Source organism: Neolamprologus multifasciatus, chromosome 12, assembly GCF_963576455.1.
Source record: "Neolamprologus multifasciatus chromosome 12, fNeoMul1.2, whole genome shotgun sequence".
Classification (NCBI taxonomy): domain Eukaryota; kingdom Metazoa; phylum Chordata; class Actinopteri; order Cichliformes; family Cichlidae; genus Neolamprologus; species Neolamprologus multifasciatus.
Window position 1 is genome coordinate 8748345 of NC_140450.1, and position 272694 is coordinate 9021038.

Here is a 272694-nt window from a genome sequence, read left to right on the forward strand (position 1 = left end):
CGTGGAGCAGCTATAGTAAACAGGAAGATATCTGAAGCTTTTCTTACTGGTTACAAAAAAAGCAACCTACATTTTACTGTCCAAAACATTTATGCAATAGATGTGTCAATTTAATGTGAAATAGAGCCAGCAGTACTTTCACAACTTGTGAGTAGATACAGCATTAACTCTGCCCTGGAAGATGTAGGAAATACAATGGAGAGGCAGAGGAAGTACCAGTCTTTTAGTCAATGGAACAGCATGCAATGAATGAAAACCTTGAAGAAGGCCCTCATCACTACTAGAGTCTCCCAGAAAGACACCATGCTCATTTCCTATGAAAAAACAAAAAACCCAAACACGATAGCTCTTCAAGAGTAAAATGAATCAATGATTAACAATATTCTTGTAGACTGATAGAAGAGGCTGATATCTATGAATATGTAAGTGTTAATAACAGTCCAAACATGTTTTAAAATGTTTTTGAGAGATTTATGATAAAAATATGATTAAGCTATTTGATTTGCTTAGTTGCAAATCCTTTAATATTTTTTACTACTTCAAGAAAGGTGCGAGTAGCTACATCAAGACTTTTTCCAGTTGCCATGTGGTGGTCAAAGTTGTAGGCAAACTTTGGTTAGGGACATTACAAATAGTACAGTTAAGATTGTTAAATTGAAATTTGTTAAGACTGAGAGAAATAGAGTGAGATTACTTTTGTATGCATGTTCTTGCCAAATCACAATCACAATTAATTGACTCTCAGTCAATTAATTGTGTTTGGCATGTTGTATCTTGTATCTTATCACCTTATATAAAAGGTGAGGTCAGGGGGGGAATTTCGTTGACAAGCACTCAGAGTGCCGTCTTCAGATGTGACAAACGTGCATGCTTGTGGTTTCAAATATCCAGGTGGTTTCATATCTTTTTCTTGTGTATCAAAGTTTAGTGAGGAATGTAACTGACAGATGTGAAAATGGCTGTGTATTAATAAATATAAAAAAGAAGCTGAAAGGTAAATTTGATTAAACACAAGTTTGTTTTAAGGCTGTATCCAGTTAGAATGGAGTCAGGACTCATGAAACTCAACAGGATCTTTTGGACTTCTCTTATTAAAGTGAGTTCAGTTGAATTCAGTTTTATTTAAATAGTGCCAAATCACAACAGCAGTTGCCTCAGGGCACTTCAACTTCATCCTTCACATTCTCCTCAAAAAAATCTGGAGAGATCATCACACAGACTGTAAAAAAAACTTTTTATCAATTCCTTTATTTTACCAGATATGTCTTGAATGATAACTCTACATCATCTTTTAAATATTGGCTTAACCTTGAACCTCAACACTGGCAGAGTCAAATCATCAATGGGGTTACAGCTTGTTTGAATCCTAACAATCCTGACTCCTTTGTGTTTCAGTGGCATGCATGGAAACAGTTGCACAGGCACCCACAACTTCCTCAGATTATGCAACAGTGTCCAAGCCTATACAGTTGAAATGACCATTGTTTTGCATTACTTCACTCCGTCTCTACCCGACTAACAACAACGTCGAGCTCTGACATTTTTACTAATTTCTTAGTGGATTTCTCATACCGGTTCAGTCCTGCTTTTTTCAGTACTGTCAACTTTATTCCCATTAACCTTTAACCCATTGTGAAATGAGCAATACTGTACAGAAAGAAGTTAGTCAAAGTTTAACTTTGAGTTAATAATTATCTTTTCTGTGATACTTCTACAAAGGATCAGACCACAGCTGGTTTTCCTGCTGACATTCAGACACCATGGATCTGCGTCTCTCTGCCGGCATCCTGATGGTACTTTGTGCGACATGGAGTGCAAACGGAGGGAACATTTTGGTGTGGTACACTGAAGGCAGCCACTGGATAAACATGAAGCCTGTTCTGGAGACGCTGGTTGATAGAGGACACCAGGTGACTGTACTGGTCCCGAGCTCGTCAATGTACATGAACACCAATGAACCTTCCCGCTTTCACTATGAGCCCTTCAACGCCTCTTTCTCATTGGAGGCTATGGAAGAGTTTCTAGAAGAGTTCCTCCGATTCTCCATATACGAGATTGATTATATGAACTACTTGGAGCTCTACATGAGATTCATTGACATGATGAAAACTGACCTGCAGTTTTCTATCCGGTATTTGGACGGTGTGGTGAAATCAGAAGCCGTCATGAAAAAATTGAAAGAAGGAAATTACGACCTTGTCTTGGCTGACCCCATCTACCCTGGCAGTGACTTGGTAGCAGATATTTTGGGGATCCCACTCGTCTTCTCTTTGCGCTTCTCTGTAGCTAATAACTGGGAGAGGCATTGTGGTCAGATGCCTGCTCCACCATCCTTTGTTCCCGGTGCCATGAGCAAACTCACAGATAACATGGACTTCTCAGAAAGAGTGTGGAACTTTCTCTTCTACGCTCTCCAAGACATTGTGATTGATCACACTTTTTGGAACGTATTAGACAGATATTACTCTGATGTCAAAGGTGAGCAAATAGGCGTAAAGCACTGATTTATAAAACTATTTAAAATTTGCTAAAGATTTAAACGCAGTTTTTTAATATCCCATCAGATCTGATTAAGAAAATATGCCTTGTATGAACTATTGGTGATACATTGATGTCCATTACTTATGCATTGCAACAGGAACTCCCACCAGTGCCTGTGAGTTGATGAGTAAGGCAGACATCTGGTTAATCCGAACCTACTGGGATTTTGAATTCTCTCGTCCTTTCCCCCCCAACTTCAAATATGTTGGTGGGATCCACTGCAGACCTGCTAAATCTTTACCAGAGGTAGGGACACTCAACTATTACCATTTAATTAATCATTACATCGCAGAATATTCCTGCCAGGAGCAGTGAAGCCATCAAAATGTTGAACAAAAATGAGAAAACAGCTGATTGGCTAGTGGTGGGATAATATTTGACTTGTTACAGGATCTGGAGGAATTTGTGCAGAGTTCTGGAGATGATGGTATTGTGATCTTCACTTTAGGATCCATGATCAACAACGTCACCAAGGAGAAGGCCAACATGATAGCCTCAGGCCTCGCTCAGATCCCACAAAAGGTCAGAGGATAATCTTTGTTTCAGCTGTAATTCATTTTCTGCATTTTTTCATGTTTCAGAGTGCTCTACTTCTGACTACCAGAACTACCAAAACTACATTTTTTTTAATGAGATTGCAGACTTTGGACATTTTAGGCTGCATGTTCTTTGTGAGAATCAGCCATCTCCAATTTTACATCACGCACTGCCACTCAAACTCCACTCACACTCGCTCCTCTTCGACCACTCACTCTCAAATTCCACTCACGCTGCCACACACAGAAATCTCAGGAAGGGTCCGCCAACAGGTCCAGGAAATCTATTTAAAGAAATGACGGTTAGCTAAAGACAGACAACTTTAAAACAGAGCAGAGAGCATGAACTATGGGGGTTCAACGTTTCAGCGATGAGGTGCTCAGAGCCCTACCCTTAAATAGTGCGAGAGTGATCCGGACAGATCAGCAGGAGGTGGTGGCAATAAACCCAGGTGCGAAAGGTGCGAGCCAAAGGCAAGAGCCCAGTAACTCTGAGCTCTGCCCAGGCAAGCAGGAGACAGTAGGGAGGAAAGAGAGAGAGAAACAAAAACCCAACCTGTAACCAGTGTGGGCCAGCCAGAGAGACACAGGGACTGTGACAATTCCTTTGACCACATGTTGTCTGTTCACAGCAAAATCTTCTAAATGCAAGCACCACCCTTAAATTTAACTCCAGGCCTTTTATCTGCTTAATTGATAATGACATAACAAAGGAATTGCCCACACCTGATGATGAAATGGCCTAGGGCTGGGTATCGTCACTGATTTCTAGAATCAATTCAATTCCAATTCACAGGGTCCCGAATCGATTCGATCCACGATTCGATTTAATTCGATTCGATTCGATTTAATTCGATTCGATTCACTTTGATTTGAATCTGGGAAATTTTGACAGTCAGAAATATTATAATTCAGATCAGTACATTTACATATTTCTGTATCTATAAAAAGGAAGCTGACACACCAAGACTTTATCAAAGGTGTGAGCATCACAGCAGAGGCCTTTGTGTCAAAGTAGCTGAGGATAAAACACAGAAAAACATGAAGGTGATTTTCCTGTTCTGGGATTTTATAAAAATTTTCTGCAGTAGATCAGAAACGAAAGAAAACCATTAATCAACACATGAACATTACCTCTGAAGTTACAGCGGTTTTATTAGAGACAAGGCTGAGCGTTTTGCATTTTGCATAATTTTAAAAAGTTTAAATTTGTTCGGTATTGAACGGCAGAAATTAGGTTTTATTTTCAGAAGTATATAAAACGAGCGCTGTAAACAACGGTAGACTTGTGCGTAACAAGCAAGCGAATAATGCAGAAAACAGTACAGAGAGAGAGAGGGAGAGAGAGGGAGAGAGAGCGCGCAAGAGAGCGAGCATGCGAGAGAGAGCTGGGCATCGTGGTCGAAGCAAAACAATAAAAGTCAGAGTGAATTCATGACGTTGTTTATGTGAAGCCTAGTTTGGATCTTCTTTTGCTGCTGGTTCGGTCAATATTGTTTGGAGAGACATCAAACTAACAGCTTTAGAATCAGCGCATAAAGGGCGTGAACACAAAGCGCGGACCCGCCGACAGATCAGAATCAGCGCGCTGTCGGCTTTCAGCCCCAACTGTGAGAAAGGCAACATCTCACTGATTCTGATCCGCGGTTGGGCTGTGTGTTTAAGTCTTTGTGCAGAATCCATGTTCCTGCTCTCATTTACTGTCTTAGCTGTTTGGTGGTTGTTGAAATTTTGTGAGATTTCACCAGAGATTCTGGCATTTCGGGCAAAATAAATTTATATTAAAAAATCGATTCAGGATTTTAATGAATCGATTTTACGTTATCCAAGCCAGAATCGATTTTAATCGATAAATCGATTATAAAAACCCACCCCTAAAATGGCCCTTTAGTCCAATTACTTTTGGTCCCCTTAAAAGAAGAGCATAGCACATACTAAGGAGCTAAACACTCCTAAAACCTTCATCCAATTTGAATGTAGATACCTATCTGAGAGTCTACAGATTATGTCGATGTCAATTATATAACTATAAATAGAACCGGTTTCAGTAAACAGGTAAAAAGAAAAAAAAACTTGCATCAATCTTGTAAATACATATATAAATCTAACTTTAAAATAAAATCTAAAATTAGCATTCAAAGAGTTTTATACCCAAATCACTCCGATTATGCCGTTTTAGATGATAGGTAGAAAACAGCTGACTAGAAACACATACTGCAGTTTTATTTTCCCATAATATTTTGTGATATATTGCCTAAAGTGTGGCTGTAAGTATACTACAACAGAAAACAAACAAATCATGTAAGCTAAGAAATATGTTACCTTTTATAGGTGCTGTGGAGGTACAGAGGAGAAAAACCAGAAACCTTGAGTGCCAACACTAGAATATATGACTGGATCCCTCAGAACGACCTCCTGGGTACGTAAACTTGGCACTAACCACAGATTTTCTTAAAACTGCAATGACATAAATTAAACGCACATTCAACATGAAATGCAAGCTGTGAGCATTCTGTTTATTAACAAAAAGAAAAATTGATCAATTATACTTTTCTAACAGATTTGATCTTGATTGATAGTATTGCACCCTGTGCAAATCTAATCTGTTGCACTAAAAGATTAGTTGAATGCACATAAGTATTAGAACATGCAAATCAATTTCAACTCAGCACTTATGCCGGGTTATTGAAATCCTCCTGTTGTTTACGTGAAAAACTAACGTTCAATGTTACACGGTTATTTGGCATGTGTTAGGTCACCCTAAAACTAGAGCTTTCATCACTCATGGAGGCACAAATGGGATTTATGAAGCCATCTACCACGGAGTTCCCATGGTGGGCATACCCATGTTTCTTGACCAGCCAGACAACATGGTCCATATGAAGGAAAAAGGAACTGCAGTTATTCTCAATTTGAACTTCATGACAGCTGAGGACCTAAGAGATGCTGTCAACACAGTCATCGATGATAAATCGTGAGTTCTCTGAACTATCTGCACTTTAAATTAGGCACTGGAAACAGGCTTTAAAGGGAAAAAAAATGCAGCAGGCTCAGAGTATGAAACGTGAAGGATTTACCTTGAACCCCTTTTTCTTGGAGCCAGCTAACACAAGAAAGTCTTGCTGAGCTGAACTTTAATGACCTCTGTAAACAATTTTTTATGGTCTCATAGCTTTTTGATTAATACTGCATGATATTTATTTTTACAATTGTTTTTCTCATTTATATACACATTCACAGGTACAAAGAAAATGTTATGCGGTTGTCCAGCATCCACCACAACAGACCCATGAGTGCTCTGGAAGAGGCAATATTCTGGATCGAGTTCACGCTGAAAAACAAAGGGGCCAAGCACTTGAGGGTCCAGGCCCATGAGCTCACCTGGTACCAGTATCACAGCCTGGATGTCCTGGGCTTCATCCTCACTATAGTTCTACTCCTCATATTCATCTTCATCAAGACCTGCAGTTTCTGTTTGCACAAGTGCTGTGTCAGGAGAGGAAAGACAAAAAGGAAGGCTGAATAACAACTGAAAAAGGTGCTGAGAGTGTTGTGCCGGGGCAATATTTGTTACCTACATGAGACTTTCTTTCATGTATGTTGAGTTTCCCACCATCTTATTCTTTATGCATCACCACTGATTACTTTAACTGAAGACAGGTGTAATGATTTGCAGAAGTGTACCTGAAGTTAATCTCACATTAAAAACAGAATGCTGATTGGCTGTTGAGTTTTGCTTTTTTAAGAAAAGAAAACACAAAATTCATTCTATGCCTTTACTTGAGTACTACTCATGAAAAGTCACCACTGTGGGTCCTCTTGGCACTACATGTGGTCAACATTTATACAAATATGGAAGATGGGCTCCAAATTGAACTTTAACATACAGAACTCATTAACATAAATGTTAATGTGATCGTGGCTCAAGAGTTGGGAGGTCACCTTGTAATTGGAAGGTTGCCGGTTCGAGCCCCAGCTTGGACAGTTTCGGTCGTTGTGTCTTTGGGCAAGACGCTTCACCCATTGCCTACTGCTGGTGGTCAGAGGGCCCGGTGGCGCCAGTGTCCGGCAGCCTCGCCTCTGTCAGTGCGCCTTAGGTTGGCTGTGGCTACAATGTAGCTTGCCATCACCAGTGTGTGAATGTGTGCGTGAAAGGGCGGATGACTGGATGTGTAAAGCGCTATACAAATACAGGCCATTTACCATTTACATTAACAAAAAACAAACTGCCCTCCGTGTCCTGAACGAGGTTTACACAAAATAATACATTTGAACCACAGCTAGTATTTGTTCTCCCTCCCCCAATATGAAGTGTACAGGAATAATTTTATTTCCATCATTTTTTCAATTTTCCATCTTCTTTGACTTTCCACAGCATCAGCTCCATACAGGCAGTAGCATCTTCTGCAGTGTCATGGCCACAAACTAAGGGGAAAAAAATAATCTTTTAAAAAATCAATGCAACTGAAGTCAGTATCTTCAGCAATAAATCTGATATCTGCTGCATGAGTCTCTGGCATTTAATGTTATAATAAGTCATATTAATAAGTAAATTTACCATATTAATAAGTCATCTTTATTTGGAATGTAATGATATTATAGTAACAGATAAACCATTTGCATAGTGGTAACCAGTGTTGGGTAAGTTACTTTAAAATAGTAACTTAGTTACATTACTAGTTACTTCTATCAAAAGTAACTCAGTTACTTCAAGTTACTCGTTACTTTCAAAGTAACTAGTTACTAGGGAAAGTAACTTTGGTTTTACTCAGAATTCTCTTATTAATGTGTTGCTTCCATAACTTTGCCAGTCTTCTAGCTTGCTTACTTGCCACAAGTGCACTGTGCCACCTACCAATAGAAAGGAAAAGATAATGTGCATATTTCCACGAGAGAAATCCCACGCCTGGACCGTCATTGACTGCTGCCATGATTCTAGCCTACGTCACAGTGTCATGTGCGCCTTTTACATCCAACACAAAAACTGCAGTCGTGGTGCTTTTGATTGTACTCAGAACTCGGAAATTCTGCCTTCTGAATAGGAAGATGTAGGTAACACCAGACTGCAGATGAGCTGCATACAGGGCTGGACTGGGACAAAAAATCAGCCCGGGCGTTTTGACTAGAGACTGGCCCACCATTATAGGAAAAATCATAAAGCCTTTGAATGAAAACAAACGCTGTTGTGACAGTGATGTACACTGTTTTGATGGTATATATGCATCAATCTATCAATCCTTTGTTGTAAGATTCAGATAATTATTTTTTAAAAGCTAGACATTTTAAATGAGAATAAGAAAGAAAAGTATTTATTTGTGCCCCCCTCTCCCTGTTAATGCCCTACCTGCCCCCCCTGGCAAAACTTTGCTAGATCCACACCTGCACAGTTACCAGCTGTCAGTTACCTAAAAATGGATTCTGGGGTTATCTGTCTCTCAGAAACAGTTCATAACTTCCCTTCAACTCATTTATGTCACCTAAAAGATAAACCTGTTTCTCCATCACCTGTCCAGCTCTGATGATTCAGTAAGGACATCTCCTGGTTTCATCTTCATGTTTCCCTCTCACCAGATAACCAAACCGATATCATGACCAGCAGCTTTTTTGCAGCTGTGGCTCCAGCAAACATCAGCTGATACTAGAAATTAATATTAAATAAATTCTAACAACAGCTGATCAAGCTTAAACGTGCTGCTGTTGTTTAACGCGACATCGGCTGGTTTCCTCTTTCTGGCGCAAAGTGGGTGATAAACAAACAAGAGAGCCGATCAGCTGATCATTGATCAGTTTTCATGATTGAAGTAGAAACGGGAGAGGGAGGGGGAGAATGAAAGAAGAAGAGGCAGCTGTGCAGCAAAGACACAGAATAACTCCAGCTTTGTGTCTTTTTCATTGTAGCTGAATTACGGGACAAACTGTTCCTTTTCACCTCAATAAGAAACGCGTAATATTTTCTCTGAATACCAGACGGGACGGTTGGCAACTCTAATAACTTATGAACAAAATAAAGTTCAACATCATTAACTTCATAGCACCCACCCAGCTGTATAGAAACTCCGTCATGCTAGCTAGTACGCAGTACGGAAAAAGTCAGAATAACGAAAATAAACTCCACCTAAACTTGGTTTATATCTGACCCAGATAGACTGCAGGTCATAACTTCTTACCTGAAGTTCAGTTCACACTTGGACCGGCGGCCGCCTCGGGTCTCTTTTCCTTCTGCGTCCCCTTTCCCTCATCCACCTGCTGCCTCCACCACTTGCTAATGTTACAGAATCTGTGGAAGCTCCGCGATAGCCACCACACGAAGTAACGAGTAACGACCCTATCTAAATCCCAGTAACGACTAACGCGTTCCTGATTTTGGCATAATAACTAGTTACCGTGCTCGTTACCACAATAATAACGTAGTTACTGTAACGCGTTACTTAATAACGCGTTAGTCCCAACACTGGTGGTAACCCACCACTCTCTTGAATGATCCTTCGGAGGTATTCAGCTGTGAGCTTGTTGAGGGTCAGTTTGTGAGGGGGGTGGGGAAAGACTACCGATGTATCCACCACCATCCCGTGGAGCAGCTGCAGTAAACAGGAAGATATCTCAAGCTTTTCTTATTGGTTCGAACTTGATAAATTACTCTGTTTAACTTTCAACATGAACTATAGCTACAGAATATGAACAAAATCTGGAGAAGTAACCAGTGAATCTTACTGCCCAAAACACTTAAAGAGGATATATAAGCTGAAGCTGAAATAGGGCCCAGCAGTACTTTCATGTAATACCACTTTGTGCCGTAAAATGGTGCAGTGACTCAATGTAGCATGCTCTCTGCCCTGAAAGGTATAGGAAATATAATGGAGAGTCAGAGGAAGTACTGGCCTTCTAGTCAAAGGGACAGCAAACAGTGGATGAAACACCTTGATGGTGGCCCCGTCATCACCGCTAGATCCTCCCAGAACAACACCATGCTCAGTTCAGGAGAAAATAACACTGGAGCAGCGTTCCATCACTGCACACAGCTCTTCAAGAATAAAATGAATCAATGATCCTTGAATAATACAGGGTTTGTTGTTGTTTTTTAATGAGACTGGTGTTTCTACCAGTTCATATATGTTTGCTAAGGTAGCTTTTTGTGAGAAACTTTTCATACAAAAACAATTGCTGTATGTGATTTGCTTAATTAGGTCACAGCAAATAGTGAGTTTTTATTTCTACTTCAAGACAGGGATTGGTAGCTACATTACACTTAGACTTTACGGTAATGTGCTGCCACCTGGTGGTAAAAGCTTTAGATAAAAAATTTGGTTCAGGTAATTACAAATAGTACAATTAAGATGGAAAAAATAAAATACTTTCAGAGGACATCAGAGAGAAATAAAGTGAGATTACTGTATCATGACATTTCGACCCTTTTGTCCAAAAGTGACTTATGACAAATTAAATTCAGGGTCTACAAGACAAGCAGACCATGACGAATTTTCAATATCTGTTGGTCTCTGTCAACTATGTGTTTGAAATACCCCATATGGAAAAGAAATAGTAAAAACTTATATGATTTACTCATGAAAGTGGCCACTATCTCATTACTTTCATATATTGTTTTAGTAAGTATCCAAAACATACAAGTTTCATTTATATAATTTTTCAAGGTGTCTTATATCTATTTTCACTCTTGTATGCTTTTCATACAAGTTTCACACAAGACAGATACAAACTTTATAAGATTTATATATATCTTTTCCATATGGGACACTACCCATCAAAAGTTTTGAAACACCTCAATTGTCCAGCTATTTATTCCAATTTATGTAATTCAAATCCAATGAATAGGTTGAAATGGTACAAAGGTAAGTGTTGAACTGCCAAAGGTTAAAAAAAAGGTTTCCCAAAACAGAAAACTAATGTACATTTCAGAATTATACAAAAAGGCCTTTTTCAGGGAACACAAAATGGGTTAATAATTTAAAGCTGTTCTACAGCAGTGGAGGTTAAGCAAGCCTTGAAAGGTGGTTCTACTAATTTCTAGAGGTGTCCCAACTTTTCTGGATTAGTTACAACTATCCTGTCTGCATAAAAGCAGTGTTGGAACACACTGTGATACCATACCCTCGTGAGCATCAGCTGAACAGTTTTGTGCTGCAGAAAGTACTGTGTTTCTACAAAAATGGTGAGAAAAGGATATTAACAATGGAGGAGGGACAGACCATCATAACACTTAAAAATGTAAGTCTTTCCTATAGAGAAATTTCAAAGAAAGCCAAGATGTCAAGAGATACCCAAAGCCACAACTGAATCAGAGGACACCAATTCAAAGCTTGCTTGATAGGCGGCTCACAGGTTCAGATGGTCGTAGTAAGCAAGTCTCAATTGCAACTGTGAAGAGAAGACTTCGAGCTGCAAGTTTGACAGGACGAGTTGCAGCAAGAAAGCCATTGCTAAGATGTCAGAATAAGACGAAGAGGCTTGGCTGGGCCATGAAACACCGCAATTGGACTACTGAAGACTGGAAGAAAGTATAATGGATTGATGAAAATGGATTTGAAATCTTGGCTTCATCACACAGGATCTTTGTACGCCATTGAGTAGGTGCAAAGATCGTTCCACAGTGGTGGCATCAACTGTCAAACATGGAGGAGGAAATGTGAAGGTCTGGGACTGTTTTGCACCCAGAACCAAAACAGCTACCACAGCATTCTGCAGCACCATGTAGTACCCTCTGGTATGCGCCTACTTGGTCAGGGGTTCATCCTACAGCAAGATAATGACCCAAAACATGGGTCCAAGCTATGCCAGAACTAAACATGGGCTGTATCCCAATTCAGGGTCTGCAGTCTTAAAGTATACAGCCTTAACGGTCCACAAGGGCCGCTCACTCAAAGACCGCTAAGGCCGAAAGTGCAAGGCTTGTGAAATGGGACACTCTAGCCCCCATTGCGCTGCCCAGGTTGCCTAGCAACTATGATACTAACCGCTGAAAACGTTTCATACAGCATTGTTTGACAGAAATGAAGGAGAAAAGTTTTTCTGTTAGTTCATTTTGTTTATGGGATCACTTTGATTTGATAAGTATCTGAGGCTGAGACCACGGGACTGTAAAAACATGATTGTTGGGCTTCATTTCTGTACTGAACACTCATTGTAAAATTAGCTAGTAAATAACAATTAGCTAATGTTGTTCATGAGACTAAAGTCATCTTACTTTGGTAATGTAAATATAATATGGCCAATATTAAAGTTATTATTATATTAACCATTATTAGTTATTACAGCAGTGAACTTGAACTCTGTGTCAAATACTGAGCTTCAGTAAAGATTCAAGTTGAAGTTCTTTATATTTCCTATCACCTTAAATCTTCACTCAAAGACAAGTTTCTTTGACAGTGTATATATAGATATATTAAATATAATAGACAAATGCTGTTATTTTATTAAGATGGCATTACTAAATTTGGCTCAGTGCTTACATATACGTGTAAAAAGAAAATGTACAACCTGTGATAACTGTTTCTGATAAAATGAAGAGTAGACTGATATATGAAATATTCCTTTATTGGGTGAGAAAATCAGACCATGTCATAACTGCTTTAAGTCATACAGAATAGATATCAGAGCCTTAAACAGGCTGACTTCTGCTAAATGGGTCAAACTGGGCAGAAAGTATACAAACACATAACATCCTTATAGAATATGATGTAACACTATAGATCAACTTACCTCAGAATATATAAAGCATATAAACAATTACAGCAATATGATACAACAAACACAGCAGTGCTACTAATCCAAAATACTCAAGCTTCATAGAACTGAAACAAACATTTATTTTGAGGTCCATTCTGCTGCTGATACATACTTTAGGTTTCTGAATATTAAACTTGTTGCTGCCTTTCATAGTGTGTAACTTGAAGGCCCTGCGTACTTTCTCCCACACTGAAAACACTAAAATTATAAAAAAAAATTATTTGAACATTACCTAATAAGACTGATTCAGGACAGACAATTAGTTATTTTAAACTTTTCTAGCAGTCCTTCACAAACAGGGAACAGTCTGTCTATTCTCTCCATCTGCCAGCTGCTGCTGGCTCTTCCTCTTCCTCCTCCTCTTCCTCACACACAACTGAGTTTGTCCTGGTTGGATTAATGTCAACTACTGAACGGCGTATATTTTAAAGTAAAGGCTTTAAAACCCAGTTAGTACAAACATCACTAATGTCACATAACTTTGCCGACATGTGGCCAACAGTTACGTTTTAATGTTCCTCATTATTAAACGTTCGCACATAAATAAGTGACATAATATTCAGTACTTACTTTCGAAAGTTTACTTTTCAGCCGCTCCGCTTCAGCCGTCTGCCGTATTTTTCGGCAAAATTACCCACGACCACCGCCGCGCTATGAATTGTGGGATATATGGGACCACGTACACCGGACCACACTTCAAATTTAGGGAAATCGACGGCCCATTTGGAGTACGCATTTGGAGTACACTGTCACGGATCGGGTAGTGAAATACACTTCGGATTGGGACAGCCGTCGTCACTTCGCTGTGACGTAATAGGTCTCAAAATGCGTACTCAGGAGCGTGCGGTCGCTGAATTGGGACACATCCATGGAGTGGGTGGGAGTGGGATATATTGAGTTAATAATTATCTTTCCTGATATACTTTCACCAAAGAATCAGACCACGGGTAGTTTTCCTGCTGACATTCAGACACCATGGATCTGCATCTCTCTGCCTGCATCCTGCTGGTACTTTGTGCGACATGGAGTGCAAATGGAGCAAATATTTTGGTGTGGTACACTGATGGCAGCCACTGGATAAACATGAAGTTTGTTCTAGAGACGCTGGTTGACAGGGGACACCAGGTAACTGTACTGGTCCCGAGCTCATCAGTATACATGAACACCAATGAACCCTCCCGCTTTCGTTATGAGCCCTCCAACGTCTCTTTCTCATTGGAGGCTTATAAGAAGCTTCTAGAAGACTTCCTCCAATTCTCCATATACGAGATTGATTATATGAACTACTGGGAGATCTACATCAGATTCATTAACATTTCAAAGACAAACCTTTAGTACAATATCCAGTATTTGGACGGTGTGGTGAAATCAGAAATCGTCATGAAGAAGTTGAAAGAGGGAAATTATGACCTTCTCTTGGCCGACCCCATCTACCCTGGCAGTGACTTAGTAGCAGATATTTTGGGGATCCTTGCACTTCTCCTTAGCTAATAACTGGGAGAGGCATTGTGGTCAGATGCCTGCTCCACCATCCTTTGTTCCCGGTGCCATGAGCAAACTCACAGATAACATGGACTTCTCAGAGAGAGTGTGGAACTATCTCTTCTACGCGCTCCACGACATTGTGATTGATCACACTTTTTGGAACGTATTAGACAGATATTACTCTGATGTCAAAGGTGAGCAAATAGGCGTGAAGCACTGATTTAAAAAAATATTTAAAATTTGCTAATAATGTAAACACAGTGTTTTAAAATTTTCTGATTAAGAAAATATGATGCCTTGCATAAACTATTGGTGATACATTGATGTCCATTACTTCTGCACTGCAACAGGAACTCCCACCAGTTCCTGTGAGTTGATGAGTAAAGCAGACATCTGGTCAATCCGAACCTACTGGGATTTTGAATTCCCTCGTCCTTTCCTCCCCAACTTCAAATATGTTGGTGGGATCCACTGCAGACCCGCTAAACCTTTACCAGAGGTAAGGACACTCAACTATTACCATCTGATTAATCATTACATCACAGAATATTCCTGCCAGGAGCAGTGAAGCCATCAAAATGTTGAACAAAAATGAGAAAACAGCTGATTGGCTGGTGGTGGGATAATATTTGACTTGTTGCAGCAGAGTTCTGGAGATGATGGCATTGTGATCTTCACTTTAGGATCCATGATCAACAACATCACCAAGGAGAAGGTCAACATGATAGCCTCAGGCCTCGCTCAGATCCCACAAAAGGTCAGAGGATAATCTTTGTTTCAGCTGTAATCAACTCGTGCAAAGCATGGAGTAGTTTTTCATGATTCAGATAACCAGTTTCAGAGTGCTCTACCTCTGACTACCAGAACTACAAAAACTAGTTTTTTTAAATGACATTGCAGACTGTGGACATTTCAATGTGCAAGTGTTCAATTCCCATGTTATTTCCACAATATTTATGTTCGTTTTCCTAGTACAGAGTGTGAAAAATCCGACTTTGTCAACAGCTGATGATTTCTAATGACAAGTTAACCTCACGCTTCAATATACAGTTAGGTCTATTAATATTTGGACAGAGACATCTTTTTCTAATTTTGGTTTTGTACATTACCCATTACCCAATGAATTTTAAATAAAATAACTCAGATGCCATTGTAGTGCAGACTTTCAGCTTTATTTCAGTGGGTTGACCAAATACATTGCATGAAAATGTGAGAAACTAAAGCATTATTTAAAAAAAACCCCACAATCCCTACATTTCAGGGGCTCAAAAGTAATTGGACAAATTACACTGAATAAAAATTTAAATAAAACATTCATTTCTAATGAAAACCCTTTGCTGACAATAACAGCTCGAACTCAAGGAGATCACAAGATAGTGGGTTACCTTCTTTTTAATGTGTTACCAGGCCTTTACTGCAGCGACTAGTGGATTCTCCCACATTTAAACTCATCTAACCTCATCTAATATCTCTGTTTTTACTCTGACACACACACACACACACACAGTCAGCAGATGTTCTTCAAATATTCTTTTTTTTTTTCATTTGTGATTCTTGATTACTCCATTCACCAACTTGGAATCCATGCCGCCTGTCCAGCAGGGTCCAGCAATATTTCTCAGTGGATCCTGTTGAATAATATATCATAAATAGAAAACAAAATTTTAAAGAACAGGGTAGCAAACAAAACCCAAAAAAACATCTCAAACGGTATGTTCAGTACCTGGCATAGCAACATCTTCAGATGTGACATAATTTATTCTTCCATGGTTCTGGTTTTTTTAAAAAAAAAAAAAAAAGATATCCAGATGGTTTTATATCAATCATTTGCACATTAAAGCCTAGACTGCAACTGTAAAATGTGGAATAAAAAATAAAAATAAACAAAAATATGTGTGGAAAGGGAAGTCAAGAAGTCACCTTGAGTAAACAGAGGTCTGTTTCCAGGCAGTGTCCAATCAGAATGGTGTCAGCATTTATGAAGCTCAACAAGGATATCTCTTAGAGAACCATAGTGACCCTTCACACCTTCCTCACTAATACCTGAAAATCTGGACAAGTAAGGTGTCACACAGGCTCTAAGTAGAGCTGCACTGGTCTTGTTAGCTTCATTCCATCATCCTCATCATTTGTGTCATAAAGCAAAACTTTGCCATCTTTGAAATAAAGGAAAACCTTGAACTTAGCATTGACTAAATTCTCATTATACAGAACAATTTTCATACTACTGCTATACTTCTGTAACAACAGAGAGAGTTGGTATAGTTTATGTAGTGCACAAAGAATGAATGAGGGGTCGTATACAACTTGCAGACTCGAGTTGACCACTGTCACTCTGGATAACTCCAAAGTATGAGTGATGTAACACTGCAAAAAACGTTTTCCTTGCAAACTAGTGATGGGATTTCCGGCTCTTTGTAGAAAACCTGCTCTTTCTGTTCGGCTCACTAAAAATAGCCAGCTCTTTCAGCTCTCAACCAGCTCTTAAGGTTGCTTTGTTGCTTTAGTTATGCACAAAAGGAATTACTAATGTAAAAAAATGTGGTTTTATTTATATATGTTTATATATAAATACAGTGGGGCAAAAAAGTATTTAGTCAGCCACCGATTGTGCAAGTTCCCCCACTTAAAATGATGACAGAGGTCAGTAATTTGCACCAGAGGTACACTTCAACTGTGAGAGACAGAATGTGAAAAAAAAATCCATGAATTCACATGGTAGGATTTGTAAAGAATTTATTCGTAAATCAGGGTGGAAAATAAGTATTTGGTCAATAACAAAAATACAACTCAATACTTTGTAACATAACCTTTGTTGGCAATAACAGAGGTCAAACGTTTACTATAGGTCTTTACCAGGTTTGCACACACAGTAGCTGGTATTTTGGCCCATTCCTCCATGCAGATCTTCTCAAGAGCAGTGATGTTTTGGGGCTGTCGCCGAGCAACACGGACTTTCAACTCCCGCCACAGATTTTCTATGGGGTTGAGGTCTGGAGACTGGCTAGGCCACTCCAGGACTTTCAAATGCTTCTTACGGAGCCACTCCTTTGTTGCCCGGGCGGTGTGTTTTGGATCATTGTCATGTTGGAAGACCCAGCCTCGTTTCATCTTCAAAGTTCTCACTGATGGAAGGAGGTTTTGGCTCAAAATCTCACGATACTTGGCCCCATTCATTCTGTCCTTAACACGGATCAGTCGTCCTGTCCCCTTGGCAGAAAAACAGCCCCATAGCATGATGTTTCCACCCCCATGCTTCACAGTAGGTATGGTGTTCTTGGGATGCAACTCAGTATTCTTCTTCCTCCAAACACGACGAGTTGAGTTTATACCAAAAGTTCTACTTTGGTTTCATCTGACCACATGACATTCTCCCAATCCTCTGCTGTATCATCCATGTGCTCTCTGGCAAACTTCAGACGGGCCTGGACATGCACTGGCTTCAGCAGCGGAACACGTCTGGCACTGCGGGATTTGATTCCCTGCCGTTGTAGTGTGTTACTGATGGTGACCTTTGTTACTTTGGTCCCAGCTCTCTGCAGGTCATTCACCAGGTCCCCCCGTGTGGTTCTGGGATCTTTGCTCACCGTTCTCATGATCATTTTGACCCCACGGGATGAGATCTTGCGTGGAGCCCCAGATCGAGGGAGATTATCAGTGGTCTTGTATGTCTTCCATTTTCTGATGATTGCTCCCACAGTTGATTTTTTCACACCAAGCTGCTTGCCTATTGTAGATTCACTCTTCCCAGTCTGGTGCAGGTCTACAATTCTTTTCCTGGTGTCCTTCGAAAGCTCTTTGGTCTTGGCCATGGCGGAGTTTGGAGTCTGACTGGTTGAGGCTGTGGACAGGTGTCTTTTATACAGATGATGAGGTCAAACAGGTGCCATTCATACAGGTAACGAGTGGGGGACAGAAAAGCTTCTTACAGAAGACGTTACAGGTCTGTGAGAGCCAGGGATTTTCCTTGTTTGAGGTGACCAAATACTTATTTTCCACCCTGATTTACGAATAAATTCTTTACAAATCCTACCATGTGAATTCATGGATTTTTTTTTTCACATTCTGTCTCTCACAGTTGAAGTGTACCTCTGGTGCAAATTACTGACCTCTGTCATCATTTTAAGTGGGGGAACTTGCACAATCGGTGGCTGACTAAATACTTTTTTGCCCCACTGTATATGTGGTGGCCCCTAGAGACAAAGCACGTACAAACTCCAAAACACATTTCTAGTGTTAACTGAACTTCCAAAACAGAGCTACCTAGATCACTTAAATTACACAATTGAAAGCATGTGTGTATTGTTTGTCTGTTTATACACAAACACTCATATAAGTTAATTTACCTGTTACTACCACACACCAAATCCGGTTGTTGGTACTTCCTGGCTTGTGTAGCCACTTGGTAACAAACACTCAACACTGCCCCTAGCATCCTGGAGCACTTCTGTTGTGTTTTGTATGTGCTTCGGAGTTTGTACGTGTTTTGGGGTTTTTACGTGTTTTGGGGTTTGTACGTGTTTTAGGGTTTTTACGTGCTTTGGGGTTTGTACATGCTTCAATTCAATTCAATTCAATTTTATCTATATAGCGCCAAATCACAACAAAAGTCACCTCAAGGCACTTCATAGATACAGAGAAAAAAAAACAACAATCATAAGACCCCCTATGAGCAAGCACTTTGGTGACAGTGGGAAGGAAAAACTCCCTTTTAACAAGAAGAAACCTCCGGCAGAACCAGGCTCAGGGAGGGGCGGGGCCATCTGCTGTGACCGGTTGGCGTGAGAGAAGGAAGACAGGATAAAAGACATGCTGTGGAAGAGAGACAGAGGTTAATAACAGATATGATTCAATGCAGAGATGTCTTCGGAGTTTGTACATGCTATGGATTTTTTACGTGTTTTGGAGTTTGTACGTGCTTTGTCTCAAGGGGCCACCATAAATATACTTTTATTTATTCACTCCACATAAAATGTAATAAATAAATCATATAATACAAAAACCAACTATTTACATTTTAACTTTTAACTATTTAAATTTTCAGCTTTTTCTTTTAAACAATTTTAAAGTGAAACAACACAAAACACTGCAAACCACAACACAATTAAATATAAATTAAAATGTGAAAACAAAAAGAAGATGCACATTCTCTGTCATATGGGCCTGCATGAATAAACTTTCTGAATCCTTTATCATCCGCAAATGAAAATAGTTGTGGATGATCACTATACCTTTCTAATGTGACGTTGTTGTTGTTCCTGTGCTACTGCGAGTGTAACTACCGCCCCTCCCCCTCTGCTCAGCGCAGGACACAAGGCTCGCGTGCGGAGTGAAGCGAAAAAAGCACGTGTACAAAAGTTAAAGGTACAGTATATAATAGAGATGGACCAATCCGATATTACATATCCATTGGATACTGACCTAAATTACTGGGGATATCGGATATCGAGGGCAGGTAGGGCATTAACAGGGAAAAGGGGGTACAAAGAAAAACTTCGTATTCTCATTCAAAATGTCTAGCTTTTAATAAATAATTATCTGAATCACACACCCAAAGTTTTAATCTGATGTAAAATGTATAGAAGTCCATTACTCTATATAGCAACTATTAAGTCTAATATATACCCTGGTAAGCTATAGTACTTTTTCCTTTGGGGAGGTATCTGTGCAGTCTGCAATTCTGTTGAAGAAAGATGTTGAATCTATTTAATTATTGTAAAAAAATAATTGATTTCTATGCATTTTATTTTTTTACGCGTGCATTAAATTAAAGTTGATTAAACATCACGAGGCGGAGGGTAGTTCCCTATTTTATTTTATTTTTTTGCTGGGAGTCGGCAACCCTATTAGTTAGGTTGTTTAATATTTCTGGTAAGTACTCTTTAAAATACCACAATAGGGAGGATGGTGTAGGTTTAAGTTTATTAGATTGATCAGTATTGCTGAACTATGAAATATTTTGGCTGCAGTGTATTTTGTGCATACAGGTATAACAGAATAGCTTTAGTGTTTTGTTATTTAAAACTTGAGTATGAACTTATACAAAATGCAGCGAGATATTAAAAAAACAGTTTTATTGATTAAAAAATACACTATATCGGATTCATATCATATCGGCAGATATCCAAATTTATGATATCGGTATCAGACATAAAAAAGTGGTATGTGCCATCTCTGGTATATAATGAGGTGAGCTGAAGTGCCATACAGCAGTGCTACACACAACAATCCTGTTGTGTTGTGGATGTTGTTAGATTTGTATTGTTTATTGTCATTTATGCTTTGAAATATCTACTTATATATGCTTAGAGTTGTATAATCAATGTCATGTTGGTAGAGGGTTGATCCTTATTAGTCTGCAAAGACTTTGTGTGCATTCCAGCGTGTTCTGGCATTCACACATACATCCTGGGAGCATGGGAGAGGTCGTAACTTGTTTTATTGTTTTATGGTAGGATAAACGTAGGCAGACAGACAAATACCCAAAAGACCTGGGTCATCCACATCATTATCACTACCCTTTAACCTATTGTGATAGCACAGTTAATAATTATCTTTCCTGATATACTTTCACCAAAGAATCAGACCACAGGTAGTTTTCCTGCTGACATTCAGACACCATGGATCTGCGTCTCTCTCTCTGCATCCTGCTGGTACTTTGTGCGACATGGAGTGCAAATGGAGGAAATATTTTGGTGTGGTACACTGATGGCAGCCACTGGATAAACATGAAGCCTGTTCTGGAGACGCTGGTTGACAGGGGACACCAGGTAACTGTACTGGTCCCGAGCTCATCAATGTACATGAACACCAATGAACCCGCCCGCTTTCACTATGAGCCCTTCAATGCCTCTTTCTCATTGGAGACTATAAAAGAGGTTTTTGAAGAGTTCCTCCAATTCACCTTATACGAGTTGGATTATATGAGCTACTGGGAGATCTTCACCAGACTTGTTAAATATGTGAACACACAGATTCAGATTTCTTTTCAGTATTTGGACGGTGTGGTGAAATCAGAAGTCGTCATGAAGAAGTTGAAAGAGGGAAATTACGACCTTCTCTTGGCGAACCCCATCAAAGCTGGCAGTGACTTGGTAGCAGATGTTTTGGGGATCCCACTCGTCTTCTCCTTGCGCTTCTCCTTAGCTAATAACTGGGAGAGGCATTGTGGTCAGATGCCTGCTCCACCATCCTTTGTTCCCGGTGACATGAGCAAACTCACAGATAAGATGGACTTCTCAGAGAGAGTGTGGAACTTTCTCTTCTACGCTCTCCACGACATCATGATTGATCACACTTTTTGGAACGTATTAGACAGATATTACTCTGATGTCAAAGGTGAGCAAATAGGCTGATTTAAAAAACTATTTGAAATCTGCTAATAATGCAAACACAGTGTTTTAATATCCCATCAGATCTGATTAAGAAAATATAATGCCTTGTATGAACTATTGGTGATACATTGATGTCCATTACTTATGCACTGCAACAGGAACTCCCACCAGTGCCTGTGAGTTGATGAGTAAAGCAGACATCTGGTTAATCCGAACCTACTGGGATTTTGAATTCCCTCGTCCTTTCCCCCCCCAACTTCAAATATGTTGGTGGGATCCACTGCAGACCTGCTAAACCTTTACCAGAGGTAAGGACACTCAACTATTACCATCTAATTAATCATTACATCACAGAATATTCCTGCCAGGAGCAGTGAAGCCATCAAAATGTTGAACAAAAATGAGAAAACAGCTGATTGGCTGGTGGTGGGATAATATTCGACTTGTTACAGGATCTGGAGGAATTTGTGCAGAGTTCTGGAGATGATGGCATTGTGATCTTCACTTTAGGATCCATGATCAACAACGTCACCAAGGAGAAGGCCAACATGATAGCCTCAGGCCTCGCTCAGATCCCACAAAAGGTCAGAGGATAATGTTTGTGCCAGCTGTAATCAATTTGTGCAAAGCATATGTTAAGTTTTCTTTAAGGACGAGTGTCCTCTTTTCTGGAAATCAAAATATGGTCACCCTAGACTACTAGGACTACCAAAACTACAATTTTTTAAAATGACATTACAGACTGTGGACATTTTAGGCTGCATGTTCTTTGTGAGAATCAGCTATCTCAAATTTTACATCACTCAGTTTTTCCTGCGAAAAGTCAGATTTTGTCTGTTGTTTGTCTGATGATTTCTAATGAGAAGTCTTGAGATGTCCCCTACCCTACAAGTGTTGAAAAATTACATTACAATATAAAACTAGCATACAAAAACCCCCCAATCATGTTAGCAAATATCTTACTGTTTATAGGTGCTGTGGAGATATAGAGGAGAAAAGCCAGAAACTTTGGGTGGCAACACTAAAATATATGACTGGATCCCTCAGAATGACCTCCTGGGTAAGTAATGTGGGTACCAATCACAGATGAATAACGGATCAATAGATGATGGGCAGTATAGAAACGTTGATTCCATCAAAACTTATCTTAGTGAAAACAGATTCCACAAAGATGACAAATTTTCACTGCACACTGAACATAATTTTTTCTACAAAACTTTTTAAAAGCCTGGAGCTTATTTTGCCACATTCAACACTAAATGTTTTATTGGAGGTTGTGAGCATTTGTTATATTAAAAACAAGGAGAACTGAATGAAATAGGATTTTCTCACAGATGAAATCATGATTACATGTTGCACGCTGCGCTAACCTACTTTGTTTAGTTCATTTTCTCAAAGCTGTTCCACTTTAACAGATGTCTGGACATGGAAGTTAAATTTCAGCTTAAATCACTTCTTCACATATATTGCCATTCCCAAGTAGTCCAAGTGTGTAATAAGTAACTAAATGTTTAATGGTTTGTTTAATGGTTATTTGGCATGTCTTAGGTCACCCTAAAACTAAAGCTAAGTACTTGTCCAGGTTTAGTGAAACCTTTTTGCTGTCCAAGTGTGAAAATCCTACTCCAGATGTTTCATGGTTATTTGACATGTCTTAGGTCACCCTAAAGCTAGAGCTTTCATCACCCATGGAGGTACAAATGGGATTTATGAAGCCATCTACCACGGCGTTCCCATTGTGGGCATCCCCATGTTTGCTGACCAGCCAGACAACATGGTCCATATGAAAGAAAAAGGAGCTGCAGTTATTCTCAACTTGAACTTCATGACGTCTGAAGGTCTTAGAGACGCAATCAACACAGTCATCAACTACAAATCGTGAGTTCTTTGAACTATATATACTTTTGGTTAGGATTTGAAAGCATAGATTTTATAGCAAAGATGAGTGTGGGCTCAAGAATATGAAAAGTATGAAGGCCAAGCATAACATACCTTAAACCAGAATTATTTGCAATTTCAAGTCACAGTGATCAACCTACACTGAACACAATCTGGTCTTGGTTTCTCATTCGTTTATTTATTTTTTTTAATTGATTTGCAGCATGTTTTGGGGTGCTTTATAGAGCCTTTGCGAGGCTTTTTTTTTTTTTCATAAATGTAAGTTGTTATGCTGTACCTTACTAAAACCACTGAGCCCTTTATTGTCACTGGAATGTGCATGTATTAATTTAGCAATACAAAAAAAGGTATAAATGTTCTGGCAACACTTTATAACACAAACTACAAATATGGAGCAAGTACGCTGTACTTGCACCATATTGTACGTGCATTTTGTGTCAAGTCAGGTTTTTGCAGGAAATAATGAAAGAAGTACACTGTAAGTACCCTGTACTTTCTGGAATGCAAACCATATTATGGAGTCACCAGCAAAACAATGAAACAATTACAATGTAGCACCCACAACTAAGGCACAAGTAGCCTTTAATTACATGTAATGTTTTGTACCAAGTCAGGCTTTTGCAGGAAATAATAAAATAATTACATTGTTAGACTACAAGTACCTGTAATTAAGTGCAATTTTTTTGTGCAACATTTTTTTAGTTACACCATAACACAACCCGTGCCCCAGAAAGCACAGGGTATTTCCAGTGTACTTGTTTTATTGTTTCTTGCAAAAACCTAAATTGTTGCCTGCAAATTGCACATAAGTGCAGGGTACTTATTCGCTGGTCGTGTTAAAAAGTTTTAGCAACCCTTTTGTACTTTGGAATAGTAGAACACACACCAAGAATACCCATTCACACAATCAAATTCGTTTCACTTAAATCTGCAACAAACTAAAATTATTTCCATGTCTCTTATTAGGCTTTGAGACCATGACATTTAACGTTGAATTCGATCCAGTTTGGAGTTTAACCTCTAATGTGCAGCCATCTCCTTAGAAATAAACAGCAGCACCGAGACTGCACAAAGTGATTAAATTATTAACTGGAGTTAAGGGCTCTTTACAATAAATTTCAAGATTAATGATTTTCTGTACCATTAATCTCTCGCCTCATTTAACTGTTTATTCTTGCAGTTTTATGTTCTTTAGAGATTAATTTTAAGAATTTTATCATCATCTGATAGCATATCTGACTGGATTAGGTGGCAATCAAAGGGATCATTTCATACAGAAGCAGAGTCACATGTCCCATAAAACACCTCTTTTTGTGTGAGCGCACACAGAGCCTGAAATTGAGAGCTTTACATAGAAAGATGATAAAAACAGTAATCACAAGTCACTGAATGTACATGCCCTTGGGTTCTCAGGGCCATGCTCAGGTTCACACTTCAAAACAAGATTTCACTAATCAGTGGTTGATGTCACAGCGCCAACTTCTATATTTTATGTACAAACTATTGTTTTTCTGCTTTATAGGAGAATTCAAAAGACAGATTAACAGCATATCATAAAGTGGCCCTTAGAGACAAAGCACGTACAAACTCCAAAACACGTACAAACTCCAAAGCACGTACAAAATCCAAAACACGTACAAAATCCGAAACACATGCAAACTCCAACACACGTACACTGTTAAAAAAAAAAACATCCTAAAACAACGGTAATATTCCGGCAGCTGGGGCGCCAAAATACGACCGTGAAATAACAGAAAATAACTCCCCATAAAAATACGGTTATTTCCAGTAATGAAAATACAGTTGCGCTAATTTGACATGGGATCTCGTCTTTTTCAAGTGCCGCTAAACATTAAATTAGGAACATGTTAATGTGATTAGACAATGAAATAATTTATAAATAGGAAAAAAAAACATCTTAAAAAAACGGTAATATTCCGGCAGCTGGGCGCCAAAATACAACCGTAAAATAACAGAAAATAACTGTCCCATAAACATACGGTCATTTTCAGTAATGAAAATAGAGTTTGTTGCGCTAATTTTACATGGGATTCTGCCTTTTCCAAGTGCTTTTAGACATTAAATTAGGAACATTTTAACGTGATCAAACAATGAAATTACCTATAAACAAGGTCAATGAATGTGGCAATATGAATCATAATACGTAAATGTACAGAAATATACAGTTAACAGTTGGTTTAAATAATAATGGATTGCACGCCCTGGGACAGACTGACAGAGGCGAGGCTGCCATATCATACCATCGGCCCTTCTGGCCATCGCCAGTAGGCGGTAGGTGAAGTGTCTTGACCACGGACACAACGACGGAGAGCCAACCGGCAACCTTCTGATCACAAGGCAAACTGCAAACTCTTGAGCCACGATCGCCCTAACTAGCAATGATAATAATACTTATGTGATGTAACACAAGCTTATAGGGATCATGTTATATGCTTTGTCATACTATTACATTTGAATTCAACAGTTCAATCTTTCAAATAACGGACAGATATTTGTGAAATCATGATACATTTGTGAATGTATTTTAACAATCTAAATACGCATATGTACAGACAGATACATTTAATAATCATGAAAATTATGTTGTATTACATTACAGTGATTTAACGTTAATTTACATTCAAAATGTGAAGTCAAAGTCTATTTATGTAACTTTAATGATATTCTAGAAGAACAGAACATTACTGTAAAATGAACAGTAAAATACCTTCATATTAGGGTTTTTTCCTACGGTCGCAGCCATACCCGTGACCTTGTTGTTAGTACACATTCATTGGCCGATGCTTAGCATCATGTTATTTATATTAATTGCATTTCCTACCTCTACATTTCTTTTTCAAAACATATAATTAGCACAGCGTGGCCGTGCAATGTCTTACATTGTGGCATGCAGAGGAATCTTAACAAAGAAGCTCACAGAAAAAGATTGAGCTTGTTATTCAACCTCAAACTGGAAGGGGGAGCTCTTTATTAAAACATTTCCTGGTGCTTCAATGTGCCTCAAAGTTCAACAACAGCACAGCAGAAGTCACTCATGGTACAGCACTCGCTCTACAAAACAACAACTGTCAGTGACTCTGCACCACAGCGTAAACACAACATTCAAGATAACAGTTAAAAGTAACGTAACCATAAACAATAAAACAAGAACATCTAAACAGCAGCACATGTCCCAACGCATGATGGGAGAGAACTAGCTGTTCCCCCAACACGCCACAATATGTTTTTTTAGTTTTTATTCCTATTAATTATATTTTCACTTGTTACCTCTGAATATATCCTATTGAATTATAGGTGACATAAAATTTTCAGCAAAATTATAATTCAAATACTCCTTTAATGATTGATTATTCTCATTAATTTTCAATCATTTTATATATTTTTCCATAGTATTACATTTGACTTTAACAGATCATTCTCTCACATAACAGACAAAAATTCGTGAAATTATGATACCTTTCTGGATGTATTTTTACAATCTAAATATGCATATGTACAAAAAAATATATTAAAAAAACAAGTAAATTGTGTTTTATTACATTTACAGTGATATTATGTTATTTTACATTTGACGTGTCAGATCACAGTCTACTTATGTACATGTAATGATATTCTAGAAAAACAGTACACAACTGTAAAATACACAGTAAAATAATTTGACATTACTATTTTTTGGAACAGTGTACAAAATCCAAAACACATGCAAAATCCAGAAAACGTACAAAATCCGAAACACATGCAAACTCCAAAACACTTACAAACCCCAAAACACATGCAAAATCCAAAACGCTTACAAAATCCTAAACACATGAACAAACTCCAAAACACTTACAAAATTGGAGCTTTCCCACATACCACCAGAGAGAACCCAAGTACTACTAGTGGTATATGGAACGATACCACAGTTTGAGAAAGACTGATCTAGACTATCTAAAATATACCCCGACATTCCTGACCTGTGTAACAGTGGCAACACATCCACCTCGTATTTAACTCATGTGTTTTTTACCTGCACAACACTTCAGTTATACAGGACTTTTTATTTTGCAGTCCTCTCTCCAGTTATGAGTGTTACACTCAAGCCTTGCCTATTTTTTATTTTTTATTTTTTATTGGATTGGACGTTTGGATCAGGACTGGTTATCAGCTGTTCACTAGTTCCCAAAAATTGTAATTGCCTGAACTGTAATGAGGTATATCTTTGTATCATTTGGTACTTGTTTTATTAGCCCTGATATGTCAAGCTACATGTAAAAATTCTATAAATAAAGAGGAAAAAAAAAATAAAAATGTAACAATTCAGATTATGTTTTTAAATTCATATCCACATTCACAGGTACAAAGAAAATGCTATGCAGCTGTCCAGCATCCACCACGACAGACCCATGAGTGCTCTGGAAGAGGCAGTATTCTGGATTGAATTCACACTGAGAAATAAAGGGGCCAAGCACTTGAGGGTCCATGCCCATGAGCTCACCTGGTACCAGTATCACAGCCTGGATGTCCTGGGCTTCTTCCTCGCTATAGTTTTACTCCTCATATTCATCTTCATAAAGACCTGCAGTTTCTGCTTGAACAGGTGTTGTGTCAGGAAGGGAAAAAAGAAAAGGAAGGCTGAATAACAGACTGAACTGAAACAGGCCAGAGATGTTTTTACCAGTGCATTATTTGTTACCTACATGAGATTTTCTTTCATGTATGTTGAGTTTCCCACCATCTTATTCTTTATGTATCACCACTGATTACTTTAACTAATTGCAAGTGTGTTAATTTGCATAAATGTACCTGAAGTTAATCTGACATTAAAAACCAAATGCTGATTGGCTGTTGAGTTTATTTTTTTAAGAAAAGAAAATTAATTCTATGCCTTTAGCTGAGTAACACAAGTTTCTATTTTAGTAATCTAGGCATACATCCATGCCATCAACAGTCATATAGACATAAAAGGTTCAAATTACAATTTTACATAAATTATGTTATTATGAATTATGAGGAAAAACAAAAAAAAACACTAAATCATGTTATGAAAGAGGTTCATACAAGCTGATACATTTAGATGACAAAATTTCGTAAACATTTCTTTTGTATGAACATGTTGAAAAGTACAGGAATAAGTTTTTACTTAAAGTGCTGTGGTGTCCTAAAACTCAACTTTCCATTTTTTTTGACGATAGTTCAGAATATGAAAAGAGAAAAAAAAGGATTTTTGAAAAAGCACCCACTACATCCTGGTGTCCTGAACACGATGTAATGTAATGTGGCTATATACAGTATCTCACAAAAGTGAGTACACCCCTCACATTTTTGTAATTTTATTATATGTTTTCATGGGACAACATTAAAGATATGACACTTTGACACAATGTAAAGTAGTCAGTGTACAGCTTGTATAACAGTGTAAATTTGCTGTCACCTCAAAATAACTCAACATACAGCCATTGATGTCTAAACCGGAACTAAACTGGAGTCCGCTTCCACTCCTCCATTATGACATCATGGAGCTGGTAGATGTTAGAGACCTTGTGCTCCTCCACCTCCCATTTGAGGATGCCCCACAGATGTTCAATAGGGTTTAAGTTTGTAGACATGGTTGGGCAGTCAAGTACCTTTAACCTCAGTTTATTTAACAAGGCACTGTTTTTGGGGGGGCGGGAATCATTCTCTGCTTCAGTATGTCACAGTACATTGGCATTCATGGTTACCTCAATTAACTGTAGCTCTTCAGTGCCAGCAGCACTCTTGCAGCCCCAAACTGTCACAACTGGACTGAACAGACTCACGCGCAGGCTCTAGGTCGTGAAAGCACAAGAGTCTTTATTATGATAAACCAGGTGATTATTTACAAAAGTGAGGGGAAAGCCGGGCTCCGGGGGTCCACACACGAACGGGAAAGACGCCGAAAGTCACACACACACACTCCATCCACTCCTCACGCTCCTGTTCACACTCCAATCACTCAGGTAACACAGGGGTTGGTCCAGGGAATCTGTACACAGAGACACGAAGGGATTACAAAGGAAGATCGCTGTGAAAACACTCTAGAGTTAACTGAGCTGGGGTTACACTGACGAGGGTCGGCAATGGTCCAGTGACGAGAAACACAGAGCTGCCATCTTATAAAGGAGCTGGAACACTCGTGATGAGCCACAGGTGCGTGATTGTGACCAGGTGCGTGGGCCAAGGGCAGGAGCCCACAGGTGAGCTCCGCCCAGGCAGAGGGAGGAGGGAAAGAGGGGAAGGGAGAGAGCAGGAACAAAAAAGAATATAAACATATGTAGCCATACTGAGCCGACCGGGTAGGCACAGGGACCCTGACACAAACAATGGCATCCCACCACCATGCTTGACTGGAGGCAAGCCACACTGTCTTTGTACTCCTCACCTGGTTTCTGCCACACACCCCTGACACCATCTGAACCAAATAAGTTTGTCTTGGTTTCATCAGATCACGGGTAATCCATGCTCTTAGCCTGCTTTTCTTCAGCAAACTGTTTGCGGGCTTTGTTGTGCATTATCTTTAGAAGAGGCTTCCTTCTGGGACAATGACCATTTGATGCAGTGTGTGGCATATGGTCTGAACACTGACAGGCTGACCCTCCATGCCTTCAACCTCTACAGCAATGCTGGCAGCACTCATACAGCTATTTTCAAAAGGCAACCTCTAGATTTGATGCTGAGCACGTGCACTCAACTTTGGTTAACCTGGTGAGGTTTGTTCTGGGTGAAACCTGTACTCTTAAACTGCCTTATGGTCTTGACCACTGTGCTGCTGCTCAGTTTCAGGGTGTTGGAAATATTCTTATAGTGTTGTTCCATTAAAAAATATAAAACAAAATATTTACCAAAATGTGAGGGGTGTACTCACTTTTGTGAGATACTGTCAGCTGAAGTTGAAATAGGGCCGGTGTTCTAGATTAATTGCCATTGTAAGTTAACTGGTGAAGGTCAAAGAAAGGGGTTTATGTATTTATTTGTCGGGTGGTTTGCCATGTGTTGTGTTTTTTTTTTTTTTTAGTTTTGAGGTTAGAGATTTAGAGATTTTTAGTTTTAAAGCCAAGTTAAGAATATTTATAGTTTAATTTCCAAAACTTGCATATGATCTTCAATTTGTAGCCGATCTACTGACGTATCACATAGCAGCTGGGGCAGTCTCAAATGGAGTTTAGTCCACTACTGCCACCTGTGGCCAAGTGCCATAGCCTATGTAGAAATGTTTAGCTTATTTTAGAGTTTAGAAATGTGTTAACATAGAATGTAGAATTATTGTAGAGACACTGACACTGCCCCCAATGTGATAAAAGCCTGACTGTCATAAACTTAGGAGTAGATTGTAGGAGACCCCTCCCCCAGTTGAACTGTGAAAGGTCTCAACATTTGACCTGGATAACTGTGGTCTGGAAGGGAAATGGGTTTTTTATGACCTCTAGGGAGTCACCTACACCCACAGTGTTTTAACTGTCATGCACACTCACTTACGCGCACACACATACATACAGGTATGCGTACACAGTCACACACGAGCACTCACAAAGACAGACACAGAGTTTGCAGCACATAGGGGGTTTTATGATGGGGACGCCTCTATAAAGCTGGCTGTAACTAACAAAGGGGTGAAGATTTTGCAGAGGGACACACCGGCCTGCATGCTTAAATGAAGATGAATAAAGATGAATAAAAGTTTTGTGAAAATGACTACTGAGTTCCGGTGCCGTCTCTGGATGCCTCGACGAATAAAAGAACCGGGATGAAACTGATTTCGCAACAGTTTTAGTGCCGAAACCCTGGGATTCGCTCGAGGCCCAGAAAGGATGAATTGGCAGAGCTGAGATCATGAAACGAGGCGAACAGAGAACTAGCTCACATGATTAAAAGGTAAGCACGACCTGTTTATTTTCGAACTGTGCATATTGTTTAAAGCCTAAATTATCTGTTCGCTAAGTTGAACGTATCGCAGTGTAAATTCACTCAGTAGAAAAAAAGGCGGCTAGCGTCCGTCTCAGTGCGTTAAAGCAAGAGACTTTTGTAAGAACTCCAAGTTCAATTCAATTTCAATTCAATTCAATTTTATTTATATAGCGCCAAATCACAACAAATGTCGCCTCAAGGCGCTTCATAGATACAGAGAAAAGCCCAACAATCATATGACCCCCTATGAGCAAGCACTTTGGCGACAGTGGAAAGGAAAAACTCCCTTTTAACAGGAAGAAACCTCCGGCAGAACCAGGCTCAGGGAGGGGCGGCCATCTGCTGCGACCGGTTGGGGTGAGAGAAGGAAGACAGGATAAAGACATGCTGTGGAAGAGAGACAGAGATTAATAACAGATACGATTCAATACAGAGAGGTCAGTTAATACATAGTGAGTGAGAAAGGTGACTGGAAAGGAAAAACTCAATGCATCATGGGAATCCCCCGGCAGCCTACATCTATTGCAGCATAACTAAGGGAGGATTCAGGGTCACCTGGTCCAGCCCTAACTATATGCTTTAGCAAAAAGGAAGGTTTTAAGCCTAATCTTAAAGTAGAGATAGTGTCTGTCTCCTGAATCCAAACTGGAAGCTGGTTCCACAGAAGAGGGGCCTGAAAACTGAAGGCTCTCCCTCCCATTCTACTTTTAAATACTCTAGGAACAACAAGTAGGCCTGCAGAGCGAGAGCGAAGTGCTCTAATAGGGTGATATGGTACTACAAGGTCATTAAGATAAGATGGGGCCTGATTATTTAAGACCTTGTATGTGAGGAGCAGGATTTTGAATTCAATTCTGGATTTAACAGGAAGCCAATGAAGGGAAGCCAAAACAGGAGAAATATGCTCTCTCTTTCTAGTCCCTGTCAGTACTCTTGCTGCAGCATTTTGGATTAACTGAAGGCTTTTCAGTGAGTTTTTTGGACATCCTGATAATAATGAATTGCAGTAGTCTAGCCTGGAAGTAATAAATGCATGAACTAGTTTTTCAGCGTCACTCTGAGACAGGATTTTCTAATTTTAGAGATGTTGCGCAAATGGAAGAACGCAGTCTTACATATTTGTTTAATATGTGCGTTGAAGGACATATCCTGGTCAAAAATGACTCCAAGGTTTCCTCACAGTGTTACTGGAGGCCAAGGTAATGCCCATCCAGAGTAAGAATCTGGTTAGATACCATATTTCTAAGCTTTTCAGCGCCGAGTACAATGACCTCAGTTTTATCTGAGTTAAGAAGCAGAAAGTTAGTGGCCATCCAAGTCTTTATGTCTTTAAGACATTCCTGCAGTTTAACTAATTGGTGTGTGTTATCTGGCTTCATGGACAGATAGAGCTGGGTGTCATCTGCATAGCAGTGAAAATGTATGCTATGTCTTCTAATGATGCTACCTAGGGAAGCATGTATAATGTAAACAGAATTGGTCCTAGCACCGAACCCTGTGGAACTCCATAATTAACCTCAGTGTGTGAAGAGGACTCTCCATTACATGCACAAATTGGAGGTCTATTAGATAGATATGATACAAACCACTGCAGTGCAATACCTGTAATACCTACAAGCATGTTCTAATCGCTCTAATAGGATATTATGGTCAACAGTATCGAATGCTGCACTAAGGTCAAGAAGGACAAGCACAGAGATGAGTCCACTGTCAGAGGCCATAAGAAGATCATTTGTAACCTTCAATAAAGCTGTTTCTGTGCTGTGATGAACTCTGAAACCTGACTGAAACTCTTCAAATAAACCATTCCTCTGCAGATGATCTGTTAGCTGTTTGACAACTACTCTTTCAAGGATTTTTGATATGAAAGGAAGGTTGGAGATTGGCCTATAATTAGCTAAGACTGCTGGGTCTAGAGATGGCTTTTTGAGTAAAGGTTTAACTGCAGCCACCTTGAAGGCCTGTGGTACATAGCCGATTATTAGAGATAGGTTGATCATATATAAGATCGAAGAATTAACCAATGGCAGGACGTCTTTGAGCAGTTTTGTAGGAATGGGGTCTAAAAGACACGTTGATGGTTTGGAGGAAGTAATTATTGAAGTTAACTCAGAAAGATCGATTGGAAAAAAAGAGTCTAACTTAACATCAATGGAACTAAGAGTAGCTGTAGATAATATTACATCTGTGGGATGATTATTGGTAATTTTTTCTCTAATGATAAAAATTTTATTTGTGAAGAAGTTCATGAAGTCATCACTAGTTAACGTTAAAGGGATGGTTGGCTCAAAAGAGCTCTGACTTTTGTCAGCCTGGCTACAGTGCTGAAGAGAAACCTGGGGTTGTTCTTATTTTCTTCAATCAGTGATGAGTAGTAAGCTGTTCTGGCTTTGCGGAGGGCTTTCTTATAAAGCAACAAACTATTTCTCCAGGCTAAATGATGATCCTCTAAATTTGTGGCACGCCATTTCCTCTCCAGATTACGAGTCATCTGCTTTAGGGTACGTGTTTGAGAATTATACCACGGGGTCAGGTACTTCTGATTAGAGACCTTAGTTTCCACTGGAGCTACAGTATCCAGAGTCGTACGTAGTGAGGAGGTGAAATTATTAACAAGATAATCGACCTCTGTTGGGGTAGCGTTCAGATAGCTGCTCTGCTCTGTGTTGGTACAGGGCATTGACGATGATAACAGTGGCTGGATTATATTCTTAAACTTAGTTACAGTGCTTTCAGAAAGACATCTACTTTGATAAGTCCACTCTCCACTGCTGCGTAATCAATTATTGTAAATGTAATGTTATCAAGAAATGATCAGACAGGAGAGGGTTTTCAGGAAACACTGTTAATGTTCAGTTTCTATGCCATATGTTAAAACAAGATCTAGAGTGTGATTAAAGTGGTGGGTGGGTTCTTTTACATTTTGAGAGAAACCAATTGAGTCTAACAACAGATTAAATGCCATGTTGAGGCTGTCATTTTTAGCATCTACATGGATGTTAAAATCACCCACAATAATTATTTTATCTGAGCTCAGAACTAAATTAGATATAAAGTCTGAGAAATCAGACAGAAACTCTGTGTAAGGCCCAGGTGGACGATAGATGATAACAAGTAAGACTGGTTTCTGAGTTTCACAGCTGGGGTGGACAATGTTAAGCATCAGGCTTTCAAATGAATTAAAAGTCTGTCTTGGTCTTTCATTAATTAATAGACTGGTGTGAAAAATTGATGTTTAGCGCCCCGTAAGAACATCTCTGCGTTAAAGCAGGAGACGTTTGTTACGGATTAGTAGAATCGGTGTTTCATCCGTCTTATTTATTAGGAAAAAGTGGCGGTGATCCCCCAGATAGCAAGGAGACATTGAACAGATGTTGATTTTCCATCTGAACCATCAGAATCGTCAGGATTGAAATGTCAACACAAAACCAATGTTGAAACAACATTGAAATACTGATGAAACCTGACACTGACATTGAAATAACACTGATTCACTGTTGTTCTGTTATCGTTGATTGTTGATCTATTTATAGTTGACAAGGTGACAACAATCACGTTGAAAAACCATCGATTTATGGTTGAGCGGGAAATTAAAGCTGCTACCACTTGGACTATTCCATAGCACCCCCTCTCACAGTGGTACATCCCTCCAGTAGTGATGGGTCGTTTGCGAATGAAATGGCTCTTAGAGCCGACTCTTTGAAGTGAACGACGCGAGCCGGCTCCCAAGGTTTTGTTTTTTGTTTTTTCTTTCTCTCACCCTCTCTCTCGCCCTTTTTTCCGCTAAACTCCGCATGCGCCGCCTGTACTTTGCGCTGGGCAGAGGGGGGAGGGGCATTAGTTACACTCAGTAGCACAGGAACAGAGCCAGAGAGAAAGAGAGCAAGGGACAACAACGTCACATTAGAAAGGTATAGTAATCATTAGTGATGGGATTTCCGGCTCTTTTTAGAGATCCGGCTCTTTCGGCTCGGCTCACTAAAAGAGCCGGCTCTTTCGGCTCCGAACCGGCTCTTCAGGTTGTTTTGTTGCTTTAATTATTTAATCATTAACAATAATATAAAATTATGCAGAAAAGGAATTACTAATGTAAAAAAAGTGGTTTTATTTATATATGTTTATATATGGCCCCTAGAGACAAAGCACGTACAAACTCTAAAGCATATACAAACTCCAAAACGCACGTACAAACTCCAAAACACATTTCTAGCGTTAACTGAACTTCCAAAACAGAGCTACCCAGATCACTTAAATGACACAATTGAAAGCATGTGTGTATTGTTTGTGTATTTATAGACAAGCACTCATATTTATTCAAATAATTAAAAAAAAAAAATCATTTACCTGTTATTACCACACACCAAATCCGGTTGTTGATACTTCCTGGCTTGTGTAACCACTAAGAAACAAAGCTCAACACTGCGCCCTAGCATCCTGGAGCACTTCTGTTGTCTTTTGTACGTGATTCTGAGTTTGTACGTGCTTCTGAGTTTTTACGTGTTTTGGAGTTTGTACGTGCTTCTGAGTTTTTACGTGTTTTGGAGTTTGTACGTGCTTCTGAGTTTGTAAGTGCGTCCTGAGTTTTATACGCGTTTTGGAGTTTTTACGCGTTTTGGAGTTTGTACGTGCTTTGTCTCTAAGGGCCACCATAAATATACTTTATTTATTCACTCCACATAAAATGTAATAAATAAATCATATAATACAAAAAACAACTATATACATTTTAAACTTTTAACTATTTAAATTTTCAGCTTTTTCCTTTTAAACAAATTTAACGTGAAACAACACAAAACACTGCAAACCACAACACAATTAAATATAAATTAAAATATTAAAACAAAAAGAAGATGCACATTCTCTGTCATATGGGCCTGCATGATTTCTGAATCCTTTATCATCTGCAACTGAAAATAGTGGATGATTACTATACCTTTCTAATGTGACGTTGTTGTCCCTCACTCTCTTTCTCTCTGGCTCTGTTCCTGTGCTGCTGCCAGTATAACTAACGCCCCTCCCCCCTCTGCCCAGCGCAAAGTACAGGCCGCGCGTGCGGAGTTCAGCGGAAAAAAGGGCGAGAGAGAGGGTGAGAGAAAGAAAAAAAAAAACCTCACGGCTCCCAATAAGGAGCCGGCTCACGTCGTTCACTTCAAAGAGTCGGCTCTAAGAGCCATTTCGTTCGCGAACGACCCAACACTAGTAATCATCCGTTATTTTCAGTTGCAGATGATAAAGGATTCAGAAATCATGCAGGTCCATATGACAGAGAATGTGCATCTTCTTTTTGTTTTAATATTTTAATTTATATTTAATTGTGTTGTGGTTTGCGGTGTTTTGTGTTGTTTCACGTTAAATTTGTTTAAAAGGAAAAAGCTGAAAATTTAAATAGTTAAAAGTTTAAAATGTAAATAGTTGTTTTTTGTATTATATGATTTATTTATTACATTTTATGTGGAGTGAATAAATAAAGTATATTTATGGTGGACCTTAGAGACAAAGCACGTACAAACTCCAAAACACGTACAAACTCCTAAGCATGTACAAACTCCAAAACGCGTAAAAACTCAGAAGCACCTACAAACTCCAAAACACGTAAAAACTCAGAAGCACATACAAACTCCAAAACACGTAAAAATTCAGAAGCACGTACAAACTCCAAAACACGTAAAAACTCAGAAGCACGTACAAACTCCAAAACACTACAAAAGACAACAGAAGTGCTCCAGGTTTCTAGGGCGCAGTGTTGAGCTTTTGTTACCTAGTGGCTACACAAGCCAGGAAGTATCAACAACCGGATTTGGTGTGTGGTAGTAACAGGTAAATGAATTTTTTTTTTTAATTATTTGAATAAATATGAGTGCTTGTCTATAAATACACAAACAATACACACATGCTTTCAATTGTGTCATTTAAGTGATCTGGGTAGCTCTGTTTTGGAAGTTCAGTTAACGCTAGAAATGTGTTTTGGAGTTTGTACGTGCGTTTTGGAGTTTGTATATGCTTTAGAGTTTGTACGTGCTTTGTCTCTAGGGGCCATATATAAACATATATAAATAAAACCACTTATTTTACATTAGTAATTCCTTTTCTGCATAATTTTATATTATTGTTAATGATTAAATAATTAAAGCAACAAAACAACCTGAAGAGCCGGTTCGGAGCCGAAAGAGCCGGCTCTTTTTAGTGAGCCGAGCCGAAAGAGACGGATTTCTAAAAAGAGCCGGAAATCCCATCACTAATAAAAAGTACTGGTAACTTATTTAAATCGAGTTCTGATAACAAATTGATAAAAACTGAGTTCAGCCTATTTAATATTTTTAATTAAACACAATATTACATTTTACAGTGTACACCTCAACCTAACTAGGACAATTAGGCTCACGATCCTCAGATCGCGCCACATTTGCCTCACGATGCAAAAATGCTGATAAACTCAATTTATTTGAGTTGTCTTAACTTAGAAAAACTAAGTAAGCTGGAAGTTTTGCTTCTCAGTGCGGAAGGATGAAAGATGTGTTTTGAAAATGCCACGTGACTACCGTCCTCCTCCCTCTTGGATCAGTCGCATGTTCATGGTGCCAGCATTTGTTATGGAATATGTTGAGCAAACCTGGAAAAGCGTCAGCTCAAGATGTTATTGTTTTCATTGCTGTGAATCTTTACCTGATACACCTACTTGGTGAGTAAATGTTTACTCTTATTCAAACTGATTTTGTGGCTTCTCTTAGTTTAGCACCAGGTTTATCATCTTGCTAGCTAGTTAGTGTTAGCCTAGCATTGCTGCTGCCGCTGGGCTCATGTTACTTAAAAATTAACACCACAACCTTAAAAACCTTACATAAAACTATGTCTGTGAAATTTTCTGTTGATTGTTTGAAATAAAAAAGTGAGATAAGAGCCCAGACAAAATTCTTCGGGAGGTGCAGCCGTTAGGGGTGGGGTGTGGGGGGTATTTTCAATCCATAGCCATAACTAACTAACTATGTATGTGTGTGTGTGTGTGTGTGTGTATGTGTGTGTGTATATATATATATATATATATATATATATATCATGTTTAACCTGAGTAGCAAAAGAGTGCAGGGGGGTTGAAAAGAATACGCCAAGAGTTAGCTGTGCTCCCGGACTCTATTGAGCCTTGACCTCCCGGTCAGCTATCGCGCTGGTGGATAGCAGAGCTCTCCCAAAACGTGGAAGCACTTTTGCAAATATGTGATATTTTGATAAATTAAGTAGATATTTGAGCATTACACAGCTACATTCTCGCCTTAAAAATATCTTAAAAGGTTATTTTGCGACCCAGAAAGGGTAGTCTGGGGAAAAGGAGGATCGCATTTGTCGGCCGGTTGTCGGAGCACGGCAATGGCGGAGGAGCGCGGCTAAAAAACGTATTACTTTTTCTGGGTCACAAAATAAACTTTTAAGATATTTTTAGGCGACAATGTAGCTGTGTAAAGTTCAAATATCTGCTCAATTTATCAAGGCATCACATATTTGCAAAAATGCTCCAACGTTTTCAGAGACGTCCATTTTTTTCATGCTTTGTGACAGCTTTTGAACATCTATGGCAAGCCTATTCAAATGGCGGCCCGCGGGCCAAATGCGGCCCAGAAGCAACCTGCGAGTGGCCCTGCCTGTGGTCCTGGCAGAAACACAGAGAAAACGCAAAAATTTATTCATTAATTAATTAAAAATTTTTTTAAAAAAAAATAAAAATTCCTACAGCGTAGTGTAGACTGTGAATGCAACACTCCTAGTAGCCTAGCAATATTTAACCCACAATGCACCGTGATGTAAACATATTAAACAATCATCGTAATATATGATGCGACAACAGCATGTCTTTCTCACTCCAAAAGCGCAAAATTGACAATGAAAACTGTCGGTTTAACCCTGCCTGGACTGACAAATACTTATTCATTTTACCGAGTTTAATAATCTTACAACCGGAGTTGTACTACCATGATGAGGGTCCCGTACAGCCCAAGAGAAAGCTGCAGCAGCTTCCCTTTGTGTTTACTTCTTGGCGAAGAAGAAAAGGCCTTTCACAGATTCTGAAACAGTGAAATACTGCATACGTGGTGGATGCGGTGAAAAGTGATGAAAAAATTAAAGTAAGTGTGACATCTGCTATTAAAAATGTACCCCTGTAGGACAGTTCAAATATTCGTAGAGTAGAGGTTCTGGCGTCAGACGAGTTTGAAATGCTGTTAGATGACCTGAAGAAAACTGATGTAATGTCTATAGCAGGAGATCACAAACAGAACTGATAATGCACAGTTGTGCGTATATGTCCGTTTTTTGGATGGGAAATTGCTCGGCTTACTACTGTTAGAGGGAAACACAGCTGGCGAAATAATGTTTGAGAAGATTTCAGCTCTTTTTGAGGAAAATGGTCTGGATATGAGGCGTGTCTGTATACTTGTGACGGATGGGGCTCCATCCATGGCAGGAAAAGTGAGTGGTCAGCGAAATATTTATTTTAATTTGAAAGGGAATTATCAAAATGTTTTTTTGTTATTATTATTATTGTTATTTCAAATGTGCAAAAAATAGTTTAGTTATAGCTCCCTTTTTTTTAAATGGACCTTTTGGTGTGCATTTGTGAGAGGTCACCAGATTTACTGGGGAAAAGGAATAAAAAAATTACTTGTTTTTCAATACAGTTGTGTGGATTTGAAATTGATCATGATCTGCTGCTTACTGGCTTCAAAAAAAATATCTGGCCCAGATAAATTCCTCGGTTTGAAAATCTGGCCCAACTAACTTCGTAGTTGAATAGCCATGATCTATGGCATCTATTAATGTCAAATCTAGCCTTTATTTAACAACATAAGCAAATTCTATGTTACAATAATTGCACAGCCATTAAGGATCAAATCAGTTTCTAAAAAATGTTTTGTTTTTTCTCCCTCTGCTTGCTTCTTACTGTCTTTGAGGCTTGGGACCAATTCAATTCAATTCAATTTTATTTATATAGCGCCAAATCACAACAAATGTCGCCTCAAGGCACTTCATAGATACAGAGAAAAGCCCAACAATCATATGACCCCCTATGAGCAAGCACTTTGGCGACAGTGGGAAGGAAAAACTCCCTTTTAACAGGAAGAAACCTCCGGCAGAACCAGGCTCAGGGAGGGGCGGCCATCTGCTGCGACCGGTTGGGGTGAGAGAAGGAAGACAGGATAAAAGACATGCTGTGGAAGAGAGACAGAGATTAATAACAGGTATGATTCAATACAGAGAGGTCTATTAACACATAGTGAGTGAGAAAGGTGACTGGAAAGGAAAAACTCAATGCATCATGGGTATCCCCCGGCAGCCTACATCTATTGCAGCATAACTAAGGGAGGATTCAGGGTCACCTGGTCCAGCCCTAACTATATGCTTTAGCAAAAAGGAAAGTTTTAAGCCTAATCTTAAAAGTAGAGATAGTGTCTGTCTCCCGAATCCAAACTGGAAGCTGGTTCCACAGAAGAGGGGCCTGAAAACTGAAGGCTCTCCCTCCCATTCTACTTTTAAATACTCTAGGAACAACAAGTAGGCCTGCAGAGCGGGAGCGAAGTGCTCTAATAGGGTAATATGGTACTACAAGGTCATTAAGATAAGATGGGGCCTGATTATTTAAGACCTTGTATGTGAGGAGCAGGATTTTGAATTCAATTCTGGATTTAACAGGAAGCCAATGAAGGGAAGCCAATACAGGAGAAATATGCTCTCTCTTTCTAGTCCCTGTCAGTACTCTTGCTGCAGCATTTTGGATTAACTGAAGGCTTTTCAGTGAGTTTTTTGGACATCCTGATAATAATGAATTGCAGTAGTCCAGCCTGGAAGTAATAAATGCATGAACTAGTTTTTCAGCGTCACTCTGAGACAGGATATTTCTAATTTTAGAGATGTTGCGCAAATGGAAGAACGCAGTCTTACATATTTGTTTAATATGTGCGTTGAAGGACATATCCTGGTCAAAAATGACTCCAAGGTTCCTCACAGTGTTACTGGAGGCCAAGGTAATGCCATCCAGAGTAAGAATCTGGTTAGATACCATATTTCTAAGCTTTTCAGCGCCGAGTACAATGACCTCAGTTTTATCTGAGTTAAGAAGCAGAAAGTTAGTGGCCATCCAAGTCTTTATGTCTTTAAGACATTCCTGCAGTTTAACTAATTGGTGTGTGTTATCTGGCTTCATGGACAGATAGAGCTGGGTGTCATCTGCATAGCAGTGAAAATGTATGCTATGTCTTCTAATGATGCTGCCTAGGGGAAGCATGTATAATGTAAACAGAATTGGTCCTAGCACTGAACCCTGTGGAACTCCATAATTAACCTCAGTGTGTGAAGAGGACTCTCCATTTACATGCACAAATTGGAGTCTATTAGATAGATATGATACAAACCACTGCAGTGCAATACCTGTAATACCTACAGCATGTTCTAATCGCTCTAATAGGATATTATGGTCAACAGTATCGAATGCTGCACTAAGGTCAAGAAGGACAAGCACAGAGATGAGTCCACTGTCAGAGGCCATAAGAAGATCATTTGTAACCTTCACTAAAGCTGTTTCTGTGCTGTGATGAGCTCTGAAACCTGACTGAAACTCTTCAAATAAACCATTCCTCTGCAGATGATCTGTTAGCTGTTTGACAACTACTCTTTCAAGGATTTTTGATATGAAAGGAAGGTTGGAGATTGGCCTATAATTAGCTAAGACTGCTGGGTCTAGAGATGGCTTTTTGAGTAAAGGTTTAACTGCAGCCACCTTGAAGGCCTGTGGTACATAGCCGATTATTAGAGATAGGTTGATCATATATAAGATCGAAGAATTAATCAATGGCAGGACTTCTTTGAGCAGTTTTGTAGGAATGGGGTCTAAAAGACACGTTGATGGTTTGGAGGAAGTAATTATTGAAGTTAACTCAGAAAGATCGATTGGAGAAAAAGAGTCTAACTTAACATCAATGGTACTAAGAGTAGCTGTAGATAATATTACATCTGTGGGATGATTATTGGTAATTTTTTCTCTAATGATAAAAACTTTATTTGTGAAGAAGTTCATGAAGTCATCATTAGTTAACGTTAAAGGGATGGTTGGCTCAAAAGAGCTCTGACTTTTTGTCAGCCTGGCTACAGTGCTGAAGAGAAACCTGGGGTTGTTCTTATTTTCTTCAGTCAGTGATGAGTAGTAAGCTGTTCTGGCTTTGCGGAGGGCTTTCTTATAAAGCAACAAACTATTTCTCCAGGCTAAATGATGATCCTCTAAATTTGTGACACGCCATTTCCTCTCCAGATTACGAGTCATCTGCTTTAGGGTACGTGTTTGAGAATTATACCACGGGGTCAGGTACTTCTGATTAGAGACCTTAGTTTTCACTGGAGCTACAGTATCCAGAGTCGTACGTAGTGAGGAGGTGAAATTATTAACAAGATAATCGACCTCTGTTGGGGTAGCGTTCAGATAGCTGCTCTGCTCTGTGTTGGTACAGGGCATTGACGATGATAACAGTGGCTGGATTATATTCTTAAACTTAGTTACAGCGCTTTCAGAAAGACATCTACTTTGATAAAGTCCACTCTCCACTGCTGCGTAATCAATTATTGTAAATGTAAATGTTATCAAGAAATGATCAGACAGGAGAGGGTTTTCAGGAAACACTGTTAAATGTTCAGTTTCTATGCCATATGTTAAAACAAGATCTAGAGTGTGATTAAAGTGGTGGGTGGGTTCTTTTACATTTTGAGAGAAACCAATTGAGTCTAACAACAGATTAAATGCCATGTTGAGGCTGTCATTTTTAGCATCAACATGGATGTTAAAATCACCCACAATAATTATTTTATCTGAGCTCAGAACTAAATCAGATATAAAGTCTGAGAAATCAGACAGAAACTCTGTGTAAGGCCCAGGTGGACGATAGATGATAACAAGTAAGACTGGTTTCTGAGTTTCACAGCTGGGGTGGACAATGTTAAGCATCAGGCTTTCAAATGAATTAAAAGTCTGTCTTGGTCTTTCATTAATTAATAGACTGGTGTGAAAAATTGCTGCCACACCGCCCCCTCGACCTGTGCTTCGAGATTTCTGGTAGTTAGAATGACTCGGGGGTGTTGATTCATTTAAACTAACATAATCATCCTGCTGCAACCAGGTTTCTGTAAGGCAGAGTAAATCAATTTGTTGATCAATTATTAAGTCATGTACTAACAGAGACTTGGAGGAGAGAGACCTAATATTTAATAATCCACATTTCACTGTTTTACTCTTTGGTTCAGATGTGGATACTGTATTATTCTTTCTTTGTAAATGTTTAAGTTGTTTGTTGCTGGTTTTTAGTTTGTTTTTTGTCTTTTTGGAAGCAGACACAGTCTCTATGGAGATGGGTTTTTGGGGGGGTAGCAGGAGGAGAGAAGCTGCAGAGAGGCGTGTAAGACTGCAACTCTGCTTCCTGGTCCCAACTCTGGATAGTCATATTTTGAGGGGTTTAATAAATTTGTCGATATTTCTAGAAATGAGAGCTGCTCCATCCAAAGTGGGATGGATGCCATCTCTCCTAACAAGACCAGGTTTCCTCCAGAAGGTTTGCCAATTATCTATGAAGCCCACATCGTTTCTGGGACACCACTCAGACAGACAGCAATTTAAGGAGAACATGCGGCTAAACATGTCACTCCTGGTCTGATTGGGGAGGGGACCAGAGAAAACTACAGAGTCCGACATTGTTTTGGCAAAGTTGCACACCGATTCAATATTGATTTTAGTGACCTCCGATTGGCGTAACCGGGTGTCATTACTGCCGACGTGAATTATGATTTTACTGAATTTACGTTTACCCTTAGCCAGCAGTTTTAAATTTCCTTCAATGTCGCCTGCTCTGGCCCCTGGAAGACAATTGACTATGGTTGCCGGTGTCTCTAGCTTCACATGTCTGAGAACAGAATCACCAATTACCAGAGTTTGACCCCCAGCGGGTGTGTCACCGAGTGGGGAAAAACGGTTAGACAAATGAACGGGTTGGTGGTGTACCTGGGGCTTCTGTTTAGGACTACGCTTCCTCCTCACCGTTACCCAGCCGTCTTTCCCCAGCTGCTTGGGATCTGCCGGGGAACAGCTAGCGGGGCCTACGCTATCTTCGGCTGCACCAGCTACAGGGGCCTGGCTAGCTAAGGGTGAGAGAAGGGTGCAAAGCCGAGTCTCCAGTTCAGTAATCCTGGCCTCCAGAGCTGCAAATATGCTACATTTGTTACAGATATCATTACTGCTAAAGGAGGCCGAGGAGTAACTAAACATCTGACACAATGAGCAAGAAAGTGCAGAAGGGACAGGTGAAGTAGCCATGGTGCTAACGGGTTGGCTACGAGCTAAGCTAGCGAAACAGTACAGAGACAGTGAGTGAATACTATAAATTAGGTAGTGAGTACACAGAAAGTGTGCTTCGGATGAAGCACGTGAAGATTATACTGTGAAAAAAGAATGTATTTAAAAGTTGTTAATTAAACTGCTAAGAAAATAAGCTACTCAGAAACACCACTGTGTTTGAGCAGGAACAGGAAGCGATACTATACCACAGAGCGAGCGAACACCAAGTGACCCAGCACTCCTGTTGTTGGACAGAAAGACATCAACTCAGTGGTAAGTATTTTGGTTTTCCAATATATTAGCAACTGTCAGTGACATTTATATTAATCAGGCTGAACTTTAATCATACTTTAGATCAGCCTGTTTTACTTATTGTTTTATATGTGCTTTGGTTTGGGGAAGTTGTTTCTGTACTGATCTTTTCCTGTCTTCTGTTATTAGACTTGAGATATGACTGCACTATGCTGTTGCTGGTGATTCCAGTTAATTCTACAAGACACGCTGTGTCTTGTAGAATTAACTGTTTGTAAACAAACAACAACAGTTTGGTCTGCATTTCTTGAAAGATCACATCCCCCAAACTTAGTTTAGAGGGTCTACACTGTAAATAGTGAAGTCTGCAAGTTTTCTAACAGCAAAATTTGTTTTGTGCCCAAATCATTTTGCACATCATCAGAATGAAAGTTATTGGCCATGTTTGCATAGCCCTTTTTAAAATGATGCTTTCATGACAGTGTTGGGTGGTGGTCACGGCTATCCAGACTGACAAGTGGGGCACTGAATGTCACCTCTCCGGTGGGGAGGGGTCTGAGATTGTCTAAATTGGAGTCTGTTTTATACCAAATGCAGAAAAAAATGTTTTAAGAAAGCAATTAAGTTCATGTTCCAAAAAATATGATTGTTTGCTTGCAGGACAACAGGAGAGATGAGTCCTCCGTCACAGATGGTGTGGTCAGTGAAGATGGTCGCCTGCAGGTTCAAGCTCATTGCATCTCCAACCCACATCCACTGCCACTGTACTTAAGGGAAGTTAAAGACTTTATTCTGCACCTACATTTGGATCACCTCGATCCATGACAGTCATTCAGGCAGTAATGCCTGGACTGGAAACAAGCCATCCTTAAAATAATACAACATTCCAGCTCCTGTGTTGGAATGCAAAACAAATGTGTTGTTTAAATCAGAGACTGCACTTGTGACAGAACAACAAATATTTTATTTTGATTATATAAGTAATGTAAGTACAAAACAAACTTGTGGTAGGCTTAAACTTATTTTCAGAATAATTACATCTGAGACTTTGTTTCATTGTGAGATTATAACAGTGATGGCAATATAATTGTTTGTTGTTCAGCAGAACAGTGTCCAGTATGTTGGCTGTTATACTTTGTTGTGTTTGAAAATAAAAGTTGAGCTGATTTTAACATCATTACAAAAAGTGTTGTTAATTATTTTTAATCATATTCAGGTTACCACAAATTGTTTTTTCATTTAGTTGAACTTGAAATGTTTGTCAGTAAGTAAACAATTAGTATCGTACAGTCAGAAATATCAAGTTATTCTTAATACTGCAGACTTGCATTGTACAAGTTGTCCTAACAGTCATCTTAAGTAAGCTTTACTTAGTTTTTTTGAGGCAACGAGTTTCCTTAATTTTTTTGGGTTCTGGGAACTAATAAGGCTGTACAGTGTACTCAAAATGAGTAAGTTGCCCTAACTTGGTCATCTTACGTATACTTGATCCAATTTTCTTGAGTTCTGGGAACAAATGAGCTTGTACAGAGTACTCAAAATAAATAAGTTATCCTAATTTAGTCATTTTTAGCTAAGCTTTACTCAATTTTTTTTTGAGGCAACGAGTTTCCTCAATTTTTTTTGAGTTCTGGGAACTAATTCGATTTTACAGTGTATAAGAGCGGACGGCACCCACTCTTTGTTCTGATTAGGGCGTTGTCCTGAATCAGCAGAAGTGTCTCGCAGAACGTTTGTATGGGACTGCAAGAAGTATAAAGTGTTTGTGAGCCAGCCTCGAGGGGCGGGTTCACAGGTGGAATGAACGAAGAGTAAAATGTGCGTGTGTGTGAATTCCTTGATGACAAATAGGGAGACAAAGTATATTAGTTGATTTTCTGTGAAATAATAATAGTCAAGAAATTATAGTGATCAAATAGGAGAAAATGAACTAAAGTAAATAAAGCAAATTAAAAGTGGATTAGCGTTAAAGTAATGATAAATAAATTGATAAAACTAATAGTGACATTTAAAGGTGATCAAGTATTCAAGGATGAATGGAGAATTTGATTGTGGACTGCATGAGAGCTGTTGGGGTGAAAGGAAAATGAGGTTGGAGGAGTGAGTTAACAGGTTAATGTGTGGGTGTAAAAAAAAAAAAAATGGAAGTGTGAGTGGGAAATTGTCTCCAACTGGGGGAAGCAGTGATGCTACGGGTCACCTTCTTCCCCTGCTGGACACAAAAGAAAACATAATTTGGAGCAGGGGCGATTCTAGGATCAGAGCTTTGGGGGTGCTGAGCACCCAGAGAGCTGCCCATCCAGGCAAGGTAAACTTTACTCATCACAATGAGACTTCTTCCCCGTCTCTGTCAGTCCCTGCATCCCTAAATGCCTCCAGTTGTCCCAAGTTCTGTCTGACTGCCTCCTTGGTGCATTTAAACCCCTGTTCCTCCCTGTCCTCATCGTCTGTTGTCTTCATCTCCATTATCAGTCATCATAATTTTACCCTCTCTGTGCAAGTCTGCAAATTTCTTTATTAAATCATAAGTTTCTTAAATTCATCAAGTCTCTCTGTGCCTGGGTCCTCATCACAAAACATGACATCACTGTTTTGTACATTTTAACACAATTTAATCCCCACATTTTTGAAAGAAAAGCAAAACACTTTTTTGAAAAGTCTGTAACAAAACCATCAAATCTGATCAAGGTTATTAAAATGCTGCCAAAGAAGAATGGATTGGAATTTAAAAAAAAAAAACCATATCCTAACCTTAATTACTGGGGAAAAATGATAAATGATGCTCATAGTGAGTAAAAAGTAAACTGTGCGCATTTTTTGGACAGAGATTCACTTCTAAAGTGTATGTATAATACAATACAGATACATAAAAAATACACTCCAAAAATAGAAGAGTCCTTGAAATATACAAAATATTATTAGAAAATGGAGACACTTGGCCTTTGGTACAATGTACAGTGGGGCAAAAAAGTATTTAGTCAGCCACCGATTGTGCAAGTTCCCCCACTTAAAATGATGACAGAGGTCAGTAATTTGCACCAGAGGTACACTTCAACTGTGAGAGACAGAATGTGAAAAAAAATCCATGAATTCACATGGTAGGATTTGTAAAGAATTTATTCGTAAATCAGGGTGGAAAATAAGTATTTGGTCACCTCAAACAAGGAAAATCCCTGGCTCTCACAGACCTGTAACGTCTTCTGTAAGAAGCTTTTCTGTCCCCCACTCGTTACCTGTATGAATGGCACCTGTTTGACCTCATCATCTGTATAAAAGACACCTGTCCACAGCCTCAACCAGTCAGACCCCAAACTCCGCCATGGCCAAGACCAAAGAGCTTTCGAAGGACACCAGGAAAAGAATTGTAGACCTGCACCAGACTGGGAAGAGTGAATCTACAATAGGCAAGCAGCTTGGTGTGAAAAAATCAACTGTGGGAGCAATCATCAGAAAATGGAAGACATACAAGACCACTGATAATCTCCCTTGATCTGGGGCTCCACGCAAGATCTCATCCCGTGGGGTCAAAATGATCATGAGAACGGTGAGCAAAGATCCCAGAACCACACGGGGGGACCTGGTGAATGACCTGCAGAGAGCTGGGACCAAAGTAACAAAGGTCACCATCAGTAACACACTACAACGGCAGGGAATCAAATCCCGCAGTGCCAGACGTGTTCCGCTGCTGAAGCCAGTGCATGTCCAGGCCCGTCTGAAGTTTGCCAGAGAGCACATGGATGATACAGCAGAGGATTGGGAGAATGTCATGTGGTCAGATGAAACCAAAGTAGAACTTTTTGGTATAAACTCAACTCGTCGTGTTTGGAGGAAGAAGAATACTGAGTTGCATCCCAAGAACACCATACCTACTGTGAAGCATGGGGGTGGAAACATCATGCTATGGGGCTGTTTTTCTGCCAAGGGGACAGGACCACTGATCCGTGTTAAGGACAGAATGAATGGGGCCAAGTATCGTGAGATTTTGAGCCAAAACCTCCTTCCATCAGTGAGAACTTTGAAGATGAAACGAGGCTGGGTCTTCCAACATGACAATGATCCAAAACACACCGCCCGGGCAACAAAGAAGCATTTGAAAGTCCTGGAGTGGCCTAGCCAGTCTCCAGACCTCAACCCCATAGAAAATCTGTGGCGGGAGTTGAAAGTCCGTGTTGCTCAGCGACAGCCCCAAAACATCACTGCTCTTGAGAAGATCTGCATGGAGGAATGGGCCAAAATACCAGCTACTGTGTGTGCAAACCTGGTAAAGACCTATAGTAAACGTTTGACCTCTGTTATTGCCAACAAAGGTTATGTTACAAAGTATTGAGTTGTATTTTTGTTATTGACCAAATACTTATTTTCCACCCTGATTTACGAATAAATTCTTTACAAATCCTACCATGTGAATTCATGGATTTTTTTTTCACATTCTGTCTCTCACAGTTGGAGTGTACCTCTGGTGCAAATTACTGACCTCTGTCATCATTTTAAGTGGGGGAACTTGCACAATCGGTGGCTGACTAAATACTTTTTTGCCCCACTGTATACAATGTATGAAAATATCTTTACTGCAGATACTACTATGGCTCTGCAGATTTTTTCTTTTCTTTTAACCTATGTCGCCTCACCTTGAGGTTGGTAAATCTGTCTATCACATTTTGGTGGTCAAGTCTCTCACGCATCTCTTTCTCAACTGACATCACAGCCAGGTGCTGGAGTCTGCTTTGACCCATGGTCCTTCTCAGCCAGGTATGGAGCTGACTCAAGACACTAAAAGACCTTTCACAGCTACAGCTGCTAACTGGGTTTATTAGGGCAACCTGAATAACAGTTTTCAGTTTGGGGAAGATCTGATTATCCAGAAGATTGTACAATGTTAACATATCTGGAATGGCACCAGCCTCACTCTTGAGCTTTATAAAGTCTTTGGCAACCGTGACTTCCTCTGACTGAAGCTCAATATGGTAATGCAGTGCCAGGGCTGACAACCCAGTTTGTTTTGCAGATTCTGTATAGCAGCTTTAATATAGGGAGAACACAACTTCCAGATTGTATGAGTTGTTTGTATTAGTTGTTTGTCTTTCTTTTTCTTTGCCAGTTAAACAGTTACTGTTTTGCCTGTTAGTACTCCCTGTCTGTTTTCTTTCCTGGTACTTCCTGATCTTGTACTTTGTCCTCATGTTCCCCTCTTTCCTCATGTTCCCCTCTTTCCTCTCTCCCTCTTTGGACTGACAATCTGTACACACACACACACAACAGGAATTATAAGGTTAATGGGCATCCAGTCAGTTAGCTAGTTAGTACCTTGGGTTCAATATCGGCACATGCACATATGGCAAAATAACCAGTTTCTCTCATTACATTTCAAACAGGACAGTGGTAACAACAGCAGGCTACGGACAATGTTAAGTTTTAGATTTTAAATAGGCTGTATACATTTCAATGAGATCAACAGGGCAGTCAAATATCACTAATTTTACTACAGAGCAAACATCGTCGGAAAACACGTTTTCAACTAGGGCTGCCACAAACGATTATTTTGATAGTCGACTAGTCACCGATTATTTTTGCAATTAGTCGACTAATCAGATCATGCATCCATTGGATGTACAGCATACAGCTTATTGCACCAGCATGCATCTGCTCTCATATAACTATCATTAGCTTACAGCTCTAAGTGTTTAAGGTATGTGCTAACTAAAAATAAAGACAAGATGATAGTTTATTAAATTTGAATGAAATTTGCAGATTGTTTCGGTGAAGTTTAATAAACTCACTGTTATCTAAAATATAACAGGACACCGGAGTATATTCTCGAGCATCTCACACTTCTGATAATCAGTTGTCTGCTTGACGTTTATTCAGCTGTGTAAAAACTATAACTTTAATCTCAGCCTAACCGATTTACTCAGGAACAAATAAAATACTAAAAAAAGCCAAACAATAACATTTTTAAGTTATCTAAGTGACTTATATATGTTTAACCTGAGTAGCGAAAGACCGCAGTGGGTTTGAAAACGATTTGCTGGAGTCCGGTGTTCTCACGGGCTCTAGTGAGCCTTGACCCCGGCTAGCTATCGAGCTAGTGGGTAACAGACGTCTCCGAAAACGTCGGAGTGCTTTTGAAAATATGTGGTGTCTTGATAAACTGAGCAGATATTTGAGACATTCTCGCCTGAAAATATGCTAAACGTTTATTTTGTGACCCAGAAAGAATAATAAGAGTAATATTAAAACTAACTAGCTGCCGCCATTGTTGGAAACTGAGCTGGGCTGCGCTATGAATTCTGGGACACAGCTCCTTCTTCTTCTTCGGGGTTTAACGGTAGCTGGCATCCTTGTACATGCAGTGCTGCCATCTTCTGTTTCAGTCCGTTATTACACTCTTAAATTCTACTACTTGTTCCTGCGTCTTTTGTGATCTTACAAAGCTTCAAACAACGCGTAGACTATTAAATCAGTAGTCGATGATTTTGATAGTCGACGTAATCGTGACTAGTCGACTAATCGTGGCAGCCCTATTTTCAACACAGCAGGTTACCTGGTGTAATGTTTTTCAGTTAAAAAGAAACATGGTCTGACACCTAACTATATAAAGAGTAGCTGAAAGCTAAATGCAGCTAATATGTCCTGTTTTAAGCCAGGCACTTCCACCTCTGCTCCGCTGTGTCTCAGCCACCATCGCTCTGGCAGCAACGGCGCTAAAGCAAGTAGGAGAGAGCCAAGCTGGAACAAACCATTTTGGGAGGGGGGAGGGGTTATCTATACTTTTGTTGTTAAAATGTTCCATCTCAATTAAGTACTGTATGCTTTTTATACTTTTAGTAGTGTGTCCCACAAACAGCAAATATTTTCAAAAAAAGTAAGACATCTTTGGGGGTGCTTTGATTCATTTTGGGGGTGCTGAAGCACCTCCAAAACTGGGCTAAAATCGCCCCTGATTTGGAGTGTTGTGGATGAAAATAATTAATGACTACATCAAGAAGATTTTTGTGTTTGCGGTTAAGACCAAATAAAAATTTCATTTTTGGGGTTTAAAGTTAGTAGAGTTCAAAACAAAATAAGTAGAGATGTGTTGCTCTAGGAGTGATTAAAACATCTGGAGTCACACTGAATAATGAAAGTTTCTCAGTCTGTCGATTACAGGTGGGGAACGGACCTGGATCAATTCTCCATGGGCAGCAGTCGGAAGAAAATTATAGGTTAAAATCATTAGAAAAAATAGAAACACCCAGCCAGAATTTTTGGCTGAATTGTTTTGCAGCTTCCAGTCCTCATCCTGAACAAGCAAGCTCCAAGGAAGTTAATCTCTCCCTGAAGACACCGAGTGCAGTTCCAGAAGCACGAGCATGAACATCAACAGTGGACAGCAGTCCAAGAGACAATACCAGAGTTCTGAGCAGAGAGGTCCAGCAGCACTATGGGCAAACGACATCAGAAAGAGAAGATCCGCCATCTAGATTGGATGGATGGAGATGCGTTTCCAGCAAGCTGCAACCTCACTGTGTGTGAAGGACCTTTGAGAAGACTGAGTTTGACATTTGCCATGTTTGGAGTGAGATGGCAATGAAAGAGACAGTGGGACAAAGAGATACACGGGACAAAGCTCAAGAGAACTGACTGCCATTGGACAGAAAAGTGGGAGAGAAGAACGGAGAGAAAGGAGCAGAAGAGGACTGAGGCTGCTGTTTTAGTTTGGGGAATCAAATTGGGTTAAGGAATCCGGGGAGACAAACGACTGCCTGGAAGTGGAGGATTGACAGTGTCCAGACCACCACAAAAGGGGGAGGAAGACAAGCACTGAGGTATGCAAGAGTACTGTTAGAGAAAAATGGAAAAGTGCCACCACACATGCACATAATATGCACCAGAGATAACACAAAATCATACACAAAGTGGCACACATCAAAAGAGGGTATTTGTAGAAGGGGTAACAACACACAGCATGGTTGCCGATGGTAACCTGCAAGCATTTGGGGTTTAGCTGTGCCTGACTATGACAGAGTTTTTCATTTAGATGTTTCTGAAACAAAATTTGGAGTGAACGGAGTTTTGTTTCAGAAAAAAGGGGGAAGGTACATAAAAGGATACATAGAAATAGAAAATGTATTAACCCGACTAACACACACACACACACACACACACACACAAACACACACATGTAATGAAGCTCATTAGGATCAAACACAATTTTAAGAAGGTAATACTGTTACCATCATCCTGTCTGGTTTATTGAGTGGGTTGAGAACTGATATATAGACGACTGAATTAGTATTATTTTGGGGAACATGATAGCAGGGGTGAACAGAATCCTGCAGCCAGAGTTTAAATGAGTGAAACTAGCAGATTTTTTGTTTTTGTTTTGTTTTGTTTTTGTTTCTGAAGTATGGGGAAAGTTGTACCATGGCACCAAGTTTTAGATTTGGTGTTTTTTCACCTATAAGAGAGAATATTCTGTGACAAGTCCTAAGACCGGGCTACTGTATTTTTTATTTACTTTTGTTTTTCAGTTTTGTCTGTTATTTTTCATTTTATTTTTATTTTTGAACAGTGCACTGATTTCTGTTTGTGAATTTCTTTTCTTTAAGCAGATCTGCACGTCGGCAATTAAAAGTGCTACACGTCGTCGAGAAAATTGTTGCAAGTGAGTTTCTCCACATTAAAATGGGCTCTGGAGAAAGCCACTTATTTGGGACAATTAGAAAATGAGAGTCCCTGCCTAAAAAGGATTCAGCGAGGTAATCCGATCTAAAGTTCTTTTTCTTTTTGAAATGACGTCATTTTGCTGAGAGTGGAAACGTAATGCGACGATCGATTCCACTATCAGCAAAGAAAGAAAGAATGAATGTATGAATGAATGAGTGAAAGAGAAAAAAAACTGACTGGTAAAAGCTGACAAAAGCTGACAAGACTTGACCACGACTCAAGGTTAACCTCCACCTAGACAGGACAAAGGGGTGGATGAATCTATGTGTGTTTCTTTTTACAGGAGCAGAAAGATGACAGCAACATTTGAGGTTGCATGATCATTTAACCTTTTAAGTGCCACTTTCTGTGTCTGTGAATCTACCAGGGGTGTGTTATTCATGGGCTTGTGTTGCTCACAGAAGTTACTGTGAGAAAGTGTGTACACACCTGCGCAGCGCTAACATTTGCATTCTCTTTTCTACAGCATTACAGTTCTTCATGTGATTTGATGATGTGATTTATAACAGAACAATTGGTTGATGTTTGTTTCTCTACTACAGGTTATGAGTTGGTGATGCTGTTACACTGTGTTGTTGGGAAAATGTTGAAGGTTACTTTGACGATGTGAATAACGTGAGAAATTTCCTGTGTTGAAACCAGTGTCATTCCTTTTACAGCAGGCTTAATTTTATGGCCTTTTACGGCACCTCTGGAATGGGATGGCCGACGCCTGCCCACCAGGATGATCCATGTGTGCTCCTAATGTTTGTTTTTCTTTAAGAGTGGATGTAGAGGATTCAGCAGAAAACAGACAAGTGACATGAGAAAACAAATAAGATGCAGTGTTTATGGAATAGTTGAATATGGGCTCATTAGCTGGCCACTACTGAGCTCATAGTGATAAAATGGGTGGAGTGACATTGTTTAAGGGAAGTCACAGATTAAATTGTGGAATAAATTGGGAGGATTCATGATTTGGGATGAATTATGGTAATAACAGTGATTTAATGATTGGAGAAAACCTGCACATGATACTTGTCTTTTATGCTGAATACTTTATTACTCTTATGATCTACAGTTGGTTGCAAATGTGAAGTTGTTTTAACTTTAAGACTTTGTCTTCCAGGATACAGGCTCCAAGTGGAGCTGGGAGTTAAATAAGCTGAACATGTAACTGCTGATTAATGTTTTTACACAGGGTTACAGGTTGGAGTATGGCTGCTCCAAGTGGGAAACCCTGGAGATTGTTTTAGAGAGAATGTGCAACATTCTTGTGCATGTCTCATTGGGGAGTTGACACATGGTGGAAGCCATGTGGGGAGAGGAGTGTTATTTTTTTTTAATCTGTAGATGTCGTGAGGTGCCATGACGAGAAGGAGTGGCTGAGAGGATCGTCCACAAGATGGGAAGCTGGGGCCAGGAGAGAGGCTTCAGGAGGATCAGAGATCATCTTCAGCACAGCAGACATCACACAGAGAGCTGTGCTACTGAGCTTCCAGGAGATTGAGAGGAGTCTTCCCACAGCAAGATTTTAAATAAAATGAGAGATTCAATGTTGACGCTGAGGAAGACAACTAAGGTGTACGACGTGCTCTGCCTTAAATCTTCAGCAGCGTTGGACGTGAGAACTCGAGGGATGGAGAGAGCGTGCCAAGCTCCAAAAGTGACAGCGCAGAGGAAGTCCAGCGATGGAATTGTGATTCTGTGTGAGGCACAAATACTAGGAGACTGGGAAATAGTTGACACCACTTTTCCCAAGGATGAAGATCACCTAAAGTGTGTCACTTTGCCATGCAGATTTGATGCTCTGCAGAGAAGCCTTCTGCGAGGGAGAGATGTAAACAGACGAGCCTTTTATCTACATTTAATTCATGTCAGCTTCTTTAGGCTGGTTCAGGGGGAATTGGAGAGAAACGGTAGTGTTAGGTGTGACTGTTGTAATTGTAACTGTGATTTTTCTTAAAAGTGAATTGCCCAGAGACAGATCTGAGTCCACTCCGGGGATACCACCATCACAGGCCACGGTGAAGCGAACCAAACGTAGTGAAACAGGTAAATCAGATGAGTGTTTTGATTATTATGGCGGTATAGAGTTGGACTACGTTAAAGGGTCCACAATCTCGTATACATTTGATCTTTGCGCTGTCATTAAATGTAAGGGCTTGCTGAACAGTTGAGTCCAACATCTTTAATGGCAGTACAAAATCGGATGGCATTAGATATGTTGTTGGGAGAAAAAGGGGGCATTTGCGCGATGTTTGGGGATGTGTATTGTACTTGTATTCCAAATAATATAGCTTCCGATGGCTCTGTGACCTGAGCGCTGGAAGGTCTGAGAACGTTGTCCATCACAATGCATGAGCATTCGGGAGTGGATAACCCGCTGGAAGCGTGGATGACCTCTGTCTTTGGGCAATGGAAAGGTTTCATTAGGTCAATTATGGTTTCTTTGTCTGTTTTTATTGCAGTATCAGTGACATGTGGGTGTTGTTGTGTGCCTTGTATCAGAGCCTTGTTCTTAAGACTCATCAATCGTGCTGTGGGAGAATCTGATACAAAGGCCAACACCATGATGCCACTTTTGGGAAATGGGGAGTCACAGTATGAAAACATTATGGTGAGAGATTTAGTGTAGTTTTATCTGCCTTAGGGCAGATAAAAAGGGGGATTTGTAGAAATGTTTAGCTTATTTTAGAGTTTAGAAATGTGTTAACATAGAATGTAAAATTATTGTAGAGACATTGACACTGCCCTCAATGTAATAAAGGCCAGACTGTGTCATGAACTTAGGAGTAGATTGTAGAAGACCCCTCCCCCAGTTGAACTGTGAAAGGTCTCAACATTTGACCTGGATAACTGTGGTCTGGAAGGGAAATGGGTTTTTTATGACCTCTAGGGAGTCACCTACACCCACAGTGTTTTAACTGTCACGCACACTCACTTACGCGCACACACATACATACAGGTATGCATACACAGTCACACACGAGCACTCACAAAGACACAGACACAGAGTTTGCAGCACACTGTAGGGGGGTTTTATGATGGGGACGCCTCTATAAAGCTGGCTGTAACTAACAAAGGGGTGAAGATTTTGCAGAGGGACACACCGGCCTCGTCTTCCCTTCTAGAAGTGCATGCTTAAATGAAGATGAATAAAGATGAATAAAAGTTTTGTGAAAATGACTACTGAGTTCCGGTGCCGTCTCTGGATGCCTCGACGAATAAAAGAACTGGGGTAAAACTGATTTCGTAACAGTCTCTACCCGACTAACAACAACGTCGAGCTCTGACATTTTTACTAATTTCTTAGTGGATTTCTCATACCGGGACATGCATACCTTTTTTCAGTACTGTCAACTTTATTCCCATTAACTTTTAACACATTGTGAAATGAGCAATACTGTACAGTAGTCTGTACAGTAAGTCTCAAGTCTAATAACAGAAGACAGGAAAAGATCAGTACAGAAACAACTTCCCCAAACCAAAGCACATATAAAACAATAAGTAAAACAGGCTGATCTAAAGTATGATTAAAGTTCAGCCTGATTAATATAAATGTCACTGACAGTTGCTAATATATTGGAAAACCAAAATACTTACCACTGAGTTGATGTCTTTCTGTCCAACAACAGGAGTGCTGGTCCCGAGCCTCAAAGACAGTAAGAAGCAAGCAGAGGGAGAAAAAACAGAACATTTTTTAGAAACTGATTTGATCCTTAATGGCTGTGCAATTATTGTAACATATAATTTGCTTATGTTGTTAAATAAAGGCTAGATTTGACATTAATAGATGCCATAGATGTTCAAAAGCTGCCACAAAGCATGAAAAAAATGGACGTCTCTGAAAATGTTGGAGCATTTTTGTAAATATGTGATGTCTTGATAAATTGAGCAGATATTTGAACTTTACACAGCCACATTGTCGCCTGAAAATATCTTAAAAGTTTATTTTGTGACCCAGAAAAAGTAATACGTTTTTTAGCCGCGCTCCTCCGCCATTGCCGTGCTCTGACAACCGGCCGACAAATGCGATCCTCCTTTTCCCCAGACTACCCTTTCTGGGTCGCAAAATAACCTTTTAAGATATTTTCAGGCGAGAATGTAGCTGTGTAATGCTCAAATATCTACTTAATTTATCAAAATATCACATATTTGCAAAAGTGCTTCCACGTTTTGGGAGAGCTCTGCTATCCACCAGCGCGATAGCTGACCGGGAGGTCAAGGCTCAATAGAGTCTGGGAGCACAGCTAACTCTTGGCGTATTCTTTTCAACCCCCCTGCACTCTTTTGCTACTCAGGTTAAACATGATATATATATATATATATATATATATAAATACACACACACACACACACACACACACACACATACATACATACACACACAGTTAGTTAGTTATGGCTATGGATTGAAAATACACCCCACCCCTAACGGCTGCACCTCCCGAAGAATTTTGTCTGGGCTCTTATCTCACTTTTTTATTTCAAACAATCAACAGAAAATTTCACAGACATAGTTTTATGTAAGGTTTTTAAGGCTGTGGTGTTAATTTTTAAGTAACATGAGCCCAGCGGCAGCAGCAACGCTAGGCTAACACTAACTAGCTAGCAAGATGATAAACCTGGTGCTAAACTAAGAGAAGCCACAAAATCAGTTTGAATAAGAGTAAACATTTACTCACCAAGTCAGTGTATCAGGTAAAGATTCACAGCAATGAAAACAATAACATCTTGAGCTGACGCTTTTCCAGGTTTGCTCAACATATTCCATAACAAATGCTGGCACCATGAACATGCGACTGATCCAAGAGGGAGGAGGACGGTAGTCACGTGGCATTTTCAAAACACATCTTTCATCCTTCCGCACTGAGAAGCAAAACTTCCAGCTTACTTAGTTTTTCTAAGTTAAGACAACTCAAATAAATTGAGTTTATCAGCATTTTTGCATCGTGAGGCAAATGTGGCGCGATCTGAGGATCGTGAGCCTAATTGTCCTAGTTAGGTTGAGGTGTACACTGTAAAATTTAATATTGTGTTTAATTAAAAATATTAAATAGGCTGAACTCAGTTTTTATCAATTTGTTATCAGAACTCGATTTAAATAAGTTACCAGTACTTTTTATTAGTGATGGGATTTCCGGCTCTTTTTAGAAATCCGGCTCTTTCGGCTCGGCTCACTAAAAAGAGCCGGCTCTTTCGGCTCCAAACCGGCTCTTCAGGTTGTTTTGTTGCTTTAATTATTTAATCATTAACAATAATATAAAATTAGGCAGAAAAGGAATTACTAATGTAAAAAAAGTGGTTTTATTTATATATGTTTATATATGGCCCCTAGAGACAAAGCACGTACAAACTCTAAAGCAGGGGTGTCAAACTCAAATATACAGTGGGCCAAAATTCAAAACTGGAACAAGGTCGCGGGCTAACATTAATATGAAATATATTTATTGAAAAAAATCTTCCTCCAGATATAACAAGGAACCTTTTCTTACAGACTCAAATAAGTTTTGCTGAAAAACTGAATATGGAATAAGCAACACTTAATACTGAACGATATATAACTTATATAAAAATATATAACTTAATATTGCACACATGCAAAATTGAAATTCCAATTAAATAACATATCACTGGAATGCATTTCTTAAATAAAAATTGTATTTGCAGCCTTCTGAATTAAATTTTAGCAGTAAACTTTTTCCCCAGGCTAATAATAAATGTAAAAATAAAATAACAATAATAAACCACTTAACTAATAAAAATATCATTAAACGTGAAACCATTCAAGCCCATGTCTGGGAGTAGCAAGGCAAATTGCACAAAGAAAATGTTAATTATAGCTCAGTTTGCTACACACTGATCTACTCTGATGCGTCCAAGCCAGATACCTGGCATCTCTTCTTGGATGCTAGTTCCTCAATATCTGGGCTCAGGCTCTGAGCTGAGGAAATCCTCAGGATCGAGTGAAGGTGTTCATCGGTCAGACGTCTCCTGTGAGATGTTTTAACCATCTTCATTGAGGAGAATAGTTGCTCACATATGTAAGTGCTGCCGAACATGGAGAGCATCTGAGCAGCGTGGGTGCGGAGCCCAGGCATTGTGTCAGGGATGAAATGTGGAAATTGTGAAGCGCCCACAGCATCATACTTTGATTTCAGCGTGTCACTACACTGGAGTTCAATCAGCTCCATTTGGAGGTTTGTTGGTGCTTTTGCCACGTCAACTGCAAAAGGATTACTGAGCAGTTCAAATCGACATTTCTGGGCATCAAAGTCGGCAAACCGCCGGGTAAACTCAGTACTGAGTACACAGAGTTTTTCAGCAAACTGTGCACATGGGAACACAGCAGTAGAGATTTGCATGTTCATCGTTTGGCAGCAGGGAAAATGGCCCAGGTTTCCTTGTAGCATCTGATTCTGCCACAGGCACAATTTCGTTTTAAAAGCCCTCACTGCAGCGTACATATCTGTGATGATACGCCCCCGTCCCTGAAGCTGCAGGTTCAGCGCATCGAGATGGCTCGTGACATCACAGATAAAGGCCAGCTCACACAGAAACTCTTGCTCCCTGAGCTCAGCTGTGTCTTGCCCTTTGCTTTCCAGAAACTGAAATATTTCCTCGCGTAGCTCGAAACATCTGTTCAGTACTTTTCCTCGGCTTAACCACCTCACCTCGGTGTGATACGGCACGTCTCCGTATTCCGAACCACACTCCTCAAGAAAAGATTTGAATTGGCGGTGATTCAGACCTTTGGCTCTTATAAAGTTAACCACTCGTGTTACTGCGGTCATAACATGTTCCATCTTTAGGGCTTTGCCACAAAGTGATTCTTGATGTATGATGCAGTGATAAACAGTCAGCTCACCTGCACAGTTCTCCGCTCGCATCTTCTCCCGTACCCTGCCCACCAGTCCGCTCCTTTGACCACACATCGCTGGTGCACCATCTGTCGTTAACCCCACAAGTTTTTCCCATGGCAACTTCATTTCAGTTAGACATTTGGAAACCTCTTCAAATATTTCCTTCCCTGTGGTTGTGCCGTGCATTGATTTTAATCCTAAAAGTTCTTCCGTAACACAGAGAGTTGAGTCCACACCACGGATGAAGACTGAAAGCTGGGCAGTATCAGAGGCGTCGCTGCTCTCATCCACAGCGAGGGAGAATGCAACGAAACTGTTTCCCTTCTCCATCAGCTGGTTATTTAGATTGTTGGCAAGTTCACGTGTGCGATCAGCTACTGTGTTTCTGCTCAGGCTAACATTTGAAAATGCTTGCTTCTTCTCTGGGCACACAACGTCGCAAACTTTCATCATACAACTTTTCACAAACTCTCCCTCACTGAAGGGCCGGGCTGATTTTGCGATCTCTGCTGCCACAACAAAACTAGCCTTTACAGCAGCCTCACTTTGTAATATGGCTTTTTTAAACATAGTCTGTTGTGAAACAAAACTTCTTTTCATCTCTTCTGCTTTCCGGCGCCTTTGAGTCATGTCCAGGTCCTTGTACTTCTCTTGGTGTTTCGTTTCATAGTGTCGTCTAATGTTGTACTCCTTGGATATAGCCACATGAGCTCCACATACAAGACAAACAGGTCTATCTTTTACATAGGTAAACAGATATTCTGTCTCCCACCTGTCCAGAAAGCTCCTGTTTTCGTTCTTTCTTTTCGCCATTTTGGGAGAGGTAGCGCGGCAGTATTCGCACGGTTGCTATGACTACAGTCAACAGAGGAGAGGGCGTTAATGGGTCCTGTCCTGACTGACGCGCCAAAACGCCAACAGAGCATTGTAGGATTTGTAGTATTAGCAGTACATGCGCTGTATAAGACCGGCGGGCCAGCTCTAATAGTAGTTTGGTATGGCCTCGCAGGCCAAATGTAATTAGGCTGCGGGCCTAATTACAAAAAGTTCATTTACCTGTTACTACCACACACCAAATCCGGTTGTTGATACTTCCTGGCTTGTGTAGCCACTAGGTAACAAAAGCTCAACACTGCGCCCTAGAAACCTGGAGCACTTCTGTTGTCTTTTGTACGTGTTTTGGAGTTTGTATGCGTTTTGGAGTTTGTACATGCTTAGGAGTTTGTACGTGTTTTGGAGTTTGTATGTGCTTTGTCTCTAAGGTCCACCATAAATATACTTTATTTATTCACTCCACGTAAAATGTAATAAATAAATCATATAATACAAAAAACAACTATTTACATTTTAAACTTTTAACTATTTAAATTTTCAGCTTTTTCCTTTTAAACAAATTTAACGTGAAACAACACAAAACACCGCAAACGACAACACAATTAAATATAAATTAAAATATTAAAACAAAAAGAAGATGCACATTCTCTGTCATATGGGCCTGCATGATTTCTGAATCCTTTATCAACTGCAACTGAAAATAACGGATGATTACTATACCTTTCTAATGTGACGTTGTTGTCCCTCGCTCTCTTTCTCTCTGGGTCTGTTCCTGTGCTACTGAGTGTAACTAACGCCCTTCCCCACCTCTGCCCAGCGCAAAGTACAGGCGGCGCATGAGTTTAGCGGAAAAAAGGGCGAGAGAGAGAGGGTGAGAGAAAGAAAAAAACAAAAACAAAACCTCACGGCTCCCAATAAGGAGCCGACTCGCGTCGTTCACTTCAAAGAGCCGGCTCTAAGAGCCATTTCGTTCGCAAACGACCCATCACTACTGTACCAAAAGAAGTGAGTCAGAGTTTAACTTTGAGTTAATAGTTATCTTTCCTGTGATACTTGACCTGGGTCATCCACATCATTATCACTACCCTTTAACCTATTGTGATAGCACAGTTAATAATTATCTTTCCTGATATACTTTCACCAAAGGATCAGACCACAGCTGATAATCCTGCTGACACTCATACACCATGGATCTGCATCTCTCTGCCTGCATCCTGCTGGTACTTTGTGCAACATGGAGTGCAAACGGGGGAAATATTTTGGTGTGGTACACTGATGGCAGCCACTGGATAAACATGAAACCTGTTCTGGAGACGCTGGTTGATAGAGGACACCAGGTGACTGTACTGATTCCGAGCTCGTCAATGTACATGAACACCAATGAACCCACCCGCTTTCACTATGAGCCCTTCAATGTCTCTTTCTCATTGGAGGCTTATAAGAAGTTTCTAGAAGACTTCTTCCAATTCTCCATATACGAGATTGATTATATGAACTACTGGGAGATCTACATCAGATACATTAACATTGCAAAGACAAACGTTCAGTACAGTATCCGGTATTTGGACGGTGTGGTGAAATCAGAAGTCGTCATGAAGAAGTTGAAAGAGGGAAATTATGACCTTCTCTTGGCTGACCCCATCAAAGCTGGCAGTGACTTAGTAGCAGATATTTTGGGGATCCCGCTCGTCTTCTCCTTGCGCTTCTCCTTAGCTACTAACTGGGAGAGGCATTGTGGTCAGATGCCTGCTCCACCATCCTTTGTTCCCGGTGCCATGAGCAAACTCACAGATAAGATGGACTTCTCAGAGAGAGTGTGGAACTTTCTCTTCTACGCTCTTCAAGACATCGTGATTAATCAGTTTTTTTGGAAAGTATTAGACAGATATTACTCTGATGTCAAAGGTGAGCAAATAGGCTGATTTAAAAAAACTATTTGAAATCTGCTAATAATGCAAACGCAGTGTTTTAATATCCCATCAGATCTGATTAAGAAAATGTGATGCCTTGTATAAACTATTGGTGATACATTGATGTCCATTACTTATGCACTGCAACAGGAACTCCCACCAGTGCCTGTGAGTTGATGAGTAAAGCAGACATCTGGTTAATCCGAACCTACTGGGATTTTGAATTCCCTCGTCCTTTCCTCCCCAACTTCAAATATGTTGGTGGGATCCACTGCAGACCTGCTAAACCTTTACCAGAGGTAAGGACACTCAACTATTACCATCTGATTAATCATTACATCACAGAATATTCCTGCCAGGAGCAGTGAAGCCATCAAAATGTTGAACAAAAATGAGAAAACAGCTGGTTGGCTAGTGGTGGGATAATATTTGACTTGTTACAGGATCTGGAGGAATTTGTGCAGAGTTCTGGAGATGATGGTATTGTGATCTTCACTTTAGGATCCATGATCAACAACGTCACCAAGGAGAAGGCAAACATGATAGCCTCAGGCCTCGCTCAGATCCCACAAAAGGTCAGAGGATAATCTTTGTTTCAGCTGTAATTCATTTTCTGCATTTTTTCATGTTTCAGAGTGCTCTACTTCTGACTACCAGAACTACCAAAACTACATTTTTTTAATGAGATTGCAGACTTTGGACATTTTAGGCTGCATGTTCTTTGTGAGAATCAGCCATCTCCAATTTTACATCACGCACTGCCACTCAAACTCCACTCACACTCGCTCCTCTTCGACCACTCACTCTCAAATTCCACTCACGCTGCCACACACAGAAATCTCAGGAAGGGTCCGCCAACAGGTCCAGGAAATCTATTTAAAGAAATGACGGTTAGCTAAAGACAGACAACTTTAAAACAGAGCAGAGAGCATGAACTATGGGGGTTCAACGTTTCAGCGATGAGGTGCTCAGAGCCCTACCCTTAAATAGTGCGAGAGTGATCCGGACAGATCAGCAGGAGGTGGTGGCAATAAACCCAGGTGCGAAAGGTGCGAGTCAAAGGCAAGAGCCCAGTAACTCTGAGCTCTGCCCAGGCAAGCAGGAGACAGTAGGGAGGAAAGAGAGAGAGAAACAAAAACCCAACCTGTAACCAGTGTGGGCCAGCCAGAGAGACACAGGGACCATGACAATTCCTTTGACCACATGTTGTCTGTTCACAGCAAAATCTTCTAAATGCAAGCACCACCCTTAAATTTAACTCCAGGCCTTTTATCTGCTTAATTGATAATGACATAACAAAGGAATTGCCCACACCTGATGATGAAATGGCCTAGGGCTGGGTATCGTCACTGATTTCTAGAATCGATTCAATTCCGATTCACAGGGTCCCGAATCGATTCGATCCACGATTCGATTTAATTCGATTCGATTCGATTTAATTCGATTCGATTCACTTTGATTTGAATCTGGGAAATTTTGACAGTCAGAAATATTATAATTCAGATCAGTACATTTACATATTTCTGTATCTATAAAAAGGAAGCTGACACACCAAGACTTTATCAAAGGTGTGAGCATCACAGCAGAGGCCTTTGTGTCAAAGTAGCTGAGGATAAAACACAGAAAAACATGAAGGTGATTTTCCTGTTCTGGGATTTTATAAAAATTTTCTGCAGTAGATCAAAAACGAAAGAAAACCAATAATCAACACATGAACATTACCTCTGAAGTTACAGCGGTTTTATTAGAGACAAGGCTGAGCGTTTTGCATTTTGCATAATTTTAAAAAGTTTAAATTTGTTCGGTATTGAACGGCAGAAATTAGGTTTTATTTTCGGAAGTATATAAAACGAGCGCTGTAAACAACGGTAGACTTGTGCGTAACAAGCAAGCGAATAATGCAGAAAACAGTACAGAGAGAGAGAGGGAGAGAGAGGGAGAGAGAGCGCGCAAGAGAGCGAGCATGCGAGAGAGAGCTGGGCATCGTGGTCGAAGCAAAACAATAAAAGTCAGAGTGAATTCATGACGTTGTTTATGTGAAGCCTAGTTTGGATCTTCTTTTGCTGCTGGTTCGGTCAATATTGTTTGGAGAGAGATAAAACTAACAGCTTTAGAATCAGCGCATAAAGGGCGTGAACACAAAGCGCGGACCACCGACAGATCAGAATCAGCGCGCTGTCGGCTTTCAGCCCCAACTGTGAGAAAGACAACATCTCACTGATTCTGATTCGCGGTTGGGCTGTGTGTTTAAGTCTTTGTGCAGAATCCATGTTCCTGCTCTCATTTACTGTCTTAGCTGTTTGGTGGTTGTTGAAATTTTGTGAGATTTCACCAGAGATTCTGGCATTTCGGGCAAAATAAATTTATATTAAAAAATCGATTCAGGATTTTAATGAATCGATTTTACGTTATCCAAGCCAGAATCGATTTTAATCGATAAATCGATTATAAAAACCCACCCCTAAAATGGCCCTTTAGTCCAATTACTTTTGGTCCCCTTAAAAGAAGAGCATAGCACATACTAAGGAGCTAAACACTCCTAAAACCTTCATCCAATTTGAATGTAGATACCTATCTGAGAGTCTACAGATTATGTCGATGTCAATTATATAACTATAAATAGAACCGGTTTCAGTAAACAGGTAAAAAGAAAAAAAAACTTGCATCAATCTTGTAAATACATATATAAATCTAACTTTAAAATAAAATCTAAAATTAGCATTCAAAGAGTTTTATACCCAAATCACTCCGATTATGCCGTTTTAGATGATAGGTAGAAAACAGCTGACTAGAAACACATACTGCAGTTTTATTTTCCCATAATATTTTGTGATATATTGCCTAAAGTGTGGCTGTAAGTATACTACAACAGAAAACAAACAAATCATGTAAGCTAAGAAATATGTTACCTTTTATAGGTGCTGTGGAGGTACAGAGGAGAAAAACCAGAAACCTTGAGTGCCAACACTAGAATATATGACTGGATCCCTCAGAACGACCTCCTGGGTACGTAAACTTGGCACTAACCACAGATTTTCTTAAAACTGCAATGACATAAATTAAACGCACATTCAACATGAAATGCAAGCTGTGAGCATTCTGTTTATTAACAAAAGGAAAAATTGATCAATTATACTTTTCTAACAGATTTGATCTTGATTGATAGTATTGCACCCTGTGCAAATCTAATCTGTTGCACTAAAAGATTAGTTGAATGCACATAAGTATTAGAACATGCAAATCAATTTCAACTCAGCACTTATGCCGGGTTATTGAAATCCTCCTGTTGTTCACGTGAAAAACTAACGTTCAATGTTACACGGTTATTTGGCATGTGTTAGGTCACCCTAAAACTAGAGCTTTCATCACTCATGGAGGCACAAATGGGATTTATGAAGCCATCTACCACGGAGTTCCCATGGTGGGCATCCCAATGTTCGGTGACCAGCCAGACAACATGGTCCATATGAAGGAAAAAGGAACTGCAGTTATTCTCAATTTGAACTTCATGACAGCTGAGGACCTAAGAGATGCTGTCAACACAGTCATCGATGATAAATCGTGAGTTCTCTGAACTATCTGCACTTTAAATTAGGCACTGGAAACAGGCTTTAAAGGGAAAAAAATGTAGCAGGCTCAGAGTATGAAACGTGAAGGATTTACCTTGAACCCCTTTTTCTTGGAGCCAGCTAACACAAGAAAGTCTTGCTGAGCTGAACTTTAATGACCTCTGTAAACAATTTTTTATGGTCTCATAGCTTTTTGATTAATACTGCATGATATTTATTTTTACAATTGTTTTTCTCATTTATATACACATTCACAGGTACAAAGAAAATGTTATGCGGTTGTCCAGCATCCACCACAACAGACCCATGAGTGCTCTGGAAGAGGCAATATTCTGGATCGAGTTCACGCTGAAAAACAAAGGGGCCAAGCACTTGAGGGTCCAGGCCCATGAGCTCACCTGGTACCAGTATCACAGCCTGGATGTCCTGGTCTTCATCCTCACTATAGTTCTACTCCTCATATTCATCTTCATCAAGACCTGCAGTTTCTGTTTGCACAAGTGCTGTGTCAGGAGAGGAAAGACAAAAAGGAAGGCTGAATAACAATTGAAAAAAGTGCTGAGAGTGTTGTGCCGGGGCAATATTTGTTACCTACATGAGACTTTCTTTCATGTATGTTGAGTTTCCCATCAACTTTTTGCATCACCTTATGCATCACCACTGATTACTTTAACTGAAGACAGGTGTAATGATTTGCAGAAGTGTACCTGAAGTTAATCTCACATTAAAAACAGAATGCTGATTGGCTGTTGAGTTTTGCTTTTTTAAGAAAAGAAAACACAAAATTCATTCTATGCCTTTACTTGAGTACTACTCATGAAAAGTCACCACTGTGGGTCCTCTTGGCACTACATGTGGTCAACATTTATATAAATATGGAAGATGGGCTCCAAGTTGAACTTTAACATACAGAACTCATTAACATAAATGTTAATGTGATCGTGGCTCAAGAGTTGGGAGGTCACCTTGTAATTGGAAGGTTGCCGGTTCGAGCCCCAGCTTGGACAGTTTCGGTCGTTGTGTCTTTGGGCAAGACGCTTCACCCGTTGCCTACTGCTGGTGGTCAGAGGGCCCGGTGGCGCCAGTGTCCGGCAGCCTCGCCTCTGTCAGTGCGCCTTAGGTTGGCTGTGGCTACAATGTAGCTTGCCATCACCAGTGTGTGAATGTGTGCGTGAAAGGGCGGATGACTGGATGTGTAAAGCACTATACAAATACAGGCCATTTACCATTTACATTAACAAAAAACAAACTGCCCTCCGTGTCCTGAACGAGGTTTACACAAAATAATACATTTGAACCACAGCTAGTATTTGTTCTCCCTCCCCCCATATGAAGTGTACAGGAATAATTTTATTTCCATCATTTTTTCAATTTTCCATCTTCTTTGACTTTCCACAGCATCAGCTCCATACAGGCAGTAGCATCTTCTGCAGTGTCATGGCCACAAACTAAGGGGAAAAAAATAATCTTTTAAAAAATCAATGCAACTGAAGTCAGTATCTTCAGCAATAAATCTGATATCTGCTGCATGAGTCTCTGGCATTTAATGTTATAATAAGTCATATTAATAAGTCATCTTTATTTGGAATGTAATGATATTATAGTAACAGATAAACCATTTGCATAGTGGTAACCCACCACTCTCTTGAATGATCCTTCGGAGGTATTCAGCTGTGAGCTTGTTGAGGGTCAGTTTGTGAGGGGGGTGGGGAAAGACTACCGATGTATCCACCACCATCCCGTGGAGCAGCTGCAGTAAACAGGAAGATATCTCAAGCTTTTCTTATTGGTTCGAACTTGATAAATTACTCTGTTTAACTTTCAACATGAACTATAGCTACAGAATATGAACAAAATCTGGAGAAGTAACCAGTGAATCTTACTGCCCAAAACACTTAAAGAGGATATATAAGCTGAAGCTGAAATAGGGCCCAGCAGTACTTTCATGTAATACCACTTTGTGCCATAAAATGGTGCAGTGACTCAATGTAGCATGCTCTCTGCCCTGAAAGGTATAGGAAATATAATGGAGAGTCAGAGGAAGTACTGGCCTTCTAGTCAAAGGGACAGCAAACAGTGGATGAAACACCTTGATGGTGGCCCCGTCATCACCACTAGATCCTCCCAGAACAACACCATGCTCAGTTCAGGAGAAAATAACACTGGAGCAGCTTTCCATCACTGCACACAGCTCTTCAAGAATAAAATGAATCAATGATCCTTGAATAATACAGGGTTTGTTGTTGTTTTTTAATGAGACTGCTGTTTCTACCAGTTCATATATGTTTGCTAAGGTAGCTTTTTGTGAGAAACTTTTCATACAAAAACAATTGCTGTATGTGATTTGCTTAATTAGGTCACAGCAAATAGTGAGTTTTTATTTCTACTTCAAGACAGGGATTGGTAGCTACATTACACTTAGACTTTACGGTAATGTGCTGCCACCTGGTGGTAAAAGCTTTAGATAAAAAATTTGGTTCAGGTAATTACAAATAGTACAATTAAGATGGAAAAAATAAAATACTTTCAGAGGACATCAGAGAGAAATAAAGTGAGATTACTGTATCATGACATTTCGACCCTTTTGTCCAAAAGTGACTTATGACAAATTAAATTCAGGGTCTACAAGACAAGCAGACCATGACGAATTTTCAATATCTGTTGGTCTCTGTCAACTATGTGTTTGAAATACCCCATATGGAAAAGAAATAGTAAAAACTTATATGATTTACTCATGAAAGTGGCCACTATCTCATTACTTTCATATATTGTTTTAGTAAGTATCCAAAACATACAAGTTTCATTTATATAATTTTTCAAGGTGTCTTATATCTATTTTCACTCTTGTATGCTTTTCATACAAGTTTCACACAAGACAGATACAAACTTTATAAGATTTATATATATCTTTTCCATATGGGACACTACCCATCAAAAGTTTTGAAACACCTCAATTGTCCAGCTATTTATTCCAATTTATGTAATTCAAATCCAATGAATAGGTTGAAATGGTACAAAGGTAAGTGTTGAACTGCCAAAGGTTAAAAAAAAGGTTTCCCAAAACAGAAAACTAATGTACATTTCAGAATTATACAAAAAGGCCTTTTTCAGGGAACACAAAATGGGTTAATAATTTAAAGCTGTTCTACAGCAGTGGAGGTTAAGCAAGCCTTGAAAGGTGGTTCTACTAATTTCTAGAGGTGTCCCAACTTTTCTGGATTAGTTACAACTATCCTGTCTGCATAAAAGCAGTGTTGGAACACACTGTGATACCATACCCTCGTGAGCATCAGCTGAACAGTTTTGTGCTGCAGAAAGTACTGTGTTTCTACAAAAATGGTGAGAAAAGGATATTAACAATGGAGGAGGGACAGACCATCATAACACTTAAAAATGTAAGTCTTTCCTATAGAGAAATTTCAAAGAAAGCCAAGATGTCAAGAGATACCCAAAGCCACAACTGAATCAGAGGACACCAATTCAAAGCTTGCTTGATAGGCGGCTCACAGGTTCAGATGGTCGTAGTAAGCAAGTCTCAATTGCAACTGTGAAGAGAAGACTTCGAGCTGCAAGTTTGACAGGACGAGTTGCAGCAAGAAAGCCATTGCTAAGATGTCAGAATAAGACGAAGAGGCTTGGCTGGGCCATGAAACACCGCAATTGGACTACTGAAGACTGGAAGAAAGTATAATGGATTGATGAAAATGGATTTGAAATCTTGGCTTCATCACACAGGATCTTTGTACGCCATTGAGTAGGTGCAAAGATCGTTCCACAGTGGTGGCATCAACTGTCAAACATGGAGGAGGAAGTGTGAAGGTCTGGGACTGTTTTGCACCCAGAACCAAAACAGCTACCACAGCATTCTGCAGCACCATGTAGTACCCTCTGGTATGCGCCTACTTGGTCAGGGGTTCATCCTACAGCAAGATAATGACCCAAAACATGGGTCCAAGCTATGCCAGAACTAAACATGGGCTGTATCCCAATTCAGGGTCTGCAGTCTTAAAGTATACAGCCTTAACGGTCCACAAGGGCCGCTCACTCAAAGACCGCTAAGGCCGAAAGTGCAAGGCTTGTGAAATGGGACACTCTAGCCCCCATTGCGCTGCCCAGGTTGCCTAGCAACTATGATACTAACCGCTGAAAACGTTTCATACAGCATTGTTTGACAGAAATGAAGGAGAAAAGTTTTTCTGTTAGTTCATTTTGTTTATGGGATCACTTTGATTTGATAAGTATCTGAGGCTGAGACCACGGGACTGTAAAAACATGATTGTTGGGCTTCATTTCTGTACTGAACACTCATTGTAAAATTAGCTAGTAAATAACAATTAGCTAATGTTGTTCATGAGACTAAAGTCATCTTACTTTGGTAATGTAAATATAATATGGCCAATATTAAAGTTATTATTATATTAACCATTATTAGTTATTACAGCAGTGAACTTGAACTCTGTGTCAAATACTGAGCTTCAGTAAAGATTCAAGTTGAAGTTCTTTATATTTCCTATCACCTTAAATCTTCACTCAAAGACAAGTTTCTTTGACAGTGTATATATAGATATATTAAATATAATAGACAAATGCTGTTATTTTATTAAGATGGCATTACTAAATTTGGCTCAGTGCTTACATATACGTGTAAAAAGAAAATGTACAACCTGTGATAACTGTTTCTGATAAAATGAAGAGTAGACTGATATATGAAATATTCCTTTATTGGGTGAGAAAATCAGACCATGTCATAACTGCTTTAAGTCATACAGAATAGATATCAGAGCCTTAAACAGGCTGACTTCTGCTAAATGGGTCAAACTGGGCAGAAAGTATACAAACACATAACATCCTTATAGAATATGATGTAACACTATAGATCAACTTACCTCAGAATATATAAAGCATATAAACAATTACAGCAATATGATACAACAAACACAGCAGTGCTACTAATCCAAAATACTCAAGCTTCATAGAACTGAAACAAACATTTATTTTGAGGTCCATTCTGCTGCTGATACATACTTTAGGTTTCTGAATATTAAACTTGTTGCTGCCTTTCATAGTGTGTAACTTGAAGGCCCTGCGTACTTTCTCCCACACTGAAAACACTAAAATTATAAAAAAAAAATATTTGAACATTACCTAATAAGACTGATTCAGGACAGACAATTAGTTATTTTAAACTTTTCTAGCAGTCCTTCACAAACAGGGAACAGTCTGTCTATTCTCTCCATCTGCCAGCTGCTGCTGGCTCTTCCTCTTCCTCCTCCTCTTCCTCACACACAACTGAGTTTGTCCTGGTTGGATTAATGTCAACTACTGAACGGCGTATATTTTAAAGTAAAGGCTTTAAAACCCAGTTAGTACAAACATCACTAATGTCACATAACTTTGCCGACATGTGGCCAACAGTTACGTTTTAATGTTCCTCATTATTAAACGTTCGCACATAAATAAGTGACATAATATTCAGTACTTACTTTCGAAAGTTTACTTTTCAGCCGCTCCGCTTCAGCCGTCTGCCGTATTTTTTGGCAAAATTACCCACGACCACCGCCGCGCTATGAATTGTGGGATATATGGGACCACGTACACCGGACCACACTTCAAATTTAGGGAAATCGACGGCCCATTTGGAGTACGCATTTGGAGTACACTGTCACGGATCGGGTAGTGAAATACACTTCGGATTGGGACAGCCGTCGTCACTTCGCTGTGACGTAATAGGTCTCAAAATGCGTACTCAGGAGCGTGCGGTCGCTGAATTCGGACACATCCATGGAGTGGGTGGGAGTGGGATATATTGAGTTAATAATTATCTTTCCTGATATACTTTCACCAAAGAATCAGACCACGGGTAGTTTTCCTGCTGACATTCAGACACCATGGATCTGCATCTCTCTGCCTGCATCCTGCTGGTACTTTGTGCGACATGGAGTGCAAATGGAGCAAATATTTTGGTGTGGTACACTGATGGCAGCCACTGGATAAACATGAAGCTTGTTCTAGAGACGCTGGTTGACAGGGGACACCAGGTAACTGTACTGGTCCCGAGCTCATCAATGTACATGAACACCAATGAACCCTCCCGCTTTCGTTATGAGCCCTCCAACGTCTCTTTCTCATTGGAGGCTTATAAGAAGCTTCTAGAAGAGTTCCTCCAATTCTCCATATACGAGATTGAATATATGAACTACTCGGAGATCTACATCAGATTCATTAACATTTCAAAGACAAACCTTTAGTACAATATCCAGTATTTGGACGGTGTGGTGAAATCAGAAATCGTCATGAAGAAGTTGAAAGAGGGAAATTATGACCTTCTCTTGGCCGACCCCATCTACCCTGGCAGTGACTTAGTAGCAGATATTTTGGGGGTCCCACTCGTCTTCTCCTTGCGCTTCTCCTTAGCTAATAACTGGGAGAGGTATTGTGGTCAGATGCCTGCTCCACCATCCTTTGTTCCCAGTGCTATGAGCAAACTCACAGATAAGATGGACTTCTCAGAGAGAGTGTGGAACTTTCTCTTCTACGCTCTCCACGAAATCGTGATTGATCACACCTTTTGGAACGTAGGTGTGATCAATCAACTTTTGGAACAGCAGGGTCCAGCAATATTTCCCAGTGGATCCTGTTGAATAATATATCATAAATATAAAATAAAATTTTAAAGAACAGGGTAGCAAACAAAACCCAAAAAACATCTCAAATGGTATGTTCAGTACCTGGCATAGCAACATCTTCAGATGTGACATAATATATTCTTCCATGGTTCTGGTTTAAAAAAAAAAAAAAGATATCCAGATGGTTTTATATCAATCATTTGCACATTAAAGCCTAGACTGCAACTGTAAAATGTGGAATAAAAAATAAAAATAAACAAAAATATGTGTGGAAAGGGAAGTCAAGAAGTCACCTTGAGTAAACAGAGGTCTGTTTCCAGGCAGTGTCCAATCAGAATGGTGTCAGCATTTATGAAGCTCAACAAGGACATCTCTTAGAGAACCATAGTGACCCTTCACACCTTCCTCACTAACACCTGAAAATCTGGACAAGTAAGGTGTCACACAGGCTCTAAGTAGAGCTGCACTGGTCTTGTTAGTTTCATTCCATCATCCTCATCATTTGTGTCATAAAGCAAAACTTTGCCATCTTTGAAATAAAGGCTAAACCTTGAACTTAGCATTGACTAAATTCTCATTATACAGAACAATTTTAATACTACTGCTATACTTCTGTAACAACAGAGCGAGTTGGTATAGTTTATGTAGTGCACAAAGAATGAATGAGGGGTCGTATACAACTTGCAGACTTGAGTTGACCACTGTCACTCTGGATAACTCCAAAGTATGAGTGATGTAACACTGCAAAAAACGTTTTCCTTGCAAACTAGTGATGGGATTTCCGGCTCTTTGTAGAGAACCTGCTCTTTCTGTTCGGCTCACTAAAAATAGCCAGCTCTTTCAGCTCTCAACCAGCTCTTAAGGTTGCTTTGTTGCTTTAGTTATGCAAAAAAGGAATTACTAATGTAAAAAAATGTGGTTTTATTTATATATGTTTATATATAAATATATGTGGTGGCCCCTAGAGACAAAGCACGTACAAACTCCAAAACACATTTCTAGTGTTAACTGAACTTCCGAAACAGAGCTACCTAGATCACTTAAATTACACAATTGAAAGCATGTGTGTATTGTTTGTGTGTTTATACACAAGCACTCATATATATTCAAGTAATTTTTTTAAAAAAAAGTTAATTTACCTGTTACTACCACACACCAAATCCGGTTGTTGGTACTTCCTGGCTTGTGTAGCCACTAGGTAACAAACACTCAACACTGCCCCTAGCATCCTGGATCACTTCTGTTGTGTTTTGTATGTGCTTCGGAGTTTGTACGTGTTTTGGAGTTTTTACGTGTTTTAGGGTTTTTACGTGCTTTGGGGTTTGTACGTGCTTCAATTCAATTCAATTCAATTTTATTTACATAGCGCCAAATCACAACAAAAGTCACCTCAAGGCGCTTCATAGATACAGAAAAAACCCAACAATCATAAGACCCCCTATGAGCAAGCACTTTGGCGACAGTGAGAAGGAAAAACTCCCTTTTAACAAGAAGAAACCTTGGGCAGAACCAGGCTCAGGGAGGGGCGGGGCCATCTGCTGTGACCGATTGGTGTGAGAGAAGGAAGACAGGATAAAAGACATGCTGTGGAAGAGAGACAGAGGTTAATAACAGATATGATTCAGTGCAGAGATGTCTTCGGAGTTTGTACATGCTATGGATGTTTTACGTGTTTTGGAGTTTGTACGTGCTTTGTCTCAAGGGGCCACCATAAATATACTTTTATTTATTCACTCCACATAAAATGTAATAAATAAATCATATAATACAAAAACCAACTATTTACATTTTAACTTTTAACTATTTAAATTTTCAGCTTTTTCTTTTAAACAATTTTAAAGTGAAACAACACAAAACACTGCAAACCACAACACAATTAAATATAAATTAAAATGTGAAAACAAAACGAAGATGCACATTCTCTGTCATATGGGCCTGCATGAATAAACTTTCTGAATCCTTTATCATCCGCAAATGAAAATAGTTGTGGATGATCACTATACCTTTCTAATGTGACGTTGTTGTTGTTCCTGTGCTACTGCGAGTGTAACTACCGCCCCTCCCCCCTCTGCTCAGCGCAGGACACAAGGCTCGCGTGCGGAGTGAAGCGAAAAAAGCACGTGTACAAAAGTTAAAGGTACAGTATATAATAGAGATGGACCAATCCGATATTACATATCCATTGGATACTGACCTAAATTACTGGGGATATCGGATATCGAGGGCAGGTAGGGCATTAACAGGGAAAAGGGGGTACAAAGAAAAACTTCGTATTCTCATTCGAAATGTCTAGCTTTTAATAAATAATTATCTGAATCACACACCCAAAGTTTTAATCTGATGTAAAATGTATAGAAGTCCATTACTCTATATAGCAACTATTAAGTCTAATATATACCCTGGTAAGCTATAGTACTTTTTCCTTTGGGGAGGTATCTGTGCAGTCTGCAATTCTGTTGAAGAAAGATGTTGAATCTATTTAATTATTGTAAAAAAATAATTGATTTCTATGCATTTTATTTTTTTACGCGTGCATTAAATTAAAGTTGATTAAACATCACGAGGCGGAGGGTAGTTCCCTATTTTATTTTATTTTTTTGCTGGGAGTCGGCAACCCTATTAGTTAGGTTGTTTAATATTTCTGGTAAGTACTCTTTAAAATACCACAATAGGGAGGATGGTGTAGGTTTAAGTTTATTAGATTGATCAGTATTGCTGAACTATGAAATATTTTGGCTGCAGTGTATTTTGTGCATACAGGTATAACAGAATAGCTTTAGTGTTTTGTTATTTAAAACTTGAGTATGAACTTATACAAAATGCAGCGAGATATTAAAAAAACAGTTTTATTGATTAAAAAATACTCTATATCGGATTCATATCATATCGGCAGATATCCAAATTTATGATATCGGTATCAGACATAAAAAAGTGGTATGTGCCATCTCTGGTATATAATGAGGTGAGCTGAAGTGCCATACAGCAGTGCTACACACAACAATCCTGTTGTGTTGTGGATGTTGTTAGATTTGTATTGTTTATTGTCATTTATGCTTTGAAATATCTACTCATATATGCTTAGAGTTGTATAATCAATGTCATGTTGGTAGAGGGTTGATCCTTATTAGTCTGCAAAGACTTTGTGTGCATTCCAGAGTGTTCTGGCATTCACACCTACATCCCATCCGGAGCATGGGAGAGGTCGTAACTTGTTTTATTGTTTTATGGTAGGATAAACGTAGGCAGACAGACAAATACCCAGAAGACCTGGGTCATCCACATCATTATCACTACCCTTTAACCTATTGTGATAGCACAGTTAATAATTATCTTTCCTGATATACTTTCACCAAAGAATCAGACCACAGGTAGTTTTCCTGCTGACATTCAGACACCATGGATCTGCGTCTCTCTCTCTGCATCCTGCTGGTACTTTGTGCGACATGGAGTGCAAATGGAGGAAATATTTTGGTGTGGTACACTGATGGCAGCCACTGGATAAACATGAAGCCTGTTCTGGAGATGCTGGTTGACAGGGGACACCAGGTAACTGTACTGAGCTCATCAATGTACATGAACACCAATGAACCCTCCCGCTTTCACTATGAGCCCTTCAATGCCTCTTTCTCATTGGAGACTATAAAAGAGGTTTTTGAAGAGTTCCTCCAATTCACCTTATACGAGTTGGATTATATGAGCTACTGGGAGATCTTCACCAGACTCGTTAAATATGTGAACACACAGATTCAGATTTCTTTTCAGTATTTGGACGGTGTGGTGAAATCAGAAGTCATCATGAAGAAGTTGAAAGAGGGAAATTACGATCTTCTCTTGGCGGACCCCATCAAAGCTGGCAGTGACTTAGTAGCAGATATTTTGGGGATCCCACTCGTCTTGTCCTTTCGCTGCTCCTTAGCTTTTAACTGGGAGAGGCATTGTGGTCAGATGCCTGCTCCACCATCCTTTGTTCCCGGTGCTATGAGCAAACTCACAGATAAGATGGACTTCTCAGAGAGAGTGTGGAACTTTCTCTTCTACGCTCTCCAAGACATCATGATTGATCACACTTTTTGGAACATATTAGACAGATATTACTCTGATGTCAAAGGTGAGCAAATAGACATGAAGCACTGACTTAAACTATTTGAAATCTGCTAATAATACAAGCACAGTTCTTTTTCTAACTTCGCTCGGTGTTTCACTATGGGAATCGCCTCGGCGTGACCAACTACGGAAGCTCCAATGACACCACGTCTGTCTATGACAGACCTGTCGAGCCGTGCTCAGGGCTCCGCCCCCTCATACTAACACGGCTGACCAGCTCCTCCTAACTCATTTCTCGCTTTCTTCACGTGAGAAACTACTTTGAGCTCCCTCAGCGCATCCAGGCTAACTTGATTAGCTGCTTAACAGTTCTCAGGCGTCCCGTGTAGGAGTACGTCGCCGAACGCAGTTTTTCCGGTTCCAGTTTGGATCGTGCTGAGTAAGTCCTTCGAAAGAAGTGTACTTAGAGTTGCACTGTGGAACAGTGTCGCGTCAGGCGAGCTGTCCCAGCGGTTCCTGGTTTTAGTTAGCGAGGTAGCCGACGTTGTGTGACTCGGGCTAACGCGTTACGGCGAGCTGTTCGTTCAGTGTCTGGCTAGCATTAACTTGTTAGCAGGCCACGAACCACATTAGCGTCTCACTAGCATTAGCTTGTTGGTCGACCTAGGGTTTGGTTAGCATTAAGTTGCTAACGATATTGGCTAGCGGAGTGCAGCTAACGTGTCACGACGAGCTGACTCCCGCCGCGACTAGATCAGATTTAACACCCGCTGCTAGTCCTAGCTACTTGTGGGCTAACGTGTCGAGACGAGCCTGGTGTAGCCTAGTCTCACCCCTTTCCGCCAACCATGTCTACGGCTCCTACTCCCGCCAAAAGGTCGGAGCCGAAGGCTAATGAGGCTGCATCCCGCCCGTGCCCCGCATCATGCGGTGCCACCATCTCGGGCAGGGACCCTCATCCAATGTGCATCGTCTGTATGGGTGCCAAGCATGCTCAGGCTTCACTGGCGGACCCTCAGGGATGCCCACACTGTGCTTTGATGCCAGAGAAAGTCCTGGAAAGGAGGCTGAGAGTAGCAGTAACAAACAGTCAGGACCCCTGCCTGTCGGCGGCTACTGCTACGAGCGATATCCGTCATCCGCGAGCCTCCACAAGCTGGGCGGACATGATGGAAGAAGAGTCCCCGCTCATGCCCCCATCGTTCGAGGACCTCCTCGATCAAAACGTGGGCGAGCCGGGTGGCGAGGACGCGGAGGGCGATGCCGACTCCGACCTCCTCGACCTGGAGGACATGGATGAGGAACAGGAGGATGACTCTACCTTTCCTCCCCAGCAGTCCAGGCCACCGAGTGGGGCTGAAGTTGCACCCCTGGTGGACAGCAATTTGTACGAGGTCTGCAAACGAGCTGCTGCCAAGCTAGGCATCCCATGGCCAGCCGCCCAGGATGCCGAAGGGGCAGAACGCGACCTGTATGATGGCAAGAGGCTCCCACCAGCCTTGCCGCCATCGAAGCAGCTTCTGCCAGCAGTCCCGGCCTGCATGAAGGAAATGGGTCGGTATTGGTCAAGCCCTTTTAAAAGCAAGCTTCCGACCAAGAGCTGCTCTAAGCTTGAGATCCAGAGGATGGGTGAACTGGGGCTGACCGAACGCCCAGCAGTGGAGCCTTCAGTGGCGTATCACCTTCACCCTAACCGCAGGGCAATCTCAGCTTCTTCTAGCATTTCTTTGCCCAACAAGATAGATCGCCTCACGGCATCTATTTATCAAAGGACGTACAAATATGCTGCACAGTCAGTATGCTCGCTTAATGCAGTCACACTGCTATCAGCATATCAGGCAGAAATTCTGGAAGACATGGGCCGTCAGCTTGACTCGGGTTCCCCGAACCCAGCCCTCTGGGATGAAATCTGCGTGGTTAATGATCTCATTCTTCGCTCCTCCAGGGGAGCAGTCCAAGGGTGTGGCCGCGTTATGGGCCTTGCAGTCTCGGGTGAGAGAGCCTTGTGGCTAAACCTGTCAGGCCTAGGTGATGCTCAGAAGGCTGAGGTCATGGATGCAGCCTATGACCCAACCAAGGGTCTCTTTGGCCCAGCCCTGGAGAGAATGAGAGAAACAAGCACCCGCAGAAAGCAGGAGGGAGAAGCATTCAACCTCTGCTTACCCAGAAAACCTAACTCTCAGCCCCAGCAGGTGCCAAGAGCTGGCTTTGCAGCAACAGCGGCAGCTGTGAGAGGGAGACAGAGTGGGGTCAGAATGCAGAGAGGAGCAGGAGGCCAGCAGGGTGCCCACCAGGCCAAGGTAGAGAACCGAAGACCTTGGGGCAAGCATTCCTTTGCAGCAGTTGCTGCAAAGAACAAGCCGTCACACCCCGGAGAAGGGAAAAAGAAGCGGTCAGCCTAGCACACCTGCAGCATTCTGTGTCACCCCTCTTTTCTTCCCCAAAGAGAAGGAAGGTGTTAGAAGGGGTAACCAAATCACTCCAAGGTTCAGGGTCTCCGGAAGTTTCCAGTTCACCAGGAGTACCCTCTCAGTCTCCTCCTCCAGTTCAGGGAGGACAGACTTGTGGACAAATGGCGCAGTGTCACCAAACACTTCTAAGCACTCTGTCTGTGTCACCAAGCACTGCCCAGAGTCATCAGACACTTCACTGTCATTTGGGGGTAACAAAAGAAATAAAACGTGCATTTCTGCAGCCAGGCAGTTTGCCAAGGGCAGAATGTCCCCCCAGTTTAAAAATAAAAACAAAAGAAAATCACTGCAGTTTGTCTTTGTTCCCAGCGGGGGTAGCTCACGCTCTTCCCGAGGGGGAGAGCCCCAACTCCTTCCGGGAGACAGGGGTGACGTCACGCTACCGCGTCTTCAAAGGCCCGCTCGCAGCGCGGCTGGAGCGGTGGCGCGCATGCGCAGTTCATCCCTGGGTCTTGTCAACCATTTCCCAGGGTTACAGACTACAGTTTGCGGCAAAACCACCGAGATTCGGCGGGGTGTTAGCTTCTGTGGCCAGTCGCGATTCAGCGAATGTGCTGGAGGAGGAAATATCCTCCCTGTTACACAAACAGGCGATCGGAGCGGTTCCGAGCGAAGAAGCTCAGCAGGGTTTTTACTCCCGCTATTTCCTCATCCCCAAAAAGGACGGAACGTCGCTCCGTCCTATTCTGGATCTGCGTGTGTTAAACAAGCATTTGAGAAAGTACACGTTCAGAATGCTCATACACAAGACGCTTTGTCGTTCAATTCACACAGGCGATTGGTTTGTTACAATCGACCTATCAGACGCATATTTTCACATCGCCATTTATCCTCCACACAGGAAATATCTCAGGTTCGCGTATCAGAGCGTAGCGTACGAGTTTCAAACTATCCCATTCGGGCTATCCTTAGCTCCAAGGGTGTTCAGCAAATGTGTGGAGGCAGCGCTGTCTCCGTTAAGGAACAGCGGCATCAGAATATTCTCTTACATAGACGATTATCTAATATGCTCACGATCGCGCGAGCAGGCGATCAAAGACTCCGAGGTGGTAGTGAATCACCTCACGGAGCTTGGGTTCACAATCAACCTGGAAAAGAGCCACTTGGAACCCGCACAGTTTACAGAGTATCTGGGGCTCAGAATAGACTCCATCTCTTATCGTATCGCACTTTCAGAGCGGAGGATCGCATCCTTCACTCACTGTCTTTCCCGTTTTCAGCTGGGGAAAGTCGTGCGGTTCCGACTCTGTCTCCGCCTCCTCGGCCTCATGGCCTCGGTGATATCGGTGGTACATTTGGGGCTGCTTATGATGAGAGATTTTCAGCGGTGGGTCGCTTCTCTGCAGCTGTGCCCTCGCCGATATCTGCGGCGGGGGTACCTCTCGGGGCAGTATCATCCAGGGTGACCCTGACCACAGATGCATCCCTGTCAGGTTGGGGTGCAACTATGATGGGCAGAGCAGTGAATGGCGTTTGGTCACAGAGACTCGCTCTGAATCACATAAATGTGCTGGAGCTCCGCGCGGTGCTCCTAGCCTTGCGGCATTTTCTGCCGTATCTCCGGGATCAACATGTTTTAGTGAAAACAGACAACTCCACTGTAGTTGCTTATATCAACCGCCAGGGCGGCACCCGTTCCCAGCAGCTACACAGGTTAGCCAGGGAAATAATTATGTGGAGCAGCACTCGGCTCCTCTCCCTTTGGGCAACTCACGTGCCAGGGATTCTGAACAGGGGGGCGGACCTCCTGTCCAGAGGAAATCCACTGTTCGGAGAATGGAGGCTTCACCCACAGGTGGTGGAGCAGATTTGGCAGAGATACGGCCGGGCTGCCGTAGATCTCTTCGCCTCGCGAGAAAACACACAGTGCCCTCTGTTTTTCTCCCTGTCAGACGCACATGCGCCACTGGGCGTGGATGCGCTGGCCCATCCATGGCCAAAAACTCTGCTGTATGCTTTCCCTCCCCTCAGCCTGATCTCCCCAACACTGATCAGAGTGAGGGATCAGGGCCTGTCACTGATTTTAATAGCTCCACGGTGGCCATCCAAACACTGGATAGCAGAAATCATCCAGCTTCTGGTGGACGAGCCATGGCCACTCCCCATCCGCAGGGACCTTCTGTCTCAGGCGCGGGGGGAGATATACCATCCCCATCCAGACCAGGTTGCTCTCTGGGCCTGGCCCGTGAAAGGTGGAATTTGAAGGCAGCAGGCATGCCTCCGAAGGTTATTGAAACCATTCAGAATGCCAGAGCCTCCTCCACTCGTTCCGTTTACAGCAGTAAATGGCGTGTTTTTGAAGAGTGGTGCCATGAAAAGCAGATTATCCCTTTTCAGTGTTCAGTGGTGGAGCTGTTGTGCTTTCTTCAAGACTTGCTGGACAAAAGGAAGGCTTTTTCCACTATAAAGGTCTATTTAGCAGCTATTTCAGCCTGCCACGTGGGGTTTGGTGATAAACCTGCCGGGCAGCACCCCCTTGTATGTCGCTTCATGAGAGGGGCACGTCGAACGCTCCCAGTTTCTAGATCACTGGTCCCTTTATGGGATCTGTCAGTCGTTTTAGACGCCCTCTCCCACCACCCCTTTGAGCCTATTGGGGCAGTGGGGTTGGAGTTTCTCTCTCTTAAAACCACTCTGCTGTTGGCTCTAACCACAGCCAAGCGAGTTAGTGAATTACAGGCTCTGTCTATTCACCCCTCTTGTCTACAGCTGGCCCCGGGACTCACTAAAGCACTCCTGAGGCCTAACCCAGCCTTTGTCCCTAAAGTATTGGAAACGTCATACAGGTGCTCTACAGTAGAGCTCCTAGCTTTTCACCCCCCTCCATTCTCTTCAGAGAGGGAGCAGAGGCTGAACACTTTGTGCCCTGTCCGGGCCTTGGGGACTTATGTTGACAGAACAGCTGGATTCAGGAAGTCGGATCAGCTGTTTGTTTCCTGGGCCTCCCCTCACAAGGGCAGGCCCATGTCACGCCAGAGGCTAGCTCATTGGATTGTAGAGGCCTTAGCTCTGGCTTATAGCTGTAAGGGCTTGCAGGCCCCTCCGGGGCTCCGAGCACACTCCACTAGGGGTGTGGCCACATCCTGGGCGTTGTTCAGAGGTGTATCAGTCCAGGATATTTGTGCGGCAGCAAGCTGGGCTACGCCGCACACGTTTGTCCGGTTTTATCGTATGGATGTTGCACAGTCATCCCTGGCTCAGACAGTGCTGGATTCTGGTGCCTCAGGTTCGACCTGAGATCCTGGAGTAGCACTGGAGAGTAGCTTCGGGAGCTGGCGCAATCTGGGAGTGGGCCATATCTCCCATAGTGAAACACCGAGCGAAGTTAGAAAAAGAACGTTGGGTTACTTAACGTAATCCCTGGTTCTTTGATAACAGAGTGAGGTGTTTCACCAACACTTCCCTCCTTGCTTAGGCACGGAAAGAAATCTGCTTGGAATGAGTTAGGAGGAGCTGGTCAGCCGTGTTAGTATGAGGGGGCGGAGCCCTGAGCACGCTCGACAGGTCTGTCATAGACAGACGTGGTGTCATTGGAGCTTCCGTAGTTGGTCACGCCGAGGCGATTCCCATAGTGAAACACCTCACTCTGTTATCAAAGAACCAGGGATTACGTTAAGTAACCCAACGTTTTTTAATATCCCATCAGATCTAATTAAGAAAATATGATGCCTTTCATAAACTATTGGTGATACATTGATGTCCATTACTTCTGCACTGCAACAGGAACTCCCACCAGTGCCTGTGAGTTGATGAGTAAAGCAGACATCTGGTTAATCCGAACCTACTGGGATTTTGAATTCCCTCGTCCTTTCCCCCCAAACTTCAAATATGTTGGTGGGATCCACTGCAGACCTGCTAAACCTTTACCAGAGGTAAGGACACTCAACTATTACCATTTAATTAATCATTACATCACAGAATATTCCTGCCAGGAGCAGTGAAGCCATCAAAATGTTGAACAAAAATGAGAAAACAGCTGATTGGCTGGCAGTGGGATAATATTTGACTTGTTACAGGATCTGGAGGAATTTGTGCAGAGTTCTGGAGATGATGGCATTGTGATCTTCACTTTAGGATCCATGATCAACAACGTCACCAAGGAGAAGGCCAACATGATAGCCTCAGGCCTCGCTCAGATCCCACAAAAGGTCAGAGGATAATGTTTGTGCCAACTGTAATCAGTTTGTTCAAACGCTGAAAGCATGGAGTAGTTTTTCATGATTTAGATAACCAGTTTCAGAGTGCTCTACCAAAACGAAAGATTTTTTAGTGACATTGCAGACTGTGGACATTTCAACGTGCAAGTGCCCAGAGTCCATGTTATTTCCACAATATTTATGTTTGTTCTTCCTAATACAGAGTGTGAAAAATCTGACTTTGTCAACAGCTGATGATTTCTAATGACAAGTTAACCTCACGCTTCAATATACAGTTAGGTCTATTAATATTTGGACAGAGACATCTTTTTTCTAATTTGGCTTTTGTAATTTTAAATGATATAACTTGGATGCCATTGTAGTGCAGACTTTCAGCTTTAATGCAAATACATTGCATGAAAATGTGTGGAACTAAAGCATTAAAAAAAGAAAAAAAAGAAAACACAATCCCATCATTTCATGGGTTCAAAAGTAATTGGACAAATTACATTGAATAAAAATGAAAAGAAAATGTTAATTTCTAATACCTGTTTGAAAACCATTTGCTGGCAATGACAGCTTGAAGTCAAGAAAATCACAAGATAGTGGGTTACCTCCTTTTTAATGCTCTGCCAGGCCTTTACTGCAGCGACTTTCAGTTACTATTTGTGGGCTTTTCTGTCCAAAGTAAGAAATTAATCAGTCTGTCAGAAATTTGTATCAACAGCAGGAATGACCCCACTTTTTAAATTGCTCCTGTGAACCCATTTTTGACACCAGGAACATAAAAACACACTGTTGTGTAGACATGTCCTCACGGTTCAAAGGGTCTTTTTGATAGGAGTTACGGTTTTGGATTTAGAAGCAGTTTTTCAACAGGTGCGGACAGGGAGATTTGACTTGGTTTTGCTATAGAGTAATAGTATTCCAGTAGTTAGTGCAGGTCAACTGGATAGAGCATTCTGATTGACCTGTTAAATTCAAGCTTGTTGTTCATTGGAGGATTTCTTTATAGCAGACAGGTGGTTCAAATCTGGGCAGTTGGAGTCAGTTGATCTAGTTTAGAATCATCTTTTCTGACTGGATGATCAGACATGAAACTATTTACCTGTCTGTAGTGGATTCACCCACAATTAAACTCATCTAACCTAATTTAATATCTCTGTTATTACTTTGACACACACGTGCATAAACACACACAGACACACACAAACACAGAGACAGATATGTGCACAGATGCAGAAACATTTTTTCCCATTTGTGTTTCTTGATTTTAGACATTTAAAATACATAATTCCACTCTTCTACTTTTTAAGGAATATAAGCTGTCAACACTCATCTAGATTTGTTCTGATTCAGTTTTTTTTGACATTTCACATATGTACTTCCAAGTCATTTAAAGAATATCAGATTTCAATATTCATTCAGATGTTTTCTGACTCTAAATTTTCTTTTGTCATTACTCAGCTTTTTCTAATGTGTATTTAAACATGTTGAGCTACCTTTCAATTTTGAAACTTCTTCTGTGTCAGCTTTCAACTGTTTAGCACTTATTTTCAGGTGAAAAATTCTCTTCTTCAGCTCATTCAACATTTTTAACTTAACATTCAGGAATCATCACAATCCAGCTCAAAGCTTCAACTATCAGCATTCACACTGCATTTTCTTCAGGAAATGCATTCTCTAGTTTTTCTATAATACGTTGTGATATATTACTTAAATATACTGGGCTGTGAGTATACTACAAAAGAAAAAATGTAAAGTAAGAAATGTTACTTTTACAGGTGCTGTGGAGGTACAAAGGAGAAAAACCAGAAACCTTGAGTGCCAACACTAGAATATATGACTGGATCCCTCAGAATGACCTCCTGGGTACGTAAACTTGGTACCAAACACAGACTTTCTTAAATCTGCAATGACATAAATTAAACATGCATTCAACATTAAATGCAGGTTGTGAGCATTCTGTTTATTAACAAAAGGAAATTTGATCAATTATACTTTTCTAGCAGATGTGATCTTGATTACATATTGCACCCTGTGCAAATCTACCCTGGCTAGTTCTTTTTCTCCAAGAGGTTGCACTAAAGATTAGTTGAATGCACAGAGGTATTAGAACGTGCAAATCAATCTTGGCTCAAAGCACTTGTTCCAGGTTCTTGAAATTCTCCTTTTTTTCACATGTGAAAAACTAACTTTCAATGTCACACGGTTATTTGGCATGTGTTAGGTCACCCTAAAACTAGAGCTTTCATCACTCACGGAGGCACAAATGGGATTTATGAAGCCATCTACCACGGAGTTCCCATGGTGGGCATACCCGTGTTCGGTGACCAGCCAGACAACATGATCCACATGAAGGAAAAAGGAACTGCAGTTATTCTCAATTTGAACATCATGACAGCTGAGGACCTAAGAGATGCTGTCAACACAGTCATCATTAATGACAAATTGTGAGTTCTCTGAACTATCTGCACTTTAAATTAGGCACTGAAAAGTGGCTTTAAAAGGAAAAAAATGGAGCAGGCTCAGAGTATGAAACATGAAGAATCTACCTTAAACCATTTTTCCTTGAAGCCAGCTAACACAAGAAAGCCCTGCTGAGCTGAACTTTCAATTCAATTTTATTTATATAGCGCCAAGTCACAACAGCAGTATATATTGCACAATAGATCGTACAATAATAGATACAGAGAAAAAAACAACAATCATATGACCCCCTATGAGCAAGCACTTTGGCGACAGTGGGAAGGAAAAACTCCCTTTTAACAGGAAGAAACCTCCGGCAGAACCAGGTCCAGGGAGGGGCGGCCATCTGCTGCTACCGGGTGGGGCGAGAGAAAAACTTTAATGACCTCTGTATACAAATTTCTAGAGTTTTATGGCTTTTTCATTAATGAAAAAGCAAAGAAATGATAAATGGCCTGTATTTGTATAGTGCTTTACTAGTCCCTAAGGACCCTAAAGCGCCTTACACATTCAGTCACCCACCCATTCACACACTGGTGATGGCAAGCTACATTGTACAGAGGCGAGGCTGCCGAACACTGGCACCACCAGTAAGCAACGGGTGAAGTGTCTTGCCCAAGGACACAACGACCGAGACTGTCCGAGCCGGGGCTCGAACCGGCAACCTTCAAATTATTAGGCGAACGCCCAACTCTTGAGCCACGATCGCCCCATAATGAATGATAATTATTTTTACAATTCTTTTTCTCATTTATATACACATTCACAGGTACAAAGAAAATGTTATGCGGTTGTCCAGCATCCACCACGACAGACCCATGAGTGCTCTGGAAGAGGCAGTATTCTGGATCGAGTTCACACTGAGAAACAAAGGGGCCAAGCACTTCAGGGTCCAGGCCCATGAGCTCCCCTGGTACCAGTATCACAGCCTGGATGTCCTGGGCTTCATCCTCACTATAGTTCTACTCCTCATATTCATCTTCATCAAGACCTGCAGTTTCTGTTTGCACAAGTGCTGTGTCAGGAGAGGAAAGACAAAAAGGAAGGCTGAATAACAATTGAAAAAAGTGCTGAGAGTGTTGTGCCGGGGCAATATTTGTTACCTACATGAGACTTTCTTTCATGTATGTTGAGTTTCCCATCAACTTTTTGCATCACCTTATGCATCACCACTGATTACTTTAACTGAAGACAGGTGTAATGATTTGCAGAGGTGTACCTGAAGTTAATCTCACATTAAAAACAGAATGCTGATTGGCTGTTGAGTTTTGCTTTTTTAAGAAAGGAAAACACAAAATTCATTCTATGCCTTTACTTGAGTACTACTCATGAAAAGTCACCACTGTGGGTCCTCTTGGCACTACATGTGGTCAACATTTATACAAATATGGAAGATGGGCTCCAAATTGAAATTTTACATACAGAACTCATTAACATAAATCACACTAACAAAAAACAAACTGCCCTCCGTGTCCTGAACGAGATTTACACAAAATAATACATTTGAGTCACAGCTAGTATTTGTTCCCCCTCCCCCCACATGAAGTGTACAGGAATAATTTTATTTCCATCATTTTTTCAATTTTCCATCTTCTTTGACTTTCCACAGCATCAGCTCCATACAGGCAGTAGCATCTTCTGCAGTGTCATGGCCACAAACTAAGGGGGGAGAAAAAAAAAAAAAAAAGCTTTAAAATTTTTTTAATGCAACTGAAGTCAATATCTTCAGCAATAAATCTGATATCTGCTGCATGAGTCTCTGGCATTTAATGTTATAATAAGTCATATTAATAAGTCATCTTTATTTGGAATGTAATGATATTATAGTAACAGATAAACCATTTGCATAGTGGTAACCCACCACTCTCTTGAATGATCCTTCTGAGGTATTCAGCTGTGAGCTTGTTGAGGGTCAGTTTGTGAGGGGGGCCCAGGCGGTGGGGAAAGACTACCGATGTATCCACCACCATCCCGTGGAGCAGCTGCAGTAAACAGGAAGATATCTCAAGCTTTTCTTATTGGTTCAAACTTGATAAATTACTCTGTTTTACTTTCAACATAAACTATAGCTGCAGAATATGAACAAAATCTGGAGAAGTAACCAGTGAATCTTACTGCCCAAAGACTTAAAGAGGATATATAAGCTGAAGCTGAAATAGGACCCAGCAGTACTTTCATGTAATACCACTTTGTGCCATAAAATGGTGCAGTGACTCAATGTAGCATGCTCTCCGCCCTGAAAGGTGTAGGAAACATAATGGAGAGTCAGAGGAAGTACTGGCCTTCTAGTACTGCCAAAGGGATAGCAAACAGTGGATGAAACACCTTGATGGTGGCCCCGTCATCACCACTAGATCCTCCCAGTACAACACCATGCTCAGTTCAGGAGAAAATAACACTGGAGCAGCTTTCAGAGCAGCTTTATAGGGTTTTTTTTTTTTTGTTAATGAGACTGCTTCCTGTTTCTACCAGTTCATATATGTTTGCTAAGGTAGCTTTTTGTGAGAAACTTTTCATACAAAAACAATTCCTGTATGTGATTTGCTTAAGTCAGGGTAAATGGTGACTTTTTTCCTACTTGAAGAGAGGGGGTGGTAGCTACATTACATTAAGACTTTCTAGTAATGTGCTGCCACCTGGTGGTGAAAACTTTAGATAAAAATTTGGTTTGGGTAATTAGAAATACAGTGGTCCCTTGCTATAACGGGGTTCACCTTCTGCAGTTTTGCAGATTTTGTGTGCAATTTTGCGGGCTTTTTGATTGGCTGTAGACAACTGTCAATCCCGTGCCGTGTCTGCTGTCCAGTAGAGAATGCGTTCAGCTTGTCAAATTTACATAAATCTTCAATTTCTACCAGTGTGACTAAAGTGCTGTACTTTGTTGTTTGTTGGGGAGAAAACTTAAACATAATGTCAATGAAACGTTTTGCACTGTCAAAGGCACCTGCAAGGGCCTTTGGTTTCATTCTTTAATACTGGACTTATTTTTCTACAAAGGTTTTAAGTTTGAGAGTGTTTAAACAAGAGGAAAAAGTGGAAATGTTCATGCCTGTCTAAGAAAAGTGTGTACTGAGGGGTTTTACAGCCTTAAAACATCTATAATAAGTTATAGAGTTGGCTACTTCGCAGATTTCACCTATAATGTAATTGCCGCGATAAACGAGGGACCACTATAGTGCAATTAAGATGGTCAAAATAAAATACTTTTGGAGGACATCTGAGAGAAATTAAGTGAGATTACTGTATGACATTTTGACCCTTTTGTCCAAATGTCATACAAAAAATTAAATCTAGGGTATACAAGACAACCAGACCATGATTTGGTTCAATATCTGTTGGTCTCTGTCAATTATGTGTTTGAAATACATTACCGGTCAAAAGTTTAGAACACCCAAATTTCCCTGTTATTTACTGCAATTTATGTTGTTCAAGTCCTATGAACAGGTTGAAATGGTACAAAGTGTTGAACTGCCAAAGGTTTAAAAAAAAAAAAAAAAAAAGGAAGAAAGGTTTCCCAAAACAGAAAAATAATGTCCATTTCAGAATTATACAAAAAGGCCTTTTTCAGGGAACATAAAATGGGTTAATAATTTAAAGCTGTTCTACAGCAGTGGAGGTTGATCAGGCCTTGAAAGCTGGAGGTGTTCCAACTTTTCTGGATTAGTTACAACTATCCTGTCTGCATAAAAGCAGTGTTGGAACACACTGTGATACCATACCCTCGTGAGCATCAGCTGAACAGTTTTGTGCTGCAGAAAGTACTGTGTTTCTACAAAAATGGTGAGAAAAAGGCAATTAACAATGGAAGAGGGACAGACCATCATAACACTTAAAAATGTAGGTTTTTTCTACAGAGAAGTTGCAAGGAAAGTCAAAATGTCAGTGCGTACAGTTTCCTTTACCATCAAAAGGCACTCAGAAACTGGAGAAAACTGGCAGAAAGAGGTCTAGCAGACCCAAAGCCACAACTGAATCAGAGGACAGGTTTCTGAGTGTTAACAGCTGATTGGATGCTCAAAGGACATCAGCTTCAAACACAGCTTAATAGTGGTCGTAGTAATTAAGTCTCAGTTACAACTGTGAAGAGAAGACTTCAAGCTGCACGTTTGACAGGACCAATTGCAGCAAGAAAGCCATTGCTGAGATTTCAGAATAAGACAAAGAGGCTTGGCTGGGCCATGAAACACCGCCATTGGACTACTGAAGACTGGAAGTATAATGGATTGATGAAAATGGATTTGAAATCTTGGCTTCATCACACAGGATCTTTGTACACCATAGAGTAGGTGCAAGGATCGTTCCACAGTGGTGGCATCAACTGTCAAACATGGAGGAGGAAGTGTGAAGGTCTGGGACTGTTTTGCACCCAGAACCAAAACAGCTACCACAGCATTCTGCAGCACCATGCAGTACCGTCTGGTATGCGCCTAGTTGGTCAGGGGTTCATCCTACAGCAAGATAATGACCCAAAACATAGTTCCAAGCTACGCTAGAAGTACCTCAGGAGAACGAACAAGGTTGTAAGCTTGAAAACATGGAGTGGCCAGCACAGCTTCCAGACTTAAACCCCATCAAGCTGGTTTGGGTTGAACTGGACAAAAGGGTGAAAGCAAAGCAACCTACAAGTGCCACACATTTATGGGACGATACCACTTTTTTTTTTTTGTCCGATACCGATATCATAAATTTGAATATCTGCTGATACGAATCCGATAGTGTATTTCTTAATCAATAAAACTATTTTTTTTAATATCTTGCTGCATTTTGTATAAGTTCATACTCAAGTTTTAACTAAAGCTATTTTGTTAAACCTGTATGCAAAAAATACACTGCACCCAAAATATTTCATAGTTCAGCAAGACTGATCAATCTAATACACTTAAACCTGCACCAACCTCCCTATTCTGATATTTTAAAGAGTACTCAGAAATATTAAGCACCCTCCGTCTCGTGATGCTTAATCGACATAATCAACTTTAATTTAACGCACGCATAAAAAAATAAAAATTAAAAAAGCTCAGAAATCAATTATTTTTCCACAATAATTAATTAGCTTCAACATCTTTCTTCAACTGAATTGCAGACTGCACAGATGGTACATTCCTGAAGGAAAAAGTACTAGCTTACTAGGGTATATTAGACTTATTAGTTACTATATACAGTAATGGACTTCTATACATTTTACATCAGATTAAAACTTTGGTTGTAAGATTCAGATAATTATTTATTAAAGCAAGACATTTTAAATGATAATAAGAAAGAAAAGTATTTCTTTGTGCCCCCCCTTTCCCTGTTAATGCCCTACCTGGCCCCCCGGCTAAACTTTGTTAGACCCGTCCCTGCACAGTAGAAAAGGATCCTGGTGCTGGTTTCCTCTTTCTGGTACAAAGTGGGCGATAAACTTACAAGAGAGACGAACTCGCGACAGAAAAGCCGATAAGCTGATCATTGATCAGTTTCATCTTTGAAGAGAGGCAGTCGCTCCATATATCGGTTAAGCTTAACGTGGGAATGCTTTACAAACATCCAGAGATGAACTTACACACTTGCTTTACTTCTCTCTGGGATAACTTTCTCAGAGATGAAATGCCGGTTTGGTAGCGAGGCTCCAAATGCTCAACCAGACCACAGACAGGTCTCGCACGCCACAGCCGCTCTATCACGTGACGCATACTGCTCCGACGAGTTACACCATGTCGCAAGTTTTCTGAGGTGCTTTTGTGATATTTAATGGATCGGATTACATTTTTTATTTCTCTCCGATCCAGTAATTTAGGTACCGATACGTAATATCGGATCGGTCCATCTCTAGAAAGAACGCAATGGGTGTGTTTAGCTGTTATATCTCCCAAAAGTGGCTACTTTGATGAGTTTAGAATACATTTGGGTCTAATAATTTATTCCTTGATTTCTTTTTTGACTCCAATTGTTTGTTTCTATTATGCTTTCATTTCAGACGGCAATGAGACATTAAACTGCATAATTGTCAATTAAAAAAAACAACCAAAAAAACCCCCCCTGAAATTATAGTGTTGTAAAACCAATAGGTTTTTTTTTTTTTATAAAAAGAACACCCAGTAGTGTATAGCATCTTATCCAATCAAATAGCTCGGAAGGTTGTAAAGGTAACATTTTCTAAAAACTTGAAAATCCTAGGTCTTTTCATAATAGCTGACCTCTGACCTTAATGTTGAGGCCACGGGGTTTCAAAGTCTTAAAATATCATTAACAAATTCACCTATGTATGTATTTGAAAATCGTAGGGGACTTCTTTCTTGATTTATAACATTTACAAGATTTTCAGAAAATCTGATGTTAAGGTCACTGGGATTCAAACATTCAGATTTTTTATAGCTACACCTAGGGTATCAATTTCAAACTCCTACGTTGCCTCAATCTCGAATTACTCAATTCACAAACTGTGTCCACGCTGCCTGTCCAGCAGGGTGTTGAAAATACCCCATCACTTTTTTATTTTTATAAAACAGCCTGGGTGGTAAAAAAAAATGCCTTATGAAGTTAGTTACAGAGTTGTTCATTTAATAAGTGTTCTAAAAATCTTTCATTGATTAATCTAAAGAGATAAAAAGGAGTCCTTGCGGTCCCCATGTGCTGCACAAAGGGGAATCTAATTGAGATTCTCTCAATACCAGTTGCTGTGAATTTGTATAAGCTGCAAAACTGAGTATATGATGAATAGAAAACATAACATTTTAAAGACTAGGGTAACAACAAACAAAAGGTCTCAAATCGTATGTTCACAACCAATCAGATGTGTTGTACTTTGTTTTACAAACTTCTCCCATGGTTCTGGTTTAAAACATAAAAAGATATCCAGATGAACCCTCAATGAACTCACTAGAACCATTACATCAGTGTCTCGGTGAAGTTAAATCCTGGATGGCCTCTAACTTTCTTAACTTCAATGAGAACAAAACCGAAATGATAATATTTGGACCAAGTGGCAATCCCTTTTATCAAATCGCATGCCAAAAATTTGGGCTTATATTTGACAGCAATTTCACCTTTGAAAAACAGATTAGCTCAGTTGTACAGCAGTCTTTCTTCAAACTGAGGCTTTTATCTAAGGTGAGATCACTTTTATGTTTTAAAAGCTTTGAACGGGCAATTCATGCTTTTATTACATCCCAGCTGGACTATTCTAACTCCTTATAAGCTGGAGTTAGCCAGACCTGCCTGGCAAGACTGCAGTTGGTCCAGAATGGTGCAGCTCATGCACTAAAAGACGTGAACATATTTCCCCGGTACTTGCCTCTCTTCATTGGCTCCCTGTCCACTTCAGAATTGATTTTAAAAAGAATTTGATTTTTTTTATTGTTGACTTACAAAGCCCTGAATGGACAGGCTCCCGGGTATTTGTCTGACCTCTTGCAGCCTTCTGCACCCTTTAGATCTCTTAGGCTCAAGTGATCTTTTGCTTTTAGCCATACCAAGGTCGAGGCTGGTTCATAGAGGTATTGAGCATTTGCAGTCGTAGCGCCTGAGCTGTGGAATAATTTACCCCTACACATCAGACAGGCTCCTACTGTCAATCTTATCTTAAAACTCATGCTGTATTAAAAGCCAGTAAATACAAATGTGAGTTATTTGTTCATTCATATTTGATGTTTGGTATCAATATTATCAGTTATTTTACTAGGCATTTTGTATTCTTGTACAGGACTTTAGTCAACGTTTCTGTTGTAATTAAATGTGCTATATAAATAACTATAAGGACTGCAGCTGTAAAATGTGGAATACGCTGTGCACTTAAAAAAATAAAAATAAACAAGAATGTGTGAAAAGGGAAGTCAAGAAATCACCTTGAGTAAACAGAGGTCTGTTTCCAGGCAGTGTCCAACCAGAATGGTGTCAGCATTTATGAAGCTCAACAAGGTCTCCTGGACATCTCTTAGAGAAGCATGGTGACCCTTCACATCTTCCTCACTAACACCTGAAAATCTGGACAAGTAAGGTGTCACACGGGCTCTCAGCACAGCTGCACTGGTCTTGTTAGCTTCATTCCATCATCCTCATCATATGTGTCGTAAAGCAAAAAATCTTTCCCATCTTTGAAATAATGGCTAAACCTTGAACTTAGCATTGACTAAATTTCCATTATACAGAACAATTTTCAGACTGCTGCCACACTTCTGTAATAACAGAGCGAGTTCGTATAGTTTATGTAGTGCACAGAGATATATTATCACATTACCTGGTATTATAGTCAATGACCTCATTTTCAGGTTTAACAAAGGTGTCGTATACAACTTCCAGACTCGAGTTGACCACTGTCACTCTGGATAACTCCAAACCATGAACGGTGTAGCACTACAAAAGGCAAACATGTGTTTTCATTGCAAACTGATTAAAAACAAAAATCAAACTTCAGAAATCTTTTTCCACACCAACAAGTTCTGACATAAAGCCCATGGGCACAAGAGTTAAAGGTAGAGTATATAGTGAGGTGAGGCTGTTTATTCTGTTAGTGTAGCTTATAAAACTATCTATTTAACTGCACATTTTAATAAAGCCACATGTAAATCCCCAAATCCAACATCACCATTTCACAATCCAAGGAATAGACACCAGGACAGCTCCTATCTGAGGGACCCTGGGAGATGGTAGACACAAACCCATCCAGGCTGAGGGCATCATGGACATGTAACTGGTTGACAAAACAAATTGGTACATATGAAATATTTGACAAGAATTCCTTTAACTCTGAGGACTTTTTTTCCTTCCACTTTTTACCTTAAACACTTGACATCCAGGGGCTCCCATGACTCCCTGACAGCAGCTGTAGCGAGTTTCCACTCCACCGGGCACTGGAAAATTTTATTAAAGTTTTAAAAATGTACCAATGCTTAAAAACTGTTACTGCACAGCCCTCAAGTCTTCAGGTTGCTTTGAGGCTGCTGCTTACAAAAGGAGAGCTTTGAACTAGTATCAGTATGGTGCTCCTAAAAAGTTGGTCTACTAGGACAGTGCGCACCTTCAAGCATGTTTATATAGATTTAACATTTAGATGGTGAAAAGACACCAGTCAAAATATTTTATAAAATAGTCAAGAATAACCTGGTAATGGTTTCTAACCTCTATTCTCAACTCCTTTCCCATAATGGTAGTTGCATTCCTCCTTGCGAATGTGTTTGCCACTTTGGCTCACAGAGTATGTAGCACCACAGCGACAGCAGATCCTCTTCAGTGCTTTTAACAAATAAAAAACAACACTTAACAGAGAGAACCAACCCGGAGTCCAAATACTTTACTTAAGCACGCCCTCTAGTGAAATAATATAGGAATACCGGGGAGCATGGTTGGATATTTCCACTTACCATCTGCATTAACTTTCTTTTCAGCAAAAAGAACTGCAGAACCACGTTTCTCTGGGTGTTGAACGGGATAGTTACTCTCAATTAGCTTTTCATCAGTCAAAATATAATCCTTCAGACTCTCATACAATGCCATGTCATCTGCTGGAATAATAAAAACACTCATAAACTGTCAAAATATTTAATAATTATAAAGTCTATATTTGTACAAAGGAAACTAATGCTCACAATTTCCTTTAAACTTTGTTGGGTTAAGAGGTATGTTCCCTTTCAGTTTTTGACTGTAGACTTTGTTTTCATCTGCAAAACAAATATTTAAATGTCCGTTATATACCAGATCAAAACATCTGTTTATTATTATTCTCTTTTTTTAAGTCAAAAAAACTCAAGATATATCAAAAACAATAAGCACAAAATTACAATTACGAGATATTCATACCAATTATAATGTGGTTTATCTAGTAGCCCATTCATCCCTTTTAACACTCTAATCAGATAGGTAATTGATTTCTGAAAGACCCTGCTTGAGGTACTGTATCCAGTCCCCCTGGTAGTACATGTCCTTATTCCGAGGCCACCTATCAAATGTTTCAAGTATTTTTAGATTTCAGAAGTGTAGTATAATTTTTCTTGCTAGTACTGTGAATGGGGAGATGTCGGTCCATCTGCTCTAAACAAGTACAGTTAGAAAGCAACAGGGAATTTCCTTATTTAAAGCCCTGAATAAGAATTTAAATAAATTATCCCAAAAAGTCTGTAACACTGAATGAATTATCAATGAGTTGAACATTTTGACTATTTTATGTAATTCGGTGAACAAAAAGTACAATAATTGTACAGTGAATGAATTGTATGCCCAACATCTACAGAGATTCTGGAGATATTTTACAAACAGGTAATTTCCTACAGCTTTTTCCATGAAGTGCTCACCTTTAGCAGCAACAGTGCTTTGACTCTTCAGCCTCTTGAGTGCATTCACTGCAACACTCATATACTTGAGCTTGTTCACACTCCGATTGTACACGGTCTTCTCTTCAGCAAGAGCCTATCAACAGAAAGATCAGAGAAAAAAAATAAATACATACATATGTCTCTCTCTTTCCACACTAGGGTTTGTTACTGAGGAGATTGTGACATATGCTCACCTTTTCAAAGGCATCATTAACATTGGGTGTCGTTTTGAGGAACTCCTCCGTAAACATGTTGACATACCGCTGTCTGACATCATGGGGCACTTTGTCTTTGGCAGCCTCACACTGCTGCTTCAGTTTTCGTTTAGCAGGCAACGGCTGTGGGGACAGAACCACTTAATATTTATTAAGTGGGTTAAGCATTTCTAACTTGTACTGACGATCCAGGTTTAGTTGAAGTTGTTACCTTTGCAGAAGCTTGACCAGAATTTTGAGGAACAGTAGAAATAGTTGAACTTGAACGTAAAGATGCAGATGTAAAAGTAGAGTTTAGTAAAGGTTTGCGTGCAACAGCAGGAATGAGCACTGGTGCTGCCAGGCGGCATCGCTGCATAGGATGCATAGGAGTAACTGCATGTGGATGGTATGCTTGTTTGATAGCAAGGGCCCTTGTGTGAACCTGATTTATTGGAGTTAAAACTGGCGTAACTGGATTGGAATTGGAAGAAATGGGCACAGGGAAGGCACCGTCTGGAAGGATCAAATGCAAGCTGTTGCCCACTTCAATAACAGCTGGTCCCAAAGGTATATAGTTCACAAAAGCTATGGAACAGAAAAAATGTGTACTGAGGAAAAGCTAGTAAGAGCATACTCATACTAGACATGGTTTACTTGTACTGTGCCAATAATTAAAACAAATACACAACTTGCACAGAAGTTTGGGAAAGGATGATAGAGCTACACAGAGCAATACAAGTATGCTTTAGTGATAAAACTTTCTATATCAAACACAAATACAATTTAAATGAAGTGCTTTCATTTGTTTATTGGAATGGTTTTTGTATACATTATTGTATATACATATGTACCTACATTCTTTGCACTTCAGATTAGATGCCAAACTGCATTTCATCTTTTGAGTTATACTATCTCAATGACAGTAATCCGAATCTAATCTAATCTCATTTACACGTTATCATGCTCTTGCATTTTTTATTCTTAATGTGTCTAAGAACTAAACAATCATCACTACTACTGCCAACAGATACTTACCATTGCGCACAGGCTGGAGGGTTGCAGGGTTTTGAGTTAAAACAGAAGGTGTAAACTGGGTCTCTGGTTTCTTCTGAGAGGTGGAGGAAACAAAAGCCTGCCCACCTTTAACTGAAGCAGTCAGAGTGGAGGCTCTCTGCTGAACCTGCTGGGTTTTGGAACTGACAGAGGGTCTAGAGCCAAATCCTGAAGTTATTGGCTCACAGAGTGGAACCAAAACCTGCGGCTGAGGCCTGCTCTTAGCTACTGGCTGCTGCACAGAGGAGGTCATTCAAAACACATGCTTAACTTTGATTATGCAATCCTGGGTAAAGATTAGTCAACTTACATCGGCGGTCCCCAACCTTTTTTGCGCCACGGACCGGTTTATGCCCGACAATATTTTCACGGACCAGCCTTTAAGGTGTCGCGGATAAATACAACAAAATAAAACTAGTACAGGTACCGAAAAAAAGAAGATTTATTTATAACACACGTGAAAAGACCCAGGAAAACCAAGTTAACGATAAAAACGATAACAAAATAACGCTGAAAACCGATAAAAACCATACATTTCACACCTGAGCCTCAACTCTCGCGGCCCGGTACCAAACGACTCACGGACCGGTCCGAGGCCTGGGGGTTGGGGACCGCCGACTTACATCATGTCACAACAGATCTTAAAAAAAAAAAGGCCACGTCATTATGGACATAACTGGCCAACCCTACTTTTTAATGTTCCTGAGTGTGACCGTTCATCTGCCAAGCATAGAGATTTTTTTTTCTCCACATTTGTCATATTATTTTTAATACGTTATTCAATTAAAATTTGTTATCATTATTACAAACTACTAGGTTAGGCTTGGGTATTAAAATACTGTTTAGGCACTAAAAACAGTGTTTTGGATTTTAAAAAAGGACATCTCCTGTCTTTAAACACACATTTTGCTATGAGACTGGACTGTACGTACCTCTGTTTGTTTGGCTTCATGAGCCACTCTTTTCCTTCCTGGTAATCCCTTGGATGTGACATTTACCTCCATCTTCTCTGCATCCACAGCCCCTAACTAAGAAATACGAGGGGAGAGAAAAAATCTTTACATTCTCAAAAGAATTTCTTCATAATGAATTTGCAGTCTCTACAGGCTACTTACATGTGCACCAGGAGTCTCTTCAGTTCCTTTTTCCTCATTGTTTGCCTCCATGAAGATCCTGTAGCATTCCTCCATTGGGTCGCTGTCTGAGAGCTCCATTCCTGAATGGTTGAGCCCTTCCTCCTCCTCCTCCTCCTCAGAGCTGGAGTTGATTAATATGATCTCTTCAGTATTTACCGTCACCAAATTCTGCTCAGAACACGGTTCGGCTCCGAGTTGTGAGCTGACAGAAGTTGACAAAACATGCCGACCCTCAAACTCGCCGTTCTCCGACCCTTGTTCTGCTTGCTCTAGAGGCAAGTTAGGACCGTCAGTAGCTATTCCCTGTGTCTGTCCTGACATTTTGCTTGACTTTTTCTGGTTTCCTATCACTGCTGAGGGTGTACTTTTTTCAGAACAGCTGTGACTTTGAACTCTGTCCTGAGGCACTTGCCTGCGTGATGAGTTAGAGGCTGGAGATTTACAAAAAAGTAAATTCCTGGGTGTCTCCTGCTGATTCATTTTCTCAAAGATACTGGGCAGGTCACACTGAGGATTGTTCAGGTTGTGATCTTGTTGTTCGGGGATCTTCTCTAATACTGATTTAGTAATTTTTTGACATTCATTTACAAGGTCTTCTGGACTTCCTGTTAAGTCCACTACATTGCCACCATTTTTTAGATCTTCAGACTCTTTGTCAGCACGTATAGTTAGTAAATCTTGACTGTTTTCAACATAATGATGAGTTTTATTTGAATCTGATGAAGACAGAGGTATTTTATAGTGTCGTGATGGAGAATCAGGTAAATTAGGCTCTTTTTTTTCCTCCGTTACCTCCACTGCTGTCACCTGAGAGGATTTACCTGCTACAGACTTAGCAGTTCTCTGACCCGTTTTGTCAGGAGAAGGAGGAACATCAATAATTAGGTCTTCACCTTCAGAAGAAACATCAAGTGGCTCCGGAGATGGTGATCGGGAAATCGGAGCCTGATACACAAATGGTTCTTTATCAATACACGGAGCAGTGTTTTCCAGACTTTTGTCTTTTACTTGTCTACTTTTCAACTTCTGGTCCTTTGTCAATGAGCTGAAAGAGAGCAAGTCTGCAGAAAAGTTGGACAGTGGGTCATACTCCAAATCAGTCCTCGGTTTTGAGTTGTCAACCACATACTTCTTTCCTCGCTGGTGTGCTTTAGTAAAATCTGTGCGTGACGATGGCCCATAAGTTTTTCTGTCTATAGTTTTACTCCCAGACTCACGCTTGGAAGCAGGCGTGTTGTTTATGCGGTCTGCTTGTACAGTCTGGTAACGTGACAGTCGCATCCGCTCTTGCTCCACCTCATGCCGTACAGATTCAATCTCCTTGTTGATCCGCTCCAGCTCATGAAGGCAGTCATCTCCACAGCCTGTATAAGGCCTCTGTTCTTCTGTTCAACGTGAACATGAAACAGGATAAGTATTTACTTAAATGTAAGTGACAGCTTGATAATTTGCCGTTTAGTTTTTGTGCTATTTGATGTGTGAAGATCCTATCGTGCCCCTTTAGTGACAAAATAGAACTTTTAAAGAACACAAGGTAGAAGTTTTTTTTTTTTTAAGAAAACACTTGTCCTTACCTGCAGTTACAATAATGTGCTTAATTTTTATGTTACACCTGTAACGTTAAAACCCTTTTAATCGATTTAAAAGCTTCTTATAATTCCTAGGGTTTGTGGGGTTTTTCTTAAACAATTAAACCTTTTTAACAGGTAAAATGGCAAGCTAATGCACAAGCTGTTCGAAGTCAGTTGGCATAGTTGAAGCACTGACCTGTGAAGTCCACTTTGGATGATTCAAATGAGACAGCAAACCAGTCCCGCGCCTGCTTTGTAGGATGTTTGTATAAACAGTGAGGCCGCTCACAACGCCCATGTTGTGAGAAGGGACAGTTTATATCAGCAAAAAAGCCCGAGGAAGGAAACATTAGCCACTTTCCGTACTTTTTTTTTTTTATAATTAACAAACGGACGTTAGCAGTTGGAGCCTCCGACATCAGGTGACGTCAGCCTCGTTTATATATGTTCTGGTCAGGTCGCGTGACGACTGTTGAAAAACTAATTTTAATACCTTAAAATAACACAGTATCCCGTAACATTTAAAAATTAGATTTTATTTATTGTGTTTGTAAATTTAAAAAAAATGCATTTATAGAAACATTTTTTTTGGTAGTTGCTGCGTTGCAGTAACCCCTCCATGTCGAGAGATGGCAACGTTGAACGTAACTGAATTGGGACCTACAATGAAAGAACTATTACGACAACAACGGCAGCAGTAGTTGTAGCAGTTTATATTTCAGCAAAATTTATTACATTTACGAGCTTTGAGATGGAAAACAGCGAGGATGAGGAGGATGAAAACGAGTGGAGGAACAGTTTCGTGGATTCATCGACACATAGCCCCCCTGCTCCTGCTGCTTCAGGTAAACTTGGAAACTTAAGCTAGGCAGTCTGAAACTGAAATCTGACAGTTGCTCTTTGCTTTCATATGACTTTCAGAGTTCGAGATATGGTAACTGTTGTACATACAATGTGTGTTTCAGGACCAAGCATCAGTAAAACGCCAGTACCTGCACACAAAGTCATTTTGCATTTTGACCTGGACTGCTTCTATGCTCAGGTGGAAATGATCCGAAACCCTGCACTGAGAGAAGTCCCGTTAGGTAAACTTGCATGCTATAAAAGCTGCAAAAGAAAAAGGTGTAAAAAACATTTGTGCCAAAGCTTCCAAATGACTCTCATATCATCAGGTATACAGCAGAAGTACATCATAGTCACCTGTAACTATGTGGCAAGGGAGAGGGGTGTCAACAAGCTGATGTCTGTGACTGATGCTAAGGAGAAATGTCCTGACCTGGTGCTGGTTAAAGGAGAAGACCTCACACACTACAGAGAGATGTCATATAAAATGACAGGTAAGCAGTGCATCACACCAGTGTGACGTGAAAATAGTGCTCTGTAGTAAATAAAGTAATTTTTGTCGTAGTGTGCACTATGACAATAAAGTGCACTCTGAGAAAATGAAATTGTAGTTGCTGCAAAAAAAGAAGCTTGGAAAGTCAGGCTAAACATGGAGATTAAAGTCGCACCATAGCAATCAGGTTGGACTTTGGTCCACTGCAGCATCTTAATTCTTTTCTTTTTCAGCCATTCTGCTGTAGATTTGTGCTTGGAATTATTATGATGTTGATAACCCAGTTTTAGCCAGGCTTTTGCTGTATTTTGCTGTGTATGCTATATTTTACTCTAAAATACTTTGGTATACAGAGATGTTTGTGGTCAGCTCAGTGACTCCAAGATGTCGAGGTTCTGTGGCTGCAAAACAAGCCCAGATTAGCACCATGCTTGACAGCTGGTATAAGGTGTTTGTGCTAATATGGTGTTTCTGTGATTTACAGCCAAATATTTCCACTTTGGCTTTGGAAAAAATAGTCATCCTTGATTTGTGCTGAATGCTTTTTATCACCACTTAGTGATGAAAAAATAATCAGCTGCATTTGATTTGCAGTCCTATAAAAACCTTTCACATGACTGAGAGATGTGGGTAACAAGAGGGCCTTGCTGTAACTTCTTTTGACTAGCCATTTATGCCAGATGGTGATGTGACCCTTAAAGTTTATCTGGGATGCCGTTTTTCTCCGGTGACTAGTGTTTGTTTCTATGACATGGATTTATTTTCAGCTTGTAGCAAGCAAATTAAATAGTGAGCTGCTTAAAGCAACAAGATATCAAATTTTGGAGTCGGTCTCTTAAAGAAAATCATGATTTGGGCAACTTTTAAATTCCACAATTCATAATAAAAACAACCCTTTTTGACTCAACTGCTAAAATCTCTAATTCCTACATTTCAGCAATTGTTTTCCTCAAGAATGTAAACAGTTTTTAACCCACTGTTTGGTTCACCACCCTACTGGTGTTCCTTGTTGGTTATTAGAAACTTAATGGAGTAAATGGAATTGATGTTTTCATCTGATAACCGTTTGTATATATTTACCTTTTCTTGTTTGCCATCCAGAGCTGCTGATGTCTTATTGTCCTCTCGTGGAAAGGCTTGGATTTGATGAAAACTTCATGGACGTCACTGAGATGGTAGAACAAAGGCTTGCACAGATAGTGAAGTCTGAAGACTTTTCCTTTAAAGGACACGTCTACAATCATCCAAGTAAGTCACATTTGTGCTTCTCAAGTGTAGATGTACATCTGGCCCACTGAAACTGGGAAATGGCTTGTAAAAATAGCTCAAACTCGTGAGATATTTGCATAGTGCTTTCAGTTTCGTTCTTCATGAACAGCTCACCTGCAGATCCTAAACTGTATCACGTGTGCTCATACCCACAGTTTTTCCCCTTCCTGTTCAGGTGCAGATGTTAAAGCCAGTAACTACCCAAGGTTGGCTTTAGGTTCACACATTGCAGCAGAGCTCAGAGAAGCCGTCCACAGCAAACTGGGCCTGACCGGCTGTGCTGGCATCGCCACAAACAAGCTGCTAGCCAAACTGGTTTCAGGCACCTTCAAACCCAACCAGCAAATCACTCTGCTCCCAGAAAACATCAGTGACATCATGGGCTGCCTAAGCAGTGTCCGCAAAGTGCCAGGTATAGATGCTCTAAAAGATAGTTAATCATCAGTAGATGGCAGGTAGGCGAACAGAAATGCATAACATGATATGCATCGAGATTGAGTTTTAATGAAGTATAGTTGTTACACTGTTGTCCTTAACATTTGGAGCATTTTTAATTAAAGACGCTTTTATCCATGCCTGACAATATATTTTGTGGTGCCATCTTGTATTCTCAGGGGTGGGTCACCAAACTGCTAAGAGACTTCAAGCCCTGGGATTGGTCAGCGTAAAAGACCTGCAGCTGTGTCCTCTGAATGACCTGGCGAAGGAGTTTGGAAGTCCCACTGCTCAGCGTTTGAAGAGTCTGTCCCTCGGTGTTGATGACTCACCTGTTACTTGTACTGGGGCCCCTCAGGTAGGATGCGACATCTGAGATTCCCGGTATCTAAGTAAGCTAAGGTCGGGAAGCTGTATGAGTTTTTCTTTTTTGTAGCTACAACCTGCATTTTTTCTGATGATCAGCAGGGAGCGCCTGCAGTATAAAGATTTATGAATAAATGGGTGTTTGCTCCATTTATTCAGGCCCCCATTTTTGCTGTGCAGAAACTCTTGCAGTACTACAAGATAAGAAACTATTGGAAATGAATTACTGCTATCTACAGCTTATATAGTGTGAGGTTGTATGTTTTTAAACACTTCACTGATAAATAGGTTTTAGTAGTATTCAAACAAAACATCAGTGACTTGGTTTTAATTTGGCGTTTTGAGTTTAAGCAATCCAGTTCAGTTTAGTGAACCATAGTTATTTAGTTTTAAAATATAGAAAAAAGAATCCAGAAGTGACCTTTAAGGAAGCAGATGAAGAGTAAAAATGGAAGTTCATAAATAATATTGATTTCTGTCTTTTTAATATGTAAATATGCTGTAGAAATCCTTTAATTCTAGTCATGTTTGATGGGAAACGATTTTACATTTCTTGGCTGCATTGCTCTCCTCTTTATGTTTCAGTCTCTCAGTGATGAAGACTCTTTCAAAAAAATGTCTTCAACAAAAGAAGTTTCAGAGAAGACACAACAACTTCTGAGCAGTCTGGTTGAAAGGTCTGTTTTACCAGCTCAAAGCTGAATCACCACAGGGGGATGGCTTCCTTAATCTTACCTTTGGTTTTATATTTGAAAGCAGGATGCGCAAAGACGGCAGGCAGCCTCAAACCTTCAGGCTCACAATCCGTAAATACACAACGACCAACAAGTGGTTCAGTCGGGAGAGCCGGCAGTGTCCGATCCCCAACCACACTGGACAGAAGATCAGCTCTGGTATGCTCACGTGTCAGGGAGAGCTCAGAATGATATTTGTAGAGGCTTTATCAGGTTTTTAATTTTCTGTGTATATAAATTTTTGAAAAAGGTTCTTCCACACTGTAGTGGTTTACACATTTGCCTAAAGAGCAAGAGTTCTCCCCACTCTGTCTATTCCTTGTCAATAATTAAATTTTGTTTTTTCAAAAATCTTCTCTCAGAAATGTTTTACAGATCCCTTTCTTATGTTCTGTCACACATGTACTGCTAAATGGTAGATCCTCAAAATAAGATCATTTCTAGATGAGCCCTTTGATCCAACATTTCAGATTTCAGATTGCTCCAAATGCTCTGTTAAAAGCTGCTTATCATCCACTTAGAGTTTTATGATGTCATCTCTATAAATGGTCATCACACAGAAGGCTCCTCCTCCTTCTGCTTAACAAAGCGCCTCCTTTTAGAGGAAAAAATAAGGTTTAGTTTGAACTGTGAAGCATGCAAAGCTTCTCTAATAGAGTCAAAAAATAAAATGTAGCCAAAATATTAAACAATGTATACATTTTTTAAAAAATATATTTGTCCTGGCTCTCTGCCTTTGAAACATCCTTTTCCCTGAGATTTTGTCAGCATTCAGCAGTTTCCCCTCAGGCTAACTATAAATGAATATTCCTGGTTTCAGACAAAAATGTCAAGCACTCACTGTGCACCTTTACCCGACACAAAGGAGCTTAACCTTGCAGACTTTAGTTGCTAAAGTTGATTTCTCAAGTCAAAATCAGAGCATAAATAACCTTTTTTGATTTTGAGTTTAAGTTGGTTTACAGTGATTTCTTGCTTTTTCGCTAAACGAAAACATAATAAAAAGCTTTAGTCATCCCGGTCAGACTATAACTAGAAGTCTAGATGTACCATATCTACTGAGCCTTTGTAATATCTGGTGATGTCTTCAATCACGTTAATTTAAATTAATCGGTTAATTAGTTGGTTAATGAAAGCAGTTAAAATCAGCTCAGTTAGGAAAACTCTTTCCATTAAAACAGTTTTTCTCTAATGCGTCTATAGGCAGCAGTGATGATGCTGTCATGCAGCTGCTCCCGTTGGCCATGAAACTCTTCTACAGGATGGTGGACTGCGGCGCCCCCTTCCACCTCACCCTCATTAACGTCTGCTTCAGTAATCTGCAGAGCAGAGCAGCTGCCGTCACCGGGAAGGGCTCGATAACATCGTTCTTTTCACAGAGCACATCTCCCAAAAAATCCCAGGCTGTCTTATCGCAGTGCCAGGTAAAATGTAACGTGGCTTGTCAACACTGTTAGATAATCTTAGTTTGATTTTTCCATAAAAAGGAAAATGAAAGGGGGTTGTAATAAAAAACATAGTAAAATCTTTTAACTGTAGCCTATAAAAGTGAAATTTTTTGGATTGCCCGCTAAGGCCTTCAGAATCACTCATAAAAAACTGTTGGATCTGATTTCTATCATATTAGTATATGAATTAATTAATTATGAAATGTCAAACCATAATGAAAACAACAAATCAGTCACTCTTAATATGTCTTATTTTGTCTCAACAGCCCAAAGAAATTAATTTTACCTTTCTTTGGGACAAGGAGAAGCTAGGACTTGACCATTTGTACAGTTTCTTAATTTTGTCTGAATGGCAGGAATTATCTATCATTTTGTTTCATTCCTATTACTAAGCGCGATTAGAGTTGCACTCGACAATTTCAATACTACGATCTGCAGTAGCTGGATCACTGAGGATCCACTGCCAGCATTCTAATGTTATAGACACCCAGAGGATCTTTGTCCATACTCTGATGGGTCAGAGATATTGAGCCAGCCATGGAAACCATGGCACATCATTATAGGCAAATTGATGTAATGATGATCATTGGATTTCCTGTTCTAAAAATATGCTACTGAACTGTACTCCTGATTCCCACCATTGGCAGTACTCCTCTTCCTCTCTTATTTGGCTGTTAAGGGCAAATATTTGTGGGGTTCTAAAAACACTCCAGAGCAACTTCAGGGATTTTTCCAGACTTAAAATTAGCCTTTCAGGGTCAAGTATGGACGTAAGCACAACTAGTCATCATATTCTTGCGGCAATAAGTGTGTGTAACCATACGTAAGAGAGGTCCGCACATTATTTCTGGCCATGCTTGAGGAAATGAAAGCCCACTTAAAATATTACAACCCCTGCGATTTTCTTTTTAGGTAGCAACAAAACGTCTTTGTTAGGTGCCAAATTTATTATTCCGAAGAAAAACTGTGAACTGTGTTTAAATAAGTAATGACAGCTGAAACTTTGCTTCATGTTCTGCGTCATTAAAGACATAATTTATCCAGATCATGTGGTCTGAGCTGATGGGCTTTAATGAAACATGTTTAACTTGAGTGGACTTCATATGTACCCAAACTCCATGAAAACGCTGCTTTGTGTTAGCAGCGGGAAGTCCTGAAAAAAAAAAAAGTATTTAAGGCCATATTGGCTCTACTTTGAACATCATAATCATGAAATAGGTATTAAATTAAAGTCAAAGTGGTATTAGAAGGGTTCTTAAGAAATAATTAATGTTGGTCAGTAGAAAGGCTGTTCTTTCACACTGCACAGTTACGTAATGCAGGATTTTTCTTTCCTAGAAGGAGTGTGCTAGTACTCTGAATTTCCTCACTTCACTTTTGTTCCTCTTTCATTCTCCAGTGTGTCGATTCCTCTCAGGGTGTTGATATGGATCATCAGTTTGGCACAGATGGCATGATTACTCAAAACAATAAACAACCCGCCATACAAAGCTCTTCTAGTTCTTCTAGCTCTGAGGCACCATTACACGGGTTAAGATGGAAACAGAACTCTGCTGTCATTGTAGAAGAGACTCGAAATGCATCCTGCAGTACAGCTGGGTGCGACCATGACGAAACGGCTAACGCTGTGACACGGTTGCCTCCCAATGTTGACCCGGAGGTGTTTAAGCTTCTTCCAGAGGACATCCAGAAGGAGCTGTTATCTCCTGCTTATGTGAGCTCCCTGTACAGCACTTCTAGCAGCCAGTCAGGCACTGATGTCCCCAGCACATCAAAAAGCAAACTTCCTGAGACACTTACAGACTCAGAAAGTATTAGTGACACAAAAGATGCTGCAAACAAGTTGAACTCTTCCAACAGAGCGACCACCGTCAATCACCAGGGGAAGGCAGGTACAAGTGCATTCCCAGAAGAAGAAGTCATGGAAGAAGGGGGTCAGTCATTCCCCCGGTTATCTGACTGCGAGTTCCCGGGAAATGTGGACCCTAAGGTGTTTTCTGAGCTTCCACTGGATGTTCAAAGGGAGCTGATGTCTGAGTGGAAGCAGCAGAAGCCAATTCTGAAGACTTCCTCATCTAAGAAACCAGGAAAAAGCTTGACATCCAAAGACAGAAAGGCTCCAGGAAAAGGCAGCCAGGCCAACAACTTGTTCAAGTATTTCAAACCCAGTTAGAGAGAAACTATGTCACGAAGATAAATGAAAGTTTTCTTGATGTTGGGTTGTTGAACAAACTAAGCAACTTTTCTTTTAAAGCCATTTATAACCTAAATTGACATTGAATGTCAGAAAGGTTGTTTTTCCTAAGCATTAAATAATTGATATCTAATATCGTGTGATATCTTTACCGTGCGTATAAAATATGTTTTCTATCATACAACAAATTATAATGGTAGATGTTCATATTAAATTTGGTCAAACCACCAGCCAATCAGAAGGTAGTTCACATAAAGGAAGGGGGACTTTAAAAGGAGGGGTATGTTAAGCTTCTAATCCTGCTTTTAACTGTTTAAGTATATACAGAAAAGATACAGAACCTGCCCAGCAATAAAGGAGGAAATTAACTGAGTCCATCAATGATCAATAGTTAAGCTCAATAATGTAATAACTAAACTATAGCCTTAAAAATGGGCACTGAGTATAAGCAGAAAGCCTCACTTCAGACATTGATTTACTGATTAACCTGACAGTGCAAATTAATGATGTTTAAAGTTCTCAGATACATATTTCAGTTCCTTTTTTTGTACCATGGCACATATAAGTAACATAGTTTTGCTTTTTGGAAATAAAACCTTTTATAGAACTTAAAAACATCTACAGGCTGCTTTGTTTTTAGAAGCGGGATTACTTCACTGAGCCTCCAGACGTGAGGCCTGTGTTTTCTTTGGTTGGACCATTTCCACTTAAATCCACAGACAATCCAGTGTTCAAAGAGCCCTTTTTTCTCATAAATAACAGCGGAAAACACAAGGGTCTGTAAACACAGCAGCAGCTGGTATTAAACTCCTCCCTGGATCACATGTAACACAAGGGAACGGTTCAGGCTATGCAATGTACCATCAATGATGATAGTGGTTATTTAATAAGGACAAGCGGTGCAACTTGTGAACGGATGTTTTCATTTTCTCCACATAGACTGGTAAGATTTTAAAGTTTTAATGGTTTGTGTGTGCTGAGGGTGTATTATTGGTGTTTGGACTATTTAGAAAATTACTAAAGTAATGTTTTGTATTAATCTAGTAAATCTTTTTGTTAATCATTAGAGGGTTAATTAAGCAGCATCCTTGTCACTTGATTGCACAGAGTAAGACATGGTAATATCTCTTTTAATATATGTTTTTTTTTTTAATTTTAAGTACATAAGGGAGTAAGAAAAACTTTTAACTATTTGGCATCATTAAATGGGATTTCCCATCCTGCCTTTACTGGACTAGCAGCAAAAAAAAATCCTGGCACAACTTCACCTGCTTCCAAGGTGCATGGAGAGGATAAAAGAATTCACAAAGCAGGAACTCCAGCAACACTTGAACAACTTTAATAATAGACCAACGCGTTTCGGCTTGTGGCCTTCATCAGGGTCATCCATTTACTGGACTAGCCCCAGCTGACAGTGTAAGCAAAGCATTGCGATGACATAGTAGCGTCATGCACTGCTGAGCTGTCTGCCCATAGCTCTTTAAGTCAATAAAAGGACTTCTGTGTGCCAAACAAGCTGGGTTTTGCTAAGCAAAGTTAGAGAAAACTCTGGAGAGGCATTTGACTGCTCATGTGGAAGTCAGCTCCAGTCATGTGCTAGTCCTTCTCTGATCAGTGCCTAATGAGTGGGGAGTTATGACGTCCTGCTAAGCCTGTGTGATGATCCTACAGCCTCAGACTGAGAATTGCAGCTTAGGTTGAAGAATTTAACCTTATAAGTTGTTATTTTCCCACATGTGTCTCAACTCTCATGGTTTGGGACATGTGAAAACCAGCAAAGCGTTGTACTGTGAGCTCAACTCTGTGGCAGGTTCGGCACTCAGCTGCACAATGGCTAACTGGGACTATGACTATCTGATCAAGCTGCTGGCTCTGGGGGACTCGGGAGTGGGAAAGACCACCTTCCTCTACAGGTACACTGACAACAAGTTCAACCGCAAATTCACAACCACAGTGGGCATCGACTTCAGGGAAAAGAGAGTGGTGAGTACATGTTAATGGCATTTAAATTATAGGGAAAAAACATTTCAAAAACTCAGTAAGGCCAGGTAAGCATTTTACACATTTATCTTTTTAAGTATTTTATAATAATTGTCAGATAATGTTTGATACAGAAACTTTTAATAGAGTACACAACAAATTATTATTTGTCAGGTTAATGTGGGGTCACCAGAGTCAAGAGAGTCAAGAGTCAAGCATTCTAGTGGAGATATATTGTAGGAAATATAAAAGAAGGAAAGATATGTTTGAAGGGATGATCCCCAGACTCCCTCCAATATTGATCTCCACCACTGAAATCTGCATCTTTAATATTAAATGTTATTTAACCTCCTAGGACCTGGTGTCTACATATGTGGACATCACATTTTGGGTTATTTAGACCAAAATACTCAATTTTGCTCTACATGGGCCTGATATCCACTTACGAGGACATTATACTGCTACTGTTCTATCAAAATTTTAAACGAATATCCTCACACGTGGCTCTTATTTTTCTTAAAAACAAAAATAAGGTAAAAAAGAAAATCTGGTAATTCTTTGTTTTTACATTCATCGGGCCCCAATCAACCCAAATATCAAAGAGAAATTAAAAATGCATGTCGTGGAAGAGTTCGGGTCTTAGGAGGTTAAAAAAGTTTTGTTGTCTTTGTGTTAACAGTCATATGTTGTACTTTTTTGTTTGTTTGTTTCACTGATTTCTTGCAATAAGTCACAATAAATTGAGGCGTTCGGTTTGTTCTGTTTTAGTAGAACTTTTCACATTTATTGAAACTATTTTAAACTTTACAAGAACTGTAGAATCTCTCAGGCAGATCCCCCAAAATCTGGTTTTTCAAATCAGCAGAAAGAAAAAAGAAAGACAAAGAAAAATCTGCAAATACTCACTGGACTAAAAAGCGATCTCGATCTGAGAGTGTTCTTCTTACTTAAAACAATAATAAACAAAAAGTATGCATATAGAGGGTAAAATTATTTTCTGTCTTCATCGTCTGTTAGAAAAAATGTGTTATAACTCAGGTTGTTAGTTACGTGGTAATAACAATCTGTTGACGAAACTCGTCTTAGGGAAATGATTAAAACAAAATAGAGAATTATAAACCAAAAGTTTAATACTTCCTTCTTGAAAAAATATAACAAAGGACAAAATTAAATCCTGTAAATCCTTAGTAACCATGATTTTAAAGCTGAAGTAGCAACCCTAAATGTATTTTTCCTGATATAATCAGTCATACTCAAAATGCTACGTGTTATATGGAAATCTCTGTAGTCAAGTCTGTAGCCAAGAGAAAAAGAACATATCTATATGAAACTAAAAACATTAGTGTGGTATTATGTTGCCAACACAGCTATGGTCATGTTGAGTTTTGTCCATAAAGTAGACCTGTTATATCAAATCATACATTTTGCTTGATTCCTATCATGAGTGTAACTGTGTTGCATCCATCCACTGCTAATCACAAAGAAAGGACACAAAACGTAAAGCAAAAATTGTGTAATTTGGTTTGGATGTCGAGTATTTTGAACTTTTTGGGTTGATTACTGGGCTCTGTGTATTGCTTTAGGTTTATACGGGGACAGGTGTAGATGGGGCAACTGAGAAGAACTTCAGAGTTCACCTTCAGCTCTGGGACACAGCAGGACAAGAGAGGTAATTACTAAACTTTTCTTTGTTTCATAATTCATAGTTAATATTTCATAAATAAATGTGTTTCTGGAGCATCAAAACATTATTTATCATTTTAAAAATCTTTGCACCTGATAATTAATTCCTCACACCTGGTTTATGTAGTCCATTTCATGTCCAGAATGGATTTTGCCTGAAAATAAGATTTTTTCCACTTCCATGTAAGTATCTATATAACTTTTTATGTCTGGATTTCTTCTTACATCATTCATAAGATTAAAGATGACCATAAGTCAATTTTGTAATTGAGCAAAACTGAACATTTCTTACTTTGGTGAAATCCCAGTGGTCATGTAAAATGATAGTTTAAATACATTATTAATTTTTATGACAAATTAAATTAAAACCTGAGGATAAATGGTCTGAAAGTGAGTTTATATGCTCTTATATTCTATTATCAAAACATTTTTTCTGCTAACACAAACTATAAGTAGGCCTTATTGAAGTGTGCATAGTTAAATACCTCAGTTAAGTGTAGAAACAAAAGTTTGTGAGTTTGCCTGAGCGCTGATGGTAACAAATACAGTAGTATTTAAAGGCATAATGAGACAGCTTTTGTTGGGATTTGGTACCATGTAAATAAAACTGAACTGAACTGAATAAAAACCTATTTAAAAAAAAAAAACTTAAATTGTAGGCTTTTTTACTTGTTTGCTTGAACTTTAAACTGAACTACAGTCCTGAGTGCTTTTAATGTCTGTTTATGTATATTTATGTTTCTTGTGTAATCACTTTAAATGGTTAACTCAAGCAACTCAGTGAGGCTGCACTTTGATGCTTTGAGCTAAATGCAAGCAAATGCTGAAATTTGCTGATTTGCTCTAAAATCAAATAAATACTTCAAATTCTCTCTGGCCTGATGCCAACATTACAGGAAATCCAAAGAGTTTTGACAAAATGTATATTTCAATTTAAAATCTGTGTGGAAGCGTGAGCCAGAATATTGAGGCATTCAACTGATTTCAATCCTGTAAACTGCTAAATACACCCCATGATTCAGTGTCTTCTAGGACTACCTGTAGCAGTCATAACTTGAAGTTACTTGAATCATTTTTTGTATGATTGCATCAGCATCAGCATTGTTATGTTTTGAGCCACTCTTCTTTACAATACTGCACTGAGGTTTGCTGGCATTTCTTTATGCACAACTCTAATAATGTCCTGCCAAAATATTTGTCTGAACTTTCACACATTGCAGCATCTGGATTCTTTTTCAGCATTTTTTTTGTAGATTTGTTTGATATTATAGTTTTGTTGCATCATTTAGTTTCAACCAACTTTAGCTGTCAGGCACATGATACTTTGGTATGCAGAGGGTTTCATGATTGACTAAATGACTGCAAGGTGCCCAGGTTCTGTGGTTGCAAAACAAGCTTAACTCTTAACCCTCCACTAACAGTCTTGACAGGTGGTATAAGGTGTTTACCTTGATATGCTGTGTTTGGTTTCCTCCAAGCTAAACACAGCATATTGTGCATTATGGACAAACATCTCTGCTTTGGTGTCATCTGTCCAAAAGATATTGTTCCTGACATCTCTTTGTTCTGACATGTTCTTTTTAGAGAGAACAACTCTTCCATACAAGCCACACTTGTTCAGTCTTTTGCTAATTGTATTGTCACAAACTTTCAGTGTTGGGGAGTAACGGAATACATGTGCCGGCGTTATGTATTTAAAATACAAAACATGAGTAACTGTATTCTGTTACAGGTACCGTTTAAAAAGGTGGTATTCACAATACAGTTACTTTGTTGAAATAAATGGATTACACAGCGGTCTTTTCCTGCTTTATATGTTAAGCTATGCCCTCTCTATTTTTGGTAATTCCACACTGGTGGGAACCCAAACAAATCACATTAAGAGACTCTAATGTCTGTGTCTCAATCTTACAACCCATGTCACCCCTACTTGCAGCCCGTACAATGATGTGAAGGAATATTTTTATTATTCAAAAAATTATTTAATATGAAGGCAACAGGCAGAGTGTTACAGGCATAGCCCTAAAGGATGTAGCCTCATGGGCAGTGTAGTCCGTGCTGCAGGGAGAATGGACTCCCATACTCATTATCTGTCTGTGTGCAAGGGAGGGAGAAAAAGAAGAATGGAAAAGTACGAGTTGTCACCGACCAGAAACGGGAGCTGGAAGCATGTAAATATAAAAATAACCACTGCAGCCAAATAGAGTGCCTGACGAGCCCAGTTGTAAGTAAGCTATTAAGGCTCGACTGTACACTGTGTTTGTGTGTACAGTCGTGTGTACACTAACCCCTCAATGCTCCAGAGGGGTGCATTGATTCTGCTTTAATGAGATCCTCACACTTGCTGATGATTAGTTGATTAAATGTATTTGATTAGCAGCCCCCTGCTTCTACTTACCTTCCTGTAGAAGCATTAAAGGTGTATTCAGGACTGCATAGTTCTTACTTTAGTGTAGCCACTCTGATGTCACGCACTTGTTACTGAAGTCCTATTTCTTTGAGCCCTCTCCATCATAGCTTTATGAAACCAGACACCATGTGTACAAGGTGTACACAGACTATAATCAAGTAACCCACACATTCATAAGGTAGTGGCTAAAGCATACTCTGCTTTTATCATCCTACTTAATGTTACGCTAAGACTTGAAACTAGTGATAAAGACCATAAACTGGAATAACTTTTGCTGAGGCCACTGAAAAACCAAACTAAAAGCTATTTTCTCTTCTTGGAACCAGAGTAGTTACCTCCTAGAAACAATGCAAGTAACATCTTCCATCCTTTATATACAGTCTGTGCTAAGAAAAAACAGTTTTAGCCTTGTGGGTCTGCTGGGGATGCAGTTACAGAAATCCCAAACGCCAGTAGGATTCTTGGGTCCATGAATGTTGTACTGTATTTAAATCCATTCAGCAGGTGCTTAGACATGTGAGTTTGACATCTGCTTTCTATAAAATCTGCTTTTTCTTTAGGTTCCGCAGCCTCACCACAGCTTTCTTCCGAGATGCCATGGGCTTCCTGTTGATGTTTGACTTGACCAATCAGCAAAGTTTCCTCAATGTCAGAAACTGGATGAGTATGTTTCCACTGAGCCCCCTGTTCTGCTTCCAATCAATATATTTAGTTTTATGTTGCTGCACAGATAATAATCTCGACTCATTCTGAGTTTCTTCTCATGTATGCTGAGGCTTTACGTGACTTCCTCTGTGTTTCAGGTCAGCTGCAGGCCAACGCGTACTGTGAGAGTCCAGATGTGGTGTTGGTGGGCACCAAGGCAGACGTCAGAGACATGAGAAGTGTTCACGCCAGGCAAGCCAGAGATCTGGCAGACAGATATGGGTAAGGCCTTACAAACACTGTATTAATCATAAAAATATGTCTGTACCCATAAAGAGACATAATAGTGTACTTTCATACTTGTTTTTTCTTTTTCTTTTTTTTTCCCTCTGTGCAAACATAAATATGGCTGCTGTTTGTTTGTTTATTAATACTGCCATGGTATTCAATTAATAACCAAACTTCATGTGACAGCAGTTTACAGTTTTGTGTATGACTTTTATTGATCTTATGTCCTGTTTTATTTTTTTAATATTCAGAAGACTTATTAAGCCTGACATTCTACCACATTAAATATAAGGTTACTGTAACCTTTTATTGCTATTGTTCTGTGGTAAATTATTATTTTATGAATTGCTTTTACTCATTTTAGCTTCTCCAATTTTAGTAGGTCTCTCAAAAAACTTTCTCTTGGCCTTCATACATTATTACCTGATTCTAGTAACGATGCCAAGTGTACAACATAAAAAAGACATCCAGTGTGTCCTACTAGATTTCCTACAGATTTATAAATGACAGATGAGAAGGGGATAACTTTTGGACTTTTTGCTGATTTGTGCACAATATCCATTATTATGAATAGATGAAAGTGGTTGCCTGAACTGATGAGTTCATTTGAGCCAGAAGTGTGAATTATCCCAAACGAGACCCCATTTTCCAAGCTGGAGCCCAAAGGGGCTTTTCAGCATGACCAACAAATACAAACTGACAGTGGGATCATTATATTTTTACAGCCTAATTGCTGAGAAAGACATCATCAGCCAAACCAAAACGAACGACACTTTATTAAAATTGTTTGCTATCACTACTCTGGTGCTATCCTTTTAAATTTTACATTTAATATCATTTTATATTTATATAGCTTCATCTGGTAACTATGACTTAGAAGTTTGTGTTTTCCACAGGTTCATGATGAGTTAATGAGTTCAGATTAGAAATTATTTTCTCTTTTCCTTGAAGATGACAGAAATCTAGTTTTAATTCTGTCACCATAAGATGGTGCTGGTCAACAGTTTTCCCTGATCTTGGATCTGTAAAAAAAACTTTTACAGCAAAGACTTATTTCGGATTGTAAAACAATAAGCAGTTTTAGATGCTAATCATTTCTAAGATCAGCTAATGTTTTTTTTTTCTTGTTCCATATTCTCCTAAGCATCCCGTACTTTGAGACGAGTGCAGTGACGGGTGCTGATGTGGACCTGGCGGTGACCACCCTGCTGAATTTGGTGATGAAGAGGATGGAGCAGAGCACATACGGGGGCCAAGGCTCAGAACCCAATGGCAGCCCTGTCTCCAGCCATGAAGTGGAGGAGGCATCTGGGAGGAGAAGGTGTGCCTGCTGATGTTGCAACCACCAGCTCCTCTTTTCTCTTTTACACCATATATCACTGCATTTTGAGATCCTACCATTTTCTTGAGATCTACAACAGCCTGTGAAATGAGACATTTGAGATCCTAAAACCAAGCAAAATATAAGCCCATACTGTACATGAAAGGAGAAGAGCTTTGGAAAGTTTCATTTAAAGCGTTATTATTGTTACAGTATAAATTCGTCTTCTAGTGTTATTTATTCACACACTTTGTATTGTCAGAAACAACATAAAAGAAAACTGCAAAATGAAACAACTGTATGTCCACTTATAAAAAACTGCAGTACTATGTAAAAGTCTCGAACCCCTTATTTCTTTATATTTTGCATCCAAGGAGCCAAACTTTCTTATTATGTTGGTCTTTACTTTCTGAAGGTCATTCAAAGTTTTTCTTTGGACACTGGCTGTTAACACATTATCTAAAGATTTTTTTAAGCCACTTTAGCCTGACTTATAATCATTCACTGGAAAATATGCAACTCAACAGATGAGCCAGTATTGTGTCTACACATAGGAAACAACTTGGCAAATAACCAGTCAATACCTGTGTCTTTCAAGCTCTTTACGATTGAAAACTCAATTTTTTACCTTTTAAACTGCATTTCCATATATGTATGTTTGAAAAACATTCCTGGCCCTTATTCCCATTTTTAAGTAAAATAGTGGTCCAAAGACTTACACAGCTCTGTGAACAGGTCGAATATTGGCTCTTTTGACATGTTTGTACAAACACACCACAGATAAAGATATGGGTTCAAACAAATGCCCCAGAGTAATTTTTATAATTCAAAAAAATGATTAAAAATATAGATAGATACAAGACAGATAGAAAAAGTAAGTACACTGATACATTTATCTTTCTTTAAGTGTAAAATTGGGTGGTTGGGTTGCTAGTGTTTTGAAGAACTTTATGCAGTGATATTTAAACATGTGGTCTGTCTTATTTAAATCTTTGACATCTTGGGTGTGTTGTTCTTTTTGTCATTGAAATGTGCGGTGTGAGTATCTGAAGAACTCTCAGACTTTCTACAGAATTCTGTGAAATCTTTTGAAATAATCATTCCACTGTAAAGTAAATCATATACCAGTGGCAAATATAGTCCCCAAATCTCAGTCGTAGTATGTGCAGGTAACTGTTGGTGCCAGTGCGTACATGTCTACTCTCCAAAGATGCTCAGAATGCTGATAAAGACAAAAGCCTTCTCTGGGCATACAAAATCTAGGAAAGAGAAGACCAAAGGGTGCTTTCCAGAGGAAAGTCATACTAAGTGTGATGCATGATGTTGAAAATTTTCTGGTCTGGGGTTGCTTTGCTGCCTCAGGCAGCTGGTAGTCAATGATTCCACTCAGTCACAGATAATGTGAGGAAAGTTGTCTAAAAGTGGAAGTTAAAATTATCCAAATCCACTAACTGTATATAAAAGATGGACATAGCCTCTGGCTTTGAATGCCAATACAGACTTCCAATTAAAAAAAAAGACTTCCCGTTCCAAAGAAGTTTTGGGGGGGAAAGGCCCTTGGCTCTCAATAAACATTTTCTTGATTAATTTATGGGCTTGTGGCAGTTTCCAGTTATATTAAACACATCCTGAAGTTCATATGTTAAAATGTAATATTTGTAATAAAAGATTTTTGATTTACAAACTGTAAATCCTGTTGTAGTCAGATCCAACACTGGGCTGGTAAGGTGTAGTTTTAAAAAGGTGTGATGGCAATGGTGAAAATACCCAGTGTGGGGCTTCACAAGAGGACTTCACTAGCCACTTACATACAGTCTATGTGTGTCCTGAGCACCACTGCAAATCCACCTAGGAACGGTTGGAGGGTTAATAACAGTGTGAAATAGTCTATGCAATAAAACCTTTGAGCATTTAAGAATCTTGAAATAGAGGAATCTTGCATGGAAGAGTAGTAAAAACACAAGAAGCTGAAATTCGGGGACAATAAAAATGTCTCTACATGTAAAGTATATGTGACTTTATGTGTAGCCACTATTTTAAGCAGAATAAGATTGTTGTGTGTGTAAATATATTGCAAAGCCAGCAATTTCATTAAGTTTATGTAGTTGTTGTTAGTTTACTTTTTTTAAAAATTATTGTAATCTCCATCTCTCATACCAGAGAAAAATACTGTTTATTTGACACGTTGAGGCATTGATGGAAGGTATATGCAGGCACATAATGCATATTTATCATGGAATATAATCAAAAAACATTTACTGTAGGACATGGTTTCTTACTTGGATGATTGCTGTTGATCGAACAACCAGGATAGTACAGTCACTTACATGATTTATGACTTTTATACAACATGTACATAAGCAGCATAATGGAACAAAATCGCCATGCAGATCAAACACAAGTACAGAAATGTTAAAGGGTTGTTAAAGAACAAATCCTGTATAGTGCTCAATTTGGAATAAACACATTTAATGTTTAGGTAATGCACATCACTGTCTGGTCATTTAAACATACTGTAATGCACAAAAAATATATATTACTCTGACTGGAATACAATCATCACAGAGTTTCTTGGCATCAGCATATTTTACACACATTCTGCACATTGATTTTTAATGTTACGAGAAATTTTTTTAGAGGAGGAAATGCCCAGCAGTATACCACTGGATATTTCCAACAAATAACTCTGAAGGAGGACATTCATAGCTTTACAAGGAAATTCTACAAATGTAGTTAATTAGGGAAATCTCTGCAAAACAATGGCCATTAGGAAAGTGTCAGCCCTAAAAACCTCAAATGTTTGTGGGGTTACCCTAGTGTTCTGAAGCCAAAGTGCCTCAAACTTGTATTCCTTTTGTATCCAGCAGGGGGCGACTCCCTTGACTGCACAAAGACTTCCTGTCCTATTACATAGAAATATGGAAAAACACCCTTCGCTCCTTCAGTCTGTGACATTTATAAACATTTTTATCATTACTTAATCAACTCAATAGGTTAGTTTTGTAAGTCATGATCAGGATATTGCAAGTCGTTAGCCAATGAGCATACATGTACTTAGTTTCTCAGCCAGATCCAGCCCTCACTTGCCACAGGCAGTCTCAAAACACCAAGGTGGTCACGGCGAAAACACTTAGCTTGAGGCTTCAAATTCAGACTTTACAAATCAGTGGAGGTGTGCAGGGCTGCCACTTTCATTTTTTATACTGTCTACTGCCATTAGTTGTCATAGAGCTTTCACAAATCAGTTTCCATTATTTCTACTTTAAGCACATGGTCTTTGGTGTACCTACAAAACATTCAGTGAAGGGACTGCTTAAATTATTCTTACACATCTATAACAATCAAAGTCCTAAAATTTGGCTGTCTTTTTACAAGATGTGCAGTTTCATGGTTGTTGCTTTTAATGTCGTGACTGCACTGTGATTTAAAGGTTAGACACACAAGTTAACGATTTGAATTAGTTCGTTTGAACAAGACGAAAGAACAGACACTACATATGGTAAATGTGCATGACTGCATTTCTCTGTGTGTTAAACCTCAGCCTAAGCTGGAATTTGCAACAAGGAGCACATGTTGCAGAGTCATGGGATGGTCATGTGGCCAGCTTTTATTGTTTGGGTCCAGTCTTCCTCAGCCACATATCCACCAGTCTGTTTCAGTCTGGCATGATAAGGTGGACTGTTTAAGACCCCAGGACTATCTACAGTTATAAAAAATAAAGCTTGTTCATTTTTAAGTTGATCTGTAGAAGTTTGGTCCCATGTGGAATACAGCGTTCTTTTTAGCCTTCAAACAGCTCTCATACAAAGACACCAGTGATATTCTTAAGGAATACACCACCAGGAATACAAACAATAGCAAATGACTAAATTTTACCCTTCAAAAAGGTTGTATAAAACTAGCCTAAAAGATCTGTTAGTGCCTCACATGCATTACCACTTAAATATTTCATGCTGTTTGTACAAGATGCAATAAGCCATATAACATTCATTCATTTTATCTTGCATCACGAATATTGAATTTGATACAGTTACGGTAGGAATAAAGAACATTTCTTCAATCAACAAAAGCTGTCTAATAAATAGTGAAGTTCAATCGTCAGCAGGGTATTTTGGACATAGTGGGAAACCTCAAGATCGGTTATTATTTAAAAAAGTTCTATTTCCTGATGTTTTAAGCCACACTTGAGCCATGATTTACATCACAAGGTGGTCCGAGTCTGGTAGCCCCTGGTCAAAAATGATTTTTGACATTTGTTTGTATGGTTAAACCAAGCTTGTGTTTACTAAGTGAGAATTTAAGCATTCTTATTGAAGCATGTTGCATAAATATGTTGTTAGTAAATAATAAATATCATAACCCACTTAGACTCTCTCATGTAACTAGCTAGCTAACATTAGCTCCCTAATGTTTCCATTTAGGCAGGAGAAAAAGAAACAATCTGAATGTGTAAACATAAACTTACAAGATCTGAAATTATATCATGTAAAAGCAAAACTACATTCCACTAAACAGCATTAAGTAGGCTAGCATAATCAACTATGCACAACTCCCTTTAAGCTAACAGTGTGCTAACCACAAAACCGTTCAGATTTGGAAGATATGTTACAGCTCAATAATAAAGTCTTTACTAATGATGATTTGGGGTTTTTCTGTTTGGAAACGACCAACATTTTCACATATTTCCACAAGGTTGCTAGGTCAGTGCTTTCTATTTTGGCCTAGGACACCCTCGCAAAAGCGATTCTTAATCTCAACAGTTCAATTCCTGGTACAGTTAAGGTAGACATACAACTTCCTCACTGAGCATTTTTTTTAGCAGTTGGTTGGTTGCTCATGAACACTTCAGGCATTTGGTTGTGTAGGTCAGTGTTCCCCAACCTTTTTTCCGCCATGGACCGGTTTATGGCCGACAATATTTTCACGCACCAGTCTTTCAGGGGTCGCGGATAAATACAACAAAATAAACCCAGTACTGGTACCAAAAAAAAGGAAGATTTATTCATAACACACAGGAAAAGACCCAGGAAAACCAAGTTAACGATAAAACCGATAACAAACCTGAAAACCATAAATTCCATAAATCACACCCAAGTCTCAACTCCATTGGCCTGGTACCAAACGACTCTGGGACCAGTCCGTGGCCCCGGGGTTGGGAACGGCTGGTGTAATTAACCCTCTGAAGTATTTACCAAGTACTCATTTATCCACTAAGAAGTCAGCAGGGCTCCTGAACAGGGCTAATTAACCTTGTTTCACTAAAATCTCACCAATACTCTGGGAGTAAGTAGCAATCCACCATTGCACTGCACCACATTCAAGAGCAATGCACGCTGGTGCCCAATGGCTCCCAATGGCTCCCAACAGAAATCCTTATATCAACACACAAACGCAAACAAGAGAGTGTGAGGGAGAGAAGCAGAAGCCTCTTTTACTATTCTTCCTGTCAGTTTGCAGGGAAACACTTGTTGTCAACCACAAACAATTATCACGTATCACTTAAAACCAACCAAAGTAACAATCCATGCACATCTGTGCTCCATTTTGCACATACCCATAGTTAATTTAGCGCACCCAGGCATCCACGCACTCTACCCACTTATATAGTAGGTACATTTATACTTTTAAATATTTCAGACTGTTTATTTAAAAACAGCATGACTGACTATTTTTCATATAAGCTTTGATGCTTCACCTCACTCTCCCACTCCTTTCTGTAGTTTATATATGTATACATTTAACCCACTGTGGCAGCATCTTCTCACTGATATCTGACATAACATAGCAGCAACTGGAACATAAAGTCTTAGTATTTCGCGTCATGGCAGACAGTCCGTTGTGACAATTTCGGATTAGGTCAAATACGTACACTCTTGGGTTTTTATTGTGAACTATTATTTAAAATGCATATTTTTTAAATCATCAAAAAGGATCCCAAAACAGCCTAAATTTTGTCCAACATAATTTTAACCATCAAGGTTAAGCTTAAAACTGTGTGGAAAACCCAATCTGGCAACACAGGTGCCTTTAACTGTGAAATAAATATTTTTACCTAATAACTTAGGTTTGATTAAGAGTGGTAAAAGAGCGGAAATAAATAGCTTGGCTCTTCTGAAGGATCATAAATTTTCGTTAGCAGATCTTTTAAAACTCACAAAATAGCATCTTGTATCTGCACGGGTAAATATTTTTAGACAATGTGTGAAAGATTTGCAGTTTTACAGAGTGGTTAGGTCAGGGATTACCATGTTTTGGGTTTGACCAGTGGCTTCCTGAGGTCCCAATTTAGTAAGCTAAATTTTAAACTAGCTTAGGTACAATATTCAAACTTGGTAATAGAATAGAATAAACCTAGAATAAACCTTTATTATCCCACAAATGAGAAATCTGGGATTTAATCATGAATTGGCAAGTAGATGGAGCTGTTGCTCCAGTCTGTCATGTATTTTGATATTTTAATTGTAAACATCGGTTCATTTATACATGATGATAACAAAACTTGATGATCTCTTATCAGAAATTACTTGGCTAAATTTGATCCTAAATCAAGTAAGTTTACCATTACATATATTTTCATTGTTACTGATGGAAAATTATCCTCGTAGTCTTGTTGGTAGATTTTGGAAATGTCTCATTTTCTCAACACCTACATAATGAAGGCCGGTAACACGTTCTGCAGTTCTGATCTAATGATCACAAAACACCTCTCCATGAATTTATGGCTTATTGTTGGAATGTTGATTATTATTCCAAAAATTTTTGAAGTGGACAGTCAGGCTGTCTACAGAGAAAAAAGACACACATATATTTATATAGAGTACAATCTTGTAAACAAATACCATCTTCTAGAGCAGTGCAGATTGTCTGACACCTCGTGGGGGAAAAGGCCTGAAAACAGGAACCGCACCTCTCTGGAGGCATTAAATCTGATTACAAAAAACACTGATCTAACTCCTTCCCTGAGATTAGGCAGTGATTTCAGTGTACAGAATTGGTATACTGTTGTAAAGGTGATTAATCGATCTGTTTCAAGCAGAAGTGGAAATTTACTGCGTCCCCACAGCTGAATCCCCCGTAGACTCCAGTTAAAATAGATGTCTGTTTGGCTCAAACTATTTAGCCAGCAGTCATGCAAAGGAGAATAATGAAAGCAACTGAGCTGCATGAAAGCCCCTAACTGTGGTGCCGAACACAACATGTTGAATGAATAACAACGCTGGGATCTGCAGCTCGAGTGAGCCTGACATCTTCATGTAAAATTACAACGTGACACGAGTGTGTGTTTGCAGGATGATGATAAACTGCCTAAACACTTATCATGCTTATCATGTGTGCCACAACAGAAGTTTGAACTGAGCTGATGTATGTCGGTAATGGTCTCTGGAGTCACGTCTTAAACCATCCCGGACTCATCGAATGTCTAAGAGCAGTGCGTCAAGCTGAGTTTGATAACGCCTTCCCTGTGCAGCTTGTAGAGCAGCTTGAACTCGCTGGGCAGCTGGTGGGTTTCCTGCCACTTAGTGGTGAATTTGGTCCCTTTCTTGTCGTAGTAGTGGTACGGCAGATCCTTGCCTGTGTTGGGGTCCCAGCCAAAGGGCCAGAAGCCATAGAGGTGGATCTCATCACATATGGCTGAGGCCAGCGTGTACATGAGAATACCAGTGCTGAGACGCTTGGGAGAGAGGTTTTTAGTCTTCCAGTATCTGAGAAGAAAACAAATAGATCACAAATTGACTGTAACTTTGTGTTGTCTGTTCAACATTTTATCATGTAATGTACAGTTAAGCACATACATGTTTGGATGGTGATACAATTTTTGTGATTTTGTGTCTGTTCACCACCACAATGAGTTTTAAATCAAATAGTCAAGATGGAGGTGCAGATTTTCCATTTTAAATCAAGCGGTTTAACAAAAGTATTGATGTAACTAAAGTACAACCAGTCATTCACCAACCAATTATAGGCCTGTGTGGTCATGCTTTTAGTGTTTGCCACACTTTAAATAAAACTACCATGTTGGTGACACCAGGGTTTCAGAAATACTCCCACAATATTCCCACATTTACATCAGTCGGTGCTGTCATATCAATGCTTTCATATTAGCGGTGGATTAAATTGGTCTTTGTACTGCCTGTGGTTCAGTTTTACTTGTTACATATTAACAAGACATCCAATAACTCTCTGATTTTTAGCTCATCTGGCCAAAGGACAGCGGCCAGGTGTCTTTCCATCTGTCCATTTCATAGTTCATAATAATTATTATTCCTTCACGATTACCACGCAGGTTTTTGTGAGATTGCGCAATGATCAACAAATGGGCCTCCTTGAATGTGATCAAGGTCAAGGTCACATGCATTTTCAAAGAATCACTTACTTGCTCCCAGAGTATTGGTCACATTTTAGTGAAACACGATTCATTTGTCCTGTTTAGGAGCCTCCCTGACTTCTCAGTGGATTTCAGTTCTCATTAGTTTGTGTAATACAGCCAAACAATAACAACAAAACTTATAGGTTCTGTGATTCACATATTACAATAACCTGTCAATTGTGATGGATCATGAGTCGGATGAGCTAAAACATCACTGGCATTCCAGTTATTGTTATCCTGTTTTTTCCTTTTGCATGTGCATCCTGTGTTCCTGTGTGCACTTCTTTGTCTGCGTGAGTTTTGTCCTGGTCCCTCCTTCACTTATTTCTTGTTTTATTTTGAAGGTCATATCCTCAGGTGGTTGTCTGTGTGTGTGTGTGTGTGTGTGAGTGTGTTTTTACTGCCTTCCTCTGTTCTTTTCCCAGCTTTGTTAGTGTCCCTTCACTCGTACTGTGTATTTAGTTGCTGTCTTTCCTTTTGGTGTTAGTAAGATTATAGTTTTTGCAAACCCTGTGTTTTCTCTGCTAGATTTCTGTGTTTGGGATTTATGTTATTTTCTCATTTTGAGATGTTTCTTCATGGATTTAAGTTGTTTTTAGGCTTTTTGGCTGCCAATAAAAGCAGCCTGTTTTATTTTGTTTTGTTTCTTTTTCTTCAGTGTGACATAAACCTCTCTGTTCAGTCAATAAAGTTAGAAAGCATTTCTACACCTAACCGATAAACATTTCTCTGAGCAACAGGTGGAGAGCAGAAACTGGGTGACAAGGAATGTGAATATAAAGAGCTGCAGGAACCTGGAACTGATTGAGGATTTTGCATGACTGGTTGACCTGGGATTTTTCAGTGGATGTGTGGTTTGAAATAAGGAAATAAGGTTTTTGGTTAACAGAAGCTTTAGCTATTTTAACATTGTGTTCCATAGTATAAACTTTAAAACTACAGCCCTATGATAGGTCTATAGTCTACCATCATTTATTCATAGACTTACAGAACAGTAGTGCAGTACAATAGCATGATAGTCTTTATAAAGGTTGCAGTAAATTGTGAATTCTGATGATTATTAAGCATAATAAAAATTTCTTTATTGCAGAAATGTTTCATTTTCTGTGATAATTAAAAAGCCTATGGAAAAATCACATTGGTTTCCAGGTTTGCCTAAAAAATCCTCCATCCCTGCAAAGCTCAACAGAATCAGATCTTACTTGTTCACGTCGTGCATGATATTTCCTGGCCAGGCCAGTTCAATCTTCAGCTGTCCCTTGTGCTCCACAAAGAAATCCACCAAGGTCCGAGTTACTGTAGCTGAGGTATGAAGGAAGAAGGCAGGGATCCACAGGATGGCTCCCTCCAGTTTCTTTAGGTTGAGGAAGAAATTATTTCTGTCTTGAATGGTCAGCAGGTTATTGTAATACCTCTCCAGGATGCTGGGGTTAAAGGTGGTCAGGTTGGTCTTCTTGCCTACATCCTTGGAGTAGATGTCGGTGGGGGCAAAGTTGCAGCGGAAGACAAAATCGGCTTGGTCAATTTCAGGGCCACAGTGGCTGCCGGTGAGAATGCCACTGTTTCCCACCACGGCACACATGCTGTAGTGCTTATTGAGGATGGGAGAGGTGTCGGGAAGCAGGGATTTGAAGTTGTTACTGATGGAGAAAACATACTTGTGGCTGGAGTAGTCAAAGTGCATCAGCTGGCCAACACGCACGCTGCTCTTTGTAAGGGAAAAGTTGTTGGGAATGTTGATGTAGTTGAAGATATCTTTCCTGGAAAAAAAAAAAGATGTTAAAAAAAAAGTCCAAAACCAATCACAGCGACTACATCCCTTTTTTATTTATAGCATGTTTGGCACATATATATATATATATATATATATACAGTGGGGCAAAAAAGTATTTAGTCAGCCACCGATTGTGCAAGTTCCCCCACTTAAAATGATGACAGAGGTCAGTAATTTGCACCAGAGGTACACTTCAACTGTGAGAGACAGAATGTGAAAAAAAAAAATCCATGAATTCACATGGTAGGATTTGTAAAGAATTTATTCGTAAATCAGGGTGGAAAATAGTATTTGGTCAATAACAAAAATACAACTCAATACTTTGTAACATAACCTTTGTTGGCAATAACAGAGGTCAAACGTTTACTATAGGTCTTTACCAGGTTTGCACACACAGTAGCTGGTATTTTGGCCCATTCCTCCATGCAGATCTTCTCAAGAGCAGTGATGTTTTGGGGCTGTCGCCGAGCAACACGGACTTTCAACTCCCGCCACAGATTTTCTATGGGGTTGAGGTCTGGAGACTGGCTAGGCCACTCCAGGACTTTCAAATGCTTCTTACGGAGCCACTCCTTTGTTGCCCGGGCGGTGTGTTTTGGATCATTGTCATGTTGGAAGACCCAGCCTCGTTTCATCTTCAAAGTTCTCACTGATGGAAGGAGGTTTTGGCTCAAAATCTCACGATACTTGGCCCCATTCATTCTGTCCTTAACACGGATCAGTCGTCCTGTCCCCTTGGCAGAAAAACAGCCCCATAGCATGATGTTTCCACCCCCATGCTTCACAGTAGGTATGGTGTTCTTGGGATGCAACTCAGTATTCTTCTTCCTCCAAACACGACGAGTTGAGTTTATACCAAAAAGTTCTACTTTGGTTTCATCTGACCACATGACATTCTCCCAATCCTCTGCTGTATCATCCATGTGCTCTCTGGCAAACTTCAGACGGGCCTGGACATGCACTGGCTTCAGCAGCGGAACACGTCTGGCACTGCGGGATTTGATTCCCTGCCGTTGTAGTGTGTTACTGATGGTGACCTTTGTTACTTTGGTCCCAGCTCTCTGCAGGTCATTCACCAGGTCCCCCCGTGTGGTTCTGGGATCTTTGCTCACCGTTCTCATGATCATTTTGACCCCACGGGATGAGATCTTGCGTGGAGCCCCAGATCGAGGGAGATTATCAGTGGTCTTGTATGTCTTCCATTTTCTGATGATTGCTCCCACAGTTGATTTTTTCACACCAAGCTGCTTGCCTATTGTAGATTCACTCTTCCCAGTCTGGTGCAGGTCTACAATTCTTTTCCTGGTGTCCTTCGAAAGCTCTTTGGTCTTGGCCATGGCGGAGTTTGGAGTCTGACTGGTTGAGGCTGTGGACAGGTGTCTTTTATACAGATGATGAGGTCAAACAGGTGCCATTCATACAGGTAACGAGTGGGGGACAGAAAAGCTTCTTACAGAAGACGTTACAGGTCTGTGAGAGCCAGGGATTTTCCTTGTTTGAGGTGACCAAATACTTATTTTCCACCCTGATTTACGAATAAATTCTTTACAAATCCTACCATGTGAATTCATGGATTTTTTTTCCACATTCTGTCTCTCACAGTTGAAGTGTACCTCTGGTGCAAATTACTGACCTCTGTCATCATTTTAAGTGGGGGAACTTGCACAATCGGTGGCTGACTAAATACTTTTTTGCCCCACTGTATATATATATATATATATATATACATGTGTATGTGTGTGTGTGTGTGTGTGTGTATACATATATATCCCATATAACAAATATGCAAAATTAGACACACAAACAATTCACTTGTTGGTTTTGAATGTTGGTTGGACAACACAAGCAAACAGAAGACTGTCTGATTTCCAGACCAGAAAATACTCAAGTTTCACAAAGAAGACAAGCAGAATTCAGTTAGGAGTCAAATCTTTTACCTCTGCTGATAAAAAGCTGTCTTGTTGAACTTCCATTTGGACGGTTTTCCTTGGAGCTCTTCGTTTAGGGCATTAGTTAAGGGGATGAAGGAGGGGTCCAGGAAATTCATGGCGAACTGAGACCTGAAATTAATGTCCACAAAACATTGGAAGCTGAGTCATCATGTAATAACAGCAGCAGCTATACTGGCTGCTGTTTAGAAAGATCCAATCAGATCTGCTCCTGGCACACTTTGGTCGATCTGCTTTTCATATCAGCCCCTCAAAAGACTTTCATGGTTAGAATAACTACAGCTAAAAATGTTCAAATGATTCAACTGTTTGTTTGTTTTTTCTCTTTAAAGAGGAGAGTGGGAAAAATTAAAATATTTAGATATTTTCTAGTTAAAACTTGGATTCATGTTAAGACTTGGGCACTAGTTTTGTATTAATAAAGGACATGTGGAAATCCCACTTAATACATTTCCATGCCCTTTATGTAAGTTACCTTGAGTTATTTTTCTGTATATATGGTCAACAAGTCCAGCACGTTGGACAGCTTTATGTTTGATTTAAAGGAGGCATAAATGAGTTTAGACCCCTTTGGGTTTTTATTTTATTTATTTATTTTGTAGAGAGCCCCTAAAAACTATTATTAGTATTAACTGTGGCGTATTTTATTATTATTTTCTGGAATTATCTTCTAATGGTTTATTTTCCTAACTTTTCTATTGACAGCAGTACAGGAAAGAATGAAAACAGGTTTTATGTCCAGTGTTGTTGATGTCATGATATACAGAGCGCTCACACGCAGGCGTGGCTCGTGGCTTCTCAAGAATAATAAGACTTTTGTTGCTGCAGCAGAAAGAACACGAAGAGATAATTACATGACACAAATCAGTGATGCAGAATTAAAACACACTTTAACTGAAATACAACAAAACATTGCCATGACTTATAAAACTCATGTGCATTATTATTTTCGTTTGTTACAAATTTCGATTCCTATTCTGATTAAATTGGGCTTCAGTGTTTGTTTACGATACGCTCCAGATCCAGGTGACAGCAAGTCAAAAGGATGTTACCTGTCTATGTCCTGCAGCAGCCTGTATTCAGTTTGCTATAAAGTGATATGGATCAGTTTGTCTATCATTCACTATAACAATTCACCAAAAATGATAAAGCTGTAGCTTCTGTTTTACCCACATTCGCATAACTAAGCAGTGTGTTGTCTTTTTGTCGACTGGGAATCCCCCGCTAGCTCTTATAATAATTATTATATTATTATATTTTTGTCATTTTCCAGTTTCTATTTGGGTGAGGAGGATGGAGAGTGAGGGGGAGGACAGAGAGATCCTACAAGAAAAGTAAAAAGGAGGGAGCAAATAGTCAAGGTAGCTGGAAAAACAAAAGTTATTTTTCATATGCAGTTTTTCATGTAAATGGTAAATGCTGGGGCTCGAACCGGCAACCTTCCGATTACAAGGCGAACTCCCAACTCTTCATGGAGGCTGTTGTGCTTTCCAGTAGCGCACTTAAAAAAGAGAGTTTGTATTGTATGAATTCAGAAACCTTTACATAAAACAACTCTATTCTCAGTTTGTTTTGTGTGATTTTCTAGTGTCTGTACTGAATAATGATACTTTAAGTGCTTGATGATTTGGTGAACTGAAATAATGTTGTGCATGTTTCTCCGTTATTGAGTGTGTCATGAATCTCTGTGTACAGGCAGGAGATTGGATCCAAAATGCAGGACCCACAACACACAGGGATGAACTCAAAATACAGCTTTATTTACTGACAAAGGAAAGATATCAAACTAAACTAGACTGGGAAAATATAAACTAAACTTTACCGAAAGGAACACAGGGGATCACACAGCATGAGGGACGGCGCGACACGGAACATAGGGAGATTCTGACATAAATACACAGAAGGTAATGAGGGACGTGGGAACACACGGGGAGCACAGATGATGAGGGTTACACATAACAAGACAGGGAGGACACGGAACTGACAATACTGACCCAAGACGCGGACCTTAAACGTAACACAGGAAGGACACAGAGACGCAGACAGGAGGGGGGAGAGAGATCACGGGGAGATCACAGACATAACAGGCTGGGGAAACACGATAAATATGATGGAATAAAACACAAGGGGAAAAGGGCACACGAATTCACAATTAAATAAACACAAACACACAAAGGGAGACAGAGGGCAAAGACATAAGGGGAAATCTAATCAACCACACTGAACAGACAACCTAGGGATCTTAAGAATGCAAATGAACTTAATACAGAATGACAAAACTCACAAAACTCAAAACACTGGGTCAGAATGACAGACTGAGCCTTTGCCTGGGTTTGATAACTAAAGAGTCCGCCTTAAAAACGGGTGGATTCAATTGAAATATGATCAATAACCCTAAATTATTCATTCTTAGACACTACACTTAGACACTATAATAGGTCATCCAATTAATTGGGTTGCTTTTGAAAGTAACGTTGTAATGTTTATTCAATTAAATGGAGGTTTGCAAATGTGAAGAGGATGATTACATTTGGAAACAGCATAGCCTACTCCATTAACATTAATTACAAGGTACTGCATGAATGACATTATGATTGGGAGCTACGGCCCACTTAAAGTTTGAACCTAGACAGCAAGTATATATAGAAGGTAAAGTATGAAGTCTGGAGTCGTGCACAAAAGGCCACACTGTTTACATCAACCCAATTCTGCATCTGATCATCCATCCTCATTGTGATGGAAAAAAAATTCTCACTCACCGAAAGCCTGCATGAAACATAATCCTCGGGCCTCCCATGTAGTATTTAGAGGAGGAGAAGAGGCTGTCTTTTCTCAGAGACACGTAGCTGATGAGGGATAAAATGAGCACGGCGACGCACAGAATAACCAAACCCAGGGCCTTGGCGATGCGGACCATCTTGGGAGCGTTTTCATTCCTTGTATGTAGCTGCAGCGAGGTGTTGGCCTGCGTTGTTATTCCCGGGTCTGCACAGCGCTGCCGCCCGTCTGAAAAGCACACATAAACTGGCGCTCATCGGCTCATATAATCGTGTAAAATGGACGGGTGGTGATTTTCTGCGGCTGCATGATAAGGATGCCGCTGCTCGGTCCGCGCTCATTCCTCTTCCTCTGCTCTGCGGCTCGAAACCATCCAGGCTGCCGGGTTGATCAAGAAGATGGGAGCAGAAATGCGTGTCAACACATCCCAGACAGCTCCACCGCAAGCCGCGTACTTCAGCAGCACCAGCTGCACCAGCAGCATCACCACCTCCAATCCCACCCCCTCACACTCACGCTGATGCAGCTTTCGGCACAAAGAGACGCTTGTTCGGTAATTAGTTGAATGGGACTGGCAGGAGATTTAAAAGTTCCGAGCATCAGTCTAATAAGTTAAGTCATGCGCACTGGAATTTAATCTCGATATCCCGGCAGGGCATACATTTTAGTATTTTAACTGTATTTTCGTTTTATGGAGTTTTCTTACTGTACAAGACTTTCTGGGCCACCAGTGCTACTTCATCAATTCACTTACTATGTACAGGTATTGCTGTCAGATGGTAAATGCCTAACAGCCTCTAAATAAACAGAGTAGTAAATAGACTGCAGCATGCATTTAACACAGGGGGCATCCGGACTTAAACCAGAGACCTCTTGAACTGCAGTCAAATGCTCTACCACTGAGCTATACCCCCTATTCCCGTTCACGTGTTTAAATTGTTTGTTTATATACATATATACAGTTTATTCAATCTAACGTATTCCTGTAGTACAAACCTGATACCGTCGATTTTGATTGTTTGTTAAACAGTAACACAAACAACAGCATCTGGATTTGAACTGGAGACAATCAGTGCAGTGCTCTTCCACTGAGCTACCCCCCTGTATGACTGCACACAGTGTGGAACTTGTCTCATCTTTCAGTGGTTTTGCATTCTGATATTTAATCTCAACACTGAAGCTCAAGTGAAATGCAGGTAAAAGCTGAGTAATTTATTAGGGTGAAAACAATCTGCGGCCATACAAAAAGTTAATGGAATGGGTTTTATATATTGGGTTTTAACTGCTTGAATTTCCTCTGCACCCTCTTTAATACTTTTACTGTCTTATTGATGCTGAAATGTACGCAAAACAAAAGCAAACGCAGGTCAGGATTAAGAACAAAAAATAAATGCTAAAAAGTGTGAGAGGAGCAGATCACCTGCTTACATATCATAACATCTTTATTGTCACAATAAACAGGGGCGTAATTTCTATAGGGGTCATGACCCCCCCTCCCCCCCCCCCCCAATAATCAGACCCAACCAATATAACCCCCCCTCCTCAATAAAATTATGAATTATCTTGCATAAATAGGCTGTTGATTTTATTTATTTAGACCAAGATCTTGACACTCCCACTGTTCAGCACAAAGTTACGCCGATGACAATAAAGCCTCTGCATGTCCTGATTCTTTGGACACTGTTGGACAACAGCTGACATTAAGAATTTTATCTGCCTTTCAGAGATGTTTTTACAGGTTGACAGGCAGGAAGGATTTACTTTTGCTCTTTCATAGACCTAAGTGCTATTAGATTAATGGATCTGCAGAGTGTGATTTTGTCATCTAGGCAGTCTTCTAAAAGAGGGCATCTGGATTTGAACCAGATTTGAACTGAATAGTGTGTGCTTCTCAATGACTCTCTACAATAGCAGTCATTGTTAAAGAGCCCGGGGGTATAGCTCAGTGGTAGAGCATTTGACTCTGGTTCAAGTCCGGATGCCCCCCCCCCCCCCCTTTTTTTTTTCTTATATCAGAATCAGAATTGTGTTTATTGGCCATGTATATGCGCCATGTATCACTGTTTAACAAACAATCAAACTCGACAGTATCAGGTTTGTACTACAAGAATTATATAGATAAATAGATAGATGGATATATAGTTTAAGCTGAAGAGTTCCCGTAGTACAAACCTGATATTGTCGATTTTGATTGTTAAACAGTAACACAAACAACAAGACATCTGGATTTGAACTGGAGACAGTCTAATCTGCAGTGCTCTTCCACTGAGTTATCCCCCCCCTGTGTATGACTGCACACAGTGTGGAACTTGAGGTCTCATCTTTCAGTTGTGGTGCTCTGGGCTTGTTTTCTAATGCATTCTGATATTTAATCTTAACACTGAAGCTCAAATGAAAAGCAGGTAAAAGCTGAGTAATTTATTAGGGTGAAAACAATCTGCAGTCATACAAATAAAGTTAATGAAATGGGTTTTATATACTGGTTTTTAAACTGTTTGAATTTCCTCTGCACCCTCTTTAATACTTTTACTGTCTTTTTGATGCTGAAATGTACGCAAAACAAAAGCAAGCACAGGTCAGAATTTAGAACAAAAAATAAATGCTAAAAAGTGTGAGAGGAGCAGATCACCTGCTCACATATCATCATATCCTTATTGTCACAATAAAGCCTCTGCATGTCCTCCTTCTTTAGCCAGTGTTAGCACACTGGCACATTGTTGGACAACAGCTGACATTAAGAATTTTATCTGCCTTTCAGAGATGTTTTTACAGGTTGACAGGCAGGAAGGATTTACTTTTGCTCTTTTATAGAGAGACCTAAGTGCTATTAGATTAATGGATCTGCAGAGTGTGATTTTGTCATCTAGGCAGTCTTCTAAAGGAGAACTCTTGATCTGCAGTGACCTATAGTGTGTGCCTCTCAATGACTCTCTACAATAGCAGCGATTAACAGGGATTTCGGGGGTATAGCTCAGTGGTAGAGCATTTGACTGCAGATCAAGAGGTCTCCGGTTCAAGTCTGGATGCCCCCTTTTTTAATATCAGAATTGCGTTTATTGGCCATGTATATGCACCATGTATCACTGTTTAACAAACAATCCAACTCGACAGTATCAGGTTTGTACTACAGGAACTATATAGATAAATACATAGATAGATATAGATATATAGTTTAAGCTAAAGAGTTCCTGTAGTACAAACCTAATACTTAAAAAGTGATATTTTAAAAAAAGGTGGCACCCAGATTTGAACTGGAGACCTCTTGACCTAGAGTCAAATGCTCTACCACTGAGCTACACCCCCTACAACAGGAAGCTCTGCATCATTAACACTGATTCTCAAGCGATCTACAGTTGAACACTACCACTGAGCTTTACCACTGGAATCCTGACACTGAAGCTCAAGTGAAAAGAAAGTAAAATCCAAGTGATTTATTTGACTAATAACAGTCTGGGTCTATAGATAAGTACTACTGCATGACTTTTTAATTTTTTGGGGAAAAAAATATTTCTCCCTATTTTGGGGGAACTTTAGGGTGCCTAATAATATATCAATCATAAAATTTGACACCCTGACCCTCCCCAAACAGATATTGGTTTGTTGCTTCAAGGCAACACTGTGCAATAAGGATAGTACAACGCCAAGTTATTCTATAATAAGTTGTATTAGTACAACAAGGATGAACAAATAAATAAACAACAAATAAACAATGTAAACATTTCACAGAACAATAAAACACCAAAATACATCCAACATTTGACCCTAACCCCATGCACGCGCGCCACACACACACACACACACACACACACACACACACACACACATGTTGTGTTTCCATCACTTTTGGGGACATTACATTAACTTACATTCATTTCCTGGAGACTTATCCTGATCCTACCAATCACAAGTCCCTGCCTGAACCTTACCCTAACCCTGACTCAAGCCTTCACCCTAAAATTGAGTGATTTACCTTGCAATTTGTACTCATAAAGTAGGCGAGACCTCACAATGTGAGTGTGTAAACAAATTTGTGTCCCCACAACAATAAGTAATACACGACCACACACACCCACACAGCAAAATTGGTATGGCCTGGATCAGGCCCACACAATGTGCTTACACATGGCCCACATACCGCAAAGAATGACGGCCCTTTGGTGGCCCAGACCTGGTTTGCCAGAGGTGGCCCACACATGGGCCAGCACAAGGCCAGTTTCAGACACACTGGTGGTCCTGTGCTAGCCCATGTGTGGATTACTTCTGGCAAACCTGATCTGGGCCACCAAAGGGCCATCATTTATTGCGGTATGTGGGCCATCTGTAGGTGGTGTGCAGCCACGAGCCAGTTGTAGACACACTGCTGGCCCTGTGCTGGCCCAGAACAGTTTCAGCTCTGGCCCCAGATGTCAGCCTAATGTGTACCTTAATCAAGCCATGCAATAACAACGTGCCAGAACATGCAAAACAGTGCAAAAGTAATATGCTGAAACTCTGCTCAGACAGTGAATGGACTGATTTCTATATTGCGCTTTTCTACTCTCCCAGATTACTTAAAGTGCTCTATACAACATGTCACATTCACCGACTTTTGCTTAACTCAGTGCTTCCTAACTACATTCATACACATTTACACTCTTGACATGCAGACTGGAGGAGCCAGGGATGAAACCACTAACCTTCAATCAGTTTGTAACCTGCTCTACCACCTGAGATATGGCACGCCATCGCATAAACAGTGGCATCATTGCCAGACCTGGCACACATCTGGTTGATATACACTCTGCCAAAACACCAGTCAGTCAGAAGTGCCAGCTTGATGCCAGATCTGGGACAGACCTGTTTTCTGTAGGCTTGGGCCTCATAAACCAAACCACAACCAAGCCAGATATGGCATGCCATCACATAGCCAGTGCCATCCATGCCAAGTCTGGCCCATATGTGGATGACATACACCTTATCATGCCAGAAGTCAGCCAGCAGTGCCGACTTGATACCAGATCCGGGCCAGACCTGCTTGCCATGTGGCCACTAACACACACACAGACACAGTTACTTTACCAACTGACCCCTGAGCTCCTAAGTGTCCCTCAAACCTCATTCAGGGATCCACTACTTTACTTTACTATCACTCCCTGAAAGCTCACTGTCCTCACTTTCTGAGGACAGAAAGTGCACATTCCCTTGGTTTCCTTCCATAAAAGGTATTACATCCATGTCCTGTAGTTATGAGTAGATAAAGTAAAGAAACATTGACTATGATCATATAAATGCACACAAACACATCTCTACACACATATGCAAATGGTTTATATTGCCTGAAAAAAATTGGGCTAACTGCACAGTGTTGCCTTGAGGCAACGAATGAAAATTAACATTTTCACAGTATAAATACATTTTAAAAAGTAGAACAAACAATCAAATATGCTTCTTAACATATTCATGCACATACAAGTATTTTTTAATATACATTTATTTCACTATAAACATGTAAAATAGTGATCTTTATCTTGCATGTAGTGCAGCTTGCAGAAAGGGGTCCCCCCCCCCCCCCCCCAAATGAAAGTCACACCACCTTCAACTCATCATTTTATTGGAAAGACATGTGCCTGGTAGCATTATTTGAAAAAAAAAAAGGTTTTTTGAAGGGCCAGTGTAAGGCATAAAAATGTGGTTTGTTGCCTCCGGGCAACGTTATGCAGTAGAGGGATAGCATGGGTTTCATACTATTTGAAGCTCCTCAAGGTACATACTTCTAAAATTAATCTTAAATTACTTTTAACGTCAGTGGTAAGAAGGACAAAACTCCATGTATCAAATCAAGTCAAATTCAAGCTTTAAAGAACATAATTCTAAATTTGGAGGTGTTGAACTGTCTTGATGCATTCTCAATGATCCAGGTAAGTAAATCCCAAATGTTGATTCTGTTCTTCGTTTTCAGTGGGAGAAATGTTTCGTCACTCATCAAAGTGACTTTGTCAGTCTCAGCTAACTGCAGGTGTCCCCAACCTTATAAACAGTACCTTTGCACAATGACTGAAACTAGCTGTGAGGTCAGTTTCTTGATCATTCTGTGGGCTAGTTTCAGTCATGCCAGATGAACAGAATTAACTTTTTGGGGTGGTGAGGGTAAGTTTTGTAGTGCATTATTATTTATAATAGATATATCTATTTGTAATATCAGCAAGTCAAATTTCTCATTCATCACAGATTATTTTCTATAGCAACATCTATTTTGTTAGAAGAAGGGGGCATCCAGATTTGAACCGGAGACCTCTTGATCTGCAGTCAAATGCTCTACCACTGAGCTATACCCCCTTACATAGTTTATCCTAAACTATGGAATCTGAAGGCATCACGTGATTCTGTGACCCAAAACACAGTAAACACAAGTAAAAATATTGGGGGGAAAAAAAAGCTAAAAATACAGAAAACTCCCCTCAGGGGCCGTGATTCCACTTTTAAACACGCAAATAAACAAACCAGCAGTTACGTCTCAATTTGGACAATACTGAGCCTGCTCCTGGTGTAGAATCTTCACATCCACATTAAACAAATATGTAGAACTGCTTTCTTTCAATATTCTTAAAATTAATTTTAAAAATTACATTAAAACCCTTTTTTCAGTCCTTCAGTTATCTGCCACTTCTCCATGCCAGTTGCATGTCTACTCTCTCCTATAGCTTTGTTCTTCTATTTTGTCTCTTCTCTTTCCCCTCACCTACTAGCCCAAGACAGCAGCTCTCTTCCTGTTAAAAGAGAGTTCTTTTCCCCCACTGTCGGAAAGTGCTGCTCAAAGGTGATCATTTGAATGTTGGTTTGGGGGATTTTTTTTTTTTTGGCCATTATAAGGGTTGTAGGGTCTTCATAATACATTTTGAGGCAAAAACAAATCTAACTGAATTAATCTTAGAGGTTAAAATGATAAGACTTGACAAAACCTCAAAAAGTAAGAAAATAAAAACAGAACAACAACACTTAAAAAGTATTTTTTTTAATTGGAGGGATTATTACTGACCTTCCAACATATTTCACATTATATCTTAATACAATACACATTAAGCACCATGTTTTTTTCTTTTTTTTTTTTTTTACATGTTATGTACATTTTTTTAAAATGTTTTTTTCAGTAAGCTTATCTTGGTAAACATGAAAACATTCACTGTCACATATTAAAAATCATCCATGCATTTACAGGCTGGTATTTTCCCACCACAACGTCATATATTTCACATTAGAATAACATTTGTTAGTTAGCACACTGACATCTGCAGAATACTGTGAGTATGTGTGGCATATAATATATATTAAGAAACAATAAAAGGATGTGGATGTGCTAGTGTGTTAGCTGGTACTCAACAGTGAAGGTGTCTAATTACTGACATCCAAAAGTTGTTACTTGTGCCTCACTAGTTTTCCTGGAATGTGTCGAGTTTAGACACAAACAGAAGACATTCACATGTATTGCCATTGAGCTGCCGAGATATTGCAAATTTCGATTTTGCACTATTATGATATGTTTTTGTTTTTTTTAGTTTGTTTTACATCAGAATAACAGTAAAATGAATTAACACAGGCACTTAATAATCCAAACCCGTCACTTGGCATACATACGATACACGATACACAAGTGAAACACACAGGTCTGCCCTGAAATCTGTTACAGTTCAGGGGACAAATACACATCTGGTGTTACTGCACAACTGGGAGTCGTTATTCTCTGCAGTTGAGAAAAGTGGAAGGGAAGAAGGCTCCTTCACCGTCGCTTCCTAACGAGCCGCATGGGCTGTCCTCTTCGCAGCTCATGTCCTCACAGGAGTCCTCGCTATGAGACAAGACAGCATTAATACTCAATGCTTCCTTTGTTTAATCGTTACAACCCTACTTACAGTCATTTTGAATGGGATTTAAGCAAAGTCCCACTCGAAACAGCACCAGCACTGTTATTTTTATAGCATTTTCCAAATTGACTTTGATTTCATTGGTTACTGCTGGATAAAATCTTAAACAGAATCTGTTATATCTGATAGAAAAACATCTAGAAGCTTTCCTGATTTGACCTAAAATAAGGTTTTAAACAAGCAGCAACCTCTGCAGCAGAAAAACTGCAGTGCCTCTCGTGGCTGCGTGAAGCTGATGGTGGAATTAAGGGTGTGGCTGCTTCGCATAGTAGGACAGTGTCCCATCACAAGCAGCTTTAGCCAATCGCTCTGCCTCACTTCGGGTAATGTGACTCAGTGAAGTGGAGTCTTCACTGTTCAATTTTAGTGAGTGATGTTCTACGTTTTGATGCATACTCAGCCAGTCAGATAAAGCAATCCCAGAAAGTTGAATCTGTTCACCTGGACACGGCGTCAGAAAAAAATTACGTCCAGATGAACAGAATCAACTTTCTGGGACTGATGTTTTATCATATTTGTAGGTGACCTTCTACTAATAATAAGATTTTTTGGTGTGTGTTTCTGTCTACAGTTTGTAGATGTAGCTTCCCTGCTAGTGTGCACAAAAAACATTAAAAAAATGAATAAAAGATAAAACATAATTGACATAGCGGTTGCCAAAACCCTTAGAATTCAGGTTCAAAATACAGAGTCCTAACTCACACAGTAAAGTTAGTCTTTGTTTTTATTTTCCTCCGGAAGTTTCTACATTTCTACCACCATCTTTGCTCTCCGAGAGCCACGCCTCACTCTTTAATGTTTCTGGTTTTGGTTTAGTAGTGATATCAACTAAGGGAATAATGAGTCCAGAGTTCTATTAATGCTAACCATAACCTAACTGAAAGTTCATTGAGAATAATTTTGTCTTCAGCACATATTTAACCAATCATTTTTACAATTCTGCTGTAAAATTAGAACTTGAAAAATGACGTTTTGACTTTTCTTAAGCCATTTGTACACAGCGGTTTTGCAGGCTCTAACCTGCTGGATCTTGAAAAACACACACACATACAAAGTATGCATGTTAGTACTGATATGTGAAGGACAAATTTGTGTTATCTGAATGCAGCTTTACAGATCCTCCTACAAAGTAAATACAATAAGCATGTATGGAGGCTAGGTGGAAAAATAAAAGGCGAATCTATTTTTTCACCTGCTGATCCATCTTATCATCACTTTTTAATACAGTTGCATCCATAGAGCACACATCTCTTTTTTAGGGCATGTTTTATTGTGAGAATTGTGTGTCAAATTATGTACGCAAGAGAGAGTCAATATGCAGGACAGAGGATCAAAGGATAAACATAGCAGTCTAACATAAACTGTATCCTAGTATAAAGTCCATGCGATGTTAGATTGCACTGATATGAGAAGAGATCGGCTAAAACTCCTAAGCGTTCATTGCTATCGACTGTGCTGTTTCCTGTAGCTACCTCTTCAAAACCACTGCATTCCATTAATGTGAATGCATTTGCTGTGTGCTACACATGAGCTGTGGAAAATATTCTGACCTGATTTTACCATAATTATCCCATTTAGTTTCCCAAGAAGCCCAGCACACCCGAGAAATCATTATAACACAAAGAAAGTAGAAAAGATTAACTATTAACCTCTCGCTTTCATCCCAGCTTTTCTCGGGAATAGTTGGCAGACCGGGCACACTGAAGTGACTAGTTTGGAGATTCTGAGCCGTCCTCCTTGACACGATCCAAACAAGCTTTTTGTTGTCTGGTTTGTTGCATTCGCTCGAGCGGTACTCCACCATGCACTTGGCCACATGTTCCTTCCAGTGGAGTAGCTCACTGTCACTGATCTGAAGAGAAGAAGAAAAACAGGAAACATCTGAGAGGTTACAAACAGGAATGGCCTTAAAATATATATTTTTTAACAGTTTTCCCATGCACTCTACATGCATTTGGCCAGGCAACAATAAGTAATTTTACACATTTTACAGTCTCCGTGGGATTACACCGGCCAAACTGCAAACAAGTTTTCTGAACACAATTATCTTTAAAAATATAACAGGCTACGTTTACACACCAGATACAGGTGCTTCATCTGGGGGCGTAACATTTACTCTTGACTTTTGTTTATAGGTTAGACTTTTAGGTTAGACTGGATTTTTAAGGGTTTTAAAAGCATATTAGTGGTCACCATGTCTGCTGCGAAACATTGAGAGGGGGCACTGTATTACCTGTGCACTCTTACTCATTTTTTATTTATAGAAATCGTAAATATTAATAAACAACAATAACCAGTAACCCACAACCAACTCTCTTTAGCTCTTTTCTGATGCTAAAAATGACACATTGACAAGATTACACTGCCAAGAGGCCTGCTAGATAATGGTAGTTATTTAGCCAGGTAGCATAACAGCAGATGTGTATAGTATATATGCCAAAATACCAAAGATTAAGGGAGAAACTTTGTCTGCTGCTTGTAAATTTTTCAGTTTTAATCAAAATTAGACTTGTTTTGCAGTCATGTCTCGTCGCACCGTTTCTGTTTGGACTTTCATGCTGAGTGGGGTGAGACAGCTCCTCCAAACACAGGGATAGGTGAAACAAAGACAACATGTTTTTGGCTGGAGACAGAAAAGTTGGTGCCAAACGGGTTGGAAGAAAATAGCTTCAAATCCTCATTTCACAGCTGTGATAAGACTACAGTGAAACTGCCAAAACATTAAAAACCACAACATTAGGGATGTGGAAGCTCATCTGGCTCTATCACAATTCCCGAGTTACTGCCCATTGAAAGAAAAAGAAAGAAAGAAAAGAATTACAAATGTGACCTTGACCTTGGGCAAAAGTTGGGTGAAGACGCATTAGGTGATAATTATGTGCAAGCCTGATTAAATAATGACCAATATTGTAGCAGGAGTCGCAATTCTTGTGAATTGTGAACAGATGCATGGATGGATGACGGACTCCTGACTCATAAGTACGTTAAACCTTCAGCTCGATGAGCTAAAATATCATCAAACAAATTTTTTCTTGTGAAAAGTACACTATAAAAACTAAAAACTAATATGATAATACCCTTGTTACTAATATATTATGATGGAATAATACTGACTGTTTGAGAGAGGATTTAGCTGCCGCACCCTATTCTCTTCATACCTTTACATGTCTTTGGAACTGCTGGACAGTCTTCAACAACATGACTGACTGGAGGGCTTCAAACTCCTGAGCAATGAGGGCCAGCGCCAGCACGGATGGCTGTGAAGAGGAACAGATTAATTAGTCCTGATACTCCAAACTAATGCTGCTATGCTGTAAAAGTGTCACCTTGCTTACTTTTGCTTTAGAGAAAACAAGCCGGCATAAGCAGGCTTTTAGCTGGGCTTCCAGTCTCCCAATGCTTGGGATCTCCTCCCTTAAAATATAGAGGGAATCCTAATGTGATCTGCTAGTACAAGCCTAAGTCAGCAGTAACTATTTGACCAGCTCCAATCAGTCTGGAGCAGCATTAGCAACAAGAAAAAGTAAATACAAAAAAAATTTACCTTCCAGCAGACAGGGATGTGAAGGCTGAGTAGTAGAGGTGTAGAAAGGTTAAGGCTGTCACTGCTTTGGGCTCCACACTGAGCTTCTCTGAGATGATCTTCTCCATACGACACAGGTCTGACACGGTGAACTTGCTTTGGCTGATGCGAATAAGCTCATGAGTGGGTGAGACATTGCTTTCCTCCTCAACCATTTTGGCAGCAATGTGAAGACAGCAAACTCCAATACAGGGCAAATGCTTAGGCTGCACCTATCATCAACAGAAATGAGCCAAAATCCAATGAATCAAAGTCAAAGGAGACTAAAGGACATTAAACATGCACAGTTACAGTCATGGCGTTTAACTTGGAATTCTTACTTTCATAATGGTGAGAAATCTATCAAGTAAATTGACAGCTTGAACAAAAGTTTGGGTGCAGTAGCCAAAGAAGCTGGTCAGGCTCCACAGTTCTTCCACTCTGGTGTCTCTGCATTTTGCAGATACTCCGCTGTGATTCTACAAATGTACCACTATATATTAGAAAGGCATCACTGAAAATAGCAGTCATTTTAGCAAACACATATGCCTGCAAACACAGCTAAAAAAACTCCACAAAAACAAAAGTAGGTCAGTGGGTTACCTCTGTGGAGGCAGACTCCATCAACTTCAGGCCAGTCTCCCTGGGAAGAAAGTTGTACTCTGTCGCACAGCATGACTTCAACTCTTTCAAGAGCAAACTGTCAACGTCCTGAAGATCCCTCATCTGGAAAACAACATAGTGTAATATTTGTTTATTATTTTCCATTAAAATCCAAGAGACTGTCAAGAGTAACCCTATGTTGACTGTAACAGTTGCCTCCTAAACCACACCTACAGGATGTCCGGTATCCCTACGAAAAAATAAATAAATAAATAAATAAATAAATAAATAATCTGGTATATAATCTGACGATCGTTACAATATTATAAGTGATTTATTAAGTGAATGCATAAAATATGCCGAAGCACAACTACTAAACCACCACCAAATCGAAGTAGATGTAGATATTTGAGCTAAATGACCACTGACCTGAAACTAGGTCACCGGGCTAATCCAAACAGGGAGATGATTTCATATTACAGACGGGGCTGAGTTAATAGAGCTAGGCTATTTCCTTCTTTTGGGTTTTAGAAATTGTGTTTTGAAAAACAAAAATATCAATAATTGCCAAAAAAACCCCCAAAACATTCGGGGGGCGTCACCCACACAAAGTACTCCAGTGTAAGCTAACTTAGCTAGCGCTAATCAAGCAGTCGTTTTACCTTGCCCAGGAGCGGAAGGCGTGCAGGATAGTAACAGCTCCGTGACTTCAATTCAGATTGCACTCCTCCATGTTTCCATTTTGATTGCGATGATTGACGGGAAATAACAAAATAAGACCTCGATCACCGTCGAAGAGCGACGACCCCCTCCCCGCCGCCCGTAATAAACAAGCAGCTGGGGAAAACTACTTTAACCATCATGCATCTCTACAAACGCAACGTCTTGCCTGTTTGCGTCACAAAGTGGCACAAAAAGGTGCCTGTTGGCGGTAACAGTCGTCGGCAGTACTTATGTTTTGCCTCGTGTTTACGGTCACTTAACCGATAAACTTGTAGTTCACCGGTTCTGACTTTCACATACAAGTCTGTCATTATATTTTAACGGTTACACTCAAAGACCGCTCAACTACGTCGGCCAAATTAGCTACGGATTAGTGATGGCTCTTGTGGCACGGCTCCCAAAGAAGAGCTGGCTCTTTTGGCTCCCAATGGCTCTTAATATATTACCATCTGTAGCCTCATATTTTATCTTTATTTGGCAAATATGATGGGAGTTGGCTCTTCCGATTAGAGCCGATGCTTTTGCGCATGACACGTCACTACCACCGATCAGTGTCGCCAAAAAAAGACGTGAAAGACATTACAAAAAACAATAATTGCTAAAAGAAATTTAATTTGTAGTTCTAAATAAATTCTAAATGCATTTAGGACGTTTTTTGCTCACTTTATGTCTCGTCCACGATGTTATTTCTCTCTCCAGCAGCGTAGGTTACAATTACATTAGCATGACCAATTATGCAAATTAGGTGATGACGTCATTTAGCGACTTCTAGCGACTTTTAGGACAACCAATAGCGATTTTCCTTACTGAGGAGTTGGCAACACTGCCACCGATGCTGTTTCCATGGTGATAAAACTGCACGCTCTAGCAACTTGTTAGCAGTTGTCATTTGCAGGTTCTTGTAAATGTCTTAATCAATGAGTTGACATAAAAATGAGATGTCTTCCACGGGGTCCCAGCCCTCTGAGCCCCAGAGCTATAGGCTTTCCATCAATAGTGGCACTGACATTTTACGATACCATTCCGCAGCGAAAGATAGAACAGCAACAGCGGCAGGAACTGGAACCGCTGGTAAGCTAAGTAAGCAAAGTATTGCCTGTTAGTATGCTAAACTTTGTTTCAGTAACTTGGACGGTTCCTATTTACTTTATAGATCCCCATGATGGCCCTCTTCGGTTGAGATTCAACAGTGTGACACTGGAGGAGCTGAGGTAAGGTTCCTCACCCAAACGTAACAGCTTTTGCACTGAAAAAATGACGCGCTCTACGTTTTTTGTCCCCATGCTAAAGGACAGACCCAATGAAAGATAAACATTAAAAAATAACTTAGACTTCCTTCTTTCATTCTATTGCACTGTATTGTCAAGATTATATATGTCCTGTCTCACAGTGATACTGAAAGGTAGTTCATGCATGTGCCACTCTTGGATGGACTGTTATAATTCCTATTAATCCGGCTGTTCTAAAATCTCCCTGAAAAAGCATCCAAATCATCAAATCGTCATCCAAGTCACAGCAGCAAGAGTATTAACAGGGACTGGAAAGAGAGATCGCATTTGTCCCGTGTTGGCTCCCTGTTGAAGCCAAAATTGAATATCTTAGAGACCTCATAGTACCATATTATCCTAACAGAGCACTTCATTGTAAGACTGCCCTGTCAGGCTTACTTGTGGTTCACTGTGCTTTAAGTAAAGTGGGAGGCAGAGCCTTCAGCTATCCTTTCCTGTGGAACCAGGTCCTGGTTTTGATGCATGGCTGTCTTCCTCACAGCTTTAACGATTAGGCTTAAAACATTCTGTTTTGATCAAAGAAAATAAATCAGGCTTTTCTGCAGTGGGTACCATTAGTAAACAAATCACTGTGTGAGTTAGTCTAAGCCTTAGCTTCTATGTATTGACAGTGATGAGCTTGATCGCCGCACCAAAGAAACCCAAAGACTACAAGAAGAGGTGGAAAATGCAACTAAGGTGGTTCTGGAGAGATTTGGCGGCAGCTGTAGGTCACCTGGACAAAGCTGCCATAATATAAAACCTCATACCTGTAAGTACAAGTGTTTTCACACATCTTGTTTATGCCGCTCTAACTTGCATGCATACACAGATATGAAGGGAAAGAATTCAACATAAACAAACACCCTATCTTAACAGTGACAGTGTACGCTCTGAGTGTTTTAAACATCTGTTGCGGTTTTGGCAGATGACTCTCCTGGAGATTCCTCCTTTCTTCCAACCCACCAGCAGGCAGTGACTCAGCCTTTGGTCTTTGGTCTGGATATTTTAAACCAGGAAGTAGCCCAAAGGGACATCAGTTCTCCTGGAAAGGAGGTGTTAGAAAATGCAATGGATGACTGCCTTCAGCAGCTGTCAGACTTGCAGCTCAACAAGGTTCATATTTTTATTGCAGCCATTAAACTTATGTAATAGTTTGGTCATGTGTGATGTTAATAGCAGAGGAGGGTAGTGCACTCTCTGCATTATGTATCTTTTATGTTTCATCTCCCCAAACACAGACAGTTAATCAAGCTGAACAAGAAACATGCTGTCCTCAGAAAGCCATCACAAACCTGAAAACTGAGCTGCATAAAGTCCAGATGGAGAATGATGCCCTGTCTGACCTGAGGTGAAAACACAGATACAGTTCTACATATATAAAATAAAATGCCTGAATCACTTTGACCCACAAATCTTTTGATTTGTAGATTAAAGGATTCGAGGAAACACGTTGATCAGATGGAAAAGATGCTGTGCTTGTTGGAAGAGCTTCAGAAACTCAAAAGGTCGAGGGACAAGAAGCTGCAGGAGATGGAGAATGAGGCAGTCGCGCTTAATAGGAAAGTTGAAACATTGGAGCAGACCATAAAGGAGGTGTATCATACATTGGATGGGAAACAATCTGAGCACTCAGTCACCGGCACTAAACACGAGAATCGCAAAACGCAGCAATTTATTCCTACTAAGGCAAATGTGGATCTCAATGACAAGCTACAGAGGAGGCCTTTTTTGGTAAGTGATAGCATTCAGTAGAGTACAATAATGGGTGTATTTTGCAAAAAAAATATGACTCATGATTTTTTTCTTTCTGTTTCATATCAGTCAGAAGAACAGATGGGGGACAAGGAATACAGTGGAGCAATTGAACAAGAAAGGTATATCATTTTCCTAACTAATCAGTGAATTCTGTCATTTACTGAATGTCAACAACTGCCCATCACAGATTCTTAGAGATGGGTTTGTCAAACCTGTTGTATAAAAGCTAAAGATTTTCCATTCACTCACACGAAGTACAAAGTAAAGCAGCAAATTTACATGATAAATTATCAGAATGTTTGTGTGTGATTTTTGCCATAATTTGTGTCACTTTTGAAGAATATTTATAGTATAAATACCAACTTCAGTGTAGCAGTTGTTTTTTTCTTTTTCAATGAAGCAGGCGGTTTAAGTTATTCTTTCAAAAATATGCTCAAACATGATTGTCATCTTCTTGTCAGAAACAAAATTGAGAAATTCTTGCCTTTAGTGATTAACAAACTCTTTACTGAATCATAGCTATTCTTTTTATTACTTCTCTTTAGTTCTTGTGTGCCATCAAAGAAACAAAGTAAACTTAAAAAGTTGCTGTGCCCTACCTTAACCGTGTAAATAAACCCTGTGCAAAATGTGTCAACTTAGACTGGAACACCTCATTTCAACTCTTGGCCAGGAGATGGCGATGTTGACTGACATACTGAGCTCATCAAAAGACAACAGCTTCAACTTGTGTGCCAAAGTGGAATTGCTCAAGTAAGTGGCTGTCAAAAAAAGTCTTCTTTTTATTATTCATCAGGTAGTTTGCAGTGCAGTGATAACTCCCTGCTGGTTTCTGTATTACTGTAAACCTGTCAGACAATATGACAGTATTCACTCACAATTTGTATACCCAGAAAACTCACCGTGAGACCGCCCTCACTGCACGAGTATCAGGCCAGAGAATTGGAGTCAACCTTTTCCAGCCTTAAAGATAAGGTAAAGATGATGGTGAAAAGATGAAGTTATTAAGTCAGGCAGATATAAATTCACTTCTCTAAACTGTGCTGCTTGGATGTGGAGAAGCAGCACCAGTAAATGGCCAGTATGTGCATCTTTTTTATGTGTTTATGTTTGCGTATGTGTTTTGTCATGTTGTAGGTTTGTGGTCTGGAGCAGCAGCTAAGTGAGGCTCAGACGCAGCTCTTGAGTGCTCAGCAAGAAAAAGACAAATCATTGCAACAGGCAATGGAACTTCATTCTCAGCTTAAACAACATAAGGTGTGGTACCACAGTCTTGCTTCTGTGCATAAACTGTTATGTCGGTGTATTAAAGGACAGTGGTTATGCCGGATTAAACTTTGTGTCAAGTTTAGGTAAAATTATGTAATTTATTTAATCTGCTTTCTGTAATGCCAACACTAGAAGGCTTCATCGTTGCTGTGAGGCAATATGTAAAAAACAATGTAACTGGGCATGCAAATTACAAAGCAACAACACTATCCAAGAGGCCTGGGTTTTTTTCTGTCTTAAAGTTAGCCATTGGGCATTAGCTAAGAATGGAAGCATGATTTCTTTCTTTTTATCATTGAGGTAATGAGCCTGTGTTACCTCAGTTAAAAGAAGTCTGTGTATTTTCCTGTTATTTGATAAATAAAATGTGTTGCCAAAGGCTGTGGAAAGGACATACAGTGTTTTTTCTACAACTCTGGTGATTTTTCAGTCACCCAAACAAGCTATTTAGGCATACACTGATCATATCTTGGGTGGGCAACTGCTATCTCCCGCTTGGCATTAGTGTTGTGTAACAAAGTTTTTTCCCACATGCCATCTAAAGACACAAAAGCTAATTGGACTCAGTAGTTGTCATTTCCAGTTGGCCACTTAGCCCACGTGGATTCAACAAGGTTGCTGTTAATTTTGGCCTCATGATTTACTATACTCACAATCTTACTATGTGAGCAGTTCTCAACGTTCAGAGAGGGTTGCTTTAATGTGTAAAATTCCAAAAGATTATAATTTTTACCCATTCCAGTGCAGGCAACTCACTGTGCTTCCTGCTTTATCCAGAGGTGCTGTGACCAGCAGCAGTGTGAGCTCCAGGAGGGATTAAAGGTCCTTCGAGGGCAGCTGAAGGTGACTAAGGAGCAGCTTCACCAAGCTGGGGAGGAGAAAACCCGCCTAGAGGCCCTGCTGGAGCAGAGGGACCACGAGGGAAGGAAATCCCAGGAACTCCTGTGGGAGAAAGACAAAGAATTCCACTTAAAGCAACAAGAAACTCATCAAGTAATACACTTAAGAAAATGTGTTTGTGTCAGGTGCTTTTTTTCTTTAGAGAGAATATTTTTAATGTTTTTTATTAATTGTTTTTTGGGGGGGGGAGATCACAATTTTCAGTGAATTCAGGCTTAAATATTTTTTTAGCATCTTAACAGGTTAAAAGAGGCTCGGAGTCAGTGCCAGACCCTGCAGATAGAACAAGAGACATTGAAGCTGAAGCTGAGTGACAGAGAGAAGACGATAGATCTTCTAAAGTTCCAGATCGAGAGCAGCATCCAGATGACAGTCCAACAAAGCCGCACCATCGATGATCTTCAACAGGAGAACAGCCTCCTCAGCAACCAGCTCAACCAGCACAAGCTGGAGATGCAGCAGCTAAGGGTCAGAAGCAAGTATTAGGTCAAAACACATTTTTCCCTTTCTTTTTCCTGTTGACATGTCCTAATGCCACGTTTTCTCTTTTTTTCTATTACCATTTGCCGGTAAGGCTGAGGTAGATCGCCATAAGTCACACCTGGCTGCTGTAGAGCATGAGAGACGACAGCTCGAGGCCTCCGTGGCTGAGCAGAGCCAGCGCATCCGGGAGGAGACTCTGGAGAAACAGCAGCTTACCACCCAGCTGGAACTGCGACGTGTGCAGTTAGTCAGCCTTACTAGTGAGTTGAATGTACCCTGTTTCACAATCAGTGAAATAAGGTGACTGGTTAAAGCGTAGTGTGATGAAAGTTTAAAGATGCTGTTCAGCTGATTAATGATAATTCTGTTGACAGTAATGATCAAGGGATCTGTGGTTAACACAAGTCTGCCTTTTTTCTTGTTATTCATTCCCTTTAAAGAAAACTGTGTAATTAACCAAATTGTGGTTTAGGAGAATTGTTACACCCTTACTGTCTGTGACATGCAGTTTGTCTCACACTATGCAATAGAATATCTTAAAAAAGGCTTTAGATTTTGTAAGAGAGGCATTCCACTCAGACACTCAGACTTTGAGCATTGTAATCTTGTAATCTTGGTAAGAGTCTGATTTCCAGGGAGAAAAAAAAGAGCTGTTTAAAAACTTCTCTTTGGCAAAAGCCAGCAAATAGATTAAAGTTATTACAGTTACATTCAGGTGTTAACCAATGAAATTGAATTTAATTTAGATAACACTCAAAAATACCTTCATAGTAAGCACAGAGAAGTGTTTGAAGTTTTGTGCTTGATTACCTTGAATGATAGACCCTACTGACTTGAGGCTCTGTTCTGTTACTGAGTGGGGAGATGGATAGTTATTTATGTGTTTGTTTGTTTTTAGCTTTCATTTTAAGAGGAATTCCTGTTGAAATTAAATCTTTTACCAGGGTGACCTTGTTCCCTTGCCCTCATTACAGTACTAACCTAAGTATCAGTGTCCAGGTTAAAATAGACATGTCTGAAATGTGCTGCCTAGAATAGTAAGCTGGCAAAGTACATTTTTACTATATTCAGGGTTTTCCTGCACATATCAATGACCCTCACTGAAGACGGCTTAATTTTCTCAATTTTAAAACACATTATTTCTTATCAAATGGACAACAACGACAGGAGAATGCAAAACGTTTTGTTAAGTGTAGGAACACTGTGTAAACCCTATAAGCTAAGCATCCATCTTTGGGTCGTCTGATACCTCTGAAGTCAAGCCTTCCATTTACCAGGAATTACTGTGTAGACCATGGAGGTGTTTCTCGAAAAACTTTAGCTCTCCTGGCTTTTAGTCTAATCAAATTATCTTCTTGTCCTGCTGTGTTAAGAAAGCAAAGAATTATGTTTGGTATGTTTACACTGTTAACCAAGCCCTTCTGTTGTTGTGTGTGTTTGCTTATGTGTTACCGTCTATTTCTCTCTCTGGACGTAACACGTGTTTGTCCGGGCACGATTTCAGAGGAGCACAAGGAGCTGCAACGGCTGCACAGCTGTAAGAACGAGGAGCATGAGGGTGTGGTGCTGAATCTTCAGAGTCAGATAAGGAACGCCCACGATGAGCTTGATCAGATCCAGAGCACCTTGGGGACCCTCAAAGGGGCTGACAGACATGGTTTGATCAATGTTTATAATTTAAAATGCAACTTAATTAAAAGTCTTCATGAACAAATAAAACTCTGAAGAACTGCTTGTGATTTTCATATATATTTGGTCAGGTGTACAGATTACAGTGAAGTACTTTCACGTTAGCGACCTTTAGTATCACAGAGACATTTTGCATTTCAGAGAACAAAAAATTTAATATTAGTGAAAATTATTCAATTCACTTTCTGACCTCCTGTGCTTCATTTCAGTCTGAGAGATGTAATCTGTAATTCCCTACCCTGTAATCCACCCTAAAGAAGAGCTCTGTGATTATTTATGTTGCCATCTTTCTGTCCCATGGGTTTGACTCCACTTCAGGCCTCCAGGTAGCCTTGGACATGCAGAAGGAGATCACTGCCAGGAGAGAGCAGGTGGACTCGATGCAGAGCAAAATTCAACATCTGGAGGAGAAAGTAGAGAAGCTGCATCATGTGAGCTTTTACCATGTTAACGTTTGACAAGTTAGCTCTTGATGACATAGCAGTCAAAATGTCCTAATCAGTAGTCTTCAAATATGCAACACTATACAACTGTTTTTTGTTGTTGTTGCTTTGTTGGCAGTTAATTTTTCATACTTTTTCCAGTTCTTCACATTCATCTGAAGTGAGATAGGCATTTACTCCATGTTCTCTTCTTGTCCAGGAGAAAGATTACCAGAACTTGGAGACCGAGCGTCAGCTCCAGGAACTAACCTTTGTCAGGGAGGAGAAGAGACAACTTGCTAACGAGCTGGAGGTGCTTCGCTCCAAAGATCAGCAGTTAACAGATAGGATCAGTGAGCTGGAGGCAATCCTTCACAAGGTGGCATTCATTTACACTTCATTTTAGTCATGACACAATTTTTGACACCTGCAATTTTTAGAAGCGTGAATATGTTGGTGACTGCCTGAAACATGCAGAGGTTTGAGTGTAAGCAGTGTGCGGTGAAGAATAAATGTTTTAAAATACACTTTCTCCTCAGCTGGTAACTGTTTTCTTTTTTTAACAGTTTCCTCTGTTTCCTTTTTTTTCTTTTGCTGACACTGTTTAATAAAATCATAAAATGCTCTTTACTCTTCTAATTGTGGCCTAAACTTTACTGGATCATTGTAACATCTTGATTCTTTTCTTTTCGGCCATCCTGATGTAGATTTGCTGCTGTGCTTGTGATCATTGTCCTGTTCCGTGACACAGTTACGGCCAAGCTTCAGCTGACACATATATGACCACATATTTGATTTTAGAATACTTTAACATACGGAGGAGTTCATGGTCGACTTAATGACTACAGGTCCCATGGCTGCAAAACAAGCCAAGGATTTCATCCCTTTGACACTTGGCATGAAGTATTTTAGCTGATAATGCTCTGCTTGGTTTTGTGGCTGTGCATTATGGCCAAATGTTTCCACTTTGACTTTGAAGAACATCGTTCTAGACGTCCTGTGGTTTGTTCAGATTTCACTTAAGCTGTGTTGCCTGTTCTTTTTAGGGAGAGGAAGCTTTCTCCTGGAAACCCTTCCAAACAAGCCATACTTGTTCAGCTTTCTTCTGTAGTCATGCACCTGAACATTTAACATGCTAACTGGCCTGTAGAGTTGGAGAGGTAGCTTTTGGGTTTTTTCCTATTTCTCTGAGCAATATGCAGTCTGATCTTGCTGGGGCATCCATTCATGGGACGATTTTGGCATTGTGTTAATTAAACAGCTGAATGCTCCAGACCAAACTGCCAAAATTCTGGTTTTATACAGGTGTTCAAGTCTGATGATTAGAAAATCCAGTGCATTTTGATTAGTAGCACCTGGCTGCTGACTCTTATGGAAGCAGTACATAATCTGCCCCATTTACATGATGGGCCCACATGCTTTGTTAATGTTCATTATCTTTTTTAAATAAAAATAAATTAAAAGATTCTACAATTGGTAGCATCATACTTTCCTGTTTCCCAAAGAATTATTGTGTTCCTTTTGAATTAAAAGTTCAAAATTTTATAGAGACAAGTATAAAAAGGAACTTTGTCAGTCCTTGTGTATCTCTGTTTGTGTCCCAGTGTGACCGCATTTTCTTTTTGTATTTCAAAAGATGTCGGAGAGCTTTACAAACTGTCAGGATTTTATCCAGCTGCGGGAGCAGGAATATTTCCGCTTAAAACTCCAGCATGCCCTCCACTTGAAGGTAAAGCTGTTCTACATAATTAGTAGGACAGAGCTTTTTTATAAGCAAGAATATGCTGTGTATAGAAAAAACCAATAAGTGCTCAATGCTAAGGTTCTCAGCTGTGTGTTAGGCTAGGCTATAATTTTTTAAATATCGCACATCTTTCAGTGGGAGACATGACCACATTTGTTTTCTGTAGGAGCTCCAAGGTCAAAATCTGCACACAGCTCTGAAAGTGTGTCCACCTGATCTGGACTCCCTGATCCCATCTGCACACACTGCTCCACCTTCCTCCCAGCATGCCTTCAACGCCCAGATCAAGGTACGGTGAGAAACTCCCTATATCTCGCCTATCCCTCCTGCTTTCAGTCTGTCAAGTGCTTGTGTGAATCATTTTATTTGGCTGTACAGACACGAGACATCTGCTCAGCCTTTAAATTGCATTCCTGGAGCTGGGAAAGAAAACAGACTGTAAATAATTTCAACACAGCGATGAAATGCTATTTGTGTTGGACTGCGGAGACAGTTTTATGTGTTTTTATTGATTTAATTCAGATAAAAGAAGACTGTCCCATATATTTTGATTTCACTGTTAAAAATGAACATTTTAATAAATATTTTACCAAATATCACTTCATTTACATTGTCATGCACATCTTTTTGGCTGCTGAAGTCAAGGAGGCAGCTGGAGAGCCCCACTTGTGAGCTCAGATCTCTTGACAAAATCCTGCGAGGAGGGATTTTGGAGAACCCTGGACCACACACCGATAACAGCACCACTGGCAGCAGCTTCCACAGGAGGAGGTCTGCACCAGAGAGAGTACACAGAACCGCATTGTACGTCTGGCTCAGTTCCCACACACCCCAAGCATTAGCTTTATTCTTAGGCCGACTTAGGTCACATATGAAAATCATGTGATATTTCTAAGTGAGCAAGAAATCATAGATGAGCCCTACGTGGTGAGTGATTTCACTGACCACACAGTTTCAAAGTCTATGTTGTAATATAAAATGTAAAAATTTGCCTTTTATCATTCCAACGCTTGTATGTACCCAAATTTCTGCTCTACTCTCATACGCTCTTGTTATATCTCACTTTACCCATATTGTAATATTTCTTTTGTCTGTGACGCAGAACTGATCATTGCGATACTGGCTACAAACTGAGGAGAAATACCTTCAGCAGGTAGGGAAAGTGCCCTTTGTTTTTGTTTTTCTAAATATTTTGCATGACTTTGTGAGTGTGACTTGCCCTAAGGCTGTGAGATGATCACACCATATAGCCATGTGACCTGTTACCTCTCATGTAAGGCCCTGGAGTGTGCTACAGGCCTGTAAAGCGATGTAATGAATCTCTGTTTGCACACACACTGTGTACAGCGAGCTATGTTTCCTGAAGACAGCTGAACCAGATGAGAAAATAATCAAGTCCTTCAGTCAGAGTGAGTTTCATAAGCAGTTTTTATTTAATATATCTAATTTCTTATTACTCTTTTTAAAAGCATTAATTTATTTTATTTTATTTAAATTTAATTTTAGACCTGCAACAGTTCCTTGTCGCTATTAATTGGTCTTGGTCGTTGTTTGGTTAAATACGCAGGGTTTTTTTAAGTTACTGAACAAGAAAATCATCAAGAAAATATTTAATAAATAGTTTAATAGATAACTCTAGATAATGCAAGATAGAGCAGTTTAATAAAATAAGATTTGGTTTAAATCTGTAACAGACACTCTGCTTTTTAGGCAATTTTATATTGATACCAGAGACTGCAGTGAGGGATACTTCCTCACCACCGCTACTCTCACTGGGTCGCAGGTCACCAGTCCACTCTCTCCTGACTTCTGACCCAAACAACTAACAGAGACACGCCAAAATGCTTCTGAACCTGTCTTCTTTTATCAGTAAGTTCTTAAAGTTCTTAATGATCACAACTGAGCAAAACTGAGATCATTCAGACAGTAGTCAGGAACAAACCAAACTGATTTGGAGACTTTTACTTTGAAAACTGTTTGCTGCTGTTGATGATAGTTGCATTTACTTTTACAGTTACATTGTTTTAAAAAAACATATTACAAGCGTTGTTCACTCTACATCAATAACATGACAAGAGTCACCTGTTTATACAGATTGAGTCATTTATAGTTTATTCTTTTACTGGAGAGATCAAGGCAACCATTTCAGAGTCTTTGAATGTGTAGGAAAGGCTGAATAACATCAACAAGAAGAGTCATGTATTTAAAGGTAAGTCAGTAACAGATGAAAAGACTTTTAGGGTCTTGAGTGTGACAGCAGCTGAAATCCAGTTCTGCGTTAAAGGCTATTACACTCGTCCTTTAGCATCTCACAGCATCTCACGCTTAACATTCCATTGTGTTTCTGATTGATCATAATCTGTCAAATATCATACCTTTATGTTTTTTTCTTTTTTGTCTTACAGATGCCTCATTTTTCAAAGGTCACAAGAATGAACTCCGACAGCAGAAGGTTTTTGAAAAAACAAGAATTTCACTCACATGTACTGTACCATTGTACCTCCACATGTGATGTGACAATAAAATTGATGTGATGTGATTTGATTGATTTGAAAAAACAATCAGCTGTATTATCATGTTTAAATAAAGTGCTTGAAAAATGTGAAGTCTGTTAATTATTATTTTATTCATAGCATAGATTTATAATAAATTTATAATAAAAGCTGTGATTCAAGTAGTTGGGACACATGCTGCCCATACAGTACATCTAGTACAGTTCCAGCTGCTTTTAGGGACTCTGGAAATCTTCTGCCATCCTTTGTTTATAAGCACTACTTAAGTATCCATATTTCCTTTATATGATAACAAATATACACACCTCTTGTTATTGATCTTTATCTTACTCTTCAAAAAAAGGAGATTCTTTAGAAATAAAGTCATACTTAAACACGCTTGTCCTTTGTATCCTCTGAAGCTTTTTCCATATACAAACGATGTGGACCTACCACACAGAGGTCTTTAAATCCAAATATTTTGTATCCTCTTCACTCTTGATGGTTTGTGTTACTTGCCATAACAACAGCTGTTTGTTACATTAGACGGGAAAGGATGATGGGTTTTCTTGAGATTTGTGCCAGATCCAAGTCCCCATTCTATCTGTTGTTTACATTTTAGTTCAGCTACTTGGACCTGTTGCCGGACTCTTGAATTTGTTTATTTTTGCAAGTAACTTTTTTTCCTCCCCAAATAAAAGATATCAAAATTAATATTTCACTTATATTTGTGATCTGTACTGAATTTTGTTCTTGCTTTGGAAATATGAATAGCCTTCCTGGTTGGGATTTTATACAAAACCTGAGAAGTTGCTGTGTGCTTGAATGAGCACAATTGGTGGCAAACAGACTTGAAGGAGGAGCACCATCAGAAGCATTCATCCTGAAAAAGTCAAACATAAGTATCATGTCATTATAAGAATATATTAGTTCTTTTGTAACTTCTGTAAAAAGGTAATGTGCTCTCTTGTTAGTTTGTTATCTCAAACTGAAAAGTTTGAGATAACAAACTTGTTACCAGGAAGGCAGACTATCTCCTGAAAACTATACTTTGATGTCCTTAATTGTGTTCAGTTGTTTTACTGAGACCAACTGGTCTCAGTTGGTACCCTGATACCCTTTATATGTGTTTTTTTTATTACATAGAAGGGTTTCTTGGAGTTGGATTTTGGACATCATGACTTCTCTGCATTTAAGCAGAGAAGTCATGTCGGGCATTACTAAAACAGCCAGGTATTTCTAAGCTGCGTGTGTACCTACATTTTAAGTTTGGCTGTTTCCTGTTTTGACTTCCTCCTCTGCGAGGTCTTCTGAAGGTGCAGGAAGTGCAGAGGCATTGCTTACGCTCAAATCTGGGTCCAAAACAGCCACCACCCGATTAAATAACTAGAGAACAATAAGACCATGTAAATATGTTTTAACACAGTGTGAAGGTATTTGCCTTCATTCAGGCATCATTTATCTGCCTAACCCGAAGCTATGTCATTCTGGCATAGAGGAGCTTACTTCAGGAGTCAGGTGATCCTTATAGTGAGGGTACATAGCCAGAGGGTGCTGCTTGAGTTTGTCCTCTACAGAAGCGACATACGTACTGCGAATCTGCTTCTGGATCATCTGCTTTGAGAAGCAGGCATGCTCTTTAGAGATGCTCTTTCTAGGCTTTTGACTGGAGTTGTGCTGTTGAGTCCCCGGGAAAATAAGAGGTGAGACTCCTGTGTAGACCCCAGGTGTCATTGATGAGCAGAGACTGGTGTTTGTGAAACGCCAACACCTGATAGATGACAGCTTGTTATCCGGGGCTTTAAGATACTTTGCTTGCAACCTTTCCCTGTACCTGGGGATTTAGAGAAACGTAAAAACTTTGTGAAACATGAATACAACCCAGTAAAAGCGAATTTGTGTTGTTCAGAGAAACAAAATCAGATATATCAAAGCAGACACTCATTGTGTATTTCCTGCTGAACAACACAGATATTTTTCTAGAAGCTGTTTTTCATATTCTGTTAAGAAGAAGATTGAAAATATGCCCTTTATATATGTCACAACTGCTGTTGTGATATATATAAAGGGCATATTTTCAATATGAAAATATGACATAAAATATGAAATATGAAATGAAAATAAAACACTTTTCAATAGAAGTGTTTGCCCCTTTCCTATTTTTTTGTATGTTTGTCACAATTAAATGTTTCAAATCATCGAATTTAAATATTGGACAAAGATAGCACAAGTAAACACAAAATGCAGTTTCTAAATCAAGGTGTTTATCATTAACCTCCTAGGACCTGGCGTCCACATAGATGGGCATCACATTTTGGGTTGTCTAGAACAAAATACTAAATTTTGCTCTACAAGGGCCTGATATCCACTTACAAGGACATTATACTGCCACTGTCCTATCGAAATTTAAAGCGAATGTCCTCATATGTGGATCTTATTTTTCTCAGAAACAAAAATCAGGTAAAGAAAAAAATCATGTAACTCTTTGTTTTGCAAAGAGAAATTAAAAATGCATGCCATGAAAGAGTACGTGTCTTAGTGATTGCATAAACATAAAGCATAAAGGTTTGTCTCAGTTTTACCAGAAAACATCTTGATGCTCTGTGGACTGGCAAGAGAAAAGTTGAACTTTTTGGGAGGTGTGTGTCCCGTTACATCTGGTGTAAAACTAACATGGCATTTCAGAAAAGGAACGTCATACCTACAGATATGGGGTAGGTAGGGTGATGGTCTGGAGCTGTTAACCTGCCTCGGGACCTGGAAGACTTGATATAGTAAATTGAACCATGAATTCTGCCGTCTACCAAACATCCTGAAGGAGAATGTCCAGCCATCTCTTCGTGACCTGAAGCTGAAGTTCACTTGGGTTCTGCTGCAGGACAATGATCCAAAATACACCAGCAAGTCTGTCTCTGAATGACTTAAGACTTTGGAGTGGCCTATTCAAAGTCCTGACCTGAATGCAACTGAGATACTGTGGCATGACCTTAAAAAGGCGGTTCATGCTTGAAAACCCTCCATCATGGCTGAATTACAACAATTCTGCAGAGATAAGTGGGCCAAAATTCCTTCTCAGTGCTGAAAAAGACTCTTTCACAGTTGTTGCTGCTAAGTTGGCCCAACCAGTTATTAGAGTTAGGGGCCATGTAGGTTTAGATATTGTTTTCCGTCATAATCAATACCGTCATTCAGAAATTGAATATTGTGTTTACTTGTGTTGTCTTTGTCTAATATTTAAATATTTTTGATAATTAGAAACATTTTTGTGTGACAAACATACAAAAAATAGGACATCAATAAGGGGTCAGTGATGGTGGAGAGGAAGACGTTCATTTTAACAGGAAGAAACATCAAGCAGAAGGAGGAAGTGAATGGACAGACACAATGTACAAAACACTCTCATAGTTTATGAGAGAATGCTGTAGTGGGAGTGGAGAATAAAAGACATGCAGTGCATCATGGGAAATCTCCCAGCAGTCTGACTGTATAGAAGCCTAACTAACGCATGGTTCAGACTCATCTAATCTAGCCCTACCTATAAGCTTTAAAAAAAAACTAAAAGTAGGTAACGTCTGTCTCCTGATCATAGACAGATAGCTTGTTCCACAGGAGAGGAGCATGGCAAGTGAAGGCTCTGCCTCCCATTCTACTTTTAGGAGCTTTTCTAAAGTTTGGTCATGTGAAGTTTTTAATATGTCATGGAGCCTGGTCCTTCAGGAATCAAACTTTTTTTAAAATGAAAGTGTCTCTTCATATAAGCAGACACTTTTTGTGTATTTGAAAAGGTAACATGCTTCTGCTTCACATACTTGCACTCTGTTCTCTGAGTTGTCTTTATATTTACCTCTGCCAGCTAGACACTTACGTAGTCTGTACTAACTCCCATGTCCTGATCAAATGATAAAATGGTTTATATTTTAAAAAGGCTTGATAGTTTATTTATTTAATTATTATTATTTTTTGCTGGAATGGAATTCAACACAATGTTCTTGTGTTTAGACTTTTTGATACTGCAAGAACATTCCCCTACATGAACACCCTTATCTGTCTTTCCGAACTTTTGGCAGTAGCAATATCATATTTTGTAGCATAGCACAGTTTAAAGCAAGTTCAAGTTTCAGATTCTTACTGAGGGAAATTGGAGTAGTCTGGTGTATGACTTTTTCCAGTTTCAGATATATTATGCTACTGTCACGGCTGGGCAGCAGTCGTGTGGTGGAATGAAAGAGGACCCAAGATGCAGATGGCAGTGGAGATGCAGGTGGAGATTTACAGTGAAAAACCCAAGGTAATGGCAGAACTAAACATAAACCTAAACTGGTGAAACTAACACAAACAGAGGACACAAAGCGAGGAACAGAGAGACACGGAGATATACCAAAATGATGCAGAGAAATGCAGACGGCGCGATGAGGAGCACAGGCAGACACGCAGTATAAATACACACACCAGGTAATCAGAAAATGGCACACAGGAGGGGACACAGCTGGAACTAATGGGCACAACGAGACACAACCCTACAAAGTAAAACAGGAAACTCACAGACTGTTTCACAATACCAACTCGGGGACACGAACAGAACACAGAGGAAGGACACAGGTAGGGATGATAGAAACACTAAACACACAACTCAAACCGTAAGAACAAATGCAATACAGCAGAAACTGGAAAATAATAACAATAAACTCAAAACACTGGGTCAACGACCCAGGACCATGACAGTACCCCCCCCCCCCTCAAGGGCTGGCTCCCGACAGCCACAAAACACAAACGGACCACCAAGCCCGGGTGGGCGGTGGGAGGTCCAGGACGGAGGGTCCGGAACAGAACAAAACAAGAGACCCCCAGGAATCCAAACAAAAATGTCCAAAATGCACACAGAGGAGCAGAGTCCGAAACATAGTTCAGGTGGCCGGCCCGGGGCCTGATATCGTGAAAGCTCACACAGCTCTGGTGGCCGGCCCAGAGGTTGCCCGCCCAGGAGTCCAGAGTGAAACAGTTCAGGGGGTCGGCCATGCAGAAGGCAGTGGCGGCGAGAGAGCAGATCTGGGGGCCGGCCACGCGGAGGGCAACGGCAGTGACGCAGGCGAAACAGGTCCGGATGCCGTCCGTGCAAAAGGCAGCGGCGGTGGTGACACCATTCAGGAGGGCGTCCACGATGGCGATGAAAACCAGCCAGCGGCCTAGAAGATGGCCGGCAATGTTGAGGCGGCAGTTGGGGACCTGAAGGTGGCGTGGCCCCCGCAGCACCAGGCGAGGCAGAAGCCGAGGCAGAGGCCGAACCAGGCGAAGCTGAAGCCGAGGCAGAGGCCGAACCAGGCGAGGCAGAAACCGAGGCAGAGGCCGGACCAGGCCAAGCCGAGGCAGAGGCCGGACCAGGCGAGGCAGAAGCCGAGGCAGAGACCGGACCAGGCGAGGCAGAAGCCGAGGCCGGACCAGGCGAGGCAGAAGCCAAGGCAGAGGCCGGACCAGGCGAAGTCGAGGCAGAGGCCGCACCAGGCAAAGCCGAGGCAGAGGCCGCACCAGGCAAAGCCGAGGCAGAGGCCGGACCAGGCGAGGCAGAAGCCAAGGCAGAGGCCGGACCAGGCGAGGCAGAAGCCGAGGCAGAGGCCGGACCAGGCGAAGCTGAGGCCGAAGTAGAGGCTGCTGTAGGCGAAGGCATGGAGGCTGGACCAGGCGAGGCAGAAGCTGAAGAAGAGGCTGGACCAGACGAGGATGAAGACTCTGAGGCTGGACCAGACGAGAATGGCGCTGCAGGCGACGGCGGCGCCTCAGGCGACGGCATGGAGGCCGCAGGTGGTGGCACCGCAGGCGACAGCGTAGCTGAAGCTGAAGCTGGACCAGGTGACAGCGTAGCTGAAGCTGAAGCTGGACCAGGTGACGGCGTAGCTGAAGCTGAGGCCGGGCCAGGCGAAGCTGAAGCAGAGGCCAGGCCAGGTGAAGCGGATGCTGCTGCTGCAGGCGATGATGAGGATGATGAAGCTGCTGCGGCAGGCGATGATGAGGATGATGAAGCTGCTGCGGCGACAGCCAGGTGCAGTCCTCAGCTGGGTTCTTAGCCTCCAGGGGTCCAGAGTGGGCTGAGGGTGGAGCGAGTCATAGCCAGCTTTTGAGGAACCAGTTCATTGTGAATAGGTTTGTCTCTCTGTTCAGAATTAGCGTTAGAGCAATAGTTCAAAATGGGCAGCGTAGGCACAGCCTGCTGAAGGGAGGCAAGTGAAGACTGTGACTGAGCTACAGGTAGCAGAGCTGATTGTGGTGGAGGTGTAGACTGAGCTACTGGCTGTTGAGCAGCTAACTGAAGTGATGGCTGAAAAGGTTGCACAGCCGGTAGCTTGACTGTCCTGGAATCCGGCTGTGGAGTGACGCGCCGGCGGCGGGTTCGTCGCTTCCCCCCCGCTGATGGCTCTGACGGACTGGGCAAAACCTCTGGCAGGCGAAGTTGACGCAGCTGCTCGGTGACGGCCATAGACTGCTGTTGCTGGGTGGACTCCGCCACTTCCAGAGCTTGCACCTCCTCTCGGGTCACATGCAGGTCCGAAATTAAATCCTCAAATCCCCGGACCAGGCGGAGGTAGGGATTTCCGTTGAGGATTGCTTCTATAGCATTTATCCCGACAACCCTCGCCCTTGCGTTGGAAGTGTGGGTCACCCAATCCACCAGGCGAAGAATGCGTGTCAGATCGCTCTCTCCGGGCCAATCCGCTGGATCCATAGTGGTCGCGTCGTACTGTCACGGCTGGGCAGCAGTCGTGTGGTGGAATGAAAGAGGACCCAAGATGCAGATGGCAGTGGAGATGCAGGTGGAGATTTATTTACAGTGAAAAACCCAAGGTGAGGGCAGAACTAAACATAAACCTAAACTGGTGAAACTAACACAAACAGAGGACACAAAGCGAGGACCAGAGAGACACGGAGATATACCAAAATGATGCAGAGAAATGCAGACGACGCGACGAGGAGCACAGGCAGACACGCAGTATAAATACACACACCAGGTAATCAGAAAATGGCACACAGGAGGGGACACAGCTGGAACTAATGGGCATAACAAGACACAACCCTACAAAGTAAAACAGGAAACTCACAGACTGTTTCACAATACCAACTCGGGGACACGAACAGAACACAGAGGAAGGACACAGGTAGGGATGATAGAAACACTAAACACACAACTCAAACCGTAAGAACAAATACAAAACAGCAGAAACTGGAAAATAATAACAATAAACTCAAAACACTGGGTCAACGACCCAGGACCATGACAGCTACAGTCTGCAAAGAAAGCAATGTTTGCTTCTGGTAGTGTGACCTTTATAAGCTTTCCAAGGGTATTATTAGTTGTATGACAACTGTATTCATCACCTTTGTTAACTAAGAGTCCCCTTGGTTGTTCAGATCTTTATGAAAAATTCAGGTGAGGAGTGTCCAAGTTAATGTACCATAACATTTGTGTGATGTCTACATAGACAATATATGCAAAAATCTATCAACAAAGACGGTGTTAGTATATCTTGTTGGAGATTAAAAATCTTATTTTGGGACATATCTTTTCATAACTTTTCAAGCACGCTCTATCTAACTTGACTTGTGAGACACTACATACAGTTTTACATCCACATGACCACTGAAATTAAAGCTCATATAAAATGATAAATGCCAGAAGTTGCTTTATGGATGCTAAGTTGTAAAACTCAAGATTTAACCCTTAGAAAATGAATGGCTTCCTGCTTAAGTGTGCTTTGTTTTATGAAATTATTCACTTTAATCTGGTAATTTCAAATTAGTCTTTTGCTTAATTGACGGTCTCTTATGTAGCACTTTTCTACTCTGCTTAAGCACTTTCTACAACATGTCTCGTTCACCCATTCACACACTTTTTTAGAGTTCAAGCAAGTGGTTTCTAAGCAGAAAGAGACATAATGGATTACGGAAAAACTGAGCCAGCATAGTGGTGTTTTTAATAACAACAAATCGAAATTTAGCATTTATGTTAGGAAGTAACTTGATGTGTCCACGTGTGGCATTGAGTACAGATAATTAATTATATAATCTAATAACTCACAATATTGCCATAAAATCAATTTTCCCTGGTTAAAAATTTTATTGTTTATTTATTAATTCTTGTGGCATGCCAGCATTTAATCCTTTTACCCGCTTAAGAACAGTGGCATTATATTTTGTTATTTGTGCTTCTCTAGTTCGCTTAGATTACCTGCAGACTGGTGTTGTCTTATTATTTATTCTATACTGTGTTCTTAATCTCATAGATATTGAAATTCTTAACCAGGGTAAAGCTTCCAGCTGTGTCGCCTCTCTCTCAGCAGCATAATGGCATACATCAACCCCCCCCCCCCCCCACTTACATGCAGATCTCTCATCCTTTAAAATATAAATAAAGATATAAATAAAGCAGCTCAGTGACAATTTTAAATAGCACTCTTTCCATGTGTGCAGTGATATAGAGTACCATGTTTGTCTTCTCTAGTCCTGCCTCTCCCTTTTCCTCTTCCTCATCTGAATTCTATGTATTTCTGTTATTATTATGTATTCTATGTATTTGGGTTGTCTAGACCAAAATACTAAATTTTGCTCTACAAGGACCTGATATCACTTACAAGGACCGTATACTGCCACTGTTCTATCAAAATTTAAAACGAATGTCCTCATATGTGGATCTAATTTTTCTCAGATACAAAAATCAGGTTAAAAAAGAATCTGGTAATTCTTTGTTTTTACATTCATCAGGTCCCAATCAACCCAAATAGCAAAGAGAAATTAGGAGGTTAAACCACTGCAATGGTCTGAAAAATATCTGAAATAAGTATTAGAAATGCACACATAAAATACTGCCAATAATACAACTAGGAAAAATGCTCTTAGAAGCAAATTGTCCCTCAAGCATAGAAGCAAAATATGAGTAGGAAATTAGTATTTTATGTAACTGTCCTATTGTAGCCATTTTATAATATTATATTTTATTGTTGAACCTATGTGAGATGGAGTTAAATTCATTAGATAAGCCCTTATGTTACTTATACAGTGTTTTATACGCAAAAGGTTACTCAGCATATAAATTAACTGGAAGTGCAGTATTGAAGTGCAGCAGGCACTTCAATACAACATTAGATAAAGCTGAAATAATTTTACTTGTAGATGAGTAAATGCATTTATTGCTGTTTGCCAGAAATAAACCAGTCTGAAAGGGGATGTTATGTGTATTAGTGCGATTTCTATTTACAAGTAACATTAGTTAACACTATTACATTACAAGTACATCTTTTTAGACAGTGCAATGACACTTCTCTTAGCAGTGGTTAAAAAGGGCGAATGCAAATATTTTCTATGTAAATAAAAGAAAAAGTACAGTAAAAAAATTTTTTAAGTGACTTACCAAGGAAAAACTGGTTGTTTGGTTTTAGACTCCATCTTCGTAAATATTATCTGTTAATTAGTTTTGGAAAACCCCACGAAAAACAAGCCTTACGTTTGCTGACTCGTGACGTCCGACGGCGGTTTGTTACTCAGTAACTATGGTAACAGCGGAAGCGCAAAAACTATAGTTAATTTGCTAAAACTGCTAATTTTCATATGAAAGGAACACAGGTTAAAATAACTTTTGCTTTCATTATGTTTCCACTGTGTCACATTTAAGGTGTACAGCAAACAAGTACCGACGAGTACTTGTTTATTTTACCGCCAAATCCAAAGACCCAACCTATGTGTTTAATTTGCAGTGAGCGTGTTGCGGTGTTCAAAGGGAGGAGATCACAACTTTGTTCCCCAGTAGCAGGTAAAAAAAAAAAGATAAAAATCAGAAACACTTGAATCACATTCTGGACAACAGCTTTATGGCCAATGTCTGCTTTCTGAACGACAGAAATAATAACTGAATAACCTAAATGTTTTACTACAGAGCCAAAACTGTAATTAACACTGTGTACATTTAAAGTTAACCTTCTTTTCGACTGTGTTGAGCATAGGGTGTATTTTCCGACACTCCGCAAATGCATCTCATCACCGGCCCAAGCCGTGGACGTGATGACTGATTTTATAGCGAAGTTGAAAGAGAAGCTTTCTGGTCGGTTACATGGACTCGCTCTACCCATAGAGGTGATGCGTTCTGCCAGAGACCCGTGGTGTTGTAACAGTGTTGGTCTTTGCGGTGAGCCCTTCCACTGACGAGTTTTGGACTGATGTCAACACCCACCAGTTTTCTAACATTAAGAAAGTAGTAGTCGTCATGCTCGTTATGTTTGGGTCGACATACACATGTGAATCAAGCTTTTCACGTACAAACTCGATTAAAAAAAAAAAAAAAGCAGCTCTCATTGTTCACTGACTTACAGTTCTCTTCACCATTGTCTTCAGTTTGCACTGACATCTTATAAGCCAAAGTTGCTGCCCTTATTCAGAAAAAGAAATGTCACTTGTCCCAGTAAGAATGCCAGTGTAACTAATCTACATATCAACATAATGTGGGTGTGTAACAAGCCATGCCTAATCAAAGGTGTTGATTTAAAGAAAATCTGTCCCCTCAGTGTGGAACAGTAGATGTTGTTTTCATATGTGCTACTGCAACTACAAAGTCAAACATATCTTTAGATACAACACACATCTCCAGTAGAGATAAGTTGCCTATAATCCTTCTGTGTTTCCCAGGATACATTTGTACTTCACTCTTAAAACATACTTTCCATATTTTTCTGCTAATGTGAGAAATTGTTCAGATTGTATAGAAATTAATGACAAAACCTGTTGTTTAGAAACATGGCTGTTGCTGTCGACTGCATTAAATCACATGTTGCTCCCTTCAGGCCTCATGAATTAGCTAATTAGCTCCAGTTTAGGTCCCCGGACTCTCCTGCTGTTTAAACATCAGGGAAAAGACTGCTGGGACAGAGAGACTTCTGTTTCCCCTCTTTGAGCTCTGATGATCCCTATTTATAGAAACAAACTGAGTTAGTAAGCTGTTCCAATGCAGTCAGTGAACTATCTAATGCGCAGTTTCAGTTTTCTTTGCCAGCAACACAGTCTGCTTGAATGCAGCCATGTGACAGTGACACCAGAAACCTGCCTATGTTAAAATGTGCACAGGAGCATACACGGCCCCTTTGCTGATGGAGCAGCACCTGGTGTGCTCATACTAAATTAAATTTGGTGCTGAAAGCAAGTACTTTTCCATAGACCTTTTGGCTGGAGCTATGTACCATCAGCTGATGGAAAAGGCAACCACTAGACTGGAACAAATTCTTAGCATTTAAAAACTGTGCTGGAATTTAAATGTCAGCAAGTATAGTGTTCAGTAAGACCAGTGTTGGAGCTGATACAGACTGTGAATGGGTTGTTTGTCACTTTAGCCGCCCTGAGGCTCTTCCTCCTGGTTTGTGGAGGTGTCGCAAGACTGCCCTGAGGTGAAGACACGATGCATCACCAACAACACTGATCAGTAAGTGGTTGGTCATAAACATCTTATGCCTAGAGTTATAGCCGTAGGTAAAGTTTCACTTTTGTGACTCTGCTCCACCCAGAAGGTGTCTTAAAAGCTTTTTCTGCATACGTCAGTCAGATTGGGTGGCATTCAGTGGACTGGAACGGTCAATGTCAGGTCAGAGTGTCCTCTTCCTTCATGCTTATGACCTGAGTTTTCTGTTGCATACAACAAAACTGTCACCCTTACTCATTTTTAGCATAGTTGTTGACCTTTCCAGTTTGTGTGTGGCATCACTGTGACACTGACAGCTTTGACCTGCTGTTGGCACTTACCTAAAATGTGTTTTTTACCTTTGTCTGTAAGTGCAACCAAGCTAACTGTAGTTGGCATCAGAATATTTTCCATGTTCCTATCTCAGACTTGATGCACTACCTGTCTGTCTCAAGGGCAGGAAAATTCAGTCATCTCTGCCTTTTCAGACCGCCTTTTACTTCTTTGAAAGTTATATATGTTATTTAGTTTCTAGTGCTGCTTTTAGGGGCTGCAAAGTCACTGAATACTGATTTCTTTCTTTCTTTCTTTCTTTCTTTCTTAACTGGGAACATATTTTCTTGTTTAATCTTTTGCCGGCAGTGAGGAAATTCCTGAAACCATATGCACTCTAAGTTTTACATGCTGCACCTTTATTCTCCAGAAGAATTTCCTTCCCATGCACCCGAACTTATCAAGTTGTTTGACAATGACCATTTGCACTGGCGTGAGTGGACATTGTCTGCAAAGAGCTCTCTAAATGGTTGGACGGAGATGGCCTGACTTTAGAAAGTTCAGCCCCATTTGGAAAAAAAAAAAAACTTCTTGGAGCAAACACTGGGATGTGGACTAGTGTGTCTACAGTATTTACACATTCAATCTTTAAGATACTGTGTGTGCTGTGATCTGTGAAAGAGTCATTTGTTATTACATTACTGAAACAAATTCTTCTTTCATAAATGTATCTATAAACAAATCCAATAAAGTAATAATTCAGATGAATTGTTTAATTTTCTTAATTTTTTGGGAGGAGGGGGGTTATCTCGGCCAGATATGTCAAAAGTAAAAAGAACTGATTTTATTATTTGTTTGATTGCATGCATTTGTATTTATTTATTTATTTATTTATTTATTTATTTATTTATTGCACAAATGCACAATAAATTTAATTTTAAAAAACAACAGGACAACATTAACTTTCCTCCAGAGAGTTTCTATCTTTCATCAACGGGAATCGGAAAAGTACAATTGAGGGAAACTATTACAATAAATAGGAAATGTTGTTGTTTACAGTGAAATCAGAGGGGTTGCCAGCATGCTGGCTTTCCAGTTATAAAGTCTTTGCTGCCAATTTTAACAATGTTTTACAGCCTTTAGGATGTTGAGCAACCGTACAAAACAATACACCAAAGAGGATGTGCAAACCTCCCAACATGCTCTTTGTAAGGAGTACAATACGTCTGTTGCACGATAGGTCATCGCTCATCTTCAGGGTCCTGTGGTCAAGGTCCTGTCAGCCTTTGAGGGAGTGAATTTCTCTGAACTTTACTCACACTTTGTCATATAAACACCTCCACATCTAAAGTAATGCTTTTAAAGCATTGGTTACTGCTTTTTAATGGAAAAAAAAAAACACTGACCATGCTATTTTTCTATATAAATATTTTTGTATTCATTTTTATATTGTTTTTAATGACACCAGTTTCCAGTTAGGCTGTATCTAAGAGAATACATAATTCAGGGTGCAACTGACAGTTAGTTTCAGCATGGATAAACACTGGAATTCACTGTCCATAAGTTGCTAATAAATTCATAAATTCAGTCAATAAATTGTAATAGGACAATTATTCATCACAGTCCCAAATCGCAGAGAGGCATTAGCAAATTGCTGATCAACTGGGTGAAATAATAAATGTCCTTATATTAATCAAGTTGTTCATTTTGCCTGGTATTAAATAATTTCTTATCACCCCTACAAAACAACTATCATTTTCCGCTGCCTTTCCAAGCCATCCTGCAGTCCCGCAACTTTTACTGAGTGAAACAGATTGTGGGCTGGATTTGTCAAACTATGCCTAAAGCACAATGCATACATTGTTGCATGACTTTCCTCTGAAGCCCAGAGACTAAGCCAGGTCAACTCAGTATATGTTTAAACCAGGTGAAAACTCACTGATTATTTCTCAGCCATTGTAATGTAATGTGAGAGAAGCGCCACCTTGAATTCTTAAATTAACGCTCTGCCCTGGAACAAAGAGTCACTGGCTCCAGTTAACAAAACACATTAAGCTGAATGGTGGGAAATTAGCCACACCTAGGCAGACAAAGAAATACTGTGGTCAGTCCATCACTTAAACTCAGTTGAGTAAATAAACTATGGTAACATACCATGAGAACACGCATTCATACAGTGAGAAAGGAAGATTGTCTCTTAGGTTGCACTACCTAGTAAAGTAAAAGTACTTTCATTACATTTTTTAAATTACTTTAAAAAATTTAAAACTGCATTGATTTGTCACTTTTTAAGGTGGAGCTAGTCCTGTGGTTTTTAACCTAGAAGTGTGGCGCTCTTCAGAGACTCAAAAACTACTCACTTAATCAATAGACTATTGATGTTTGATGTAAGAAGGTCTGTTTCACAAAGTTGGATTTGTGTTGCCTGACCTTTCCTGCTGTGAACATGAAATCTCACGAGATGTTTAAATGAAACTGAGTCTTTGGTGGAATTGCTAAAGCTGTAAACTCACCAGTACAAACATTTAGGAACTACTAGGTCCATGTTGAACAGTATTGTCTGAAAAATAGTCGAGTCAGAGTATTAAGTTGCAGAAAGCACCTAAAATAAATTGTGTGCTTTCATTGCTGTACAGGACATTGTCTTAGATCTCTGTGTTGCTTCTTCAGCAGTTATTGGATTTCTCCGATTACCTAACATTTATTTTTTCTGATACAACGCAGTTTCAGTCACTGTGAGTCCGTAGAAAGAGAACAAGGAATGGATGAAATAAATTTAGTGTTCAGTCCTCTTCCCATAGTACTTTATGGCTCTGTTTGCATTAATCACCTCCAGTGAAATTTTCCCAGCACTCCTCACAAGACCCCATGCCCACAACTATGCCTGTATATCACGGCTCGAGCCTTACAAAGGCTGTCTCTGCCTCGCTAGTATCGTGACTTAATGTTTGGTACCAGGCTCCACTATGGTGCGGCCCTATGTCAGCTTATGTCAAGCAGTATTTACAGAAGGAGTTAATGGTGTTTCTGTTGTGTAGTTTTAAGGAGGGAGGTGCAGAATACAGATGATAAGATATGCCTGGTGGATGGTGTGGTTGGGTTTTACTTTTTGAATCTACAGAAAGTACATTGTTTCTGTCAAGTAAAACTATACCGTACTTCTAGTTTTTTAAAAGCTGCCTTCATTTTGTTTTATTACCATGCAGCTTTAACATTGCCTGGGTTAACTAAACGGTTAACCATCTAAAAGCTCAAGTTATCTTTTTTTTTTTTTTTAAGATTATGTTTAAAGTGCGATATAGACCATGCTGCTGTAGTGTTTAACAAGTCCCTGATGGTTCTCACAGCGTAACAATGTTGGGTTTTTAAACAAACTGCAACAGCTTTGTTTACAGTTATTATAACAGAGATTATCATTTTAGATTTGACATTTTACTCCATTCCAAATGAGAGTCTGGGGGATATTACTCCATCTTCTGAGAGGAAAACTGAAGATGAATAAAAACAAGGAAAGCAAATAAGATTCCTTAAATTCTTTCCAAACTCAAAAGCAAACTTTCTCAAATGTTGCATATGAAGCGAATTAAACCTAAAGGCTTTAGACCTTCAAGTAATCTAAAACATTTAGATTACTTGAACAGTAAAACTGTCATTTTACTCATGCTAGCATGACTAGTTTAGAGACTTCAGTGTATGGTAGACTGAAATATCCCAGCAATTTAATGAAGTTTACATTTGTGGCACCCATAGCATAAAGCGTAATAGCTTTGGTAATCTCCCCCAGTTTTCCTAGTTTTGTTCAGTACAATATACTGACAACTACTGGTCCTCTGATTTCACATCAAGCTCAATCATCAAGTCACATTTCCATTTTCTTTTTCCAATGTGTAATATCTGCAACATAACCAATGGCATTTACTTCAGCTTAATTCATCCATCCACCCATTGTCTTAGCTGCTTATCAAGTTCAGGGTTGCAAGATGCAATAATTAGCACATAAAACCATACAAGGCTACCATACTGAACTAACAGGGAACAGTAAACGTCAGCATGTTAGCTAAAGTTATGAGGATGTTAGCATGCTGATGTTGGCATTCAGGACAGTCTTAGTTTTCCATTTACAACTGTCTTAGTTCAGACACAGCTCTTTGTCCCTGTTTACACGTGAAGATATAACCTGCAGCTACTTTTGTGAAGCTGTGAGGGTGTTGGCTTTATTATTTGTACAGTGCTGCTGATGAATACACTGAAAATAAATTTCAGTCTAAAGATGTGAATCATTGTTTGCATACCGCCTGTGTTATCTGACACCTCCTTTATCGGGTAAGATGTGTTTACAATTGGCCTGTGAACAAATATCAGACAGGATTTACTCTTCAGTGGTGCCCATTCTTGCAATAGAACCACACTTAATAACAACTTTCTGTTCACAATATGAGACTAAACTGGGGTCAATGAGTGACTGACTCTAAACTGACTGACTCATTATAATTGTTGGGCGTGTGAGGTTGGTGACCTGAAGTTGTTCCCAGGAAACAATGTGAAGTGAAGTCCCGTTTCACCATGTAATCACGGACCAAGCTGACTCTGCAGAATGACAGATACGTTCATAGAAGACTTTCTTTTCCAAAGTCATGAATGGCCATTTGTTTAAAAATAATAGGGCTTGCTGTTCAACCACATTTGAACTTTAGCCATGTCTTCAAAGCACAAACCAAAAGCTATTGGTGTAGCCCTGTGGATTGGGAGGGGGCTCAAAAATGTGTCAGAATACAGTGAATGATCTATGTGGACAACAGACACTAGTTTGAAGAACTTGTCTGAAATTATTTACCCTACGGATAAGAGGCTTCTTGTTGGGGCATGTATAAATAGTTTCCTTTATCTCACCATAAGCCCCATTATTTGCATAAAACAGTTTTTTGTCAGCTTTCAAAGTTGGATGTCTTCTGCCTCCAACAAGTCCAGCAAGAAAAAAAAAAGACATCAGTGTCGCTCTGCTGACCGAACATAAAAAGAGACCATTACAAAGGTTGAACTGTTTTACCCCGCTTCACCCTCCCATCCTTTCTTTTGGCAGAAACAATGTTGCGGCATTACTTGTTATCCTTCCCCCCTGATGATTTTCTTTAGCATTTTTTACTCCGCTTGTTTGAACAGATGCTGCCCCCTCCTGTAGCCCCCATCCTCTGGGATTGCCATAAGGCTCAGCACAATGAGATAACACTCAATTTCATTAATGGTGAGAGTCCGGTCCAGTAAGTTCCTTCCAGTAACAAACATCAAACAATGTATATCTCTTCCTAAGAAAAACCTGAGCTCTTTTGTCCTGTTTTATTTATGAATGGATTATGAAAGAGGCCGCTGCATGACCTTGCTCACCTTACAGGCTGTCCATTACTGCATAGACAGCCTTTTATAGCAGGGTGAATCCTAACCTGTTGGCCACCGACCAAACATCAAATAACATCTAGTCAATAACAAACAGATTACTGAAGAGATTGGATCTCTTTCACAGAGGTCATTCAGATTTCACATTTATTGCAGAGAAGAGCTACAACCACTGGGATAAATTTGTGAATGGGTGATTGAGCTGGGAAGCAGAGTCAGATTTAGCCAGGTTTTTCTTTTTAATGTGTAAACTGGTGTCTGCACTGGTATCTCCTTTACAGCTGGTGTTGCCTGTAAATAAGGGTGATGGTGGCTCACACTGGCCAGTCCTGTTTCAGCCTCATGCTGTTTTCATACTAAAGAAATGTCATCTCTGACCTTTTCTGATTAAAAACATCATCACATTTCATACACACTCAGCTAGCACAAGGTCCATTTTGAGAAGAACATTGTAAAATACCAAAAGACAAACATTAGAAAAACTACAGAAAACTTCAGGAAAAAGTTGAGAAAAACGTATTTTCACGAATTTCATCTGGTCATAACACATGGCTGAAAGTTTAACATATTTAAAGTGAGATTAGTCAACCCTCCTGGCATTGTTTTGCAACAAGTGCTACCTGTTTATCTCTGTCCCTACTTCCAGGACCAATTCATACATACATACATACATAATCAGAATTCACATGAACAGATGTCATGGGAATACATGTACAGCAGTAGAAAAGGGTTTTAAAGCACTGACCCAAATTATTCAAGTGCAGCTGCAAAGTTCATGGCCCTGGAAAGTGATCAGTGTCCCCGCAAATGTCATCATGTTTTGAATGTTTAAAAATAGTAATTGGTGCAAAGCCCCACATACTTAAAAACAATGACATGACCTTGTGTAAAACCAACTAAAAATTTATTCTGTAAAATACCAGTACATGTAGTGTGCCTTTACTGGAAGGAGCTTACTGAGAAAATAGGCCTTCGGGGCCTTTTGATGAAAAGTCGCTCAATTACCCTGTTTGTAGAACTGCACACACGTAAGCATAAGTATAATGTCATGGTCCCCTTACATTCCTGTTCAGAGAAAAAGGGTGTGACAATAAACTTCACATGTACGAGGTTGATCACAGAGTGTAAACAGTACTACATTAGGTAAATAGCAAGAGAGCATGCCAGGACAGCTTCTCATGATGGGTGGTGTGGGATTATGATATTATTTTATGCCATGTTAGACCCCTAATTAAAGATTGTGAATTATTATGTAGTTTCAGTTTGCATTATGCTCCTGAATTAGAAGAAGGTGATAACTATTACATTTGGTAAACTGATTTGCAGTACATTAGACTGATGATTTATTGTGAATGAATGATATTGTTTTATGATGCATTATACTGCTGAGTTATAAGAAATACTGTTCACAGAAAGTCATCGCCTTATTTGTCTGATTGGAAGAGAACAGAGCATTCTGCCCCATCAGCAGGAGCAGATAAACAGGGAGCCAAGGTCGTAGCTTAGGCGCTGTGTGAGAGAAAGAATGTGAATGTTTAGGCTTTTATGATTAGGTGGGGGCCACTAGAGGCTATAAGAGTTTGATCAAGGCTCCACCATTTTGAGATCTGATGCTGTCTGCTGTATGGTGTCCATCTCCCACGCGTGTGTTCATTAAATCATTGTTTGACTTGACCCGGCCGGACCAGTGTTGTTATTTTGGTTTTCCTCTTGTATCCATTCCCAATATTTGAATCCGTAACAGTTTTGGGGGCTCGTCCTGTGGTATTGGGATGGAAGTTTTGGAGGTTTGGACGGTCCGAGGTGGTTGAACGGGCAGGCACGAGCCAGTGGTCTGACGTGAGTGGGCAAGCCGGCACATTTAAAGGTGAGGCACAACCTGTTGAATGTAAATCCAAACTGTGCCAAATTGGACTGTATAAATTAAAAGTCTACTCACTGAAATTACTGGTGAAGGCCTGTTTTGATTTTGATAAAAATCTCATGAGTGTTGAAATTTGAACTAAGGTAAAGGTAATAATACTGGGTTAGAGTCCCAAGGTAAAGGAAAATAATACTGAGTTAGAGTCTCAGGTAGTTGGATAGGGAATTGGTCATTTTGTGAGTTAGAGTCTCGATTAGTCTAAAGATTGCATTTCTATTGGTCATTTTGCGAGTGAGAGTCTCAAATGTCGATAACGTTGCATCTGCATCAGTCATACTCTTGTTTTTGGGTGTTGTCTGTTGTTTAAAAGTATTATAAATTTTGTTAGAACGGTGGTTAGAGGCCACTAGGAGGCGCATAGCCCGGAGGTTACGCTCCCTCCTGGCCGCGGACGCGCGACCTTGACCTGTCGGCGAACAGGGTTAGTTCAGTTGGTCACTGTGGAGCTTGGGGCACTCCAGAATAACTAGGAGTTAGAGTCTCCTTATCTGCGCTTTTTTGGGCACTTTAAATTGAGTTAGGGACTTTAGAGATGAGGCCAGATACAGTTAGAGGCTGATACTGGTTAATTGATTACAAAAAAGTTGGACTTTCTTCGGTTGGACCCGTTATCTTAAATTTGTCAAAATTGTGTAGGCGCTAAAACTTTCAGGCCTGAGAGTGATTGTAAATATAAGACGTCTGTGTAAAATAAAATAGAGAATTGAGTGTGAAACGAGGCTGTGTGTGACGACAGTGCGCTGCAGCGCTGCGAGCTATTTTTAGATAGTGTGTGAACATGCAAATGAGGTGGCTGCTGTGAAGCCCACAGAGGACTTCCTGTTTAGCGTGTTATTGAGTTTTATAAGTATAATTTGCAAACAATGATACATGCCTGTAATTAAAACGCTGATTTTGCTGATTATAATATTATAAATAAAGTTTTAAATCACTACGGTGAATGTTTAATGTTTGGCTGGGTTTTGATATGGGAGAGACGGCTTCGCAGCTGCTGGGGGTAAGTGACCGGAAACTTGCATGCCCATAAAAGGCAACTGCCTGACTGTGTGAACTATGCACCAAGAGAGAGAGTAAAATCTAGGCAGATGAACCAAAGGGATGTTTTAAGAAAAATAGTAAATGAATGTTTTAGTCTCTTAATACAGGTGGATTTCTCTCAACCTGGAGATCTGAGTACAGCGGCAAAAGGATAGATTAATAAAATTGGGACGACACACAGGCCAAGCTCTGGCTCAAAATTTTACAGTTTGACCTCTCACTTTGTCCCCACCCGAAAAAGAAGCTTAAAGGACATCTTCTCCTCAAGTTATCGGTTACCATCACTGGAAATTTTCAGGCAAGTTTTTCACTGAATTGTTTTTGGCACCATGTGTCCCTGAATCTCACAAGCAAGCTCTAATTCCTGGCTGAAGACATGGAATGCTGTTATTTAAGGTGGGAAATCAAAATTTGGGAAACAAAATTAAAAACACACACAATTAGAGAAATGCCTCGTTTGAGAAAAAAGTTAAAATAACCCACCCACAAACGCACATACACGCAATGAAGAAACAGCTTACATTCATGAACACGTGAAGATTTTCTAGCAAGCTTAAAGCAGCGAAACTTAACATACACCTGATGTTAAAAGATAAAGTTTATCCACTACTAACAAATAAACTCTCTGGGTTGCAGGACAACAACTTGACTTCAAAAAGACAGACACTGGTAAATCACAAACCAGTGATGAAACAACAAATTTAGTGGTTAAAAGAGTCAAATTGTGACATGTTTTCCTGATTAATACAAGTGATTATTGAATGAAATAAAATTCCTTTTTTGAATTATTAAACATGATCTTAAGAATTTTAACGTGTACCTGTGTTGTCCTGTCAACTTGGGGGGTTAGGAGTTGATTATATAGTGAGAAAAAACAAAAAAGGGGGGGAGAAGGCTGACACAGGGCCTGGCCCCTCTCTGAATAACACAGCCAAAACAACATCATTTTCAAACAACATCATTTTCCTGTTCGTCTGTTTTTGTTTTGTTTTTGTTTTTTCTCTTTATGCTTAATTACAGGCTGCTTTGTCGGCCCTGAAAGCCGAGGCTGACCTGGACTCCTGCTCTCCCCTCTACCATCTTTGCTCTCCCTTCTACCATCTTTGATGTGACCCTGACCAAATGCTACAGCAGTTGGACTCACAACAACAACCTGAAAATGTCAACAGTGCTGCAGGAAAGAGATCTCATGCAGCGGAGACGGAGAACGTTAAATCCAAGGCCCGTTTCACTACACGGGGGAGATTTCCAGACAGCTTCAGCTGACAGAGCTGTGACGAGACGCCTATTAAGCCCGGATGAAAAGTGAGGCCGAGCAAAAGAATGCTGACCTTAACAACTCTGCATTAAAACTGTGCAGGACAGTGACGGACCAACACGGAGGATCGGGCAGCAAAAAGGGCGTGCCAGAGACACGAGGAGTAACTGAGGTCAGAAGGCACCTCAGATTGGACAAAAGCAGCAGAAGAACATAAGCTGAAGGCACAGGTGTCGGGGCTCAGTCAAGAGCTGACCTCTGAGAAGAGCCGAACAGCAGAGCTGCAGAAGGCTGTGGAGCAAAGCAAGGAAAACATCAATAAACTTCAATCTGACGTGTACGGAAAAGACTCTGAGGTTTCTGCCCTCAGTGAGAGCTCAAGACATCAGAGCAGAAACTGAGCATGCCTCAGGAGGAGCTGGCTGCTAATTGAACCCATCAGTCAGGCTTAGAGTCCCAGATACAGGACTTGAAATCAGCCCGGAGCTTGCTGGAGCAGGAGGTTGCCAAACCTGACGAGAAGCTCCAACACAGGAGCAAACCCTGAAGGACCTACAGAAGCAAAAAGGGTCAAGTTAAGGAGGAGCTGGACAAGGAGAAGATGCAGGAAACTGGAGAAAAGGACTGCCTCAATTGGGGCCAGAACCAGTATGGAGAGAACTTTGGGCAGCAGCACCAATGGACCCAAACGGACTGAAAAGGAGGAGAGCAGGACCCCAGGGTACGCTTCAGGCCGTGGTTTACCCAGAATACCAGAACAGGAAGGTGATGAACACAAACACACACACACACAAACACACACATCTACATACACTGACTCAGAAGCAAGAGAAACACACATATGAACACATATGCACTTGTTGATTGACTGAGAAATGACACAAACACGCACACACAAATCAAAATGCTGATTCAATTCACTGAAAAGTGATCCACACACACACATACACATGTTTGTGCAATGAAGAGTGATACACACACGCTGCTGCAATGAAGAATGCTTTACTAACAAATGCTATGCTGATACGCAAAATGCTGCACACAAACGTCCAAATACAGAATTTGTTACAGCAACAAGAAGCCATTGATTGTTAATTGGTTAAATGCATTTCATGTCACCCAGAGGGCATCTGTGTAGATTTAGGGGACAGGGTCTAGAGCAGTTTGGTTATGAAAACAATGTCTGTGAGTGATGTCTGTTTATGGCTCAAGGCCTCGACTGAATTGTTTACTGTGCTTCACACAGCCTGATAAGGAGCAGTGGTACAGAGTGAAAATGATGAATTAATGGTGTGAGCCTTATTTCGGAGCACCACATTTTTGTGATTGAGATTTAATTGAAGGAGGAACACACTGAAAAAAAATAAATAAATAAAAGAAAAGAAAAAAAGAAAAGAAAAGGGGGCCAGCCCTTGGATTTATGTAAGCATCCCACATGTATTTAACACAATTGCCTCAGGCTTTAAAGATCTGTACAAAATTCAACAGGAAATCATAGCTTCCCTGTATTTCCTACATTGTTGGCATGCTGGTGAGTGCTGTTGCTCCACAGTAAGAAGGTCCTGGGTGCAAGTCCACAGTCTGGCTAGTTTGCAGTGGTTTCTCTCTGGGTATTCTGGTTTCCTGCCACAGTGAAAAGTCATGCAGCTATTAGAGCTAGGTTAATTGATGATTCTAAATTAGCCGTGAATGTAAGTGTAAATGGTTGTTTGTTTCTAGGTGATAGACTGGTGACCTGTTCGGGGTGCACCCTGCCTCGTAACCTATCACTTTAGAGTTATTTCCCAGCCCTCGTGCAATTAGGATAAAGATAGGAGGATGGTAGTTGTTGTAGACCCATTTAATTTTTATGGTAACCAGAATTTAGACTTTGTTGAACCGTAGGCAATATGAAGACAACATGTAGTATTTAAGGGACCAAGTAGAATTTGGATAAAAGTTATTGAATAGTGTTGAAATAAAATGACAGAATTGTGAAGGATTAAAATATTCCAGGAGTTCAACTTACTCCATCTGAACATGTCTTAATCGTGTAATCTGAACTCAAAATGCACAGGTTTACTGAATATGAAAAGGTTGTGTTGATTTAACTCAGTTGTTTAAGTTTCTACCAAAGCAAAACATTTGTGCGCAACTGGTGTCCACTATTGAATCAAATAAGTCCAACATGTTTTTGTCAGTGCAAAAGAAGTTACGGTACCTGTATGCTTACACAATATTGTCCCGGGACAGAGAAAAACTTTCTGGTGAAGTTTTGGTTGATTTTGGGTTTTGCTTAACACTAGGTTGATTTTATCAGTGAGGTTTGGATTGTTTTCTTTCTCTAAGAGAGAGAAAGATGGTTTTATGCTTGGACATGTTTCCAACGGGCCCCAGTATTTGTTATTATATAAGTATTTTATTGGTTACGTTTGTCTTTGCTTTTGTTACAGTGCACTGAAATAAGAACATCTGAGAGGAGTGATCCACCGGTGGTGATATTTTGGTATTTTGTGAGTTCCTGATTTAATAAATCAGCTCTTTAATCAAGGCCTGAGAGATTGAACTTTAAAGCGCTATAAAACATTCTTACTGAAAACAGTTGCAAAGTATTTTTCTCCATGATTATAATGGGCTCTGGAGAAATTCACTTATATGGGACATTGATCACATGAGAAGTCCTGAGCCTAAAAGGATTGCAGCGAGTCAATCCAGTCAAAAAAAAACAAGGAACTGTTTTTCTTTTAAAATGATGACGTCATCTTGCTGGTGATGGAGGCTTGATTAGGTTGCGCGTGAGACTCCATTATCAGCAATATCTGGTATGAATGTGTGGATGTATGCATGTGACTGGACTGTGATGGACTGACGACTAAAACTTTTAACTGACTTGACACTGAGACAAAAACGGTACCGACTTTAGGATTAGTACATGTCTACAAACAATTCACCCAGCTTGTAAAAGAAGGGTGGATGTTTTGTCTCGCTTTGTTTTGTTTTTGCAGGAGTAGGAGGACAGAGGCTAAGGGGGGAGGCTGCAGCGTCACATGAGTGTGAACTGCAGACTTAACCCTTTGGTTGCTAATTTTGAGCTACTGATGTTTCCATTAAGAAAATTGGGTTTTATTAGCTGTGTTTCGATTAATGCAGCACATTATATTGTTGGGAATGTTAAATGCTAAAGTGAAGAGAAGCTTTGATTTCACTCAAGACTGAACATGTTATTATTAACCATAGCAGGCCACTGTAAAAAAAAAAAAAAAAAAAGCCAATTAATTTAGATAGAAAAAGTCAAAAAACTCTACTGATGTCTATGAATAACAGGGGAATGATAGACTTGTCACATTCAAAATATAGATATGTAATGACAAACACTGGTCCACGTCATTTAGGTTCTCCATTGAAATAGTCAATAATTTAGAAAAGTAAGATAGAACCGACAGGGGCATGTGCTGAGATGTGGTGCTGCACAAGAACAAGAGCAAAAATAAAGAAAAATTATTGTTTAGTTTTGATAAATTCCAGTTAAAATGTACCATTACACTCAGAGGATCAATATGAAATTCAATATGCTAATTTTGTATGAAATACATGACTGATAACTGTTCTGTCCTGAGCTTTTGTTTTTACAGCGCCCACTTGACCACACCAACAGTTTCTCGCCACCAAAACGGGGTACTTGCAAAGAATAGGGAGGAATATCATCAGAAGTGGGAAAGGTAAGCCCCGATGGGGGTGATAATGTAACACACCCAAAGAAAGATTTTAGGTCTGACCAACCGTCTCAGTCGTGGGCAAAACGATGACAGTCAATAAAATTCTAAAAGATAATTTAGTGACAAAATATCAAGAGATAAAAGATAAAACAGTCCAGTGTCCCATTCATGAATCAAATAAAAACACACAGTCCCAAGGCCAGAGCCAGCTATGCCACACGGCCAGTGGCACCCACATGTTGCCTTTAACAGGGGTAGAAGTTGTCCTTGGAGACCCACTACCCTGCAAGCATATAGCCAGTGATCACTCCAACCTCTGCAACTCTGCTGCCTTTAGGCTGTGGCATATAATAGGCCCTGGCCTGCACAGAGAGACAAAATGACACCTTCAGTATAAAATTCATAGCGCAAAACCCATCCATCCCAAACATATCAGATTATCACATTACATACATGCACAGAGAGACAAAATGACACAGCAGTGTTTGTAGTGTGGGCTATAAGTAGACCAGTGTATCAGTGCAATCAAGTACACCGGCCTCTAATTAGTCCAACCCCATTCCAGCCATTGGCTCACCAAAAATGTGACACACGCACAAAAAACCACTCGCCAACCGAGTGCAACTTAACACAATAATATGGAGCTGAATTAACACAGGCACACTAGTCTACCATGTTACAATAACACCATTAATTTCACATATGGTCAAGTTCTTAAAACTTGACCCCAAACATGAAAAATTCTTCAAACATTTAGAGACAGAGTGGAGTTCTAGATAAACATAATGTAGCAAACCACATAAGGATGGAGCATTGGAATCAATAAGATGGTGAAAAAACACGCAGGAAAAATGTTGATCATGTTGATTATGTTTATTCCAGTGTGCAGGGATTGGCTAATCTGACCAGGAAATGTTATAAATGGATTGTCGGAACAGTCAGCGTTAAAGTCACCTTTGACAGTCCAGACTAAGATGGCGTTGGACATCTTCAGGGCGGAAAAGGGTTGGTGTGACCAAAGTGTGGTTTGGCTTGTTGTATGTATATTTCATAATGATACAGCTCTGGATGGACCAGTTACCAGGGCATGGAAGGAGGACAGACTCATTAAATGAGGAGAAGGAATTTTCTGGGATTGAAGATCCTGTGGGTGAGTGGTTGACTAAAAGCATGCATAAAAATAAAAGCTATCTTTTGTTATTGATTGGTAATAGATTGATAATTGGCCACATTCACAGTTGTATTGATTTGTTGTGGACGTAGTCTACTTCATGTTTAAGCACTCTAATTAACAGATTGAAAATAGTGACATTAAAGGAAGAATATGCAGCACCACCCTGTCAGATGCCAGTGCCGGTGGGGCTCAGTGATGAATCAGGTGAGCTTCATGGCTGAATCAAAACATAGATGCCCCTGCGGTGGTTAGTAAGGGATAAAAAGGGTGTGTTTTACTGTTATTTTACCATCAGCATTATTGTTACATCAGAATCAAATAATAAGCATTGCATTGAACATTTATTGAAGCTATTGACATATTAATATTTGTATTACAGTGATTGTTATAACCTCATGTTAATCTTCTATTTACAGGTGTCAAAAGTAGTCAACAAGTTCATGTTGAAGTGAAGTTCGTATTAATACAGGTTTTGTTTGTAGACAATTGTGAAGACGCAGGCTCTGGGCGGAGCCAGGAGTTGAACAGATCTAATATGACAATTAAATTGATTTCATTCCCTAACACAGGATAACAAGACTGGAGCAACGACGCTGGATAGGAGAAAGTCTGATACTTTCTAAGTTATGAGGTCACTAACCTGTTCTTTTAATTTTCTAGCTTGATTTAATGGACACATGTTGGAATTAGAGATGGCTAATTTGTTTTTATGTCTTTTATTAGAATGAGTGGTTTTAATCATTTTTATACATATCTTGCAAATGTGCTTATAATGAGTTGGCACTCGGTTTTTTGAAGGTCATAAGCTTCGTTCGGCGATAGTCCGGACTGATAAAGTGTAGGAAATGCCTTGAGTGCAGCAGGCTAAATGCAAACACGCTTACACACACATACACTAAATTAGGATAAGTCCTTGGGACATTCTGAATATTCTAAACAAATTCTGAATCACCAAAAGATCAGTAGACAGCAACATTAGATTGTTAGAGCTGGGAAGGGAGGTGTTTTGGTTTTCTGTCTCTTACAGAGGAAGGAACAGACACCAGACGAGGTCACAGATATACGAGGATCCTTGGCAGCAGAGACAGATACGGTGACTGCGGAAACATCAACTGGGTTCAAGTGTCATGGCATTTTGGGCTCCAGTTAGTCACCTAAAAAGGATGGATCCGATAAACACAGCAATAATCATGAAGGGGTTGGCGGAAATCCAGGAACACCACACCAACGACGTTCGACAGGCTGTTGGTCATAAGGAGAACACCTTTCTGTTCCTTTTCCTGGGGAACACAGCTGTGATCCCAGAATACACAGCTCATTGTTTGAAATCGGGGCAGAATAATCCCCTGATCTGTGCAACGACTTAAGGGTTGTCTAACCCCTGAGGTTGAAGGAAACAAGAGCAGAGGATCACCCGACTGGAAGACACTGGTGCCTACAGCAATAAAATAAAGGTTAAAAGCTCCTCGGACAGAGGTTCTAGTCTGAGTACGTTTGGAGGGTATAAGGTAGCACCGAAATAAAGCTGTGGGAGAACTGGGGAGTGATGGGAGTATCATCTGTATCTACTATTGTGGTTGTAATAAAAGTTTTCTTCCATCCGAACTGCGCAAACACAGAGGTCATCTCACATCTGGTTCACCCAACAGGGGGACAAAGGGCCTCAGGAGTAAGAAGAAATGAACCCGGCAACCCTGGATTGCAGGGTGTAAGTGAGCTCTTTATGTCTAAAGAGCTCATCAGGGGGAATTGTGGGATTATGATATTATTTTATGCCATGTTAGACCCCTAATTAAAGATTGTGAATTATTATGTAGTTTCAGTTTGCATTATGCTCCTGAATTAGAAGAAGGTGATAACTATTACATTTGGTAAACTGATTTGCAGTACATTAGACTGATGATTTATTGTGAATGAATGATATTGTTTTATGATGCATTATACTGCTGAGTTATAAGAAATACTGTTCACAGAAAGTCATCGCCTTATTTGTCTGATTGGAAGAGAACAGAGCATTCTGCCCCATCAGCAGGAGCAGATAAACAGGGAGCCAAGGTCGTAGCTTAGGCGCTGTGTGAGAGAAAGAATGTGAATGTTTAGGCTTTTATGATTAGGTGGGGGCCACTAGAGGCTATAAGAGTTTGATCAAGGCTCCACCATTTTGAGATCTGATGCTGTCTGCTGTATGGTGTCCATCTCCCACGCGTGTGTTCATTAAATCATTGTTTGACTTGACCCGGCCGGACCAGTGTTGTTATTTTGGTTTTCCTCTTGTATCCATTCCCAATATTTGAATCCGTAACAGTGGTTATAAAGCTCTAACATCTTAACTGTTAGAACAAACATGAAGTGGGCCTGCACATTTATAAAATGGGCAATAATCCATTATGCATCAAGAAGGAGGTATGAAGAAATATCTCTTTAATTCTTTACTTCCACACAGCTATTTTTTCAAACATTGTATTACTTTTAATTAGTTAAACTACACAAATAAACTTACAAACAAGGAACTTCAGGGAACACATTTTTAAATCATTAAAAAAAACTTGCATAGTCCTGGTGTTGTTATGTTTAATGAAACACGTCTACAAACAACCCCCCCCCCCCCCCCCCCAAACAAAACTGATGTGTTTCCTCGGGAAGTTAAAACTGACAATGGCTTGCATGCCAGTCATTTTAATTGTTCGTTTTCAAGTCTCTATATATAGATATATAACTTACAAGAATAACCTCAAACAAAAAACAATATGAATCCAGGAAGCTCCTACTCAAATAATTTCCCAACTACACAAATACACTGATCTATTTAGATGCCCCAGTGTGTGTGAAATCAAGGCTTTACAGCTCTTGCACATCTGCATGTAACTAAACCAAACAGAGCTCATTGTTTTGTTTTAAAAACAGCTGTACTTTCCTGCACATGCTCTATAAAGATCATTCATACGTGCTTTTTGTGTAGTTAAAGCAAAAACATAAATTCTGTCAACACGATCTGTTTTTGCTTGTATACAAGACCTAAAATATTACACTTTTCCCGGTATTTAATCGTACTTTGCCTCACGATAACTGTGTAATACAAGCAATAAATCTTCCACATTCTTCTTGTTCTCCACAGCATCATGCGTGGGTTCAGCCGTGTCCTCACAAGCCGCTGAGAATCCACTTTCCTCCCGGAGGAGAGCGTCACATCATCCGGTTCCCCCTTTATAGAAGCCCCGCCCAGAAATCAGTCGATGAATTCAACATCGTACTCACCAGCGTCTGACCAATCAGCGCATCGAGGGGGTGGTCTCGAGACGGTGGTCCGGGAGGACGATAACCAATGAAAACGTGTGCTGGTCGGACAAAGGGCTCGCGTCAACAATCGTTGGTTGCTTGAATGGGACATTATTCATGTCCACGCGGTTCGTATTTAAGGAGGTAAGATGAGGCGAGCTAGCGGTTTCCGTATAAAAAGTAACGGGTCCCAGCTGTCTGCACAGTTGACGTGATGTGCCACGAAGCGAGCTGAAGGTGTTTCCTTCCCAACGTCACTTTTCCCAAAAACGGTTACCGCCAGTATGTGCGGCGCAGCTCGGTCCCAGTAAGCTTGTTAAAAAGTCACCGGGTGTCACACTACCGGCGGCATGTGGATGCGCACGCTGCTGCCAAATCATTCATAACCCTGGTAGCACTGGGTGTACTACTGCCAGCTCGTGTTTCACTGTGACTTAAAATATAATCACAGTTGTTAAGCATTAACTCAAAGAGAAGCTGTCCGGAGTCATCTGGCTACAACAAAAGCAAACAAAGTGTGCGCAAAGACGCACAAAAAAATCGATATATAGAGAAATATAAAAACATAAAAAAGAAAGACAAAATAGACTGTTTTTGGTGTGTATATGCATTATATACGTGTTTTGCTGTGTTTTTATGTGACTTCGGTCTTGTAAGAAAAACATCATCACTGCCGTTTCTTTCTCTTTGCACACGCCCACCGCCCCTGCAGCCTACCCAAACGACGCCTGACCGGGTACATTAATACGTAGAGTTAGGGGAGGAGGTCATCTCATTTTCTGTGTCCCGGTGTACCGAGAGCTGCCGTTTCATTTCATCACCGCCTCCGAGCAGCTCCGTCTTCTCTCTTTCTAGGTACCAGATTTTAGTAGTATCTGGTATTTTAATGAAGAAGTGCCAACATTTTTGATACACATTTCCTCCTCCACCTCGCCTCTGCCTGACTGTGGAGCTCACGCCGGAGCCGTTAAGAGAGAAGTTTAAACCCTAGCTGCTGCTCAGGAGACTGCGGTTACACCGTCCCACACCTCACCTTCGCCGTGTCTAGTTGAAGATTTTTGGAGAATACCGTCCAAAAGTTTTCGGTTTCTTTTTTTTCTGTGTGCCAAGAGGACAGCAAAAGACGCCCGGCAGCATGACTCGGAGATCCTGTGCCATTTACGCCACCGGCTTCATCTGCGCTCATCTCCTGATAGTGGGAATCGCCCTGGTCGTGGCTCAAGTCTTCCAAACCATGATCCACAGCCGCTTAAAAAAGGTGAGTTGGATCTCTTAAAAAAGAAGATTTCTTTACGTTTTTGGTTCATTTGCCACTCTTTACATATGTCACACACGAGGGGTTCAAATGTTAGCGTTTCGTCTGCAGTAGCCAATCATGCACCTACACCTACAGCATCTCACCTGTGATGGCACTTGCAGGGTCACACGACCGAGTAAATTGTATAGATTCAACTGTTCACGTTATTATGGGCTGTTTTTTGCTGCATTCTGCCCCTCCAGCGATGCGGGATGAACCCAGAGCCTGCCCACCTTCACGAATCCGCAGGATCCGAGGCTTATACATTGTTTAAGTCGCCTTACAATGCTCTGTGATTTCGAGGGTTTTGTTTTTTTTACAAGCTTCAATTAAGACAGGCAATTTAACGTGTTTCGGTTTGTTTTAATGTTTTCCACAAAGACCGCTGTAGGTAGAAATCCCCTGTAACTCCGACAGTGAGGGGGAAATATGATGAGGTGAGCTTGTCATGACCTTATCTCATTTCATAATGATTCCTCTTATTTGTTGGCTACCTTGAACAGTTTTTTCATCTGTCCCGGCTGGATTCAGTTTGCTTATATTAGATGCGGCTGGTTTTTGGGTGAAATGAAAGAAATATATAATCTATCATTAGTATATCATTTTATAACCTTTCCAGTACCAGGCAATGACCTGATGGCACATTTCTGTTCATACAGGCACCATGCACTGTCTTTTTCAGGTGTTAGGTTTCTGAAGGGATCATCGGTGGTAGTAGTAGTAGTAGTAGTAGTAGTAGTAGTAGAAATCTAGTTTTGGGGGGTGGTCTGCAGGTCTGGAGGGATATGGGGGAAGGGAGTTGAGTGAGTGGGCAGGACAGACTGAGAGTGGTAGATCTATATCTCTCTTTGCATATTGTAGAACTCGTCATTCTTTCTGAAAATCAAGCATCCAACTTGTATAAATCAGGCAAATCTGCATCTATTTGATTGATAAATCCTCACGTCTTGCCAAAGATAATTGGCTCTTTGGTGAAGTAGGTCCTTAAAATACAGCTGTACATTTCTTAAATTGCAGCACTGCTTTATTTTGTGTTTTTTGCTGTGAGCAAAATTTTCTTGTGCAATTTTATCTGGGTAAAAATTACTCAACATAAATGCTTAATTTTAGTGGTTTTCAGTTTTGTGTAGTGATTTTACAAAATAATGTTCACTTGAGAAATAACTCAGGCTAAACATTTGTGTTTTACTGTATTTTAATTCAAATTTAGACAGAAACAGCTTTTGCTTCAAAAACCTGCTTTCACCATTGGACTTTTGCAGTTAAGTGTCTGCATGCTTGCGGACTGGTGGGGCATTAGGGGTGGGTCAGCCTGAACCATGAATGTCTGCTTTTTAATGTAGTTTAGGACATGGATGGGGTGATGGAGCAGAGGTGCTGCCAGTTGACACCCTCTCTCAGATAAACCTGCTGCTCTCTGCCCTTTAAAATGCCTCACATTCCTCTTACTGACACAAATTGTGTTGAATGTCATCTGCAAATCCTTATCAGTACTTTAAAACCTCTCTGTCTTTTCTTTCCTGCTTCAAAAAACTTGCATCTTCATGTTAAGGAGGAAAAGGCTAAAATCAGCTCAGCAGAAAGGTTTAACATTCTATTTGTTTCAAGTTGGTGGCTCAATAACAGCTGCCTCACTGACATGGTTTCCCCCTCCTGGGGTTAAATTTAGGTCGGGGTCGCATTTTTTTCTCTCATTCGCAGTCACGGCACCATCCCAGGGGACCCAAATTAAGAGAGTTAGTCAAAGTTCATCAACAGGGGACCTAATTCTGATGTGGCTGGCGATTACATGAAATGACAGCATAGCTAATCCTCTTTCACCACAGTCTTCCCGTTGAGTTAGGCTGGCTTGTACGTGTTGAACCAACTCCAAACAAATCTATCTAATCTGACTTTAAATTCGTCTCTTTGTAATAAGAAGCAGCCGATGTGTTTGGGGCAAGTCTGCGTTACCTCCAGGCACAAACTCTTGAGTTTGTGTTAAGCTGGGTGTGGAGGAAGAGTCATAAAAGCCACGTGAGGAATTTGACAGACGTCTTGTCCCCAGGGGTATGATTTTTTTGTTAAGGAGCAACCTCTCCTTATTCCTTGCTGTTGTTCTGGGCTTGGCCTAGCCCAAGTCGTTGAGCTCAGATGACGAAACTGAAAAGAAGAGAACACCCACTCACGCCACTCCTCAGCTGTGTTTTCACCATAGTATAAAAGCCTCCAAGACCAAGGTCACGTTGGTAAAACTCAAAATGTGGCACAGTTTAAATGTTAAAGCTTCAACACTGTGGAAGCACAAAGAGAAATTTACAAAAACTTTTATTTTTACAATGCTTACAATGTTTGTTTTTCTTCTTTTGCTGATCAAAGCAGGAGCTTGTGACGCCACACCTTAGTTGTACCTGAAGTTGCTTGGCAAAGGTCCAGTTCGTTTCAATTTTTCCACCAGCGAATTCCATCAGTGTGTCTGTGTGCACTGAAAAACCTCCCTGCTTTGTCCCTTGGCTATCTTTTTTTTATTTTAATTTTTTTATTTCAAGGTTTTTCTGAGAGATAAATTATGTTAATACAACTTTGATGAAGGACGTTCCAAAGACCTTTGTTCAAGGTTTGGCAAACACAGGGATCCATGCAGGCTGTCTCACAGAAAAAGTTCGACGTTGACTCAAACCTGTTTCGAAAGTGAGACGCTTTCTTTTAAAAGGGAACAAATTGGGTCATTTTTGCTTGTTGTTTAGCGCGTGGACACATCTTATGATGGTAGCACACTTTCTCACTTCATGCAGTTTTATTCGAGCTCTTAATTAAGAAACAGGACCTTCAAAACTCAAGAGAGTCTCACTTCTTAAGTACCTCAAGTTCTGTTCTTCCACATACTGGATAGTCATCTGCCTGGGATGTCAGGCTGAAAGTAATTATTCACAATTTTGGTCTCTGAATAATTTACATCGCACCAGTTTTCACAGAATAAATACTAATTGGCAAAGAAACAATTGCTGATTGTAGTCAGGCTTGAACAGAAGACAAAAAGGGTAAAGTCTTCAATCTCATCAACACTAAATCAGCTAAATTTGTCTTTTTCACTCAGTTGTAGTTTGCTTTAATCTTATGTTCCCCTCTTTAATCAGGTGTCTAACTTGATCAAAGTAGATATTTTAGCTGACCCCTGTGATAATCTGATATGTGGTTTTCTTAAGCAGGAAAAGAGGAACTGATGTAACAAAGCTCGGAAAACAATAGCTTTAAGTAAAACAAGATGTTAACCCAAATAGGAAGTGCAGCCACACCTTGAGCTATAGTTTCACAACAGTAAGTGCCTGTGAGAAGCCATAGAGGACTATGTATAGGATCTCTAAAGAGCACCGCTCAGCCGACAAATCATTTGAGGAATGAAAGACACAGACGGAAGAGAGTCGTTTCTCCACACTAAGTTTAGAAAACTGGCAGGAATGGGAGAAAAAAAGGGTTTGCTTGTTTTTTCTGGTCAACAAACGGTCAACATACTTGAAGGTCTTTAATTTTCTTTTTACAGCTGGCAGTTCAAGTTAATTGTTACCGTTCCTCATGTTCAGCCATGTGGTGTCCAGGTTAATCTTACAGACGGTTTATGTACTAGAGACCTTCATTTTTGTTTAGGTTTTTTCCCATAGGAGTTTAGCCAAAGAATCTGGGAAATGTCTGAAGCTGTTTTCAGCATTTTTTTGGTCATTTTGTTTTTCTGTATTTTGGCTACAAATCTTACCTGACATCCTGCATCCAGTATGATGGCTAACGCCACTAAGTGCAATGTTTTCTCATTCCAATATGCGAGTACGTGGGCGGACTGAAAACCCACGGTCAGATTCTTGCCTAGGCTTGCTGAAGTTGGAAGATTGTGCTCAGTTTTTGCTAAGACTGGCTCGCTGTGCTGATGGTTTTTCAGCTGTGAAGGACTTTCCTCTGCTTCCCTCTGGGTTTTGAGGTGTTGGCCCAGCACCAGCTCCTTGCTAAAAGGTGCCATGTGTTCTTTCAGATGGCCCTCTTTGAGACTAGAAAAGGGTTTTAAAAGCACTCCTAATATCAAATGCAGCGCAGCAACATTCTCATCACTTCATGCTTTGGGTGATATTATTCCTGTTTTTCCTGTTTTTTGAATGTTTTTTTTCTTTTGTTGATAGGAAATTACTTTAACAGAGAAGAGCCAAGTGTTCGAGTCATGGAAGAATCCACCTCCACCTGTTTATATGGAGTATTACTTCTTCAACGTCACCAATCCAGAGGTGTTCATGGCAGGTGGGAAGGCCTCTGTTAAACAGATCGGACCTTATACTTACAGGTTAGTTTGTAAAGAAATTTAAATGCGTCTGTAATATGGAAAACTTGGAATAACTGACAAATGTCCTGTCCACACCAGGGAGTACAGGCCACGGGAAAATGTAACCTTCCTGGAAAATGGCACCAAGGTTTACGCCTTGAACCCAAAGACTTTTGTCTTTGTACCTGAGAAGTCCGTCGGAGACCCACAGGTTGACATCGTCAGGACTGTCAACATCCCGTTTGTGGTGAGCGAATGGATTTCTATGACTAGAAGCAGAAAGGTCATATAGATTTTGGACGACATCCAAACGCATGTTCCCAAAATTTTCATTGTAGCATTTTCATTTTTTTTGAACGGATAAACAGAAGGCAGCAGGCCAAGGAAGATGCAACTAATGACTCCGTGATCTTTTCCACTGTGTGTGATGGGAGCACTCTCACCTTCTGCCTCCAGCCTTCTGATGGTAGCATTGTTCTCTTTGTCTGTCTTCCTTAGGCAATAATGAACGAGCTGAACTCCTACTCCTTCTTCTTGCGAACTATTGTTTCCATGTACATAAACAGCCTGGGTATTGAACTGTTCATGACCCGCACTGTGCACGAGGTTCTGTGGGGCTTTAAAGACCCTCTTCTCACAAAAGTCCACTCCATGAAGCCTGAAGTAGATGAATATTTTGGGCTAATGTGGAAGGTAAGCTCAGCTGCCTTTTAACTTTTACTCTTTGTTGTTTCCAGAGATTTTTTGTTTCTCTTGTTGTTAGGGGTTAGTCACACAAGGGAAAAACAAGAGGAAGTCTGTGGTAATGTCATGTAAGAAAATTCTGAATGCTCACATGCTGATGGATGACACTTTTATTTCCTGTTTATAGAGTATTGTTTGCATCTTGGCGACGCCACAACCACGTGATCCTGAGTGTAGCATTTAGAGTGACTTAAAGACAATTACTAATTTGTTAGTCTGTTTTTTTTGGTAACAGAAAATTTATGTATTTGGCCTTTTTGTGTTTGAACTGATTTCTGATCAGTTTGTTGTTCAAAATATTGATTTAATTGATTTTTTTTTTTTTTTTTTTTGCTGATGTTCTTATAGCAGCAGAATATCTGTTTACCATCCCGCACAGTTTTCTATCACAGCAGCTGACAGCAGTTTTATTGTCTGTCCAACAGAAAAACGGCACCCACGAAGGAGAGTTTGTGTTCCACACCGGTGAGCAGAATTACTTGGATTATGGGAAGATCGACACGTGGAACGGCCTGAGGTAAAAACTCATACAGGGCACTTTCAATTGTCTTTATATAAACTCTTTTATTTTCATTGTTTCTTGAATGGTAGGAAACACTTTCTAGCCAGCAAATGGCTTCCTCTTCCTTCCACGCACCTTACTAGCATTTACTACGTTATGCAATGTTCATCCAAAAGTCCAGAGGGGAAAGTCTTTGCTCCCTGGCTTTAGGGGGAGAGGGGTTGCAAAATGGATATTTGGATATGTACATCAACCTTGCACTTTGAATGTGTGTTTAGAGTAAAAAAAAAAAAGTACTCACTTTGATGAAGCAATACAGAAATACTCTGTTTCTGACACAAAAACGGTCAAACTATACTGAAATTCCTTGTTCGTACAAAAATGGTTGCTGTTGTGGTGACTCTGTAGCAAAGTGGTGGTATGGGTGCAATCGCAGTCAGCAGTTTAATTTTTTCAGCTCGAGAGACCTTGATAATTCCCTGCTTTCTATTCACTTGTCGTATAATACCGGAAATGTGAGTAAGGCCAAATGCCAAAAACATAATGTCCAAAGAATAGCAGCTGTGAGAGATGTGAAATATTTATGGGTTTTTCCCCTGTTTATTTCAGCATTTAGGAAGATTGTATTGTTGTAGAAGGTGAAGGCTGAGAATGGGTTGCAAAATAATTCTGAGGGAGAATTGGGGGAGAATGAGTATAATTTTAATATTTGCTTTTTTGTGGAATTGCAAACTAGAGCAGTACTAATACTTGTTTGTTTTTTTTTTTTTTTTTTAGTACAAATTAATATCTGGTTCTTTTTGATCAACAGGGAAATGTCGTGGTGGTCATCCAATCAGAGCAACATGATCAACGGCACCGATGGCGCAGTTTTCCACCCGCTGATAAACAGGAACGAGTTGCTCTACATCTTCGCTGCTGATCTCTGCAGGTGTGCATGCTTATGTGGCTTTAAATTTGTTTACAGGCAAAGCACCCGGTGGGGTGAGGACAAAAACTTCAACCGAGGTTAATGAAAGGAAATGCCGACTGAGTCGCACAGCTTTGCTTACAAAAACACTGATAAGGACAACTTCTGAGAAGGCATCCAGTAGAAACTCAGTTGGAAAGAGTTAGGCCCAGACATGCCAAGATTGAACGGGAAATGAGCGTTGTCATTCTTTATTCTGTTTAGAAGAAATATAGAAATATAAAGAGAACTATTTCCTTCTTGAATGGCACTTGAGGTCTTTATTAAACCCATCCTGAAGTCCTTAAGTGATGAGCGCTTTCTTTCTCTCCTCAGGTCTATTCATTTAGCCTATGTGGAAGACGTGGAGGTGAAAGGGATTCAAGCGTACCGCTTTGCACCCCCTAATGACGTCCTCATGAGCCCCAAAAACAACCCCGCCAACGCGGGCTTCTGTGTGCCAGCTGGTGACTGTCTCGGCACCGGGGTGCTTAAAGTCAGCGTTTGTCGAGAAGGTAGGAGCACCGAGCCATCCCACCGTCAGCCTCTCCCTTGCCCCAATTACCCAATTCCCCCACACACTGGCCCCATGACACATTTTTGTTTTTTTTCTCCTCATTTCCCCCACCCCTCAAAAAAAGGTCCTTTCAGTCAGCAACCCTGTGCCCTGGCTGCTATCTGACATTCCCACTGTTTGAGCAGGCCAGATTTTACTCAGTGGTTCAATAATTAACTGTGCCGACTGAGGTTGGAGGGGTTATTGAACTATTTTATGGTGGTTATTAAGGGAAGTACAGTTGTTCTGATAACACGATCTTAACTGGGCTTTAAGGAAAGATGCTATACCGTAACCTCTAAACTTTCCTGTTTGTTCATTTGATTAATTACTTTTATAGTTTTATTACTTTTGAGTGAAAAAATCCACACTGTAAGAGTCTTAAATAGGAAATGTTTTATGGTTTTATATTAGGCTGCTGCTGATTAAACTCAGCCATAATCGAACACGATAGGATGTTGGCATCGCTTCCTGCAATTCAAATGTAAAGGAAACTCTGTTGTGGTGTGACATTTCAGCCAATCAACATCAAGGCCTGCCGTGATATGCAAAGTGGTGTCATCCTGAAACTTTCTGAGTGCTGTAACCACAAGAAAAAAAAAAACATTATTCACTGTAGCAGTGATGTGACAGTTACAACCTGCACCCACTTTTTTTTTTTTTTTGTGTGGGTTTTAGAAACAGCAGCTTTCAAAGGTTAAATTAATATAATAAAAGGAAATTTGTTTAGGCTACAATCAAATGAGATTAAATTCTCAAATCAGATCTTTAGCACAGACTGTCCACGCTGCAAGTGTTCAAGATTTGTGCATGCGGACATCACCGACCCATCTCCATAATTGGAGACTCGGCTTTCCAACGTGACTTTTCTTCCAGCATTTCAAACCACATCTAAATGTTTTTTGATCTGATGTGGAGAAATATTTAGTGCTCAACACTTTCTAAAATCTAAATATGTTTTAAAGGAAAAAAGGGTAAAAAAATCAAAGTTTCGTTTTGATTGACGAAATGAAAACGACTATTTATACTTTACTCCTATGACAGAGCCTCCTTCATAGCACGGTGTTTCTGTTTTGCTAATGCGTCATTTTAAGGAGTAACGTCTCCTTTGCTAAAGGACCGATCACATTAGTTTTCTTGTTTTTAAAGAAAAGCAGCGTTCTCAGCTAATCATTACCAACGCTCAATAAAACCTAAAACACACATTCATTAGCTATCATTTCTATTATATCGTTTACAGTCACGAGTGCATGTTTACGTCACACAAAGCACTAGCTGTTATCTCAAGTTACTACTTTTATCGTTTTTCCTTGACCCTTGCTGTTTTAATCTTTAGATAGAAATATGACTCTGATTTGTTTCCCTCAAGGCGCTCCCATCGTGGTGTCCTTCCCACATTTTTATCAGGCTGACCCCGCTTACATCAATGCCATCGATGGCCTTAACCCCAACAAGGAGGAGCACGAGACGTATCTTGATCTGCAGCCGGTATGTTGAACACTCAGTGCTGTTATCATGACTAATGGTGTGTAATGGACTTCGATCTGACCTTCCAAATTAGAGTGGTTGCTTTATGATTTTTTTTTTATTATTTATTTATTTTTTTTGAGGGGGGGGTTTGTTTTTGTTCGGACTTCATTTTATTTTGTGTTCGGCTCATTATAAGTAATTTTACTGATCAGTGCTCAACACGCATGCAACATTATTTTTTGTTTTTCACTCCTATAAAAAAGAATAATGTTCAGCTATATTATTATTATAGTTTGAATTATTTCTATTGTACTGATCATCCCTACCACATAAACAGGGCATCACTTTAACATTGAGTGAGTTAAATTAAGTCTTTTACTTGAGTTTTTTTTTTTTTTATCTTTATATTTTCATGCACAAGTCACTTTTCAAATTGCATGTGATGTTAAAATAACAGATTTAGCTTTTTTTTGTGATCTACTTTCGCATCAGAATGGCCCCACCACCTTCCTTGTTTCTGCTGACAAATGCTCAGAGCACATACTTGCGGTAGCATTGTGACTCGGTGGCTAAGAGTTTCACTTCCTGGTTAAATAAAGATTCAAATAATACACAAAGACGGAAAGACGACAGCAATCGCATTCTTCTGACAATGGGGGGGAAAAGAATATCTGTGATATCATGCGTACAGTAATCCAAACAAGGAAAAGAAAGTTTTCAAACAAGTATCTCATAGTTTGAGAATTATAAACATATATTTCTCTGATACTGTATAACTTGGCCTCTAAATTCTGTTGTTTAGTTTTTCGGGGGGGTTTTCATGCTTGTTGCTGCAGTTTTTCTTAAAAGAAAAAGAGAAAATTAAACTTCTTCCCCAATTTTTGTCTTTGCTCTCCTCTTCATAGACGGCAGGAGTTCCCATTCGTGCCTGTAAGAGAGCTCAGCTCAACATCATTCTGAAGAGAGTCCAAGGCTTTCCGTAAGTCAGTCTTTGATGAACTCTGATCCACTGTTTACTGTTGCCACATACACTGTGACACCATTTCAGCCACATGTTGAGCCAGATGTCTCCCCCTGACCTCGCCGTGCTTGTCTTTCTGCCCCGCAGCAAAACGAAGAACATCACCGAGACCATTTTCCCCATCATGTTCGTCAATGAGGTGAGGATCTAATCTTTTAGCACAGCTTCACGTGTTTGACTAACCGCGAGTGAACTGCTTAGTCAGTACTGTCATCTTTCACAACTCTAGACGGCGACTATTGACGATGAGTCAGCAGCCCAGATGAGGTCACTGCTCCTCATCGTGACTCTTGTGTCCAACTTCCCCGTCCTCATCGTGGGCTTGGGCATCATCCTGCTGCTCGTGTTTCTCGTCTTGTTCTGCCGAAACCGCCAGAAGAAGGTAGGGACTGCCACATTCTGCCTTGAACTAATCTGCAGTAATGATAGAGTTACTCTGTTTTGAGGTGTGTGTGCTGCCCACTGACATTATCTCACAGTATAACTAAGTCTGGTAGTTAGACGTTAGTCATAAGTTGCAGTAAACACTAGTCTTAAAGGTTTTGATCATTTGGTTCTTGCATGGACAACAACTTCCTCCACCATTGGAGCTGCAAGTTTAACCCACAGCTGCGTGCATGTTAACTAACACATTGCATGATATCTGCGCAGCAAAGTCAGCATGAGCAGTTTTTCACAATACGAATGGATCACGTGATGCGGGTTGGGTTTTTTCTTTTTTTTTTTTCCCTTGTTGAATGTTCCCTAACAGCTGATGCATGTTTGAATTTAGGAAGCAAAAGTTGTCCAACATTTCCTTTCAGTCAGACCAGACATGAATGTAGCGTAGTAGCTGCAGTTCATTGAACGATAGTAGCCTAGAGATGATGTACAACACATGTTCCCCCTGTTATCTCTAACAGTGCAGGACTGCTAGTTTGAAGCCCCAGCTCTCAGATTATTACAGTTTGCTATTCTGTGTGCAGAAGGAGGCCTGCTACATGTTACAGGAATAGCTTGAAGAAATATTTGCTTCTGTTGCTAATCTCTTAAATGAGATTGATACCACTGTGTGCGTCTCTGCGTGGCCGCATATGAAACTTTATCGTGAGGACAGCTTGCCTAGCTTAGCAGAAAAAAATGGAAACAGAAATTTACCTGCAGGCACCTACTTCTCTGGCTTTTGATTACACTATAAATAATCTGAGAGATTTGGAGATGGAGCCAGGCCAGCTGTGCACCTCTGTGCTAAGCCGAGCACTGTCTCATCTACAAAAGCAAATATTTCCAAGAGCTGTTCCTGAACATGCGCATGTGCATCCAAGTTTATATGTCGGCACAAAGAGGATGTTGATGCTTAATTGCAATGTGAAGAAATGTTGTATTAACCATGTTCTAATTTTAATTTTCTGTAACCCCCCCTTTTTTCCTTTTCTGTTTTAGAATGAAGTAAAACGTATTGATTTTACTGAAGCTTTTCATTCTTTTGCTGTAAGTCTTCAGTTTTGCCTTGTTTTCTGTTCTCCTTTTTAATTTGTTATCCACCATCTATCATTGTTATCATTTTAATTATCATTATGGGACATTTTCTCACCTCACAGTAGTTATCATTGTCATCATTATAATTATTATTATTATCCCTAATTTAAGTTAATGTTTCTGTGGTGGCTTTGTTTTTGTACAACTGGTGCACATTTGCATTGTAGTGGAAACATTTCAGAGCATTTATTCATATCTTTAATGTTAATAAGCAGACTTTTTGCCACTTCTATTGTTTGTACTGATGACGTCTATCCTCGATTCTCCCCGCGCAGACGGCGAAAGATGACACGGCCTACACTCCGGTCAGCGACAAAACAGACGAATCGTCAGAGACGGCGGCCAACCAGCCAATGAAGAACGGTTCCTACATTGCCATGTCTCCAGTGGAGGCACAGAAGTGTTGATCGAGGATCCCCTCAGGAAGGGGGCTGAGGAAGCAGAACGGCGGTTTCACATTATAACGGGCGGGTGGGGGGGTTGCATAAACAGTGGGCTCATTTTCACTTCACTTTGGGGGTTGGGGGAAGCAGTTGGACACAAACCCCAGTAATTGTTTAGTCAACAAAGACATTGCTCCTCTCACTGAGCCTTCTTAAGAGTGTCTGTCCTCCTCCACTCTACCTGCTGAGCATGGCCCTCTATGCCTGCTGCAGCACAACCAACAACCCCGCACTCTAATCCTCATTTCTGTCCTGGTTGGCCCTAAAAGATAAAGGGACTGGCCGGGTGGGCTCGGCCAGGACGCGGCTTTCTTTATTTCCTGTAATTCTTCTGAGGGAACATGGTAGCATACATAGGTGTCACTCTAGCACTCTGATGCATGACCTTCTGAGCAAAAATTTAACGGTTAACAAGACACGCAGAGCATTTTGCATACACGCGAACAACAGTGGGGGTGTTGTTACTGTCGCATTCCTTCTCTATCCTGTCAGTCAGTGTTGTCCGAGGAGGAAACTTTAAGCCAACAGATTAGAAAATCCCTGCAGAGTAAAGTCTGAGCTCAGAAGACTTGACGGTTTTCCTAGCCTAGTATTTTTTTTTTTAATACGTGGAACAGACTGAGCCAAACCATTTGCCTTTTTCCCTAAGATAATGGAATAGTACAGAGACACACGAACACACACACAGGACTTCTAGTATCAGTCAGTGAACGTGTGTGTGGACCTTATCTTACACTTCAGTGTCCTGTTTTCATTTACGACGTGCAAATATTTTTTCCCCTAACATAAGCGTGATAAAGTGAAACACCGGAAATAGTTTTTTGTAATTGCTTCCTCTTTGACTCATTTTTATTTGTCTTTCCCAGAATAAAAACACTGGTTTAAAAATGGAATTATTCAGACGTCAGCTATATCCGAGTCCTCGGTTGAGACCTTCACTCGTTAGCTGTAAAACCGATAGGAAAAATGGCACTGAGCATTACTGAACACTTCAAAACAAAAAGGAAGAAAAAAAAAATGAACACCCACAGAACTTACGAGGGAGTCTTGAACCAGTTTTCTGCCTTACAATGGTTCAGCGTGTTCTTTATTTTTGTGCATCGTTCAAATAAGCTGGAAAAATCTTGTACATATGTAAAGGGGAACTGATGAAATACCTCTGACCAAATCCAGCAAGCAGTCCTTCTCGGTGTGCTGAAAGACACTAATCTTGCTCTGGTGTTTGCGCTCCTGCACGTCTACACTGTTACATATTAGAGAAAGCACAATTTGGATTGCTAAAACCAGTCCTCACACAAGCCTACCGTTTTGTTGTTTTTTTTTTTTTGTTGTTTTTTTTTTTGAGGGGTGGGGGTGTATTCTTTTCCCTTTGGTCCTGTTATGTAAATGTATTTACAGCTGATCTGTCAAAGACACTGTCGTGTGCCGTGACCACTCGCTGTTCATTCAGTTTGCCAAGGAGCTATAGACATGGAAGGCAAACTCGGCACGCAGCGCTCGAATCACTGTCTGTCTTACATTTCATGTTTCACGTCAGGCACGCCTTCCAGCCCACAGGCGATGGAAGCCAGTGGGGAAGTGAATTTAAGGCCATAATACTGTCTGCGTGGAAAAGTTCCCTGCACTTTGCCTGGAAATTGTGCCCTGTATATTTTCACTTCTTGTCTTTTTGTTGGTGTTTTTTGTCATGTTTTGTCCTGACAATGCAAAGTGGTCCATATGTTAAGAACATTTCAACAGTTTGTCCTGGCTAGTATTGTTTTTGATGGATGTTGTTGTAAATGGACAGCGGACATCCATGCCTCTGTGTTACTTGTGTTCAGCACAAGGAGTGTCTTCTTTTTTTGATATACTGTTGTATTTGTTATTGCTGCTAAAAATGCCATAACCTATGAACATGTATCTATATGTGGGGTCCACATGTGCTCACGTGAAATTTCGGGTTGAACCACAGGGGCTTTTTTTTTTTCTCTTTTTTTATTGTACCGACCCTCTGACACCTGAGCACAAGAAACAAAGCCCACAGTTTGCTGCCATTTATTGGAATTAGAGCAGTTACATTTATGAGTAGAGATATTTTGTAACCTCTCTTTCATCTGTTGGCAGGTGATATGACCATATCACATGTATCTTTGAGGGTTTTATTAGCAAACAGTTCGCTGGAGGTTCTCAAAAGGGCCGAGCCACTTCAGTGTCATCTGGAAGGGAGCCGGAGTCGGAGTTTGGGTTTAATAACACTGTGGTCGAGAGTCCTTTAATGCAAGTTTGGAAAAGAGACACATTTGCTTTCTGGTGAACATTTAGATGCCACTCTGTCCTTTCAGACTATGGCCTGCTGCCAGTTAGCATAACTTAGCTTGAAGCTAGGAAACAGAAAAAAGCTTGTCTTGCTTTTCCAGCAGTAACAAAACCAATTCAGCACTTCCAAGACGGTGATCCAATTTGGTCATTATTTAGATAGCACAGACTGAATATCTACTCTAAGAGCACTTAAGCCCTCAGTTGGTCCTTTCTGCGCTGTCCAATGAAGAAAAGCCACATTAGTTATAATCCATGCTTGTTGCTATTTAGAGGTGTAATCTTTCTTGGTCATGCTTTTCCATTATTTTGAGTAGCTGTAGCCTTCTAAGTCTCCAGAAAGTTGTCCGAGGTGACCACTTACAATGCCGATGGGCTGATTTAGTATATAAAACACATGTATCCAGCTTTAATTTGTGGTATCCAAGATTTACCTTGCAAAAGTAATTAAAAAAATTAAAATAATTTGGCACACAAATGTCAGGATCCTTCGCATGCCAGCTTTTTCCCTTTATTTCCAGTTTCGGCGCCGAGTCAGACTAACCACCTTTCTCGCTATAGACTCAATGGACAGATAGTGGTATCAGTTCACAAAAGCAAATATTTCCAACAGTGTTGAAGTGGAAATCAATTCACTCAAGGCCTTTAAGAAAAAAAAAAAAAGAAGTCCACACGCATGCGACCTCCACCCTGTGCAAACTCGCGGTTCATCATTGTTCAGCTTTTTAAAAATATATCGACTTGAACCTGAAAGACCTTAATCCAGAGGATCGCGTTTGTGTGTTTGACCCATCACTCTCATTCCACTGTACTATACTGACCTTTGAGTCCGGTCCTTTAAGCCCATTGGCTCATTCCAACTTGACCAAAGATAACCCCTATAGATCTGCCCCGGCACTGTGTACTCTCCGCGATAATGTTACAAAACCTACTTTTTTTCCCTTTTTTTTTTTCTCCCCTCCTTCCTTAAACTTGTGCCACAACTTATGTGAAAGTATCTGAGCATTGTTGCAGGAGCTTGAATGAGTGTATGTGCCTTTTACATCAAGGCGAGAGTTAAGAGAAATTTTTTTTTTTTTTTTCATGTTTAATGGTATTAGTTTTATTTTCACCCAGTGCGAAACAAACAAAAGTGATCCATGCTCTTTGTGGGCAGAGAAAAAAAAATCTCAGTATTATATGACAAAGCAATACAAAGCTGTGTAAAATAAACTGGATGTTTGCAAGTGGCCACAGAATATTTCAATATTTATGTTGTTTTCCTTTTTCTTTTTTATTAGTATTGTAATATAGTAATTCATTTTGTATTTAGCTTCTTTTTTTTCCCCTTCCCTACTGAAGAACACTTAAGTATAAAAGATGGCCCAGTATGCCATACTGGGAACAAAGAGTCCTGTAAAGAGTCTGTAACGATGTTGGGCGTGGTTTAAGTTTTGGGTGTTTGTGTTTGATGAGTATGAGAACTTGTGCTTGTGGAATAATGAATTATTTCTGTCAAACTGGAGTGATTTTTACTGGAAGGCTGATTATCTTGACCTAGTAAAGCGGCGATATTGTGTAACATATCTAGATGAATGAAGCCCTCCTTCAGGGATGAGCACTAGTGCCATACCATCCTTTTTGTTGTTACTGTTTATTTCCCCCCATTTCAATATCCTGAAGTCACTAACAGACATTTCCTTTATAGATATACTAATTTGTTTTGCTGCTGAAAATGACAATCTCCCTTGTCATGTTAGGTGCAAAATGATTTCAAAGTAATATTCATTTTTAGTTTTTGATAATTTACACTGCACAGATGTTTCTACAGTGCTTTTGTAAACATTTCTAGTGTATTTGCAAAAAAAAATAAAAGTGTAAAGTTTACACTGTCTTATGTCTTTTGTTTAAACTTCTCCCTTGAATAAGATGAAGCAGTATAGCTATGAGACTAATCTTTGTGTTGATGCAGTTTGGATTTGGCTCAAATATTAAGATTTTAAATTAAGCCTAAATATTGAATTTCTCAAATTTATTGATCAGAATTTAAGACTGAGAACAACCTGAATATTGGTTAATTAGTGACAAAAACTCTTTGCTGCTTCTCAGAATCAAAGATTGTACTCATTAGAGGTGGGAATCACATACATCCCACAATATGATATTATCACAATACTTAACGCACGATACGATATTATTGCAATTTTTTTCTAAATATTTTGCGATATTCAGATTCTGTACATAATGGTAAACTTTATCAATATTCATTTTATCTAATATCAAAGTCTTACACTCAGTCTTTCTCTCATTTCAGTTTTATTGTTGACAAACTGAACGGTTTGGATTACAGTCTAGTCCAACTTAACTGAATGCAACCATCTGGTACAATTATAGCTATTCTGAACTATGCAATTTATGAAAACTATGCAGCCCATTCAGCAACTGAAGAATTTGAAAGTAAATTAAAACAAAATATAATTTTACATTAAATAAAAAAGTTTTAAACTTAATTAAAATAAAACATGTCTTAAATTAAAATAAGTAAACTGTCATGTTTATTGCTGCCAAAAAAAAGTTAAACACATTTGGACAGTGAAGGAATGTCAGGATTCTTGCTCAGAAAAAGGATTAACATGCTCTGAAGTCAGAGCACAAAAACCTTTTTTGTAACAAAATATCGATTTCTGCTGTCCGTGTATCGATACATTATTAGCAAACAAAATATCACAATACTACACAGTATCGATTTTTTTCCCCCACCCCATGTACTCGTGTACATGCCGCTTGTGCTTATTAGCAAAAACATAGTTGTGAACTACTACTGCAAGCCAGGATGGATTGGTGTTTTTGATTTTAGCGTCAAATGTGAGGCCTCCTGTCTGACAGCTAAAGCCTGGCTGAAACTAGGTTAGGCAACAGGACAATGATCCCAAGCACATCAGCAAATCTATAACAGGATGGCTTAAAAAGAAAATCAAGGTGTTGCAACGGTCCAGTCAAAGTCCGGACTTCAACCTGATTGAAATGCTGGATTTTTAGCAGAGCTGTGCATAAATGAATGCTCAAACTTCAATGAACTGAAGCAACACTGTAAAGAAGAGCAGATCGAAACTCGACCGTAATGTTGTGAGAGACAGTCATGCAAAAACAAGTTATTGCAGATTAAAATAATTTTAGAACATTGTAAGGACCAGGTTTTTTTTTTTTCTTATATCCTAATACAGAAAATATTGACCTGAACTTCAAACTGAAGTTAAGAGTTTGCCCTCAATCATTGTTTTAAAAAGGAATTTCCACATTTCCCTACCTCTAGAACAAGTTTAGTGTTGCGTGTCTGAATAAACCAAGTTAAAGTCTTGAGATGTCTCCTTATTAATATTTAAGCAGTGGCCTAAAGTTGGAGTTTCATGTTGTTTTACTGTGATAATAGACAAAAACAAAAAACAAAAAAACTGTAATAACTTATGACTTAACTAGTCAGTTGTTCTTTTACCAGTACTGTCTTACTTGTAAACACACACACACACACACACACACACACACACACACACACACACACACACACACACACAGAGTAACTGCAAAAATAAAAGCATATACCAATAATCTTTAATATCAACAGCAGCCTTCCAGCTTTTGATCAGCACCATGGACAACGACTGCAGTCAAAATTCGGAGAAAAGAACACATTCATCATAACCTCACACCATCTTCTTCAACCAGGCGACCACAAGCTTGAAACAAACGTAGCCTTGCTAAATAAAGACGACTGTAATATCTATAAGCATGGATCAAAAGCAAGAAGTCAATTAAATGTCCTCACAGACTGACATTTACAACCATTTCCAGAGGACCAGCTTCCACACATAACACACATATGCTAGAATATGAGTAAATATTTTGAACATATAGGTGGTAACAATGTTTCAATTCTTTACAAAAAGTTAAATACAATGAACAATTATTGACAACACCTTTCCCCCCTACAACTAGCTAATGTGTTCCCAAAACGTTTTCTTTTAAAATTTACCTGCAAATAATGCTTTTTAAATTATTGATAATGTTTGGTCTGAATCACCATTAAATTCCAAATAATTACATGGCCTGGAGAGTCCACAAAAACATGCAAAAATCATAAATGTGTTGACCTAAAAGGAAGAAAAGGGAAGATTAATTTCAGTTTAACTGGACCTGTGTTTTTTTTCCCAAACAAAACTTGATCATAAACTGCAAAAATAAACTAAACCCCAGCTGCAAAAACGATCACACAACCTGTTTCCTCTTAAAATTATGTTTTAAACTTTTAATCTTCTAAAAATCTTTTGAAAATCTCCAACTTGGAGCTTTCTACTTTTCTGTTTAGTGTAACTTCGAATTAAATGCAGCAGCACTCATTAAAGAAATATTGTGATATAAATGGTAAACGCTTTAACTAGAATTAAAAAACAAACAAACAAAAGAATTGATGCATAATTGAAATCACCAGGTCCCTGTGTATTTTCCACAAAAGATAGAAATAAAAATTAATTTTATTTTTAATTCAGTATGACCTCAAAGTAGCTTCTGAGCCCATAAAATCACCCAGAAACTGTTTACTGATGTCACAGAGGGAGGAAGAGGACTTCTACATATCTAGGTCTTTTGCATCTTGATGAATCGCCCCTTCTGGACACTGAAGCACTTACGTACTTACTTTTAAGGCACTTACACAGAGTAGAAGGACCTACCTGCAGTCCAGACTTGTCACTCAATTAAATAGTTGATGCTTTACCCTTTTTCCATATTTACACAATGTTGTTTAAAGAAGAGATGACAGTGTTAAACAAAATTAGCATATATTTTTAAAACACTTTTAAATGTTCAGTTTTCAACATTTGAACTGGGTCGTACTTGTATCCTTGTCCCAACATGACAGGACAAGAAATTTCTTCATAACTCTGACTAAGTGTTTACTGTACTGCTAGTCCAGATCGGTTTGATAAAGCATATATCTTTCATTCGTGACGGAATAAGGAGCAATGACTCACTTTTTCCAGTACATCCAGTATATTTCGGGAGTTGGGGGTGGGTGGGCTTCCAGAGTCACTGCTCTGACTGTAAAATAGGAACAACTTCACACAAGTTTTCCCAAGGACAGAGGAGGTTACATGTTTATCCTTCATGTCAACCTGTATCACAGACAAATCTACAAATCCGCGAGGACATGGCATGTGTACACAGCAGCAGCCTTGTGTTTATTATTTTGCCTGACGGCCTCGGGGCGGCTCCCTCTCCCTGAGCTCTTTTGAGAATTTACACCATATATTTCTGCCTTCAAGGGGATTATTTCAGGGTCCGCAGGGTCAGCGCATTTTCTCTTTCAACGGGTAAATTAAATGTTAATTATTTACATTTTTAAGACTTGACTGACCTTCAGTAGAGTTAACATTATCCTCTGGACTCCTGATTAAGTGATGCCGTTGTTTAGCTCCATATACATAAAGCAACTGAGTGTAAAATCTACACTTCTTGTCTCTTTACCAACCCAAAATATAGGGAACCACAGTTTCTTTACTTGTACTCTGATTTTATTCCAAATTATGTACGTTTCTGTGATTCCAAATTACTTTTAAAGTTTCCTTGTTTTGTTTTTGAACAATATAGCCTGTAAAAATAGTTCCAATAATTGGCTATAACAAAAACATGTATGTTTTCATTGAACTTCAAAGAAAAGTGATAACAGTTTTCACTATTTCTTAAAAACATCAATTAATATAAAGGTTAGCGAGCAGAGCAAAGACACATTTTAAAAAGAAAGTGAACCACGAGAGAACATCCATATAAAAGAAGAGGACATACTTTTAAGTGACAGTTTGCACATCTAGAGTTTAAAAAGTTGCTAGTGTACGTTTATTTTTACTTGTGTGTTTTGTTTGTTTTTTTTACTTCATTGAAGAATAAAAAGAATGAAATGTTTAAACACTCCGGAGATTAAACGCCAGTGAGACATCAAGGACAAACCATGAAATGTTCTGTGTAGGAACAGTAGACTGTTCCTACACAGAACATTTCATGGTTTGTGTTTGTGCCAGTGTAGGAACAGTCTACACTGGCAAAATCTGATGAATACGATTGTGGAATTGGTGAATTGAGTTTTGGTTTTGACTCTAAAATTTCTTTCTGAAGCAAAACAAAAGCTGTGAGCCGCTGAATTACAGTTACACTCAGTGTTTTTGATTAAAGTGTTTATTCGGTGACTCATTTCTTGGAAACCCACAAAACTGGATCTATCTGTTATCTGTTAATACATTTGGGCAAGTAGACATGGTCAAGACGGCCTCCTGAGTTCAAACTGAGCAGAAAGGAAAGGGAAAGTGATCGGCATTTTCCTACATGATCATTTAGAAAAAGAGAAAATATCCAATGAGCGACAACTGTCTGGGTGAAAACGCCTTGTTGATGAAGAGAATGGTTTTACTGCTTTGGGTTTATAGGAAGGTAACAGTAACTCAAATTACCAATAGTGACAACCAAAGTATGCAGACGAGCTGAACACACAGAAGCAGAGGACCACACTTGGTGCCACTACTGATGCTACAATTCACACAGTCTCGCCAAAACTGGACACTGTTTGTGAAAAATCTCAACTTCTGCCGCAACATTCAGACGGTAGGGTCAGAATTTTTGTGCTGGTGGTGGCGTAATGGTGTGGGAGTTTAGACAGATATATTAGGATTACTTGAAACTACACCGAAGTGTCCATTACTAACCATTACTTAAAAGTATAGTCAACCACCTGCAAATCTGTCATGCCCGACCTCACCCGTCACTACATGCTCCATCAAACTGTGAGTCTTTCTTTCACATGGTGCATTAGGCCAGAGCTCCAGAAGCTTTTCAACTGTAAGACCACCTGCAGACTGTGAACAATACTCTGGGAAAACTGGGTCTAACTGCTTTCTGCTTTGTCCCATTAGTTAGATAGTCTCTGTGTTGGGATTGGTGATGGTACCATTCAGTCTCAGTCTCTGGGGGAGTGGATAATGTTTTAAAATGTTTAAAATTGCGATTATAGGATAACTCATCTCAACTCATCATCACTCACATGTTTTTACAGTGAAAACCAAAGTTAATCAATACTGGGCGTGACCATTCTTTAAAACAGGAGAAGCTTTTGTAGGCTCCTCTGTCCTGGAGAACTTCTACAGTTCTTCATGTGATTGGAGAAAGTGCTGACCGTACAGACTGTAAACAAGCTCCACAACCAGCTGCATGACTTTCAATCACATGTTCAGCATTTGCCACAATCACCGGTGGTCAAGATCATCCCTTAAAACTACACAAGGAATATAAGCGTTAAGTGCTGAACATCTATTTCTCCCATTTTAAGATTTTACTATTCACAGTATGAACCTAATACAACGCTTCATAGGACTTTTAAAGATGCTTACACATTTAAAAAAACAGAAATATATTATTCTAACGCTACATTTGTTTTCTAATTAACAATAAATATATTCCACACATTTTTATTATGAGTCATTTCTATGAAAAATCAGAATCAGAATACTTTATTGATCCCTAGGGGAAATTATGTAAATCACAAAATCATTCTGTGACTCCCACCTCAGCTGATTTCTTTTCTTTCTTTCTTTTTTGTACCATTTTTCCAGCCCAGAGGTGAAAGCATTTCTGATCCCTCAAAGCTGCAACCAGTTTCCCGTTCTTTCATTTTAATTTTTACCCAGAGAATTGCTGCTCATTGGATATTTCCTCTTTTTCGTGATCATTTCCTGTAAACCGTAGTCACGGTTGTGCAGGAAAATCCCAGCAGAAGTCACTTAAATCGCCTTTCTGCCTCACTTTCATGCTTTTTGAACTTCTCCACGATGACTGCAGTCTTTACCTGAATGCACCGAGTTGAACAGGTGTGTCTAATTACCAGCAACATTGTGCAAAAAAGGCAAAAAAACAAAACAAATTGTCCTCCTCCAGGTAAAACGTGTACACTTCAGGCAGCTCTGGACCTGTTTGAAAATCCACCCACTTAAAAGAGCAGGAAGCCCTGACTTTAAGGGCTCAGGGAGATAATGCGAGTGAAACCACAAAAATTCACTGTTTGCTGCTGCAGCTCAACTTCAGGGTGTGTTAGCTTTTAATCCTAACATTGTTTGCTTTCCCAACTAATGACTCCTACTCTTGTGTTAATCACCTGTCTTAAACAGTGACCACTTTTCTTCAGTCCTGAGAAGCCGATCTGTGCAGGAAAAGCTGTACTCTAGTCTGTTGTGCCCCCTGCTGGTGATTCTGTGAACTCAGTCAATCGTTTAAAAACGATCATATGATTTGACTATTTTTACTTTCTAGTATGCAAGTAAAAAAAACGAAGTGTATTAAATTATACAAGAACTTTATCTTAGTGGACTAGAGACATGAGACCCATCCTTTTCATTATGTCCTTTCTATAGATCTGGAGTTGATTCCATGTGTTGAAGTTTCATTTAGTAGCTTTTCACTGGAATCCTCAGTATGAGGACCAAGTAATGGAGGCCACCATTAGGCTGAAAAAACAAAACAAACCTAACAGGGAAAATGTAAAAATTTGAGGAATGGCAAAATTAGCAACTTGGTAAAGTCTTAAAAAGAAGGAATAATAACTGAATTCTTTCCATGCTTAAAATCAGCTTCACAACTCAAGAAAACTCTTGTGGAGTTAGGTATGTTATTATAACAGTTTTCTAAAAGGTGCAAACCACAAGAACAAGAAGGTCAAATTGGACTTTGCCAGAAAACATCTAAGAAACTGCAGAACTCTGGGAAAAAAAACAGTGTTTGGACAGAAGAAATCAAAGTTAACTTGTACCTTAATGATGGAAAAAGGAAAGAGAGGGAGGAGAAAAAACAGCCCATGATCCGAAGAAAAGCACGTTGTCAGTCAAACATTGTAGGTAATGTTATGGCATGGGTATGGCTGCCAATTGAACCAGTGGAAACTGGTGTTTACTGATAATGTGACAGCTGATAGGTATACATGGACAATAACCCAAACAATGCAGAAAATGAGATATTCTTCAATGGCAAAGTCAATCACCTGAACTCAACCCAATGATGCTGTTTTTCAGGTATTAAATACAAAACTGAAAGCAGAGAGACCCACAAGCAAACAGCAACTATAGGTCGAGCAGAGAGAAAATAAAGCATTTAGTAATGACCAAGGTTTCTAGAATTGCCATTGATTGCAAGGGGAATTTTGAGTTTTATGTTTGCTCTTAAATAATAAGGATGAGAAATAAATGAATAGAAAAACTGCTACCTTAATTAAACAAATTAGAAACTAATTGCATACCTTCAACTGCAACAACTGAACATTTTTTCCACATACGTCTTAGGAAGTAAGACATGACTCACTCTTTTATTTACAGGAAAGGTTTTACATGGTCAACATACTAGAAAAAAAGACAGTAAAATTCACATTCACACATTCACACAGACTCACTGACTCTTTTAGTTGCAATTGATAATACTCAGAAATGTGGAACAACAGATTAAACTAAAAAATACATCACGCCTTGAAGGAACAAGTCCTGCACAATGTTAAAAAATGATCAATCATTTAAACACTACTACTATTTAGATGCTTAGCTTACCATGAAGATTGAAAACAGCTGTCCTGCTCTGTATGCTCTCTCAGGGCTCAACAATTATCTTGAAATGCCTCTGGCCACCTGTTCATGCAGTTATTGCAATGCAAAATTAAAATGAGCTTTAATTTTAATGGTAGTAGCGGAATTAAAAACTACATGTATGCAATTAGCAGTCCAATCTGATGAAAACGGGTTAAAAAGCTTTCCTTAAAAAGCTTTTTCCTTTCCCGGAAGTTAAGTTTCTGATGCCATATTTGCTGTTGTAGAATTTTCCTGTAATTCAGGATTCATTTCAGGATTCACCCAGGACCATATTTCTTACTTTAATTCTCACTGATGAAATAAATTACTCCCGTCTGCAACAGGCCTAGAAATGTTTATCTCTTACACTGTATAAAAGAAACAAATGTGTTACTGATCTTCAGAAGATATCACCCACACAGATATCATCTTACATCTGCTGAAATATCAAGTTACTTATTTCTAACCCACACTGAGTCACTGCAGTGTTACAAAACAATGTTGTGAATATGTTACACTTACAATGTAAAAATTTTACTTTTGATAAAGTAACATTACACTACTTTGAATTTCACATGTTAGTAGTATTAGTAACTGGTTATTCTGTGAACATGTAGTGTGTTTTTAGGGTGAATTTAGGTGACTTTGGTTTCCTTATAGCGAGAGCAGGCGAGCTGATACTTTCCATTTCCTGTCTTTATGCTCAGCTGAGATAACATAATAAGCATAACTCCCAAATTCTCAGACTACACCTTTAAACTTCAGAAACTGGAGGTAGATATACATCCTATGAGTCAAATGAATGAAATCATAAGTTCTCCATTCTGGACGGGTTGGGGGCTCGTTTGCTGCCCGACAGGAGGAGCAATCCCACCGCGCTCACAGAAAATATTATCAGTCCACGCGACATTTCAAGTGCTGCTACTGCTAAGGCACCAGTAAGTTGCAGATATTTTTTTAAAAAAATTCTCTAGGATTCCTCCCAGATGCAACTCCTTCTGACCTCCTGTATACATCTCAATCAACACTCTCAAAGCAAAAATCACTGACAGTCACCCCACAGTCTTTCCCACATCTTCATGGTCTCCAATAACCTTATCCCACTGTGGTTACTGCAGCTCCCCTGTTCTTTAATAACTTGTACTGGTACACTTGATCTCCATTCCCTCCATCCTCTTCTTACTCTCCAAGACTCCTTTTGCGAGTCTGTTCTTTCCCAATCATCTGGTAACTGTTCCCTACCATCCAGTCTCGTTCTCAGTTGGCACCACCATGAGATAACATCCATCCATATGATGTGTTACCCTATCTTTCTCCTTTTCTTGAAATACCTCTTCACTACATCCAACAAATTCATAAAAAAAAATATGTGGATGATGTAAAAAATTATTTCAATAAGCTACCTCCCAAAAACCTTTGGCAAGCACTTTTTATATATTTAACACATTTCTTCATATATTTGAAGGATTCTTGTTTCTGTGCTCCTTCCCATCTTTTACTCAGTTTTAACTGTTAATCATCACCCGAGTAGGATCATTACATGTCCATTTTAACACATCTGGAGTGTGAGAATCTTTTTATGTTGACATGAGTCACATTTGAAGCTGTTAAACGTAAATTCAGTGAATATAAAATGCAAAAATCACCCATTTTTGCATTTAATAAAATTGTTATTTGCTATACGATGCCTTTTGTTTTTAAGTTTTGGACTATTTCAGGAAAATAAAGGAGACGTGAGTTGCTCAAGCTGCTGCGTTTTGCCCAGACTTCCTCCGCTTCAAATGAGCATTCGCAAACACCCTGACCTCTAACCTCCTCCTAATCCCCTGTGATCCAGGCGGCTGTTGCTCAGCATCATCCTGCATCTTTATGTGCGTCATCAAAAGCAGCTTGCGTTGGCTGCAGCTCCCTCTCCTCCCCTCTGCTGGACGCCGAGCTATCTGTTTAACACGCTTTTTCATCAAATGTTGGGATCTCCTTCCAGCTTGGTGAGGTCAGAGGCCGTGCCCATGAACATGCTGCGTCCTCGTTCCAGCCGGCTCTTCTTGTCCGTGAGCCGAAAGGCCTCCATGAACTCATCGATGTCTATGCTGCCGTCGTGGTTGCTGTCAATTGTGACGGCCAGGTCGGAGATGGCCTCGTCGGTGATCTCCATTTTCAGGTAGACGCTCAGCAGCTTCCAGGTCTGACGGAAGTCCTGAATGCTGATGAACCCTGAGGTGGAGGAGAAGGAGGAGGAGATTAGAGGTTCAAGAAGGAGTAATAGGCAGAAACTGTTAAAGAAAAGTCTTGCTGTCTGTGTTTGCATGTGATCAGAGAGGAAAGGCTAGTAGATCAGTGAGTTAGTCATCATTAGGAATCAGGCGACCGTAACCTCCTGCTGCCTGTTTTGCATGCTACAGATGAGCTAAGCTCAGCAGACGTCTCCCACAGACACATCAGAGCCCTGACACACTTGACTCCTTCTCTCAATCATCTATGTAGATAATAAAAGTTAAGTAATTCATTTTTCCTTTGGCAGCAGTTAAAAATTAAGTTAAACATAACTAATATATAACAAATAAATCAAGAGAAAAGTGTGCAGATTAAATATGACAAAACAATTATCTCAATAAGGTAAAAATCCAAAGCCACAATACATACAGAGACATTTTAGTTATTTTATGAAGAAAAGTATTTCTTTCATGTCTTTTGAAATTAAATCTGGCACTTGTTATATATTAATATTAGGCACATATTACTATGTAATTAGTAAATTAAACGTTTTAAGGCAAAAACTGACATTTAATTGAAGTTATATAATCACTATATTTCCGACTGAGTGCATTTGGTTGCAGCTCAGGAGGTAGAGTAGGTCATCTACTAATCAGAAAGTTGGTGGGTTGATCCCTGGCTGCTCCAGTCTGCTTGCCAAATATCCTTGGGCAAGATACAAACCCCAAGTTGCTCATCCATTGGAGCGTGAATGTGTGTGATAGAAAGGACTTAAACATGTATTTTTTCTCTGTGCTGTTACTTGGGAATGATGCAAAACTGAGCGATCTAAGGGTAATATATTCCATTAGCAGATTTGCTTCTGCATCGAACAGCAATAAACAGTGGGTGTTTTACCCGAATTGTCCGTGTCTACAATCCTGAAGATTGTCTCCAAAGTGGAGCGGTGGCGATACAACGTTTCCAGCAGACTCTGGTCAATATGCTGCAAAGACCAAAAGAAGAAAGTCCCATATTTATAAAACAACACAAATAAAGTACAAAAGGAACATCTGCAGCATTCTGGTGATATTTTATATGCAGCATCTTTCAGATTGGTCAGAAAAATAATGTTGTTTAAGCAGCAAAACTCTGTTTGAATACAACCTGGCAACTGAAAAGATTTATTCCCATGCAGATGTTAATTTTAGGATTCTGGTAAACAGGTTCTTAGTCATCTTTAAGGAGGTTTTCACCTTTTTCCAAAAGGCAAAACAAAAACAAAGGCCAATCCTAAAGTGTTCTGAAAGTGTTCACTTTACTTAATTGACTTCTGACATTTATTGTCTCAAGTTGGTCTCAAGGGGCTTTTCTCATTTCCCTATTTTGTCCATCCTCGCCTCCCCTGTTTTCCTGCCTGTGACTTGGAAATCTATCTCACTGTGCCATCTTGAAGCAATTCTCATTCCTTTTTTTTTTTTTTTTTTTTTTTTTTTTTTCAATTCTCATTCCTAACTCATTCTACTTGGGTAGACAGGAAGGTTAAAAGGAAACCTGTAATCGATGATACACAGGTGTATCCTTTACAAATAATTTAAGTCAACAACACATGACAGCAGCATGACGCCACGGAATACACACCGTGCCAGGAAAAGGACACAAATCAATGTTCCTTTGTATCCATTTAAGGGTGAAAGGGCAATTTATCTTTTCTACTTCTCTACAACTCCCTGAATCTCGGTATAAAGATCCCTTTTCTAAAGTTTCTCCATATTACATTATTGTATTTTCATGTAAACATTGCTACATCAGCTAAGACAGAGCCGGTGAGTTCTTACATCTGTTTTGGATCCTGTGATGGCAAGCTCATTGAACCACTCGTAGTAGTCTATCGTGCCTTCGCTGTTCTTGCAGGTGACCAGCTGAGAGCAAAGCATCCTCCAGGGCAGATCCAGATGCATCACACTCTCCACTGTAGAGGCCCAGTCGTTCAGAGACACCAGACCTAATAGAGGTGAAAGGTCATACTAATTATAAGAGCACAAAGCTCTAATCCAAGTTTGATCACTGTCTACCTTGTCTAGACTGTATCTAAGAAGTATTTTGCCACACAGTTTGAAAACATTCACACTAAAATATTATACTTTGTTATTTTGTGACACATTAAAGCCCAGAAAATGTAAACAGCAGGCTTTTTCTCTGCATCAAGAAGACTGTGAGAGCCAACCAAAAGCTAACTCAGTTCTGTTTTCAAGTTTTTCAAATCCTGTGTGTATAATAATTAATAAACTACCTTTACTTGTAAGCTGTGTTTCAAAGAGAATCAAATGTTTGCTTATCCAAAAATATGTTGAAAAGTCCAACAACATCCATCCAAGTACCTTCTTTTTTTTCACACTATTTTGTGTTAGGCAAAGCTGTTTGTCTATTGTAAGTGAAATTAAATCCCTGAAACAGAAGTTTCTGTGAAACTCTGAAATCTTCTGAGCTAGACTTTTGCCCAGCCCACACGTTGTTTTCATCCTGCACGGGGATCATTATGTTCCACACAAATACAAAGGTGTGGGCTCATATTTCTTTCCAGCAAGTGAATATCTCTTGAGAACTACATGGAAAAAAAAAGAAGGAAAGATCTGCAACAAAAAGTAAAGACTGATCCGATGAGGAGTGAATCAGTTTATGAAACTCAAACTACACACACCTTTGTTCTCGCTGTCAAACTTTCTGAAGGCACAGAGGAGGTCAGACTTGTGCGCAAACAGCTGCTCCCGCAGGACTCTGAGAGCTGAGCGCTCAGTTCGCCCAACACTGCAGATGACGAACGGCAAACACAACAGCGTGGCAAACAATGGTTATCAAAGAAAGAGGCAAAAACGGTTTCTCATCAACGTCAGAAACATTTCAGGTGCTTAATTTGTGAATTTTTTAAGTTAATAATGTAGATAAGCTGTGTAGACATGCGGAAACCACTAGTTTCATAAAGCTTCCTTATTGTCTGTTTAAAGGGAGCCTATTGTACTTCCCCTTATTATCTGGCCTGCGTATTCTGTTATAACGGATGCTAGTCATATTAAATGTGGCCAAAGTCTGACATTAGAAAGTTAGTGTATCTCAGGCTTCAGTCTGCTTTAACAGGTCCATAGCAAACAGTTTTTTCTACGCTCTCTACTCTTGGCTCTGGCACACATCTCTGACTGTGGACAGAGGTCTGAAGGTCTGCTTCAGACTATGGATGAACTGAGGTTCTGCTCCAAGGCCCTGCATAATCAATATAAGGATTATTTTGATCAGTGAATTATGCAAAGCTACTCTAGCCTTTTAAGACTAAAGCAAGTTTGAATTAAGTGAAGAGATGATCTGGTAATGAAGAATTTGTCTAATGAAGTGAGTGTTAGTAGTACCTCTGTCTCACAGTGAGCTCTCTCGTCATGCTGCTGGCCTGATATTGAATCAAATAAGGCACAAGGTCAGGGCCCAGCTTCACGTATGCCCCCCTGTTGCTCCCCACGTCATAGTAATTGGAGGCAGAGAACAGAGTGAGGACCTGGGTGAATGAAAGAAAGCACAAACCTGTCATTGAAGAGGAAGGAAACACTGATGCTGATCAGGGGAGAGGTTTATGGTACATATGATACTTTAGAGTGAGGCTGATTTTGGTTTTAAAGTCCTGAATTTAGACAGCGAGCTGTAGGATTACTGAGCTGACCTTACGATTGTGGCAGAACTCATAGCCCTCCTGTTTGCATTCATGGGAGCGAATGATGAGCTGCAGATTGTGTCTGTTCAGGAAGTCCTCTGTGACATCAGGGCCCCAGTAGCAGCCTCCACCTCTTACCTCGTTGGGTATGCATCCATCCTGAGTCATCGGGTCACTCCACAGCAGGTCCAGGATCTGGTGGGACAAAGAACTCAAAGTCTTAAAGTTTCTCTACTATATTTAATAACCATTTCTAGTACTGGTGTGTAGTCCAACTTCACTGTCTGCTATTCAGTAAAAGATAAACATTAAATAAGATAAAAAAAATAAAAAAATAAATAAAACAGAAGAGTCAGAAAAAAATCTGTGGAAACACCAGCTGGGGAAAAAGCTAGCCAATTTTTAAGAGTAGATTGAAGTCAGAGCAGAGAGATTAGTGACGTGGGGGATTACAGCCTCTGAAGTCTTACGCAGGCAACACACAGCACCTCCTGTTAGGTGAGCGTTGATTACTGTCTGTTTGTCTTTCAGGCTATAACTGGAGCAGGAGTGAAGTGAAAGGTCACGACCTTTGACAAAATAGTAAGTCAGTATAAAAATATGTGAAGAGTGTTAGTTTGTGGTCAGGTTAGACTGGTGGTAATTTATTTCATTGTTTAATATAAATGGGAGTAAAAGTACTAAAATCTTACTACAATTTGTCACAGTTACATGCTTCACATCATACAAATTGTAATATTAGACAAAGGCAACAAGAGTAAATAGGGTAATATTTATTAAGGAAAAAAAAAAGCTATCCAAACCTACCAACCTAACATGAAAAAGTAGTTGTCCCCTAAATCTAATAACATCCTCGCCAGCAACACCTGCAATCAGGGAAATGAGTCTTTCAGATTGCTGTGGAGGAATTTTGGCCCACTCTTTGTTGCAGAATTTTTGAAATTCCGCCAAATTGGAAAGTTTAAGTTTATGCCAAAGCATTTCAATGTAAGTCCAGACTTTGACGAGGCCACTCTAAAACCTTCCTTTTGGCAGTAATGAGGCCTGAGAGTGGCTAGTGAATGTGAAAAATGTGGTTAATCACAGTTACTTCAGGATTTAATCAGGGTGGGAGTCTGGTAGATTTGGTTAGCTTTTTCTCTTCCCATCATCCTTTTAAAAAAGACATATTTTTATTAAATTCTGGGGTTTTTTTTGTCTGTTTTTTAAAAAAAAATTGAAGCATGCACATGTGACAAATACACAAAGAAAGTGGATTTTGTAGTGGATTGGGTTTTTTTTCCTGTTTCAGCTGGATTTTTCTAGTTTTGGAATAATAAAACTGATTTTGTTCTAACACTGACACAAAAGACTCATTGTTTACTTAGCAGCTTCTAAGAAAACATCTCTGCTCCATACTCGCCTGTTTCCACTCATCCACGGTGGTGTCACTGCTGCCAGAGTCGGTGGACAAAAACAGAGATTCTTGCTCCGGTTTGTTGATCTGGGCGTTCAGAGTTGGCTCTTCCCTCCTGCTGAGCTCCAGCTGGTTCTCCATGTTCACTCTGATCCGATCCGAGAAGTCCTGCAGCGAGCGATTTTGGAAGCAATGTCGGGTTCCCATGGGTTTGGGATACGTGAAAGAGGCCCGACGCTGGAAGACCCTGCTGATGGCTGCGGTGTCCACATCTGTGTCCGAGTCGATGGATATTCCCGCCAAGCTGTGGTGTCTCTTCTTCGGAGGTCTCATAGCCGAGATGTACTGAAGGAAAACAGGAAAACACAGATTACACACATTGCAAGGATAGTGGAAAAATAACAGCTTTACTCATCACATGCTGGTTCCTCACAATGTGTCTGTCAACTCTGGCGAGGACGCCGAGGTCCGTGGAGTCAGAGATCCCCCCGTGGAGGACCAGCACCTTCTGGTCGATCACTGTTGCTAATGGCAACCAGCTGAAAATCTTCTGCAGCAGCTTCAGGATCCTCTTCCCGTGCATCTGATGTAAAACACAATCAGCAAAAGTTACTCAGTTAGTGCTTTTTTATTTCTCTCCATTGTTTTTGCTCTCCTTGCAGACAGAAAGTCAGTTTGCTAAGCCGTAACATGTTTGTGAAGAGTTTACAAAGTTACATTAACAAGGAGATGCTTAAAAATAATGAAATTTTCAGTTTTAGTTTACAAAAATTAAACTCCATTTGTTAATAAGATTGAATGAAGATTGTAATTTTGGGGGGGTAATGTTAACCCACAGTATCTGTCTAACTTTAGCATCAAATCACAACCTTAATCATCTCAAAGTGCTTTATATATAGAAACCCAACCATCTACTGTTGGTTGATCCACCTGCAACTGGGAACGGTGGGAACAAAGAACCCTTAGACAGAACTAGTTTATTTCTGTGTGTGACTGAGATGCTGCACTGTAACTTAAGACAGCATGCAGTAAGGAAACCTCTGTTTTGTTTTGTATTTCTTCTGTCAGTCTTTGGACCAGCTCAGTCCCCCTGACTCAACAGAGACCAGATGTCACCTTCTTTAATGACCATAGATCCTCTTAGCAATGTGGAGGAGTGACTGGTCTTATGTACATAAGACACTGGTTTATATTGAGCTTTCCTGGGAAGGCATGGGTGAAGGTGACCACATAAGTTTTAATTTGCTGCTGCCTAGAAAAGCAGCGATAAGGAGGTGCAGGTTTGCACGACATGAACCTACCTTGTACTTATTCAACACCTCCTTGGTGAAGCCGTACCTAAACCATCCAGAGGAGTAAAGAAATAAAAGTTTGAATGACAACAGATGAATTTGTGTATACCTACACGTGGTGTATGTTTATTAATTTCACCTGAGGTTGACTATGTGGTCCTCGTGGTTTCCTCTGTTCAGGTAGACATCACTCGGGTAAACGAGCAGGAATGCAAACAAGATGAGGAGGATCTCAATAGAGTCCCTGCCTCTGTCCACAAAGTCCCCATTAAACACATAGGGCTTCTCTAAGGACGGCATGCCGTTCTGTCACGTAAACAAGATCGAAGAAGCGCACAGTTAAAGGGACAAGCCGCAGTTTAAGTGTAAACAAATCAACCACATACAAACAAACCAAACAGTAGATTAAACCACTGATGCAAAAAAAGCTGCAGGTAAACTGAAACTAAAACCACCTGATTAACTGACAAAGAAGTTAATCAAAGAAGCACATCAAATACTCTCTGATTACAGCACCTCAATGCAAAACATGAAAATCATTAGATTCTCAGGAGTTTAAAATTATATATATTAATCTTTATTAAATTATTTAACTACACAAAAACATTTATTAAGGACATTTTTGGAAAATTATCCTTAAATTATCTTGAACATATGAAGCAGGTTTGAAGATGAAGCAGTGATAGCAATAAAAATGATACATTTTTATTGATTTTAATAATCATCATTTGTAAATTCCATTTTTAAAATGGTATCTAAAGCTCATCAGATGAAAAAAAATCATTATTCTGGGTTCAAATATGGGATTAATTCAGCACATTCAAAATGTTTAAGTTTTCATACCTTATAGAAAATCAGCAGCAGGTCTTCCAGCTGTCCATGCAAATCACCTGTAACAACAGGACAGAAAGGGCTGGCTTAAAAATGACTGTAATATACAGCACACTTAATTTGTATCTATACTTTAATTTAAATTCTGCAACTTTAATGTTTCACTCTCTTCCATTATGAAACAATGGTTTCTGTTGGCGAGCAGAATTGACCAAAGTCCAGTTTCTTATAATAAAACAAGAATAACATTTTAACGCTTCTTTGATTTTTCATTGTCTTTACTAAATATTTCCAAATTTCATCAGTTCCATGTGCTTTACCACCACTATCAAAGAATATCTTTATCATACCACAAATCGTGATTTCTTTGCTGTGGCAGGTGGAGATACGGTTGATATTTGGCAACATGCGGAGCAGTTTCCACGTCTCCAAGAGGAGCTGAAGGACGTAGCGTGAGTGCAGCTGCTGCTGGGAGAAAAACGTGTTAGCAAGAAGGCCTCCAAAACAGAGAAAGCAAAGTCACAAGCATATAGGAAATAACTAGGACCACTGCAAATAAAGCTTTTTACATTACAATGCACTCAATTAATAGCATGTGCTGAACTTGGATGTAGAACATTTTCTCCAAAAAGACCTACTTTCTTATTCCTGAAAGCCTCCACCAGACCGACTGCTTCCTCTACCGTCAGAGGAAAGGTGAGATGAGGTCCAGAGTAAATCTCCGGCACCTCGATGTTCTTGTAGCAGAAGTACCTCTCCCACTCTGCGTCCCGGCAGACCTCGTTTTCTCTGAAGATGTGCGAGATCAAATTTCCTGCAAGGTGGAGATGGTTCAAACTCAGAGATTTGATTTACAGAGAAAAAAAACAAAAACAAAGTCAGAATAAATGCAGAAGTCTTACGTTCATTGCTCGATGGTGTGAAATTGTCCATGAGGTAGCCAAGGAAATTATAAAGCTGCACAGGAAGGAGACAAAAAGGTTGTAGTTTTTTTGTTAATTGTGTTTTATTAAACACTCAGGTCTCGACTGGTTTGTGGCAGCAGTTTCTCACCTTGATCTGGGCCTGCTCTCCGGAGTATTCGATGGACTGGAAGATGTTCCAGGTGTATCTCCGCCTCATCTCTGTGCGGGCGACGTACTGACGGTACCATCGCTGAATCAGGATGGCAGCTCTTATGGCTGAAACACAGAACACATGTGATCAAGAAAAACCTCACATTTTAATCATTTTTTTTCACATGCTACTATTGACACACACAGTATAAGAGGCGCTGCAAGACAAAAATCTGCTGTTTTTAAAACCTTTTTAAAGCAAAGCAGGCAAAATTTCAAAACACTTTTTTATTATTAGACTTGACTACCAATTCTAAGACTGTTTATTTCCTGATGTGCATTCAAGTCACAAGAGAAAGCTTTAAACTAACTTCTCAAATAGTGCTTGGAGGACAAACCAAGAGGCCAAACAAGGGTATTTATACTATAGCGGTACTATAGTGGATGTAGTGTCATCACCTTTAGATGGGGCTGAATTCAGCACATTAGAGACCCAGAAAATGTCTTTTTCTGAATTATTTTAACACAAATTAGGATATTTTTCTCCTCTGAAACAAATATTTTTCTTCCTAACTGTAACTAAGTATTGGCACCAAAACCCAACCAAATGTTAGTTAAAGCTGGAGTTATAGGTGTCCGATACCCTATTCTTCCAATTATCTCAGATCCCTTTTTTTTTTTTTTACCTTGAAATACTCTTAAAGGACTTCAGGAACTCTTTTATTTCCATTCAGATTGGAGGAACAAACAGTTTAGCTGGATAACTTGTTCCTAACTTCCCTGAACCAACACTTAGCAATGAATTTCTACAAGTAATCAAAGAGTAAAGTTACTGTTAAATTAAAAAAAAAAAGGCATGGTGGCAGTTTTATGTCTGTATGGTTGACTTTAAAACCATCATCAGAAACAGATACAGGTGTTTACTTTCTCCACTTTTCAATTAAAGCTACATCCTATCTGCAACTTTTAGTAAAAATATTTCCACCTCTATGCTTGACCCAGATACCAGAGGTCTGAGTTTATGTCCAACATCTGCCAAATAGAAACATCAACAAGACAAAAAAGGTCAAGCAGATGTGGCTTACTTGTAACAGCTGCAGGCAGCAGAGAAAAAAGAAACACCAAAAGACAAACACAAAGACAACAAGTAAGAGCCAGAATAAGGAAAAACAGGAAAGAGTAAAACTTAGTAAAACTGCAGTCAGCGTGATTGGTCATCGACCATGTATGTCAGTGTATGCGTATCACCTCTTCCACTGGATGTGGTGTGTTTGTGGAGATGGTTAGACTTTGTGACGCCACATCCCATGACTGTTCCTGTTCAAAGGACCAATCAATCATCGCATCAGTGCAAAAGGATTCAGAGTACATTCGGGTAATTCATCTGCTAGATTTAATATTTGAGCACATATTTACACTGGACTGCTTAAGTACTAAAGAGTTTTAGGCTTTGAAGCCACTACATTGTTCTCAGGCTGAGATAGAAGTTCATTACTCTGCTTCGTGCACATTTTTTAATAGCTCTGCTTCTTTTTTTAACTCTAAGACATGCCTTCATTGATACTGAGAAATGCTGAGCATGGCTCAGAAGCAGCAGCAGTAGGCAGAGAGCTGGAAGACATTGAACTCGTTTAACTTTGTGGCCTTTTAATCTCATTACCCACTGGTTGGCCTCAATCCTGCCACACAGGACTGTTTTGTCTGAATTCTACGAAGGGTTATGTAAAGCAATCTATGGAAAAAAGGAGGCAGAAATACCTTCACAGCTGGAAACCATTTTGCACAAATCAGCATTGAGAATTTGGAAAAATCTAATAAAACAATGAGCATTGAATTCTGAATGGTTTGGTTTGTTTGATTATTTCATATTGTATCACATTTCAGGAACAAATTAAAGTCTTGTTCTATGCCAAACGTGGATACAAAATTTAGTAATATATGACCATAAGAAAAGAACCAAAACTGTGATGTTTAGTGTCTTTTTTCCCAGTTGGAACCTGCTTTTTAGCTAGCTGCTGTCAAAATCCATCTATACAGACTTACTCAACTATTACATCTTGAAATCTGTTGCTTACTTACGCGGTCACCTTCTTCATCCAGTCACCACTTCCCAGGTTATTTGGCTGTCAGCTTTCAGTTCATTTGAGTGTTTAAAAAGCCCTTTGCTGTGTTGCATCCTTCACCAGAATAGCAGCAAGATGTCAGTTAGACCGGTCATTGTACAGAAGCTTCATGTATGAAGCAACCCCGACCATGCAACTCTCCTGGACTGTGGCTGAAGCTGCTTTAGTCTTTAGTCCCTTGGTGTGATCACATAATCAAAGCACAAAGCCACAAGTGGATTATCTGATCTAATGACCTGATAGGTCCAAATGGTTCTTCATGTAGGGAGATGGAAAGGTTTCAGTGGTAAACATTGGTGGCAAGAGGAGACCAAGTCTGTGTTTACATGTGAGCACCTACTGATGATATGTCTGTAGATAAAAACAAATTCAAATATTCTTCACCATTGACTTGATTTTATTTTGGATTTCACTGATCATTTTCTTAAATACTCAACCCCCAAGCGCAACAGTTTCTTCAACTCTGATCCTGTTTTTATGATCGATAAAATTTTGGTGTGTGGGATGTTAAATTTTTTTTAAACCTTTGAAGTGGTTACAAAACATATCTCCAAAAGTTGATTCTGTTCATCTGGACGTAGCGTCATCACTTGGATGAGTGACGAAACGCTTCGTTTTAGTTACCTGGATGATTGAGCATGCATCAAGAACATAAAACCTAAATTTATACACCATATATCCATACCCAACGCATAGATTTAACCTAGAATAAATAGCACCAGCATAAAGCACCGAAGAATAAATTAGTTTTTCAAAAATAATTTCAGGTTCAAATTTCTGTTGACGTTATAGCTTTTCCTTTTCACAAGAAAATATCTTAAAGTCGAAGATGTTTGATTTGGGTTTTAAAAAAGCAAGCAGACGTTACATTTTAGAAGTATTTACTGCGAAATTTGTACTTGTAGTCATTGGAAATATTTACACTAACTTTCTAACTATAACTTCGACATTACCTTTGAGGGGGTCATGTTATCTCCCTCTAAATAACGTCAAAACAAAACATTTAAATCTGGGTTGAGGATAAGCAATTACAACGCAGCTGAACGCTTTCGCTCTTGAACGCCTCCCTCACGGGACGCTTTCATAATGTCGCAGGTGAGTGAGGAGCTAAACGTCCTTTTCTGCATGCTGCATGACAACAGACTAATAATTTGGGTTAATTTGGCTCACGGTGTTTTGCGCTAAATTAATTTCTTCTTCTTCTTTTGCCTCTAAATGAATAAATGAAGAAAACAAAGACTCATAGCAAAAGCGGAAATGCAGCTAGTGGTTTGTGTAACATTAGAGATCATAAAGGTTCAGGGTGGCAGTTATTCCCTCAGTTTCCGGTTTAATAGGCATTTAAAGACATTGAATACAAAAGCCCCGCAGTCCCAACATGTTTCTGAAAGTCACAGCCGCGTAGACTGTTTCCCACTTTTTTTCTTTTCTTTTTTTTTTTTAGCTTTATGTAAGAGGTTATATTGCCCTGGTGCTATCAGCATGGTTGAGTCAAACATTAAAGAGTTTACAGCGTGTTGACTCTTAAAAGGTTAATCCACTGAAAAGGGCTTAAGAATAAAAGATCATAAAAGTAATCACGTGTCCCGATGTTTTTGGTAGTGTAGGTGTCATTTTCTCAGCACCTGGATCGCTGTTTCTGTAGTAAGCGCCTTGAGGCGACGTTTGTTGTGATTTGGCGCTATATAAATAAAATTGAATTGAATTGAATTGTTTGTGTCTTTGAAGACAAGGAAGCTTTTTATAACGCTGTATTGTTGTTAGGGGAGGTCAACATATCAGAATTTAATGTAGGAGCTGCTGTTTTTAGGGTTGTTATTCAATCTTGGGCGTGTAGCATGATTTCATAATCCACTTCACTACTGAGCGACGGGACAAAGGCAAACTGTCAGCTGATTAATGAACTTGTTAATTTAGCAGCATAGGGTTAAGGTGTTTAGCAGGAGAGGCAGTGCCCCACAGCGTCATTGCAGCTACTGCAGTGGGAAACTGTTTTGGTTTATAAAAAAATTACAAAGTGACTTTAGGACTCACATTTTTTATTTTGTAGTTTGAATTTGCAGTTAGGATCAAGGCGCACAGATATTATAGTGTCTTCTTTTAAAAAGTACTGTTTGATTTGAATATAACGTAATGACCCTAAACTATTTTTTTTTCTTGAAGTTTCATTTGAAAGGGTGACGATTGCATTTCCTTTGTTGAATAATTAGTTTCCTGGTAAATGACGCAAGAGAGGCAAAGCTCTACAGGCTGTTCAGTCCATTACCCCCAACCAGTCATGGCAGATGACCTGAGCCCTGTTCTGCTGGAAGTTTCTTCCTGTTAACAGGGAGTTTTTCGTTCCCACTGTCACCTACTGCTTCCTTAAAGTTTTTTGTTGTTTTTTTTATTGTTGGGCTTTCCTGTCTGTTTCTCTTTCTCTCTATAGCCATTGTTTGGCTATTTATATATTGATTGATAATACTTTATTCATCCCAAGGGAAATTGTTTTAAAGGCTGCCAGACGATCCAGCACCATATGTCTGTGTTAACAAGCAGTTGGAGTGGTGTACATATTAAAGTCACTGATGAATGTTTATATAGAACAGTCACTACTGATATAAAACTGTTGAATGAGGGAAAATGGTAAAATTAGAGTCTGGATGGGTGGGTCATCTGTTTGAGCTGCAGAGTTACACAACTGCAGAGAGGCTGTGATCCTGATCAGTCCTACTGGAGGTGATTAATAATTGTAATGGTAATAATTAGAGTATAAGAGTTACTGCAGTTGCGCTTCATGCAAAAAATGCACTCTCCATTTGGAGTCGCTCATATGGATCTTGCTGCTGCATGCTCGATAAAGATATTTTGACTTGCGACTCCTACAAAGGGTAAGCAATATACAAAAACCGGATTGCATTTGTACTGACCATTAATACAGCCAAATGGCTGGTGTTTTTTAAAAATTTTTTAAAGCTCTGTGAACAAATTTGTCATCTCCAGGTTTTTGTGGTGTTGTGGTATGAGTGTTACTTATAGTAAAATTGATGTGGACACAGTTAAAGCTAGATCACTAGATGTCTCATACCACTAACAACATAAGCATGGGACGTAACCTAACCCCTAAAGCTCTGTGTTGTGGCCACCAGTTAAAGTTTGTTTTTTTTTTTCCTTTTAAATACTTCTACTTAATTTCTGAGAGAATCCAGTTATTCCATCATTTTGGGATCCGACTTGGCTTTAAAACTGTAATCACTTTTAAGCCTCAGCCTCAGGTGCAGTTATAAAAGTTAAATTCTTGAGAACAGTTCTGTTTTGTAATTATCTCTAATGTTAAAAACCAAAGAACTAATTGTTAGTGACAGCGGCATGGTGTTTGACGTCACCATTACCCACAAATGAAAGGACTGCCAACAATCTGAGGACAGGCGGTTCACTGCAAAAATGCCTGTGTTGTCCCCAAACAGTGCTCATTTAACATAGCTTCAAGGAATCAGCACAGAGATGCTTGTTATGATCGTCTAAACAACATCAGTTGAAATTCAGTCAACAATATTGGCTTAGTTTCTGCAGTGAGCATCTGACCAACAACCTCATCATCATCCTCTGCCGTGGAGATGATCCATTTACCCCAGTCTGGATAAAACAAAGGGAACCAATGTGCAGTTTTGTTTGACTGATAGAATGAAAGTTTTCATCTCTCTTCATCATCTTATCATTGTTTTCATCCAACCAGGTTTAATAATTTTTAAAAAATTATGCTTTCTTTTCTTTCTCACACACATCCATATTTCTAGGCTGGAGACGTGATTTCACAATCTTCTGCTCTGACATCGGGTGCCAGATTGTCTTTACTGCACATTCATTTTTAGCTCTTAAGAGATCAAGAATTGTAGTCATTCATTCATTCATTCATTTTTTGGGGGGTTAGTGATGCACAAGGACAAGCTGTTACATGACAAACCTAAATTTCTCTGAAACGACATTTTTATTGCACAATAAAAGTAGTTTTATTACGCTTGTGAAAGGGGGAGGGAACTTCAGCGCCGTTAGTATGAGCGATCAGAGCGTTCACCACGTCGTGTTCTGCTTTAGTTGCAGTCTTGACTTGGCTCCAAGCGTTAGAGGATGAAGATCGCTGTGGTGGGAGCCACTGGGCAGACTGGACAGTATCTGGTCAACCAGGCCCTGCAGCAGGGCCACGTGGTCACCGCCCTCGTCAGGAACCCGGGGAAGCTCACCGTGACTCATGAGAATCTCAAGGCAATTATCTGTTTTAAGCTCTGTTACGTGCAATTAACAAAAGTAATCATGGACATTTTAACAGTCAGTCTTGTAACTGTTTTCCAGGTGGTGACGGCTGATATTTTCTCGGCAGACAGTCTGGAGACTCATTTCAAAGACCAGGATGTTGTCATGTCCTGCCTCGGCTTCCCAGCCTCCTTCTTCACCGGGGTGACGGGCTACACTCGGTCCATGACTGCTATGGTCAGTGCGATGCAAGAGGCCCGGGTGAACAGAATCATCACCATGACCTCCTGGTACACAGAGCGTAAGTGCATCACACAGATGTGGCCCTTTAGATTTGTTCTTTAATGTAACTGATATTTCTGAACTTGCTTTCCCAAAATGTGAAGGACAGGTGTCAAGGTTTGGCTTTGAGTCAAGTGATTAAAAGCTTCTTTTTTAGCTGATTTATGAACATAGGCTACGTTGAGTCACGAGGCTGAACTGAATATGTCACTAAGAAAACAGATGGATGGTGGCACTTTCAAAAACTTGGGCTTTGAAGGTTATTTGGCTTTTGTGGCTCAGGCTGTTCACTGTTTTTTATTTACTTTTTTCAGCAAACTCTGGAACTCAGTCATCGTACCTGATCAGATTCCTCCTGCTGCCACTAATCCGAAGTGTCCTCAGCAACATGTATGAGATGGAGCAGCTTCTGCAGAAAACGGAGGACATCAACTGGACTGTGGTGCGTCCACCTGGCCTCAAGAACCTTCCGGCCACAGGTAAAAGCAGACAGATTGCATCATGGGTAGGGGGTGTCAACAGAGAATGGCGGAGCTTAATTCGGTGGAAGCTTTCTGACTTAGTGTGATAGATTTTACCTTAGTGCATAGTCTCACTTTGCTTTGTATAATTTCTCTGAGATCAGCAAATCATGGAATTCAAGCATGTAACTGGACAAACTGTTAGGTTTTTTACTATCTGGCTGTTGCAATCTTTTTGTCCTTTACAGCTCAAGAGTTTCTAACCCATGAGGGATACTTTGTGCCTGACAACAACGGTCAACCTCCAGGCAGCGCAGTAGGAAGAGGAGACGTGGCTCGCTTCATGCTCTCTCTGCTCAACAGCAACGCCTGGGTCAAGAAGGGAGTCGCCATCACTACTAAATAACAAAGAAGAAGCCAGGCTCGGTGCACCAACATATTGGCTGTATCCATGCAGGGAGACATTTTTCAGGGGTATTAATCTTGCAATATTTACAGTGAAGCATTCAGTGTCTGGTGCATCAAATAATTAAAGTTGCAGTCCTCAGTTTTTTAATGCAGTTGAATCTATTGTTTTATATTTGCGTTTTACAAATTTAGTGCTTTTATTCAGTCATATAAAGCAACGATCTATAGGCACAACTCTTAATGAAGCTTTGCTTCATAAGATGGGAGTATGTTTATAGCTTGTGTGGGTAAAGTATCATGATTGATTTCTCCTATAATCAAACAGCACTGTGTTTACAGCTTGGCTTAAACTTAGCTTTAATAAAATAGCAAGTCACCCTGAAATCTAGTAAGAACAACCCATCTGAAAGTGTTTTTTTAAGCCTCCAAGCATGGCAATGTATCCATTGTAAACACAGCCAGAGCTATCTTCATGGTGAGATTCCGCTGAAGCTGGAATAACTGGTCTAACTGGGGTGAAGTGCCTATTAGGAAAAAAGAGTTGCTAGTAGAAATAACTGTCTAACTGATCAATGTTATTTTATTTACTCTTTTTAAAAAAAAAACACACACACACATATATATATATGTATGTATGTGTGTGTGTGTCTGTGTGTGTGTGTTTGAAAAACAGTGACTAACTGTGAGTGCCTTCCCATGCATATTGCACTGTCAGACACATGATGGCAGTGCTGTGCCACATCTAGTAGTTTTAAGTAAAGCAAAGTTACTTGACTCTTACAGGTCGTGTCCATAAAAATAAAATGTAATGACAGGTTATCACCAAGTGCTCTGCATATGTTAAAAAAATAAAGAAAAAAAAGTACTGTACAAGTTGTGTGAAATGAACAGTTCTGAAAAGGGTGAAGGAATATTTGTGCTAGGAGTTCAAATACAAGGAGCAAAATTAGGAAATATCAGGTTAAATGAAATCCTGAGTTGAGAATTCTTATCAGAGAAAATTATTTGTTGCTTGTATGAGTTTTAGTTGCAGAGTCGCACCCAGCTTCGTGCTTTTGAAGAAGTTGATTCCAGCGAAAGTTTTCACTACTGCTTTTTTAAAGTGAGGATGTGGCTGTGAGCTGTATGCAGGAGTAAGAGAGTGTTTCATATTCGGCCACTCTGATCAGGTTTTTTTTTTTTTTGTTTTTTTTACCTGCTTACAGAAAAGCAAACTGGCAAGTTACCAGAAACCTTAAGGAAAAGAATTCCAAAGTTTCCAACTCAGTCACATGCATTCGTTCAAATGCTTTTCATAGCTAAGCACCTGGTCCAGAATCCAGACACACCTTCTCACTCTGGTGGTTTCTGTATCTTGTCCAGGCATACTTTCACATGCAGACCTGACCCACTCTACTTACTGAAGTAGAAAAGGAAAAGCCTCACTTCATTTTTTTGTTTGTTTTTGAATGATGATATAACTTCCCAGTGTCAAGTTTGTGTTAAGGTTTGTCTGTGAAGGTTCTCAGTCATCCAGGTCACCGTAGTCAAAGGAGCTTGCAAAGAAAAGCGTCTGGACTTCTTTAAGTTACTTGAAGACGTTTCACCTCTCATCCGAGAAGCTTCTTCAGTTCTAAGGTCAAATGGTGGAGAGTCCCAGATATAAACCTGGTGGGAGTGTCCCCCCACAGAGGGACAAAAGGACTCCCTGATGATCCTCTAATCGCCTGAGCCAAGGTGTGGAACTGGGTGTGGGTCCCAATCAGCCAGAGTTTCGGGTGAGTTCATTGTGAAACCTGGCCCCACCTTATCATGCGAATTCCTGAGGTCAGATGGCCCAGGGTGTGAATGGGCGTTAAGGCGTCTGGGAAGGGATCTCAAAACTGGATTATAGATGGCAGAGAGTTGGTGTCGTAAACCACCGCCTCTGTTCAAAGATGGTCGCTCACAGTGGACATAGATGGCTTCTTTCACTCCTCTTTCAAACCATCTGTCCTCTCTGTCCAAAATGTGAACATTGGCATCCTCGAAAGAGTGTCCTTTATCCTTAAGATGCAGATGGACAGCTGAGTCTTGTCCTGTGGAGGTGGCTCTTCTGTGTAGTGCCATGCGCTTGTGAAGTGGCTGTTTGGTCTCTCCAATGTAGAGGTCTGGGCATTCCTCGCTGCACTGTACGGCATACACCACATTGTTAAGTCTGTGTTTTGGCGTTTTGTCTTTCGGGTGAACCAGTTTTTGTCTGAGTGTGTTGGCTTGGCTCAGGCGATTAGAGGATCATCAGGGGGTCCTTTTGTCCCTCTGTGGGGGGACACTCCCACCAGGTTTATATCTGGGACTCTCCACCATTTGACCTTAGAACTGAAGAAGCCTCTCGGATGAGAGGTGAAACGTCTTCAAGTAACTTAAAGAAGTCCAGACGCTTTTCTTTGCAAGCTCCTTTGACTGTGTTAAGGTTTGTTTTTCATTTTCACGTTTACCTATTAAAAGTAATTATTAACACAGTTTGACTATACTGTGAAAAAAAAAAAAAGTAAAGAGACGTAAACCTTCTCTGTGGTCTTACTCCATCTGGCAGCTCCATCCTCAACATCCTTTGCCCAGTCTATCCACCATCCCTCCTCTCCAGATGTCTTAATCACTGACTCCACAGTCATTGGTTCTAACCATCAATCTCTTTTCAAACAACTCAACCTGAGCTGTTTCTCTGATATACTCATTTCTAATCTTGTCCATTGTGGTCACTCTCAACAAAAGCAAGAATTTTAGCATCTTCAACTATGTAAATTCACATGAGTAAAAACCCTCCTCTTGCAGATAAAAAACAAAACAGTTATCAGTACTGGAGACTGCTTTGCTGATTCAGCTGATAAATGAAAAAAACCGAGTCAGTTTGTCTTTGACTCTGTGAGAGGAGGCAGATGAGGATGATATCAGCTGTTTTAATCAGCTGCCACATAAAGAAAAAGGATTACATGCTCAATGTTCTAAAGCAGGGGTGGGGGAACTCCAGGCCTCACGGGCTGGTGTCCTGCAGGTTTTAGATGTGTCCTTGATCCAACACAGCTGATTCAAATGGCTAAATTACCTCCTCGGCATGTCTCAGTTCTCCAGAGGCCTGGTAATGAACTTTTCATTTGATTCAGGTGTGTTGACCCAAGGTGATATCTAAAACCTGCAGGACACAGGCCCTCGAGGCCTGGAGTTCCCCACCCCTCTTCCAAAGTAATATGACAGCTGATGGTTCCTGCAGTAAAATGTTTGTATACATTGCTTTTCTGCTGCTTTCGTCCACTTACATGCCAGCTTAGTGATTATTTATTTCCAATTTTTTATTAGAATTATCACATGTGTTTAAAGATAAAGAAACTTGTTTAATTTTGGTAACTGCAGCTTGACCCTTACACTCGTGAACATGTCACATAAAAATTGTTTTTCGTGGATCAGTCAAGCTCTGCTGGAGCACCTGTATTCATTCACGAGAGAGAGAGAGAGACACAGTGGAAAACATCTTTCACAGAACATTGTGTTAGTGATCATGATAACAAACCTGTATTCTGCTTTCTGTTACGTGACAAAGTAAGGCATGCTGCATCATGTGTAGGCGATCTGATATTATCGTACCCTATATCTGTAGTGACCATGAAACCACATTCCAGTACAAAGAAGTTGAGTAGACAAACAATGCAGGAGGATAAGATGTAAATTTTCTGCTCAGTTGAACAGACTCTCTCTCTTTATCTGAAACATTGCTCTGAAATAAGATTCAAGAAAACAAGTTTATCCAAGGATGTAATCTGATTTGTCGGTAAGAGGAAAAGCAGGCATATTATTCCAGTTTATCCTAAAGACACCACTGTGTGCAGTTGACATGTGATCTACCATGCAAGTCCTGAAATTAGGCCCAGCTAAATGTAGCTTGTGTTTTTCCCATGCTTTAGGTGTTGCCTCTGGCTTTGTTGCCTGCAATTGTGCACAGTCTTTCTACTCATGCACTTAAATATCCCTAATCTAGCTGGATCTTTTTGGTAATGAGGTTGTCCACACTTAAAGACTTAAACTGGAGCCTGGGAAGCTTTTCCTTATTTGTGTCCAAGAAGTTTTTTTGTTTGTTTGTTTCTTTTTTTTAGAAGAGCTGAGAAATGTAGCAAGTCATTATTGCATTATTGGCTCAGTGCTAAACTGACAGCTTCACAGCTCTCCGAGTCTTCAGTTGCTCCAAAACACATCAGGTGGGGTAGTAAGAGAAAGAAATCATATTTCTCCCATACAGGCTTCTCATCACTGGATCTGCCACACCTTCCTGAGCCTGGTTCTGCCTGAGCTTTCTTCCTCTTAAAAGGGAGTTTTTCCTTTCCACTGTCGCCAAAGTGCTTGCTCATAGGAGGTTGTCCCATTGTTGGGATTTCTCTGTATTATTCCAGGTCTTTACCTTACAATAGTAAGTGCCTTGAGGCAACTATTGTTGTGATTTGGCGCTAAGTAAATAAAATTGAATTGAACTCTTTTCCTCACATATAAAGTCTTGAATAATCAGGTCCCATCATATCTTAAAGACCTTAAGATATCATAATTTCTGCATTTATTCAGGTCTGGATCGGGTAACCCTGAGCGAGGTTATGCTGCTACAGGCTCAGGCTGATGAAGGATGCAGGGACCTGCGGAGCCTGGTTCTGCTGGAGGCCTCTTCCTGTTAAAGTGAAGTTCTTTTCTCTTTAGTAAGATTTTTACTAGTGAAATTGAAGGTCTGTATCCTTGTACTTCAGGCACTGAAGCCTTATAATGCATATACATACATTTTAGTGAAACAATAGGCCATATACATTTTAAATATAGGACACAGACACATTTTTTAATTACAGTTTGGTCATTTTTAATTGACTATCATAGAATGATGAAAGAACCCACCCACCACTTTAATCACACTCTAGATCTTGTTTTAACATATGGCATAGAAACGGAACATTTAACAGTGTTTCCTGAAAACCCTCTCCTGTCTGATCATTTCCTGATAACATTTAAATTTACAATAATTGATTACACAGCAATGGAGAGTAGACTTTATCACAGTAGTTGTCTTTCTGAAAGTGCTGTAGCTAAGTTTAAGAATATAATCCACCCACTGTTATCATCTTCAATGACCTGTACCAACATAGAGCAGAGCAGCTATCTGAACGCTACCCCAACAGAGGTCGATTATCTTGTTAATGATTTTACCTCCTCACTACGTACGACTCTGGATACTGTAGCTCCTGTGAAAACTAAGGCCTCAAATCAGAAGTACCTGACTCCGTGGTATAATTCTCAAATGCGTAGCCTAGAGCAGATGACTCGTAAGCTGGAGAGGAAATGGCGTGTCACAAATTTAGAGGATCATCATTTAGCCTGGAGAAATAGTTTGCTGCTTTATAAGAAAGCCCTCTGCTGAAAAAATAGTTCATGCATTCATTACTTCCAGGCTGGACTACTGTAATTCATTATATACAGGATGTCCTAAAAACTTGCTGAAAAGTCTTCAGCTAATCCAAAATATTGCAGCAAGAGTCCTGACAGGGACTAGAAAGAGCGAGCATATTTCTCCTGTTTTGGCTTCCTGTTAAATCCAGAATTGAATTCAAAATCCTGCTCCTCACATACAAGGTCTTAAATAATCAGGCCCCATCTTATCTTAATGACCTTGTAGTACCATATTACCCTATTAGAGCACTTCGCTCTCGCTCTGCAGGCCTACTTGTTGTTCCTAGAGTATTTAAAAGTAGAATGGGAGAGAGAGCCTTCAGTTTTCAGGCCCCTCTTCTGTGGAACCAGCTTCCAGTTTGGATTCGGGAGACAGACACTATCTCTACTTTCAAGATTAGGCTTAAAACTTTTCTTTTTGCTAAAGCATATAGTTAGGGCTGGACCAGGTGACCCTGAATCCTCCCTTAGTTATGCTGCAATAGACGTAGGCTGCTGGGGATTCCCATGATGCATTGAGTTTTTCCTTTCCAGTCACCTTTCTCACTCACTATGTGTTAATAGGCCTCTCTGCATCGAATCATATCTGTTATTAATCTCTGTCTCTCTTCCACAGCATGTCTTTATCCTGCCTTCCTTCTCTCGCCCCAACCGGTCGCAGCAGATGGCCGCCCCTCCCTGAGCCTGGTTCTGCCGGAGGTTTCTTCCTGTTAAAAGGGAGTTTTTCCTTCCCACTGTTGCCAAAGTGCTTGCTCATAGGAGGTCATATGATTGTTGGGTTTTTCTCTGTATCTATTATTGTGCGATCTACTGTACAATATAAAGCACCTTGAGGCGACTTTTGTCGTGATTTGGCGCTATATAAATAAAACTGAATTGAACTGAATATCTCAAAATAAATATTAAACTGTGTCAAACTGTACATGGAGAAGCACAAATGTAAAGTTTACAATTTGCACGTGTGGTTGGATAAATTCAAACTACTGATATTCATCTCACATTATAAAAATGGCTTTAATCTCCAGTCTTTGCCAGGTGAGATTACCTTTAGGAAACTGGCAATTAACGCTGTAAAAATCATTAAATACACACAGCTGCTTCAGGTATAAAATACATATCTTACATATCTTTTGAGCTACAGTGGGATTCATGATATTTCCTTCAGAAACTGACAGACACCAAGCAGTATCTGTGTCATCATACAGTCTATATGTGGCATGTTCGAGTGATATGTTTGGCAAAATTTTGACTCTGACTTATGTCTTTTATTTACAAAAAGTATGTATGTCCATACATCCCATGAGCTCCTCTCACCCCCGTGCAATGCACTCTATTGTTTTCCTGCAGCCACTGCATACATTTCATTTATTTTCTCCTGGTACATTTTCACAACAATGGGCCTCCTCAGTTTCATGGTGGGTCCTAGAAGGACAACAAAGAAAAGGAGGTTATTTTGATCTCATGATAAAGTTTAGCATTCCTCTGAGCTTAAAGAGATTAAATCACTGCTGAAAAGACTCCACGGAAATGCTGTTTGGCAGTCACTCCAGTTACAAAACATTGACCTCGGTTAAAAATGATTAACAGTAAGTTTAAAAAAAAAAAAAGCAGAAGCAAATACTTCCTTATTTTAAATGGCAGTACTACATGTACTATACTTGTAGGAAAAGGAAAATTAATTTCAGACAGCTGACCTAGTTCTCCTCCGGTGACGGAGAAGTCTTGTTCCACTATAACCCACTTCTGGACTTTCTGGGCATTGGATGTTGATCGGGCATTAACACGCTCAATGCCAGCCTGAATGGCACTGTAAATAGCTGGCTCCTTATTGGCTATAATCTCGGACACCTTGGTTGCTTTTACGCCGTGCTGCCGGCAAAATTCCAAAGCCTCTTGACTCAGCTCATCTGTGGGCTCGCCATTGTCATCCACGACACACTGCAGAAAAAGAAACAGAAGTGGTAACTCTTTTTCTTTTTTTCTTTTTTTTTGCTTATTCAGCAACAATGCCTGTATGCAAAAAGAGAGGATCATTTACTTTAAGTGTGAGCAGCATGGAGAGGAACTTGAGCTTGTCTCCAATTAGCATGGCATTGCTGATGATGGGCAGTTCAGACTTCACTGCATCTTCAATGGGGACAGGAGGGATGTTCTCGCCACCCGCAGTGATGATGAGCTCTGTGCAGGAAAGACAAAAACGCGTCACCTCTTATTAAGTTGGCGTATCTCAATATCTGGTTGTAGGGTTTTAAACAACTAGCAGTGAAAATAGGTAGTCAGTTCCATGCTTGACTTTTATGCACTCACTACACAAAAAAGTGTGATTAGACAAAAATTCTGAAAAAGCATATTTTTAATTCTGCTGATCATTATGTCCAAATCACTATTTTAATTTATTATACAAACAGATGGGGATTACCTTGAGTAAAATGTCAGTTAATGGTGTAAAAAAGATAAGAAAGAATTAAAACTAGAGAAGACAATCGTCTTACACCAGCTGTAAGTGGCATTAATTCAAACTGTAAGTCTCTAGGCAGCACAGGAACTCAGCCATGAAATGTCAGCTCTGCTGACTCAGTAATTGCAGAGTATTAAACCTACTCTGGCATTAACATCAGCTCAAAAACTGTGTGCCAGGAGCTTCGTGGTGGCCGAGCAGCTCCTGTAGGTTTAATGTGTAGGTGGCCCAGTATTTTTGTCCGCAAAGTGTAAGTAAGTTATGTGTTTGCTTGTTTGTTTTTCAAATGTATAATGTACACTTTTCAAAATATAAGATGTTCTTCTAAAGTGTGTGCTATTTTTCCCCCAATGTGGATGGAATGTAAATGTTTATACGCGTGTGTGTGTGTGTGTGTGTGTGTGGGGGGGGGGGGGGGGGGTGTCAGAATGTGACCCCATAAAGACTTCCCTAAACCTGCTGGTCTGGAAGTCCAGCAGTTCATCGAAACAAAAGGCACTTAGACTAAAACTGACATAGTTACGTTTATTCTACCATAGAACAAAAGAAAAGGTACGACCTCTCCCATGCTCCCAGGATGTGGGTGTGAATGCCAGACCACTCTGGAATGCACACAAAGTCTTGTAGTGAACAACAGCCTAAGTCATCAAAAGGTCAACATGCAGTATTCTACCATATGCAAACTTATACATATGGCAGAAGATTATACTGACTACTAAGTACAATTTTCTATTGACAGCATGCCACATCCAGCCCAATTGTGGTTTGGTTTATGTGGCTCAGGCTCATAGAAAACAGGTCTGGCATCAAGATGAAGATCCACATGCCATGTTGCAATACTATACTGCTATGGTAGCCAACGTTTCAAAAGCAGGTTTGACAGGTTTGTGAGTGTACACTTTATCCAAAACCTAGTGACGGTTTACTCATATTTGCCACCAGGTGGCTGTAGAGCAGGTCACCTACTGGTCGGAACGTTAGTGGTTCAATACCTGGCTCCTCCAGTCTGCATGTCAAGAGTGTGAGTGTGAATGAATGTACTTAGGAAGCACTTCGTTTAGAGAAAGTGTGTGATTGGGGCATGTTGTATAGAGTGCTTTGAGTGATCTGGGAGAATAGAAATAAAAATCAGTCCATTCACTGTCTGAACGGAGGTTTGTCAAGTTACATTTGCACTATTATGTTCTGGCACACAACTTACACATGGCCCACATACCGCAAAGAATGGTGGCCCAGATTTGGTTTGCCAGAGGTAATCCACACTTGGGCCAGCGCAGAACCAACAGTATGTCTACAACTGGCCTTGTGCTGGCCCATGTGTGGATCACCTCTGGCAAACCAAAGGGCCGTCATTCTTTGCGGTATGTGGGCCAGATCTGGGCCACACCAATTTTGCTATGTAGGTTTTTGCCTTCAGAACTGAACTTTTCTCTCTGAGCAAGGTGCTGGAAACAGGACAGCAGTTTGAAATGATTTATGCTTTGTGACATGGCATGTTTACCCACTGGGTTATATCTTAGACTCTGCTTAGTGCTTGAACTAGGAAATAGGAAAACATTTCTGAACTTGGTTAGAAACAGGTTCAGCTGTTTTGTTGCCAGTGGCAGTCAATAGAAGTGTGATAAGTGTGTCACAACTATAACCTCAATGTGTCTTCTGGTGCATTTTCTCCCAGACTCAGAGCTATAGCTTACCCTTGATCCTTCCTGTGATATACAGAAAGTTTTGTTCATCGTGTCTTCCCAGGTCTCCAGTGTGCAGCCAGCCATCCTCATCCAAAGCCTCTGCTGTTTTGTCTGGCATGTTCAGGTAGCCCATGAAGATATTACGACCCCAGAAACAAATCTCTCCATTCCCATCCGCATCTGGATTCACCAGCTTTATCTTACAGCCTATCATCACCTTTCCACAGCTGGAAAGACAAATCAAAAGCCAGTGATGTGACCAGAATCTGCAGTAAAACTTTTAATTGAGCACATAGAAATCACACAAATCACAACACAAATGTGGCTTAAATATGATCATTTAACAATTTAAAGAGATGGTTGTACTCCTAAAAACAACAATAACTCCTGACCCTGACACTTTTTTTTTACATTATTGACTTTTTACAGTAAGAAGCTCCATAACAAAATTAAATATTTTAATACGTTTGGACAAACATTTTCAAATTGTGTCTGTTTTCTGATGCTTTAGTCTAAATGAACCATCCTCATTTTTATTTAGACGGGAAGTATGAATATATAAAGAGCTGTGGCTGCCTCATTAAAAAAAGAGATCATCTGCAGACTGCAGAGATATTTGAAATAACACATGGTAGTAATAGATAACGGAGTCAAAAAAGTAATCATCACACAAATTACTAAAACTAAAAATATACAAAATATACAAAAATATGACAGAAAGTGTCACAGAAAGAGCCCAGTTAAGCAGAAGCATCAAGGTTGTGTCATATTTTTTATGTTTTTATTGTTTTACATGTAAACAGATGTTTCCTCAGGCTTTTAGGACTTATTCTTATGCTTTTAAATATATTTTGCTCTTTCACATACAGTTTTTTATTATTATTATTATTTTAGAGTGTTTCTTCCCTCTATTTATGTATGAGCATGAGCACCGTCATACAAACTTCCCCTTCACTATAAAAGAGTTCACTTTACTTCTGCTCTATTTTGAATTTATTAGAAAGCTGGTATTTTATACTCAGGCTGTTTAACCAAATATAAGGTTGTTGTAAGTTCCTGGTAATATGGGGATTATCCTGTAACTAGTTTATCAAAGGTCAATGTCAGCACTGGACAACGTGGGCATTTGTAACATACCTGCTCATCTTTAAAGAATCCGGGCCCTAAACACACACACCCGCCCTCTCACATCATCTATAATTGACTGAGACAGGACTCTCTTCCAGACACTCTAAATCCAGGCACAATGTACATTCCAAATTCCTTTAATTTTAAATATGTTTATATTGTCTATTCTGTAAAATAGTCAGATGTCTATTCATATTAATGTACAGAATGCACCTGCTTGCTGCTACTGCACATTCACCCAATGTATATACATATATATATATATATATATATATATATAACCTCCTGAGACCCAGGGAAAAAAAAGTATTTTGATTTTGATTTTTTTCAGATAAATCAAGTGTTGGGATGGTAAAAAACACATTACAAAAACAAAATTGTTTTTAACTAATTTTATTTAAATTTTACAACATGTGCACTTCAGTGCACAAGGGGACTTCATTGATCACGAATGTGAAACTAACAAAATTCAAGAGCTATTTAAGAAAATTAAATGCTCCACTGAAATTTTTGTAAGCAGGATATTAAAACTTATTTATATAACAATATCATAAAAATGTAGATCATGGGTCAACTTAGAAGTCACTGACACTTCATTAGCTGTAAGCCATTGGTTCAGGAACAAGTGATTGCACTGGGCTTTCTATTTCACAAAAGTCAATTCATTTATGATATCTGAGGAAGTACTGTAATGTTTTTATTTGGAGACACAAAGGAACATTTGGCACTTCCCCCATCTCACATACAGTGGGGCAAAAAAGTATTTAGTCAGCCACCGATTGTGCAAGTTCCCCCACTTAAAATGATGACAGAGGTCAGTAATTTGCACCAGAGGTACACTTCAACTGTGAGAGACAGAATGTGAAAAAAAAATCCATGAATTCACATGGTAGGATTTGTAAAGAATTTATTCGTAAATCAGGGTGGAAAATAAGTATTTGGTCACCTCAAACAAGGAAAATCCCTGGCTCTCACAGACCTGTAACGTCTTCTGTAAGAAGCTTTTCTGTCCCCCACTCGTTACCTGTATGAATGGCACCTGTTTGACCTCATCATCTGTATAAAAGACACCTGTCCACAGCCTCAACCAGTCAGACTCCAACTCCGCCATGGCCAAGACCAAAGAGCTTTCGAAGGACACCAGGAAAAGAATTGTAGACCTGCACCAGACTGGGAAGAGTGAATCTACAATAGGCAAGCAGCTTGGTGTGAAAAAAATCAACTGTGGGAGCAATCATCAGAAAATGGAAGACATACAAGACCACTGATAATCTCCCTCGATCTGGGGCTCCACGCAAGATCTCATCCCGTGGGGTCAAAATGATCATGAGAACGGTGAGCAAAGATCCCAGAACCACACGGGGGGACCTGGTGAATGACCTGCAGAGAGCTGGGACCAAAGTAACAAAGGTCACCATCAGTAACACACTACAACGGCAGGGAATCAAATCCCGCAGTGCCAGACGTGTTCCGCTGCTGAAGCCAGTGCATGTCCAGGCCCGTCTGAAGTTTGCCAGAGAGCACATGGATGATACAGCAGAGGATTGGGAGAATGTCATGTGGTCAGATGAAACCAAAGTTTCAAACCAAACTTTTTGGTATAAACTCAACTCGTCGTGTTTGGAGGAAGAAGAATACTGAGTTGCATCCCAAGAACACCATACCTACTGTGAAGCATGGGGGTGGAAACATCATGCTATGGGGCTGTTTTTCTGCCAAGGGGACAGGACGACTGATCCGTGTTAAGGACAGAATGAATGGGGCCAAGTATCGTGAGATTTTGAGCCAAAACCTCCTTCCATCAGTGAGAACTTTGAAGATGAAACGAGGCTGGGTCTTCCAACATGACAATGATCCAAAACACACCGCCCGGGCAACAAAGGAGTGGCTCCGTAAGAACCATTTGAAAGTCCTGGAGTGGCCTAGCCAGTCTCCAGACCTCAACCCCATAGAAAATCTGTGGCGGGAGTTGAAAGTCCGTGTGGCTCGGCGACAGCCCCAAAACATCACTGCTCTTGAGAAGATCTGCATGGGGGAATGGGCCAAAATACCAGCTACTGTGTGTGCAAACCTGGTAAAGACCTATAGTAAACGTTTGACCTCTGTTATTGCCAACAAAGGTTATGTTACAAAGTATTGAGTTGTATTTTTGTTATTGACCAAATACTTATTTTCCACCCTGATTTACGAATAAATTCTTTACAAATCCTACCATGTGAATTCATGGATTTTTTTTTCACATTCTGTCTCTCACAGTTGAAGTGTACCTCTGGTGCAAATTACTGACCTCTGTCATCATTTTAAGTGGGGGAACTTGCACAATCGGTGGCTGACTAAATACTTTTTTGCCCCACTGTATGTTTTACTGTTGCACCCAACCATTCTACAACTGAAATGCCTTGGACTGTTAACCATTTCAGGCAAGTGGAGTGAACCATATTTTGTTACACTCTCATCTGGTTGGGGCTTCCTTTTCTTGATTTTTGGAGAGAACTCTTCATTACTGGTATTATTCAGGTCTTGTTCACATGTTTGTCCCTGGTTTCTCAGCCAAGAGGAGCTTGAACTCCAGATACTGTGAGTTCTTTTGGCACATTGAGATCATTGACAACTTTCAGCAAAGACGTGATCTTGTAGAAACAATCAGGTGTCATGGATTCAGCTATAATTGCGACTCTTGTTTTTTTTTACTTTACTGGAAAACATTTCTGCATTTTACCCATATTTTATTTTTAACTCAAAATCAAAAATTCCAGATTCTCCTACATGTTGGTTTTGGACCAGATAGGACGACAGATTTCAGGTGGCTCTGTGTTTTTCTCTATTACATCTGCCACTGCATCTTGATAATCTTTGTGTGGCTCCTCCTGGGTTCTCACCCTCTCCTATCTGGCTCACATGACTCTCATCTTCTGAAAAATCTATGTTTGAATCTCCCTCAATTATTCTGTTAAGAATTCTCTCTGCCTTTGTCAAAGAGTTGTCTACTAGGAAAAAGTGAAATAAATATAAGTACAAAGTCCCGACGTGCACTAGAGTACACATTAATAAATTAGTCATTTCCTCTGTGAAACTAAATAAGCTTAATTCTTAAAAAACCCTCAAATTATTTACTAGATGTTTATTTTTGAAAATTAATCAAAATCTAATTTTAAAAAACATTTTAAATCTAAATATCATGCTTACCTTTCTTTCTCCCATAAAATGTGCTTGTGGGCATGCCAGCCATTTTGAAAAGGTGGGAAAAAGACAATTGGCAAGGCCACACCCCCACACATGTGATATCATTTTAAAGGTACTGTTGTCCTCTCTAAGAAACATTAGGACTTAGAAGAGTGGCAAGTAGAGTATGAGAGGTACAAGCAAAAACTAAATGTGTACTACAGTGCACAAAAATGAATTACTGGGTCTCAGGAGGATATATATATATATATATATATATATATATATATATATATATATATATATATATATATATATATATATATATAACATGTTGAGGAGCGTGTCAGGCTACATTTCACTGTGTGTTATACTTGTATAACTATGCATGTGGCAAATAAAGAATCTTGAACCTTGAGAAATATGCCTCTGCAGTCATCCTGAGCTCTACAGAGCTTGAAGTGACTTTCAAGCTCAGCACAAAAATAAACTCCAATAAACCCCCTGTTCAGCACCAAGGAGCAGACAAAGTTAAGTTTTTTCCCCCTCAGAAGGCAGTAAAAACAAAATCAGAGCTGGAAACAGTGAATCTAGGACTTCAGATGGACTGAAGTGTTGATTCAAAGAAGTTTTGTTGCTGTGATTAAAATAAACAGGCCACTGCTAAGAAGTCTATTTCCTTATTAGATGCTGTCAGTTTTTTGTTTACAGTTTATTACGTTGGCTATAATCTATCAGGTATGCTTGATGAAAAACAACCATCTATCACCTTCAACACAATATTTTTTGACCCCTGCTTTAACCACAATCCAACATCTCAGTCACGTCGATGTCTACCTTGTGACGCGGTATTCATCGATGGAGACGGTGTGAGGGCCACAGCTTTCACTCATGCCATACATCTCTTTCAAAGGGATGTTCAGGCTCATGAAGTAATCCAGAGTGTCTTTGGTAATCGGTGCAGCTCCAGTGCAGCATATTCTGCAGCGGTCCAAGCCCAAAGCAGCATGCACCTTCTTGAAGACCAGATTATTAGCCAGCATGAAGCCCCACGGCACCTGATTCTGTCTGTAACACACAAAATAAACGAATATTTTATCAAAATTATTGAGGATCTTTTTTGTTTAGGAATAATGAACTTTAAATATGATTTTAAATAAGGTTTTTCTAGGTAAAGCTGAGCATCATTGGCCGTAGTGCAAAACGCCTGGCCAGAGTCTTGCATGGTTTTTTTTCACTCTCTTTCTCCTTTTATTTCTTTAACCAACACAAAGAAAATCAAAGTAATTTGAGAACTGACCAGCTTCAGCCTAAAGCACCTTCTTTTATGTTGTGCAGACCTGATTGGCCTCACCCTGCTGGATTATCCTGCAGCCCTGGTTTGAGACTTTCCTCTTCTCTTCATGTTTCTTGCTTTACTTTGTAATTTTATAATTTATTTATTCTGTCCTCTTGTACACTGTGCAAGTTTCTTAATGTTTTTCTTGTTTCTAAAATTATTCTGTAAGTAGTCCGCTCACAGTGTTTGGGGGCTTGTCCGAGTTACTTCAAAACTGCTTTGAGAAAGGCAAATTTACTACAGTTCTCAACACTATGAGATAAACAAATACGTGAAGAACCGATGACATTAGCATCACTCACAACTGCGCAAATAAATCTTTCTATGCGTTATGAATGTTATAAAGTAACGGACTGGGGATGTTAAACTGTACAAACATGTGACATGTTCGTCTAACATCCCTGCTTCTGTCTCACCCATTCATGACACTGTAGTTGTACTGCAGGCCGATAGACTTGGCAAAGCCTGCCACTCTCTTCTTCATTGGGGATGCTTTGGCTCCCACAGCTTTCATCTTCTCCTCGATCTTCTCCCACACACGAGGAACTCCCAGGAAACAAGTTGGGCGAACCTCTTTAAGTGTGTTTACTAAAGTGCCCTGGAAAAATTAATTACAGTCAAATATATTTAGTTAATGTTTCCTTTTTCATGAGGTAATAGTCATGCTTACTTTAAGGGCATCTGGCTCTGCAAAGTAGACGGTCCCAGCAAGGCCCATGCAGACCCACATATCAATCATCTGGGCTGCGACGTGGCTGAGCGGCAGGTAACTGACCAGGATCTCCTCACCGCCTTTTGCTTTTAATATGGTACATCCCACATGGGCAGTCCATGTTATCTGCACATTTAAAAGTGGGGAAAAAGTCACAAGGTATTTTCTTTCGCCAAATATTTGTCTTGAATCTTTAGAGTACTCCTCTCACACATTGATCGAAACAACATTATGAAATTACAGTAGAAGAAGTTATCGCCAGATTATATAAAAGCTCTCTGGTTGAACCACTAGTGCTATGGTTTAACTCTTTGAAGAGTTAAAAGCTTGTCCTTACATCCTACAGCCTGAATAAGATATGCTGCAGTAATTCAGCTTGTTGTGCAAATTCAATTTTATTCATGTTTATTAAAGGTACTAGAACTAAGCTAATGAAGTGAAAACTGCAGCTTCATAATGAACTATTCCAAATGAAACATAAAAAATAGAGCTCAAATACTTAAAAAGCAGTAAATTGGTACAAGACTATTTCTCTATCTAAGTTTTTATTATTTCAGTTTGGTATGTTTTCATATGTTATGTGAAGTGTAACATTTTGCTCTCTCTTGCAATGATAAAAAATAAATCTTTCAATTTTTTTTTTCAAAATTTAATTGTACGTATTTTAAATATAAATTAAAATATGAAAACAAAAAGAAGATGCATATTCTCTGTCATATGGGCCTGCATGAATAAACTTTCTGAATCCTTTATCATCCACAACTGAAAATAGTTGTGGATGATTGTTGTCCCTGGCTCTCTTTCTCTCTCTCCCTCCAGCTCTGTTCCTGTGCTCCTGCCGGTGTAACTACCGCCCCTCCCCCCTCTCCCCAGCTCAAAGCACAAGGCTCGCATGTGGAGTGAAGTGGGAAAAAAGTGCGAGAGAGAGAGAGAGGGTGAGAGAAAGAAAAAAAACAATGCATGGCTTGTGATAAGGAGCCGGCTCACGTCGTTCACGTCAAAGATCCGGCTCTAAGAGCCATTTCGTTCGCGACCGACACATCACTAATGCATAACAGTAATAATACATCTATATAAAATGATCTCGCGGGCCAGATATAAATGTACGCCGGGCCAGATGTGGCCAGCGGGCCTTGACTTTGACACATGTGATTTAGAACAAGACAGAAAAAAGCTGTAATCTAAGCCTTAACAACTTGATGGCTACTTAATAAAATGAACAGTATTCAAAGACTTTTCAGTTCAATCTTAAAAGCCAATAGCTTTTAGAAGAAGAGAGAGAGAAATCTCTTGTCAGGGCTACTCACATTGTCATGGCTCAACATGACTCCTTTAGGGTTGCCAGTGGTTCCAGAGGTGTAGATGAGGCTGCAGCACTCATTGGGCCGAAGACTGTCAATCACAGCATTCAGCTGCTCATCGGGCACGTCCTCTCCCAGCTTCATGAACTCTTCCCACTACAGAAATAAGGAGGTTGGATCAAAACAGAGCATCAATAATAAGTAAATAAATGTTTGCTATGTAGACGTACTGTATACAGGAACGGAGCTTTCTGCTGTAGCTCGCCTTTGTACTGAACAATGGCTCTCAGATGAGGTAGATGATCTTTAACCTGTTAAAAGATACAAAGATAACATGTGAGGACAGAACCTCACTCACAAGTAATGCATGTATTACTTTATAAAGAGATGGTGGTGAATTAAGATGAAACTGCCGACCTGCAGGATTTTGTCGAGCTGTTTCTGGTTCTCCACAACCAGGACATTGGCCTCACAGTTGGCAGCCACATACTGACAGGCCTCTGGTGAGTTTGTGGTGTAAATCCCGGCTGCCAGCCCTCTAAGGGACAAACAATTGCTTGAGCTATATATTACCTTGTATGAGTCACTGTCATGTGTTACCAGTTTGGCTACAGCTTGATGTGAAGTGGAAAATAATTATATATTTTGTTTTGTGAACAGAAATGAGTATTTTTTTAAACTGTAGATTAAGCAAGAAAAACTAACTAAAGTGAGGGGTGATTACGCCTATCCCAGCTGGCACAGGGCGAGAGGCAGACGGCCTTTCACAATCACACTGATTTTAGAATCAAAAATTAACCTAACCCTGTTCCATGTCTTTAGACTATGGGACACAAATAGAAGTCATTGGAGGAATTCTATTTGTGCACTTGTGCAGTTTGTGGCGGTGTCCGAACTGCACAAGTTGAATGTCCCTTAGTACTTCCTGACAGCTTGGAAAAAATGCCAAATATTACATCCACGTAATTTTAACTGAGCCTCATGTGGGTGGAGACACAAACAGAGGTTCTGAGATAAGAAAGGACAAAGATAAATGTGCATGTCAGACAGTGTAGAGGTAAAACAGGTCCAACAGTAGACTAATTTAAAATGTTATCAGATTCAGTTCCTTATAGAGTGATCTTACCCGGCCAAGATGCAGCCGATGTCTGAGATGAACCACTCAGCGGAGTTGAATCCCAGAATCCCTACACCATGGTAACGCTCCAGCCCCAACTGATAAAAACAAAGGACAGGTAGATGCTTTTAAAGAAGAAGTGACTTTAATTACACAGCGGAGCAGGCCTATACCTTTGTTACTTCTGCGTCTTGTTTCATTAGCCACTCCACTCACACGGGACACAGATATGGCTGTGAAACATAAAACGTAACACAAGCTGGGCATTTCACACACCCAGGTTTCCAGCACACTATCCTCACATCAACAAGAGTAAGATAAGAGGTGCTGTTTATAAAACCTGGGCCAGGTGTTAAATGATTTATGCAGCCTTCAGTTCAAAAGTATTGTTCAGTTACATAAACACAGCTTTCTAATTATAAACAACCAAAAAACAAAACAAAAAATGAGTCGATGTTTGTTTAAATCATAATTCTAACAATCATTTGGTTACTTTGTTTCTAATTCAGAGCATTTGATGACTTAAAAGTTCTAAGTTTGCGCTTTAAAGGAGCACAAGTGTCAAATCCTCTAAGCGCCTGGGTTTGAGGTTATTGCAGGAGGCAACAAAGACCTTTTAAGGCCAAAGAGCAAGAATGGGTGCAGGAAAGGTCTAAGGGAGAGTCCCTGGGAGTGATCCCCAGCATCTGCTGATCTCTTGGTTAAAAATGACAACTCTGGCAACTTGGTTTACAACTAACTTTGTGAATGAATGACAACAGCATACCTTAAAATGAATGACTGCAGTGTATGCAAAATAAATGCTTAAATGATTTCATTATTTTACAATTCTTAAAATCCAACTTTACTCTATGAAATAATGTTTAAGGCAAATTAATAACATTCTAAAGATCTACGACTGCCAAATAGCTTCTTTGCATTATATTTGAAGTTCACTGAAGTGTAATTTTTGTTCAACAGATGCAGGACAATTTGCAAAACAAGCAAACAAACCTTGAGAAAACTTTTCGCAGCTGCACGACACTGCTCGTAGTATTGGTTCCAGGTTAGAGTCATCCACTGGCCATCTTTTTTGGAAACCAAAGCTGGATGATTCCCATACTTCTCGACTGTCTCCAGGAACATCTGATGGACGGTGATGGGAGCCTCTGAGCCTGGCCCTGATTCCTCCATTCTCAGCCTCACTGCCTGCTCTCTGCCGGTGCTCCATAACTGGTCAGCTGGGGCTAGAGTTGTTGCCAAATGGGCCGTCGACAGGGGAACTGCCTTGGGCTCTTCTGTATTGCGAGAACAAGGGCAGTTGCATATACTCTCCATGAATCACAAGTCAAAAGACACAGCTAGTCAGGTGTATCACAGGACTGCAGATATCGATGTGCTGTTACCCTAGGTGCGTTACTTTAATGTGCAGTGTGCAGTGAAGCCTCTGCTGTTATCTGAGCTGAAACAGGAAGTTCCACATTACAAATGCGTACCTACCAAACAGGTTCAGCCAGAAGAAGTCATGTAATTTTAGCTACAGGACTGAATGAGCACACAGACAACATACTGAATTCTGCCATCCAGTAAAAACTCTCGACAGTGTTTCACGTGGTTTCAAGTGCTAAAGATCGTGTTCAAGATGATCTTTAGCACTTGATGCCCCAGTAATCCTGTATGCTTCAGCATTCCTAAGAAATTTTAAAGCCTTGCAGCCATCTGTCTTCATGAGAGGAGTGATTTCTTTTAAGTGTTATTGTCTTTTTTGTTTTCATATTTCCCGAAAATTTCTTTTCCTTCCATTTTATGTCTGAAAATATCTAAAATTATATTTATTTTCTTGTTTCTCCACAGAGTAGGTTATATCTTGCCTTAAACACCTTTGTGTTTTGACATTTAAAGTGACAAAGTTTATTCATTAGCTTTTTTACAGTTTGCAAATGCTTTTACGTGTTCAGTCTTCTTATTGAAAATAATTATTTAAATCAACCTAAAACAAGATGATAAACAGAATTTGTTGAAAAGAAGTGGGGGTTTTTCACTCTAGCTTCTTATGTGAAAACTTTGTGGTTTACACTCAAGGACAGACAATTTTCTTTTAGTTTGGAGGCATTTTCTCATACCGTTACCATCGCCATTTCACCCTTACCTGTGGAAAATCCTTCAGTAGCTCCCTTCTGCTCAGACGACATGGGAGGCCGGGTCAGTAACTCAGTGTTACTGGGAGGATGGATCTTTGGAGGCTGTGTTGCACTGAAGTCGCCCGTCTTGGCTTTCCCATTGAGTATGACAGATGTGTGGGTCTTTATATCTGTGGCATCTGACTCAGTTTGAGCAGGAATCCTGGAGCAGACATTGAGATGACACGAATGAGAACTGATGATAATCGTAAAATCTAATTTTTAGATAGTTTGAAAAGAAGTGGTCCTATATTATCTATTTGACCTGCCCAGGGACTCATCTCTCTTTACATACCTTTCAATGTTACCATCCATAACTGCAGGGCTATTGCTCTTCATAAATTAATTTCCTTTGAGCTTATGTCTGCTAGAAACAGAGAAGATGAAATTAGCATGAAAACCCTCCAGAAACCTTCCACCGAGGACTCTCCAAGCAGTTAAGATTATGAAACAGAATCACTCCACTCATTTATATATGACATTCACCAAAGTCAGTGCAACAGGTCACAGCCAATGACCGCATGTGTTGCCAATCACACACGCAGCAGCAGTGCATGTTGAAACTACTAGTATTGCGGCAAGAAGCATTGCTAAATCCACGTAGACTTACTTTGCCTCCAAGCAGCACCTTTCACCCAGATAATGGTGAAAGTGCTGCCATTACCAGTTAACATACTGAATAACAATCATGTCAGACTTAAAATAACTCTTCCTTGCCCTGTGCTGCACACAGTGAATGAATGCCCTCTAATGTGAATATTTAGCAACAGCAGAAACAACTGAAAGGTTTTCTGCAGATATTTTCCTCCAAGTTCAATTAACTGCACCAATAAAAGCAATCAGTCTTTTTGCAGGGATGTAACAACAATAAATCAGATAATCAATGTTGCACCAGATGGCTAACAAATGCTGACTTTGTATTAAAGATTAAAATCTGTCAAGATAAGCAGGATCTCAGTCCAACCTCAAAATTTCAAGATTGCCCTTGACAAGATTTCTCTGGACCAAAGTTCATAAACTTACAAAACTGCAGTTTGGCAACATTAAGTAGCAGAGGAAAAATCTTTGCTCCAGATTATGTAAAAACTTTATAAACTGTCCTGTGATGCAAACAAATTCATTTTAGCCTCACTGGTGACTTAGTTCTCACATTACACAGAAAAACACCTTAACGATTGAAAATGCATTGGAAAATCTAAAAACAGCAGCAGTGAGAGATGTTAACTCTCTGTGGATGTGCCTGCTCACATCTATTCCTACGTTTCAGTCATATGTTTGATTTAACACATTCACTATACATCTCCAGAGCCATGTTTAACCTGCAGTGTACATACTCAGTGAGGAAAAATAGAAAAAACAGCACAAACAAGTCTGAATTTCTATGAGTAAAAATAAATCTTTATGCACATCCTGCAGTCTAAATAGCAGTTTATTCTTTTCTCACTTAACACGTTCAAAAGACAGAAATCTCTGCTGTAGAAATGATATCTTACCTTCTCTGCTGACAGACCCAAGTGGCATCAACTTCAAGGCTGCAGTCAGGTGTGAGACAAAATTACATCAACCTTTGCTCAATGCAGGTTCACAGATGTTGCCCCCTGGGGTAAATATCAACGCACAGGGGATTTTGATAAGATTGACGTGTTCCTTGGTCTCATGAGACTTGCACAATCCTCTCAACACCTCCTGCAGAGGTTGTGTCAACCAGATAGAGCTGTACAAGGAGAACTGGCTAAAAAAAAGGTTTGATTTGCACTAAAAAGAAGTGAGTTTAATCCAGTGGGTTTCAGATCTGCTTGTAGCTTTGTTTGGAGTTTCTAACAGCTATAGGCACTGGTTATATTCAGTTGCGGGATTAAGTGTCAAGCATCCAATAAGATAACAAAGCTTTGATGGGTGGGGGTATTATTAAAGTGTTTATTGTCTCAGTTAAACTTGTGATGGTGGTTATTATCACATGAAGGATGAGGCCGGTCATAGAAATAAATGATAAGACTAGATAAGATCTTTCTGGGTTTATGAGGCGATACTTTGACCTAGCAAAAAACAACAACAACAACAACGTTTTCAGCATAAGGACAACTTGTGCAAATCTGGCTTCGCCCACCCGACTTTATTGGCACATCAAGAAAAATTAGATGTCAGCAATAAAAAAGGATGCATTCCGTTAAAAAAAATCTCTTGAGTTCTTTTCTGAGATATAAAAAGAAATCAATAAGAAACGATAATGGAAAATAAATATTTAATCATTAACAGAGTCCTCTTTTAACCATCTTCTATCCTCCCTGCGCCAATAAAGGCAGGGAACACTGTTTTCTAAGCAAATATAGGGGAAAGGTTATGCTTTTGACACACAGTTACCTTGCTTACAGGAACTAAGGTCGCTGAATCATACCACCTAGTCACACCATAGCCACTCCAACTGTGACTCACAGTGGTAGTCTGGGCACAAGCCATGTGTTTGAACCATTAATCAGGGGCTTCATCAGTGCCAGCAGCCATACCGACCAGACGGACACTAAAATACACACAAAAATGAGCTGCAGGTAATGAATATTAGACTGCCTCCCTTTAAACAGGGTCCAATTTGTGATAAGACTCCACAGAGATAGTAATGGTTATTACATAATAGACCATATACATTTCTCTATTATGAAACGTCTCCAGTGGACGAACAATGCTGACTTGTGTTCAGTGGAAAGTGTGAAACAAAAATACTTAAAACATCAAACTTTTTGCAGTTTTAAAGGTTTTTCCCTTATTAACAACTACGGAAAGCTTACTACTTATTAGTGCTTTACAGCAATACAGCAAGTTCGTTCTAGGAGCAAACCATTTAACCCCTACAGGGTGTCAAATCAAAAGGCCCACACATAAGAAAGCAAATATAAAAATAACTCAAGTGTTTTAAAAGAAAACAAATACAAGTTAAAAAAGGTGTTGAGTACAGTCTGGGCAGGTCACTTGTATTTACTGTCTAGGTTTATTAGTTAATATATGCTTATATCACACATATATATTTGCAGCTCCATTCCAGAGGTTACACTATCCTGTGGGGGGTTTGCAGGAGGAGGAGGATTTTCCACTGCATGGCAACCTCAAACACTTCATTGCTGTTAAAGCATTAGTATATAATTATATATTTAATCTTATCCTAGGATTGGGCGTGGCTCCTCAGTTCATTTGCTGTCTGAAATGAGCTGTTGAGAAGGTTTGAAGAGCAGGTGGGTGAAGGAATAAACTGCCTGAAGCTGAGTGTTTCTGGGCAGAGTGAAGCATGAACTTTTCCTCTGAGAGGGATTACTCGCACATATCTGACCTCGTTGTTTTGAATCTTTGCTCTTAAATGTGAGCTGCTACCATGGTAACAGTATCCTGACTTGATTAGAGATTAAAGAACTAACTTGAGCTTTATTGTTCCATAACAGAATGTGTCTTTATTTGCAGCCATATCAAACATCAACTTCTGACTTTTCCTTTTCACACATTTTTTTTCAACATATTTACATTGACATCAGCTTTGTGTATAAACAGGTATTATGCCATTATTACTGGATTAAACTGAGACACCACAGTAAATGTGAAGCCCTTATCCTGGTGGCCATTTCATCTGTCTTCCTCCCAGGACGTGGATGTGAAGGTGGTAGACGGACTGAGCACCGTGCTTCCCGTCGTTGATCACTGGGAATTCAGTGTGGATGTAAACAAACAGTCTGTACAGTCACATTAATGTCTGGAGAATCATTAAGGTAAAATGGTCTAACTTACCCACTCTGTACCCTTCAGTCAGAGATTCTTGCTTTGCCACATTTTTGGCAACAACCAATAAATGTCCTAAGAGCTGAAAGTGGAGGAAAGGAGAGCTGAAGAGATTATTTCCAGTCGACAGGGAGCTGTAAATGAAGCAGTTATGACTTCTTAAAGATTAATAATTAGTGTGTCCGGTTACAGAGGAGACCAAACTGGATGTGAGACCTACAGCAGGCTCATCCAGCTAACTTCGGGACTGATCCTGGGATTTCTGAACTACTTCTAACATGGTAACTTGCTGTGATAGTAACCTGGACTAGAGCAAGTTACGTTCCAGATCAGTAATCATCAGGTATTAAATCAACGCCTACTGACCACTCAGATCTCCAGGAAATAGCGTCACCTTTCGTGAGGGATTCCTCAGACGTCTGTGCACATACAGTAGGAGGTTTTAAAGTTTTTTAAATATCGTCTGAAGTCTTTGTCTTTTGCACCAATAATAACAACAGACTCATACAAGAAACTATTTGTTGATTTGTTTTCTTTTTCCAGTTTTACAACAATGTTATTGCTCTATAAGTGTTACTATCAAATCCTAAAACGGAACACATATTTGTGCTTGTTGATTTTTTTATCTGATGTAGAAGTAGTATACGCCTTCTGTTTTTAGATTTCTTATTTATTCTTAGACTGTTAAACAAGGGAATCTAGATAACAACAGTAATATCTTTCTGTATATCTATCTAATCTGTGTTTGAATTTTAATCTGGACGGCTGGACTCCTTTACAACTTCCCTGCTATATTATTTTATTTACCTGATATCTATTTAGGATTATAGGTTGCTTCCCTTGAGGGAAATATGAGGCTGCAGACCAGCCCACATTTGTTGCTGGTTATTTGATGTCAACACTGCCCATTCAATGCAAAAACACTCATACTGGTTGTTACATTAGGAAAGCCAGAAAACAAAAGAACATCTGGGCATATTTAACCTGCTCTTTGGTCCAAGACCCTGGTTTAAGGCTACACTCTGGGTAGTTCTGGTTTCAAATGAGGGAAAGGTAGCGCCTTTAGTGCTTCACCTATAGATTTCTTCCAGTGTTGTGACAACAGTTTGGGGTGAGCTGGTTCCTAAATGCTCTGGAAATTAATCTTACAGACATGTCAAATAGTAAAACATAGACTTATAAAAAGAGAGCATGTGCTGCACAATCTCACTGCTCGTGACATGATCTGAGAGTCTAGACAAGAAAACACCAATTTACCTCAGCATCATCATCTTTGGCCACACTTATTCTGGGAATAGGAATCCTTGGAATAACCAGGAAGTGAACAGGCGCCTGTGGACTGATATCCCTGAATGCCAAACACTGATAAAAACAGAAAAAAAATCTTATATATGAAGGACTGAACTGCAGAAATGTAACCACAAAATGTTTATTTATGAGCTCAGACTGTGCTTACCTTTTCATCCTCATAAATGATATCTGCAGGGATGCTTTTGTCGATCACTTTGGAGAAGATGGTTGGAGCTGGGGAGCCGTACTTCTTGCTGGCCTCCTCTGCCAGCCTCACCTCGTCACTTTTGGTGCACAGGTGTCTCTGGGGTGAACGACAGACATGCATCACACATGGGAAAATCAAAAAGCTGCTTTAAGTACGTGTCGCAATGAAACCAAACCTCTTGGTGGTGGTGGGGCACTGCAGGTTCACCACAGCCACCACCAGTAGGACAGGTATTGTCAACATGCTGTGCAGCAGCTAACGAAAGGAATATGTTGACAAGAATGACAACAGGACGGTTTATTTTGATAGCAGATACCTCGCATCGACAAACATGGGGAAAACGGCTGAGCTTAGCCGCTCTCGTCCCGAACAATGGTGTCCGCAAAATCTGACGACAGTACATAGCTGGCTTTTGCAGTTTTGGTGCAAATAATTTTGTGTCTATATATTTTTAAAGGCCGAACAGCCTGTTTATTGACAAAAAAACACTGCACCTAACCAGAGCCGTTGCACCGTCCTAAAAGTCCAACTTTGACGTAGCCTTCGGGTACTCCCCTACCGTTTGGATTGCTCTTGTTGCATCAAATCTCTACTAGCGTCTGCCACCGTTTACAATAAGCTACATAGAAAATACACAGTGTAACACGAGTATGACGTTTTCGCTATAGTTTTGAATGATTTTGGTTTCAAAGTTTAGCGAACGTTTTAGATTTGTACCCATGTTTTTAGCGCGTTCAACTACAAATTCCGAAATTTCCGAGTGAACATAAAGGCACCATCGCTTACGCGACAGGGCTTCATTCAAGAGCCTCAACGTTCTCTGGCGCTAAACATAATGCTAATACAAGCTAAGCTTTATTAAATTACCCGACCATTTTATTAAATTACAAGACCACTGCCACAAGTAAATAAAATAAAATGTAATGTTCTTTAATACCGGTCTAAGTTTTGACTTATATTACTTTATGTAGGCGTTAGCATTCAGCCTGGCTCTTTTTTCCGCAAGGGGGCGCTGCTCTGAAAGACTGTTAGTTTGTGTGTCAACGAAAAGTAAAGAAGAAGTTAAGCAAACATGGCGGCCCGCACACGGCTACCCTTGCTGTTCCCCAGAAACTTGTTTCCTTTCAGAAGCCAAAAGCTTGTCCACACTGAGGTTTCGGTCAAGGAGCCAGCGTACCCTCCAATAGTCCCCTCTCTAACGGCTAAAAGTAAATCTGCGCGGCGGCGACAGATTGAGGAACAGGTGAAGAAGATATGCACCTCCTCCGTGGAGGACAAGCTGTCCCTCATCACTCGCATCCAGCGGGAGAAATTTGTAGTTTACCCTCAAACTTTCGCACGGAACGCAGACAGATGGTACCAGCACTTCACTAAAACCGCGTACATCCCGGGCCTGCCCGATAAATTCACCCCGGGCTTAGAGAAGACCACAGCCGCGGTTCCAGGAATCGACGATGATGCGTTCGCGGACATACGCTCCTTGGTGACCCGTGTGATCCTGCAAGAGCACTGGCAATTTAGGAAACGCAAGCCTTTCATGTACAGACACCAAGAGCAGGTGGTCGGACCTTTTCTGAGAAGCCTAGTGTCTGGACTCACCTACAGTTTGGCTAAATACAACCCACTACTGCAGCTGTCCAGTCTGGGTGTGTATGATGAAGTGGAACTAAAGACGCTGTAGTTAGTTAGTCTGGATACCTTCAGGAAAATAAAGGCATTCATAGTGAACAACACACAGTTATATAGCAACAAACGTTCCAAGTAGATTTGTTGTTTCGGGAAAAAACAAAACTCGACTAGAGTGGCCCATTAAAATCTGAAACTTATCATATCACAAAAGTCCAGCTTTTATTATAATAATCTTATTACTATTGCCAAATTAATACGAAGATATTAAGAAGTTTTATTGCTCAAAACAAAAAGACAAGGAGTTCCAGATAGCATGAAGTATGAGTGCCATGTTTTTCTACTTAACAATCCTAGTCCTCTAATGTTGATCTATATTTGTTTTCTTAGATCTCAGTCCCCAGGTGAACTTTTATTGGAGGAAGGGTCAGAGAATTATCCCAAAGGGACATCGGAGACGCCGGCTCGAGCCAACCAGGTTCCAGATCGACGACCGCCCACACAGTCAGATCAGAGTAACCCAACAGTTGCCTCAGGTAGGCGTCCTTTTCAGACCACAGTGATCATGTAATAGCAATAGATGCACAGTAAGCGTTTTTGTAGGCCTTGCATAGTGGGGGAAAAAAGCACACAAACCACTTAAAATGTTTTTCATTGATGTTGTCATTATATATTTAATTCTACTTTATTATAATGCTTCTCATCGCAGTGTTTTAATCCAGATTCACACATTTAAAGCATCGCTTTTTCTGCAGTTATATAGCAATTTTCTGATCTTGTCAAATACTCAATGGACTTCACTCAGTTCTGCAGCTATTTGTGTATATATTCAACATTATTACCACAAGGGGGAGTTTGGGGGAGACTGACGTTTGGAGTTTGGGGGAGACGCCCTATCTTGCAGGTTGGGCTTGCAAGATAATTTGATCAAATTACTTTTTCAAATCTTATTTACTTTTAGTTTTTGCCACTGGAAGCCTTCCATGCAGCTGAAGTTCCAGAGATCACGCTTCGTCCCAATGTGATGCCGCTGTTCAGAAGGCAGTACGACAACAACATCTTCACAGGTGAAACAATGATGTGGGTCATGCAGGCTGTGCTAGGTGGTTCTAGACATGTTTTTCAGTCTAGTGAGTACATGTTCCTGGTTAGTAAACATGATCACATTTTTTTAATCCTGATAATCTGATGGCACACAGCCACAGCACCACTATGTTTTAGCAAAAAGCCCTGTGGACACTGTGTTTCAAATCTAATCAAAACTACTTTAAGTTTGTTGACTTTGCCCTAAAATCAGACTTTGAAAAGCTGTTTTTCTTCTTTTTTTTTCCTATATTTTTTTTTTATCACTCCTGCCACCATCTTTGCTGCCACAGAGATCTCCCATAGATCTTATTTCGGGACTCTTTGAATGTCCTGTCTCCCTTTATTATAATATATCTGATTCTATTGATCAGTCATGTTTGAACAGATTTTAGTTGCAAGCTCAGTAAAACAGTCCATGTAGAGAGCAAAGGAGGTAGAAAATATATATACTGCCTAAACCCAGAGCCCCCAAAACTGGCCACTGTCCCAAAGGCTAATGCAGCAAACTGATTCGTTCCCAAATTGTAATTCTGGTCTCACTAACAGGTCATCAGGTTGATTTTTCTCATTATTTACTTATCGTAATGGTCAGCAGGGGCGCCAGTGTGGAACTAACTGGTATTTAGTAAAAGGTATAGTTTGTTTTTTGAGAACAATTATTTTAAACCCAACCTTGCTTGTTTTTAATCTTTCTGCTTCTATAGCAAAGTATGATAATAATGTAGCTGCAGGTGGTTTTATATTTGAAGTTTTCATTATCACAGAGGTTACCCAGTGTTTGGCTCATTTTTTTTCTTTATGAATCCCCTCTACTTTCTGTTTATAACAAGCCTCTCTGTTTCATTTAAAGGTGCAAAGCTACCAGACCCAGCGTGCTACGGTCACACTCAGTTCCACCTGGTGCCCGACCGATACCACAGAGACCGGATGGTTCGGCAGCAGCAGGCTGACCAAGTGGAGGTTTTCCTCAGAGCCAACGCGCTCGCCAGCCTCTTCGCCTGGACAGGAGCTCAGGCCATGTACCAAGGTGAGTTCCTAACACAGCAAAGGTGCAACAGAACTGAGATGCTGTGTTTATAAAACATTACAATACATATTTAGGGGCGATCGTGGCTCAAGAGTTGGGAGCTCGCCTTGTAATCGGAAGGTTGCCGGTTCGAACCCCGGCTCGGACAGTCTTGGTCGTTGTGTCCTTGGGCAAGATACTTCACCCGTTGCCTACTGGTGGTGGTCAGAGGGCCCGGTGGCGCCAGTGTCCGGCAGCCTCGCCTCTGTCAGTGCGCCCCAGGGTGGCTGTGGCTACAATGTAGCTTGCCATCACCAGTGTGTGAATGGGTGGATGACTCGATGTGTAAAGCACTTTGGGGTCCTTAGGGACTAGTAAGGCGCTATACAAATACAGGCCATTTACCATATTTATGTCTTCATGTAGTTGATTTACTTTGTTCGCTGTAGAGATTTAAAGACGTGTCAGAAAGTTAACAGAGCAAATGTCATTATGAAAAGCTTTTTCTTTATGTTCAAGTTGGTTTCTAAACATTTTCTAAAAAGGTCACACACTCACCAGCCACACAATAATATCCATCAACATCTATCGGCAGCATTTCAGTGCATTTAGGCATGAAGTTGCGGTCAAGAGCTGCTAAAGTTCAAACCAAGCATCAAAATGGGGAAGAAATGTGGTTTAAGTGACTTTGAATGTGGCATGGTGTCGTTCGTTGTTCCTCATACACCGGAAACTTCTGAAATTCTTAAGTCAACCCAAAGTCTTTAGCGTTTCTTAATACTAAGGATTCTGGCCTAACTATTTCCTTCAGCCTGGTCTTAGTATTTCAGAAACTGATGATCTACAAAGAAAATTCCAGTGAGCAGCTGGCTGAGGCAGGAGGAGATTGGTCAGACTGTTTCAGTTGCAACAGTAACTCAGAATCCATCAGTCTTGAACTCTGCTGTGACATTCAGGTGGTAGAGTCAGAGTACAACATAAAAGCATGGATCCATCCCACTCGGCATTAACGGTTGAGCCTGGTAGTGGTGGTAGTTTAATGATGTGGGGAATATTTTAATGGCACACTTCTTTTGGTACCATTTGAGCATCCTTTAAAAATCACAGCCTGCCTGAATATTGCTGGACGCGTCCATCCCGTTATGACCACAGTGTACCCATCTTCTGGCTGCTTCCCATCACGAAGCTCAAATCATCTCAAACTGGTTTCTTGAACATGAAAATGAATTTTCAGTGTTCAAATGGCCTCCACAGTCACCAGATATCTTTTCAATAGAGCACCATTTGGATGTGTTTGAACGGAAGATTTGCATCATGGATGTGCAGCTGACAAATTTGCAGTAGCAGTTGTGCGGTCATGTCACTATTGACCAATCTGAGAAATGTTTCCAGAACCTCGGTAAATCTATGCAATGAAGAGGCAAGCATCCACTTAGTAGCCAAGTGTACCTAATGAAGTGGCAGTGAGCGTTGTTTTGCTTTTTATTAGCCTGGCAGTGCTATAGTGTCTCTGAAATCTCTGGGTATGTGTCGACTATCATAATAATAATACTGGTTCAGAATCGTCATTGCAGCCGACCAATCACGCTCTGTGATGTCATAGCTTTGTGACTTTTGGGGGGAGAAGTTTGCCTTTTTGCAGCAAAGCTTTCTGACCAAAAGTCTGATCATGCTTCAGGTTGAAATCAATTTTCAAAAACAATAACTAAGTGTTTAACAAATGTAATCTTAAGGGGTGTCTTGACAAATCTATGACATATCCACTATGTTTAGTCTGTTTCCTCCAGAGCTGCAGAGCTAACAAAGTGACTGGTCAGTGGTATTACTCATGATGCTGCAGGAATAACGCTGATGCAGGAATATGGGATTACTGCAGTGTCTACATTTGGCTTTAAATCTGAGCGAAGGCGTAGCTCGTGTTGATGCTTCCCTCTCCCCGCTGTAGGTTTCTGGAACCACGAGGATGTCACCAGACCCTTCGTGTCCCAGGCCGTGATCACAGACGGCCACTTCTTCTCCTTCTTCTGCTACCAGCTGAACACAGTTGCTCTCTCTGTGGAGACTGACGCCAACAACCCCAGGAAAAACCTCCTGTGGGGCACAGAGAGCCTGCGACTGTACGAGAGCGTGCAGGACGGAGAGGTGGTGGGACTGAACGACAGCGTCGTCAAGCTTCTGGTTCAATTCTTCATGAATCAGCCATAGTTGGATTGTAAGGGAAGGGGTGGAAATCTTTAGGCAGATTTCACTTAAGTTTTTTGTTCTCTAAAGAGCAAGATGGGAGTGAAGTTTGCCAGTTTGTATGAAATGTAATGTTTGAAAAAAGAAGAATCTGTATTCCTGTGAAATTAAGTACTGAAAAAATACTCTGTACACATCCCTGATTATTACAGAGGCCTGAAAGATCACAATGGAAATTTGCATGTGTGTTGGTTATTATACACTGAGAGCTAAGGGAAGCATAGAAAGAAGCAATAATTTAACAAATATCTGTAGCATCTTGGGCGAATCTGTTGTGTGAATACATATTTCTGACTCCCGTCATCTCAGCCTGAGCTGCTTCTGCGACAGACGTGTTGGCGGCACACAACAAGAGTTCAAAAATATAGTAGCTTCAACACGTTTAAGTAAATTCATTAACTCCAGCCAAACTTAGCATGTCTCACACAGGCTGAGGAACGATCCGCTCTAGTTTTCTTTCTAAATGCAGTGATACAGATTTGTTTCTGACAGTCGCAGCTGAGGGTGTGTCGCCTCTCGCTGTGGTCACAGCTACAACGGTGTACATGATTGTGTGTCGTGGGACAGCTTAGCTTTTCTCCGTGGGGAACAGGAAGTGCAAAGGTTATTCAGAACAAAAAAGCATCCACTGTATTTATAGAAAAAATAATAAATGGCAGATTTTCAAAACTGACTCTTGTTATTGTTGCTTAATCCATCCTAAACTTCACGGATTTATTTTTCTGTTGACTGCTCTGCTGACGTGTTAACAGACACATTTTTGAATTGTTTCTTTAGTGCTCGGAAAATAAGTTTAAAATGATTCCAACACTGAAACGGTGGTTTGTGTGGTTTTTAATCGGCTTGTTTGCATACGGTGCAGGGAAGAAACTATGACTCTGTGACTATTCTCCTACACGTAAACGCAAAACAGATGCACAAATATGACGAATATGTGAAGATATATTTTGATTTACATGTTATTCAAGTACTGTAGATAGATTACTGCAAGGACAAAAGTCATTGGAAGCACAGTGAAAGGTTAGTCAAAGAGTGTAAGGCACTGCTACGAACCACGGAGAAGAAAAACGGGTAAAAGTCATTTGAAGTTTACGGTGTTGCCAACAAGAGAAAGTCACTTCTGTTATGAGAATGCAGAGGGGGCAAAGATGACGTGATGTGTCAAGTAAAGCGTGTCTGGGTTTCTGCACAGGAAGTCAACAGGAAACTTGTGTTGCAAACTCGAGTGTTGATTAGCTGGAAGCTGTTGCACTCTGAGTGTTGAAACAAAGTGATGCAGTTATAACAGATGTCACAATAACCGTATAAATGTTGCTAGCGTTCACTTTTAAAAATGAGTTTTAAAGCTGGCTGCAGTCTTTAAACTTGCGCTTGCCTCGTGGACGTATTACCCTCCAGCTCCTTAGCTTCTCCCTGAGGCCTGACAGGAAAAAAAGAAGTCATTCTTGGATTATGAAAACTGTATCTTAAAAGAAATACTGCTTCATTGTACTCACAGCTCGTTCTTTTGGTCGCCGTTCGGCAGATTTTCTGAGAATGAGACCGATAAATACAAGTTAAAAATAAGCTTTGTTGTAAAATGTTGCAAAAAGTATATGATAGTGATACAAATAAGAGCTGGATGATGTTTATCTACCCTCTTCTGTGTTCTTCCTGGAATGAATTTTCTCGTAGAGCAGAATGGCAGTGACCAGCACGATAACTTCAGCCAGGATGGTTAAGAAGGGTTTCAGGGGCTCAATGAAGCTGATAATCTTCATTACAGAAAGAGGAAATATTATATATCATTACTACTACTGTTTTCAGTCACATCCACAGGAAAGAAGTACAGATGTTTTATCTTATGGGATTAGTAGACCGTGCTCGTGTCTATTCTGCCAAGTAGTTTTAAAAGCTTTATATGTTTGAGTAGTTTTTGTAGTTTGAAGCTTGTGGAGTTCTCAGTGGTTCACCAGACCAATCATGACAGGCCATGATTAATAAACATAATTTTTTTATTTTTACAAAAGCAGTAACCAGTGAGTTTAAAAAAAAAATAGGATGCAAAAAGAGACTAATTATTTATTTATTATCAAACTAATAATAAATCCTGGGTCTGAATTACAAACTGCTCAGGGGCTGTACAGGTACAGAGTTCCTTTTGTTTACTGACAGCTCCCCAGTAAAAGTACGGAGGTTCAGTTACTGACCTTGAGCTCCACATGGCTCATTGAGGTGCCGATGGGGTACACCGCCCCACAGTAATAGGAGCCAGAGTCTTCATCTGTCAGGTTGTTGATCTTCAGCTTCGTCTTCCACCCTTCATTGTGGATTTCATAGCGCTGAGGCTCTTCAACAACGAGGATCTGTTCCCATATATATCAACATACATTAACAGGACAGCGTCTGGATTTTCCTGAACGACACAGTAACAACAACAAATTTAAATGTCTTTGAAGCCAAATGAGGGAAAAGAAGAATTAAAAGGAAAGATTCACGAAGCTATGCTATGATCCCATTTGACACCCAACCTGCCTCCCAACAGGAGCGTTGTAGGTTTTTGCTTTTTATTTTTTCCACTTAAAAAAATAAAATGACCCACACAACAAAAAATCTGATAAATAAATCAAGCTAAAAGAAGACCCCAGTCCATTGGGATGTTATCCATTACTGCATCACATTACAGGCACAATTAAAATATCAGTAATACTGAATTGTTATCCCATTACAAACAGCTATAACTACTAGATACTGAAAATGTGTATTAAGCATGCATAATATACACCAGGACAAGCTTTAAAAAGTATGCACACTTGCACATATTTCCCCCACTGCTACAGCACATTCTGGAAACGCATGTATTGTGTCATAAATACAGGTAATTTATCATAAGTACAAGCGCTAATGTTTCCTACCACTGTGCTTTAATGCCTGCTCGTGCTCATTTATAGGATCTTATGCAGAAAAAGACCAAACATGAGGAATATGGATAAAAGGATAAACCATCCACCTATGAACAGTAATGAAAAGGTTTACTTTGACTTTCACAAAATATGAGGGGCTGTTAAAAAATAGACACTTTGTTTAGTATAAGATAATTAAGATAAATAAGGATAATTCAAGATGTGTAACATGCAAAGCTGCTTGAGAATAAAAACATGGGAGATGAACATAAGAGATCCTACTTAAAGGAATGTCAATTAAAAATGATCAGTGACACAACTATACCGGCTCTGAGCAGCTTACCTTTTCTGTCCCATTGACTTTATACCAGGTCCAGGTTCTGGGCTCTGGTTTGGTTTCCTCCATTTTACAATAAATCACCACAAAGTCCCCCAGATAGCTGACTATCGGCTTGTCTCGCACCTCACTGATCTGTGGAGCTGGAGGAAAACGACTGAGATGATGATGCTTATGAAGACATAGCAGCACTGCACAGCCTCAGTCGAGTGTTATATATTGATATTCACTATATAGCTTGAGCAGGGACTTGAGGAGCTGATAGCAAAACAAATGAAGCTGTGAAATGTCTTGCAGAGATTCATTGTTTATTTCCTTACCTGCCAAAATAAAATCTATTCGTGCTTCAGTCCCAAAAACACAAGAGTAATTTCCAAGGTCTTGTTCACTGACAATATGGAAACTGTAAAGCAAAAGTCAAAGAGGGGTTTTAGATATTAACATAATAAATCAAATGCTCCTGTCCTCCAACTGTCTGATTACTTTAACTAAACTGTTGCCCTACTTTCATGTAAAGATAGTTACAGCTGACATGGACAGGCATGAGCTGACACTGCAGTTCTATTTAAAACCTTTTATATATTCAGGTCTTTTGATAAAACATTGTAACAGTTTTTGAGCCACTCGGAGGGGAACTGCAAAGTGGATTTTCTAAAGCTGTCAGATAAAATATGCACATGAAGTACTTACTCTTGTTTGAGAGTATACTGCTCATTCTCCAGCTGCACAGAGCGCTCACTGTCCTGAATCGTCATCCCATCTTTTGTCCAGTAAACGCTAATGTTTGGTAGTTTCTTCTGATTCCCAGTCCACGTACAGGCTAGCGTTAGATTTACAGGCTCATGCAGCTGAATTTCCTCTGTGTGATTTTCACCTGTGTGGAGTTTTTTGGAACAGTTAGAAACACACACATACACACACGTCTGGTTTGTATCTTCATGGGGACATCCCGTTGACCCTTACCCTGAACCTAACCATAGCCTAATTGTAACACTGACACTAAAGCCACATTTTGAGTGTGAAAAATGGCTTCAACCCTGTGGGGACACACACACACACACACACATATACACATACACTCAAGGCGAAATCAGGCTCTAATTTAAATCCAGCTCCACGTGGTCACAACAACATGGAAATCCTTACATCTTTGTCATAGCACACTATTTTACAAATTAAATAACTTATCAAGATGTGTTCTTTAGCCATATTTACATGAGCAGTAATAAGGAAACACAACATGCAGAAATTACCTTTAAGAACAACACTTTTTACAGTTGTTTTAAGAGCAGTGGTGGGAACCTGTGGCGCTTTGGTTGAGCCCAACGTGTCTGACAGGAAAAGAAGTAAATGTATAAATATACACAGAGTCTTTTACTGTGTGTAAATAATTCAAAAGGTACAACAGTATTTATAGTAAAAAGTAGACAATTGTTTTTAGTAACAAATATTAGTAATTGTGAAGTTTCTTTTTGTATTTAAGATATTTTTTTGCTGCATGTATAATTAAACAAAATCACTAGTTTATTTCTGTCCAATAGTTAAATAGTTTTTAAAAAAAATCAGATGTAAAGACTTGCTCATAGGAGATAAACACAATTGTGCTTAAAACCGCCTTTTCTATATATTTGCCACTAAAACAAAAATACCAATATTTTAAGGTGATTTTAAGGCAGATATCAGTGTTGCTACTTTGCTGCCGTGTGAAACAGCTCGTAACTGTCTGTGAAAAGTGTCCTCTACATAACGGCAACATGGTTGTTTCTTCATCATCTTTTCAAAGAGATGTTTTCTTAAATAAATACATAAATATCTTAAGATTGGGATTAAAATGTATTCGGACAAAAAAATGAAATAAGCACTCAGTAACTTTAAGGTTTTATCTTTTTGTCTGTTATATAGTTCTTACACTAACACACATGCACAATCGCAGAATGAAGCATAATGAGGCAACAATTAAAATCATATCTATATAAAAATCTTTTGCAAGCACGATAATTAAGTAACCTACTGTTATGATTTTTCCGTTTACATTTTATCCTATGATGATTACAAACATTTGTCTTGAGGGAAACAGTTTGAGACACATGTATACGGTGAAAAATCATAAACAATCACTACCAGTATGCTTCAAACCAAATTATGTTGCACACAATTATGTGAAAATCTTATGACATTTCGTTCTGGCCCTTACAAGGTTACGGGACCATTTGGTGGAACAGAGAAAAGGGTGAACAGAGCTTGAACACAACCACAAAACACAGCAAAAATGAAACCCAAAATTAATTTACTTGTATTGATGTGTCTGCAGCAGACGCAAAGTAGGCAGATCTGAAAAAGCAGCTGCTTCCAGGAGGCTGACATGGTTATCGTCCCTCTGTCTTCTCTGTGAGCAGGTTCCTCACTGTCTCTACAGACTGCACAGTATAACCACCCCACCCCTTCTCCCTCATCTGCACAAGTGACGCAGCCATGACATCACTCTGCAGCCTGTGGGTGGCTGCCTCCATCCATTATTCACTCAGATGGGGTTCGTGTCTGGATGTTGTGCTGCAGTTTGTGGTGCCCTTCAGGTCTGCATATTAACAGAAAATGTTAAAATAATGTGTATCTGTATTTGCGTGTATACTTTGATAAAAATGTTAAATCTGTCCCAGCCTGACTAGGCTGCTACTGTGCAGCTACGTGCAAGGTGTCCTGTTGTATTATTTGAGAAGGACACATGAGCTGAATCCCCTCATGAAATATCAAAGAGGGGCAACTAACAAAGTACCAATTCTGTTTGTTACTGCAAATGACTCATACAGTTCTACCTTAATATGAGTATAAATTTAATACTATTCAATTGTTCACAGTTATACCAAGTGAAACACTAAAAGCAGCCTCACTCTAGTTCTCACAGCGTGGCGTTTACCTCTAAAGTTACCCATAGTGTAATTCTTCTCCTCACCACAGTAGAAATGCTCACATTGTTTTGGTATCAATCTCAATTTGTTCTGCATTTCTTAATCTTTAATTCTTAAATCTGTTTAAGCCTTAACGTTATTATTCAGTTGCCTTTTTATTTCCGGTTTGGCTTAAAAGATAGCTTCTTTAACTGACAGTCTTGACTAGGTCAGCCAATACATTGTAAAAATGAAATGGGGCTGCATTATTAGACTGTGGTTTAGTTGTTTCTGTCACAGTGTGGTACTAATTCTGTATGCCACACAGTCACATGAAGTGCAAATGAGTAATCAGGACTATCACCTAGCACGAGTGTTATTATGCAGTTGAGGAACTGATACGCACTCACTGGCCACTTCTTTAGGTATAGTTTGCAAGTGCCGGGTTGGACTGTGTTTGCCTGTACCACTGCTTTCTTTGTGGCATTCTTTCAACAAGGTGCTGGAAATATTTGTGGTCCATATTGACATGATAGCATCATCCATCCATTCTGTAGTATTCATTCCATTTCATTTCTGTATTCTATGTATATAAGTTTAGATTGGTTATATATAGTTGGTTTACACAGCTTTGTGTATGTATGTGTAATGCATATATAGACACGTGTGTGTGTGTGTGTGTTTATGTGTGCGTGTGATTTACATTGCTGTGCTTGAGAGCCTCCATCTACCAGAATCAAATTCCTTGTATGTGTCTGCACATATACTTGGCCAATAAACACGATTCTGATTCTGATTCTGATCCATCCATCCATCCACTGTCTGAATGTCACAGCAGAAATCAAAACTCATCGATCCGATCTGATCTCATGCTCCATCAGCACTCCTCATTCAGGTCAGAGGAAATTGGTCAGACTGCACATCATCTTCATAGATGAAACAAGCTCATTCATTTTTATTCAGTAATAGCACATACCAATTATATAATTGAGACAAAAGAAGTGAAATGGTTAGATATTTAGTGGTTGAAAGAAACTTATTGTGGTTGAAAGAAACACGAAGTACCTTTTTTTTTGTTCAAAACTATAATTTATTACTTCTGTCCCTTGTTGTGGACATCAGATCAGTTGCTGTAATTTTGTTCCTAATGCGTTCAGATCATGTTGAAATGTTCACTTTCAGTGTTCACTGTGTGTGAACAGCTCCAACAATATATATGAGAATATTATGAAGACAAATTCTTTAAGCACAATATACTAAAAACACAAAAAATTGGCAAAGGCAGAGTAGACATACAAAAAAATCCTTTCTTTAAATCTAGTTTAGTGGGTGGAAAATTCCCTTTTTCCTGTTCTGATTGTAGCTATTCTGTGAATAAGATGAATTGATGGTGTGAATCGAAATGATTGTGTGACTTTAGCTTGATCTGGTCAAACAATTCATTTTTATTCATTAAGAGAGGCAAACTGGGCCTGGGCCAGGCTTCCTGGAGTGCTAGGCCGTGTTTCACCACTGATTTACCACATGAGATTCAGGAGGGCGCTATTTCACACAGGGCATTATACAGTCAAGGAATGAGAAAAAGATAACAAAAATAGGGAAAGCTTGCCTTTTAATTAGCGAATATCAATCAACTGTGCAGCAGACTGTGTGAACCCTCAGTCAGTGATGTCTCTGCATCAGGCCAAGGCCTAAAGCAGCAACACCAACTTGGGGGTGATAATGTGAACAGTGGCAGAAATCCCAGGAAAGGCACTGGAGTGGAACACTTGGAAAGTTTCATGGTTCACTGACAAGACAGAGGCTAAAAAAGTCCTCTGCTATAGAAGGGTGTAAGCTGGGCTCATAATGTAAGGCAGTGAGTTCGAGAGCAGTGGGCTCAGAGACAGCGGCTGACAGCAGAGAGGTGTTCTGCTGCCATCCTGAGGGGGTCAATAAAAATAAACAGAAAACATAGGTAACTAATTTTTGGGGTTGTTTTTTTTTTTGGTTTGATTGTTTTTATTTCAGGGGTATTGTTAGAGATCAGTAGTAGAAATTAACAAACATGAGTCATTAATATATGTTTAAGGTACTTTAAGGCTCATTTTCAGCTCCAAGTTTTATAGTAAACCACCTTATATGACTTCCCAGTAACACACACAATCAAATTAAAAACAATACTCAAGTGACTACCTGCCACACACCTTGTAAACGTTACTTACGAACTCAATCTCCCACTCCAAAAGTATGAATATTTTGGAGCAGCATGGTGGTTAGCACTGTTGGCGACTTGTCCAGTGTGTACCCCGCCTCTCGCCCTATGACAGCTGGCTCCAGCACCCCTCCACTCCAGCAAAGGATATGCGGAAGTGAATGAATGGATAGATGGATGGATTTAAATTATTATAAGTTACTTGATTGTAACCACGTGTTGCACTCTACATAAAGTGATCTATACTAATTAGAAGTCATGATTAAAGGGGACATGAAATGCTGCACCGTTGGGCCCTACTCTCAGAAACTGAAGCCAGGTTTAATAACTAAGGGGTTAAAGTCTTGTGTGGTTGGTTGGTTCCGGAACTAGTGACAGAATCAATAACGCAGAGGAAAATAAGGTCACTAAAACTAAAATTCAGTTTAAGTTGATCACATCTGTGCTGTCTCCCACTGCAACAATGAGTTTTATGTTAAGGATTTACTGTTCACTTTCACTCTGTCTCTTCAGCAGTAAGTGGCTCCTCGTTGTTTGGCTAGTTGCATTCAAATGGGAAAATCCAGGGTTCAGGTTTGTAAAGCACGTTATAAATGAGGGACATATACTTTAATGGTATATATGTAAGATAAAATAAGGAAAGGCCGATCACTATAAGATTATTTCCAATTTATGCTATTTCTACAATTCAGAGGAAAATAATATTATACTTTTTGTACCGGTATTTGACAGACGTGGAGAAGATCTGTCGAGAGCGAAGTAAAGACCGCCGGAATGACGTGGATCCAGCTGAAGAGAACGGTCCAGTACAGAGTCCGTTGGCGTGGTGTTGTTGCGGCCCTATGCTCCACCAGGAGTCTACAGGCTTGATGATGATGATAATGATGTCCATCCATCCATCCATCTTCATCCGCTTTATCCGGGGCCGGGTCGCGGGGGCAGCAGCCTAAGCAAAGAGGCCCAGACCTCCCTCTCCCCAGCCACCTCCTCCAGCTCATCCGGGGGAACACCAAGGCGTTCCCAGGCCAGCCGAGAGATATAATCTCTCCAGCGTGTCCTGGGTCTGCCCCAGGGCCTCCTCCCGGTGGGACATGCCTGGAACACCTCACCCAGGAGGCGCCCAGGGGGCATCCTTGTCAGATGCCCAAACCACCTCAGTTGGCTCCTTTCGACGTGGAGCAGCAGTGGCTCTACTCTGAGCCCCTCCCGGATGGCCGAACTTCTCACCCTATCTCTAAGGGAGATGCCAGCCACCCTTCGGAGGAAGCTCATTTCCGCCGCTTGTATCCGCGATCTCGTCCTTTCGGTCACTACCCACAGCTCGTGGCCATAGGTGAGGGTAGGGACGTAGATCGACCGGTAAATTGAGAGCTTCGCTTTTACACTCAGCTCCCTCTTCACCACGACGGACCGGTGCAGCGTCTGCATTACTGCAGCTGCAGCCCCAATCCATCTGTCGATCTCCGGCTCCCTTCTCCCATCACTCGCGAACAAGACCCCGAGATACTTGAACTCCTCCACTTGGGGCAGGACCTCATCCCCGACCCGGAGTGGGCACTCCACCCTTTTCCGGCTGAGAACCATGGCCTCAGATTTGGAGGTGCTGATCCTCATTCCCGCTGCTTCACACTCGGCTGCGAACCGCTCCAGTGCGAGCTGGAGGCCCTCACCCGATGAAGCCAACAGAACCACATCATCCGCAAAAATCAGAGATGAGATCCTGAGGCCACCAAAGCGAAAGCCCTCCGCCACTTGGCTGCGCCTAGAAATCCTGTCCATAAAAATTATGAACAGAACTGGTGACAAAGGGCAGCCCTGGCGGAGCCCATCACCCACCGGGAACGAGTCCGACTTATTGCCGGCAATGCGAACCAAGCTCTTGCAACGGTTGTATAGGGATCGAATGGCCCGTAGCAATGGGCCAGACACCCCATACTCCCGCAACACCTCCCACCGGACACCCCGAGGGACACGGTCGAATGCCTTCTCCAAGTCCACAAAACACATGTAGACTGGTTGGGCAAACTCCCATGCACCCTCAAGTATCCTCGAGAGGATGAAGAGCTGGTCCAGTGTTCCGCGACCAGGACGAAAACCGCATTGTTCCTCCTGCATCAGAGGTTCGACTAGCGGACGAACTCTCCTTTCCAGCACCCTGGCATAGACTTTCCCGGGGAGGCTGAGGAGTGTGATCCCCCTGTAGTTGGAACACACCCTCCGGTCCCCCTTCTTAAAGATGGGGACCACCACCCCGGTCTGCCAATCCACGGGTACTGCCCCTGATCTCCACGCAACATTGCAGAGGCGTGTCAGCCAGGACAGCCCTACAACGTCCAGAGCCTTCAGGAACTTGGGGCGGACCTCATCAACACCAGGGGCTCTGCCACCAAGGAGTTGTTTAACTGCCTCAGTGACCTCGCCCCCGGAAATTGGCGGGTCATTCCCCTCATCCCCAGACTCTGCTTCCTCCTCGGAAGACGCGTCAGTGGGATTAAGGAGGTCCTCGAAGTATTCCTTCCACCGCCTGACAATTTTCTCAGTCGACGTCAGCAGCGCTCCGCCAGCACTATACACAGTGCAGGTAGAGCACCGCTTTCCCCTCCTGAGACGCCTGACGGTTTGCCAGAACCTCTTCGAGGCAGTCCGAAAGTCTTTTTCCATGGCCTCTCCGAACTCCTCCCACACCCGAGTTTTTGCTTCCGCCACTGCCCGAGCCGCATTCCGCTTGGCCTGTCGATACCTGTCGGCTGCCTCCGGAGTCCCACAGGCTAACCAAGCCTGATAGGACTCCTTCTTCAGCCTGGTGGCTCCCTTCACCTCTGGTGTCCACCATTTGGTTCGGGGATTACCACCACGGCAGGCACCAGCCACCTTGCGGCCGCAGCTCAATGCAGCAGCTTCGGCAATGGAGGCGCTGAACATGGTCCCTTCGGACTCAATGTCCCCCGCCTCCCTCGGAATGCTGTTGAAGCTCTGCCGGAGGTGTGCGTTGAAGATCTCGCGGACTGGGGCCTCTGCTAGTCGTTCCCAGCACACCCTCACTACACGTTTAGGTGCACCAGGTCTGTCCAGCGTCCTCCCCCGCCACCTGATCCAACTCACCACCAGGTGGTGATCAGTTGACAGCTCAGCTCCTCTCTTTACCCGAGTGTCCAGAACATATGGTCGCAGGTCTGGTGATACGATTACAAAATCGATCATCGACCTATGGCCTAGAGCGTCCTGGTGCCACGTGCACTTATGGACACTCTTATGTTCAAACAAGGTGTTCGTTATGGCCAAACTGTGATTAGCACAGAAGTCCAATAACAAAGCACCGCTCGGGTTCAGATCAGGGAGGCCGTTCCTCCCAATCACGCCCCTCCAGGTCTCGCTGTCGTTACCCACGTGAGCATTGAAGTCTCCCAGCAGGACAACAGAGTCTCCAGGTGGAGCACCTTCCAGCACCCCCCCCCCCCCCCCCCCACCCAGGGACTCTAAGAAGGCTGGGTACTCCGAACTGCCACTCGGCGCATAAGCGCAGATGACAGTCAGGACCCGTTCCCCGACCCTAAGGCGCAGGGAACAAACCCTCTCGTCCACCGGGAAAAACCCCAACGTACCGGCAGCAAGCTGAGGGGATATTAGAATACCCACCCCAGCCCGCCGCCTCTCACCAGGGGCAACTCCAGACTGAGACAGAGTCCAGCCCCTCTCCAGGAGACTGGTTCCAGAGCCCAAGCCGTGCGTAGAGGTGAGCCCGACTATATCTAGCCGGTACCTCTCAAGCTCACGCACTAACTCAGGCTCCTTCCCCACCAGAGAGGTGACATTCCATGTCCCTATTGCCAGTCTTGGCAGCCGGTTGT

General features: G+C 40.2%; 19 protein-coding genes, 2 long non-coding RNA genes, 3 other non-coding genes and 1 pseudogene across 44 annotated transcripts; 12 read left to right on the forward strand and 13 right to left on the reverse strand.

Annotated features, from left to right (window-relative positions):
* Positions 1-1544: 1544 nt before the first annotated feature.
* Positions 1545-6796, forward strand: LOC146506386 (UDP-glucuronosyltransferase 2A2-like). The gene is made up of 6 exons (XM_085178858.1): positions 1545-2478; positions 2639-2787; positions 2932-3063; positions 5409-5496; positions 5832-6051; positions 6318-6796. The coding sequence occupies exons 1-6, from the start codon at positions 1761-1763 to the stop codon at positions 6601-6603; spliced, it is 1593 nt and encodes a 530-aa protein (XP_085034984.1). The 5' UTR covers positions 1545-1760; the 3' UTR covers positions 6604-6796.
* A 47-nt stretch (positions 6797-6843) lies between these two features.
* LOC146506387 (uncharacterized) lies at positions 6844-7701 on the reverse strand. Its single transcript, XR_014877068.1, has 2 exons — positions 7294-7701; positions 6844-6999 (listed from the first exon to the last, which is right to left on the reverse strand). It is a non-coding gene; the product is annotated as an uncharacterized LOC146506387 (long non-coding RNA).
* A 12914-nt stretch (positions 7702-20615) lies between these two features.
* Positions 20616-28719, forward strand: LOC146506388 (UDP-glucuronosyltransferase 2A2-like). The gene is given in 7 exon segments (XM_085178861.1): positions 20616-21641; positions 21796-21884; positions 21886-21945; positions 22090-22221; positions 22610-22697; positions 23296-23515; positions 27894-28719. Coding segments are annotated over 7 exon segments (1593 nt in total). The 5' UTR covers positions 20616-20923; the 3' UTR covers positions 28180-28719.
* An 873-nt stretch (positions 28720-29592) lies between these two features.
* On the reverse strand, positions 29593-45546 carry LOC146506389 (uncharacterized). Its single transcript, XR_014877069.1, has 2 exons — positions 45359-45546; positions 29593-31975 (listed from the first exon to the last, which is right to left on the reverse strand). It is a non-coding gene; the product is annotated as an uncharacterized LOC146506389 (long non-coding RNA).
* LOC146506390 (UDP-glucuronosyltransferase 2A2-like) lies at positions 29715-67597 on the forward strand. Of its 2 annotated transcripts, none has more exons than XM_085178856.1 (7): positions 29715-29754; positions 62603-63361; positions 63517-63665; positions 63810-63941; positions 66285-66372; positions 66708-66927; positions 67193-67597. In XM_085178856.1, the coding sequence occupies exons 2-7, from the start codon at positions 62644-62646 to the stop codon at positions 67476-67478; spliced, it is 1593 nt and encodes a 530-aa protein (XP_085034982.1). In that variant the 5' UTR covers positions 29715-29754; positions 62603-62643; the 3' UTR covers positions 67479-67597. The 2 variants fall into 2 exon arrangements, with proteins under 2 accessions (XP_085034982.1, XP_085034981.1); XM_085178855.1 differs by lacking the exon at positions 29715-29754 and adding an exon at positions 29882-30009.
* Positions 29896-88125, forward strand: LOC146506391 (UDP-glucuronosyltransferase 2A2-like). The gene is made up of 7 exons (XM_085178862.1): positions 29896-30009; positions 76917-77669; positions 83800-83948; positions 84093-84224; positions 85997-86084; positions 86443-86665; positions 87451-88125. Exons 2-7 carry the CDS (start codon positions 76958-76960, stop codon positions 87734-87736), a joined length of 1590 nt encoding a protein of 529 aa, XP_085034988.1. The 5' UTR covers positions 29896-30009; positions 76917-76957; the 3' UTR covers positions 87737-88125.
* LOC146506392 (general transcription factor II-I repeat domain-containing protein 2 pseudogene) lies at positions 58879-61575 on the reverse strand (annotated as a pseudogene).
* Positions 78396-80008, forward strand: LOC146506393 (uncharacterized). The gene has a single exon (XM_085178863.1). It carries the CDS (start codon positions 78454-78456, stop codon positions 80005-80007), a length of 1554 nt encoding a protein of 517 aa, XP_085034989.1. The 5' UTR covers positions 78396-78453; the 3' UTR covers position 80008.
* Positions 87979-101408, reverse strand: LOC146506394 (uncharacterized). 3 transcript variants are annotated; one of them, XM_085178851.1, is made up of 16 exons: positions 101121-101408; positions 99333-100738; positions 99150-99245; positions 98200-98449; positions 97394-97749; positions 97162-97305; positions 96947-97061; positions 96245-96316; positions 96020-96160; positions 95778-95891; positions 95436-95509; positions 95245-95349; positions 94897-95012; positions 94505-94643; positions 88543-88663; positions 87979-88340 (listed from the first exon to the last, which is right to left on the reverse strand). In XM_085178851.1, exons 1-16 carry the CDS (start codon positions 101341-101343, stop codon positions 88252-88254), a joined length of 3561 nt encoding a protein of 1186 aa, XP_085034977.1. In that variant the 5' UTR covers positions 101344-101408; the 3' UTR covers positions 87979-88251. The 3 variants fall into 3 exon arrangements, with proteins under 3 accessions (XP_085034977.1, XP_085034976.1, XP_085034975.1); XM_085178850.1 differs by having other exon boundaries at positions 96020-96157; positions 98200-98452; positions 101121-101405; XM_085178849.1 differs by having other exon boundaries at positions 98200-98452; positions 101121-101405.
* poli (polymerase (DNA directed) iota) lies at positions 100677-109257 on the forward strand. 3 transcript variants are annotated; one of them, XM_085178852.1, is made up of 11 exons: positions 100677-100781; positions 101520-101757; positions 101872-102009; positions 102097-102261; positions 103362-103508; positions 103705-103941; positions 104144-104322; positions 104916-105007; positions 105090-105223; positions 106268-106488; positions 107912-109257. In XM_085178852.1, exons 2-11 carry the CDS (start codon positions 101676-101678, stop codon positions 108683-108685), a joined length of 2169 nt encoding a protein of 722 aa, XP_085034978.1. In that variant the 5' UTR covers positions 100677-100781; positions 101520-101675; the 3' UTR covers positions 108686-109257. The 3 variants fall into 3 exon arrangements, with proteins under 3 accessions (XP_085034978.1, XP_085034979.1, XP_085034980.1); XM_085178853.1 differs by lacking the exon at positions 100677-100781 and having other exon boundaries at positions 101457-101754; XM_085178854.1 differs by lacking the exon at positions 100677-100781 and having other exon boundaries at positions 101457-101769; positions 101890-102009; positions 107912-109256.
* A 159-nt stretch (positions 109258-109416) lies between these two features.
* Positions 109417-126293, forward strand: LOC146506396 (ras-related protein Rab-27B-like). 2 transcript variants are annotated; one of them, XM_085178868.1, is made up of 6 exons: positions 109417-109649; positions 110517-110689; positions 112270-112355; positions 115340-115443; positions 115583-115706; positions 116857-126293. In XM_085178868.1, the coding sequence occupies exons 2-6, from the start codon at positions 110537-110539 to the stop codon at positions 117044-117046; spliced, it is 657 nt and encodes a 218-aa protein (XP_085034994.1). In that variant the 5' UTR covers positions 109417-109649; positions 110517-110536; the 3' UTR covers positions 117047-126293. The 2 variants fall into 2 exon arrangements, with proteins under 2 accessions (XP_085034994.1, XP_085034993.1); XM_085178867.1 differs by having other exon boundaries at positions 109417-110689.
* On the reverse strand, positions 122013-132423 carry LOC146506397 (alpha-N-acetylneuraminate alpha-2,8-sialyltransferase ST8SIA3-like). The gene is made up of 4 exons (XM_085178866.1): positions 131884-132423; positions 129113-129235; positions 126604-127161; positions 122013-124736 (listed from the first exon to the last, which is right to left on the reverse strand). Exons 1-4 carry the CDS (start codon positions 132039-132041, stop codon positions 124454-124456), a joined length of 1122 nt encoding a protein of 373 aa, XP_085034992.1. The 5' UTR covers positions 132042-132423; the 3' UTR covers positions 122013-124453.
* Positions 132424-132744: 321 nt separating this feature from the next.
* trnac-gca (transfer RNA cysteine (anticodon GCA)) lies at positions 132745-132816 on the reverse strand. The gene has a single exon. It is a non-coding gene; the product is annotated as a tRNA-Cys (tRNA).
* A 2046-nt stretch (positions 132817-134862) lies between these two features.
* Positions 134863-134934, forward strand: trnac-gca (transfer RNA cysteine (anticodon GCA)). The gene has a single exon. It is a non-coding gene; the product is annotated as a tRNA-Cys (tRNA).
* Positions 134935-138145: 3211 nt separating this feature from the next.
* Positions 138146-138217, reverse strand: trnac-gca (transfer RNA cysteine (anticodon GCA)). Its single transcript has one exon. It is a non-coding gene; the product is annotated as a tRNA-Cys (tRNA).
* A 660-nt stretch (positions 138218-138877) lies between these two features.
* On the reverse strand, positions 138878-145143 carry LOC146506401 (cyclin-G2-like). 2 transcript variants are annotated; one of them, XM_085180162.1, is made up of 8 exons: positions 144628-145143; positions 143966-144088; positions 143704-143841; positions 143345-143595; positions 143136-143214; positions 142959-143057; positions 141450-141652; positions 138878-139724 (listed from the first exon to the last, which is right to left on the reverse strand). In XM_085180162.1, exons 2-8 carry the CDS (start codon positions 144086-144088, stop codon positions 139613-139615), a joined length of 1005 nt encoding a protein of 334 aa, XP_085036288.1. In that variant the 5' UTR covers positions 144628-145143; the 3' UTR covers positions 138878-139612. The 2 variants fall into 2 exon arrangements, with proteins under 2 accessions (XP_085036288.1, XP_085036289.1); XM_085180163.1 differs by lacking the exon at positions 144628-145143 and adding an exon at positions 144395-144591.
* Positions 145144-145259: 116 nt separating this feature from the next.
* LOC146506402 (uncharacterized) lies at positions 145260-156760 on the forward strand. 5 transcript variants are annotated; one of them, XM_085180153.1, is made up of 23 exons: positions 145260-145759; positions 145842-145899; positions 146589-146728; positions 146885-147072; positions 147198-147307; positions 147387-147690; positions 147781-147833; positions 148357-148467; positions 148608-148689; positions 148852-148971; positions 149761-149976; positions 150115-150351; positions 150458-150626; positions 151871-152023; positions 152374-152486; positions 152698-152856; positions 154114-154206; positions 154388-154510; positions 154862-155025; positions 155324-155374; positions 155569-155630; positions 155932-156090; positions 156627-156760. In XM_085180153.1, exons 1-22 carry the CDS (start codon positions 145627-145629, stop codon positions 156045-156047), a joined length of 2955 nt encoding a protein of 984 aa, XP_085036279.1. In that variant the 5' UTR covers positions 145260-145626; the 3' UTR covers positions 156048-156090; positions 156627-156760. The 5 variants fall into 5 exon arrangements, with proteins under 5 accessions (XP_085036279.1, XP_085036283.1, XP_085036281.1 ...); XM_085180157.1 differs by having other exon boundaries at positions 150226-150351; XM_085180155.1 differs by having other exon boundaries at positions 149836-149976.
* fam47e (family with sequence similarity 47 member E) lies at positions 150034-168682 on the reverse strand. 2 transcript variants are annotated; one of them, XR_014877192.1, is made up of 5 exons: positions 166108-168682; positions 158220-158547; positions 157974-158099; positions 157516-157596; positions 150034-154994 (listed from the first exon to the last, which is right to left on the reverse strand). XR_014877192.1 is itself a non-coding variant. In XM_085180164.1 (4 exons), the coding sequence occupies exons 1-3, from the start codon at positions 166140-166142 to the stop codon at positions 157977-157979; spliced, it is 486 nt and encodes a 161-aa protein (XP_085036290.1). In that variant the 5' UTR covers positions 166143-168682; the 3' UTR covers positions 156829-157596; positions 157974-157976. The 2 variants fall into 2 exon arrangements, 1 of the variants encoding a protein (XP_085036290.1); XM_085180164.1 differs by lacking the exon at positions 150034-154994 and having other exon boundaries at positions 156829-157596.
* Positions 168683-186796: 18114 nt separating this feature from the next.
* Positions 186797-203113, forward strand: scarb2a (scavenger receptor class B, member 2a). 2 transcript variants are annotated; one of them, XM_085180159.1, is made up of 13 exons: positions 186798-187425; positions 191610-191767; positions 191846-191993; positions 192245-192439; positions 192916-193007; positions 193804-193923; positions 194278-194456; positions 195867-195985; positions 196873-196946; positions 197076-197127; positions 197218-197370; positions 198411-198458; positions 198782-203113. In XM_085180159.1, the coding sequence occupies exons 1-13, from the start codon at positions 187303-187305 to the stop codon at positions 198911-198913; spliced, it is 1593 nt and encodes a 530-aa protein (XP_085036285.1). In that variant the 5' UTR covers positions 186798-187302; the 3' UTR covers positions 198914-203113. The 2 variants fall into 2 exon arrangements, with proteins under 2 accessions (XP_085036286.1, XP_085036285.1); XM_085180160.1 differs by lacking the exon at positions 198411-198458 and having other exon boundaries at positions 186797-187425.
* A 7482-nt stretch (positions 203114-210595) lies between these two features.
* ppef2a (protein phosphatase with EF-hand domain 2a) lies at positions 210596-223650 on the reverse strand. 4 transcript variants are annotated; one of them, XM_085180075.1, is made up of 18 exons: positions 223410-223650; positions 222583-222651; positions 222420-222428; positions 221333-221460; positions 221182-221236; positions 220918-221093; positions 220630-220744; positions 220292-220338; positions 219588-219754; positions 219458-219494; positions 218590-218739; positions 218163-218501; positions 216770-216955; positions 216465-216607; positions 215765-215871; positions 214902-215068; positions 213982-214069; positions 210596-213084 (listed from the first exon to the last, which is right to left on the reverse strand). In XM_085180075.1, the coding sequence occupies exons 2-18, from the start codon at positions 222641-222643 to the stop codon at positions 212831-212833; spliced, it is 2229 nt and encodes a 742-aa protein (XP_085036201.1). In that variant the 5' UTR covers positions 222644-222651; positions 223410-223650; the 3' UTR covers positions 210596-212830. The 4 variants fall into 4 exon arrangements, with proteins under 4 accessions (XP_085036201.1, XP_085036200.1, XP_085036203.1 ...); XM_085180074.1 differs by having other exon boundaries at positions 223414-223649; XM_085180077.1 differs by lacking the exon at positions 222420-222428 and having other exon boundaries at positions 223414-223649.
* Positions 223651-224445: 795 nt separating this feature from the next.
* LOC146506406 (flavin reductase (NADPH)-like) lies at positions 224446-228990 on the forward strand. Of its 3 annotated transcripts, none has more exons than XM_085180085.1 (5): positions 224446-224552; positions 227532-227707; positions 227795-227988; positions 228284-228448; positions 228679-228990. In XM_085180085.1, exons 2-5 carry the CDS (start codon positions 227565-227567, stop codon positions 228834-228836), a joined length of 660 nt encoding a protein of 219 aa, XP_085036211.1. In that variant the 5' UTR covers positions 224446-224552; positions 227532-227564; the 3' UTR covers positions 228837-228990. The 3 variants fall into 3 exon arrangements, with proteins under 3 accessions (XP_085036211.1, XP_085036209.1, XP_085036210.1); XM_085180083.1 differs by having other exon boundaries at positions 224449-224552; positions 227532-227699; positions 227787-227988; XM_085180084.1 differs by lacking the exon at positions 224446-224552 and adding an exon at positions 224577-225101 and having other exon boundaries at positions 227532-227699; positions 227787-227988.
* A 4672-nt stretch (positions 228991-233662) lies between these two features.
* Positions 233663-251042, reverse strand: LOC146506407 (long-chain-fatty-acid--CoA ligase ACSBG2-like). 2 transcript variants are annotated; one of them, XM_085180079.1, is made up of 15 exons: positions 250826-251042; positions 249628-249696; positions 249302-249495; positions 248167-248450; positions 247183-247271; positions 246474-246594; positions 246287-246367; positions 246063-246212; positions 244714-244881; positions 244460-244641; positions 243542-243772; positions 238424-238641; positions 236310-236449; positions 235966-236209; positions 233663-235693 (listed from the first exon to the last, which is right to left on the reverse strand). In XM_085180079.1, exons 2-15 carry the CDS (start codon positions 249669-249671, stop codon positions 235602-235604), a joined length of 2238 nt encoding a protein of 745 aa, XP_085036205.1. In that variant the 5' UTR covers positions 249672-249696; positions 250826-251042; the 3' UTR covers positions 233663-235601. The 2 variants fall into 2 exon arrangements, with proteins under 2 accessions (XP_085036205.1, XP_085036204.1); XM_085180078.1 differs by having other exon boundaries at positions 249628-249699.
* Positions 251043-252742: 1700 nt separating this feature from the next.
* On the reverse strand, positions 252743-255318 carry hint2 (histidine triad nucleotide binding protein 2). 2 transcript variants are annotated; one of them, XM_085180086.1, is made up of 5 exons: positions 254765-255318; positions 254548-254685; positions 254349-254453; positions 253101-253173; positions 252743-253013 (listed from the first exon to the last, which is right to left on the reverse strand). In XM_085180086.1, exons 1-5 carry the CDS (start codon positions 254990-254992, stop codon positions 252922-252924), a joined length of 636 nt encoding a protein of 211 aa, XP_085036212.1. In that variant the 5' UTR covers positions 254993-255318; the 3' UTR covers positions 252743-252921. The 2 variants fall into 2 exon arrangements, with proteins under 2 accessions (XP_085036212.1, XP_085036213.1); XM_085180087.1 differs by having other exon boundaries at positions 254906-255305.
* Positions 255319-255625: 307 nt separating this feature from the next.
* On the forward strand, positions 255626-261221 carry mrps30 (mitochondrial ribosomal protein S30). Its single transcript, XM_085180080.1, has 5 exons — positions 255626-256235; positions 256606-256751; positions 257177-257282; positions 258152-258328; positions 260253-261221. The coding sequence occupies exons 1-5, from the start codon at positions 255662-255664 to the stop codon at positions 260510-260512; spliced, it is 1263 nt and encodes a 420-aa protein (XP_085036206.1). The 5' UTR covers positions 255626-255661; the 3' UTR covers positions 260513-261221.
* A 144-nt stretch (positions 261222-261365) lies between these two features.
* On the reverse strand, positions 261366-266167 carry emb (embigin). Its single transcript, XM_085180082.1, has 9 exons — positions 266059-266167; positions 265021-265098; positions 264458-264641; positions 264088-264170; positions 263774-263910; positions 262738-262893; positions 262185-262302; positions 262045-262078; positions 261366-261968 (listed from the first exon to the last, which is right to left on the reverse strand). The coding sequence occupies exons 1-9, from the start codon at positions 266129-266131 to the stop codon at positions 261908-261910; spliced, it is 924 nt and encodes a 307-aa protein (XP_085036208.1). The 5' UTR covers positions 266132-266167; the 3' UTR covers positions 261366-261907.
* Positions 266168-272694: the final 6527 nt, after the last annotated feature.

What these genes read in the sequence shown, in the direction of transcription:
- fam47e (XM_085180164.1), bottom strand. Translation starts at nt 166,142, where the DNA reads ATGGAGTCTAAAACCAAACAACCAGTTTTTCCTTG. An exon ending in AAACAACCAGTTTTTCCTTG is followed by an intron (nt 158,548 to 166,107) that starts GTAAGTCACTTA and finishes CTAAATCCCCAG; the next exon opens with GTACAGGGAAAGGTTGCAAG. An exon ending in AGGATCACCTGACTCCTGAA is followed by an intron (nt 158,100 to 158,219) that starts GTAAGCTCCTCT and finishes ATTGTTCTCTAG; the next exon opens with TTATTTAATCGGGTGGTGGC.
- hint2 (XM_085180086.1), bottom strand. Translation starts at nt 254,992, where the DNA reads ATGTACTGTCGTCAGATTTTGCGGACACCATTGTTCGGGACGAGAGCG. An exon ending in CCAAAGATGATGATGCTGAG is followed by an intron (nt 253,174 to 254,348) that starts GTAAATTGGTGT and finishes CTCCACTTTCAG; the next exon opens with CTCTTAGGACATTTATTGGT. An exon ending in GACTGAAGGGTACAGAGTGG is followed by an intron (nt 253,014 to 253,100) that starts GTAAGTTAGACC and finishes CTGAATTCCCAG; the next exon opens with TGATCAACGACGGGAAGCAC.
- scarb2a (XM_085180159.1), top strand. Translation starts at nt 187,303, where the DNA reads ATGACTCGGAGATCCTGTGCCATTTACGCCACCGGCTTCATCTGCGCT. An exon ending in CTGTCAACATCCCGTTTGTG is followed by an intron (nt 191,994 to 192,244) that starts GTGAGCGAATGG and finishes TGTCTTCCTTAG; the next exon opens with GCAATAATGAACGAGCTGAA. An exon ending in AAGAGAGTCCAAGGCTTTCC is followed by an intron (nt 196,947 to 197,075) that starts GTAAGTCAGTCT and finishes TCTGCCCCGCAG; the next exon opens with CAAAACGAAGAACATCACCG.
- ppef2a (XM_085180073.1), bottom strand. Translation starts at nt 222,552, where the DNA reads ATGACCAATCACGCTGACTGCAGTTTTACTAAGTTTTACTCTTTCCTG. An exon ending in CACACCATCGAGCAATGAAC is followed by an intron (nt 221,094 to 221,181) that starts GTAAGACTTCTG and finishes TCCACCTTGCAG; the next exon opens with GAAATTTGATCTCGCACATC. An exon ending in TGTAGACACGGACAATTCGG is followed by an intron (nt 213,085 to 213,981) that starts GTAAAACACCCA and finishes CCTCCACCTCAG; the next exon opens with GGTTCATCAGCATTCAGGAC.
- LOC146506390 (XM_085178856.1), top strand. Translation starts at nt 62,644, where the DNA reads ATGGATCTGCATCTCTCTGCCTGCATCCTGCTGGTACTTTGTGCAACA. An exon ending in ATATTACTCTGATGTCAAAG is followed by an intron (nt 63,362 to 63,516) that starts GTGAGCAAATAG and finishes GCACTGCAACAG; the next exon opens with GAACTCCCACCAGTGCCTGT. An exon ending in CCCTCAGAACGACCTCCTGG is followed by an intron (nt 66,373 to 66,707) that starts GTACGTAAACTT and finishes GGCATGTGTTAG; the next exon opens with GTCACCCTAAAACTAGAGCT.
- LOC146506397 (XM_085178866.1), bottom strand. Translation starts at nt 132,041, where the DNA reads ATGGTCCGCATCGCCAAGGCCCTGGGTTTGGTTATTCTGTGCGTCGCC. An exon ending in ACAGCTTTTTATCAGCAGAG is followed by an intron (nt 127,162 to 129,112) that starts GTAAAAGATTTG and finishes TTTTTTTTCCAG; the next exon opens with GAAAGATATCTTCAACTACA. An exon ending in ATCATGCACGACGTGAACAA is followed by an intron (nt 124,737 to 126,603) that starts GTAAGATCTGAT and finishes TTTTCTTCTCAG; the next exon opens with ATACTGGAAGACTAAAAACC.
- emb (XM_085180082.1), bottom strand. Translation starts at nt 266,131, where the DNA reads ATGTCAGCCTCCTGGAAGCAGCTGCTTTTTCAGATCTGCCTACTTTGC. An exon ending in AAGTCAATGGGACAGAAAAG is followed by an intron (nt 262,894 to 263,773) that starts GTAAGCTGCTCA and finishes ATATGGGAACAG; the next exon opens with ATCCTCGTTGTTGAAGAGCC. An exon ending in CAGGAAGAACACAGAAGAGG is followed by an intron (nt 262,079 to 262,184) that starts GTAGATAAACAT and finishes TCTCATTCTCAG; the next exon opens with AAAATCTGCCGAACGGCGAC.
- LOC146506406 (XM_085180085.1), top strand. Translation starts at nt 227,565, where the DNA reads ATGAAGATCGCTGTGGTGGGAGCCACTGGGCAGACTGGACAGTATCTG. An exon ending in GAGAATCTCAAGGCAATTAT is followed by an intron (nt 227,708 to 227,794) that starts CTGTTTTAAGCT and finishes CCAGGTGGTGAC; the next exon opens with GGCTGATATTTTCTCGGCAG. An exon ending in GACCTCCTGGTACACAGAGC is followed by an intron (nt 227,989 to 228,283) that starts GTAAGTGCATCA and finishes TACTTTTTTCAG; the next exon opens with CAAACTCTGGAACTCAGTCA.
- LOC146506402 (XM_085180153.1), top strand. Translation starts at nt 145,627, where the DNA reads ATGTCTTCCACGGGGTCCCAGCCCTCTGAGCCCCAGAGCTATAGGCTT. An exon ending in AGCATGCCCTCCACTTGAAG is followed by an intron (nt 154,207 to 154,387) that starts GTAAAGCTGTTC and finishes TGTTTTCTGTAG; the next exon opens with GAGCTCCAAGGTCAAAATCT. An exon ending in AATCAAGTCCTTCAGTCAGA is followed by an intron (nt 155,631 to 155,931) that starts GTGAGTTTCATA and finishes TCTGCTTTTTAG; the next exon opens with GCAATTTTATATTGATACCA.
- mrps30 (XM_085180080.1), top strand. Translation starts at nt 255,662, where the DNA reads ATGGCGGCCCGCACACGGCTACCCTTGCTGTTCCCCAGAAACTTGTTT. An exon ending in CGACAACAACATCTTCACAG is followed by an intron (nt 257,283 to 258,151) that starts GTGAAACAATGA and finishes TTTCATTTAAAG; the next exon opens with GTGCAAAGCTACCAGACCCA. An exon ending in AGCTCAGGCCATGTACCAAG is followed by an intron (nt 258,329 to 260,252) that starts GTGAGTTCCTAA and finishes TCCCCGCTGTAG; the next exon opens with GTTTCTGGAACCACGAGGAT.
- LOC146506401 (XM_085180162.1), bottom strand. Translation starts at nt 144,088, where the DNA reads ATGAGGGATCTTCAGGACGTTGACAGTTTGCTCTTGAAAGAGTTGAAG. An exon ending in TTGTTTTCTCTAAAGCAAAA is followed by an intron (nt 143,058 to 143,135) that starts GTAAGCAAGGTG and finishes TCCTCTTCACAG; the next exon opens with CCATCCGTGCTGGCGCTGGC. An exon ending in AGTTCCAAAGACATGTAAAG is followed by an intron (nt 141,653 to 142,958) that starts GTATGAAGAGAA and finishes TCTTCTCTTCAG; the next exon opens with ATCAGTGACAGTGAGCTACT.
- LOC146506391 (XM_085178862.1), top strand. Translation starts at nt 76,958, where the DNA reads ATGGATCTGCGTCTCTCTCTCTGCATCCTGCTGGTACTTTGTGCGACA. An exon ending in CTGCTAAACCTTTACCAGAG is followed by an intron (nt 83,949 to 84,092) that starts GTAAGGACACTC and finishes GACTTGTTACAG; the next exon opens with GATCTGGAGGAATTTGTGCA. An exon ending in GTCATCATTAATGACAAATT is followed by an intron (nt 86,666 to 87,450) that starts GTGAGTTCTCTG and finishes ACACATTCACAG; the next exon opens with GTACAAAGAAAATGTTATGC.
- LOC146506393 (XM_085178863.1), top strand. Translation starts at nt 78,454, where the DNA reads ATGTCTACGGCTCCTACTCCCGCCAAAAGGTCGGAGCCGAAGGCTAAT.
- poli (XM_085178852.1), top strand. Translation starts at nt 101,676, where the DNA reads ATGGAAAACAGCGAGGATGAGGAGGATGAAAACGAGTGGAGGAACAGT. An exon ending in ACTGAGAGAAGTCCCGTTAG is followed by an intron (nt 102,010 to 102,096) that starts GTAAACTTGCAT and finishes TCATATCATCAG; the next exon opens with GTATACAGCAGAAGTACATC. An exon ending in GATGTCATATAAAATGACAG is followed by an intron (nt 102,262 to 103,361) that starts GTAAGCAGTGCA and finishes TTTGCCATCCAG; the next exon opens with AGCTGCTGATGTCTTATTGT.
- LOC146506407 (XM_085180079.1), bottom strand. Translation starts at nt 249,671, where the DNA reads ATGAAGAGCAATAGCCCTGCAGTTATGGATGGTAACATTGAAAG. An exon ending in AGCTCGACAAAATCCTGCAG is followed by an intron (nt 246,368 to 246,473) that starts GTCGGCAGTTTC and finishes ATCTTTTAACAG; the next exon opens with GTTAAAGATCATCTACCTCA. An exon ending in TCATGTTGAGCCATGACAAT is followed by an intron (nt 244,882 to 246,062) that starts GTGAGTAGCCCT and finishes TTAAATGTGCAG; the next exon opens with ATAACATGGACTGCCCATGT.
- LOC146506386 (XM_085178858.1), top strand. Translation starts at nt 1,761, where the DNA reads ATGGATCTGCGTCTCTCTGCCGGCATCCTGATGGTACTTTGTGCGACA. An exon ending in CCCTCAGAACGACCTCCTGG is followed by an intron (nt 5,497 to 5,831) that starts GTACGTAAACTT and finishes GGCATGTGTTAG; the next exon opens with GTCACCCTAAAACTAGAGCT. An exon ending in ACAGTCATCGATGATAAATC is followed by an intron (nt 6,052 to 6,317) that starts GTGAGTTCTCTG and finishes ACACATTCACAG; the next exon opens with GTACAAAGAAAATGTTATGC.
- LOC146506394 (XM_085178849.1), bottom strand. Translation starts at nt 101,343, where the DNA reads ATGTCGGAGGCTCCAACTGCTAACGTCCGTTTGTTAATTATAAAAAAA. An exon ending in ATCCAAAGTGGACTTCACAG is followed by an intron (nt 100,739 to 101,120) that starts GTCAGTGCTTCA and finishes CACGTTGAACAG; the next exon opens with AAGAACAGAGGCCTTATACA. An exon ending in AAAGAAAGTTAATGCAGATG is followed by an intron (nt 95,892 to 96,019) that starts GTAAGTGGAAAT and finishes ATTTGTTAAAAG; the next exon opens with CACTGAAGAGGATCTGCTGT.
- LOC146506396 (XM_085178867.1), top strand. Translation starts at nt 110,441, where the DNA reads ATGTGTCTCAACTCTCATGGTTTGGGACATGTGAAAACCAGCAAAGCG. An exon ending in ACTTCAGGGAAAAGAGAGTG is followed by an intron (nt 110,690 to 112,269) that starts GTGAGTACATGT and finishes GTATTGCTTTAG; the next exon opens with GTTTATACGGGGACAGGTGT. An exon ending in GATCTGGCAGACAGATATGG is followed by an intron (nt 115,707 to 116,856) that starts GTAAGGCCTTAC and finishes TATTCTCCTAAG; the next exon opens with CATCCCGTACTTTGAGACGA.